At 43.3% G+C, this 220,655-nt stretch overlaps 1 protein-coding gene across 1 annotated transcript; it reads right to left on the reverse strand.

Moving 5' to 3' along the window:
- Positions 1–54,390: 54,390 nt before the first annotated feature.
- Positions 54,391–220,438, reverse strand: SCD5 (stearoyl-CoA desaturase 5). The gene is made up of 5 exons (XM_060093328.1): positions 219,902–220,438; positions 128,706–128,836; positions 107,776–107,981; positions 59,363–59,595; positions 54,391–55,860 (listed from the first exon to the last, which is right to left on the reverse strand). The coding sequence occupies exons 1-5, from the start codon at positions 220,140–220,142 to the stop codon at positions 55,670–55,672; spliced, it is 1,002 nt and encodes a 333-aa protein (XP_059949311.1). The 5' UTR covers positions 220,143–220,438; the 3' UTR covers positions 54,391–55,669.
- Between the last annotated feature and the right edge of the window lie 217 nt (positions 220,439–220,655).

The following is a 220,655-nucleotide window of genomic DNA, read 5'->3' on the forward strand; positions in this document are numbered from 1 at the left end:
ACTTTGATCCACCCAAGAGGACTGCTTGGAAGGGCAAAGAGACCTCAGCAGATAGAAGCCAGAGGTTTGCCTCTGGATGCTCCGGGGGCGGAAGAATCTAAGGCAACCGTCAGAGGCAAAATGAACTTGCACGGGCCAAGGTGATGGGTGGTGAGAGATTGCCCAGCAAGGTGCTGGTGGTTCCAACAAAGCCATGAGAGCACCAGTGATGGGAAGTGTCAGCTCCATGGCCGCAGGAAGCCACACCCACCGAGAGCCAGCTTTTTGCCTCCTTAGCGCTCTCTCTTTCCCACTTTAGTCCTGGAGGAGTTAGACAGCCCCCTGGTGTGCAAGGAGGGGGGGAAGCCAGGCTGCAGAAATACAGCAAGAGCCTACAATTTACGTGGCTTTGCCACTGAAGTGTGGGCTTTTTATTATTACGCTAGACCAGATGTATTAATTACTGATATAAGGCTATTTTTGACTACCAGAGGCCTTTTGTTTTGTTTTGTGTTTCTTTTTGAAATTGAAGTATAGTTGATTCACAATGCTTCAGGTGTACAGTAAAGTTTCAGCTATACGTATATATGAATCTTTTTCAGATTCTTTTCCAGTATATATTCTTTTCTTTCACAAGATATTGAATACAGTTTCCTGTGTTATACAGTAATACTATTTTATATATAGTAGTATTTTATATATAGTAGTGTGTAGATATTAATCTGCACACTATTTTATATATAGTAGTGTGCAGATGTTAATCCCAAACCCCTGATTTATCCCTCCTCTCCCCCTTTCCCCTTTGGTAACCATAATTTTGTTTTCTATATCTGTGAGTCTCTTTCTGTTTTGTAAATAAGTTCATTGTATCATTTTTTTACATTCCACATATAAGTGATATCATATGATATTTGTCTTTCTCAGAGGCTTTTTTTATTATTTGAGATTGACCTCAAAAGTCATAGCACCTACACATTAATTTATTCAAGGGGTGGGAAAACAACTAACCCCACAGAGCAGGTTTGAACAGGCATGACAGAGGAGTATAGAGCTGTTTTCTGACTATACCATGAGTCCCGCTGGGTCAACATATCAGCTATATATTCAAATAGAATGCATTCCCTATTATACCTTAAAACCTCTGGGGATGTGTCAAGCTGGCATCTTACCTGAATTACAAATAAGTGAAATGTGTCAAGAAACTCCCTTCATGTGTAATAAATTATAACTTAAGCTTCCCAACAAGAAAGAAGTAAGGATACTGGATTAAAAGATCCAAATGGATCTATATGTTGGTTTAATCTTTGCTGTGGTTTCCTCATCTAGGGGACTGGGATTAGATAAAAGGTCTCTTTTAGTCAGAAAAGTCTAGGTTTTGAAAAGGTTACAGCACATACAGCCTGCCCTAGATCAGGGACCAATGAATTCTTCAGGGTCTGCTCCACTGGGCCAGCAGCACTCAGACCAGCATATCTGGTCCTAGAGGACTGCAGTGCTTTGCAGTGATAAGGGAGAAATATTTCTGAAATGCAGACGGACAAGTAAAGGGGTGCCTTCCTTTGGAGACCAACGTGTGGTTGAGGTTGATATGACTTCTTTGCTGACACTTTCCATATTATGCACTTGGCAGTTGTGATCTGGGAAACCCCGAGCACTTCACCGTGTTCTCTTGAGTGCTAGGTATTATCATCTCGCCCTCCTCCTCCAGTGAGAAAACAGAGCCTGAAAGAGGTCTGTGGCTGGTGCTCAGAGGAAGAACCTCAAATAAACCCCAGATTCCGTGTTCTGAAATTCACTGTAACCCCATTATCCCCATTTGTCCTTTACTACAAGAGAATAAGCCAAAAGAGTGTGAACAATTTTTATTTCAATTAATCCCCTCTCTTTGGACCTTTTACTAATATGCACTGTGTTTATGAAAGGAATCCATTATTTATTTGATTGAAAAACAGAAAGAAAAAGCCCTCCTAAATCAGAGAGCTAAAGATTAATCATTTTATGGTATGATATTCTTTTTGTCACGGGTGACTGTTTTTGAGGAATTTAGATCATTTGTATTCAGTCTTTTAAAGTTCCTGCTAGGAGATGTTGCTTCAGCCCTAGAGTTTTTGTTGTCCCACTCTGCTGTCTGCGCCAGCCTCTACCCTGAGACTTCGCCTGGGCTAGCAACTAAAGAGTTAACACGGATGGAGAAGGTCTCCATAGCGGTGTCTGGACTGTTGGTGCCCACCAAGCCCTGGTTGTTAAATATTTTATATTTCACCCCTGGATAAAGGCTCAACTTCTCTCCACCAGAAAATATCTTTTTATCTTCTATAATTCTCCCCCCGCTTCAAAGATGAAGTTCCTCACTTCATTTCCAAGCCTAACTCTACTAGTTGTTATTCTTTATTCTGTCCACTCCCAAGACTATCTTTTGTGTGTGTGTGTGTGTGTGTTAGTTGGGTACCTAGGGTAACTTTTTTTAACATCTTCATTGGAGTATAACTGCTACACAATGGTGTGTTAGTTTCTGCTTTATAACAAAGTGAATCAACTATACATATACATATATCCCCACATCTCTTCCCTCTTGGGTCTCTCTCCCACTCTCCCTATCCCACCCCTCTAGGTGGTCAAAAAGCACTGAGCTGATCTCCCTGTGCTATGCGGCTGCTTCCCACTAGCTATCGATTTTACATCTGGTAGTATATATAAGTCCATGCCACTCTCTCACTTCCACCCAGCTTACCTTTCCCCCTCCCCATGTCCTCAAGTCCATTCTCTACGTCTGCGTCTTTATTCCTGTCCTGCCCCTAGGTTCTTCAGAACCATTTTTTTTTTTAGATTCCTTGTATATGTGTTAGCATATGGTATTTCCTTTTTTCTTTCTGACTTACTTCACTCTGTATGACAGACTCTAGGTCCATCCACCTCACTACAAATAAATCAATTTCATATCGTTTTATGGCTCAGTAATATTCCATTGTATATATGTGCCACATATTCTTTATCCATTCATCTGTCAATGGACACTTAGGTTGCTTCCATGTCCTGGCTATTGTAAATAGAGCTGCAATGAGCACTGTGGTACATGACTCGTTTTGAATTATGGTTTTCTCAGGGTATATGCCCAGTAGTGGGATTGCTGGGTGGCATGGTAGTTCTATTTTTAGTTTTTTAAGGAACCTCCATACTGTTCTCCATAGTGGCTGTATCAATTTGCATTCCCACCAACACTGCAAGAGGGTTCCCTTTTTTCCACACCCTCTCCAGCATTTATTGTTTGTAGATTTTTTTGATGATGACCATTCTGACTGGTGTGAGGTGATCGCTCATTGTAGTTTTGATTTGCATTTCTCTAATGATTAGTGATGTTGAGCATTCTTTCATGTGTTTGTTGCCTTTCTGTATATCTTCTGTGGAGAAATGTCTATTTAGGTCTTCTGCCCATTTTTGGATTGGGTTGTTTGTTTCTCTGATATTGAGCTGCATGAGCTGCTTATAAATTTTGGAGATTAATCCTTTGTCAGTTGCTTCATTTGCAAATATTTTCTCCTATTCTGAGGGCTGTCTTTTCATCTTGTTTATGGTTTCCTTTGTTGTGCAAAAGCTTTGAAGTTTCATTAGGTCCTATTTGTTTATTTTTGTTTTTATTTCCATTTCTCTAGGAGGTAGGTCAAAAAGAATCTTGCTGTGATTTACGTCATAAAGTTTTCTCTTTATGTTTTCCTCTAAGAGCTTTATATGTCTGGCCTTACATTTAGGACTTTAATCCATTTTGAATTTATTTTTGTGTATGGTGTTAGGGAGTGTTCTAATTTCATTCTTTTACATGTAGCTGTCCAGTTTTCCCAGCATCACTCATTGAAGAGGCTGTCTTTTCTCCATTGTATATTCTTGCCTCCTTTATCAAAAATTAGGTGACCATATGTGCGTGGGTTTATCTCTGGGCTTTCTATCTTGTTCCATTGATCTATATTTCTGTTTTTGTGCTAGTACCATACTGTCTCGATTACTGTGGCTTTGTAATATAGTCTGAAATCAGACAGTCTGATTCCTCCAGCTCCATTTTTCTTTCTCAAGATTGCTTTGGCTATTCGGGGTCTTTTGTGTTTCCATACAAATTGTGAAATTTTTTGTTCTAGTTCTGTGAAAAATGCCACTGGTAGTTTGATAGGGATTGCATTGCATCAATAGATTGCTTTGGGTAGTAGAGTCATTTTCACAATGTGGATTCTTCTAATCCAAGAACATGGTAAATCTCTCCATCTATTTGTATCATCTTTAATTTCTTTCATCAGTATCTTATAATTTTCTGCATACAGGTCTTTTGTCTCCTTAGGTAGGTGTATTCCTAGGTATTTTATTCTTTTTGTTGCAATGGTAAATGGGAGTGTTTCCTTAATTTCTCTTTCAGATTTTTCATCATTAGTGTATAGGAATGCAAGAGATTTCTGTGCATTAATTTTTTATCCTGTAACTCTACCAAATTCATTGATTAGCTCTAGTAGTTTTCTGGTAGCATCTTTAGGATTCTCTAGGTATAGTATCATGTCATCTGCAAGCAGTGACAGTTTTACTTCTTCTTTGCCAATTTGGATTCCCTTTATTTCTTTTTCTTCTCTGATTGCTGTGGCGAAAACTTCCAAAACTATGTTGAATAATAGTGGTGAGAGTGGGCAACCTTGTCTTGTTCCTGATCTTAGAGGAAATGCTTTCAGTTTTTTACCATTGAGAATGATGTTGGCTGTGGGTTTGTCATATATGGCCTTTATTATGCTGAGGTGAATTCCCTCTATGCCTACTTTCTGCAGGGTTTTTATTATAAATGGGTGTTGAATTTTGTCGAAAGCTTTCTCTGCATCTATTGAGATGATCATATGGTTTTTCTCCTTCAGTTTGTTAATATGGTTTATCACATCGATTGATCTGCATATATTGAATCCTTGCATTCCTGGGATAAACCCCATTTGATCATGGTGTATGATCCTTTTAATGTGCTGTTGGGTTCTGTTTGCTAGTATTTTGTTGAGGATTTTTGCATCTATGTTCATCAGTGATATTGGCCTGTTGTTTTCTTTCTTTGTGACATCTTTGTCTTGTTTTGGTATCAGGGTGATGGTGGCCTCATAGAATAAGTTTGGGAGTGTTCCTCCCTCTGCTATATTTTGGAAGAGTTTGAGAAGGATAGGTATTAGCTCTTCTCTAAATGTTTGATAGAATTCGCCTGTGAAGCCATCTGGTCCTGGCCTTTTGTTTGTTGGAAGACTTTTAATCACAGTCTCAATTTCAGTGCTTGTGATTGGTCTGTTTATATTTTCTATTTCTTCCTGGTTCAGTCTTGGAAGTTTCTGCTTTTCTAAGAATTTGTCCATTTCTTCCAAGTTGTCCATTTAATTGGCATACAAAGATCTCATGATCCTTTGTATTTCTGCAGTTTCTGTTGTTACTTCTCCTTTTTCATTTCTAATTCTATTGATTTGAGTCTTCTCCCTTTTTTCTTGATGAGTCTGGCTAATGGTTTATTAATTTTGTTTATCTTCTCAAAGAACCAGCTTTTGGTTTTATTGATCTTTGCTATTGTTTCCTTCATTTCTTTATCATTTATTTCTGATCTGATCTTTATGATTTCTTTCCTTCTGCTAACTTTGGGGGTTTTTTGTTCTTCTTTCTCTAATTGCTTTAAGTGTAAGTTTAGGTTGTTTATTTGAGATGTTTCTTGCTTCTTGAGGTAGGGTTCTATTGCTATAAACTTCCCTCTTAGAATTTCTTTTGCTGCATCCCATAGGTTTTGGGTCATCGTGTTTTCATTGTCATTTGTTTCTACGTATTTTTTGATTTCCTCTTTGATTTCTTCAGTGATCTCTTGGTTATTAAATGGTGTGTTGTTTAGCCTCCATCTGTTTGTATTTTTTAGAGATATTTTCCTGTAATTGATAGCTAGTCTTATAGCATTGTGGTCAGAAAAGATACTTGATATGATTTCAATTTTCTTAAATTTACCAAGGCTTGATTTGTGACCCAAGATACAATGTATCCTGGAGAATGTTCCATGAGCACTTGAGAAGAAAGTGTATTCTGTAGTTTTTGGATGGAATGTCCTGGAAGTATCAATTAAGTCCATCTTTTTTAATGTATCATTTAAAGCTTGTGTTTCCTTATTTATTTTCTTTTTGGATGATCTGTTCATTGGTGAAAGTGGGGTTTTAAAGTCCCCTACTATGATTGTGTTACTGTCGATTTCCCCTTTTATGTCTGTTAGCATCTGCCTTATGTATTGACGTGCTCCTGTGTTGGGTGCATAAATATTTACAATTGTTATATCTTCTTCTTGGAATGATCCCTTGATCATTATGTAGTGTCCTTCTTTGTCTCTTGTAATAGTCTTTATTTTAAAGTCTATTTTGTCTGATATGAGAATTGCTACTCCAGCTTTCTTTTGATTTCCATTTGCATGGAATATCTTTTTCCATCTCCTCACTTTCAGTCTGTATGTGTCCCTAGGTGTGAAGTGGGTCTCTTGTAGACAGCATATATATGGGTCTTATTTTTGTGTCCATTCAGCCAGTCTATGTCTTTTGGTTGGAGCATTTAATCCATTTACATTTAAGGTATCCCAAGACTCTCTTAAGGGTATCTAATCCCTCCCTCTGAAGTGGCCCTTCCCCTTCACCTATAAATGTGGGCATATTTCCTCCATCCTAAAAACACCTTCTTGATGTATGAGTCTTCCAACTTTGTTCTTTTTCAAGATTTAAGAACATTATCTCAGGCCTTCTCTTTTCATAAGAATTTTTGAATCAGTTTGTCGATTTCTGCAAAGAATACAGCTTCTATTTTATCTTTTTAAAAACTATCTATCTATTTATTTATTTGGCTGCGCCAGGTCTTAGCTGCGGCCCACAGGATCTTCATCGTCGTGTGCAGGATCTTTTAGTTGTGGCATGTGGGAACACTAGTTGCAGTATGTGGGATCTAGTTTCCTGACCAGGGATTGAACCCAGGCCCTCTGCATTGGGAGTGCAGAGCCTTAGCCACTGGACCAGCAGGAAAGTCCCCCAACTGCTGTTTTTATAGAGACTGCATTGAACTGTAGATCAGCTGAAGGGATATTGCCATCTTAACAATATTTGGTTTTCCAGTCCATTAACATGGGATATCATTCCATTTATCTAAAACTTAAAATTTCTTTCACGAATGTTTTGCAGTTTTCAGTGTATGAGTTATGCATTTTTTGGTTAAATTTATTTAATTATGTTGAACATCATTAGCCATCGGGAAAATGCAAATCAAAACCCCAGTGAAATACCACTACACACCCACTAGAATGGCTAAAGTTTTAAAAAAGGCAATCACAAGTATTTTACTTTTTGATGCTATCATAAATGAACTGTTTTCCTAGTTTTATTTTCCCCTGCCCTTTCATCCTTTCTCTTCCCAAACCACATGTTTCCATGAGCCAGGTCTGATCTAACAAATCCCACCACTGCCCCAGAAATGTGAAGGAAAACCACACTCCTTCTGTGTGTCCCCTCTAGTCTCAATGCTCTGCCACAACACTGCTTCACTTCTGATACCAGACGTGTGAGTTTTCCACACATCAAACAGTCCTCTGACACCAGCTGGGTATCTTATTAACTCGACTCTGATAGGTAGATATACCTGGAGATAGTGTTAGATCTCACATGTTAAGGGTTTAGTTCCACAAGAAAGTCCCCTCCCCACTTCAGATGCCCACTTCAAGTCCAGGTTATTTATTACCTGTGCTTCTGACCAATAAACTATAGATTGGAGATTCCAAAGACTCCCTCTTCAGGTTCAGTTACTTTGCTAGAGCTGCTCATAGAACTCAGGAAAAGAGATTACTTACTAGATTATTGGTTATCATAAATGGATATAATTCAAGAACAGCCATATGGAAGAGATGCATAGAGCAAGGTGTGTGGGAAGGGGAATGGAGCTTCTGAACCCTGTCCTTTAGGCTTCGTTATCTAGGCACAATTGATTAAATCATTGGCCATTGGTGACTGAATCAATTTTCTTCTTCCAATTTTCTTCTAATGACTTTATGGTTTTGTTTTTTATTTTTGGTTTTCTGATACATTTGGAATTTGTTATTTATGTTGCAAGGACCAGGAATCTAACTTGATCTCCTTCCAGTTTGTTTGATAATTATGTCAATACTTTTCATTAAATAAACCACCATCAAAATGCCACATCTGTAATGGACTAATTTTAAAATCAACTTGGATTTATTTTTGGGTTCTTTGTGCCAATATCATTCTATTTTTTCATCATTTTAATAAAGTAAGGCAAATTCTCCTTTGCCATTCTTCTTTTTCATAAATTCCTTCCTTATTCTGTCATATTGTAGTGAACATTGTTGGTTGCCTTCTCAGCTTTCCAAACATCACTCTCCTACTGGGAAGTAGTCATGCATTTTGGATGGATTGATCCACTCTTGGCCATGGGGATGGCCTCAGTTGGCCTAAGCCATCAGTTTAATCCTATTTATCTGGCTCTGGCTCATGAATTTGTTCGTGCGGGAATGAGACATAAACTGGTCTAATCAGAGTGAAACTTTGGACTTTTCATTAAAGGTTAGGAGAAATAGCAACTAGCCCTGGTGGCAGCAGTCTTGCAACCATGAGAGAAACAAGTCTGAGGATGATGCCAACACATGGAGGAGGACAAAGCTAAGATAATCGTAGAGAAATGAAACCGGGGTCTTGATGAAATTGTGCCTGTAGTCTACTCTACATCTGGAATTTTCAGTTGTACAAACCACTGAATTCCTTTTTTTAACTTTGTTAGGGTCAGGTTTTCTGTTACTCTCAATGGAAAGCCCCCTAACTGATACACATATGGGCTTTACAAGAATTTTCTTTTTAAAAATTAATATGAAGATGATCTTTCATTGTCTCCTAACCCTTCAATCTCCCCATTGGATACAAAACTAGATTCCAGCTCTTTAGCATGGGCCTTAAGCCTCGCTATGATCTGATTCTATCCCACTTCCCAGCCTTCTTTCCCATAACTGTTGTCCCTCTCCTCAACCCCACCACCTAAATCTCCCTCAGATTCATCACCCAATCCCCATCACTCTATTGGCACTCATGTATTTTCAGCCCCATATTAAAGGTGTACCCACATTTTGACATACAGTCCCCAGACATGTACTGAATGCCAAGTCCTATGGGAATAGCCTGTGCGAGGTGCTGGGGACACAGGCATGAGTGAGACATGAATACTGCTTTGTAGTGGGGGAGTCAGACTCATAAGCAGATGGCTTTGATATGACGTGATAAAGCCTTTCATAGACACCTGTATGACACCCGATGTATAGTGGTGATGAATAAGTATTTGTTAAACAAAATGGGATTTGAGGCCATGTTAACTAATACAAACATAGATTCTAGATCCTTAAAGTTAGGTGCATACCAAGATAAACCACTGTGAAGAAAAGCGAAATGAACATTGGAAATGAATAGGACCTTTTAACAAAGTATGGTCATTTAAGCTCTTTTCTTGTGATGTTTTTGTCTGGTGTTGGTATCAGGGTAATCTAGTCTCAAAAAAGGAGAATTGAGCTAAGTTATTTTTTAACAGCTTTATAATATTCCACAATTTGCCAGCACACCTCCACCTCTCCCTTTTGGGACTGCTGCTGAAGGCCCCAGGCTGCTGAATATTGAAGTGGGATGAGTAGAACCAATTGGTACTAAGAAGAAAGTGAGCCCCAGACACATACACTAGAGTAGAGTGTGGGCCAGTGAAAGGGGGGCCTCTGCTTTGTTCACCTTAGTAACCTCAGTCACCTTAGATACCCCAGTATCTAAGATACTCAGTTATTGCTTACCAAATTGCAAAAGCACTCATATCTTCCCCCTCAAAAAGCTGGACCTGCCTCTTGCTAACAAAGTCTTATTTGATCTCTAGGCTATTTGTTTCCTTTTCCAACATCTTTTCTTACCCTCTTCTCCTTAAAGGCTGTGTCTATCTTCATTTGAACCACAGTGACCTGTGAAAGAAGATGGACGGGGCCAGTCAGCACAGGGTCTGATCCATCCTGGATTCCAAACTCATTGGGGGCCCATCTCCTAGGACAAAATTGCTAACAAACCTGAGCTGTTCGTTTCTGGAGAACAAGTCCCTGAGAGCCAGGCCGTGCTGTCTCAGACCACAGCTGCCACTGTGTGAGTCTGTCAAGTTTTATATGCAGCTCAACGCTGCAAATACACACTTAATTATCTCCCTCACCTTTTGCTCCTTCAAATGCACTAATTGAAAGGTAGGTATCCAATGTGACCATCTGGCAATCTTGGCCCTGGCCTCTGCAAATCCTGTCTCTACAGTGCCAGCCCTCCAATCTCCCCTCATGCACCTCTTTCAAACCCAAAGAGCTCAGAGCCTTAGAGAAGCAGGCTGGCTCAATCTTTGCCCTGGGAGTGCCGGCTGGACCTGTCCTTGGCTGCCCTTTGTTAACGGTTTCTATCACAATAGATACAGTATTTGAAAGTAACAGAACTATCCTTGTTTTAAAGTCTTCTACAAATGCTTCCACTTGGCTCTCCCCATAATTGTGAGTCAGTGAGACTAAGTTTAAGTTCAGGACTCCACGAGCACGACTTAGCAAGAGGCCATTTTGCATTATAAACAAGCATGATAGGCTTTCACGTACTGGGTGAGAAGGAGGTCCCTGCTGGGGTCAAGCCAATTCAATTAAACTCCACCCAACAACCTCCTGTCAGAGAACTGAGTTAGTCCAAGATGATTCTCAGGTCATCAACTCTTTGTGTCACCTTAGGCCAGCCAAATTCTCTGGGTCTCAGCTGTAAAATTAAAGTCTTGTAGACTATGATTTTATTCTATTTATTTATTTATTTTTAATTAAAAATTTTTTATTGAAGTATAGTTGATTTACTATGCTGTGTTAATTTCTGCTGTACAGCAAAGTGACTCAGTTATAGGTGTATATATTCTTTTCCACTATGGTTTATCACAGGATATTGAATATAGTTCCCTGTGCTATACAGTAGGACCTTGCTGTTTATCCATCCTATATATACTAATTTGCATCTGCTAATCCCAAACTCCCAATTCTTCCCTCCCCAACCCTCCTTCCCCTTCAGCAACGACAAATCTGTTCTCTATTAGACTATGATTTTATAGATGTAGTGTCACCCATTCGGTATGGAGCAGAGGCAAGTCACTGTGGGATACCCTGTCCTTTCCCATTAACAGGTTTACACAGATGAAACTTGATTGGAAATAACATCAAGAGCAGCTTTGTGTGGTTAATTAAATCTTCTAATACTAAAAGGGGAGGAAGCATCATTGTTGCCAGATAACCACTGATTGTCCTTTTTGGCAGACGGGTGGGGCTGGCTTGGGTCTTTTTTTAGTTGCAATTGGTGGGGCCATCCTGTGGCCTTCTTCCTGACCATTGCATCCTGTGGAGCTCCACCCATCCATCCTCATGGGAGTGTAGAGATACCCCTGCCTCCTTCCCAGTCCCAACACTTTCAGACTAGAGCAATGGAACCAATTTCTTGTTGTGTAAGAGCAGGTCTACCCATATTCCTATTGTACATATATGTATGTGTCTCCTTACTATTTGAAAATATTAATTAATGCAACCTCCCCCATCTTATGGAATTCTTCCCCATTTGCCCCTGAGAGCCTGCCCCTGCCCTAGATAGATAGAGTCACCCACTTCACAAACAGAAAACCAAGATTGCAAATATTCAATTATTAAATCTACCTGTGAAACAGAGACATTCAGGTGACCATTTGTACAGCAAGTTTCCCACGACTACTGTGGGCCTGGAGGAGAGGAGGAGGGAATAAGGACAGTGAGGAAGATTTTAAGTCTGAGAAATGTCAAGCTTCTTCCAGAAGAAGCCTCACTTCTCACCTGTCCCAGTGGGCCTCCAAGTCAGTGTCCAGTTGTCTTCCCTGAGGTCCACTAGTTGCCAGGGATTGGCACACGCCTGTCCATCCTTCAGCCAGTGATGCTTGCCTCTCCTCCGACCTCTTCATGTGGGCAACTACCTGTTGAACAGCCCTGGACCCTTTTTGGCCACCCAGAAGCACTACCGACAGGTGAAGCTGTGGTCTCTAGATACATCAAGGAGTGGTGGTGGAATGAGAAGGCAGCCAGTGCCCCCTGACCAAGGTGAGAAGACATGGAACAGTTTGAAATCCTCCACTGAGCCAGCATGATGGCGGAACACATGGTCCTTATTACACACACACACACACACACACAAATGGTTCCCTGGGTTCCTCCCCATGTTCTTTGCCACCATCCTCATTCAATCTATCGTTGTATACAACTGGTCTCCCAGAGTCTACTCCTGTCACCCTTCAAGCCACAAAGCAGTCAGAGTGATTAAAAACAAACACATTATCACAGACATAGAAAACAAACTTGTGGTTACCAAAGGGGAAAGTGTGGGGGAAGGGATAAATTAGGAATTTGGGATACACACTACCATATATAAAATAGATAACCAACAAGGACCTACTGTATAGCACAGGGAACTATATTCAATATCTTTTTATAACCTATAATAGAAAAGAATCTGAAAAAGAATATATATAACATATATATATATATATATATATAGATATAGATATAGATATATAGATATGTGAATCACTTTGCTGTACACCTGAAACATTGTAAATCAACTATACTTCAGTAAAAAAAAAAGTCTACAAAAGACAAACACATAATACTGGCCATTTCTGTCTTTGGTGGCTTCTCACTTCACTAAGACTAAAGCCCAAGCACCTTCCCACTGCCTACAAGGCATTATGTGGTGTGGGGCCTGACTTTCTCTTCAGCCTCACCCAGATCCCATCCCCCTCACTCACCCTGTTCCAGTGATATTGGCTTTGTGGACAGTCTAGAACAGGCCAAACTCTTTCCTTCCCCAGGACCTTTGCACTAACTGTTCTCACTAGCTGGAAAGTTCTTGCCTTGATTGCTCCTATGACTACTCCACTGGTCAGATCTCAGCTTAATTGTTCCTTCCTGCATTAAGACAATTGCTCCTTCTATTCTCTATCTCCTCACCCTGTTAATTTCCTTCATAGTACTTATCACAATCTAATTTTTTATGTATTTGTTGACTTATTTATTATAGGTTTCTTCCCTCAGAATACAAGCTCAGCAAGGTCAAGAGGCACTCTATCTTGTTCATAGTTTTATCCAAGTGTCTAACTCACTGACCGGCACATATCAAATAGTCAATAAATATTTGTTGAATAAAAGATGTACCAAAGGGCCTCCCTGGTGGCGCAGTGGTTGAGAGTCCGCCTGCCGATGCAGGGGATACGGGTTCGTGCCCCGGTCTGGGAGGATCCCATATGCCGCGGAGCGGCTGGGCCCGTGGGCCGTGGCCGCTGGGCCTGCGCGTCCGGGGCCTGTGCTCCGCAGCGGGAGAGGCCACAACAGTGAGAGGCCCACATACCGCAAAAAGAAAAAAAAAAAAAAAGATGTACCAAAATAACACATTTACATGCATTCTCACACATACATAATACCATTTATGCAGTGCTTACTATGTGTCAGGCATTGTTCTAAGCACTTTCCATGTGTTAACTCATTTAGTTCTCACATAACTCCGAATAGGTGTTATTATTATCTCCAGTTTACAATGAAGGCAACAAAGTCACAGAGTGGTTGACTAACTCCCCTAAGTTCACCCAGTGAGCTAGGTGAGGCTGGGATTGAACCTTAGCAGTCTTTCTCCAGCATCTGTGTTCTTAACTTTTATGCTCTTAAAACTCTGAACAAAGAACAACGTATTTAACACATTTTGAGTTTCCTGGTGTGGGAGACACTCTGAGCTGCCCACTCAATATCCATCTCAACACCCTGCACCCCTGATTCTTGCCAATAGAACTTCCTTTTGGTTCAGAGAGGCAATGTGGCCAGTGCCAGCACTAAGCCAGTCTTGGTAACGCCACTCCTGTTTGCTATTTACTCATAGTCTCAGCCTTTTTTTGCATATGGGATGGCACGTGACCTAGTTCTGCCCAATGAGAGACCAGAAGAAGTCGATGGGTGGACGTCCTCTTATAAAGGAGACAGGCGGGAACTGAGAACTCAAGGACGCCATTTTTCTTCTTGTTGTATATGTGGACCTGATCCTGGAGCTGCAACAGCCGTCACAGGACCGTGACAGGACCAGTGTGAGGATCAGAGGCCAACATGTTCTGATAGTATGTTAGAACTAGACTAACATAGGATAATAGACTTAACTAACTAGGATAGTAGACTTAAAACACAGTAAGAACATGAGTCTGATGGCATTGTGAAACTGCTGAACCAAGCTGGGAATCACCTACTTCAGACATCTTGTTATAAGAGATAATTTAATGTCAATATGCAACTACTTTTTTAAACAGCTCTACTGAGGTATAGTTTAATTTAGGCACCATAAAATTCATCCATGTTAAGCATACAATTTTAGTAAATTTACAGAGTTGTGCAATCACCGCCACAATCCAGTTTTAGAACATTTCCTTCACTCCCTAAAGACTTCTTGTGCCAGTTTGCAGTCAATCCCCATTCTTACCCACAGCTCCAGGCAATCACTGATTTGTTTTTTTGGTCTCTATAGATTTGCCTTTTCTGGACATTTCATAAAATATCTTTTCTGGGGTTTTTTTTAGTAACAAAGTATTCCTAACTGCTTTTCATGGCATATGGATATGCAAATTGTAATGAAACCCACACTCAGGTGACAGCAAAATGAAGGAAAAAGAATGACCACCAATATGGTGTGGCAGAAAGAGCCCTCAAGACCAGGACGCCCAGTTCTGGTCCCAGCTCTTCTCCTAATCAGCGGTGTACCTCTGGTAAATTTTAAAACTTCTCTGCGCTGATTTTTCTCATCCATGAAATGAGGGGATCCAAGTGAATGGCTTCTAAACTCCTTTCCAGATCTAAGATTCTAAACTATTTTCTTTTTTTTTTTTTTTCTTTTTGCGGTATGCGGGCCTCTCACTGTTGTGGCCTTCTCCCGTTGCAGAGCACAGGCTCCGGATGCGCAGGCCCAGCGGCCATGGCTCACGGGCCCAGCCGCTCCGCGGCATATGGGATCCTCCCAGACCGGGGCACGAACCCGTATCCCCTGCATCGGCAGGCGGACTCTCAACCACTGCGCCACCAGGGAGGCCCTAAACTATTTTCTTAAGAAACAAAGGCAGTACTTGAGTTATTTCAGGTCAAACTGTATCATTCAACTAAAACTGATTGACTTCTATAAATCTAAAGGGTTAATCATGTTAAGGTGGATAATTCTGCTAATGGGGAGAACTGAGGACATTATAAAATATCTATCAGAGAAAGAGATCTGTGTTGGGCATGAAGATAATTGTATGCAGAAGAAAATGAGTGAATTGTTACAAAAGGGTCATGTTTGGACAGCTTGTCAAAAAGAAGGGTGAAGGATGCTTAGAATATATTCTGTTTATAGTGTATCTGAATGCCTAGACATGAACATTTCTTTTGTAAAAGGGACTCTGGGAATTAGAGTGTTGTCTCATGATTGTAGATAAATAGGATCATATTTATCTTTAAAAGTCTGTTTGTTACTGTCAGCTTTTAAGAGATGTAATAGTAGGATTGTGGTTATAGATTAAAAAAAAAAAGGTCCTCTGGGAGATGGGACTACTCTGTATCATGATTGTAATAATGGTTACATGAGTCTACACATGTGTTAAAATTCATGGAATTATACATACTGCAAAAAGGCAGTTTTACTTCATGTTAATTTAAAAATTAGAAGTCCTTACCTTTTAGAGATACATATTGAAATTATACAATATCTAGTATTTGCTTCAAAAGAATGTGGGAGAGAGGGGAATGTTGGGTACGGATGAAAGAAGATTGGCCCTGAGTTGATAATTTTTGAAACTAGGTTCATTATATTCTCCAGGGATTCTGTATGCTCTCTTCTCCCTTTCTGTGTCTGTTCAAAGATTTTCATTTTTAAAAGTTAAAAGGAAAAGCATTGGTGAGCAAAAATAAAGTTTCTTCCTGCTTGCATGTTGAAAAGAAGCTCATTTTTGACTTCCTGACTGATGGCTCTCTCTAAGGGAAGGAATACTCTACACAGGTAAAGTGATGGGAAAAATATATCATCTCTCTATATAATTTATGCACATTTCATGATGTGAAAAAGGATATTTTAATGTGTTTGATCTAGCTGGGCTGAGTACATTTTAAAAATTATCTTTATATTAAATCAGAATTAATGGTTTACTGAGTTCCTGTTTATTATAGTCATCAAAATAATCCTTCAAATAAAATATCTTGAATTTTTACACCTCCCCCAGAAGATAGTATTACCATTTCACAAAGGAGAGAACCAAGGCTTAGCCGTACATGCTACATATCTAGCATAGTGGAGTCGGAATGCAAACCCAGATCTACTTCTAGAGACTGTGCTCTTACTTTCTGTGCAGTCAGATTTCTGGACTGGACTCTATTCCAAGCAGGATGCTTTTTAAAGGTTCTGTGTGCCTATCCTCCACTTCTGCCTGCTTCTGATCTAGCATCTCGTACCTGGGACCTTCTTCAGAGGACTCCCAAGGGCTACTGGTTTGCTTTGCCATAGCCCAGAGAGCCAAAAGTGCACAGAGTTTACATCCCCATAAACTGGCCCAAAGCCAGTGACTCACTGCGCAGGAGTACCAAAGTTCAACTCCCTTGCTTTGACTGAGACAAACTCCGAGGAATAATTAACACACCAGAGCTCCCCTGGGGATCAGGTGGAAGCAGAAACTTCGTCTGAAATCGTCCCCTTGCTCAGCATCTCCCACGTCCCTGTCCTGCTTCCCCCACTCCCTCACTGGCTTCTCCTGGGAGTGTTTCCCCCGTAAATCACTCGCTCATGAACTGCTGTCTTAGGGGCTGTTTCTTGGGCACCAAAACCAAAGACAACTTCTTTTTTCTATTTAGATGCAGTTTCCTTGCTAATAATTCCTCTCCTAGGAAACATTTATGAGAATATGTATGTGCTTTCAAAAAGGCAATTTCATATATACATATATATTTCTGTATGCAATTCCCACGGTGATGAAAATAGACATGTCAGAGATGGAGAGACAGATATTACCTGCTATGAAGATCATACTGACTCATAACAAGAGGCTAAAGAATGTGCTCTTCGGGGCTTCCCTGGTGGCGCAGTGGTTGAGAGTCCGCCTGCCGATGCAGGGGACACGGGTTCGTGCCCCGGTCCGGGAGGATCCCACATGCCGCGGAGCGGCTGGGCCCGTGAGCCATGGCCGCTGAGCCTGCGAGTCCAGAGCCTGCGCTCTGCAACGGGAGAGGCCACAACAGTGAGAGGCCCGCGTACCGCAAAAAAAAAAAAAAAAAAAAAGAATGTGCTCTTCGTTGCCACAGCATCCATGAAAGTAATCTAGCAACACAGAATGGGCTTCCAGATGGTCATCCAAATACCATCTGCTGAATCAACACTGCTTTAGTCCATAAAGTTGGGGTGAGGGTTGGGAAGAGGACCTGTTAGTGTGGGTTGAAGAGGAAAGAGAACCCTTTGAGTAGACTCAAAACCCCATCCTCAAGGCCTCAAGCACGATAAACACAGTGCTTTCCAGTAAGCCCCTTGCTGGAAAGGAAGCATTACATTTACAGAAAATAGAGCCCAACTGAGCCGCATCCCCACCGAGAAGGGGATTTCATTTGTAAAGGAATCTCCTGTTGTGTTATCCATGGCAGAGTGTGGCGATTAAGAGTGTGATTCCATATCTCACCTGTGTGAATCCACAAACTGGCTCCATGACTTTCTAGCTATGTGACGCTGGCAAGTTACTTCACACTTTTGATCCTCTATGTGTGAATCCACAAACTGGCTCCATGACTTTCTAGCTATGTGACGCTGGCAAGTTACTTCACACTTTTGATCCTCTATTTCTTATTCTGTAAAATAGGACAATAATCATAAAGACCTCATATTGTTGTTGAGGGAATTGTATGAGGTCCATAAACCACTGGAACATGATAAGAGCTCAGTATGATTTTTACTATTAAGAGGGCTACAAATTTCCTTCTTTGAATGTCTTTAGTAATGACATTGGGGCTGGAGAGATTGCACCCATGTATGCTGGGGTAGAGAACATCTGCATCCTTTAGAAAGCAATGTGGTAAATCAAGCACCCCCCAGACAAACTCCGTTTGGGCATCCACAGCAATGTGTTCTTATCTATATTACAGTGCTTGACTGTGGTATATTCTAGCTTTTCTGTTAATGTGTTTCTCCATTTCTAGGAGGAGAGCTCTTTGAGGGCTAGGCATCATTTTCATCATTGGGTCCCCAGCATTTAGCAGTTAAAGCAGTAGGTGCTCAGTAAATATTTGTTGTCAAACGAAAGCAGAGCCTTATCCCAGTAACTGGGCTGTGGGAAGAATTATTCTGACTTAAGCTAAAGAAGAAAAGAATTTACACAAAGATGTCCAAAGCGATTATAGTTGTAATAGCAGAAAGAAAAAAGAAGGAAAGGAAGGAAGGGAGGGAGGGAGGAAGGAAGGAGGGAAGGAGGAAAAGGAGGAAGGAAGGGAAGAAAAAAAGGAAAGAAAGAGAAAAAGAAACAATGTGATTGTCCATAGTAGGAGGATCTAAGTAATTTAAAGCATATCTAATCAATTAAGATATTATGTAGCATTAAAACTTAGAAAGTCTTTGTAGCCACATGGAAAAATAATTATGATGAACTGTTAAGTGAAAAAGAGAGCACATTTTTATCTTAATGATGACATCAACTCTGTAAAAGTTATATAAATGCATACAAACAAGGACTGGCAGGGGTTGTGGACTTAACGAAAACAGTTTATTTTATTGTAGTGATGACATCATGAGTGAAATTTTTTAAATTTTTAGTTTTTCATTAGTATTGCTACAACATTTGTGTGTGTGTGAAGTTAAACAGTGTTCTTAAATAAAACAGAGTGGCTAATCTTTCACAACAGAACTATCTCAGTTTTCATAGAGCAACGGTCTCTCAAGGTCCCTTTCAGCCTGGGAGTCTGTTATTTCCCAGCTCCTAGCACCACACTCCGAGACTCCTAGGACAGCTCAGAAGCAATTGCTTGTATGCAATGTCCATGCTGTCAAAACCCAGTGGAAACCAGAGTTAGAATAAGGCAGCATCAATACAAGTTGTGAAAAGGATGACCCCTAACTCTAAAAATACTTTCTAAACATTTACTGAATATCTGCTAATATGCCAATCACTTCCCTAAGTGCTGGGGATACAAAAGATGAACAGGAACAGGACAAAGTTCTTGCCTCAAGGGAGTTCAAAGCCCAACAGGGAAGGGAGACAGCAAATAAACAGCTACAGTATAGAATGGTAGTTGCTAAGAGAATGGACTAGGAGCTGCGGGATGGTTAATTAGGGGCAAAGAATAGGAATGACTTCAAACTGGCTGAAATCAAGGAGGGCTCATTATAAGGATGTAGGGAAATGTCATGGAACCCAAGGAGGAAATGTGTCCTGGATCCTCAAGATTCAGAAACCCCAGTTCCTAGATCTGAAATACCTTGAGGACAAGAGCAGCTAGGCCTCTGACCATTTCTCTCTCTTTCTCCATCTCTATCTCTTTCATTCCTTTTGGGGTAATGGGATCTTTTGTCTGCTCTTCCCTTGGCACATATATTTCTCTCTCCAGACTATCCCATTGCTCTGTTTTCACATGGTTCACCATGGCTTCCCTCAAATGGTGCCAAGCTCTAAACTCTGCATGATCTTCAGATCCAACAACACTTAGAGCTAATTAGAGTTATCGGGTCCCAATTCCAAAGTCCTAAGGAAGGGAATGTGGTGGGTGAATCTTGAGTCAGGGCCAGATGTAGTTGAGGGCAGGGTCAGGTAGCCTACTGTCTGTCTACTCAGGAAGGGCCATGGGACTGCCTTGCTAGAAAGGGGGCATCTTGAAAGCAGACAAATTGATGAATGCATCTGCTTTGTTGGAAAGCAAGGGACCTAGGGATCTGACTAGAGATGCGGTGGTCAAGAAGGTGTTTTTTTTTTTTTTTTTTTTGAGGTACACGGGCCTCTCACTGTTGTGGCCTCTCCCATTGCAGAGCACAGGCTCCGGACGTGCAGGCTCAGCGGCCATGGCTCACGGGCCCAGCCGCTCCGCGGCATATGGGATCTTCCTGGACTGGGGCACGGACCCGTGTCCCCTGCATCGGCAGGCGGACTCTCAACCACTGCGCCACCAGGGAAGCCCCAAGAAGGTGTTTTTGAGTTGAGTTTTTGGGTGACAGTGATGGATTAGATGAGAATAAGGTATAGATTTCAAATATAATTAGGAGGAAGAATCAATAAACATGACCGGATGATAGAAGGAGGGTTGTAAATTGACTCTCAGTTTATCACATATTTGCCTTAGCTCATTCTATTTATCAAGGGACCTTTTAAACTTCACTGTCCTTGGAACTACCAGAGTTTTTTCCATAGACAAAACCAGGGAACACCCGTCTACTTCAGCAATAGCACATTGTATTAATCACCAACTCCAACTACACTAAGAGCATAGTTACAGGAAACAGCCTGATTCCTCAGAGGAATTTGAGAACTCCATCTATAGTCCAAGCTTTTTGCAGCATTCCAAGTCCACATACACGCACACCCACTCCGAGTACTTTCATGAAATGATGCAGAACATTTTTGCTGGGCTGTATTTGTTTTATTTGTTTTGCATAATGTATGGAATAAATTCACCATGCTATTAGTTGGAGAGAATTACAGCCAGCATATGAGGTGTATTATACTCTGTATATATGTAAATACAGCCCACTTATAAACACAGTGTGTGCATATGTGTGTTTAAAGTTAGTTATTTTTTAAATAAATTTTATGTATTTGTTTATTTATTTTTGGCTGTGTTGGGTCTTCGTTGCTGCCCGCAGGCTTTCTCTAGTTGTGGCGAGCAGGGGCTACTCTTCATTGTGGTGCGTGGGCTTCTCATTGCGGTGGCTTCTCTTGTTGTGGAGCATGGGCTCTAGTCACACCGGCTTCAACAGTTGTGGCTCGCGGGCTCTAGAGTGCAGGGTCAGTAGTTGTGGCGCTTGGACTTAGTTGCTCTGCGGCATGTGGGATCTTCCCAGACCAGGGCTTGAACCCATGTCTCCTGCATTGGCAGGTGGATTCTTAACCACTGAGCCACCAGTGAGGCCCTAAAATTAGTTCTTTTAAAACAGAGGAGCTGTCAGTTTACAAATTCTTATTTATATTTTGCACATTGGTCCTTTCCATTCCCACTGCCATCACCTAATTCAGGACATTACCAACTCATCCTAAGTTATTGCAGTAGCCCTAACTGACCATTCTGTCCATGGCCACCAGATTTAGCATCTTAAAGCAACACTTGCATGGTGACACTCCCTGTTCACAAACCTTCCGTGTTTCCTATTATGTACCAAATAAAATCCAAAGTCTATGTCCTAGCACAAAAGGCCGGTAGAATTTTGTACCTACCAACCACCCAAGCTCCTTTGCTAGTCCTCCATGCTTCCGCTAAATTGAACTATTTACTTTACTACTAGATTCCTAAATATACATGGATCTTTTCAATCAGTATATACTTTTCCTTCTGCCTGGAATAACTACCCTTTTCTTTCCTCTTCTCCAATGATCAAGCTAATTCCATTTCTTCTACCGCGTCTTTGCTAATAAACCCAGTAAAAAGTGATTGTGCCTTCTTCTGCACCTCCAGAATAGTTAGCAAGGATATTTTTCCCTACCATGGATATATTTGAGTACATCTTATCTCTCCTTCTAGATGGGACCACATGCACTCTTTCTTGGTCTTTGCACGTGTTGTGATTCTTTCACCTACCGCCTCCCTCCCCTACACCCCAGCACCCCACTTGCCTAGCCCTGTCCTGTATCAGTCAGTTGCTTCAAACAACCGAACCCAAGCTTGGCTCTCCTTAAGGACTTTGTTGGAAGCGTTTTGGGGACTCACAGAATAAAAGGAAGCTGGAGGACCAAGATTAGAATACAGACACGAACAAGGAACCAAGGAGGGTCAAGGGCCAAAAATACAGCTGTTTTTTAACAGGGTTCTGCCGTCGCTGCTGCAGGGCACTGTTGCCATTAGCCAGTACTCTCACCACCATCACACCCCTCAACACTGGCTACAGATGAGTTTTATCCATCCTGTCTTTGTTCCTCTAACACCAGATTCAATATCATGGGCAGGGAGTCTGACAGGCTGAACCCAGGGCTTGTGCTCATGCCCTGACTTCCAGGAAGGAAAGAAATATAAATGGAGCCTCTTACCTCGCTGACTTCCCTTGAAGAGACAAAGTTCTAGAGACCCAGCAGTGCACACACAATAAAGAATTTCTCTCAGATCAGAGGTTTAGGCAAGGTTACACCCCCCAAATGACAAATGTCAATAACAACTTCTATTCCCCCTTCAAGCCATACTTTGATGTCATCTCCTCTAAGAAGTTGATAGAAACTTCTCTCTCCTCCTTCCAGGAGGAGCTAGGGACTCCCTCTCAGCTCCCTGGACATCCTGAAATTTCTCTATTACAACACCATCTTGCACTTAATATATATTATTTTTTCTATCTTAAAAAATTCATTTTTGAAAACATTAAAGTATAAAGAAAAAACAAAAGTTCACCCATAATCTCATTATTAACACTTTGGGTTGAGTATTTTCATTTTTTCTTGTATTACACACGTACCTTACTTATCATTTACAGAGGTTGAGTCATACTTGTCACATGACTTATTTATGCTCATCTCTCTCCTCTAGTAGATTGTGAAACCTGTGAAGGCAGAGGTGGTGGTGTTTCCTATCTTTGCATCCACCAGTTGGTAGCACCTAGACAGTGCTTGACACATGCTTGGCAAATGCTTGTTAAATCAAGTGAAAATCTCCTCGAGGACAGAAACCATGTTCTGTAAAACTTTATAATTATTATAAGACCTATTATACTATCTTGCACATACTAAATATTTTAACTAAATATTTTTGAATTAAATAATTTGTTATATGTCAGTCTTAAATTTTGCAGTTTTCAGCTATAGATATGTATGTTTTCTTCCCCTGGCTGCACAAATTTAGGCATAAACTAGGAGTGTAAATTATAGTATCAAGGAAGTGAAAATGGCCCTTGTCTCTTCTTCCTCCCCAGCAAATCATCAGGAATATTGAACTCCCCAAATTTCTCTTCCCTTCCTCCTTGCAGGACCAGACAACTTGGAAATTCTACTTCAATGGCCATTCGTCCTGACATTTTATGGCTGATCTCTCCTATGGTCCATATAGCGTATTAAAGATGGCAGCAAATTTTTTGTCACTTTCGACACAGAGAGGTAGGATCTATATCTCTGCCGCTCTGCACTGGGGCTGGGATTGTGACTGCTTTGAATACAGCGAAAGTGATGCTGTCCTAGTTCTGAGCCTGTCAGCTTCCTCTTTGTCCCTCTTGGAACCCAGCCTCCATGTTGTAAGGGAGCCTAAGCAGCCATTTGCCAAGGTCCGTATGGAAGAGAATAGAGGTCCCTGGCTGCCTGCCCAGGCTGAGCTCTTAGCAGACAGCTAGCTATGAGAGGAGGGTAACTTGAGAGTAATCCGCATCCCAGTCAAGCTGTCCCAGAAGATGCTACATAGAGCAAAGATGAATTGTCCCAGCCTTAATTATGACCTGACATCAAAATTGTGAGCAAACAAATGGTTCTTGTTTTAAGTCATTAACTTCTGGAACGTAGTGTATTACACAGCAATGTATAACTGAAACAATCACCAAAGTTGACCCTGCTTCTCTCCCAGAGATAGAGGAAAGATATCTTGCCTCTGGGGCAACAGCAAGAAATTTGCTCTTCCTGTTTCAAATTCCTTCTTGAGTTGTATCAGAAAACTCAGGAGTTTAAGTGGTACCTTTAAGTGTCTCATTGTAAAGTATTCCCTTTCTTCAGCAACTGACCAGTGCTTTGCCCTCAGCTTTGCCCTCCCACAGAGTAGTTTCTCTAAACATCTAAGGCATTGCCCAAGAGCATGAGGGCAGCCTTGATAACCCCTTCTTGTTTAGAAGTCTTCATTATAGCTTCATGGAGCCCAACTAGCAGTCCTCCAAATCTTCTTTGATATTCCCCCCAAAGATTCATCAGATCTCTGTGAAGTTAGGACTCCACTTAGCTGCCCTAGTAGACATGGCTGGCCCCCTCTGATGCCCATACCTTAGTTATATTTGCATGATATCCAAAGCGCCTGACTAACCTCACTCAAGCTTCTGAAACTCTCATTAGCTCATAGTAAACAGACTCAATATCTTTCCTTTGGTTTTATGATCTCCCCTTTCAATTTCTTCTGCCTGATGCTTCAGCTGTCTGCGCTGGATATCACCCCAGCATCTTTTTTTTTTTTTTTTTTTTTTTTTTTTGCGGTACACAGGCCTCTTTCTGTTGTGGCCTCTCCCGTTGCGGAGCACAGGCTCCAGACACTCAGGCTCAGAGGCCATGGCTCACGGGCCCAGCCACTCCGCAGCACGTGGGATCTTCCCGGACCAGGGCACGAACCCATGTCGCCTGCATCGGCAGGCGGACTCTCAACCACTGCGCCACCAGGGAAGCCCATCACCCCAGCATCTTAAATCCAGAGCTCTCTTCTGCTTCAGCAGCTCCCACGGTGTAATTTCCTCTTTCAATTCTGAAAGGCTGCAGCAGAATAGGCATTATCAGGGCATCCTAGAGCTGGGGAGAACCCAGTGGGGATCATTTAGATCACTCCCCTGACTTCAGATGGCACTACATGCACACCAGAGTGGTAACAAATAATTTAGCACATAAAAATAACAGGGAATACTTAACTCTCTACAAGACATCTGAGATTCTTTTGCGACCCACAATCTTCCACCCTAAATCTAAAGCCTGCAGGGTTGGGACTGAAGCACTTATTAAAAGCTCCAGCAAGTGGATTGGGTCCTCTGCACACCTAGGCCTCCTACCTACACTCGGGTAGGCACACACTCATCTGAAATAGGGGAGAGGTGGCGTTCAGGGACTTGATTAAACTAGATCCACCAGGAGTCCTTTTAGGTAAGGCAACCAGTCATCCAAATGGGGACATCTTTAGGTGTAAAAGGATTTGCTATTGATAATTATGTCATGGCAATGGTTACAAACTGGGATTGTCCCAGGCAAACTCAGATGAATGGTCACCCTGGGTTTGGGAGGTGCTAAGAACATGGGAGGTGGGAGGAGAGGTGAGGCAGGCCAGAGGTAAGAAGGGAAAAGTGTCCCGAAATGTATCTTCCACGTCCTTTGGGGTTTTTAAACCAATGACTCTCACATTCAGATTGCCCAGGGAGCGTTAAAGAAATCAGATCCCAGGCCCCAGCCTAGGCCAACTGTATCAGATCCTCTGCGTGTGAAGACCAGGCATGAACACATCTTGGACATCCCCAGGTGATTTTAATGCGCAGGCAAGGTTGAGAACCATGCCTGGGACATTTGGTGAGTATCTCAACTCATGTGGGTGCGGGCTGAGTGGTCCCTTGGGAGCCAAAAGACTCAAACATTCCTGTAAAGTTTGACACAATAGGTTGTGTTCAGCTACAAAGAACAGAAGACCTTAATAATCAATAAGGAGATTTATTACTTCATTTAAGTGAAGGCCTAAGGTAGGGTGAAGTTAGGCTTTGTTAATTCGGTGACTCAGTGACGTCCTCAAAGTCTTACATTGTTGAAACGTTGTGCATATTGCCACTTACTCAGTGATGTCTGGGGAAAACAAGGGCAGGCTGACGTCAACAGAGTTTTATGTTGACTAGTCACATGTTCTCTGTGTCCCGACCACCAGCAGTGTCTGGCCCTGGCAGGCACCCAGTGATTGTTGATTGAATAAATGTTAGCTCTTCCCATTAAAAAAAAAAGTCTCACATTCTTCTGCCTTTTCCCTCTGTCATCCCAACTTGTTGGCTTTCTTCTGGACTAGTTCCCTTCATAGTCCTGAGATGGCTTCCACAGTTCTAGGCACCAGATTCAGGCATGAAGTCCTGAAGGACTGTCTCATCCCTGTGTCTTTCTAAGATCTAGAAGACTTTCCTAGAATCTCCCCAGCAGACCTCGTCTCCTGTTGCATTAGCCAGACCTGGGTCATTTGCCTGAAAACAATCACTGGCAAAGAGAATAAAGTCACCATGATTGGCTTGGGTAGTTCAGGGCTTTTACTGCTGAGCTGGCTGAGGGTCTTCTTCCCTGAGGGAGGGACACTCGGCAAATCAGAGTTCTGCTGGCAAGAAAGGAAGAGTGTATAGGAACCAATAGCGTTTGCAGCACCTGACTGTGCCCCAAATCAGGAACATCTGCAGCAAATCCAGTCAGGTGGGTTTGTGGATAGAAATACCCACCCTAATGGTGTTTTCTGCGGATCAGATGAGACGGTAAAACAAAAGGACTATGCATTAAGTACTATTTTAAAAATCATGTATTTTTTATGTTTATTTTTTATTATTATTTTAAAATGGAAACATAGTTGATTTGCAGTGTTGTGTTAGTTTCAGATGTATAGAACAGTGATTCAGCTATATATATATATATATATATATATATATATATATATATATATATATTCTTTTTAAGATGCTTTTCCCTTATAAGTTATTACAAAATATTGAGTATAGTTCCCTGAGCTACACCATAGGTCCCTGTTGGTTACCTATTTTATATATAGCAATGTATAGCTGTTAATCCCAAACTCCTAATTTATCCCTCCCCACCTTCCCCTTTGGTAACCGTGTTTGTTTTCTATATCTGTGGGTCTAAATCTGTTTTGTAAATAAGTTACTTTGTATCAGTTTTTTAGATTCCACATGTAAGTGATATCATATGATTTTTTTTTTTTAGAATTTTATTTTACAGAAGGAAAACAAAGGCACAGGAAAATGGAACGCTATTACCAAGTTTACCCACGCAGTCCTGGTAAGAGGCCATCTGAAGTGCTGGCCTGTGTGCATCACAGGTGACCATTCTGCAAACACTTTCCACATCTGGTTTCCCAGCTCAGCCATGGGGTCTTACATGTGGGGCTTAAGAATGAGGTACAGTATAAATATGAAACAGAAATTGAATGGGATATTGCTGGAGGAATACTATTTATGATGTGTGGGGAGAGAATGGAGGACGTATTTGCAGTGGTCAGGAGAGGAAGAAACACTTAAATGGGGGTGAAATAAAAACCATATGGAGACCCAGAGAAGATATACAGATGTTGAAAGAACCCCTGGCAGGAGACATTTGGGAAGTAGGACACTATTGTTTAATATCTGTCATGCTTGCAAAGGGTTCATTGCTTGTGATGTTGCAAGGTGTTTTTTTTTCCTGATTCCAAGAAGTTGATCTGTCAAAACACAGATGTTACATTAGGCTGCTTTGCTGTTTGTAGGACAGCTTGACACATTATGTTAAAGACTTCAACCACTTGGGGAGTCTTTGCAGAGGAGAGGATGGGGGACTGAGATGTGCATGAAGCTGAGATTCTTTTTCTCGAATAATTTTGGAAATAATTAACTTAGTTCTTTGAAAATGTGTGTATTGCTTCTCTTTCCCCCACTCCATCCTTTCTTAAAAATCTTTGCCCCAGCCTACGTAGTTTCCTCATGTTCTTGGTGTGGGTATAATAATATGTTTGAGAATTTTGAAATCCAGAAACAAAATATTCTGTGGTTAACACACAGTGCCGGTGGGGTAGGGTCACTGAGAACACCACTGACCAAACAACCATATATACCAGTATTTACTTTCTGGTGGTACCTTGTTTTGCTATCTTTAGATTCTACTTTACATTTGGAATAGTAAACCAGGACCAACAATACAGAGGAAAGAGCCAGAGTTACACAACCGATGCATTCTTGGTTAATATGTCCAAGTTAGCAAGGCTACTCTTGAGTGAAATTACAAAAATGATAATGTCTCTTTGGGAGCCCCATCTCACTTCTCTTCTGCATGTCTCTGTTCCCTACTGCCTTTCTCTCCTACTGATGAAATAATAAGAGTTCTCCAACTCCAGCATCCCAGAATTCTGCCCACTGCTGCACCCTTCCCACTGGTTTCTTCCCCCTGGTTATCACAAGCACCGCACCCCCCCCCCCCCCGCAACCCTCAGTATATTCCAGTTCAGCATGGCTGATCCACACTGGGTGCTAGGATAGGGTGACTGAGTAAATCAATTTACTTGAAGGCATGAATGACTGAAGATATTTACCCTTTAAATGAAGCGCTTTTAATGCAGATGGATCTGTAATTGGTGGAACTCTAGGCAGTGACAAAGAACAGTAAAAGTGAAGACTTTCAGGCAGTGACAAAGAAAAGAGTGGTGAAGGAAATCTGGGGCCATCTTTGATATCACCCACTTAGGCCACATCAAACTTAAGCTACTTAGCATCAGCTTGAGAGTCACACCTCCTCATCTGGGAGAGAAGTAGAGAGGAAAACAAGGAGATATTATTCTTCTAAAATCATGAGTTGCCTCCCTCTTTGCCTTGGATTTGTCTCCTCTTTTAATGTCAGCGGTCACTGTTGTCTCTGGGTTATGTCCTTAGTCAATCCAGTGTGGGCTTATAATTGCACAAACTGTGATAAAAGAAACACATATCCCAGAATACCTTTTCTGAGAAGTTCTTCTAAGACATCAGACTTTGGACCAGTATGTTCACAAGGATCTCGTTTATAGGCAGAGTTTTAAAAGAAGCAAACCCAGAAAAGATTGGTAAACGGTGACAATGGTAATGATATATCCATGGACTCTACCCTGCGGATTCCCTCATGAAAAGACTTCAAAAGAATGTATAGGTTCTTTAGTTAAGCCTGATAAACTTCTTGTGTTAAACGTCAAAAACAGTCAAAGAATCATAACCCTGAACAAAACAGTGAACTACCAGGTTCTGCTACTGACTCCCTCTCATTGTATATGCATGTAGGCACTCTGTATCTTGGTTTTCCCACAAAAATAAAACTCTGTGCTTGATTGTTTGTAATAGCAAAAGGTTGGAGATAAAAATCTAATGTTTATCAACAGGGAACATGTTAAATAAACGATAGTATGTCTACATGATGAGGTAATTAGGCAGCAATCAAAAAGGACAAGGAAGCTATTTTCTGGCATAGGACTAACTCCCACAGAGATTGAATATATAAAGGTGTTACCTGCTGTGTAATAAGGGGCCACACAGTGACACACTTATTCACATTTGCTGCATTTGCATAAATAAATAATAATTAGATGGTTACTTGTACAGAGAAAATGGGTAGGGGAATGAAATAATGGAACAGGAGTGGCAGCCAGACTCTTCACCATTTTCTATTGTTTGGATTTTTGAGCCATGAAAATGGATTACCTACTCAAAACTTTTGTGATTACAATTTGAAATATTTTCAAAGTGGTTTGTCGAGAGCATTTGTTATATTATTCTCCAGTGAAGTAGGTTGAAGTTGGATGATGTTCTCTATGGGATGGAGGAGGAAACAGCCTCCAAGTGATCTGGCTAAGATCCCACCTCTGCCACTCTTTGATCTTGGGCAAGCTGCTTACCTTTTCTAGCCCAATCTGTGAAATTGGAATAATAATAGGATTGAAAAGATAAATGTGGTGGCAGGTGAGGACTCAGTGAAAGTTAGCTGCGATCACATGGCTGGTCAGTGGCTGAGATCCTAAAACCCAGTTCTCCTGATTCCTCGTCCAGTGTGTGTTTCACCAGAAGCTACATAGGAAAGTGGCTGTTCTTTGGTGTTCAAATAATTAGAGATTTCTTGGAAGGAAGGTATCTTCTAAGAGGTAAGAACAACTTGGTATTAATAAAAGAAAAGCCTCTGAAATGAATAGATTTTCCCTCTAAAAGTTGTTCTGTCTTCCAGGTACCATAACACTTTAAAAGTTAGCATTGATGGATGAATTAATATGATATCTGAGGTTTGATTGATTGATTGATTGATTGATTGATTTTTCTGAGGTTTGATTTAAGACAATATAGGAGTAGAGGAAGTAGGTGGGGGGTATAGATGAAACAAATTTGCTGTGAGTTGCAAACTGTTGAAGCTGGATGATGGAGACATGGAGGTTTATATACAATTTTTTTTTTTTTTTTTTTCTTTTTGCGGTATGCGGGCCTCTCACTGTTGTGGCCTCTCCCGTTGCGGAGCACAGGCTCCGGATGCGCAGGCCCAGCGGCCATGGCTCACGGGCCCAGCCGCTCCGCGGCATATGGGATCCTCCCAGACCGGGGCACGAACCCGTATCCCCTGCATCGGCAGGCGGACTCTCAACCACTGCGCCACCAGGGAGGCCCTATATACAATTTTGTCTACTTTTAGATATGTTTAACATTTTCCATAATAAAAGGTAAATGTATATATTGTAGCAGATTAAAGATGGCTACAAAATTCTCTGATACTCCCCCTATTTGAGTGGTGGGGTTTATGTCACCTCCCCTTAATTGGGTAGGCTTTGTAGCTGTTTTGATCAATAGAATACAGTGGAAGTGACCCTGTGCTACTTTGCTGACTTTGGCCTTAAGAGACTGGCAGCTTCTCTTGGGACACATGCCTGGAGCCCTGAGCTGCAATGTATGAAGTCTGTCTGACTGTGCTGCTGGAGAGACCATGAGGAAGGGCCTTGCGAGCATGTGGAGAGGGAAAGGGGCCCAGCTTTCCGGTCATCGCCACAAAGGAGCCCAGCATGTGAATGAAGCTACCTTTGTCCCCACCAGCTCAGCTCATTGACCAGTGGGATACCATTGAGTGACTTAGTTGTTGCCCCATAAAACGTAAGAATTGCCCAGTCAAACTTTGCTCAAATTCCTGCCTCACAGGGAGTGAGCATTGTAAGATGATTGCTGTTTTAAGCACCAAGTATTGGGGTTGTTTGTTACACAGTACTAGACTGATAATGAACACACACACACTTACTTTAAAAATTAAGTGCAAGACGTTTAAACATCTGGCTACCTAAAATGTTGCAGCATGATTAAACTAAGGTATAAAATTATGAAGAGCTTGTTTCTCAGTGTAACAAAATTAAGTATTTGAAGTTCAGGACAGTATTGTAAAGGCAGACTGGGTCTTTTTAGTAAGTAAATGGTAATGATAGGTTGTGAAAGACTTTCAGAGTCTGAGAAGTTCTGCTAGTCTTCATTTGGTACCAATTTTGTTGACAAAACTATCGATGGGAAAAAACTGTCAAAGCTCTTAGGAAAAAAGAACACAAACACGTTACAGATAAGTGCAGCCAAGTTTCAACTGAATGTGATTTGGTGGCCACTTTTCATAGTTTTCAATTCATCCCTTCATTTCATAACATGCATGTTTCATGGAGTAGATATAATACTAATCATAGTTTTTTGAGCACCCATCGATTTTTAAATCCAGTTTATTCATCATTTGCTTGTGCAAATTGCACTTAGGTTGATTTAAGTGGCAATTTCACTTAATGGAGAGAGCTCCATTTTATTCACATTCATATGTGACATAGTTAGCAAACAAAGAAACAGCAGAAACAAAGACAAAACTTCCTGTGAGTGTCCTTGTGCTTTATATAGAACCTTCTCCAGTTCTCAGATTGGGCAGGTTATATCAAACGTCAGCTTTTTAGTAAGGCCCCTCCCACTTACCCTATTGCAGAACAGCAGCCCCTGTTACTCTGGCACCTGGTTCTGCTTTGTTTTCCTTTGTGGTACTATGAAAGCATTATATTTTACATCGGCTTGTTTGCTGTCCTCCTCTGTCACTAACATGAAAGACCCTTTGGACCTAAAACATTGACTAGCACATAGTAGATAAGTAATAAATATTTATTAAGTGAATATTTTTATCCCATTTGATTTATGATGGGAAACCACCTTAATGTATCAAAATATGGGAACAGTTAAATAAGTTATAGTGTAGCCATGTGATAGAATAGTATACGAATTATGATGCGGTACTTCCGAAGAAGTACACGGTGGGGGGGACTTTAAAATTATTGTCAGACACAGATATACAATGGAATATTAATCAGCCATAAAAGAAATGAAACTGAGTTATTTGTAGTGAGGCGGACGGACCTAGAGTCTGTCATACAGAGTGAAGTAAGTCAGAAAGAGAAAAACAAATACCGTATGCTAACACATATGTATGGAACCTAAGAAAAAAATGGTTCTGACGAGCCTAGGGGCAGGGCAGGAATAAAGACACAGACATAGGGAATGGATTTGAGGACACGGGGAGGGGGAAGGGTAAGCTGTGACAAAGTGAGAGAGTGGCATGGACATATATACACTACCAAATGTAAAATCGATAGCTAGTGGGAAGCACCAGATAGCACAGGGAGATCAGCTCGATGCTTTGTGACCACTTAGAGGGGTGGGATGGGGGGGGGGGGGGGGGTGGGAGAGAGACGAAAGAGGGAGGAGATATGGGGATATATGTATATGTAGAGCGGATTCACTTTGTTATAAAGCAGAAACTAACACACCATTGTAAAACAATTTACTCCAATAAAGATGTTAAAAAAAAAAAAAGACAAAGCTGAAAATGTGGATCCTGCAGCGATGCTGGGGGACTGATATAGATTTCATGTAAAAAGCCCCTCAAATGTTTGGTTCAGCGAGTTCTTTCGGAGCTCCTTTGTCCCAAGCCAGCATTCTAAAGTGGAACCATGTAACCATGTGTCAGAGAATAAAGCTATTGTCACTCCCACACCTCCCCCCCCAAAAAATATTGCCAGAGACCTCTACGTCTGCAGGAGGAGACCACAAGCCTCCTGACACACACTTTCATTTCTGTGAGAAGAATTATTAATAGCCATTAACTTATTCTGAAATGTAAGAAGGCAGTTAGGTACTCGATGCCTGAGGGAAGGACAGTATATTTTCTGTGGCTGAGCCAATCTATCGGTACCGGTGCTTCTTCGTGCAAATCCTTCTTGGGAGGAAGTGCTCTCATTTGAGTAAGGGGCCCAGGGGCCTTCTGAGGGGAAGTGACTGAGACTCTAATAACTTATCCCTGAAACTCAAAGTTAGACAACTCTGTTGGGGCAGATTGAGAGGGCCCTGCATAAGGCAGAGGGTCTTTTGACATAAAATTACCTTGAGCGTGGAAAAAGATAGGACTGCTGGTCTGCTGTATCCTGAGCTGACACCTGTCAGTGACCATTCTAGGCCCGTGAACATGAAAGCAGGAGTCTGTGCTAGGGCAGCACCTTGGGGTGCCGGCCTGTGCTGACCTTTTACCAAATGGTCCATCTGGTGGGTGGCTAACGCCTAGGCCATGCTTAACACTGAGAAGTGGTTAAATCCAGGCCATAGTCTCTGTGACTCTAGAGAGATGGGATATTCTTATCTTCCCTGGGCCCCAGATGACGTCAGAATCCCCCCACACCCGACCCAAGCAAGTAAGCAGACATTCCTGGGGTGGTGTGCAGGGAGGTATGCAAGGGCGCTAGACTGGACTTCCTGTGAATCTTGGTAAGAGGAGATTCAGATACTTCTCTTTGGGATACCAGGGGATGGAGGGATAGTATTTTATCTTACATCGTAAAATCAGATATCTTCACTACATGCTCTACTGGATTAAATGGTGTCCCCCAAATATTCATGTCCACTTGGAACCTCAGAATGTGACTTTATTTGGAAATAAGGTATTTGCAGAAGTAATTAGTTAGGATGAAGTCATACTGGACTAGGGTGGGCCCTAAATCCAGTGATTGGTGCTCTTATTAGAAGGCCACGTGAACATACAAGAGACGTAGACACACAGGGAAAAAGGCTATGTGAGGACAGAGGCGGGGTTTGGAGTGGTGCTGCCATAAGCCAAGGAGGCCAAGGATTGCTGGTGCCCACCGGAAGCTAGAAGAGGCAAGGAAGGATCCTCCCCTAGAGTGCTGAAAGGGAGCAGGGCCCCGCCAATATCTTGATTTTGAGCTTTTAGCCTCTAGAACTCTGAGAGAGTAAATTTCTGTTTCTTAAGGACATCCAGTTTGTGGTATTTTGTTCTGACAGCCCTAGGAAACTAATGCACATGCATTTATAAGATGATCATAATTTTGAAAAAAATGATAGGTAGATCAATCATGCACATATATGTGAATGCACCAGGGAAAGCATACAGAAAAGTGGCATATTACACAAAGAGCTTGTAGCAAAAACTAGTGGTGGGTATTTTTAGCGGTATGAAAATGAATGACTTTTAGTTCCTTCTTTTTTCTTCTTCAATTTTTCTATCACCAACAGTTATTACTTTAATTAATCGGAGCTAAATTAACTGCTCCTCTAATGGATGCTTCTGGCCCATTAACACCCAAATCTTTAAATCAGATTGTTTAAAATCCCACTTTAAAAAGTACCTATATTGGTATTTAACCAGTATTGCTCACCAAATGTATTTGTCTTTCTAAGCACAGCTATGGTTTGCTTTTATATAGTTTTTTTATTTCTTTGTTTCATTGCCTGTCAAAAGATAATCCTCTTCAAGTTATAAAACTCCACATTCCCCTGGAGTTTTAAATATTTCTCAATTCTTCCTTCTAACCATGTTGATGTTTAAAATCAGTTGGTGATTCTAGTCTTAGAAATGAATGAAAGCATCTCAATAACGATAATAACCAGCCTTGCTCTGTGCTGGGCACTGTTCTAAGTGCTTTACACACATTGACTTGGGCTAGAACCCTCTTCATCCCCAAAACGTCCAGTTTGGATGATTAATTATGTGGTCACTCCGCCTATGAGGTCCTATAATTATCCCCCATCTTACAAATGAGGAAACCAAAGCACAGAGAAGTTCAGTAATCTGTCCAAGTTCACACCAGGAAGTAGGGACAGAGCTGGGATTTGAACCCAAGTTCCAGAATCCATGCTCTTCTAAATACTATATGATACTGTTTGCACTGCATCTGGTAGAAAAATATGGAAGAGTATAGATACTACAAATGAAATATAACATTTTTTCTAGGTAATTATTGACTAGGTGCTTTAGGTGTTATTTAAAATCTATTTTATATCCTACAAATAAGCATGATAGAGAGTAAAATGGATTTAATGAGTTTCCTTAAAGTCCTGGAAAGTGAGTCTGAAATTGTTCTTGCTTGAGAGCACAGCCATTAGGCAAGGACATGGTCAGAAAATCAAAAGGCTGCAGAGACCAACTGACCACAGGACACAGAGCAAACGGATCCCTGACTTCAAATTTTTCACTGTCTTCTCTTGCCCTTAGGATCCAGGCTAACAGCCCTCACCCAGACTCCAAGACCGTGTCCACCTTTCCAGTCTTAACGGGTTTTCTTTCTGCTTCTGGAACATTTCATCTTTTCTGCCACGTCCAGGTTTTTCTCTGCACACACTCTTCTCTCTGCCCGAAGAGTCCTCCCTTCTTCGCGAACTTTGCCGAGAAAGTTAAAGGTTAAAGCCCACTTTTCAGAGCGGTATTTCTTGACCCTGGTTCCCCCACCCTCCGCCCGCCAGAACCTCTGAAAAATTCGGTCCCTTAGATACTCACCCCAAAGGCTTGCTCTGCTCACTTTTGTAACACTCATGGCTCCAATGCAACCTGTCTTCCCCATTTCGCTGGACGGCCCTTATCCAACTTGCTCAATGCTGCATCCCCAGCATCAACACACAGGGAGTCATCTGGAAATATTTGTAGACTAAATTCCTGACTGCCACACAGACTAAAGGAAATAGAAGACCCCTCTCCATACACACATAAGCTTCGGGCTTGAAAAGTTTACAGTTAATGAAAGCAATAAACAAGAATACATCAATCATAAGACTGCAAAATTAACAGAATGGGGTTATGGCCATGTCTGAGGCTGTACTATTTAGTTAATCCTAAAGCTGATGGTTAAATTCATCAGAGAAGATGAATTCAATGAGAAGATGTCTTGCCTGTATTAAATTAATTAACTGTAGAATGTTCTGATTTGCACATAAGAATTTACACTTCTCACATCCCACTTGTACAGAAAGATTCAGCGTCCATCTGACACTAAGATATGCTCCACATCAGCAAGATATATGAGCAGACCTGGAGCTAACAAATGATTATCTTTCATAGGGGCTAATTGTTTTTTCCTTCTGGAGATATTAGTCATGACATATATAAATATCAATTATAGCTACTTATAAAGGGAGAGGTAATTAAAAAGCAAGAAAACTGATCTTTTAATGACAGTCATGAATTCTTTTATTAGTTTGTATAACTCAGAGATCAGCTGCCTGGGGACTCCCAGATATTCTAGAGTTATGGGGGGCACTCTTTTAGATGATATTTAAATAAAAATCATCAACTACATAGGGTATCAGATGGTGACGGGTTGCGTATGGTGATGGGCTGGTAAATGGCGCCTAGGGCCTGTGGTCCGCAACAAGAGAAGCCACCGCAATAAGCCTGTGCACCGCAACAAAGAGTAGCCCCCACTCGCCACAACCAGAGAAAGCCCGCGTGCAGCAACGAAGACCCAACGCAGCCAAAAATAAATTAATTAATTAATTAAAAAAAAAAGTTAAACAGGACAGAGGACTAGGAAGTGAGGGGACATTGTAATGTTACATAGGCTGGACAAAGAAAGCCTTACTGAGAAGATGACTTTTGAGAAACGACTTGAAGTTGGTGAAGGGCGTCTGGAGGTAGGACAGAGAGGGTGCAAGCTTTCCAGCAAGTACAAAGGGCCTGAGGCAGAAGCATGCCTGCTGAGTTCAGGAAGAGCACGGAGGCTAATCTGGCTGGAGTGGAGCCAGCAAAGTGGAGAGAAGCAGAAGATGGAGACTGAGGAATTTGGAGAAGGAAATAAAAGGCTGCTGTAAGGTCTTGGCTTTTATCCTGAAGAGATGGGAAGTCGTTGGAGGACGTGACAAGAGGTGTAATATGATCTGACTGCTTGTTGAGTATAGACTGAAGGGTCAAGGGTGAAAACACAGTGAATAATCTGGAGGCTTCTGTAGAAACGCTGACAAGAGATGATGGTGGCCTGGACCAGGGAGGTGGCAGTGGGAGATGAGAAAAGATCAGATTACAGATATATTTTGAAGATGGAGCCACTTGTCTGATTACTTCCTTTTAAATGTTGATACACATAGCCACCTTTTCTTCCAGAAAGCTTGTGTCGATGAATACTTCCCGTAGACAATTTAGGCAGCAGCCGTTTCTCCATACCTTCACCAACAGTGACTTAATGTATTGCCTAAAATTTTAGAAGTGAAAGTTAATTCACATTATTTCTCTTTGGAGGGAATCAGTCATTTCCTGAAATGACCAAACTACAAGAAGCATCTTGGAGTTGAGAATCCCTCCCTTAGAAGGGAAGAGTTGTGAGCTCTAATCTGTTACTATATAACACCCTCATATTGGGAAGGGGAGCGAGCACGCTCACTGAGATGGCTTAATAGCCGGCCTGACCTCGTGTTGCCTGCAGACCCATCTCTGGCCTCTCAAACCACATTAAATGAGTGACAAGGTCAAATCACACAACTGAAGTGACTCACCACCTGGACATTCCACTTTGGCCTCCCACAATGAAAGGACTCTAACTTCTTATGGATTTGCTGTCAGTGTTGACACTGAGGAACAGCTGTTTGTTTTACTTAAGATGAAATAATTCAAAGTACTTTTCTAAGGCTCAGTATTTCAAGGACTTGTTGAATTTTCTGCATTATGGTCCACACAGATGACTGGCAAAGCTTGCGCTTAGCAACTGTCCTTCAGCCCTCAATTTCTGGATCTGCCCTCATCCACTCTGGCGCATAGACACTGCAATTTCATTTCTTACTTCCTTCTGCTGAGATAATTGCACCTTTGGGGAAAGGCATCTAAAATATCACCGAGAAAACAAGAAAAGAAAAAGGTGACTTCTTAGGGTGTTTCTGTTAATTTAAGTCTTCATTCTGGCTTGCTTTCTCTCTGGCTTCTTATTTTATGTATTTACTCCTCCGGGTTGAAGTAATTGCATTTCTGGTCTTTCTACTTTGGGTGGCCAGAGTTGGCTTAATAAGACTCTTACAACACCTTAAAGGTTTCTTTTGTTCCAACATATTGGGTTCCTTTGGATTGTTTATCCTACTGTTGTTCATTGCTTCTCTGTCCCCGCCCCTTTTCAAATTTTCTATTGTGTGCACACAGGTTTCTTCTTGAACCTGAAATTGTTGCTGAGACATCTGATCTCCATCTGCAAGCAAATTGGAAAGAGGCTGGTTCAGTAGAACTGTCGCCTTCGTTTTTCTCAGCGCGTGCTTGCGTTTCTGTGACAGTTTGGGCTGTGAACTAATTTCCCGATGTTTGGCAGTACACCGGGATTGCTGAGGCATCCATCACACCCACACACACAAGGAGATCTTTTAATTAATTTATTTAATTTATTTATTTTGAGCTGTGTTGGGTCCTCGTTGCTGCACGCAGGCTTTTTCTAGTTGCGATGTGCGGACTTCTCACTGCGGTGGCTTCTCTTTGTTGCAGCGCACTCACAGGCTGTAGGCGCACGGGCTTCAGTAGTTGTGGCTCACGGGCTGTAGAGTGCAGGCTCAGTAGCTGTGGCTCACGGGCTTAGTTGCTCCGCAGCATGTGGGATCTTCCCGAACCAGGGCTTGAACCCGTGTCCCCTGCATTGGCAGGAGGATTCTTAACCACTACACCACCAGGGAAGTCCCAAAGAGATTTTAAAGAGTGTGATTAAACCTCCTAGAACTCCCTCCCATTTGCCACTCACTTTTGCCTGGCTCTCCTGCTGCCCCTTTGGTGGGAGTTTTGGTTTTACATGAGAAAGAATTATTTTCTAGGTTAGATTTTCCAAGGTAGCAATTTAACTGTGATTGTTATCATTTTTAAGAAGGGATGTCTTATTTTGGAACTGAGAAAGAAGCTGGGAGAATTCCACGAAAAAAATAACAGTGAAAGAAAAGAAGTGAGGTTTAAAATACACAGCCACCTAAATTTCCATTTAAATTTAGAAATAGTTCGCAAGATACCATCAAATTGCGGGGCCCTCTTAGACGTGGGAGCCTGATCATCAGTTAGTCTTCCTCGTTGCTTGGTTGGAGTTTATCTTTGAACGCTGCAGGTTCTATGGGAGCGGTTGTCAAGGAAACCTGGGCTGTGAGGCACTTCCTGAGTTCTTTCCCCAGGAGCATGGGTGTGTAGTGGGGGCTTCTGTCTGCAGCTTATTATAGTTTTATCTTGATTAATATGAACAATCACTTGGTGACAGGGAAATTTTTTTACATTTTGTGATAAAGCATTGAAAAAAGATACCGTCATTTTGTTCACCAGCTGGATTTTAATTGATGTGACACCTAACAGTTAGTTATTCACTAATATTTTTTACAATTCACGATCCCCAAAGACTTTCATATGTGGATTTAGAATGATGTCCTAATAAAAATATGAGTCATGAAAATTACCCAGTTTTTCAATTCTACAAAGATGAAAATTGTGATCTAAGTATTATTCATAGTCTCCATTTCCCTACTGATATGGATTTGACTCATGGATTAAGAGAATCCTCACCCACTCAATATGAATCTTTAAATGTTTCTTTCAGCACAGCTTTTAGATTTTCCTTTGCTTAAGCCACTCTGTTCTAATGTGAGGGTTTTTAAACAGATAATCTTTCATTTGTTTAGTTGAGGGAAAATCCATAATATTCTATTATTTGGCTCTATGAAATGAGGAACTTGGAAAGATAATACTGTTTCCAATACAGGAAGAAATTAGCAGGTCATCTTTCTTAGCTGAATCCCTGTGGGCTGCTATCACAAAATAGCTTGTAAACAACAGAAATTTATTTCTCACAGTTCTGGAGGCTAGAGGTCCGAGGATCAGGGTGCGAGCAGGGTTGGGTGATAGGCCTCCTCGTATGGTGGAAGGGATGAGGGGTCCCATTCAAGAGGGTTCCACCCTCATGACTTAAGCACCTTCTACCCACCTCCTAACTAATACTATCGTCTTTGGGGGGGTCAAGATTTCAAAATATGAATTTTGGGGGTAGGGCAGAAATATTCAGACCACAGCACTAGCTCAGCAACTTTGTACTAATACCTGTGAGCTATTAAGTTCAAGTTAAAATTAGATAGCTAATGTTCATTCATTCACTCATTCATTCATTCGCCTATCCATCCACCATTTACTCTGAGGAAGCCTCTGTAACAAACAGTGTCACTTCAATGAAAGACCATGTGGTATTGCAGATTGATGACTTATCTGAGCTAAGGCTGAGTGTAAGTGTACACAGCCAGGTGGTGGAAGGTCTTATATACAATAATAAAGGGCTTGGGTTTTTTTTCTTGTACCAAATGAAAGCCATTGTAAGATGGCCATCAGAGGAAAAGCAAGTTGCTGACAGCAACATGGAGGGTAAATTGGGGTGGAAGAGTGGCGGCAGGGGAGCGTAAAGGAGTATGCTGCAGTGGTCCAGGCAAGCCTGACCTGAGGAAGGGACACCCAGCGTGCAGGTGGGAAAAACATGCTTTAGAGATGTTTACTAGGTAGGATTGTAAAGACCCGTTTGATTACCCTGGAAGCACTAGGAGGGTGAAGTTGACTTTGACTCCCAAGCAGGGGAGGACAGATGTAAGAGACTGGAAGATAAAATTGTGAGTTTGGGAGACATTGAGTGGGGGCTGCCTGAGGGGAAGTGCAAGAGAGCTCTGTAAAAGCCCAGCCCGGAGGTCAGGACACCTGAAACACATCCTACTGCCAACCAAACATCCTCACTTTTATTTCTGGGTCTCTTCGTTACAATCTTCATTCTCACTTTCCCAGGCAGACTGTGATGTTCTGTTAACAGGTCTTCTCCCAGCCTCAGCTCGGGTCTCTGCTCCTTGAAATTCTCTCTTCTTGCTGCCCCCAGAGAGACCCAAATGAAATGCTAATCTGCCATTTCCTGATTAATTCCTTAAATGACATTTCCATGTCATTTAACTCTTTTCAGTGGCTCACTCCTTCCCATTGTGTGATAAAGTTCAGGCTCTTTGGCATAAGCCCATGAGCCCTCTCTAAGTGACCCTTGCTGACTTCATGAAGGATTCCCTATCTCACACATTTTGCTCCAGCCCTACCAGCCCCTTGCAGTTCCCTGACCTCCCCCTGTGCTGTTTTATGCTCCTGCTGTTACCTCTTGCTGGTAGGCTTGAAGAAGCAGGAGCAAATGGACTAATTAATGAGGCAAAGACCTGGAGGATGTAGAAAGCAGGTGATCAAAGACACAGGAAGGCAGGCAGAGAGAGCCTCTGCTGGGATTTTAGGAGAGTTATAGGAATTGTAGGGGATATGATATAGATAAACGCGTGGGTGACCGAAAGGGCAGGAAGTTGAGTGCAGGGGAAACGCTGGATCTGGGCTGTTTCTGCCAAACACAGGATCTCTCTAATGGGCAATTTTGGCTCAGGGACTTTCCAATGCCCTGACGGAGATTTTCTCAGAACCCTGCTGCAGTCAGAGGCCCTTCCTACTCAAGCCTGCCTTCCCTCTCTCCTTTCACAGGTATCACACCAGCCTCATGGCTCAAAGCCTCTCCCTGATGACTTCGGCTCCCTCCCCCTTTATCTTCATAGGCATTCCCCTCAATAAATCTCTTGAACATCTAATTCCACCTTTGTGTCTGGCTCTTCAAGGACCCAAAATGATGTAACATTTTGTAAGTTACACAAATGTGGGGGGCAGGGGCGGGGGATAAAAGGACCAAGGGACTTGATTTGATGCCTCCATGTGGTGGAAGAACAGAAGTGACGGCACAGGAGTTGCAAGGGTAGACAGTGAGGGTCAGAGAGTAGGATATTAGAACTTAATTGATCAGGAAGTGAGGGGTTTAGGGGTAACAAAGGACCAAGAATGGTCCTGGGGAATAGGTGGGTGAAGCAGAGTAGAAGTGAAGGTCAATGATATTGGACAGGAACTACAAGGCAAGAATGTTAGTTTTTACTGATTTTCCTCAGAACAGCCTTGAGACCAGTTCAAAGACAGCAATTCTCAGCTTTCTTTGCAGTTGGGGCAGCCAAAGCATAAATATAAGTAGACGTCATTGGGCTGGGGAGGGAGATCTGAGAAACATTTTGAAGTGAGCAATCACCTGGAAGGTGCACCCATTTGCCATTTCTTTTTCCCTTTTCTTTTTTAAGCCTTTCAGCCAGTTTGACCCCTGAGGCCACTTTAAGGACAGAAACCAAGGCTAGGATGGTGGAGCAGAACGACAGAGTCCTCAGTACCATGGGTTCACCATTCTCACCACGATCCACCTAGTTTCTAGACCTGTTTTATGTGAGTGAACTCTGGATTATTTAAGCCACTTATTTTGGGTATTTTAGGTACAGCCAAACTGGTCCTAACTAATACAGATACACTGTTCACACAGACATAACAATAGGAACTTCTCCTGGTAGTTGGTGTAGAGGGAAAGGAAGTACGTAAACGAGATGGCAAAGTGCTTTGTGTATAAGTGGGGATGACTTGGAGGCTATTGTTGAAACGAGCAGGAGGGCGGTGGCAGTTATGTGAATGTGTTGGAGGATCAAAAGAGCAGATGTGGGCTTCGCTGGTGGCACAGTGGTTGGGAGTCCGCCTGCTGATGCAGGGAACACGGGTTCATGCCCCGGTCCGGAAGGATCCCACATGCCGTGGAGCAGTTGGGCCCGTGAGCCATGGCCGCTGAGCCTGCGTGTCCGGAGCCTGTGCTCCACAACGGGAGAGGCCACAACAGTGGGAGGCCCGCGTACCGAAAAAAAAAAAAAAGATCAGATGTTTTTACACGAGATTGGAGAAGTAATGGGTTGGAAACATCTGTGGAAGGCAGCCAGTAGGAGAATCTTTACCTCTCCTGCCTGGCCCAAGTGATTGTGAGGTGACGGAGAGGAGTGGGTTCTCTGTTGGAATGCTGAAATGGAAGCGTTTGTTTCCAAGGAGAGTTTTGGAAAATAATTGAAATGGACAAGAGAGCTCTATCAAGTGAAGGGAAGAGTCAGAGGAAATAAATCACAGAAGAAGATTGAGGTAAGAGGAGAGGAGAGGACCGGGGGAAGCATGGAGGGCTGCCTTTGGCGGTGGGGGCAGTGTCCAAAGATTACAAAGAATAGAAGCACAGAGAGAATGGCTTGCACCAGTGTTTCTTCCACTGATCTATCTCCTGTCAGATCCAGGACTGATGGAAGGGGAGTGTGGTGGGAGGGCAGCAGGGCTCTGTGGGCTAGAGCTGGAGCTTGAAGAAGTCCTGCACTTTTGCTGCTGTTCAGGGACAAATTTGTGCATGGCAGCAAGAATGATCCTAGTCACACATGTTGACCCTGACTCCAGTATAGTACGTGTGTCAGCTCAATCCGAAGGTGGAAGCAAAATCCCAGGTGAAGAACCTCGGGATCGGAAAGCTCAGGTGCCTGTGAATTAGGGTTTGCACCGTGCTGCAGGGGACAGGCAAATTTTCTCCCTCACTTGGTATTTCCCTAGGCACCCCCCGGCCAAAAGAAAATCAAGGAAAAATCCAAAATCTATGGATTTGGGGGTGGGGTCACTAGTGGAGAACAACTACTCCATTTATTACATAGAAGAACCAATGTCTGACGTGATAGGAATGAATCTTAGCATTTCTGAAGTTCAATAGTATCACAGCCATATTTCCTCCTTCTCCATCTCTTTTCCTCTCTTAAAAATGCTGCACGGGGCTTCCCTGGTGGCACAGTGGTTGAGAGTCCACCTGCCAATGCAGGAGACACGGGTTCGTGCCCTGGCCCGGGAAGATCCCATATGCTGCGGAGCGGCTGGGCCCGTGAGCCATGGCCGCTGAGCCTGCGCGTCCGGAGCCTGTGCTCCGCAACGGGAGAGGCCACAACGGTCAGAGGCCCGCGTACTGCAAAAAAAAAAAAAAAAAAAAAAATGCTGCATGAACAACAGGAACAAATTTTCTGAACCCCAAAGAAAATATAAGGGCTGATCATAAGTGTATTTTTGTTAATAAGCCAGAATCCTTGAAATTAGGCCTGCTCCTAAAATGTAGTCTCTTCGCGACATAATCACTTTTTTTTTTTTGCGGTACGTGGGCCTCTCACTGTTGTGGCCTTTCCCGTTGCGGAGCTCCGGACGCACAGGCTCAGCGACCATGGCTCACTGGCCTAGCCGCTCCGCGGCAATGTGGGATCTTCCCGGACTGGGGCACGAACCCGTGTCCCCTGCATCGGCAGGCGGACTCTCAACCACTGTGCCACCAGGGAAGCCCATAATCACTTTTGATAACTAAGTTGATTTTGTTTTTAGGGTTTTGTGACACTCACCCCATCTTGAGAGAACTAGGAAATATGTGGAGTGTTGCAAAAGTAGGACTAGGAATTACTAACCTAGGTATTTCCGCAAAGTGCGTTAGACATCGCAGGTCCTAACCTAAGCGATGCAGAATCGTCCTGCCGGAAGCGAACCCTGACTTCTTAATGTCCTCTCTTAACAGCACCCATCAGGCCCAGAAAGTCCAAATAGCCCAGCTCCCAGGAGGTAACAAGTTTGGACTCCAGGATTAATGAGTAGGCTTTGGATCTTTCTGGTGCTCTTTTTTGGCTCACTGCTTCAATGACTTAGGACATTTTCTTCCAATTGGTTAGGATTAAATGTGCTTTTCTAAGGTTCTGTTGAGAAAAGCCAGAGACCTGCGCTTCTTATTGCTGTCACTGCTGGCCTCCCACAGTAGCAGCAGGTCCTCGCCGTCTCTCCAGCTCCCCCTGTTATCTTGGGATCCTATTCCCAGGCCTGGATGAGCCAGGGTGGAAGCACAGCTGTGGATGATGAGGAAACAAGGTTGGGGAAGCCAGGAGGTGACGGGAACTGGGGTCTCAGAGTGTCATTTCTCTTCGTGCACAGTCACGGGCAGGGCAGCCCCGGAGGGGCTCAAGGGCTTCTCCTCTCCCAAGTCAGTTTGTGAACCCATGTGAAATGCATTCAGTGAATACCAAGGGGGTGTCCGTTGGGGGCCTAGGAGGGAAGAGGGGGGTACAGTCAAATAGGGTTATCTGAAGAGAGTGTTAAAAAGGCGTGGGTTAGCTAGATTCTCCAGGAAGCAGGTGCTGGGGCGGAGTTAGGATGTAACTGACTTGTTAGGGGTAATGCCTGTGGAACATAAAGGGGAAGGAAGCAGGAATGAACAGGGCAAGCCTTTGCTCTTTGGTGCCAATCTGATCCCTGTGGAAGAATACAGAGGACGAAGCAAGATTGGGCAGGGGAGCCTCAGAGCATGATTCAGATCTGACAAAGTCTTAGCCCACCTGACTGAGGCTGTGAGCAAAGACTGCCAGTTAGTGGAGTCCCTCTTGTTGGGCAGAAATGGCCAGGCTCTTGTACCCCCTATGCATGGTCACAGCAAGGGGGCTGTTCAGGAAGAGTGAAACAACAACAACAATAGATCTCGAAGTGTGAAGGCAGTCAGTTAGCTGCCACCTTGCAGTTCGATGGTAAGTTCTTTCTTGAAAGCAGATTTGAGAGGCACACCTCCATGGCTGTCTTCCCCAGCATAGGGTGGGGAATTGTCAAACAACCAGAAGCAATAGAGCAGAGCTAGAGAGACAGGGGCACCACTAGCCCCCTTAGCTCCAAGGACAGAGAGACAGGATTGTGAATGTGGGCTGAAGGGTGCAGCCAGCATGGAGGGAATCGGGGACCAACACCTGGCCCTCACTCACCTCCTTCCATCCTGCTGGTGCTCCCATTCTCCATTCCCAGGCAGCTTGCTGATATCAGGGGTGCCTGTCAGCCTCCCCAAGCAGAGAGCGGGGCGGAGGTGAAAACAAGTGCATCCAGCATAGGAGGGCAACCACAGAGGAGCAACAAAATCTGTAAGGGAGGGATAATCCATCCTTGGAGAAGGCATGAGTCAGGGAAGGCTGTTGCCTTGCTGTGTTCTCCCCAGATGCCCTCATCCCACAGTCACTGGCCAGCTTCTAGACCATTGGTCTCCAAACCCTCAGCAGCTTCATTTACCAAAGCAAGGTCCTTAGGGACAAATGACATAGAGTAATTTCTTGGAAGTGGATGAACGAGGGGAGGGAGAGAGATAGAGACAGAGATGATAGAGATAGATAGAGACAGATGGGGAGAGAGAGAAGAACAAGGAGAAAGAGGATGGCGAAGGCGATGGTGATGGAGAGGAAGAGGAGGAGGAGAAAAAGAGAGAGAGAGATTGAGAGCACTCCCTCACACCCCCCAACGCACACCTTGTTCTACTTTCCTAGATCTTACATCTGAGTATGAGGCATTGAGGGAACCAGAATCTGAAATCAGTCACACTCCGTAGACCACTTGTAAACCTGTGTGTGCCATGCAAACTCCCCAGACTGGCCCATCTTTCAGAGAATTTGCTGCTTCGCAGAGTGGACTGTGGCCATCTGCACACTTGGCCCCTTAGGTCTTTCTTATCAGTTCCTACAGAGGGCTCCTTTCCATTATCGGTTCAGTCTTTCCAGCTGCCTGTAGGTATTTATCTTGTGATATTATTTCACAGACATTCACAACCACTGGAAACATTAGTTCTGCTTCCGAGGAGTGGACAATGCTAGGCAAATTACTTTTGGCAGTGAGCAGTTAAGATAATTTTTTAATGTTACAAAAAGGCCTTAGCCAATGGTGTTCAAAACAGGCTTGCTGGAGCTGAACCCGGAGCCGACAGATGGTTTCTCTCCTAAATTAGTTTGATTGAGTGAGACATTTGATTTGAGCTTCTATGAAAGGGAAATAATGTATTTAATTGTTTGATGATGCTTGGCCTATTTTCAGTGAAAGCATGTAACTCTTTTTGTCTGTAACGCCGACCATCTCCCTCTACCCCCCCCCCCCCACTTAATTGTCCAGGGTCAAATCCTTGAGTGAAGGCTCAGAACTTGCTAAGTCACTACTTTTTCTACACATTTAGAAAAGTAATTGTGAAAAATGTCCAAATGATGTGATCGTATTTGCACGGTGGGATGGGAGATGGGGAAGGTTTGATTCCTTCCTTTCCACATGAATTTGTTTCCTTCTTAAGACTCAGAAATAATACCCACAAATCTCCCGGATGTGCTCAGTCCTATTTCTTTCCCCATAGTGGGAACTAAGTAAACTCCTGTTCACTGTTGAAAAGAAAGGCAAAACATTTTTGGTGCAGTTTTCTGTTGGGAAGTTAATGGGATGTTGGTTCAGGAAGGTAGCCCTCTGGGTGGAATCACCTGGGGAGAATGCATATAGTGTGAAATGCAGAGAAAGACTTAATCACCTCTCTAAGGGCCCTATCTCCATTTTATTTGTTTGTTTGTTTGTTTATTGGCTGTGCCTCGCATCTTACAGGTTCTTAGTTCACCAACCAGGGATCGAACCTGGGCCCTCTGCCGTGGAAGCACAGAGTCGTAACCACTGGACCGCCAGGAAATTCCCAGGCCCTATCTCCAGATATGGTCACATTCTGAGGGACTGGGGGTTAGGACTTCAGTGTACGCTTTTGAGGGGACAAAACTCAGCCCATAAAACAGTCTTAGCCTGTTTCACTTAGCATAACCTTATTCTCGTGGCTTAGTGTGAGACATCTCAGAGGGGAAGTACAGCTTTCTAACACTGACCCTCTCAAAGTGGCTCTGTGATTGGACAGTCTTCAGAGATTTGGGTGTATCTTGCGTCCCCCAGCCTATGTGCTTCTTAAAAGTTGGTGAAGACTTTTATAAGTTGACACATATCCTAAGACCTGCTTATGAAAGGAAACACTTCTGTAAAGTTAAGAATTGTCTTCTAAGTTATTTTTTTTATAAGTTTGGATTGCTGGGTCCTACCTGTATTCACAAACAATGACAGATCAACCAAAAATGTTGAGGTCCTGCTACATGGTAAGCTCTCTCCTGGGAGCTTAGGATACAACTGTGCACAAGACAGACTTGCGCCTGCCTGACTGGGGTTTCACCTTTAACAGGGCAAACAAAGGAATGAGTTACAAACCTAAGACACAGCAACACTAGTTTCTCTCTGCATTGCATTGCCTTGCATCCATTCATTCATGCATCCATCCATTCATTCATCCAGTCGTTCAGTAACATTTATGGAGCACCTCCCACCTCAGGCCCAATTCTGCCAGTTGGGAAAGCACTGGTGATTAAGACTGGCATGGTCTGCATGTCTCTTAAATGGGAGTTGTGAATTCTTTGCCTATCATTTTATAGCTGCAGCTGTGATAGATTCAGAAAATTGAGCCAAATGTGGTCAAAGCTATGTGGAGTTTGGGAAAATACCTTTCTCATGAAGATTTTTCCTTTTCTTCTTTCTTTGCCCATTATTTTTCTGAAGGTGGTGTGCTGAGCAAAATTTCAGTGATTCGAGGTGTCATTTGCAGACTGGTTTGCTAAGGTTCTATGGTACCACCAGTGGTCTTTCAAGCTTGATGTGCTTTCATTTGATTTCCTTCTTGATGCAAAAGAAATTTTAAAAATGCACTATAATCATTGGCCTAGAAAATGTAATAAAAGATGTTCTTCTCAGAAGTAACACTTAAGTGCTATATATTCACGAGCCAGGAGCATTTGCCTATTTAGAGCTGAAAAGACAAGTGAAAAGAGAGTAGCAAAAAAAAAAAAAAGGTAAATATGCATACTTTCAAAGAGTAGTTATATTTTTACACCTCTTCAAGCTGTCCTGTTTTCTCTTTCTCTCTTATGTGGCAGTGCTGAAGTTAAAGCAAATGGAAAAACAACAGACTAACTGTTACAACAAAAGACAGTATATCAATCAGATTAACCAAGACAAGTTGGTTGGAAGGTTTAAATGATCTCTGAGCTTTATGCACACAGCCCGGTTCTAACATGGAGTGAGGAGCTTTGGCAGCCAAATCACTGTGGCATGTGATGGTTGGTGACCTTATTCTGAAGCATGTTACCGTTTCCAAGTATTATGATGCTGCAATTTCCTGTACACAGCAATGCTCATTTTAAGGACATCTCTTAGATGAAAACTTAATAAACAAAACAGTACAAAGCAAAACAAAAACAAACAACCACCCCCAAGATTATTTAGAAATATCTAGCCATCGAAATGACATCCCATGAATATCAACAAAACGATCTCCACCGACAGCTGCTTACATGGACTTCAACAGAGGGTCAGTTTTCTGAGTGATGCTCTGCATTTGAGAGTCTTCTCTTCTTTTCTTTTCTAGGGATACACAACTAGGATGGTTTCTGGCCACATCTTTTGCTTGGGTAAAGCAGAATCTAGCATTTCCTAAGCTTGCTTGCTATTGATTCCTGTAGTTTATGATCTAAGAAGGGACGTAAGCAATCATTTGTTCTACCTCCTACATATTATGGATGAAGAAGCAGAACTTTTGCATATTTTCCTTAGGCTGCTTCTCTCCCAGCTAACAATCTAACCACCTCTGGGTTGTATAAATGTGGGCCAAGGAGTCAAGTAATATTTAAACAAAACCACATTGAAAGGGCCCGTCCATTTTGGTGTCTTTAAATGGATCCATGTCCCTGGCTTCAAACTGAACAAAGAGGTGGTGGAAAAGCCTCCAATGTATCATTGCTTTAAAATTTCCCACCTCGGGGCAAAATCAAGGTTTTCACTTTTAAAATAGTGTGTTGAAACCATCCAGCCCAAAGTATCCACTTGCAGATCATTTTTCCTGTTTTGCCTCCATTGGCTATGGTGCGACTGTGTATGGATTCTAACAAGCTGACTCTAAGAATTTGGATCCTGTGTGTTACAAACAGCTCAGTCTAGCAGGAGGTGTAGAGAACAGTGCAAATAGATGTGCTCGTTGCCTGGCACATCTGGAATGAGCACTTTATGATGCCAGGAGCTCTTAAGTGCTTTTTAGTCCACAGAAGGGAGTCCCGCTGGCTCTCAAGGAGCTGTTTATGCATTCACGGGCAGCACCTCCAGGGCGAGGAGGGAGCTGACATGGGTCTTCCTGTCCCCTCCGCATCAGGTGTGAGAAGCCTGTGTGCTGGAGCTGGAACGCCATCGCCCACACTGCTCATTCGCTCTTGCTTTAAGACCTTGGATATCCCAGTTCTCAGTCCAGGTCATCACGAACCGATGATCACAATGATCACACCGCGTACCTGGTAGGGGCCTCACCCTCACACGCAGTGTCCTCATACAGCCCAGGGAAGGAACACCTGTCTACACACAGCTCCTGTGTTTCCGCAGTCCACATGCTGTCAGCACAGGCTTAAGTGAAATCTGGTAATAAAAATACAACCACACCCCATCCGGTGAGACCCGGTGGCTTTGTCCGTTCGTTCACCGCAGGGTGGGGAGGGATAGATGACTGTGCCCAGAAGTCGGCGCTTCTATTAGAAAAGCAACTTCGGAGATTTCTCTCAGTGACAGAAAGGGAGGAAAGGGGAGGGTGGGAGGGGAGGCTGATGTGGTGAACCCCGAGTTGTAGGGATCTGGAGAGATGGTGGAAGGCACAGTCACTTCTCCCCCTAGTAGCTGTAGGTCAGGAAGGGTACCTCCTCAGCAAGTGCTGTGAGGAAGGGCACCTTCTCAGGGCAAAGCCTTCACAGCCCAGCCAGCTCGGCTGGTCTTTTCTTTCTGAATCCTGTGAGGAAGTGGCGGCAAGACGCGGCTGACTGGCCTTCCAGATGAGGAGTCAGAGGCATTGTAGGCTTGAGAGGAAGAGGAAAAGAAAAAGGCTGTCCCGTAGCCCACAGAAGCTGCTCAGCCACAGGCTCTTTGCCTTATAGGCGCTCCTGGGCCAGCACTCTGCTTCCTCCTCTGATGGTGCCAATTTAGAGTCAGGAACATTGCTGGGGCGGTAGGGCTGGGGGAGATGGACCCCACAGCCCACAGGGGAACAGGAGAGGAGTTTCCGGGTCACCTACAGCACTTCCATGACGTCGAGGAAGGGGAAGGAGGGGACTGAGACTCATACCCTCAACCAAAAGTGGGGAAATTTTTTAAAGGATTATAAAGGTTCTTTCTTTCCTTCCTTGTTGGTTTTTTTTTTTTTTTTTTTTTTTTTTCGATACGCGGGCCTCTCACTGCTGTGGACTCTCCCGTTGCGGAGCCTGTCCGGACGCGCAGGCTCAGCGGCCATGGCTCACGGGCCCAGCCGCTCCGCGGCATGTGGGATCTTCCCGGACCGGGGCACGAACCCGTGTCCCCTGCATCGGCAGGCGGACTCTCAACCACTGCGCCACCAGGGAAGCCCCCTTCCTTGTTTTTCACGTGAGCAGCTGCGGAGGACACAACTGGCTCTCAGTCTCCTCTGTAACTGGGGACAGGATTGCGGTGGACACGTGAGCCTCCCAGATAAGCCCCAAAGTTCATTCTTACCCATCGGCTCCACCTCTTCCCTCCACAAATCTATCCCAGCTCCTGATGAGGAGAAAAAGGAGCTGACGGAAGCATAAAGGACATTGCAAGCCAGACCTGTCCTCTGATGGGGTTTTGAAGGTGCAGGAAGGAAGCCAGAGATGCAGAGGGATCCACACCAGGCTGGACGGAGGCTCTGTGGTCCTGTCCTCTGCTGTCTCTGCTGTCCACAGAGACGACAGACTTACTGAAACGGCAGAGCTGGACGGGATAACCCAGTCCAGTCGGTTCCTTTACAGAAGGGGACACTGAAGCTCTGAGAGGTTAGAGCCATTGTAGGGGAGGCAAAACTTTTCCTCTATCCTCTTAGCATCAGGCTGGGCCTGAGAATTAAGTTGACATAAGATGGATTCAGAGGAGATAAGAGTACAGATTTTATTATTACATGGACATGGGAGCCTTCACAGAAAAATGAAGACCCCCCCCCCAAAGTGGTTGGGTCTAAATGCTCATATACTAGGTTGAACAAAGAGTAGTAATTGTGAACAAGTAACTAAAATATATGGGGAAGCTCAAGGAAGATAAAGGCTGTTTTAACAAGGTTTGTTTGTACTGATTTCTCTTGGTACCTTCTCCCTGTCTATGGAGATAAGAACGTTTCTTTCCTCCTGGTACAGAGAGGGAATCTTTCACACGGGAGTTTCATCTCCTGCTTTTAGGAAGGAAAAAGGAAGTCAGAGCACACTGCTTGCATCTGCTGTTTTTCAAGTGGCTTTAACTCAAAATAATCTTATGTCTAACTGGCAGATTTGGGCATATTCTGCTACATTTCACCATCCAGCTAGTTGGGAGCAAAACCAGAACTGGAAGTTGGTCCTCCCCACTTCTAGTCTGCAGTTATTTGGCTCCACCTCGGTTTTCGTCTCGTGACTGGGGCAGCCACTCACCCCCAGCGGATGTCTCCTGGGGGTCGACGAGGCGCCAGGTCCTGTGCTCAGGGAGTCCAGGTTTCTCTGATGCATAAGTGTTATTGTTCCTATTTTGTGGATTAGGACACTGAGGTTCAGAGAGGTGCAGTGGGTTAGTAAATAGCACTTCCATGTGGGTCAGCCTAAAAACACAGCAAGTTAGACCAAGAGTTAGAATTCGAAATTGCCATTTGTGACAACATAAATGGACCTTAAGGGCATTATGCTAAGTGAAATATGTCAGACAGAGAAAGACAATTACTGTATGATCTCATTTATACGTATAATAGAATCTAAAAAAATAACAAAACCCTACAGACTCATAGATAAAGAGAACAGATTGGTGAGGGGTGTGGTGGAAATACGTGAAGGTGGTCAAAAGGTACAAACTTCCGGTTATAAGCTAAATAAGTCCTGGAGATGTAATGTACAGCATGGTGACTAGAGTTAATAACACTGTATTGTATATTTGAAAGTTGGTAAGAGGGTATATCTTAAAAGTTCTCATCACAAGAAAAAATAATTGTAACTATGTGTGGTGATGGGTGTTAACTAGACTTACTGTGGTGATCATTCTGTAGTATATACAAATATCAAATCACAAAGTTCTACACCTGAAACTAATATAATGTTATATGTCAAGTTCATCTCAGTTGGAAAAAAAAGAGAATTCTAACTCAGGTCTCTGAGTCCAGTGCTATTTCTACTACTCCACTAAGCTGGAGTACTTTCTTTCATTAAGTTATTTTTCATGGATTATATTTATTTTTATTGCTTCATCATATTCTGGGAATAAATGAGACACATGCACTATTTTTACTGAGAACATATCCTTTTGGCCTCACACAGTGGTCTCCCACTCAGACTCAATTATTTCCCCTCAATTTTGACCTCCCAGGTCCTAGAGAGGCAGTAACTTGAGAGGTGTTTGAAATCTGAATGCAGGTATCTTCCCATCTCTACTGTTGCCAGTGAATGTTAGGGCTGGGTGGGACCTGAGACAGTCTGGTTTCATCCCCTCCCTTTGCAGATGAGAAAACTGCACTCTTAGATGCTGCTGAGACATGCAGGGGATATGAATATGGAAGACTCTAGCATGCTCTAAACTTCACCCACTCTATCAACATCATCGTCGTACTTATCTCATTCATGGGTACTGCTGATAAAGACGTGGCACTCAGGTTCAGAGGAGTGAGGTTCTGGATTTATTTGGATTAGCTGTGGAACAGCCTTCTTTTGTGAGAAGATTCCAAATAGCTGTTCCAAATGTAACCTTTTCTATTAATGGATAAGCAAATAAGTTTGTTTAGTACTTTTAGGGGTCAAATGTTCACAGAAACTTTCGCAATCAGGGTCATTTTAGTTCAGGCTGACACAAACTCATCTTGGAATACATCTACACTCTACCAACACTCCATACAAGGTCTTAGCAATCTGTGACCAGAATACAAAAGCAGCTGAAAAATGCCTTGTAAGTGTCCTTACAAATGAAGTCCAGTCCGGCACCCCACGATGCCTGGACTCCCGCTCAACTGCAGACAGGCTAAGACGTCTATAGCTGATGGCAGGGGCGCAGCTGCTTTGGGACAAAAGATGGGCAAAGAGTGAGGCAGCACGTGGAGGGGCAAAGCTGAGAGAGGCGGGTTGGAGTGAAAGTTGAGTCCATCTCCTCCTCCTCTGGTCACTGCTGGGGGGCCTGGCAGGGCTCTGGGGAGGAAAGTATTCTTCATGCTCTTTTGAGAGACATGTAGGTGTTGGGTTCCCATTGGTCAGCTGGAAGCAGTACAAGCGAGTGTTGGTGAGTGAGAAATGATACTACAGGGGGTTCTGCATTCCACATAAAACTTGCTGACTTTCCTTCTGGTTATGCTGATGGGATAGGAAAGGTCTGGTCTTAGGGGCTGCTGTTAGCCCAGAGCCCAACTCAAACGTGAAGTATGTGATCATCATAAAGCATCAGGCACCCTTGAGGGACATTCCAACAGATGTAAGTATATGGTCGGGGACTTCCCTGACAGTCCAGTGGTAAAGACTTCACACTTCCACTGCAGGGGCCACGGGTTTGATCCCTGGTAGGGGAACTAAGATCCTACATGCCATGCGGCACGGCCGAATTAAAAAAAAAAAAAAAAAGATTTAAGTATCTGGTCAACAACACCAATGAATTCATAATCATTTATTGTAAATCACTCATAGTTTACACATTATAAATGGCAAAAATAACACTGCTAAACACCTGCTGGATGAAGTACTTTATTATGACAATTTCTTATTGGCATCACTTCTTTTTCAAAAATTTAAAATTTAAATTTAAACCCTACATCTTCCCTATCTTTGAAGCACTATGTTCAAAGTGCTCTGATGCCAACACTATAAGGCTTTCTTTTGCTCTAAAACATCTAACACAAAGCGGAACGCTGTCCCATTAATTTGGCATGCTCTTTACAAGGCAACTGAACACACAAATTTTTCTTAAATCCAGAAGCTACATAATGGTCACTTTATGTCTTGCTGCAAGTTCAGTGAAGGCTGCATGCAGGTGAAACATTTGTAGACACTGAGTTCTAGATAACTATTGGTTATTAAGATCTGATTGCCTGGTGTGGAAAATTAATATGCTTACTTAGCAGAAGTAGGTAAAGTACATGCATCAGTAGCTGGGATCAATTAGAATATAAATTAGGTGTCTAAACATTTAAATGAGAGTTTCATTTGAGCTTAATTTGATGCCTGGCACTTCTGAGTTATACACCTTAAAATGACAATAGCAAAGAGAACAAAATCAAACACTTAAAACAGGCACTGACTTATAGGGTCAGCTGGGTGTGCAGCTCGGGACACAAAACTAGCTGAGCAGTGAACAGATCTCTTGAAGCAAAGACAGTGGAGCATTGACAAGCTGGAAACAGGGCAAAAAAATAAGAGAGCCGTTTCCTGTGCTCTCATTTTTTTACGTTTTCAATTCTCTTCCTTAAAAATAACAACACACAAACACACAGTAATTACAAAACACAAACATTCTTTACTATTTAGACCCTCTCTTTTGTCTTCTACCCTGTCTCTCTGCTCCTTCAGATAGTCTGTTTAAAAATAACGTTGGGTTAACTGGTAGAAAAAGAAAACAGGCTCTCCTGAATCGCACTGAAAGAATATTAAATTCCTTCATCCTGTCAGGGTTAACATCTCGTACAAGCACATGACGATGTATGTTTGACATACTGTAGCTACAGCGATTAAATCACATGTCTACGTTCTAGTGTTAAATCATAGTTACATTTCCTTTTAAAAAATTCTTTTCATTGAGAGTTGTATTTTGACATTAGTTTGAGACAAACAAAAAATTCCCAAACCGCGTAGACTCCGTTCCCTCCCCACCCTGTACCCCCTCCCACGATCCAATGAACAAGAGAAGTGTAGTAACAAAGGCCATGAACCGAGGCGTTGACAGCGGACGTTGGATAGCGGTTCCAGGGTCAGGCGCTGCCCTCTCCAGTTCTGGCTTTCCGGGCTTCGATCATCGGCTTGGTTGCCCGTTTGCGGTCAGTGGCCAGTCCCAGCCAACACATGAAGTCAATGAACCAGGTGGTTGGGTTGAAATTTAAGCCAAATTCACTCGCAGAGTAGTCAAAGGGAAAGGTATGATGGTAGTTATGGAAGCCTTCACCTGGAAGACAAAGTGGGCTTGAAATAACCCAATCAGCATCTCTCTGTAGCGCTTTCTAGAAATCACTCATTTATTGCAAGACACTGTGTCAGGCTCCAGTGGGGAGCAGAAGGCGTGCTGTCTGCCCTTAGGAAGTGTTCACTCAGTTGGCTAGACAAACTCAACAGGAACAGAAAAAGAACAATAATCAGCACAAAGTCTCAAGAGCAATACTCCCTGTGGATTGGTGACATGCTCCCATGACTTCAGAGCTGTACTTCTTAAGCTAAATGCCAAATGGTTGATAACAGGTCATCATTTTGATGTACGTTCATAAAAGGAAAATAGCCTCTGTGGATTGAAGTAATTAAAGGAAGACTTCTTGGAAGAGCTTGGAAGAGATAAATGATAATCATTCTGATAGGTGAGTGAATTAAGGATTTGGATCTTTAAATATCCAAAATCTGCCTATATATTATTCTATCCCTCACAGTGAATAGCTTTTCCTCCCTTACTTTTTCCCCCAACTAAGCTGTTTTCAGGAAAAGTCTCACGGCTTCTTTGTTTTCTTTTTAAAAAACAGCTTCATTGAGATATAATTTACCATACAATTCACCCATGTAAAGAATACAATTTAATGGCTTTTGGTGTATTTACTGAGCTGTGCATGCATCACCACAATGAATTTTATAGCATTTTCATTACCTAAAAAGACACCTCACTCCCCTTAGCTGTTGGCCCCTAACCAGCCCCCCTCCCTCAAACCCTTCTTTCTTTCTCTGTGTTGGCTAATTTTACATGTTAACTTGACTGGCCAAGGAGTGCCCAGATTAAACTTTATTTCTGGGTGTGTCTGTGAGGGCGTTTCTGGATGAGATTAGCATTTGAAGCAGTGGACTCAGTAATGTAGATGGTCCTCCTCAATGTGAGTGGGCATCAGCCAGTCCCTTAAGGGCCTGAATAGAACCAGTGGTGGAGGAAGGAGGAATTTGCTCCCATTTTCCTGACTCACTGATTGAACGCCTATCTCATCTTCTCCTGCCCTCTGACTGGGATTTGCATCATCAGCTCCCCTGGTTCTCAGGCCTTCAGACTCAGACTTAATTATACCACTGGCTTTCCTGGGTCTCCCGCTTGCAGACGGCAGATGGTGGGACTTAGCCTCCATAATCGCATGAACCAGTTCCTCAAAATAAATCTCTCTCTCTCTCTCTCACTCCCCGTCCTCCCCTGCTGTACACACACACACACACACAAACAGAATACATCTACATTTATATAGATACAGATATCCTACTGTTTCCGTATATATGTATATATAGAGAGATTATGAGCAATATTATATGTATATATTTATTTGCATATATTTATACATATGCTGTTTATATATGTATATATAGAGAGATTATGAGCAATATTATATATATATTTATTTGCATATATTTATACATATACTGTTTCTGTTTCTCACTTTTACTCATACAATCTCTATAGATTGGCTTATTCTGAATATTTCATATAAAAGAAATCATACAATATGTAATGCTTTGTGACTGGCTTCTTTCACTTAGCATAATATTTTCAAGGTTGTAGCAGATATCAGTACTTCATTTCTTTTTATTGCTGAAGAGTACTCCACTGAATGGATATACCACATTGTATTTATCCATTCATCAGTTGAGGGACACATTTTAGCTGTTATAAATAAATAATGTTGCTATGAACACTCATAAACAAGTTTTTATGTGGACATACATTTTCATTTCTCTTGGGTATAAATCTAGGAGTGGAGTTGCTGGGTCTTATAGTAACTATTTTTAACCACTCAAGGAACTGCCAGATTCCTCCTTTACTTCTTAAGTGGCTATTGGTCATCATACAGTTCTTCTATTGACCACATTTGAAAGATTCTGCTCTACAATGAGTATATCAGATGGATTGGTCTTTTGTCTGCAATTTTCTCTTTAATTTAGGTCTTTCATACCCTGCCCCTCCACCCCATCATTCCTAGACTAGAGTACTAGAGTTTTCCCCTATTTTCAGAAACAGGCACTGTTCTAAGAACTCTGTATGTATTCCCCCATCTGTCATACAGTGGGTGTAATAAGAGTCTTCCAAGGACCTTTATCAAGAAAACTGATTTGAGAGCCCAGTGTTGACCTGGACAAGCTTCAAACCAACACCCAGTTCTTCAGGGCCTGGGTCATGGCCTCATTCTTTGGGTTCCCTGGCCCACCATCCCCTATGTAAGATGGTAACAGTCCCAGAGTGCTCACTCTCATCTGCTCTCAGAGTTACCACTGGATGTGGCTCCTCTCATTACAATTCTTATAGAAGATGAAGAGTGAGAGGAGGAGAAAACAATAGGAGGGGTCAGGAAACTCACACTTTTCTCTACTTATCCAGTTATTCCCATAGCTAAATTTGATGTTTATTCCACCTTATATTGCTCTTGTCAACACAAGATCCCTGGGGCATTAATAAGTGGGTGAACCTAACACCATGATGGCAGAGACCCATGGCAGAGGGATGCAGAGACTATTTCAACTTAACAGCAGGAACCTCCCTTCCTGGGTTTGATCTCTGTGCTCAAGGCTCAGGTTACCCAGGAGACTGAGTTGCTTTTATCAAGATACAGCTATCATTTATTAATCACATACTGTGTGCCAGCCACCATGCCAAATTCTTCAAAGGGTATTAATGCCTATAATCCTCACATAGCTAAGCTATCTGCTATGATTATCCCTATTTTAAAGTGGAAATGCACAGAAGGGACAAGTAACCTGCCTAAGATCATATGGCTAGTAAGAAAAACAACATCCCTGAAGGCTTGTTTCCTGCTAAGCACTGCTGCAAACAGTATGTATTAACTCATCTAACCCTCCGGCGACCCCAGGCGGAGGTCAATGCTACTATATATTTATCCCCACTTTACAGATGAGAACACATGGTATGGAGGAGCTAGATAACTTGCCCAGAGAGTAGGAAGAGGAACCAAGACTCAACCAAACCTGTCAGACTCCAGAAGCCTTGCTCTTAACCATTCTGTGGTACCACAAGACGCCAAGGTCCCGATTCTCCCCATCCCTCTGTTTGCAGGCCTTTTAATTAATTTATTTATTTTTAGGTCAGCCAAATGATGGACAGCTGAGGCTAGAGTGGTCAGGGCAGTTTGAGAGAGACATCAACTGCTACACCTCCTTTAGGGAAATTTCCATGGTAAAAATAAATAGCTACTAGTTATTGATCACCTACTATGTACCAGGCACTGTACTAAGCAGTTTACATATAGTATATTAGTTAATTCTCATAACACCCCTATGACAGGCATTCCTGTTACCATTTCACAGGTAAGAAAACTGTAAATCAGAGAGAGTAAGTGGCTCGGATTCTAACGCCAAAGCCCAAGTTCATCCCAGTTTACTCCACTCCATTGCCTCTCTTTACAGATTCCACAAAACCATTGAGAAGCCAAGAAGATCTGAGCTGCCACTCCCCACACTGGCTCCCACCCCATACTCACCGATGGCACCCAGGGTGACGAGCGGGTTCTGCCGAGGGCTGATGTTCTTGTCATAGGGCCGGTTTCCGTACATGTGGGCAACACTGTTGACCAGCCAGGTGACATTGAGTGAGATGGTGTAGCGGAGGATGGAGGCCAGGAAGTAGGAATTCCACAGACTCTCTCCCCAGATGTACCAGGGCACCAGCGTGGGGACCATGAAGCACATGAGCACCACGGTGATCTTGTAGTACCTGGAAGGCAGGATGTCATGCTATCACTGGGCACCTGTTGATGGTGGCAGGGATAGGTGAGCAAGCCGCAGGGAAAGTCAGCAATGGCGCTGCTCAACTCCTTCAGCTCTTGTGCCCTGTTGTGTGTCACTCTGTATGGGGGGTCACAAACCCAGATACCTACAAGGGCTAGGCAGGTAACACAAATTTGAGAATTAGGACAGGCAGAAGCTATAGGAAGTGGAAGGACCCGCACGTGCTTCAGAATTTCAATATAAAATCATGAAACCCATGCATCTTAAAGCTGCATTTGTCCTCCAAGCCGCAGGAGGACAGCTTTTTAACAGCTTTTATTTCTTTCATCAGTCAGTCAACCTGACAATCAGGTTTTTTTCAAGAAATATCCTGTATTCCTTGAATAATTTTCAGGCACATGATTCTGTACTAACTTAGCTTGGTAAAAGGTAAACAACCCCTTCCCTAAAATGTTCTCTGTCCATCTGAGATTACATTCCAAACCAGCTAAAAATAAACTAAGTATAGGAACAGGGCACAGCCACATAAAAAGTAAAAATTAAAAAGAAACCATCAATAGTTGGATTGCTGGGTCTGTTCATCCAGCGAACATTCCCTGAGCACCTCCTGTAGGCCAGGCCCTGAGTACAAGTGGTACAGAGACAAATTTGACACAGTCTCTGCCCCAGGCCCCAGTCAGGTGAAACCTCCAGCTGTGTAGGACCAGCTCTAAGTAGGGACAGGAAAGGGGCTCTGAAATGAAAATGTCCAAAGCTGCTCGTTCATAGCTGATTCCTCCCTGACTTGCCTTCAGCTGGCCAAGCTTCTGGGAGGCCTCTGTTAAGATGCATATGTATGAACTGGGAGGGAGCACAGCGTGAGGAAATGAGACTAGGGAGGTGGAAGGCTTTGGCCTTGAGTCCAGATCTGATTCTGGATGCAAAACAAGCCTCTTTTTATTCTTTCACTCTCCTCTTGTTCACAGTTAGATGGTTCCCCAAAGAAGAGCATGAGGCAAGGGCTTGTATGTAGGTAGTTTATTTGGGAAAGTGAGCTCAAGTAACAGGAATAGGCAGCTGGGAAGTGGGAAACGAAAGGAGGGAAAGTCAAGATGGGGGTGCCCACTGCTACAGGCAGCTGAACTTGGACCTCGATGGGACACATTATACCTCAGAATTATTCTCTCAAGGAATAAGAGAAAGCACCATTTTCCCATTGGCTCCAACTCGTCCTTGGTCAAAGGGTCCCCATGGGATGTCAGCTCTCTCACACTTCTAAGTTTGCTTGGGTCAGAATGGCTGAGTGTGGTCCACGGGCATCTCAAGTGATGGTGGCAGAGAAGCCAGGGCAGGAAGTAAGAAATAAGCAGTACAGCTGAGCAAGGTGCCATCGGGTTACACCTGTGCCACCAGGTGGCTGCAGGAACAGCTGGAGTGAAAAGGTGGGCTGAGAGTACAAGGTGTGCATGAGAGATGTCCAACACAGGCAGTAATTATAATACCTCCTGGGGTTCTTGCGAGGATCAAATACTAATAACTAATGCATAGTATGTGCTTACTATGTTTCATGGCTATTCCAAAACTTGTCCATGTACTGGTTCATTTAATTCTAACAAAAACTTTAGGAGGAGGGGACCATTCATATCCTTATTTTACAGACGGGGAAATTGAGCACTGGAAAGGTTATGTGGATGGGCCAAGGTTACAAGACTAATAAGTAGTAGGACCAAGATTCAAATCCAGGCAGAAGCACTTTGGAGACTATCATGCTATTCTGCTTTGCAAATAAAATCATGCATGTAAGTGTGCTTCGCAGATTGTTAGCTGCATGTGGAGGTTGGTTCCCATATAATTATCACTGTTTTTATTGCCCAACATATTAACCCCTCAGCACCCATTTTCCAGTCGTTGGCATACAATATGACTGCATTTTAGTGGAAGGAGGGTGCCCGGGAGGTCAGATGAGAGGGTGTGGTTGGAGGGGCAAAGACAACAGACAGTGGAGGGACTGGCGGTCTGAGGTTGGGCTCCCCGGAGTCCCGTGCAGAAGGCTTTCGGAGCGTGTTTTTGGGAGATGCTTATAAGGAAGGGAGGAAGGCAGGATGGGCCCAGGCAGAAGCTCACCCACAGTGAGCTTCAGCAGATCCAGTGGAGCCGGATCGCTTTTTTAGAGCTGCCCCAATTCGTAAGGTATCACCTCATCATCTGCCACTGGCCTCATGGTGCCTCCTGGGCTGGGTGAACATGTGGGCAAGGGCACCCCCTAGAAAGGACAGCAGCCAGGGTTGGGGGCATCAGCTGAAGAGAGGATCTGGGTGAAGCACACGGGCCCTGACCAAGGGCCCTGGGAACTGGTGTGAGTGCCTGTGAAGAGGCAGAGGCTCTGAAGGGAAGCCCAGAGGCGACAGCCTGCTGCGGCTGCTCCTCCAGGGCGCCTCTAAGGAGCACAGGAAGCAGCTGAACGTTGCCCACAGAGGCATTCTGCAACTTAAGTGCTTCCTTCTCTTCCTCCACTCTCTGGGCTGCAACCCAGTACCTTTGCAAAGAGCCTCTGCTAGTCCTCATTTTGCCCCTGGAAAGGAGACAGAAAGCACATGCTGACAGCTAGCTCGGTGCTGGATGCCGGGCTAAGCATGCCACAGGCTTTCTCTCACTCTTCTCCGCAGACTCAGGATGGACGCACTCTGGCAATGAGGATGCTGTGGCTCAGCGGGGCCATGGCTCCCCCGGCCTTTGCTCTGACTCTGCTCTGCCCCGACCCTATGGAATCCGCCGCCTCTGGTTTGACGGCAGCCTGCAGGCTTCGGCTTCCACTCATGCCCTGCCACTGCTTCCGCCTTCTGAACTGTTAGGGAAGCCTTCTGCCTGCCTGGGCTCTGGTTCTAGAAGCTCTGCTTCCCAGAGGGGGCTGGGTCCCCATGGAGGGAGAGGGCCAGCAATGGGGCTTCCCAAGTGGGAGGAGAAAAAGGCCTTGCCTGCTAACACAACCAACCACTGTCCCACCAAATTCTCTCTTCCTCAAAACAAGATGCTCTTTAAAAACCACTGCCCTCATTCCAACAAAGCTTTAGCAGATCTAACTGTAAGGTTGCTGTCTGACTGCTCGGCCTGTATTCTGCTATAGGGTTTCTCTTTGTGTGTTCAATGCAATGGATGGAAGAAGAAGGAATTTTTAGGGGGCGCAGTGAGTCTGGGTGGCATTGCCAGTGAGACAGGGTTTGATGCTGATAACTGTGTAAAAAAATCTCCCCAACCATTTCAAATGGACTCAGCGTATCTTCCTGTGCAGCCGAGTACCCCTTCCCCCTGGTCTTTGTTTAATTACAGTCACTGGCCTTCTTGCCTCAGAACAAGTGCTGAGATGGCTCCCCTGCTTCCTTGCCTAAGAACACTCAAATCTGGGCACCCTAGCCAAGGGTCCACAGGGCAACACCACAAAGTCTCCACCCCTAATCCTTCCTCATTGAAATATTTTGTCTCTTTAGCTGGTGGTAGGGAGGAAGACTGGAGAGGGGCCAATGATATTGCTCTTTTTGCTGAATGGGCTTCTTATGTTGTAAAGCATCATAGAACAGTTAACTACCCAACTCTGCCACTGTCTTTCTGTGTGATCTTGAGTAAATTATTTAATCACAGTGAACCTCAGGTTTCTCTTTTGTAAAATGGGGTACTGACAAATTTATTGAGGGCCTACTATGTGTCAGGTACTGTCCTAGCATTGGAGATATAAAGTGTATAAAACAAACAAAAATCCCTGCCCTTGGGGAGCAGGGGTATTTTGGTAGGGAGATTTTATATATATATGAATATATATATATATATATATATATATATATATATATATATATATATATCCTCATATGCATATATATATTCTGGTAGGAAAGAAAGCTAATAAACAATATAAATAAATAAAATATAGAGCATGTTATTGGTAAATACTAAAGAAAAAAATAAAGCAAAGAAGGAGAATATGACATCAAGGACAAGGGTTGAAATTTTAAATAAGGTGTCTAGGGAAGGACTTCCTGACACTGTAGCTTTTAAGTAAAGACTTGATGGAAGTGAGAAGTTAGACATGTGGCTAAATAAGACAGAGGATTCCAGGCAGAGGAAACCACAAGTGCAAAGGCCCTGAGGCAGGAATGTTCCTGGCACATTCTGGGAAGAGCTGAAGCATTGGGGCTGGAGCAGATGAACAAAGGGAAGAACTGTAGGAGATAAGAGAATAATGGTGGACCACATCATGGAAGGGCTTGTAGGTCATCATAAGGGTTTCACCCTTCACTTTGACTGAGATGGAGCCCTGGTCAGGTTTTGATTAAAGGAGTGGTGTGATTGGACTTATCATTCTGAGTGTTGTGTTGAGAAGGGACTGCAGGGGAGGGCAGAAGCAAGGAGGCATTTAGGAGGCTGCTACAAAGCCTAGGCAAGAGACGGTGCTGGCTTGAACCAGGACAGTGGTGACAGGTGTGAGAAACAGTCAAATTCTGGATATATTTTGAAAGTAGAGTGACAGGACTTGTTAACAGACTGGATGTTGGAGAGAAAGGAGTCAAGGGTGACACCAAGGATGGAGATGCCATTAGCTCATATGGGGAAGGATGGAGGAGCTCAGTCTTAGACATGTCAAGAGGCAGATGCCCATTAGACATTCAAGGGGCAATGTCAAATGGGCAGCTCTACAGACAGGTCTGGAGTTCAGAAGTTATCTAGAGATAGGTTTTGATGGGAAGAGATATTTGGAATGCATCAGTATATGAATGCATGCCACTCACGTATATATATTTTCTTGTTTGAGTTCCACAAAAGTCCTATGAGATACTTTTCATAACCTCACCTTTGTAGGACATTTATGGAGATCCAAAGAGGTCATGAGACTTCTCCAAGGCCACACTGGTTGTGCAGAACATAGGCAGGCTTCAAATTCAGTTCTTAAACCTAATTGTCTGCTCCCTCTAAGTATAACCTGCTACTTACTCAGCTTACCAGGAGAAGGTCATCCCTATGGTAAACTGAGTTGGAGTGTGTAATCTAGCTGTTGCCTCATGAATTGCACATCTTTAAGTAAAAATACTGTCTCCTCAAGGTCAGAAATAGACACGTTGTCCACTCCAGCTAGACTGAACTTCTTCCCATTCCTTGGGCACCGCCTTCTTTCTGTCCCTGTATCTATGACACTCTTCCCCCAGCCTGGCTGACTTGACTTTTTCAGTTATCAGTCTAAACGTTCTTCCCTCTTGGGGGATTTCCATGGTCCCCTTGGACCAGGCAAGGTGCCTCAGCATGTTGTACTTCTCAACTCTCAGTAATCATAAATACTTGCTGGTTTAGCGGGCAGTCTCACCTGCTAGATCAGTGGCCTCAACCCTAACTGCACATTAGAATCAAGTGGGTGAATATTTAAAAATGACTGATGTTGGGAACTCACTGTAGACCAACAGAATCCAACTGAATCCGAATTTGTGGCCTGGGCACTGATATTTTTAAAGCCTCTCCATTGCAAACATTGATCATGGCCTCCCTATAATCTACCCCACCCTTTCTTGCTTGCTGAAATGCCCTGATATTGTTCAGATACCCAACTGTCCTCCCTGCAGCCATGTCCTTTGGGGACATGGATCCTGATTGGTTTCAGGCAGTCAATGTTGATCTCATTCACTTTGCCAATAATAAATTTGGGAATTGGGCAACAGTGGCCAATAAGATATGAGGGAAAGGATGGTTACAGTTTTATGAAAGGGAGATAACAAGTGTTACTGAAGATGTAGGGAAATCGGAAGCCTTAGCATCATTGGTGGGAATGTAAAGTGGTGCAGCTGCTGCATAAAGCAGTTTCTCAGAAGGTGAAACATCCAGCAATTCCACTCTTATGTATCTGTTCAGACGGTTGGAAGGCAGGGACTTGAACAAGTATCAGCACACCAGTGTTCACAGAAACATTATTCACAATAGCCAAAAATGTGGAAACAACCCAAGTGTCCATTAATAGATCAATGGATAAACAAAATGCTGTCTATCCATACTATGGAACATTATTCAGCCATAAAAAGGAACAAATTTTTGATATATGTTACAACATGGATGAAACTTGAAACCATGCTTAATGAAATAAACCAGGCACAGAAGGACAAATATTGTTATGATTCCACTCATATGAGGAACCTAGAATAGGCAAATTCATAGAAAGAGAAGGTAGACTAGAAGTCACAGGAACTGGAGGGAAGGGGAAAGGAAGAAGGAAGTTATTGCTTAATGGGTATAGAGTTTTTTGGGGAATGATGGAAAATTTTGGGTATAGATAGTGGTGATAGTTATACAACATTGTGAATATACTTAATGCCACAGAAATGTACACTTATGTGTGGTTAAAATGATAAATACTATGTTGTGTATATTTTACAGCAATAAAAAAGAGAGAGAGATGAAGGAATATTTTCCTTGATAACAGAAAGAGCTCAGAGGCGAAGGTGGCATCTTTTTTTTTCCACAGTGATTCCTGGCCCTGCTCCAGCCATGCGTGACGATGACTGGAAGAAGGCTCAGAAAAAAGTAGACCCCTTAGGTTGACGGAGCAGAAAGATGGAAAGGCTCTTGAATATGCTGTTGAGCCACAAAACTAACCAACCCTAGAGTGGCTTTATCCCTGAGGTCTTAGTCTGAGACAAGCCAGATGGGTCAAGATCTCCTGTGGGGTAGCTGAAAGCCTTCTAGTATAACGTAGTAGACACTGTGATGTGCCATCCGGATCTCCTCTCAGGATCAGAGGGCTTCATCTCCCAGTGGATGGCGGTGCTGCCTCTGCCTTGCCCTAGGTCACGTCCTCTCCCAACAACCCCATCCAGTGACTGACCTATAAGGGTAGTAGTCCATTACCCAGGCCGGGTCCCATTACCCCAACTCACCATGACTCTGAAAGTCATCTCCATTTCAGAGCTCCTACAGGGTTGGCTGAAGCCTCCACTGAGATCAGTTGAGGCTCAGCTTCTTCCCTTGCTCAATCTTGTTTCGGTCCCTTCTTCCACAGGTGTTGACCCCAATGACCCTTCCAGTACTCTCCAGTAAACTTTCTACAATGTAACATCCATCTCGGAGGCAGCCTCTGGGTAATCTGTCTTGCCACATGGATCTACTGCGGGGCCTGCAGAGTCCAGCAGAAAGCCAGACTCTTCGGAGTCTAGCACAGAGACTCGCACATAGCAGGCGCTCCTAAATATTTGTGGAATGATGACATGAATGATCCTTTTTTCTTTTTTCTGAATGGTTAGTCAATGATGAGTTCTCAGCTTCTCAGGAAAATAAAAACACTACAGTGACTTCAGTAGGGCTCAGAGTATGAGAGATAAGATGCCAAGGTTTCCCAAAACAAACAAAGAAACAAACAAAAACCCCACAAACTGCACAATAATCGTTCCACCTGCTTTTAATTGTGTATATAAAAGTCAACAACTCGAAGAAAGACATTCGTGCTCATTGGGACCCAACCCCTAGCTTCCAACAGGTTTCACTGTGAGGCTACCTACCTCCAGCTTAAATGAATGATTTCTGAGCATGCGCTGCTAGGTTATTCTCTGAGCTGCCAAATATGGTAAATTTTTGGCAGTATTTAAGGTTAACAGCCAGTCTAACAGGTTTGGTCCTGGTTTGGAATGTGAGTGGCTTCTTCCTTTCTGTGAACACTCAGATGGGAGTTATTGATAGGAAAGATAGGAGGTAGAAGAAGCCTCCTAAAATTATCAAGGGAGAAAGAGAAAGAAAGGGGTAAAGAAAGAGAGAAGGGGTGGTGTGAACCTCACAACAACCCAAGGAAGTGTAGCTCTCCTTTACAGATTTGAAACCAGAGATCCACATGGTTAAGCCAAAATCACAAAAGCCAAAGCACTCAAGCTCACCTTACAGGTAACTCTGGAGCAGTTTCCTAGAGCTTTAAGGTGACAGCTTATAAGAATAGGGTGCTGGAAACCTTTCAATTCCCATCTCACAGTTCCTCATGATACCAATAACCACAGTGGGAAGATCGTTTTCAGCATTTAGCTGAAGATAAGAAGTCCATTTTCACACGATCAATTGCCATCATGCCACGCCCCCATCCAAGTAAGCTTTGATTAGAGGACACAGATATTGACATGGGCCCTAACCTTTCAATGCTTTGAAGAATATGCTTATTCCGATAAACTGGATCACATGAAACATTAAAGACAGGCTTGAGACCAAAAGTTTGTTCTATGGAGGAGAAAGAATTTGGGATTTCATGTATATATATAATATATATATATATATATATATATATATATATATATTATATATATATATATTTCAAACCTGGGTGTGATAAGCATATTAAAACTCTCATTTTTCTTTAGATGAAAAGGAAATTGCTGTTCTCTGTCTGCAAGCATTTCCTGTTGCTTGACTGACCCTAAGCACAGCAGTCCGGAGCTGCTGGTGTGTGAGATCTTGAGAGTGAAATTGATTAGAGTATGAAGGAAGGGGAAATGACCTGCCGACTTCCAAGCAGGGCCAGCCTCAGGAAGTGTGAAAAGAAGCAAACACCATGGGTGAGAGGGAAATTATAGCCCACAAATGTATCGTAATGATGAGCAATGAGCTGTCACTAGCATCTTGATTAAATATGTTTGGTTTTGTGATTTCACTTACAGCCGAGCCAGAAATTCATCTTCCCTACAGTTTTTGCATCTTGTAGGGGACCAGCCAAAATTATCTGTGTGCTTACCATAAACATTAATTTAGAGGACAGATGATCCGTCCTGGCAGCTTGTAAATGCATGGACCGTTCTCTCCTTCTTTTGTCTCCTCTGTTGTCACCCACAAGGAGGTGGAATATGTGATTTGTTTGGATGCAGATCTGAAGATGGAAGCCCACTGATAGGGAAGCTCTTTGGAGTTTTTCAGAAAATCTTCCAGATTTTTTGAATTGTTTAAGTTGAAAACAGGCTTTGCGGCTGTGTCCTTGAGCCTGCCTCTCCGGTGCTTCAGTGTCTTTAAGAGAAAGTGTTCATGATGGCCACATTTGAAGTATTCTCAGAAAATCTTAATCACTCCAGATTTGTCTTTGACCCTCAATTAGTCTTGACATCACTTCCCCTGTGCTACTTCATGATAAGCATTCCTGTAGAAGAAAATCTTTAATTAGACTATCTAGATGCATAATCCTCATCTTCTGGGTAATTCCTTCCACGGAGGAACCAGAGATGGCAAACGGCTGCTCCATGAAAGCATCTCCTTTGGAAACTTGCAATGCGTGGGAAAAAAAGACATATTTGTATTTTCTCTCCGACTTCAGCTTTATTTGCTTTTGAGGTCTGAATGTGGAGGTTAGCTGCATCCATCTACTTGAGTTTAATTTGTCTTTGTACAAACAGCTTGCATGAATTCACTAGGCAGCGGTTCAAAAGATAAACATAATCATTTCAGAATTTTAGCATAAAAGAGCATTATTCCTACCTCATTAACAATGAAGTGCTTGAAGAAAAATGCCCAGGCATATATTGATTGCTAAGACCGTGTAAGGAAGGTTAAAAGGACTTTTCCATTTTCAAAGCTTTGATTCCATCATAATATGTACAGGACAAGTTCTTTGAGGACAGGACTTGCCTTGATCTAATTCACATCATTCGTAGTTCCTTGAACACAAAACTCTGGGTAACACAGCAGGTGCCCAGTAAGTAGCTGAATTGTTGACTTGCACGATGAGCATCCATCTGTCTTTGGCCAAAGCAATTGCGTCAGTTCACCTTTGTAATTGTTTTATATTTAGAGTTTCTCTAGTCCTCTCCAGAAATTTAAGTTGATTTGACTGGATGTCATTCTGGGTCTCTCTTGAGGATTCTTTGTCTACCCTTCTTCCCTCCCACTCTCCTCCCTCCCTTCCTGATTAGTTATCAATCGTTCTCCGTTAGCTATAGGAATGACAGACTAACTCCTAATGATATGCAGGATAGGATGACTAAAATGAACAACTACAATCATTTACAAAATAATTTTTAAACAAAAGCACTGCATGTCCACTTTCTCTCTTAAAACTTCACACTGATAACTGCATTCCACTTTGACTCTATCTGAGGTAAACTGAGCATCACAGGAGAAAACATAACCATTTCCCCTAATCTGGGATCCATGAAGTTGTATGCAAACTCTTTTGTGTATTCCCATTTTTCTGGGGTTCAAAGTCCATAGCTTTCATCAAATTCTCAAAGAGATAGTCAATTCCCAAAGGAATGAAAGCCCAATATATTAGTAAGGTAACTACTTTTTTCTTTGATGATGCTGTTGTTTAACTTTGATTTTCTCTGTTTCCTTTAGGATCTGGCCTAAGACCTAAGTAAGAAAAATTTAATTCAATTTAAAGGGTGGCCCTTCTATTTTTTTTAGAGAGTGGTCCTTTTAATTTTTTAAAATTAATTTATTTATTTTTGGCTGCGTTGGGTCTTTGTTGCTGTGCGCGGGCTTTCTCTGGTTGCGGCGAGTGGGGGCTACCCTTTGTTGCGGTGTGTGGGCTTCTCATTACAGTGGCTTCTCTTGTTGCGGAGCATGGGCTGTAGGCGCACAGGCTTCAGTAGTTGTAGCTCAGTAGTTGTGGCTCGTGGGCTCTAGAGCTCAGGTTCAGTAGTTGTGGCTCACGGGCTTAGTTGTTTCGCGGCATGTGGGATCTTCCCAGACAAGGGCTCAAACCCATGTCTCCTGCATTGTCAGGGAGATTCTTAACCACTCTGCCACCAGGGAAGTCCCTGGAGTGGTCCTTTTTAAAATGAGATTGTCCTCCCTTTTTTTAGCAGTAAAAATTTTAAAAGAATTAGTGACAGTAGATAGCAGTGTGTGCATGTGTAGATAGCAGTGTCTGTGTGTGCTCACATGTGGATCCTGTGCTGAAAGGACAATCACCAAGTGACAGACTACAACCCTCCTCCCCTACCCAAGGGAGCAAGTTTAATTCCAAAACTCTATCAGTGATAAGCTACTCACCAGCAGCCAGTCTCTGTGCAGGAAAGGAGCCAGTGGAGTCATTTTGGTCACTTTCATAATAATTATGAACTGCTGCAGCTGAATTGATCAGGTAGGCTGACCATTTTCCTTGTTGAGGGCAAAATGAACAGGCTGACCTAACACAGTTTCTTCATTTCGCATGTAAGAGGAATGGCCCTTGTGCACAATACATGCTTTGTAGCCCATGGGTTCCATTCCTAAATTCAAGCTGCACTGTCTTTCCAAAGCTCCCCAGGCCTTCAAAACTCAGCTCAAGACTGATTTCCTTCAGAAAGCCTACCCTGATAAATCTCCTCTCACCTGTGCTTATTGCATTATTCAACATCCCTTCAGTACAACTGTGCTGTCAAGACTCAAGAAGACAACCATTTTAGACAGCTGAGTTTTCCTGCTAGCTGAGAGTACAAATGTTCAATTACCCCAACCTTCTTTTAAATTGTATGTGGCAAAGGAAAAGATGGACACATTTCATTGAATCAAAATGGAAATTTCTGCATGAAAGGGGTCAAAAGGTACACATTCCCAGTTACAAAATGAATAAGTCCTGGGGAGGTAATATACCGAATGGTGACGATAGTTAATAATACTGTGTTGTGTACCTGTGTTGCATACTTGAGAGTACCTAGGAGAATGGATCTTGAAAGTTCTCATCACGAGAAAAAGATTTGTAGCTATGTATGGTGATGCATGTTAAGTAGAATTTTTGCAGTGATCATTTTGTAATATTTAAAAATATTGAACCATTATGTTGTACACCTGAAACTACTATAATGTGTCAATTATACCCCATTAAAAACAATGGAAATTTCTGTGTGCCAAATAAAGAAATAGTATGTGGAAATCATTACCCATTTTTGGTCCTTCTTAATCAGAGTTTATGGAAATAACTTGACTTTCCATGAGGGTGATGAGTGTCTTAGCCTGGGTTTCTCGAAAGGAAGGCTTAAGGCAGAAGGTTCTACGATATTATTTTATAAAGAGGGCTGAGTCCACGGGAAACAGAATGTGGAAAGCAGGGAAGGTCAGGGGGCTGATAGGAGAGTGTGTTACTCAGCTGGCCCCGGCTTGATCCCTCACACTGGTGGGGCCATCTTCCAAGAGGCCATTTGGGTGATGGAGCCTCAGAACATTGCCTCTGGGAGGAGGAAGGGAACAGTGCATCTACCAGCTCCCCTCTGCATTGCCCGCATCCCCACCACTACCATACACAGACTTCGGGATTGTGAGCGTGGGTGCTGTGAGGTGTCACAGGCTCCAGCACCAACAGAGACGCCCCAAGGCCGGAGGCACAGGCATGAGGAGGGCGCTGCCGGGATGAACCTACCTGAAACCAGTTGGAGTGAAGAGAACTGCAGAGAACTGCAGAGAATGAGTGGCCACAGCCCCAGGACAAAGAAGGTCCAGACAGTCTGCAATGTTGCCTAATGGGTGTCTGATACAAATAAGTGTGAGCTTTAGACTCTGTTTGGCCCACAGAGTCTGTTGATGTATGAATAGCTCTTGGCCTTGACTAAGTGATTCGCTATATGACTCAGTCACTATAAGAACTGACTTCTTAGTTTATGTATTAAATTTTGCTGATTCCACCTTTATTTTCAGATACACTGATAAGCTGCCACCTGTTAGTTTTCCCACCTTCAGGGCTTCTCTGTCTCCTTCTAACTCATTCCTCTTAATCTGCCAAGGGTTTGAAAACCAAAGAGCTGAACTTTTTTTTCTTTGTTTTATAATGATTTTTTTTTTAGTGTTTTTACTTATTGGAGTAAAATTGCTTTACAATGTTGTGTTAGTTTCTGCTGTACAATGAAGTGAGTAAGCTATGTGTATACCTATATCCTCTCCCTCTTGGGCCTCCCTCCCATCCCCCATCTCATCCTGCCCATCTAGGTCATCACAGAGCACCAAGCTGAGCTCCCTGTGCTATACAGCAGGTTCCCACTAGCTATCTATTTTTACACATGGTAGTGTATTTATGTCAAACTTAATCTCCCAGTTCGTCCCACCCTCCCCTTCCCCCACTGTGTCCACATGTCCATTCTCAATGTCTACATCTCTATTCCTGCCCTACAAATAGGTTTATCTGTACCATTTTTCTAGATTCCACATATATGCGTTAATAGGATATTTGTTTTTCTCTTTCTGGCTTACTTCACTCTGTATGACAGACTCTGGGTCCATCCACATCTCTACAAATGACCCAATTTCATTCCTTTTTATGGCTGAGTAATATTCCATTGTATATATGTGCCACATTTTCTTTATTCATTCATCTATTGATGGACATTTAGGTTATTTCCATGGCCTGGCTATTGTAAATAGTGCTGCAATGAACATTGGGGTACATGTGTCCTTTTGAATTATGGTTTTCTCAGGGTATATGCCCAGTAGTAGGATTGCCGGGTCATATGGTAGTTCTATTTTTAGTTTTTTAAGAAAACTCCATACTGGCTCCATAGTTGCTGTATCAATTTATGCTCCAACCAACAGTGCAAAAGGGTTCCCTTTTCTCCACACTCTCTCCAGCATTTATTGTTTCTAGATTCTTTGGTGATGGCCATTCTGACTGGTGTGAGGTGATACCTCATTGTAGTTTTGATTTGTATTTCTCTAATAATTAGTGACGTTGAATATCTTTTTATGTGCTTCTTGGCCACCTGTTTGTCTTCTTTGGTGAAATGTCTATTTAGGTCTGCCGCCCACTTTTTAATTGGGTTGTTTGTTTTTTTGATATTGAGCTCCATGAACTGTTTGTATATTTTGCAGATTAATCCTTTGTCAGTTGCTTCATTTGCAAATATTTTCTCCCATTTTGAGGGTTGTCTTTTCATCTTGTTTATGGTTTCCTTTGTTGTGCAAAAGCTTTTAAGTTTAATTAAGTCCCATTTGTCTATTTTTGTTTTTATTTCTGTTACTCTAGGAGGTGGGTCAAAAAAGATCTTGCTGTGGTTTATGTCAAAGAGTGTTTTTCCTATGTTTTCCTCTAAAAGTTTTACAGTGTCAGGTCTTACATTTAAGTCTTTAATCCATTTTGAGTTTATTTTTGTGTATGGTGTTAGGGAGTGTTCTAATTTCATTCTTTTACATGTAGCTGTCCAGTTTTCCCAGCATCACTTATTGAAGAGACTGTATTTTCTCCATTGTATGTTCTTGCCTCCTTTGTGGTAAATTAGGTGCCCATAGGCATGTGGGTTTATCTCTGGGCATTCTATCCTGTACCATTGATCTATATTTCTGTTTTTGTGCCAGTACCATACTGTCTTGATTACTGTAGACTTGTGGTATAGTTTGAAGTTGGGGAGTCTTATATCTCCAACTTTATTTTTCTTTCTCAAGATTGCTTTGGCTATTCGGGGTCTTTTGTGTTTCCATACAAAATGTAAGATTTTTTGCTCTAATTCTGTGAAGAATGCCATTGGTAGTTTGATAGGGATTGCATTGAATCTATAATAAAGGCCATATATGACAAACCCACAGCAAACATCATACTCAATGGTGAAAAACTGAAACCATTTCCACTAAGATCAGGAACAAGACAAGGTTGCCCACTCTCACCACTCTTATTCAACATAGTTTTGGAAGTCCTAGCCATGGCAATCAGAGAAGGAAAAGAAACAAAATGAATAGAAATTGGAAGGGAAGAAGTAAAATTGTCACTGTTTGCAGATGACATGTTACTATACATAGAATATCCTAAAGATGCCACCAGATAACTACTAGATCTAATCAGTGAATTTGGTAAGGTTGCAGGATACAAAATTAATGCACAGAATTCTCTGGCATTCCTATACCCCAACAACGAAAAATCAGAAAGAGAAATTAAGGAAACAATCCCATTTAACATCTCAACAAAAAGAATGAAATACCTAGGAATAAACCTACCTAAGAAGGCAAAGGACTTGTACTTAGAAAACTATAAAACACTGATGAAAGAAATCAAAGATGACATGAACAGATGGAGAAATATACCATGTTCTTGGATTGGAAGAATCAATATTGTGAAAATGACTATACTACCTAGAGAGCTGAATTTGTGTGCAGATGAAGCACAAACAGGCTCTGAGTGAAAGCTGAAGGGGGGCCTCTGGGCTGAGACTAAAAATGCAGAATTATTAGGAGTATGATATTTATTCAAAGATCTCTCTCTATGGAGGTAGAGGGGGAAACATGCACTTTGGAGGATGGATTGCAGGATTCCATGCAATAAGGTGAATCTGGAACTGAGCAGCTACCATGATTTTTCTCTTCGTTTATTCACAGGTTCTTTGTTTATTCACAAGTTCTTGACTTTATTCTAGTTATATGAAATGATGGGATCTCTGAGTTTCAGAATAGTGAGACTCTATCATATTTAATTTTCACTACACTATGTGTATTTGAACTTAATGATATTGTTATGCTGCCTGTGATTTACTTGAAGATACTTCAGCATAAACAGTGTGAGATAGGGGTGTGTGTGTGTGTGTGTGTGTGTGTGTGTTTTCTTCTTCACCCAAGGGGAAGTCCATTAACATCTGAAGTACCCTCATCAGGAATCCACTCTTCAGGCATGCTTAGTTAGCGTTTGGCAAACTCTAATAGTTCATAAATCCGAGGTCTGTTACAGGCTTCAGTTATTTTTATCTCCAAGCAGACCTAAAGAGTTTGTAATTAGGATAAGGGAAATAAATTTTTACTGGTAAAATAAGTGGTCGAAATATGTGGATTGGCTAGAAATACTATACAGGTACCTCCTAGCAGGATAAATTCTTCTGAGTGGCATCGCCTGAGGCTTTGCTCCATCCTGTGTGCAGCCACTGACAGAATTCTGTTGCTGGATTCTGACAGGAAGGTGATACTACTGCATCATGCCTTCCACCCAAGGGGCTTGTTGGGGTATCCAAAAGGGCAGGAGTCAGGGTTTAATCAAGCTTACATATGTAGTGCATGGCTATTTTTGTCCCTAATTGTGGTAGAATTTGGTCTGATGTGGGACTCTGTTGTAGGGAAGACCCATCACTTTCCTCCTCTTCTCACACTGGGGTTGGCCAAAGTCAGTTCCCAGCAGACACGGCCAAATGGGTCTCCTGTTGCACCATCTATGTTTTTGTATTCCTCTCACTGTACCTTTGAGGGTCAGAGGCACCACGGGCACTGGAGAAGATTACTGCTGGTGTGATGAGGCTGTGCGCGAATGGGCAGTGCTGCTCGTGGCACTTCCCTACCTCCCCCTGGGAGGTGGGACTCCAGGCTGCTGAATCATACTTTGAGGGAGTGGAGTGCCACCAGGGCTGTTGGTGGTGTCCATGTATCACTTACTTCAGCAACTGAGTGTTAGAGTATCATACAGAAATCATCACCCCTGAAGCTGGTTCTCAGCTGTAGGTTGTCCAGGACTCTCTATAAACCAGAGAGCAAACACAATCCTCAGTTCCAAAAGTATTTAGGGAGGATGTTAGATGTTTCTTTAGTCTCAATAAATAGAGAGATGAATAGGACATAGTCACAGTCCTCAAGGAGCTTATGGTCAAATGAGCTATACAAGTGGGTCATTTTAATATAACATGATAAGCAAAAAAGGGAAATAAACCCATGATTCTAAAGACTTGCTGAGCAGGGGCACTTAGCTCACCCTGGGACAACACTTTGGCCTTAGGACCCTATTACATTTTAAAAATATTATTGAGAACTCCAAAGAGCTTTTGTTTATGTGATTTATATCTATTAACATTTACTATAAGGGAAATTAAAACTGAGAAATGTCTTCTTACTTCAGTAAATATTAAATATTAATATATGTCGATAATGTAAAATTACATATAAAATATTACATATAAAATATATAAATGCATTTGTTAATGTCATAAAATAAATATTCGATTGATCAGTTCATTAAAATAATAATAATAAGCTACATGCTTATTATTACATGCTAACATAAATAATATATTTTGATGAAAAGTAAATATTTTCCAAAACAGAAAAAAAGTTTTGGTGTGAAGAATGTCCTCATTTTACATAATCACAAATCTCTTTAATGTCTGGCTTAACAGAGGCAGCTGGATTGACACATCTGCTTCTGCAATCGGTCTGCTGCAATATATTGCTTTGGTTGACATCTCAGAAGAAAACCTGCCTCATACACCTGTGCACTTGGAAAAGGGGGAACCTCACAGACCTCCTACAAGGTAAGAGCTTAGATGCTACGTATAAAACTTAAATGCTCAGGGACCTCCCACCCAGAGGAACCTTGAACTGCTGACCTCAGCTCCCTAGAGGTAAGTTGTGAAGAATGAGTAAGAGTTGTTAAGGTGAAAAACATGACAAGACAAGGACATTCTAGGTCTGTGCTTCTCAGACAAACACTGTGCATCCAAATCACTTGGGATCTGGGGATGGGGCATTTCTAATCCTGCATTTCTAACAAGCTCCCCAGTGATATTGATGCTCTTGGTCCCAGAAACCACAGTTTGAGTAGCAAAGAGCTAAGCCAGAGAAAAAGCAGGAGCAAAGGCACAGAGTCAAGATTGGTTCAAGAGGGCGGAGTAGAAGGACGTGCGTTCACTCCCTCTTGAGAGAGCACCGGAATCACAACTAACTGCTGAACAGTCATCGACAGGAAGACACTGGAATTCACCAAAAAATATACCCCACACCCAAAGACAAAGGATAAGCCACAATGTGACAGTAGGAGGGGCAGAATCACAATAAAATCAAATCCCATAACTGCTGGGTGGGTGTCTCACAAACTGGAGAACACTTATACCACAGAAGTCCACTCACTGGAGTGAAGGTTCTGAGCCCCCATCAGGCTTCCCAACCTAGGGGTCCAGCAATGGGAGGAGGAAATCGTAGAGAATCACACTTTGAAGGTCTAGTGGGACTTGATTGCAGGACTTCGACAGGACTGGGGAAACAGAGACTCCACTCTTGGAGGGCACACACAAAGCAGTGTGCTCATCAGGACCCAGGGGAAGGAGCAGTGACCCCATAGGAGACTGAACCAAACGTACCTGCTAGTGTTGGAGGGTCTCCTACAGAGGCAGGGGGTGGCTGTGGCTCACCATGAGGACAAGGACACTGGCAGCAGAAGTTCTGGGAAGTACTAGGCGTGAGCCCTCACAGAGTCCACCATTAGCCCCACCAAAGAGCCGAGTAGGCTCCAGTGTTCAGTCACCTCAGGCCAAAGAAGCAACAGGGAGGGAACCCAGCCCCACCCATCAGCAGACAAGAGGATTAAAGTTTTACTGAGATCTGCTCACGAGAGGAACAGCCAGCTCTACCCACCACCATTGCCTCCCTTCAGGAAACTTGCACAAACCTCTTAGATAGCCTCATCCACCAGAGGACAGACAGCAGAAGCAAGAAGAACTACAATCCTGCAGCCTGTGGAACAAAAACCACATTCACAAAAAGATAGACAAGATGAAAAGGCAGAGGGCTATGTACCAGATGAAGGAACAAGATAAAACTCAAGAAAAACAACGAAATGAAGTGGAGATAGACAACATTCCAGAAAAAGAATTCAGAATAATGATAGTGAAGATGATCCAGGACCATGGAAAAAGAATGGAGGCAAAGATCAAGAAGATGCAAGAAATGTTTAACAAAGACCCAGAAGAATTAAAGAATAAACACCTAAAAAATTAAAGAACAAACAGAGATGAACAATACAATAACTGAAATGAAAAATACACTAGAAGGAATCAATAGTAGAAAAACTGAGGCAGAAGAACTGATAAGTGACCTGGAATACAGAATGGTGGAATTCACTGCCACAGAACAGAATAAAGAGAAAAGAATGAAAAGAGGTGAAGACAGCCTAAGAGACCTCTGGAACAACACTGAACACAACAACACTCACATTATAGGGGCCCCAGAAGGAGAAGAGAGAGAGAGGACCCGACAATATATTTGAAGAGATTATAGTTGAAAACTTCCTTAACATGGGAAAGAAAATAGCCACCCAAGTCCAGGAAGTGCAGAGACTCCCAGGCAGGATAAACCAAAGGAGAAACACGCTGAGACACATAGTAATCAAACTGACAAAAATCAAAGACAAAGAAAAATTATTGAAAGCAACAAGGGAAAAATGACAACGTACAAGGGAACTCCAATAAGGTTAACAGCTGGTTTCTCAGCAGAAACTCTACAGGCCAGAAGGGAGTGGCATGATATATTTAGAGTGATGAAAGGGAAGAGCCTACAACCAAGATTACTCTACCCAGCAAGGATCTCATTCAGATTCGAGGGAGAAATCAAAAGCTTTACAGACAAGCAAAAGCTAAAAAACAATTCAGCACCACCAAACCAGCTCTACAACAAATGCTAAAGGAAATTCTCTAAGTGGGAAACAAAAGAGAAGAAAAGGACCCACAAAAACAAACCCAAAACAATTAGGAAAATGGTCATAGGAACATACATATCGATAATTACCTTAAAAGTGAATGGATTAAGTGCTCCAACCAAAAGACACAGGTTTGCTGAGTACATACAAAAACAAGACCCATATATATGCTGTCTACAAGAGACCCACTTCAGACCCAGGGACACATACAGACTGAAAGTAAGGGGATGGAAAAAGATATTCCATGCAAATGGAAATCAAAAGAAAGCTGGAGTAGCACTACTCACATCTGATAAAATTGACTTTAAAATAAAGAATGTTAAAAGAGACAAGGAAGGACACTACCTAATGATCAAGGGATCAATCCAAGAAGAAGATATAACAATTACAAATATATATGTACCCAACATAGGAGCACCTCAATACACAAGGCAACTGCTAACAGCTATAAAAGGGGAAATCAACAGTAACACAATAATAGTGGGGAACTTTAACACCTCACTTACACCAATGGACAGATCATCCAAAATGAAAATAAATAAGGAAACAGAAGCTTTAAATGACACGATAGACCAGGTAGATTTAATAGGTATTTATAGGACATTCCATTCAAAAAGAGCAGATTACACTTTCTTCTCAAGTGCGCACAGAACATTCTCCAGGATAGATCACACCTTGGGTCACAAGTTAAGCCTCAGTAAACTTAAGAAAATTGAAATCATATCAAGCATCTTTTCTGACCACAATGCTATGAGATTAGTAATAAATTACAGGGGAAAAAATGTAAAAAATACAAACACATGGAGGTTAAACAATATGTAACTAAATAACCAAGAGATCACTGAAGAAATCAAAGAGGAAATCAAAAAATACCTAGAGAGGAATTACAATGAAAACACGGCAATCCAAAACCTATGGAAGGCAGCAAAGCAGTTCACTGAGGGAAGTTTATAGCTATACAAGCCTACCTGAAGAAACAAGAAAAATCTCAAATAAACAATCTAACCTTACACCTAAAGGAACAAAACCCAAAGTTAGCAGAAGGAAAGAAATCATAAAGATCAGAGCAGGAATAAATGAAATAGAAACAAAGAAAAAAATAGCAAAGATCAATAAAACTAAAAGCTGGTTCTTTGAGGAGATAAACAAAATTGATAAACCATTAGCCAGATGAATCAGGAAAAAGAGGGAGAGGACTCAAATCAATAAAATTAGAATGAAAAAGGAGAAGTTACAACAGACGCTGCAGAAATACAAAGCATCCTGAGAGACTACTACAAGCAACACTATGCCAATAAAATGGACAATCTGGAAGAAATGGACAAATTCTTAGAAAGGTATAACCTTCCAAGAGTGAATCAGGAAGAAACAGAAAATATGAACAGAAGAATCACAAGTAATGAAATTGAAACTGTGTTTAAAAATCTTCCAACAAACAAAAGTCCAGGACCCGAGGGCTTCACAGGTGGATTCTATCAAACATTTGGAGACAAGCTAACACTCATCCTTCTCAAACTCTTCCAAAAAATTTCAGAGGAAGGAACACTCCCAAACTCATTTTATGAGGCCACCATCACCCTGATACCAAAACCAGACAAAGGTACTACAAAAAAAGAAAATTACAGACCAAGATCACTGATGAATATAGATGCAAAATCCTCAGCTAAATACTAGCAAACAGAATCCAGCAACACATTAAAAGTATCATACACCACGATCAAGTGGGATTTATCACAGGGATGCAAGGATTCTTCAACATATGCAAATCAATCAATGTGATAGACCATATTAACAAATTGAAGAATAAAGACCATATGATCATCTCAATAGATGCAGAAAAACCTTTTGACAAAACTCAACACTCATTTATGATAAAAACTCTCCAGAAAGTGGGAATAGAGGGAACCTACCTCAGCATAATAAAGGCCATATACGACAGACCCACAGCAAACATCATTCTCAATGGTGAAAAACTGAAAGCATTTACTCTAAGATCAGGAACAAGACCAGGATGTCGACTCTTGACACTATTATTCAACATAGTTTTGGAAGTCCTAGCCACGGCAATCAGAGAAGAAAAAGAAATAAAAAATACAAATTGGAAAAGAAGAAGTAAAACTGTCACTGTTTGCAGATGACATGATACTGTACATAGAGACTCCTAAAGATGCCACCAGAAAACTACTAGAGCTAATCAATGAATTTGATGAGGTTGCAGGATACAAAATTAATGCACAGAAATCTCTTGCATTCCTATACACTAATGATGAAAAATCTGAAAGAGAAATTAAGGAAACACTCCCATCTACCATTGCAACAAAAAGAATAAAATACCTAGGAACAAACCTACCTAGGGAGACCTGTATGCAGAAAACTATAAGACACTGATGAAAGAAAGTAAAGATGATACCAACAGATGGAGAGATATACCATGTTCTTGGATTGGAAGAATCAATATTGTGAAAATGACTATACCACCCAAAGCAATCTACAGATTCAATGCAATCCCCATCAAATTACCAATGGCATTTTTTACATAACTAGGACAAAAATCTTAAAATTTGTATGGAGCCACAAAACACCCTGAATAGCCAAAGCAGTCTTGAGGGAAAAAAATGGAGCTGGAGGAATCAGGCTCCTGGACTTCAGACTATACTACAAAGCTACAGTAATCAAGACACTATGGTACTAGCACAAAAACAGAAACATAGATCAATGGAATAAGATAGAAAGCTTAGAGATAAACCCACACACCTACAGTCAACTAATCTATGACAAAGGAGGCAAGGATATAAAATGGAGAAAAGACAGTCTCTTCAATAAGTGGTGCTGGGAAAAGTGGACAGGGACATGTAAAAGAATGAAATTAGAACACTCCCTAACACCATAGGCAAAAATAAAATGGATTAGAGACCTAAATGTAAGGCGGGACACTATAAAAGTCTTAGAGGAAAACATAGGAAGAACACCCTATGACATAAATCACAGCAAGATCCTTTTTGATCCACCTCCTAGAGTAATAGAAATAAAAAATAATAATAAACAAATGGGACCTAATGAAACTTAAAAATTTTTGCAAAACAAAGGAAACTACAAACAAGACGAAAAGACAGCCCTCAGAATGGGAGAAAATATTTGCCAATGAATCAACAGACAAAGATCTCCAAAATATATAAACAGCTCATGCAGATCAATATTAAAAAAACAAACAACCCAATCCAAAAATGGGCAGAAGACCTAAATAGACATTTCTCCAAAGAAGATATACAGATGGCCAAGAAGCACATGAAAAGCTGCTCAACATCACTAATTATTAGAGAAATGCAAATCAAAAACTACAGTGAGGTATCACCTCACACCAGTTAGAATGGGTATCATCAGAAAATCTACAAACAACAAATGCTGGAGAGAGTGTGGAGAAAAGGGAACCCTCTTTCATTGTTGGTGGGAATGTAAATTGATACAGCCTCTATGGAGAACAGTGTGGAGGTTCCTTAAAAAACTAAAAATAGAATTACCATATGACCCTGCAATCCCACTACTGGGCATATACCTGGAGAAAACCATAATTCAAAAAGACACATGCACCCCAATGTTCACTGCAGCACTATTTACAATAGCCAGGTCATGGAAGCAATCTAAATGCCCATCAACAGATGAATGGATAAAGAAGATGTGGTACATATATACAATGGAATATTAGCCACAAAAAGGAACAAAATTGGGTCATTTGTAGAGATGTGGATAGATCTAGATACTGTCATACAGAGTGAAGTAAGTCAGAAAGAGAAAAACAAATATCGTATATTAATGCATATATGTGGAACCTAGAAAAATGGTACAGATGAACCGGTTTGCAGGGCAGAAATTGAGACACAGATATAGAGAACAAACATATGGACACCAAGGGGGGAAAGTGGCAGGGGGTGGGAGGGGGGTGGTGTGATGAATTGGGAGATTGGGATTGACATGTATACATTGATGTGTATAAGATGGATAACTAATAAGAGCCTGTTGTATAAAAAAATAAATAAAATTCAAAAATTCAAAAAAATATATATAGTGACATTAAAAAAAAAAAAAAAGGCACAGTGTCAGGGAACAGCCTGAAGTGTGAGGGAACAGCATGATTGGAGAGCCTGGTACAAGGCAGGAAGTTCCAAGAGCTACGGAAAGCAGGCTCGGTTACGGAGATGACAGTTGTAACTTTTCCCTCGGGGAAGCCATGAAAAGGTTTTAAGCAAGAGACAAGCCTGGCTCACATGGACACAATTTCTTATTGTGAATAACTCAGAACTGCAATAAATAGAAACATACGAGCAGAGTAAGCAGGCAATAGGATGAAGTGGAGGAGGAAGAAAGATAATATTCTCTGTGAATATCATTACAACAGAGTTTAGAGGAAAGAGCATGTGCTTTGGATTAGGACTGAGTTTGTCTAAATTCTAGCTTTGCCATTTTCAAAATGTTACTGAGTCAACTTCTCAGAGCTTCAGATCCCACCACGTGTAAAGAGATATGAATTACATGCACAGATAACAAGTCTGGAGCACAGTAGGTACTCAATACACTGAAATCAATATGTTAAAGAATGTTATAGAGGGACTTCCCTGGTGGTCCAGTAGTTAAGACTCCACGCTCCCAATGCAGGGGGCCCGGGTTCAATCCCTGGTAGGGAACTAGATCCCACATGCTACAACTAAAGATCCCATGTGCTGCAACTAAGACCCGGCACAGCCAAATAAATTTAAAAAAAAAAAAAGAATGTTATAGAGATGATTTTAAAAATAACAACTGGAAGCTATTGTTGTTATTCTCAGATTAGATGTAAGCTTGAAACAAGACAATTGAGCCTAAGGATTTTGTTTTTTCAAGAGCAAAATGATTCAGAATGAAGACCAGAGGGGAATCACCTAAAAGTTTTTTCTACTTACATGCCAAGCAGTGAGTGTCAGCCCATGGTTATCCTCAATAATGGAGGAGGAGGGACACGTTAGATGCTGATGACAGTTGGAAGAAAAGGACCTCAGGCCCCATGTTAATTATTCAATACAACTTGGCACCCAAGCTTTCAATACAAAATTTAAAGGGTTTAAATCTTAGATTTTTCCCCCTTGTCGTTTCCTGGTAGTTATGCAGATAATAATGAGCAAAACACAAAGGGCACAGAGGGAAAAAATTATGCATATTAAATACAGCCATCACAGTTATAAAAGTCTCTCTCTGCCTGAGCACCCAGACTAGAAGGTCTTTCTAGTCCTTTTTCTCTGTAGACACTTGGCCTGCAGGATCCAGAAATTCCCTCCCCACCGCCTGGGATTCTGAGACTCTTAATGTCTCCTTCCTGTCTTGAAGTGTTAGTTACTGCAGTCACATACGATGTGCTGCTTTCTCACCCCATTAGAGCAAGTATTGGCTCTCTGATTGCAAATGACACTTTTCATCATCCTAAAAACACAGATTCTTAGTTGGACAGAATTTGAAAGCCTATTTACTTACCTTGAAAAAAATACATACGCAGGGTTTGTCTAAATCTCCCGATAGTTGGGACATCTGAGTAATTGTTTTTCTCTACTTTGAAATGAAAGGCAAGATAAGAGTAGGTTTCTGAGAGAAGACCAAATGTCAGAAGAGATAGTACACTTCAGCAGAGTCAATGAGCATGTTTGGACAAATCACATTATCTCAGGTAAGAGTCTGTAACTGTGTGACAGATTTGTTATTGTTTTATATGAAAATAAGCAGTGTGAGAAGAAATAAGTGACTTGGACAGGGAGACAGTTCAAAGCCGATCCCTGACAAGGGTTTCCTCGGCCGGTGGATGGGCTGACAGTGATTTCTTTGGTCTTTCTTTCCCTGGGAATTCATGCTTTTTGATCTTTGTGATTTCAGTATTTTACACGAAGAATTTAGCTCTTAGGGACTTGCCTGGCTGTCCAGTGGTTAGGACTCTGTGCTTCCACTGCTGGGGGCCTGGGTTCCATCCCGGTGGTCAGATCCCACAAGATGCCCTTTGCCATGAGGTATACTTCCCAGGCAGGGAGGATTAGCCTGTGTTCTCATTTGTTCATTCAACTCATTCATTCATTTTAAAATGTTCTGAATCCATGAAAGCCTTTCTTTAAGGAAAGCAAGGAGGGAAGGAGGGTGAATTTTTGATTTCTAAGGCTGAGGAAGCCAGCCATCCCGACGGTGGCTCTGGGCTGGAGCCCTCTATCTCCGGCCAGCACGCCTTTGGGCAACAACCTTGACATCCTCTCCAGGTGTGGGCCCCAGAGGAGTTTTGCAAAAAAGGCCAGGCAAATTGACAGTTCTGGCTGTTGGCCTGGGAGGTCTATAGGGAGGTAAGTTAAGGTCTGGGCATCCACTCCCTGTCCCTGGGATACAAATTCAGTGATGATGTTAACAATAACAACAAAAATTACAGAATGTCTAGGAATGAACTGAACAAGAAACACACAAGACCTATATGTAGAAAACTATAAACACTCACTGAAGTAGGTGGTGACAAAGGGATAGACTCTGTTCCTGGAGAATGGGAGCATCAGCAGAAGGCCCTCACCCTGCCAGTTATAAAGAACCAACACTTCCATGCAGACTTCAAGGATCTCATTCTTTCTGCCCTCCTTTATCGTGAATTCCCTCATCTCTTAATATAATCATCTACCACAGTGTTACTTTCATATATGGACTTGGAGGTCTCTGGCTATTTTGTGAGTATGTATCTTCCCAATTAAATGATAAGATAAATTAAAGCAAGGACTATCTCTATTTACAACTTTTCCATTTAAGGAAGTTTGCGGGTATGAACAAAGCAGGGCGGGAAGGGTATCGACTGTCCACCACCAGCAGCTGTATCAGCGTCCAGAGCAATCACTCGGCCACACATTGTTCATTAGCTGGGGGTATGTTGTTAGCTGGGCTCATGCTCCGTTCTGTGATATTCTGTGAACATCAGTAACACCCTCAGTTTGAAAAGTGTAAAAGGAGTGAGTATCTTTAAAATGCTTCAAAAAAGAGATACACAATTATGATGGAAACAAAAGTAGAAATGATCTTTCAAAACTGAAAGTGGTGAGAGGAGGCCAATGCTGCAGAGGGCTTGTGGCAGAGCAGGAAGAATTCTTGAAGCCCAAGACTGAACAGTGATCAAAAAGGAAAGAAAAAGGATTGGTGAAATGGAAAAAGGCAACTATTAGAGGTTGGGCTAAATGTTAGCAGCAATAAACAGTGTCCTTTGGCCTAAGCTTTGTTAATTCTGGTAAAGGCCAGGAGTTTATGAGTGAACTTGAGCTTAAACATGCTGAAAGCTGTTGATGAGTTTGCTGGAAGGCAAGGGGGGCTCCATTGGTCAGGGCCCATCCAAATCAGCAAAACATCAAATGGCTGGACAAGTGTGGCAAACAAAGGTACTATAGACATAGGAGCTCCACATTTGGGGGAAAATGTTGAATAGAATGTAAGGAAGAGAAGTATTCTGGTTTTAAAGCTTTGAGGGGCCCACTTATGTTTTTATTTCTGGAGATGTAGCTAGAGACTGGCAGCTCAAACCTCACTTAGTCACTTTGGACTTATGAGAAAATGGGACATACGAATAGGCTTCTAGAACTTAAGGTCTTCATAAATGGAATGGCTTCATAGAGTGCTGTATGTGTGGTTAATTACACAAATATTTATTGCACATCTCCTCTGTGATGAACATTTTCACATAAATTAACTAATTTATTCGCCCAATAACTTTGTCAGGTAGATATCACCATTATCACCAGCTTATGGGTGTGGAAATGGAATCTCAGAGAATGGCAAAGGTGGGATCTTTTGATTCCAAGACTATATTTTACCTCTCTATTCCTGCCTCCTTGTGTTGACTGACTGAATGAATGAATAACCCAGTGCTAACATAGATCATAATTCTGCCTATGTTTCACACAGTTAAAAATGGCTTGGTGGGCTTCCCTGGTGGCGCAGTGGTTGAGAGTCCGCCTGCCAATGCGGGGAATACGGGTTCGTGCCCCGGTCCGGGAGGATCCCACATGCTGCGGAGCGGCTGGGCCCGTGAGCCATGGCCGCTGAGCCTGCGCTTCCGGAGCCTGTGCTCCGCAACGGGAGAGGCCACAGCAGTGAGAGGCCCGTGTACCAAAAAAAAAAAAAAAAAAAAAATGGCTTGGTTTCTGAATGCATGCCTGTTGTTTTATATAATGTCGTCAATACATATAATATCACCATTGTTACTTTATGTAATATCACAAGTCCCACTGTTGTGTGTCTCTCTTCTGACCTTCAAAATACCTCCAGGGGCATAGGAGGGGCATGGGGCATCGAGAAGTACTGTTTGGAGTGGTTTCAATGAGTACATAACAAAGCCAAACAGCACACCACGTGAGGGTTATTTTTCAATATGCATCCTTGATGCAACTCACCCTGTAGTGCAGCGTCGTGGTTGAGAGCCCTTCCTTGTCTCTGGACATCCTTTGTACCGATAAGGAATAGAGAAAATGGCTGAGAGTTCAACTCAGCTTTGTTCAGCAGGGGTTTAATTTCTCCAGTGCTCCTGTGTAAATTGTGTCAATAGCATAACCTCATATCTCTCTACCTAATCATTCTATGACACATTTAATAGGATATAACATGGTGAGATGGGGATTTAGAAATTAGAATAAATTATGTCAAAGGAAAAGCTCCCTGGTAGCTCTAACATGACAGACTCTATAATGACTAATCTAAATATTCATTTTGGGTAATGGAACAGCTACCAACAAATTCATTACTTAAGGCAATATTTTCACTTCAACTGTCAACTGATAAGGGGTCTCCATAATCCATTACCATCAGCAGTTTGCATCAGTAAGAGAGAAAATGTATTTGAATTTCACAAATATGTATGCATCACACTCTTTCGATCTTAAAAAGGGAGTCATCCTCATTCAAAATTTTTACAAAATAGCTGTCACAAGAACATAAACTTTGCAAATCATTTCATGGCAAGAATTACCAGTTGGACAGTAAGTAATGGATCTGTTTCCAGTTAACTAGTCTATTTCTTACATCATAAATGTATTTATTTAATTTATTTATTTTTGGCTGCGTTGGGTCTTGTTGCTGTGCACGGGCTTTCTCTAGTTGCGGCGAGCTGGGGCTACTCTTCATTGCGGTGTGCAGGCTTCTCATTGCAGTGGCTTCTCTTGTGGTGGAGCACTATCAATATATGCACTGGTGGCTTCAGATGCCTCTTGTTTAAGCAACTTCTCCTTTGCTACTCTCTTTCTAGCTTAATATTACTCTCCAAATAAATATGGAAAGTAGCTGGAGTAATAGCTAGAGAATCGTGCATGAAGCAAAACAGCACTAAAATGACTATTATTATCTATGTCATAATATATCCCAGCTCAGACCATTGAGGAGAGTAAGAACAAGACATATGTAACATGCTTCATGTATTAATTTGCCTGTCTAGACATCAGATTCATTTGTGACTGTACTATCTTCTTGTTCCATGAGAGGCAGGAAGGTTCTGGAAAGAAAAGTAGGCTTTGTCACCTCACTTTGTCAGATATCTCTCTTCAGCAACAAAAAAAGGAAGAGAGGGCTTCCCTGGTGGCGCAGTTGTTGAGAGTCCGCCTGCCGATGCAGGACACATGGGTACGTGCCCTGGTCCAGGAAGATCCCACATGCTGCGGAGCGGCTGGGCCCGTGAGCCATGGCCACTGAGCCTGCGCGTCTGGAGCCTGTGCTCCGCAATGGGAGAGGCCACAACAGTGAGAGGCTCGCGTACCACAAAAAAAAAAAAAAAGGAAGAGAGATGAAGAGATGATATCTTTGTTATTTGGCCAATGGTAGATTTAGAGTTATGGGGAAAATAATTGTATGTCTCTCTTAAAGGGCAACTGGCCAAAAACAAATGAACACATGTATAGCCTCACTAGTAATCAAAGATTTGCAAATTCATTATGAAAATGAGTATCAAAAGCTGTGAGTTTTACATATATTTTGACTCAGTAATTCTGACTTTAGTCAAAGGAAAGTATCATAGCTATGGTCAAAGATTTATGCACTAAGTTGTTTATTCACAGCTTTGTTATAATAATTTTTAAAGAGGTGGAAATCCTTCATTGTTCATCAGAAATAACTATGATACATCTTCACAATGAGATACTAAGCAGGCATTAAAAGTGGAAAGACTTCACAGTATTCTCTTAAGTGAAAACTGCAGACTATAAAATAAGAGGCAGAGTTCTGCTTCTATTTAGGCTGTAGAAAGTCCTAAGAGAATGTTGTTTCCATCTGAATGATGAGAAAAAGCTGAGTATTTACAAAATAAATTTTCTTGAGCCCATCAGAGAGTGAGGTCACAAGGCAACCAGGTAACTTGAATTCCAAGGAGTGATAAGTCCATCCATGAGCTGCCTCACTTTTGGCAGAACACAAGCCAAAGAGGTGATCACCATATAAGTAGCTAAACATTTAACACATCCTTAAAGGCCAAGTGTGGGTTAGTGTGTCAATGTGGAATAGCTTAGAGCCTTAGACACAGAGAGTTTGCACCCACTCTCAAGCTCTTTTCTATAGACGTCTACTGGGTGTTCACAAAAAAAGGTTAGAAGCAAAGTAACAGACTGGAGAGAGGCCCCATCCACTGCACAGACATGCAGGAGGTGACACAGACATGCAGCTGCTGCTGGGAGACAAGCCAGCCTCGCCTTCTTCCCCAGAGGCTTCTTTTGAAAAGAAAAATCTTAAGCTGCTGGGGAAGGGCAGAAAACCCTCTGGCCTCTAGGACCACACAAAAGTCCATTGCTTCTGGGAAAAGAATAGAAGCAAAACTTGCTTATCTCTGAGGGAGGAGTAGGAAACTCTCTGACCCCAGACATAAGCAAAGACTCATTGTTGCTGAGGGAAAGGTGGAAGCAAAAAACTTCTGCCCACTGGCTTATGCCCAGGATCCTGCACTGCTCCAAAACAGGTCTCCTACTCTGGGGAGAGGCAGGAATGCTCAGAAAGCCTTAAGCCCAAGGTTCAGGCACTCAGGGCTTGCCTAAGACTGATACAAGGCCAGAACAACAAAGAAACCCCATACCCGTACAATAAGCCAAACCCAGAGAAACAAACAACAGAAGTGCTGTCCCCCCTCCCCCACACCTTGGGGACAGAGTGCAGAGAGAGATCTACTATGTGTGCAGGTGTGCAGAGACAGCTGAAAGCTGAGGGTAAAGCATAATGCTTAGAAAATTCCTCTGGCACCCCAGGCACTCCACACATGCAGTAACAGGTGCCATCCACTGAAGTCTGTGATGCACTGAAGGTAATCATAGCAACAACAAAACCCAAACCCAGCTCACCATCTTATTCACTGACTCTACCTCCACCCTCTGCCACCCCACCACAAACACTGTTAGCCTGAAAGAAGAATAGGTGTGCCGATTCTCAAGAATAAATGATATTTACCTTAATCTGTCTGTTTTTCTAGGCATGATATATAATTAAAACTTATGAATCACACAAAAGCACAAGGAAAAAAATCATTATCAAGGCATAAAGTAATTAACAGAAGCAGACTCAAAGATGACACAGATGTTGGAACTATCAGATAGGGATTTTAAGATAACTATAATTAACATATTAAAGGGATCTAATGGAAAAGATGGACAATATGAATGAACAGATGGGAAATTTCAGCAAAGAGATAAAAGTTATAAAAGTGTCAAATGCAAATGTTGCACATAAAAAAAAGTATCAGAGATGAATTTCCTTGATGGGCTTATTGGTAGAGCAGACATAGCTGAAGAATTCATGAACTTGAAGATATGTCAAGAGAAATTATTCAAATTGAAATATAAACATAAAAAGTAGTGAATTAAACTGAAGAGCACCTTCAAGAGTTGTGGAACATCAAATAGTATAACATCTTTGTAATTAGAGTCTGAGAAGAAGAAGAGAGTGAGAAAGAGAGGTCAAAAATAATTTGAAGAGATAACAACCAAGAATTTTCAAAAATTAATGAAAGATAGGTCACAGTTCCAAGAAACCCAAAGAATCTCAAGAAGGATAGCACTGTCCCTGCTCCACTCCAAATGAAAAAAAACCAAACCTCGAGGAGATTGGTTCAAGGTGGTGGAGTAGAAGGACATGCTCAAATTCCCTCTTGAGAGAGCACCGGAATCACAACTAACTGCTGAACAATCATTGACAGGAAGACGGTGGAACTCTCCAAAGAAGATACCCCACATCCAAAGACAAAGGAGATGCCACAATGAGACAGTAGGAGGGGCACAATCACAACAAAATCAAAACCCATAACTGGTGGGTGGGTGACTCACAAACTGGAGAACACTTCTACCACAAAAGTCCACCCACTGGAGTGAAGGTTCTGAGCCCCACATCAGGCTTCCCAACCTGGGGGTCCAGCAGTGGGAGGAGGAAATCATAGAGAATCAGACGTTGAAAGCTAGTGGGATTGAATTGCAGGACTTTGACAGGACTGGGGAAAACAGAGACTCCACTCATGGAGGGCACACACAAGGTAGTGTGTGCATCGGGACCCAGGGGAAGGAGCAGTGGCCCCAAAGGAGACTGAACCAGACATACCTGCTACTGTTGGAGGGTCTCCTGCAGAGGTTGGGAGTGGATATGGCTCACCGTGAGGACAAAGACTCTGGCAGCGGAAGTTCTGGGAAGTACTCCTTGGCTTGAGCCCTCCCAGGGTCAACCATTACCCCACCAAAGAGCCAGGTAGGCTCCAGTGTTCAGTAACCTCAGGCCAAACAAACAACAGGGAGGGAACTCAGCCCCACCCATCAGCAGACAAGCAGATTAAAGTTTTGTTGAGCTGTGCCGAGCAGAGAAACAGCCAGCTCTACCCACCACCAGTCCCTCCCAACAGGAAACTTGTACAAGCCTCTTAGATAGCTTCATCCACCAGGGGACAGACAGCAAAAGCAAGAAGAACTACAATCCTGCAGCTGTGGAACAAAAACCACATTCACAGAAAGACAGACAAGATGAAAAGGCAGAGTTCTAGATGAAGGAGTAAGATAAAACCCCAGAAAAACAACTAAATGAAGTGGAGACAGGCAACCTTCCAGAAAAAAGAATTCAGAATAATGATAGTGAAGATGATCCAGGACCTCGGAAAAAGAATGGAGGCAAAGATCGAGAAGATGCAAGAAATGTTTAACAAAGACCTAGAAGAATTAAAGAACAAACAAACAGAGATGAACAATACAATAACTGAAATGAAAACTACACTAGAAGGAATCAATAGCAGAATAACGGAGGCAGAAGAACGGATAAGTGACCTGGAGGACAGAATGGTGGAATTCACTGCTTTGGAACAGAATAAAGAAAAAAGAATGAAAAGAAATGAAGACAGCCTAAGAGACCTCTGGGACAACATTAAATGCAACAACATTCACATTATAGGGGTCCCAGAAGGAGAAGAGAGAGAGAAAGGGCCTGAGAAAATATTTGAAGAGATTATAGATGAAAACCTCCCTAACATGGGAAAGAAAATAGCCACCCAAGTCCAGGAAGTGCAGAGACTCCCAGGCAGGATAAACCAAAGGAGAAACACACTGAGACACATAGTAATCAAATGGACAAAAATTAAAGACAAAGAAAAATTATTGAAAGCACCAAGGGAAAAATGACAAATAACATACAAGGGAACTCCCATAAGGTTAACAGCTGATTTCTCCGAACAAACTCTACAAGTCAGAAGGGAGAGGCATGACATATTTAAAGTAATGAAAGGGAGGAACCTACAACCAAGATTCCTCTCCCTGGCAAGGATCTCATTCAGATTTGATGGAGAAATAAAAAGCTTTATAGACAAGCAAGAGCTAAGAGAATTCAGCACGACCAAACCAGCTGTACAACAAATGCTAAAGGAACTTCTCTAAGTGGGAAACACAAGAGAAGAAAAAGACTTACAAAAACAAACCCAAAACAATTGAGAAAATGGTAATAGGAAAATACATATCGATAATTACCTTAAATGTCAATGCATTAAATGCTCCAACCAAAAGACACAGGCTCGCTAAATGGATTCAAAAACAAGACCCATATATATGCTGTCTACAAGAGACCCACTACAGATCTAGTGACACATACAGACTGAAAGTGAGGGGATGGAAAAAGATATCCCATGAAAATGGAAATCAAAAGAAAGCTGGAATAGCAATACTCAGATAAAATTTTATCAGATAAAATAGACTTTAAAATAAAGAATGTTACAACAGACAAAGAAGGACCCTACATAATGATCAAAGGATCAATCCAAGAAGAAGATATAACAATTATAAATATATATGCACCCAACAGAGGAGCACCTCAATACATAAGGCAACTGCTAACAGCTATAAAAAAGGAAATCGACAGTAACACAGTAATAGTGGGGGACTTTAACACCTCACTTACACCAACGGATGGATCATCCAAACAGAAAATTTGTAAGGAAACACAAGCTTTAAATGACACAATGCACCAGAAAGATTCAATTGATATTTATAGGACATTCCATTCAAAAACAGCAGATTACACTTTCTTCTCAAGTGCGCATGGAGCATTCTCCAGGATAGATCACATCCTGGGTCACAAATCGAGCCTCAGTAAATTTAAGAAAGTTGAAATCATATCAAGCATCTTTTCTGACCACAACGCTCTGAGATTAGTAAACAATTACAGGGGAAAAAGTGTAAAAAATACAAACACATGGAGGCTAAACAATACGTTTCTAAATAACCAAGAGATCACTGAAGAAATCAAATAGGAAATCATAAAATACCTAGAGACAAATGACAATGAAAACACGATGATCCAAAATGTATGGGATCCAGCAAAAGCAGTTCTAAGAGAGAAGTTTATAGCAATACAATCCTACCTCAAGAAACAACAAACATCTCAAATAAACAATCTAAACTTACACCTAAAGGAACTAGGGAAAGAAGAACAAACAAAACCCAAAGTTAGTAGAAGGAAAGAAATCATAATGATCAGAGCAGAAATAAATGAAATAGAAACAAAGAAAACAATAACAAAGGTCAATAAAACTAAAAGCTGGTTCGTTGAGAAGATAAACAAAATTGATAAACCATTAGCCAGACTCATCAGGAAAAAGAGGGAGAGGACTCAAATCAATAAAATGGGAAATGAAAAAGGAGAAGTTACAGCAGATGCCGCAGAAATACAAAGCATCCTAAGAGACTACTACAAGCAACTCTATGCCAGTAAAATGGACAACCTGGAAGAAATGGACAAATTCTTAGAAAGGTATAACCTTTCAAGATTGAACCAGGAAGAAATAGAAAATATGAACAGAAGAATCACAAGTAATGAAATTGAAACTGTGTTTAAAAATCATCCAACAAACAAAAGTCCAGGACCAGAGGGCTTCACAGGTGGATTCTATCAAACATTTAGAGACTAGCTAACCCTCATCCTTCTCAAACTCTTCCAAAAAATTTCAGAGGAAGGAACACTCCCAAACTCATTTTATGAGGCCACCATCACCCTGATACCAAAACCAGACAAAGGTACTACAAAAAAAGAAAATTACAGACCAATATCACTGATGAATATAGATGCAAAATCCTCAGCTAAATACTAGCAAACAGAATCCAGCAACACATTAAAAGTATCATACACCATGATCAAGTGGGATTTATCCCAGGGATGCAAGGATTCTTCAATATGCACAAATCAATGAATGTGATACACCATATTAACAAATTGAAGGATAAAGACCATATGATCATCTCAATAGATGCAGGAAAACCTTTTGACAAAATTCAACACCGATTTATGATAAAAACTCTCCAGAAAGTGGGAATAGAGGGAACCTACCTCAGCATAATAAAGGCCATATACGACAGACCCACAGCAAATATCATTCTCAATGGTGAAAAACTGAAAGCATTTACTCTAAGATCAGGAAAAAGACAAGGATGTCGACTCTTGACACTATTATTCAACATAGTTTTGGAAGCCCTAGCCACGGCAATCAGAGAAGAAAAAGAAATAAAAAATACAAATTGGAAAAGAAGAAGTAAAACTGTCACTGTTTGCAGATGACATGATACTATACATAGAGACTCCTAAAGATGCCACCAGAAAACTACTAGAGCTAATCAATGAATTTGATAAGGTTGCAGGATACAAAATTAATGCACAGAAATCTCTTGCATTCCTATACACTAATGATGAAAAATCTGAAAGAGAAATTAAGGAAACACTCCCATCTACCATTGCAACAAAAAGAATAAAATACCTAGGAAAAAACCTACCTAGGGAGACAAAAGACCTGTATGCAGAAAACTATAAGACACTGATGAAAGAAATTAAAGACGATACAAACAGATGGAGAGATATACCATGTTCTTGGATTGGAAGAATCAACATTGTGAAAATGACTATACTACCTAAAGCAATCTACAGATTCAATGCAATCCCCATCAAATTACCAATGGCATTTTTTACATAACTAGGACAAAAATCTTAAAATTTGTATGGAGACACAAAACACCCTGAATAGCCAAAGCAGTCTTGAGGGAAAAATACGGAGCTGGAGGAATCAGACTCCCTGACTTCAGACTATACTACAAAGCTACAGTAATCAAGACAATATGGTACTGGCACAAAAACAGAAATATAGATCATTGGACCAGGATAGAAAGCCCAGAGATAAACCCACGCACCTGTGGGCAACTATAATCTATGACAAAGGAGACAAAGATATACAATGGAGAAAAGACAGTCTCTTCAATAAGTGGTGCTGGGAAAACTGGACAGCTACATGCAAAAGAATGAAATTAGAACACTCCCTAACACCATACACAAAAATAAATTCAAAATGGATTAGAGACCTAAATGTAAACCAGGACACTATAAAACTCTTAGAGGAAAACATAGGAAGAACACTCTTTGACATAAATCACAGCAAGATATTTTTTGATCCACCTCCTAGAGTAATGGAAATAAAAACAAAAATAAACAAATGGGACCTAATGAAACTTCAAAACTTTTGCCCAGCAAAGGAAACCATAAAGAAGACGAAAAGCCAACCCTCAGAATGGGGGGAAATATTTGCAAATGAATCAACAGACAAGGGGTTAATCTCCAAAATATATAAACAGCTCATGCACTGCAATATTAAAAGAATAAACAACCCAATCCAAAAATGGGCAGAAGACCTAAATAGACATTTCTCCAAAGAGGACATACAGATGGACAAGAAGCACATGAAAAGCTGCTCAACATCATTAATTATTAAAGAAATGCAAATCAAAACTACAGTGAGGTATCACCTCACACTAGTTAGAATGGGCATCATCAGAAAATCTGCAAACTACAAATGCTGGAGAGGGTGTGCAGAAAAGGGAACCCTCTTGCACTGTTGCTGGGAATATAAATTGATACAGCCACTATGGAGAACAGTATGGAAGTTCCTTAAAAAGCTAAAAGTAGAATTACCATATGATCCAGCAATCCCACTACTGGGCATGTACCTGGAGAAAACCATAATTCAAAAAGACACATGCACCCCAATGTTCATTGCAGTACTATTTACAATTGCCAGGACATGGAAGCAATCTAAATGCCCATCAACAGATAATAGATAAAGAAGATGTGGTACATATATACAATGGAATATTACTCAGTCATAAAAAAGAACGAAATTGGGTCGTTTGTAGAGACTTGGGTGGATCTAGAGACTGTCGTACAGAGTGAAGTAAGTCAGAAAGAGAAAAACAAATATCGTATATTAACGCATTTATGTGGAACCTAGAAAAATGGTACCGATGAACCAGTTTTCAGGGCAGAAATAGAGACACAGATGTAGAGAACAAACTTATGGACACCAGTGAGGGAAAGTGGCCAGTGTGGGTGGTGGTGGTGTGATGAGTGGGGGATTGGGATTGACATATATATGCTAATATGTATAAAATGGATAACTAATAAGAACCTGCTGTATAAAAAAATAAATAAAATAAAATTCTACAATTAAAAAAACAAAAAATAAACAAAAACAAACCTCAGAGTCAAAGTGCTGAAAACCAAAGATAAAGAAAAAAATCTTGAACGTAGAGAGAAGAAACAATACATGCAGAGGAATAATGCTAAGAATCCCAGCAGACTCCTCAGATCCTATGCAAGGCAAGATTGACATCCTATCATTCTGAAAGAAAAACCCTGCTAATCCAGAATTTTATGTCCAGTAAAAATACCTTTCAAAGATGAAGATAAAATAAAGACCTTTAGACAAACAAAAGTTGAGAATTTATTGCCAATAAACCTGTGCTACAAGAAATGGTAAAGGAAATTCTTCAGGCAGGATGATATCAAATGGAAATTAGGATACACACACACACACAATAAAGAGGCTGGAAAGGAAATAATTAAGGTAAAATATTAAATATGTTTTTTCTTATTTTAATAGTATATAGAGTATGAATATATTTCTGTAGAAAGAAAACACAGCATGATTCATTTTAAAAAGTTTAGAAAGTTATACATCAAAATTTTAACTAATTTTCAAGAGCTCAGAGATTAGAGAAATTTTACAAGGTAATTGTTAGAAGAAATAATAACTAGAAAATGAATTTTCTGTTATGAAAACCTTTTTCCACTTTTTTTTCTCTACTATATGGTAAAGAAGAGACAAAGAAAAGGCAAACGGAGTCTTTTTCTCTGATGCATAAGCCAATTGTAATAGATCTAACTTTTTAGAGAATAGATAAGGATTAAATAGAAGTTCCTTATAAGGGTTGTTGTCTACTGGCTGAAGCTTTGGGGCTGGAACCTTATACATGACTTGAAGGACTGTTTATTACAAGAAAAATATTAAAACACTATTCTCTACATGGTCTAGAAAGAGAGCCAGGAATTGATAATGTCTAAATATTAGTGAGACTGATATCTACTTGCACCAAAATGTCTTTTATTTTGTCAATCTAATCTTTCAAATGTCATTCGAATCTTGCTTTGACTTCTATGTAATTATTTAAAATTTACATGAAAACTAGCTAAGATTTCTTCTCAGTGTTGGTAGTAAAGTAATATTTTACTAAGGAAAGAATAATTTAGTGCAAACATATACAATTTTTTTTGACTTGGTTAATCAAGGCCATGCGGAGCCAGAATCTTTAGAATTCAAGTCCAGAATCCAGGTACCATCATCTACATGACAGAGTTATTGAAAGGATCAGAGAGAATGTGTGTAAAGACATAATGTAAGTACATAGTGGGCAGTTAATAAATGGCAGCTATTATTGGCTACTGAAGTGACTCGAAGATACATGAAGATGCCTTTATTGCCATCAACAACGAAGCCAAGATAACACATTACAAACAGCAGTTCAAGAATTCATTGACACCTATTGATTAATATGTCTAACATGCTCGTGTTTGAAGTATTCAGATTCCAGACATTTGAGAAACTGTCTCCTCATCTTGCCAGGGGATTTTCACATATAGAAATGGATGGCCAATGTGGGGAAAGAAAAATGATACTAATGAAGTTGATGTATTTTCTCTCTCTCTCTCTCTCTCACACACACACACCCACACACACACACACACACATAGAGGCAACTTCTCCCAAAGCCCTAGTAGGAAAAGTACCTCTTACGGAGGCAAGCAAATGACATTTTGACTTGGAACTTTTTAAAAAGTCAAGATGAGCTCTTGAATTATGGGCCACACTGGTTTCTCCCTTTTGCCCAAGTTTTTAGCCACTAAAATAGGGAAATTTGGGTGTTTGTGCTGCCCCCTCAATACTGAATCATCTCTGTCCTATATCCCAGAGTATCATTCAGCTGTTTGGTTACAGCAGTCTCCTTGGAAAGGCCAGATTTTAGCTTGGAATATCTTACCTCTTCCGTTGACTTTTAACAAAAAGGATCTAATTGAACACAGCTCACACCTATTCCGTTGATTTTTATCAAGTCCTTGGACATCAGAATAATTTAGAGTTTTAACTCCTGTCAACTACAGCTGGATGCAGAGAAAATTATTCAAAGAAAAAAATTATTTCGTTCTCAAAATTTTTAGAGTCAGGATAAGATGTGACCGTTTTAAGGTGAGGACAGAAGATTCCAGTGCTCAAGCTGTTAACCAAGTGTAGGCTGTCCCTCACAAATAAAAGAGAAGACTCAAGGAGAAGAAATGTATACATATACAATGAACGTGTGAAAAGAATAAAACAGAGCAAGATGATAGAGTGAGGGAGAATACAAGAGGAAAAAGAACACTCATCTCCCCATCAAGAAAACACCTAAGCAATAGGCTGAATGGCTTTTGTTCTCTCAAGAAGCTGAGGGAGAGGAAGACATGGAGAACATCAAGGCATGGAGAATACTGTATGACAGAAGAGGGAAAATGTCCTCATGCAGAGAAGGGTACAGGGAGGATCAAAGCACTCTGGCAGGTAAAGAGACAAAGACAGCAGAGATAAGAGGCAAACTGACAAGAGGAAGTGAACCAAAAACAGCTTCATGGGACAGGGACTGAATAACAGGAGAGATGGAACAGGGAGCAGGAAAGCCATCCAGGAGAGAGAGAACCAGTCAGGCTGGGGGCAGATGCATGGCGAGGCTTCCTCTCTCACATTCCCAAACCCAAATGGGGGCTCTAGAGAGAAAGACAAAGTACCATCCAGAATCTGGTTCTCTTGTTCATTGTTCCATCCTCAGCACCTAGAGCCTGGTATGTAGTGGATGTTCAAAACACAGTTGTTGAATTAAAAGTGATACATGCAGAAAAGAAAAGAAAGCTGGAGGCCCTGAGAAAGGCCATGCACCTCATGGCTTCCATTACTGAGGTGTGAGTGGGCAGAGAGGATGCCAAAGAGCTGGGATCTACGTACAGCATGGCTGAGTGATGCTCACCCTGAGGACAGTTTGGTTCAGCTGCTGCAGGACCATCAAGGACCCAAGTGAAACAGGAAGTGGTCAAACCAAGAGTAACTGATGAGCAAGATAGTGGCAGAGGGTGTTTGTGCTTGAAAGGCCCCACCTCCATGTCTGTCCCCAAATCTCCTCCACATGTTTAGATGTTTGAATGTCTCATTCTCCAGAACCTCTCCTTTGGGGGTTATTTCTATAGAGTTTTCCACAAAATACAATTAGCCAACCAATGTGTTCAGCCATTCAAAGTCACTAAATTCTAGACAAGAATTGTTGTATTAACCTAGCAACAGTTAGGGTAGGGCCCCAAGGCAAATGAACTCAGAGTAGGGAGAGACTCCCCAAGACCCAACATGGAACCTGGATCAAAGAGCAATGGATTTGGTCAACAGAGATGGAGTCAAGTTGGTTGTAAGTCCCCAGATGACTCATCCCATCCCCCTAGGGGATCCCCCAAGTGGGAGACGAAGCTGCGAGGGTAGGGAAGTGAAGATGAGTCAGTTGTAGATTTGTCTGGCTGCTCTATCTTGGCTATGTGATTGTCCCCAACAGAGAAATACGCTTAGGGTTTACACAGACAGGACTGACACAAAGTCATAAGGAGGAAGGTATCACTGAGAGATTTGGTGCTTGTCCTTGAAAACGGAAAAAAAAAAAAGACAAATGATAACAGATCAGGCGACAAATTGAAGTGAAATCGGCCTCAAAAAGATTCTAGCCATTCAAGTGCCTTTCTTCCTGAAATGACAAGATTTACACATTTTCCTCTCTTCCAAGGGCACCAAAACAAGTGCTTCACTCTTCTGTATCATTCCATCCATTTTCTCTTAGCTTATCCCATCACCATGGTGATGAGGCAAGGACTTTATTTTCCTGTGTCTGGACTACACCAGCATCCTTGTCAGTTACTTCAAAAATGCACGTGTCTGCATGTTACTTCTAGAGGAATTTCTCATCTAAGATGGGAATCAATGGGATGAGCAAAGCATTAGGAGAAACAGCCTCTGGACTCTATCCACATTCAGCCACCTCAGAAAAATTATTTGAGATTCCAGTTTCTGCTCACTAAATTGAGACAGAAAGGCTACTCACTTGCTTAATAACAAAATGTTATAAGACTGAGTAATTTGTGACGGCCAATCATTTTGCTTAAGGCAGAACAATTAAATAACTATGGCAGAAACTACTAACTGCTTACTCCATATCAACTCACCCTTTTTTCCATAGACACAAAACCAGGATTTTATTCAGGGGTGCAATACATCATCCAAGAGACTACATTTCCCAATTTCCCTTGAGTGCAAATACAGTTAGGTGGATCAGCTGTGAGTGTCTTCTGGGAAAGCTCCTGATAGGAAACTGACTCAATTGAGCAGTGTTAACCTCACCCCACCCCCCACCTTCCTTTTGGGTGGAGCTCTAGGGGTAACCTTGGACCTCAGAATGAAAGACTAAAAGTCACATGCTAAGGATGGTGGAGCAGAAAGATAAAAGAGGATAGCCTCATCCACCAGAGGGCAGACAGCAGAAGCAAGAACTATAGTCCTGCAGCCTGTAGAACAAAAACCACATTCACAGAAAGACAGACAAGATGAAAAGGCAGAGGGCTATGTACCAGATAAAGGAACAAGATAAAACCCCAGAAAAACAACTAAATGAGGTGGAGATAGGCAACCTTCCAGAAAAAGAATTCAGAATAATGATAGTGAAGATGATCCAGGACCTGGGAAAAAGAATGGAGGCAAAGATCGAGAAGATGCAAGAAATGTTTAACAAAGACCTAGAAGAATTAAAGAACAAACAAACAGAGATGAACAATACAATAACTGAAATGAAAACTACACTAGAAGGAATCAATAGCAGAATAACGGAGGCAGAAGAACGGATAAGTGACCTGGAATACAGAATGGTGGAATTCACTGCTTTGGAACAGAATAAAGAAAAAAGAATGAAAAGAAATGAAGACAGCCTAAGAGACCTCTGGGACAACATTAAATACAACAACATTCGCATTATAGGGGTCCCAGAAGGAGAAGAGAGAGAGAAGGGACCCGAAAAAATATTTGAAGAGATTATAGTTGAAAACCTCCCTAACATGGGAAAGAAAATAGCCACCCAAGTCCAGGAAGTGCAGAGACTCCTAGGCAGGATAAACCAAAGGAGAAACACACTGAGACACATAGTAATCAAGCGGACAAAAATTAAAGACAAAGAAAAATTATTGAAAGCAGCAAGGGAAAAACGACAAATAACATACAAGGGAACTCCCATAAGGTTAACAGATGATTTCTCAGCAGAAACTCTACAAGCCAGAAACGAGTGGCATGATATACTTAAAGTGACGAAAGGGAAGAACCTACAACCAAGATTCTTCTCCCTGGCAAGGATCTCATTCAGATTCGATGGAGAAATCAAAAGCTTTACAGACAAGCAAAAGCTAAGAGAATTCAGCACCACCAAACCAGCTCTACAACAAATGCTAAAGGAACTTCTCTAAGTGGGAAACACAAGAGAAGAAAACCACCTACAAAAACAACCCAAGACAATTAAGGAAATGGTCATAGGAACATACACATCGATAATTACCTTAAAAGTGAATGGATTAAATGCTCCAACCAAAAGGCACAGTCTTGCTGAATGGATACAAAAACAAGACCCATATATATGCTGTCTACAAGAGACCCACTTCAGACCTAGGGACACATACAGACTGAAAGTGAAGGGATGGAAAAAGATATCCCATGCAAATGGAAATCAAAAGAAATCTGGAATAGCAATACTCATATCAGATAAAATAGACTTTAAAATAAAGAATGTTACAAGAGACAAGGAAGGACCTTACATAATGATCAAGGGATCAATCCAAGAAGAAGATATAACAATTATAAATATATATGCTCCCAACATAGGAGTACCTCAATACATAAGGCAACTGCTAACAGCTATAAAAGGGGAAATCAACAGTAACACAATAATAGTGAAGGACTTTAGCACCTCACTTACACCAATGCACAGATCATCCAAAATGAAAATAAATAAGGAAACAGAAGCTTTAAATGACACAAGAGACCAGGTAGATTTAATTGATATTTATAGGACATTCCATGCAAAAACAGCAGATTGCACTTTCTTCTCAAGTGCGCACAGAACATTCTCCAGGATAGATCACACCTTGGGTCACAAATCAAGCCTCAGTAAATTTAAGAAAATTGAAATCATATCAAGCATCTTTTCTGACCACAATGCTATGAGATTAGAAATGAAGTACAGGGAAAAAAACGTAAAAAACACAAACCTATGGAGGCTGAACAATACGTTACTAAATAACCAAGAGATCACTGAAGAAATCAAAGGGAAATCAAAAAATACCTAGAGACAAATGACAATGAAAACACAACTATCCAAAACCTATGGGATGCAGCAAAAGCAATTCTAAGAGGGGAGTTTATAGCTATGCAAGCCCACCTCAAGAAACAAGAAAGTAACAGAATCCGGTTCTCTACTGGCCCTGTGCCGCTGCCATAACCTGGACCTCCACGATTGTTTTACATGTGAGAGAAACTAACTTCTATCTTGTTTAAGCCAAACACAATTCCCAACTGATAGACCCACTGTCAACCTTATAAGTAGGCCCTTCTAGGCTCACCCCCAACGTTTGCAGGGCCTAGGCCATGAGCAGAGGTGGGAGCCCCTAGCTTGTGGCCCAACCCCTTCTCTTTCCAACCCAGCTCTGTCTGCTTTGTGTGGACATCCAAGCCCATGCTTCTAAGCTCATCCCCAGGCCAACACTGCCCCTTGGCCACTCTTCGGGTCTATGGGGCACACACTTCCCTCCAGGAGGACAGAGCCTGGGAAAGGCTGCTGTAGGTTCTGAAAGTGAGCTCAGAGCCATTTGGGCAGGGAATTTTAGGATCCTAGGACCCTGAGGCACACTCTAGAAGTGGGAGGAGGTTCCAAGTGGCATGCACTTTGCCCAGTGATCTCTTCGCCCTGCGGGGAGAAGCATGGCCCTTGAAGGCACAAGGGCCAGGGCAGGGACCCGAACTGCCACAGTCTAAAGGTGATACCACTGGCTCCTCTCCCTCTCACCTCCTAATGCCTGCCTTTTCATCATTCACAACTTGACAGTAGAGAGAAACCTGAAGTAGTCCAGTTAACTACTTGTAACAGCCTTGGTAAAGTTATCTTTTAGAGGAAAAGCCTGGAACTATAGCTTGAACTGTGCTGTTTCCCTGTTACCCTTAATGCTGTTATCTTCTCTCTTTTATAAGACTGTATAATGGCAAGCTGATCAAGCCTGGCTCTCAGGCAAGCTTGTCTTTGGTGAGCTGTCATTAGGATGGCCACGCACTGTGGATCAAGCAACTGCAATACTGGTGCTGGTGTTCTGACTGAAGGCGGAGTCTCCAGATCCTGGGTCCCTCTCATTTACACATCTGCCTGTTTGAGAAAACTCTCCAAGTGTTTACCTGGGTCTCTTTGTACAAACATTGCTCCCTAGGAGGGAGTGGAATCAGCAACAAACCCCGGCCACCAAAACTGGAACAGGGACTTTTGCCCTAGGAGGACTACAGAGAAACGGATGGGAATTGTGACCAGGAGAGGGACTCTCTAAGGGGTGCCACTGAAATGGCCCAGGACTGGGTCCCAAATGAGCTGGGCACCTTTCTCTGTTTCTCAGGAAGCCCCCCATTCAGCCTAGGGTAGCAGGGACTGAGACCTGATATGACAGTGCCACTGCTGATGGGATCGACCACTCCAGCTCCCACCCCTATGTGCAAGGACTTATTCCTTAAGGAATTTATCTCCTCCACATGGCCTGACTGTCAGGACTGGTAACCTGGCTTCATGAACATGAAAAATGCCCAAATAGCCACAGTATCGTTGTGTATCTTGGAAGCTCTCTTCCTTTAGTTCAGTGATTCTAAGCCTCATTTTGGATTACAGATCTCCACGCTCTCTAGGCTGGATAATTACCAAAGGACATGAGTGTCCACCCACACTGCAGAGAACTGTTGTAGCTCCTTTCAGACAACAAGGCATAATCCAAAGGACATTGAGCAAATAATCTGAGATGTAGGTACTTGCTATAGACTGATGTTTGTGTCCCCCCCAAAATTTGCATGTTGAAACCTAATCCTCAATGCAGTGAGGGCCTTTGAGAGGTGATTAGGTCATGAGGGTGGAGCCCTCATGAATAGGATTAGGGCCCTTATGAAAGAGACCCCAGAGAGTTCCCTCGCCCCTTCTGCCGTGTGAGGACAGAGCAAGAAGACGGTTATCTATGAACTAGGTAGAGAGCTCTCACCAGACACTGAATCTGCTGGTGCCTTGATCTTGGGCTTCCCAGCTTCCAAAACTGTGAGAAATAAATGTTTGTTGTGTAAGCCACCTAGGCTATAGTATTTTTGTTATAGCAGCCCAAACAGACTGACAGAACTTCTATCCCCAACTTTCTATTTAAATTTCACTTATTAGTTTTTTCATAGGAAAGATGGAAGGCATGGGTTATCTCATTTGTAAGGTCCCTCCTAGCTCCAAAGTTCAATGGCTCTATATAGTTCTATGAAATGGCAGACATGATAAATATCCTTGTCCCCATCCTCCTCTACCATCTTCTCATCTTTCAGGTCTTGGCTTAGAAGCTAGGTCCAGCCAGTAGGGTGGGCTATGAGACCATTTTCTGTGTTCCCATGGTGCCTTATTCTACCCTATTATAGCACTCCTCTCTCTAAAGCATAATTGTCTGTAAGTTAATTTGTGGGTCCCCTGCTAGACTGCAAATTCTGGGGGAACTGAGACCAATCTTTAAGGTCGTATCCTCAGCACTGATTTCTAGCAGGAGTTCCATGATATATAAGAGATGATAATATGAGTGAGTGGTTTCTGATAGCTTACAATCTCCTTTGGTCACTGGACTGGCGATGAAAGATGTTCTCAGATAACTATTCAAGGAACATGCCAAAATAGCCTTTGTTCTTCTGCCTGCATTTAGTGATAGTCTTTGGATGTAGGTACCATGAGTATACACCTAATGAATCAGATTACATATTTTTGAAAGGGAAAAGATGAAAAAAACCTTCCATTTTTATGGTCAGAGAAACCCAGACTATTATTCTCAGCTTGGTTCTCAGGAATAAAACAGAAGATCCTCTGCCTCCTCAGCTGAGCTCTTCAAAGTCATCTAAGGTCTGATTGTCCCAAAGCATTACTAATTGTATAGCAACATCATTTATATCACACAATTGGAAATGACATACATATCCCATCACAGAGTGATGGTTAAATAAACTATGACACTCAAACGGTGAACCCATGCAGTCTTTGATAACGGTGCTTACAAGATAATCTGAAGTTAAAAGGCAAGACATAACATTACATAAGCAGTATGACTGCCATCATGTAAAATATGTCAAATATACACATAAAATATAGATGGAGGTACTACAGAATCTGAACTGTGGCTGTGTCTGTGTGTTAAGACTGCACATGAGTTTCTTTCTACTTTTCTGAATTTTGCAGATTTTCCTCTTTTACTCTCATGGTGAAAAATCAAAATCAACAAATCATTTAATTGTAAATTGAAAACATCTTCTATAAAATTTTGGCTATTGATACTGGTTGTATCCACCTGAAAGAGCTGTATGGAGGAGCACACAGAAGACCCTATGGTGAAGCCAACAGAAGCAGGGGGTGGAAAGACAGGGAATCCTCTGGAGTTGCCGCTGTCTGTGGAATAAGAGACATCACGGATCTAAGCTCCTACTATATAAATGCCAGGCATTTCTCATACATTTTTTTTTCATTATGTCCTCATAAAAGCTGTAAGAGATAGGTACTACTGTTATTCTCATTTTACAGCTGAAACTGAGCCTTAGAGCGAGTGTGAGCCTTCGCAACCTGTCCCACCATCCGCTGAGGGGAAAATGAGCATATTTCTCCACCATACTTCCTCTCGTGCAAGGATCTCTTGTGTCAAAGGCACAGCCTCCATTTCCATTATTGTGAGATTCTGTTTGGAATGAGTCCTCAAATGACTCCTGCCTGTCAGTGGAGATGGTGTCCAGTGACCACGTGTTCACCATATTATCTCAAGGCTCTCACCAGAGTGTGATCCTAAAATTGTCCCTCTTTGCACATAAATCCATTGCTTTGGGGCAATGAGCCCATTTATAAAATGCTCTCATTGAGACCAACTTTACAGATCCAGACCAACATGGATAGAGCCCAGGCCAGCTCCCTAGTTAAAACGTGAACCATGGTCGCCCTCCACTTGCCAGCACGATAACAGGCAAGCTTTCACCATGTGCTTGTTGAACGTAGATCCACCCTGCAAATGCTGACGGACTGAATATGCTCAGCTGACACCATTAGTGCACACAAGCATTTTGAGGCTCTTTGTTACATGGTCACGTTTTCTCTGCACAGAAACCTACTGGTGTTACCATTTCCAGGGGTGGGGGGAGAGGAGGCCTCACTACAAGAGAATTCAGGGAGAACAGAGCAGGGGACCTGGAGGGAGTCCAGTCCTGTTGAAGTCAAGTGTGTCACTAAAATAAGCAAGTCCTCTCCTCCTCGCTACCCCAGGGAAACATGAATGAGCGAGCGAGGACACCTACGGAAACATTCCATGAAATCAGTAGTTCAGGTGGGTCAAGTGGGCTTAAAGGAAATCCATTTCAAAATCAAGTTCAAATTCAAAACAAATTTCCCTGTGTGAACAGGGAAAAACGTAATGATCAAAAAAAAGAATTTTAAAATATACATATATATAATAAAAAATATTTTTAAAAATAAAAATAAATAAAAAGGAGTGAATAAACAGACTGCAATCCTAACAAGAAGACCCAATCGTCAGGGTAAGTGCTGTGCAGAGAATTGCTTGGGGATATTATTGCACCCCATTGTGCCCTGTCTCCAGGTCCTGTCCCTCAGGGACGATCGATGGTGTCCGTTCACTTACTTTCTCTGGAACCGGACCACAGGATCAGCCAGCAGATCGGTGACGTCAAGCTTCCTCCCCTTCTCGATAACATCCCGATGCTTGCGGACAAACAGCCACCCGATATGGGAGAAGAAGAAGCCCCGGCGGGCGTTGTGGGGATCAGCGTCGGTCTCCGAGTACTTGTGGTGGACACGGTGGTCCCTGGACCACTCGAAGATGTCGTTCTGCAGAGAGAATGCAGACCTGAGTGAAGGGCTAAAACACCCTGGCGCCTTCCCCAAAGTTCCTCAGCCTCCACTCCCCCCGCCCCACCCTGTCTCCTCATCACTGACGTAGACTTCCTCCCACCCTCAACCGCAATCTCTCAACCTCAAGTTCAATCCCTGGGGGTTGGTCTGGGGTGGTTTTCATCCAAATAAGAGTACATCCTCACTTAGTAGGGATCTTAGCTTGTCTTTGGAATGTGCCCACTGCAGGAAGTTCAGGCTTGTTGAGTGAACTAGTGGGAAAACCTGAAGAAAGTTCTGGTTACCGAAGTCTCCTGGGAGATCGTTCATGTCAAGAAGAGAGACATCCGTCCTCAAGCTTTGGTGGTCAGAGGAGAGGTGTAACCTTGAGTATGGAAGGGGGTTAGTTCTTGGTCTGGCTCTCTCTGCCCTCCCTCCCCTGCTTTGATGGAGTTCATGTCCAACACACAGCAAAGAGGAAGTCAGTAAGTAAAAACACAAAGAAGTACTTCACCAAATCTCTGCAAAATACCGAGGCACAAATAATATTGTTTGAGGACTGCTCTAACACTGTGTCACAGAAAGGAGAGGAGGGTACTTAGGCTCCTTGAGGAATCTGGTGTACTTGGACGAATCTACAACGTGGAGAAGCAGCAATGCCTGAGGGGCAGGCGGCACTCACTGGAATCCCAAGAGAGACTCTGGTGCCCAAGGAAGGAGAAGCATCAGAGTCCAGCAGACTCTGCCAAACCCACAGACAGGGTGGGGCTCAGGCACACATGGGGGACCAGCCTATTGACCCTCTGGTGACGGGAGAGAGTGACAGGAGCTGGAGGTCCTGGGTGAGATATCAGGGCAGCATTTCAGCTGACACTGTTAATGAAATCTTAGCTATAGCCATGGGCCAATGAGACCTATAAACTTTCGATGTATACTCAGATTTGTTTTTATCTGATAATGCTTTCAAAGCTTTGAGATGACAAATTAGGTTTCGAAGTAGTGCTTTTGATAGGAAGATTACAGTTGATCCTTGGACAGCATGGGTTTGAACTGTGCAGGTCCACTTATACACGGATATTTTTCAATAGTAAATGCTATAGTACTTCACGGTCTGAGGTTGGTTGAATCTGAGGATGTAAAGGAACTGCAGATAGGAAAGGTCAATGATAAATTATAGATGGATTAACCCCCAAGTTGTTCAAGGGCCAACTATAATCTGAAAATAAAAATAAATATATATAGTGTATAAGCTCTTTTTTTAAAAAAAAAGGTAATAATGTTTTATACCATACTATTCAGTACTTAGTCATGCTTTCATTAGGAATCTGCCATTTCACAGATATTGGCTTCCTGCTGATGAGAAGAGAGAGAACTGTTTTATCCTCAAAGTTTTAACAGTTCTTTCAACCAAAAAATATTTCATGGAGTTTTTTGTCTCTCTGGCTCACCCAGTGCTACTGGAAGGCAACTCAACCTTGTTCATTTTATAGCACCATTGAAAACTTTTAAAATTTGTTTAACCCTTGGGTAATGGGACAGAAAGAGGGAAGGTAGAAAGACCTTAAGAAGTATATGATCAGCTTTGAATATAAAGAGGGAAACAAGTGCTTAGCAATCTGTGTAAGGTAAAAATTGTAGCCTGGCTTACTGCGATAAGAAAGAGGTCTTTAAATTTTACCAGTGTGTTGAAACACAGTGGTTGGAAAGAGTGGAAACATTTATTATTTATAATCACAGAATCTGGAGTCTGGAAGGAATTTCAAATGTCAAGACCACTGCAGCCCAAGGAATAATTTATTACTTTTGCATCCAGTTTATTGCTTTTATTGCAAACCCAACTAAACATAGGAAGGAGGGGGAACACTCTGGCCCTAGTCCACAGATGGCAAAATTAAGGTTTAGAAGACATGTATTCAAGTTCATCTAGTAAGTCAAACCAATAACGGAACAAAGATGATGCTCCTTCGGTTCTTAGTTCACACTCATTTCCACAAGATATTTCCCTTATTCTTCAAGTTTAGGGGAGGGAGAGTCTTTTAAAGAGAAGTCTCATTTTCCTTGTTAAAAGGTCATGTTGGGGCCTCCCTGGTGGCGCAAGTGGTTAAGAGTCCGCCTGCCGATGCAGGGGATACGGGTTCGTGCCCCGGTCTGGGAGGATCCCATATGCCGCGGAGCGGCTGGGCCTGTGAGCCATGGCCGCTGGGCCTGCGCATCCGGAGCCTGTGCTCCGCAACGGGAGAGGCCACAACAGTGAGAGGCCCACATACCGCAAAAAGAAAAAAAAAGAAAAAAAAAAAAAAAAAAAAAAAAGGTCATGTTGGTTCTTGAATTTATTGCAATGCAATTTTATAAAAACTTTAAGTGGAGAGTTTCAAAGGGCTAGAAACATTATTCTCATAAAATTAAGCATGATAGAACAACAAAAGAAGGATGATGAGGACAAGATGGGACAGAGATATTTCTTTATTTTAATCCCTCTTACCTGAATACCTTCCAGACAGAAGCTACTTTGACTGAAGCAGTGGAATGAAGCAAGGATTTGGGCCACATTCCAAATAATCGAGCATACAATCGAGCCAAAAATACTTTAAGATGAACTTTAAAAAATCTTTTTTTTTTTTAAACTCTAAAGCTGAGTCCAGCGAAAAAATGACTCAGAGAACAAGATGTAAGACAACAATAGGGCAGAAAGGAAGTAAGATTCACATGCTCTTCTCTGGGCCTTTTTCTTCCTACTTATCTGCATTTTGCTTCTACCCTGAAGTGATTGGGTGTGGAAGCCAGCCTGGGAATAGCATTTGTGTTTGATGAAAAGGTGTGTGTACTGAGGGTGTGTTTAGTACAGTCAATATGTGAAGAAGGGAAAGCTGAGGGCCGAAAAGAGATGGTGACCTTCCATCAATGAACTGACTTGTCAAGTGTGCGTATTCCGTCTGTCCATGCTCTGCGTGCACATTTTAATAGGGGCATGATGCTGGACTCAGCAGCAATTCCTGAAGCCTAAGTATGTACACTTTCTAACAAATCAATTAACAGATGATTCAACTTGCAACTTTGAGTTTGTACTTAACGGTCGGTTCTGGTAGATCACGGTCTTAATACCCCATTACCTTCAATAGTGGACACTCACCCTGTGTTTATTGATCACTCCTGACAAAGAATTGTTGGGGTGAAGGGAGCTACATTAGTTCTAAGAGCGCTAGCTGTAACTGAGGCACAGGCAGGGGTGGGGTCGGGGGAACAGGAGAGGAAGAGGAAGAGAGCCAATCGGGAGTATACCCTTCAGTGGCAGGTTTCATTACCCAAGAAGCCATACCACGTCCTACTTTGTGCTGTCCAAGAGAAATACAATTGTGAGCCACATATGTGATTTAAATTTTCCTAGTAGCTACACTAAAAAAGTGAAAATAAAACAAGTAAAAAATCAATTTTAATCATATATTTTTCCTTAACATACTACATCCAAAATATCACTCAATATATTATTAGCATAAAATCATTAATGATATATTTTATATGATATTTTTCTGTACCCATATTTCAAAACTGGGCTTGTATTTTACAATTCCATCACACCTCAACTTGGACCAACCACATGTCAAGTACTCAGTAGCCACGTGTGGCTAGTGGCTACCATATTGGACAGGGCTAACCCATGGTTTGGACACTTTTCTATATGTGTTATACTTTTAAAGATTTTTTAAAATTCAATGTTGATTATGGGTGAGAGTGAGAAATTGGCACAAACCATGTGAAGGGCAAATGTGCTGCAAGTATTAAAAGTGCTCAAATTGTGTAATTCGTTTTCTGGAGTTTATCTTAAGGAAATAATCATGGCTGTGTGCAAATATTTAATCACAAGGATGCTCCTTGAAGTGAAAACTTGGAAAAACCCTGAATTTCCACATAACAGGATTTGACTTTGTACCTTGTGATACATTAGTTAATTGAATACTCTGTGTGTGTGTGTGTGTGCGTGCGCACACACACATGCATGTGTGTACATAGAAAGTTTCCAAAGAGAAATATTAAGAAAAAGTCTTCGGGTTACCTTAGGGGAGGTAAGACTGGGAGGTAGGAGAAATACTTTTACGTTTTATTCTATACTCAGAAATTTTTAACAAGAGCATCTGTTGGTTTTGTATTTAAAAACTCACAAAAAAGGATATTGTAGTATTGACATGGAGAGATGAGCTAGAAGGTAGTTAAGTGAAAGACAGTTTTCAAAATAAAAGATGCAGTAATGAATGCATTCTTAATTAAAATATGTATTTAAGCACAGAAAAATTTTAAAGTATAAGTCAACATGTTTACAGTTGTTCTCCGTAGGGAGTGGGGCAGTGGGTGATTTTTAATTTTTTCTTTCAGTTTGTCTGTATTTTCTACGTTGTTAGAATGATCAAGTTTTTCTTTTGTAATATGAGGGAAACATTATTTTTAAATTTCTATACTCCGGAATCAAAATAACCCGGCTTCTGCCATCAGCCCCAGGTTAGGAAAAACTATGAAGCAGTAATACTCATCTAGTAATCCAGTCAGTGATATATCTTTTTTTTTTTTTCTGTTACCTTTTCTGCCTTTTTTTTTTTAATTGGAGTATAATTGCTTTACAATGTTGTGTTGGTTTCTGCTGTACAATGAAGTGAATCAGCTATATGTATACATATATCCCCTCCCTCTTGGACCTCCCTCCCATCCCCCACCCCATCCCGCCCATCTAGGTCATCACAGAGCACCAAGCTGAGCTCCCTGGGCTATACCACAGGTTCCCACTAGCTATCTGTTTTACACATGATAGTGTATTTATGTCACCCTTCTCCTATCTTCATTCTTATTAGCACTAACCAACCAATCACACCGCAACCAGGGTGACAATGCCCTCACTTAAACCCATCCTTTGTGTTGTACCTCTATTACTTCACTCTCCCTCATAGATAATATCCCTAAATGGGATCCCTGCTGAGACGGTAGAAATTGAAATTGATCATGTGGTGATTTTTCTCAATAAGCGCAGCCTTTGTGTATTCTCTGGGACTTGAGCAAAGATAATCAATCTCAAAAGCTCCACTGAAGCAGATTTTGAAGCAACCCACTCTGTCAAAACTACTCCTCCCCCACTTCCTTTTATGTTCAGAAAAAATTCTTGAATCAAGTCCTTTAAATGGCAGTAGGGGAAACTGTCTTTTAAGGCCCACGTAATTTGCTCTGGGTAGCAAGATGAAGGCCAAGTTAAACAGCATTTAGCTTGTCCCAGTCAAAAGATCTGAAACCAGAACCAGTGACTGGCTTTCCCCTAGCATAGCTGCAAACAGATGCTTGCTTCTGACCAGACACTAGTGTGGTTGTTCTGTCCCCTAATTCAATTGTGTGGCTGCTTAAAATTCCAAAAGGGAAAGTTTACCAGGTGGCTTCAAAACATAGCCAAGGGAATTCCACTTGTATTCATAATACATCTTTGTTTTCAGTCAGTAGTGAAAAAGAAACTAGGACCAACATGTTAGCTTCAATAGGCAAGTTTTAGAGTAGAATGTGTGTATATGCGTGTGTGCATGTTTGTGTGTGTGTGTTTTTGTGTCTTGTGAGTAATGATGTTCTGTCTGAGAAAAAGAGTCGTTTTATCAAGGGAGTCAAAGAGGGAAAGATGCTGTAGCCTCCACTCTTTAGCGACCCTAAGGCTCATTTGAAATAGACTTTATCTCAGTCTCTGGGGTCTGAATTTAATCTCCCCCAGTTCAGATGCCAACACTGTACTATTCAAACAGTGAAGAACATTCGGTGCTTTCCCCACTGTTGATACTGAGTCAGTATTGATTTCCCTCCAGATAATACTAGCAATCTGTAAGAAGAGCCCAGAAAGTCCCCAAGAAAAGCCTGGCAGCAGTCTTCACCACCTGGCAAACTGCAGCTTCGAGAGAACAAGTCCCCACTTGCTGCCTAGTCCTCCTGTGCCACTCAGCCTGGGGAGGTTTTAGGAGCCAGGCAAATGTTGAAAAGCCAACTTTAGCGGTTTAAAAAAGTGTTTGTTGACAAAACTTAAAGATTGCAAAGTAAGAAAGGGGGTCTCATATTTTCTTTTGTTACTCCAGTATTTATCTCTTACAATGAGAATGTATTTGAGTAAGACATATTTTTTATTTTATATTTTTAATTAATTAATTAATTTTATTTTTGGCTGCGTTGGCTCTTCGTTGCTGCGCGTGGGCTTTCTCTAGTTGTGGTGAGCGGGGGCCACTCTTCATTGAGGTGTGAGGGCTTCTCATTGCAGTGGCTTCTCTTGTTGCAGAGCATGGGCTCTAACAGTGCAGGCTCCAGTAGTTGTGGCACATGGGCTCAGTAGTTATGGCACATGGCCTTTGTTGCTCCATGGCATGTGGGATCTTCCCGGACCAGGGCTCGAACCTGTGTCCCCTGAATTGGCAGGTGGATTCTTAACCACTGCACCACCAGGGAAGTCCAACACATTTTTTTTTTTTTTTTTTTTGCTGTATATGGGCCTCTCACTGTTGTGGCCTCTCCCGTTGCGGAGCACAGGCTCCGGACGCGCAGGCTCAGTGGCCATGGCTCACAGGCCCAGCCGCTCCGTGGCATGTGGGATCTTCCCAGACCAGGGCACGAACCCGCGTCCCCTGCATCGGCAGGCGGACTCCTAACCACTGCGCCACCAGGGAAGCCTCAACACATATTTTTAAAACACATTTTTAACACACATTTTAAAGATTGCTTGGGTAATCCTCTTGGTAGACTAGTTTGCCTTCTGTGAATCTTTCCAGTTTGGGTTTTGGAGGATTTTGGTCCATGATGTGACCATTGTTTAGTTTCCTAACCTAGATCTCCTTTACTCCATGAGTCAAAATTTTGGGGAAGAAAGGGCCTGGAAAACAATGACAGCCCTGTAGCCATGGACACATCTCACTCCCAGATCTTGGTTTTTAAATACCATTCCCCACTAAAAAGGAATAAGGACTCTTTGGTGAAATGGCTGGTGCCAGGACAAAGGTAGGAAAAGCACAAGAGGAACTTGGTATATTTTGTTATGCCAGAAAGTAAGGAATTGCTCAAAAACTGATGGGGACATGTCAAAAGGACACAGGAGTCCATCTGTAGTGCCTCCCACTGAACAAACTGGGGTAATTTGATGAATAATTTGGGGCATTAAGACAAATAATAGCAGGAATGTATTAAAATCCACTTAATAAAATAAGAACCCACGAGCCCATAATAAATAAACAAACAAGAAGTAAAATGCCAACCAACAAATGCAGAAGAAATAATGGAGCTAGAAAATAACCATTTTGCAGGTGTCATGGCAATAACCAATTCAGGCAAGACTCACAAAGGTGTGCTAAAATTATTGGGTAAAAGGTTGATGAAAAAAACATATTACATAGGTTCATAGGATCTCAGCATAAATTACTCATTAATTACCAATGGAAAAATAATAATCTTACAGTGGAGAAACCGGGTAGACACCACCTTAACTAAGTGATTGAAGTTCATACAACCAATAATATGACAAAGTGATACCACGTGCCTCTTGTTTGATGCTCAGGACACAAGATCATTAATGTAGCATTCCTGCCCCAAATGCACAATCTTGTGTGTAGTTATGAGGAAACATGAGCAAACCAAAATGAGGAGCATTCTGCAAAATGACTGGTCTGCACATTTCAAAAATGTCAATGTCGGGCTTTCCTGGTGGCGCAGTGATTGAGAGTCTGCCTGCTGATGCAGGGGATACGGGTTTGTGCTCCCGTACGGGAGGATCCCACATGCCGTGGGGCGGCTGGGCCCGTGAGCCATGGCTGCTGAGCCTGCATGTCCGGAGCCTGTGCTCCACAATGGGAGAGGCCACAGCAGTGAGAGGCCTGCGTACCACAAAAAAAAAAAAAAAAAAAAAAAAGTCAATGTCATAATGTCAAAGAAAGACAAAGGAACTATTCCAGATGAAGGGGAACTAAAGAGACAGGTCAACTCATTGGTATGCAGGATCCTGAACTGGTTCCTGGGCTAGGATCCTGAATATATATATCAACATTAAGTTCCCTGGTGTTGGCACATGTACTGTGTTCCTGTGAAATGTCTTTCCCACTAGGAAATGCACACTGAAGTATTTAGGGATGAAGAGGCATGAAGTTTATAACTTACTTGCAGATGATTCAGGAAAAAAATAACAAGAAGACTGCATATACTACACATAGACGGAGAAAGAGAATAATAAAGCAAATGAGGCAACGTGTTAACAATTAATGAATCTGGGTGAAACTATTTCAAAATAAAAAGTTAAAGCTAAAAAAAAACTGTCAAGGGCATCTTTCTTTAAAAATCTCAGATTTTCCCCTTTCACTCCATTCCTACACCACCACCCTTGTTCAGACTTTCATCAGTTTACCTGGACTCCTGTAATGCCTTCTAAAGCCTCCTGCCTCTAGTCCTTTCCCCTCCACAGTACATTTGGTACACTGCAATCATACTCCCCATATTCATATGACCCCCAAACCTATCATTCTCTTGCTTCTGATTTGACAACCTCTCTGTATTACTTTTCTCATCAAGCCTAAACATTTCTTCTTCTTAGCAATCAAATAGCTTCAACTGGCCTGAATATTCTTATCTTTCCCACTTTATTTGTTCTTTAATTTGACAAATATGTACTGAATGTTGGTATGTGCTAGAAGATAAAGAAGGAACAAGACAATCAAGGTTATGTCCTCAAACAGTTTATATTTTATGGAGGGGACAAACATAGATAAAATCAGGTGCTATGCAGCAAATAAGTATGGGGATATACAAGGGTGACATTGAGATAGGCAAGGACTTTCTGATCAGGTAATCTTAGGATGTGGGAGTTGGGTGGGAGTGAGAGAGGGAGAAGGGAATTTTCTCAGGGAGAGGGAAGGACGTGGCACAGTCCAGGGGCTAAGAGAAGACCAGCATGTCTGTGCATGGAGGGCAAGAGTGGTGCAAGATGAGGTCTGGGAGGTTTTGTGGTGAAATAAAGATATACCTGGTCTTTGTCCCCAGTGGTTCCTGGTACAGAGATTCAAAAACTGTTGGAATTTCCTGAGCGATAGGAATGACATCATTATGCTAATGAGGTGACTCAGTAGGGACACCTGGATAGCTTCAGGATTGGGGCTGGTCACCAGAAAGACCAAGCATGTGATTAGAGGGTTGGCCCTTTGGTAGGGGAAGGGGACTAGAGATTGAGCTCAGTCACATGGCCAGTGATTTAATCAATCACACCTTTCTAATAAAACTCTAGTAAAAGCTCTGGACACTGAGGCTCAGAGGAGCTCCCTAGCTGATGAACCCACTGATGTGCAGGGAAGGTGAGGCGAGCTGACTCCACAGAGAGAGGCGAGAAAACTCTGGATGAGGGATCCTCCCAGACCTCCCACTGTGTGTCTCTTCCATTTGGTTGGTCCTGATTTGTATCCTTTATAATAAAACTGTAATAGTAAGTATAGCACTTTCTTCAGTTCTGTGAGTTGTTCTAGCGAATTACTGAACATGAGGGAATTGTGGGAAACCCTGAGTCTGTAGATACGGGGGGCCTGGAGACCCCTGCTCGTGGCTGGATCTGAAGCACGGGCATCCATGTGGAGGACTGGGGCTTTTCTTTGTGGATCTGAAGCCAACTCAAATGGTTAGTATTACAATTGTATTGAAGTACACCCACGTGGAGTGGAAACAGAGCACTGGTGTGTAAAGCCTGATCACACCAGGGCTTCTATGCCATGATAACAAGGTTGGATTTCATTCCAAAGGCAATGCTCTGCCACTGAAAGATTTTCTTTTCTTGCTAGAGAGTGGTTTAATTTTCAGTAAGTTCTCTCTGGCTGCAATACAGAGAGGGGCAAGTGCTGGGGTTTTTGTAGTAGTCCAGGCAAGAAACAGTCATGGCTTGGACTAGAGAGTGGCAGAAATGAGAATTATTCCATTTCAAGATATAACTGAGCAGTAGAACTTAAAGAGATTGGCTAAAATATTGGATGAGGGATGATTAGGGAACTAGAGGAATCATGGATGACACCCAGATTTCTGGTGGGGAAAACTAGGAGAGAAGTAGTTTGGGGAGACAGGGTAGAGTCACAACTTTAATTTTGGGTGCATTGATTTTGAGATGCCTAAGAGACATCCAGTGAGAGATGCCATACAGTCAACTGGATTTGCAAACTGACGTTACACCAGTCAGATTCTTTCTTCAATCAGACCGATTTTCTACTGCTCCAACACCCCACACAGTATGTCATGATCATTCCTCTCTCTCTACCTTAGCTCAGATGTTTCCTTATGTTCCCCCACTTCTTCCTTGCCTATGCAAATCCTTTTTACCTTTTGAGTTTTCAGCTCAAAACTTCCCTTCTGCATTAGGCTTTATCTTAATATCTTAATTCATATTCCTATTTTTGCAGCCCTAAGAGTCAGTATGAAGCTTTCAAGCAATTTAACTCCACATTGTCTAGTTAGAGTCCCTCCTTATTATACTTAGGTCTAGCCTGCTCTATCCGATCATAAGCTCCTCATGACAAGGGCCATTTCATATATATCACTTGTGTTCCTCACAAGCGCATAATGGTTTATGCACCTTTAAATTCAAAGAGAATTAACCAGCAGATTTACACAAAAAGCTATAGAAGAATAAATAGGAGAGATAAAGATGATCAAATGTGTCTGCCTTCTAGAAGAGTTTTTAAAAGCAAGGCTAAAAATTTCCTCTGGCATATGAAATTACAAATTTTACTGTTAATTAAAATTGTTGATTCAATGACTTCTATAGCTATCGTACCTTTGGAGTTTAATAAAGCATGTAAAACAGCATCCTTGAAATATTTGTGTGACAAGAGCTCTGGTTGTTGCTAGTAGGAACTAGGACAGGATGATTGAAAAGCTTGAACCTTAATAAACAAGAACAAAAGATGAAAAATAGCTCAATATCTATGGGGATGGGGTGGGGGAGGCAGCTAATGGAAGACCCCAAAGGATGTTAGATCTAGCTTTATTTAGCACCTTCATTAACGACTGGGAACAAGGCGTATACATTTAATAACATTTTTGGTTGGTGCCAAGTTAGGAGGTGCTGCAGACATCATTGAGGACAGAGAAATAACACAAATGGATCTAAAGAGGTTAGAAATATGAATAGAAATGATCACAATGAGATCTGATTTAGGAAAAATGCAAATGAAGGCAGCTGGGAGAGAAATCATCCAAAATGCAAAATAATCAGTGGGTTGGGAAACCTAGAAAGCAGCAACATAAGAGTGTCTGGCAGGATAGCAGTGGAATGAAGAATAAGCAGTGACAACATGCTAGCTCAGCCCAAATACTTGGTGGCAGGTACAGGAGGAAGTAGCTTGTCAGGGAATTGCATTGTGACACAGTCTCCTTCAACTCCCATAAGCATTTCTGGAGACAGTGTGGAAAAATAAACAAACAAAAATGTTCACAGATATTTGGCCCTTAGTTTTTTTAGTTGTTAGAAAAGGGATTAGACTTAGTTTCTAAGGTCCCTCAGCTCCAACCTTTTGTGGTTCCAGGAGAGACTGGTGGGGGAGTAGGGATTTAGGGGGCTGGGGGGGAGTCGGGGAAGAACACGGATAAGGGGATGCCCTGCCTGTGCGCTACTAAACATCTTCTGTGTGAAACGAAGGCAGAATGAAACATTTAGCTTGAAAATATGTTTCAGAATAGATTCCAAATTGACAGGACTGCAGGTGGAATTCATCTTAAATAAGAGTAACTTTCATCCAATATAGGTGTGGAACCAAATTAACATGTAAAAATCTGGTAGCTATTTGTTTGCAAAAATACCCTCGACTTTATTTACCAAGTATTTCTTTCAATAAAAACTCTCTGTATGCCTTTAAAGTATATCATTTTTTATTTACAAAATTTAATCACCTTGATTAAATTTAATCAAGGAATTCATATGTTGTACTACAAAGAGGGTAAGATTTGTATAAAGAGTCTCTGTTATATTTGGGGAGGGCAACATGAGAGATGGACTAGCCCTACTGGTTGGCATGTCCATCTACAGAATTCCTCTCTCTTCTCAGGACACCCCAGGCTACCACCTTTTCATTCCCTTGAGGTGGTTTCACTCATGTCACCTGCTTCCACTGACCTAGACCCACAACAAAGAAGGAGGTGAAGCATCTTAGGGGGGTGGAGCCATCTTAATCTCTACTTTAAAAGGGACATTTTTGTTGGTAGGAAGTGTGGTTAATCCTACCAGGCAGGCACAGAGGGAAAATGCTGGGCCTCATGCAGCAGCCCCACGAGAGTTTCTTCTCTCTCCTGCTTCCCACCTCCACCCCGTCATCTGTCAGAGTATCCCGCAGTACTGATGGAGTCACAAAGCAGCATGTATACAACAAAGCTTTGATGAATCCGTATATCACCAGAGCTCAGAGACAGCCAAGCTATTTGTCCTTTCTACTTGACTCCAAAGGTGCCCAGGAGGGCAAGATGCTGTGGAAGGAGATGATGTGAGGCAGGTGTGCAAGTCATCTTCCAAAACCACACCAGGAAGGCTTCTCCAGGCATTGGGGTCAGGGCCACTTCTGCCGCTGCCTGTTGACACAGCAGGAGGAAACCAACCACATCCACCCATCTTGCCAGAGGAAGGTGAACCTGTTTCTGCCATGCGGAAGAAGGGCTGTACATCTGAAGCTTAGGGTGGTTTTTAGGGAAGACGGCACACCCTGAAACGGGATCTCTGCCCTGAGACTCAGACCTGCACGGGATGCCATGCAAGCTTCAGGATTCTTGGGTCCACGGCATGTTTTTTTCTCCTTCTAATCAACTGCCACTCCACGCTGCTGCTAACACCCTGAGCCATCCTCAAGGGCACTGCCTCAATATGCAGTCTCCCTCCTCGACAGGCTCTCCCCATGGAGACCCAGCCTTGGGGGTGGGTCCACCATCCTGAATCTGGTACAACATCTCCCAGGTCTCATGATGGTGGTCTGAGGCTCACTTTTGCCATAGAAATGTATGAGGCATGTCGCTCCCCTGCCTAAAATCTTGCAGTTCCTTTCCAGGGCTGCACTGGTGTGGCCCTGCTCCCCTCTCGGGCCTCTCCTGTGACCATCTTCTCCCTCACTCCCTTGGACCAGCCACACGGGCCATCTTGCTCCTCCTTGAATGCACCATACTTGTTCCCACTTCTGGCTCTTCCTTCTGTCTGGACTGCTCTTCCCATACCTGTTCCCTCCCTTAGGTTTCAGCTCTAATGTCACCTCCTCAGCGACGACATCTTCCCTGATCATCCTCCCTAAAGAAGCCGCCCTCCCTGGCATTCTTTATCACTGTGTTTAAATTCTTCATCTTCAGGCTTCCCTGGTAGCGCAGTGGTTGAGAGTCCACCTGCCAATGCAGGGGACACGGGTTCATGCCCCGGTCCAGGAAGATCCCACATGCCGCAGAGTGGCTGGGCCCGTGAGCCATGGCCACTGAGCCTGTGCGTCTGGAGCCTGTGTTCCGCAATGGGAGAGGCCACAACAGTGAGAGGCCCATGTACCGCAAAAAAAAAAAAAAAAAAATCTTCATCTTCTTCTTCTCTCTCTGAATAAACTTGTTTATTCATTTGCTTATTTATTTGCTCTCTCTCCCACTGGAATATACACATTAATGAGGATAAGGACCTTGTCCGTCTTTTTCTCCAGTGCTGGGAATGATGCTTAATGCACGTATTTACCAAATGAAAAGACAAATAGACACGTTGATCCTGGGACAGGCATTAGGGCATTGCAGTGAGAGTGTGTCCTCTGGAGTCAAGCTGCCTGCACGTGCATCCCCCTTCTATATGTCTTAGTCTTGAATCTGTATGTCCTTGGACAGGTTATGTAGCCTCTTTCTTTCATCTATCAAATGAGGAAAATGACAGTATCTACTTTGTACGGGTATTGTCAGATCACTGAAATACATAATGAAGTGCTGGTATATAGTTAGGGCTCAATAATTGTTGCTGTTTTATTGTTATATACCTGCCAAAGTTCATGGCCCATGACCCTGTGTTTCACTTGACGTATTTATGAATCACACGGTAACTTCCACTTTCCAGTCTGACACGTAATGAGCTTGGAAGTATTTACTTCCATCCTTGCAACAAGAAAAAAAAGCCAAGTAAACTGAAAATCAATAAGTCTTCTTAGATCTATCAGAGAATTGAGGTCATGGGGCAAACTGCTGCACCAAAAACTAAAGGGATGGACAGGCAGTTATGGAGAATCAAAGTCTAGCAGGAGCAGAGGTCCTGGCGCCAGAATGGGTAGGAATACTTTAAGGTGTAATTGATGAATTGCTGGAGGTTTAGTGTGGATGAGCTTGAGAGTTAAAAGCTCCTAGGGAGCAGTCCAGGTGCCCCGACACTTTCATGAATTTTTACCTCCAGGATCCCTACCAGGTTCTCACTATGATCAACTGACAAAAATCCCCTTGCTCTTCCAGCAGGAGGGGGAGAAAAGTAACCATTTTGAAATTCAAGGCAGAATCTCTCTGTTCCCCTTAGCAAGATCTGTCCTCAAGAGAAATGATTTTACCAGAGCTTAATCAACTGGGGTTTTACCAAAGCCTGACTAACCTGGGGGGAGGGAAATACTCAGCTCCAGCTCAACAAAAGACTGAGACCTAGTCACAGGACTGAGGATGCTCCCCCTCACCTCCATGTTGATAGGGCTCCTGTACAATAACAGTGGATTTGACTGAAAGAACTAAAAGCCTTAACTCCTGTTTAAGAAGAAGTCTCTAGGAAAGCCCAGAGACAGCGAAGGAAGGACAAAAACAAGGCCACTAGAGGAAACCACCAGAGCTATAGCACAAGGTAACACAGCCTAATTTCTAGTCAGATAAGCATAAAACCTCACACTAAAGCCCTATTTCCTCAGTTCCTGTTACCCAGTACATCATGTTCAGCTTTGAACAATAAATTACAAAGTATGCCAAAAGGCAAAAAAATACCATCTTAAAAGAAAAAGCAAGCATCAGAACCAGACTCAGATATGAGAGAGATGTTGGAGTTATCAGACTGGTAATTTAAAACAATTATGGTGGACTTCCCTGGTGGTGCAGTGGTTAAGAATCTGCCTGCCAATGCAGGGGACATGGGTTCAAGCCCTGGTTCTGGAAGATCCCACATGCCATGGAGCAACTAAGCCTATGAACCACAACTACTGAGCCTGTGCTCTAGAGCCTGCAAGCCACAACCACAGAGCCCACATGCCAAAACTACCGAAGCCCACGCACCTAGAGCCCATGCTCCGCAACAAAAGAAGCCACCGCAGTGAGAAGCCCATGCACCACAATGAAGAGTAGCCCCCGCTTGCTGCAACTAGAGAAAGCCCATGCACAGCAACGAAGACCCAACGCAGCCAAAAATAAATAAATTTTAAAAATAAATAAATAAAACAATTATGATTGATATGCTAAGGGCTCTAATAGAAAAAGTGGACAACTTGCCAGAACAGATGGGTAATATAAGCAGAGTGATGGAAACTCTAAAAAAGAATGAGAAGAAACTGCTAGAAGTCAGAAAAACTGTAACATATGAAAAATGTTTTTGATGGGCTCATCACTAGACTGGACATGGCTAAGGAAAGAATCACTGAATTGAAGACTAAGTTGCTGTCAATAGCAACTTCCCAAACTGAAATGTGAAGAGAAAAGATGGAATAGAATATCTAGGAACTGTAGGACAATTATAAAAGGTATAAGTTGTGTGTAATGGGAATACCAAAAGGAGAAGGAAAGAAGTATGGAAGGAAGGAAAGAAAGAAGGAGGGAGGGAGAGAGAGAGAGAAAAGGAGAGTGGGCAAGAGGGAAGGAGGAACAAACAAACAGTAGAAATATTTGAAGTAATAATGGCTGAAAGAAATGTTTCTAAAATTAATGACAGACACCAAACCACAGATCCAGGAAGGTCAGAGAGTACCAAGCAGGATAAATAGCAAAAAATCTATACTTAGGCATATCATATTCAACCTGAAGACAAAAAGAAAATCTTGAAAGAAACCAAAGGGAGAAAAAAACACCTTACCTATACAGGAGTGAGGATAAGAATTACACCAGATTTCTCTTAAGAAACATATAAGCAAGAAGAAAATGGAGTAAATTATTTTAAATGTTGAAAGAAAAACGCACGTCCTTGAATTCTGTACTCAGCAAAGTTATTCTTCAAAAGTGAAGAAGAAATAAAGACTTTCTTAGACAAACAAAAATTGAGGAAATTTGTCACCAGTAGACCTGCCTGGCAAGAAATGATAGAAATTCTTTAGAGAGAAGGAAAATAGCATAGGTTGGAAACTTAGATTCACATAAAGAAAGAAGAGTGTTAGAGAATGAATAAATGAAAGTAAAATAAAATCAAGTTTCTTATTCTTAATTGACCTAACAGATAACAGTTGGCTTGAGGTAATAATAGCAAATATGAATTTGGTGATTATAGCTTATGGTTATGTGAAATGAATGTCAGCAATGTCATAAGGGACAAGAAAGAGGAAGTGGGAATACTAGTGCAGTACCTGAAGTGGCACAGCGTTATTTGAGAGCGGACTTGGACTAGTTCTAAATGTATTTTGCAAACTCTAGAGCAACCACTAAAAAGAATTTGAAAAGAACTATGATTGACATATCAAGAGAGGAAAGAAAATAGAATCATATAAAATGCTCAAATAAAACCAGGGAAGACAGAAAAAGAGTGAAAGACAAAAAAAAAAAAAAAGAAACAAAGAACAAGGGCAATGAACAGTAAACAGAAACATGGTAGATATTAATTCACCTATATCAATAATCACTTTAAATGTGAATGGTCTAAATATACCAGTTAAAGACGGGGACTGCCGGGGTGGATAAAGAACAAGACCAAATTAAAAGTTGTCTACAAATCACACGGTTGGGCATCACATAAGAACATCCATGGGTAAGCCAAAAGATGCGTGGGGCGGGGGCGGGGGGCTGTGGTCAGGAGACTTAGGTTTCAGTCTGGTCTATCCACTAACTAGCTGTGTGACTTTTGACAAGTCACTGACATGCTTTGGGCCTCTCTTTATCCTTCTGTAAAACAAAGGGGACTTAGACTGAATTTCTTTAGCTCCCTTACAGCTTGAAATCCAATGCCTCTTCACTAGGATCTGATGAGTAAATGTGGACAGTAAGGAAGGGGACTGAAGCATCTACAGGTGCTTTTGGTTGGACTGACTTCACAAGAGACCCAGCTGCAGCCAGCAGGAGTGTGTGCATGAACATGACAACACAAATCCAAAGTCCTGGCTACTCTGTGAAAACTGAACTCTTGGAGACCACTGGATGGCAGGAATCCCTTACCTGGGTCCATATTTGACTAGGAGAAAATTACAAGAAGTCTGCAAGCAGCTTTCGGGTTGACTTGCAACCTACTGGTCAGGAAGGAGAACAGGTGAGAGAGGAATTCAGGAGGTCTTTGCTGAATGCAAGGGTGTGGAGGGGACAGAGGATTATTACAGCTCCTTGTCTGGCATTCCTGCCCTATCATCATCTTTTCAGACTAAAAGTACCTCACCTTTCCCACTATTGCCCTCTGAGCCATATATACGTCCTCTACAGAACAAAGAGAAAAGGGAAGTTCAAATGTTTCAGTCACAATTTTAAAACTGCTCTTAATCAGGGGTCCCAACCACTGCTACCGGTCCCCAGCCCGTTAGGAATGAGGCCGCACAGCAGGAGGTGAGCAGGGGGCGAGTGAGCGAAGCTTCATTTGCCGCTCCCCATGGCTCCCCATTGCTGGCCTTACCACCTGAACCATCCATGCTCCCCCTCATCTGTGGAAAAATTGTCTTCCACAAACCAGTCCCTGGGGCCAAAAAGACCACTGCTCTTTTTTTTTTTTTTTTTTTTTTTTTTGCGATACGTGGGTATCTCACTGTTGTGGCCTCTCCCGTTGCGGAGCACAGGCTCCGGACGTGCAGGCTCAGTGGCCATGGCCCACGAGCCCAGCCGCTCCGCGGCATGTGGGATCTTCCCGGACAGGGGCACAAACCCGTGTCCCCTGCATCAGCAGGTGGACTCTCAACCACTGCGCCACCAGGGAAGCCCAAGACCACTGCTCTTAATGATCAAGATCTTGTTTGCAGCAGCTAGCAAAAGCCCTGCTGATCCTCAGAGATAACCATGGCATGACTTGGTCCATTTTGGCCAAAGGATGACCAGGCAGAAGAGAACCTTTGAAACTATCTTTAAAAACCCAAGGGGATATCAAAGGTAACCTGAATCAATGACTCTGCATTAAGTCAGGGTTGTAGGTCAGTACCCTAGACTGGCAGATCACAGCACATTTTTTACTTTCCCAGGCGGTTCTCTTCCTAGGGTTAAATGATCTGAATCGACTGAATTCTTTCCCTCTGACACAGGCATTGTATGGAAGCTGGCCCTTTGCTGATCTTAACAGATACCTCTCATCTAGGTCTAAGTGACATTGTTATAAAACTGCAGACCCATAAAGCACTATTTCCACTGGGAAACTGTGGAAAATCTAATATCCCATTAGATGGAAGCCTCCATGAAGGCAAGGATTGTGACTGTGTTTGCAAATCATTGCACGCACTATGCCTAGTTCAGTGCCTGCCACATCGTAGGTGCTCGATAAATATTTGCTGAATTAATGAAAAAAAGTCCACTACAAATGTGGGCCTGGAGGAAGCATGCTTGGTTCAAATTTGATGATTTATGAAAATACTTTATAAAACTATTTATTCATTTAACAATCACTGAGTATTTTCTATATGATAGGCACAAGAATACAGAAAGGAATGAGATGGTGTGCTAAATCTCATAAAGAAGAGGGGAACGATATTCACTGAGTGCTACTATAAGCTAGGCATGTATTATTCATTATTTCATCCTCCCAGTAACCATGTGAGGTAAATATTATCAGGCCCTCCCAATTTTTGCAGATAAAGGAACAAAGATGTGCACAAAAGCCTACATCCAGCAAATGGCCTGAATTTATTCAGTGGCCTGGATACTTTCCTCCACAATATACTTTCCCCCCAAAATAAATTTAAAATCACAGTGTGATGTTCTGTTATGTGATGTTTTGTAAAGGAAACTTAGGTTCTCAAAAGTTGAGTTATAAACAAACAGTTTCATTTGGAAAAGAGGTTTAGGTTCTCAAGTTCAAGTTATATATGTTGGAAAAAATTCTGGTAATAGAGGTGCTTTATAACTACATGAGCGTGTACTTGAAGGCTAAAAATAATAAATTGCTTGAACAAAATAAATGAAAATTACTGAGTTAAGTCCTAAATAGCATCTAAGACCTAAATTAATGTGTCTACCTTATCATTATCATAATCCATTGTTATGATAAATAAAGCACAACACTGAACTAAGATTGTTGAAGCCAAAATAAAGTGCAGCATAGTTCCCATTGCCAACAAAAGAACATGAAAACGAGAAGCTGCCAGCTGCTCCTTTGTGCAAACAGCTTCTTCCTAGGACCCTGGTGCCTATTCCCAACTGTGCTTGAATTATCCGGTAGATATTCATAATATGAACTGTGATCCCCGAGTGATGTAGTGTGCTAGATCCTTTTTGCTTTATGAATGCTCAGACAGGAGGGAAGCCTAAAATTGGGAAATGAATTCCTAGACACAGGGTAACTTAGACAAATGCTCAGGGTCAGGCTGTCTTGTAGGGATGGGGGGCCTGTTGCAGAGGTGACCACCTGACCTGCACGTCTGAGGGTCACAGAGAGGCTCTTGAGTCGCCTGTTTCCCTGGACCCTAAAGCAGTTTTGGGAATTGCCATTTCTTCCTAATGGGTGAAAATACACAGGACTTGAATCACCTACCCTCATAACACTGGCAGAAATTTTGAAAACAAATTGATCCCACCCACCCTCCCTAGATCAGATGAGGAATTGGGAAGACAGAGATTCATGATAAAACCAAAATTCCAGCAGCTCAGAAAGTGCCCAAGGTGGTGGGAAATGGCCTAGGACTGACACACTCCTCAAGGATATGGCCCAATCCTAGTACAGTTGTGACCCCATTTACATTTTTATCATGATTTCATAACAACTCTGAAAATAAAGTCGTATTCTTATTTTTACAGATGAAGAAACTGGAGATGAGTGAGTCACAGCTAGCAACCATCAGAGTAAGACTTAAATCTTGAGTCTTCCAAATCCACATTGAATAATAGACTTTTCACCACAGTCTTAAAGGGTGACCTCAGGAATACATGTTGTAGAAGCAGTGGCTTTGGAGTCAGAACTGCGTTTGCCTATCTGGATGTACCATTTTTTAGCCAGATAATTAGGTAAGTTCTTTAACTTCATTAAGCCTTAGTTTCCTCATCTGTAAAATGGGGCATGCATAACACCTAGCTCGTGGGGTTACTGTGAGGATCAATGGTGATATGCATATAGCATGCTCAGCACAGAACTTGGCCCTCATCAGAGCTAGACAGATGTTGAGGGTTTCGGGTCATGTTTAGGGCATGGACTCCGGAGGGAGGAATTTCCTTTCCTCCTCTGTAGTTTAGCATGCCTTGGTGCTCTAAGCCTCCCAGGAACATTTTATAGTATCTAAAGCTACAAGGATAAAAAGTTGACACAGTCAGGGAGTGCTTGGGCCTAGAGTGGGCGTGGAGGATGTCCACCCCACTGGGACCCCAGTGTGCCTCCTCCCGCACTGCCATCTGCTCTAGGTCCCTACAGCAGCAAGGACCCTCCATCCGCACCTGGAAAGCCATGGAGTTGGCAGCGGCCAGAAATATCCTCAGAGGCAGCTTGGCCTTGTAGGACCTGTGGCTCCACAAGCGATGGGCACCAGCTGTCACACCCAGAGCAGTCAGGAGGAAGCAGAAGTAGGCTGCAAGACACAAGCAGGGAGAATGTCAGCAGATGTCAGTGCTTTTAAACTTCCCCCAACTTTTTTCTCTCCTGAATAGGAACCTGTGTGAAATGGTATCAGGGGAAGAATCTGCAGTGTGAAGAATCAGTAACTTGGTACAGGCTTTTTATTGATTTGTAGCTTTCCAGTACAGGCGGAAGTGGAGAAAACTTTCCTCAAGAAACTTTGACCTTGGAACATCATTTTTTCTATATCAAAGGAATCTTCTATTTGCAAATGTTTCTTGCCAGTCTGGATACAAAATCACAACCATATTAGTGTGCCTTTGTAATTCTTACGCATCCACTCTCGGTGGAGCTGAGATAGCTCTCTATCTTACTTCTTAACTGGCACCCATGGCAAGATGAGATCTATGAAGAGTGTACTTCTAAACGGCAGTGCCCATTTTCAGGGCTTCCTTGGTTTGAAGGAACTCAGGCCAGACTTAAAGCAATGAAGTCCGGCTCAGAGACAGTAAGAATGAGGCTAAAACTGACATCAAGGACAGCTGAGATTTGTCTTCTAGAGCTCCTCACTTATACCATCACTATGACTGAGCTGGTAAAGATGGATGGGGGGGGGGAATTGTTTTAGAGCCAACCTATAGTGGAGCTTATTATCTGTCACACATTTAAATATATTATCTCTAATCCTCATAAAAAGAGTTATCTTCTCATTTTACAGTTGAGGAATTGGCTCTATGAGAGTTAAATCTTGCATATAAACCCAGGTCAGCCTAGTTCTAAAGCCTCTGCCCATGTTGCCCCTAGGTGGTGGTGGTGATTTGCTCTTTGTACGACACTTGGGAAAGGGTGAGCGCGTGGTAGGAAGGAGACCCCAAGGGACCAAGAAATCACGACTCCTAAGATTATTACAACTACTCTAGTGGTTTTAAAGCAATGTTCCCACACAACGCTAAATGTCTTACTTGGATTATCTTATTAAAACACATCAAACAACCCTTATAGGGTTTGTATTATTATTAGGACCATTTTACAGTTGAGAAAACAAAGGTTTAAAGAAGTTAACTAATTTCCCAGTGTCACAAGGTTAGGGACTGTCTTTGCTAAGAGCCAAACCCAAGCCTGTCTGAACCAAGAGCAGAGTACCTGCCCTCTATAATGTCCTTGGTTTCAGGGAGACATCAACCAGGTAAATGGTTAGTTTTATCTTCACTTCTCTACACCCTACACCTTTAATATTGGATCTCAATCTAAATTTAAATGTGAGCTGCTTCCTTACTTGAGGGGAGAGCCCTAAACCAGGCTATATGTAGACAGGATCAGGCTTGCACACAGTCCTACACAATTTCTTCTGGCACTTAACACATACAAGGCCCTCAATAAAGAAGTGCCAAAGACCAAGTGACCAGCTGTGAGTACATCTCTGAGCAGTTGTGAATGGTACCCAGGCCAAGTTCTTAGGGAACCCTCTGTAGGACTTCTTTGGGAGAATTACTAGGGTAACATCAGTGTCAATATACAGATTTAAAGGGAGCACACTGTTACACCTTCCAAAAGTCAAGTCTGACTCATCTTGATCCCAATCCATATTTATATGGTCTAAAATCTAGACTCACCCTTGGCACTAAGATTAATGAGTCTGAGTACATGTCGTTTTCATGAACTTGACAAATCATTCCTTCTTTGAAAGGTTAAAAACAAAACCCAACAATCTGCCCATAAATCACAGAAAGTAGCAGTAAATAAAAAGCTCTGACCTCTTTTGTTATTGTAATTTAACCTTGGTCATGAGTCCATGAGATGGACAGCTATTTTCCATGTCATCCCTGGCCTTCATGGCTCTGCTAATAACATTTTTCCAACTGTCAAATAGTTAGGGAACAAGTGAAATCTATAATGGAAAAATTCAATGTGACCCTTTTTTTGCCAGTGGACTAAGACACTGGACCTTGGGTATAATAAGATGAATTCCCAGACTCCATGAAATATATTGGCCAAATGGAATCCCTCCAATCCATGGTTCCCAGACAGGGTCTTACCACGGACTATGGCATTGTCTTGTCCTTTTTAGGATCTCCAATATTTCAGGGGTCATTTACATGGCTGGTCTGTGCATGTCTGGGCCACTGACAATGGGCTCGAGTCAGAGCCTGTACTGGGCAGTAGTGGCTATTGGTTTTTCATGGTCTTTCTTTTGGCAACAGGAATGTGGCTGTGTGACCCAGGGCTGGCCTAGCATTATACCCCATCTTCCTTGTCCTGGGAATAAACACCTGACCCAACTTTTCTCTCTTCTGGCTTAAAGACTAAAGGTCACAAACCAATGCATGATTGTAATAGTAAAGAATGAGGCCCAGAAAGTGAGTCATGAAGATGATGGACAGAGCTAGCTCCACAAGAGCTAGAAGGATAACTGCCTGCATTGAGTCACTGGTTGCAGGCCCTGGAGTTCTATAGCTCTTCTTTTGATCCTGTGGGCCTCCCCAGTATTTCGCCTAGTGATGTGAGCCAACAAATTCCTTTTTCTTGCTTAAGACAGTTTGCACCGGATTTCTGATACTAAAATTCTGCAGAATCTCTAGGAAAGAAAGCAACATTCTGGTCATAGTCCAAATGAGGATAAACTGCAAAAACCTTGGGCTGGATGTGAGGCTTTATGGGCTGTTCCATTAAAAGGACTCAGTTTTCCTATTTTGACAGGGCTAATTTGAGAGGTTCTTAACCTGTCTTCTCTGATGTTTGTGGAAATTAATATCCAAACAAGTTCTGATGAATGCTGGCTAGCTGGCTCTAAGGTATTAAAGTGCTCAGACACAGAAGTGATGATTTCAGGAAAAAAAAAAAGAGTAATAAGCAGGGCCAATAACTTTACCAAGTGACTTACACCTCATAGAGAAAGGTGCTAAAGCAATAGAAACCAGAATCACAAAATTACAGAACAGTAAGTGACAAACATGTTGGTCTGTAAGCAAATAAGTGTCACCAATTCTAGTTACCTGAAGCCAAAAAGAAATGTATTAAAAAGATATTGAGTAGGGACTTCCCTTGTGGTCCAGTGGCTAAGACTCCGCACTTCCAATGCAGGGGGCCCAGGTTTGATCCCTGGTCAGGGAACTAGATCCCACATGCTGCAACTAAGAGTTTGCATGCCGCAATGAAGATCCCACATGCTGCAACTAAGACCCAATGCAGCCAAATAAATAAATAAATAAACAAATATTTAAAAAAAAAGATATTCAGTAGCTTACAGAACTCATAGGAAGGTTGCAGGATAGGGCTTTTGTTCACAGCCTCCAAGATGGTCCCAACACTCTCCACCTCCTGGCATTCACAGCCTTGTGTAGTCTCCTACCCTTGAGTAACTTGCTTCTAACCAAAAGAACATAGTAACCTTGAGGGAATATCCGTTCCATGATTAGGTTACAAAAGATATGATTTCTGTTTTGCTAGCAGATTCTCTCTTCCCTTGGGCTTGGTGAAGTAAGCTGCTATGTTGGGAAGGCCCAGATGGCAAGGAACTCAGGCTTTCCTACAGCCACCAGCCGGTGAGGAAAAGAGGCTCTCAGTTCAACAGTCCTCAAGGAACCGAGTCCTGCCAGCAATGGTGTAAGTGAGCTTGGGAGTAGTTCCTTCCCCAGCTGAGCCTTCAGTTAAGACCACAGCCCTGGCCATCACATTGCTGCCTTATGAGAGAGCCTGAAGCAGAAGACCCAGCCTAGCTGTACCTGGACCCCTGCTCCACAAAAACTATGAGAAAGTGAATGCATGTTGTTCTAAACTGCTAAATATCGGGGTAATTTGTTCTGCAGCTGTAAGTAACTAACGCAAGACTTAAGTAGGAAACTTGCCTCGAGGGAAGGAAGGCACAGTTCAAATCCCAGTTTAAGAACAGTTTGCCATCTACAGGAACAGAAAGTAGATTCACATTGCATGGGGCTGGGGACAAGGAGGAGAAGTGGGGAATGACTGCTAACAGGTACAGGGTTTGGGGATAAAGAGTGATAAAAATGTTTGGGAATTGGGCTTCCCTGGTGGCGCAGTGGTTGAGAGTCCACCTACCCATGCAGGGGACACGGGTTCATGCCCCGGTCCGGGAAGATCCCACATGCTGCAGAGCGGCTGGGCCCGTGAGCCATGGCCGCTGAGCCTGCGCGTCCGGAGCCTGTGCTCCTCAACGGGAGAGGCCACAGCAGTGAGAGGCCCGCGTACCGCAAAAAAAAAAAAAAAAAAAAAAGTTTGGGAATTGATTTTGGTGATATTTGCACAATCCTGTGAATATACTAAAAACCAATGAATTGCACACTTTAAATAGGTGAGTTGTTTCTAAATTCTTTCTTCCCTCTTTCCCTTTCTCATATTTTTCTTCCTCCTTTTTTTCCCCTCCACAAATTAGAGGCCTTTGAGATAATAAGGTAACACTTATTAAGCATGTGCTCTGCATCAGGCATGCTTACATATATTAACCTATTTAATCTTCACAACCACCCTATGAGGTAGATGGGGTCAGTTATTATCACCATTTTATTTATTTATTTATATTTTAATTGACATATAGTTAATTTACAATGTGTTTCTTTCTGGTGTACAGCAAAGTGATTCATATATATATATATGAATATATATACATATTCTTTTTCAGATTATTTTTCATTATAGATTATTACAAGCTACTGAATATAGTTTGCTGTGCTATACAGTAGGTCTTTGCTCTTTCTCTATTTTATATATAGTAGTGTGTATAATACTTCTTAAAATAACCTCCTTTCATTCATCTTCAAATATTTTGCACACATAAGATCATTGCAATCCCTATTACGGGAGTGATAAATGAAAAGATCAGTATTTGGGAACAGAGTGCAAAAAGAAGCTGGTTCCCATGATTTCTTAAACCAGTGCACAGTAAAATCCAATTAAAAAAAGAAAAATGCACCACACTGCATAACAGTGTCAGAAGGGAGGCTGGAGAAGGCAGCCTACTCTCACTGCATGCCTGCCACAGACCATCACTTTACCAATATATCTAATTTTATTGTTTTATTCCTATGAGGTAGATATCCTAATCCCCATTTTACAGATGGGCAAAACTGAAGCCCAGAGCCATTAAGTAAATGCCTCTGGATCTCACAATGACAGAACTGGGGCCCAAAGGCCAGCTCAGTGCAGCCCCAAGCCCTCTCCTCTGGTGCAGTGGTCCTCAGCCCTGGCTGCGCATCGCAGTCATCTGGCATCTTTAACAGACGCGAGGCCCATGGGGCCCAGTGAATCAGAGATGAGGGCCGGCAGAGCGGGCACCTCTCTCCACCGGTGATTCTGATGCACTACCGGGCCTGAGAAATCGCTGCCCTATAAGGTACATCCTCCCTTAGAGACCATCTGGTCTCACCCCCTGAATTTACAGGTGGAGAAACCCAGATCCAGAGAGTATTGTGTTCCCTCCAACACCCCCCCCACAACGAGCTGACCCCCACGGGGCTTCGTAAACGCTAAACAACTCCAGATCAGGAGAGACCCGCTTGCCCTTCTGTGTGGACTCGGGCCGTTTGCACTCTTCTCCTGGCGGCTCCCTTTGATGGTACGAGCTGCTCGCCAGGCCCTCCACAGAGGAGTCTTTGATATCCAAGCCCCGGGCTGGCGGGCAGGTGTGCAGGGGGTCTCCCACAGGAGGACACGAAGCACAAAGCATGCGCGGACCTGTCTTCCACTGAGGGAAGGGAAGAGGAGAGGCAGAGGAAGGACGCAGAGGGCCAAGGATCCTGGGGACAGGGCCACATGGGGGGTGGGGTGGAGCCTGTGTGGGAGGAGACAACGCACTTAGATATCTGCCTTTCTGGCCAGCTTCAGTGTTTTGAAAGTCACACTTGGGCTCTGGCCAGCAAATGACTGTTTCTCTTCTCCAGTCCTTCTGAGATTTGGCAGATAAATGGAGAAAGACAGAGCCATAGATGTATAGACAGATACACATAGAGATACAGAGATACATATAAGTAAATGATGGGCCACATGTCATAATGGTTAAGATGAACCTGGGGTTGAATCCCTGGTATATCACTTATCAGTGTGACTTAATCTCTAAACCTTGTTTTTTTAATCCATAAAGTGGGGAAAATAGTACCTGCCCTATGGGCTTGTTGTAAGGATAGAAAGAAGTAATGCACATAAAATGTTAGCCAGGCCTGACAAGCAGCCCTAGCATATGCTCTTGCCCTGGTTATGCCTGGTTATGCCCAAGGGTAAACTACCCCTGTCCCAGCTAACTCTCTATGAAGACTCCCATGCTTTTCATTACTCTAAGCTGGAGGTTCTCAAGGGGGTGGGCAATTTTGCCTGCTCCCCTTCCTGGGACACTTAGCAAAGTCTCCAAGACATTATTAGTTGTCACAATGCAAAACATGAAGGGTGCTACTGGCATCTAGTGGGTGGAGGCCAGGGATGCTGCTGAGCACCCTGCAATGCCCAGATGCTGCCTACAACAAAAAGGTACCACTACCAAAAAGTCAATGGTGCTGAGGTAGAGAATCCTGCTCTGATTTCTTGGGAACGTTCTTCTTGAAATCTGGTGTGACTTCACTGGCCTTGCATCTCTCTGGTTTCATGGGGGAGCTGTAGGAGTAACTCACATCTCATATATTATATCATATATCATAGCTTAGCAAAGCATAGCATATCATATCATAAACAAGCTGAAAACAAAGAACCTGGATGAAAGAGCAATAATATTTTAAGTCATTGATTCCTGAACTTTAAAGTGCCAGGGGACCTTGTTAAAATGCAGATGCTGGGACCTACCCCCAGAGATTCAGTAGGTCTGGGGAGAGACCCACGAGTTTTGTTTCTAACAAGTTTGCAGGTTTGCTGATGCTGTTGGTCCAGAGTCTGAGTGTTTAGCTGACTCACCAGATGTGAGAAAGAAGGACTGACAAGGGACTGCAGCGACAGGGCAAGGCCCTCTCATGAGATGGTGTTACAAAGGATTGCAATTAGACCTTATGTCTTCCCCTTCAAGGTTTGGGTTTACAAAGTTCGAGATTCTGAGGCCATTTCCTCCTAGGTGCTATTTCAACACTTTACTCGAAATCAGAACATTTTCAGGGTCTTGAAAACTGTGGGCTTAGAAGCAAAGGGTTTCTTTTTACTATTAAAACCTTCTAAATTCTATCTTTTTTTAAAAATTGAAGTAGAGTTGACTTACAATGTTGTCTTAGTAATTCTATCATACGTAGCAATAACCAACAGCCCCTCTTTGCAATCCCCACCCCCTTCCACTCTGCCCCCTTCTCCTGTGCTGCACATGGGCTGCAGGAAGATAGGTGCTCCGTTCTGGAAGTGCCCGCATCTCCTAGGAAGATTCAACGGAAAGGGAATGGAACAGGAGAGCTAAGATATATTTCATGCATTTTATAGGTACTGCCTGTTTTCCTCAAGCATCCTTCCTGCCTTCAGTCAGGTCCAGTTAGACTGTTCTGAAGTCCTGGGCAAATCCTACTTTTCCGGGTTGATTTACAGCATATATGACAATTAGAATGAAAGTCACAGCAGATCACTAACAACCACAAAATTATAGCATAGCATGTTACCACTCTGCTGTTGCACCACAGTATCTATAATTCAAACAAAAAAGCAGGGAAGAATTCAGGTCTTTTCCACGACCTCATTCTGTATCCACATGTCTCACTTCAGGCACTCAGGCTAGACCAGGAATCCCTGTGAGATGCTCTCTGGCCCTCTGTGTTTTCCAACATGGCAATCATCACTTTGTAATGAAATAAGGAATTGTTCATCTAATGCCATCTTCCCATCTAAAACATAATCTCCAGGAGGGCAGGGATCATGTATGTCCTTCCATGTATTGTCAGCTGGTACCTGTGCAACTAACTTAGCTAGAGAAAAATATGTAACCCTGCTGATTGGTTTCACTTTAAAATTCATGAACCTTTAACCTCAACTGGGCTTTAGTATTACCCAGAAATCATATTACTTTCCCCTGGTCCCTATGTTCTCCCTCTCTCCTAGATGTCTATTTCATACCTGCTCCAATCACCTCACCTCCCAAAATCTCCTTCTCCTTCCCCATCTGATAACGTTGCTTCTGTTTGAAAATAGCAGAACCTCCTCAGGCCCTACCACCTCTAGCCACCTTCCAGCATCTGAGCCTGTGCACCCTGCCATTCCTCCATTCCTCCAGGTGGCCAGTCCACATGCCCTTTAAGGCTGGCCCTTCCTTGTGCATCGCATCCCCTCCATCCTACTCAATTGCTCTGCCATTTCCCTTCTCTCTGCATCATCAATATCCTCCCTCCATATTATTCCTGTTGCCTATAGCCAAGCTGTTATTTTTCTCATTTCAAAAAACAAAATTAAAAACCCTCTCTTGATGCCCTTTCCCCATCTAGATCCTATTCCGTTTCTCTGCTCCCCTTTACACATAATTCGTTGAATGGATTGTCTCTTAATTGTGGATTACAGTTCTTCACTTCCCATTTTCTCTTAAGCCCATTCAATTAGGATTTTGTCCTTCGTCTTTCATCCCCACCCCAATCAAAACTGCTCCTATCCAGGTCCAGACAAGACAGATGTGGTCCCTTTCCTTGTGGGCAGTCTCTAGATGGATATTAAGCAAATCATTATGTGGGTGATCAACACAATGAAGGAGAGGCAGAGGTGCTACAGGAGTCCCTGAAGGAGGGACTGGCATTCCAGGTAGAGGTGACAGTGTGAGCAAAGGCATGGAGGTGTGAAGGTTCCTGGGAGGAGCACTGCCAAGTGTTTGGGTCTGACTCTTGGGAGGGGGTGTGGGGTGAAATGAAATGCAAAAACCAGGCAGAGGCCTGACCAGAGAGGCATATATGTGATGCTAAAAAGAGATATTTGATCTTGAGGACAAGAGGGTACCACTAAAGAATGTTACATGATCAAATTTAGAATGACAGAAAGTGTTGTGGAAGATGGATTCTAGTGGGCAGAAATGATCACTAGTGCTAGATAGTCTCCATGAGACCCTGCAGACACATACTCTCCCTTCTCATGCTGCTCTGTGCCCTAGGAGGTTGGCCTCTATAGGCTGTACCAATGGGCTCCTTCTGGGGCTGGGCTAGCTGCATCAGAATTGCTTGAGGAGCTTTAAAATCTATACACATCTTCTAGAACCTTATACTGATGAGGCAGGGGTTTGTAACCCCAGGTGATTCAGTTATATAGCCAAGTATGGGAGTGATGGACAAGGACAGTGCTTCTCAAACTAATGTGCCTATAAATCACCTAGGGATTTTATTAAATTGCAGATACTATCCAGTAGGTCTGGGTAGGGCCACAGATTCTACCTGTCCTACAATCTCCCAGGTAATGCCACTGCTGCTGTCCCAGGGACCACACTTTGAGTTGCAAGACACTGGCTAATTCCTGCAGAGGCTCATTTAGGACCAAGGAAACCTAGCTTCTCCTCTTGGCTTGTGATGCAAGCAAAAGGATTTTTAGTGACAGAAGCCCAGGATGGAAGTCTCATCTCCCTACCCACAGCCTATGCTTGCTCTTCCTACATTCCCTTCCTGCTTTCTTTCTTTTCTCAGGCACAGAGTGAAAAAGTTTATTTCAGGTAGATTTTAAAATTTAGAAGATGAGAAAAGGGCTGCCTTCAAAACATCACAAAAACAATTCCATAATATCAAAACACAAGAACTGAGCTGCTAAAAGAACTATGGTTAATATTCATTGCAGCTCCATTTACAATAGCCAGGACTTGGAAGCAACCTAAATGTCCATCGACAGACTGAATGGATAAAGAAGACGTGGCGCATATATACAATTGAATATTACTCAGCCATAAAAAGAAACGAAATTGAGTTATTTGTAGTGAGGTGGATGGACCTAGAGACTGTCATACAGAGTGAAGTAAGTCAGTAAGAGAAAAACGAATACCATATGCTAACACATATATATGGAATCTAAAGAAAAAAATGGTTCTGAAGAACATAGGGGCAGGAAAGGAATAAAGACACAGACATAGAGAATGGACTTGAGGACACGTGGAGGGGGAAGGGTAAGCTGGGATGAAGTGAGAGGGTGGTATGGACATATATACACTACCAAATGTAAGGTAGATAGCTAGTGGGAAGCAGCCGCATAGCACAGGGAGATCACCTCGGTGCTTTGTGACCACCTAGAGGGGTGGGATAGGGAGGGTGGGAGGGAGACGCAAGAGGGAGGGTATATGGGGATATATGTATATGTATAGCTGATTCACTTTGTTATAAAGCAGAAACTAACACACCATTGTAAAGCAATTATACTCCAATAAAGGCGTTAAAAAATAAAAATAAATAAATAAATAAAAGAGCTATGGCTGAAGACCATCTGTGCATTGTGGCACCTTCACACCTTGGTGAGAGAAGAGGTCTGATTAAAGAAAAAAAGTTCCCTGGATAGGAATAAGAATTTGTTAAACAGAACTTTAAGAGTTTGTAATCATTACATAATGGTGTTGACAACTGAATGGTTAGGGGAAGGGAGTGGAAGAGTTTATTCTTTTTGTTCTTAAGAAATTGTCAAAGACTAACACTGTTCTGCTTCCAGTTCACTTCTAAAAATATTTGGCATCTAATGAAAGTGGCCACACGTATGAGAAGAGCTATATTTGGAGCTGTCGGTCATTTAACATTTTACTAAAAATGCAACAAACAAACAAAAATCAAAGTTATTTTATTATTTTATGATCTATCAATATTTCTTCAGTACTACACCAAAGCAAGCCCCTGAGAGATAACTATTCCAGAGCATAAACTAGTTCAGACTGGAATCTTTCCAGTGTGGCTTCCAGTTCCCTCGATGCCTTCTTACTTCCTTGTTCAAAACCTCTTTCTCTCCCTCAAATGACACAAAGCTTCTGGGGGGTCGGGGGGTGATCATTTATTAGGCGTGGGAGTCAGAGCTCGCTGGAACAGCTCACGGAGAACACTGGCTTCTTACACAGAGGAGTGAGGAGGTGCACAGGTAAATCAGTGAATTCACAGGTGAGTTGCCTGCCTATCTTTTCCTAGCTGGTGGCGGGGGAATACCATCTTACTCTTTCTTAGACTTAGTTTTCTTATCTATGAAACACACAAACAAACAGAAGACTATCTCAAAATGTTATCATGAGACGAATGAAAAAAATATATATAAGGTTTTAGCAAAGAGTAATATCTTAATAAACATGACTGAAAACACCATTATTCTTATCACTAGGCAAAGATTTTCAGACTGAGGCGGGGAGACCAGGAAGCAGGGTCTTCAGAGGAAAGGATGCCCCAGGTCTCAAGAGCAACTCTTTTCCTTACCCTGATCTTCAGCCCTCCCAGCTTCTTGGAGGTGAATTTGCGACAGGATAACTCCCATCATCCTCTCTGTCTCCCTCTCTCACAATCAAGATCAAGACACAATTATCAAAATCAGAATTAGAGATAATTGAATACAAAGAGAATAATGCACTGTGCAGTGCATTATGGAAAATGCACTTTAATTAATGGAAAAATTTCCTTTTCCATTAATTATTCAGTTGTGATTTTTCTCTTGGGAAATAAATGTGTGTGTGTGTGTGAGAGAGAGAGAGAGAGAGAGAGAGAGAGAGAGAGAGGGAGAGAGAGAGGGAGAGAGAGAGGAGAGGGAGAGGAACTCATATACTTCATATTGTGTATGCTCATTAACATCTCTGACCATAAAAGGGAAACTGCAATATCAAAAATGACAGTCTCACTGAAGGAAGACTAAAAGACTAAAATTTAGAAACAGCACCCAAACTGGTCATTTTGGGGGAAGTGGAAAAAAGAAGGATTTCTGCCCTTATCATCTGAATTATCTGGGTACTTATGAGTCACCATTCTCTCTCTCTTCTAACAAGCAATTTCCCTAATAGAATTAGGACAGCCAATGGTTGAAGCCCGGCCCAGAGGTTTAGGCAGGAGTCAGCAGGCCTGTTAGCAGCAGTGAAGCATGAAGATGTGTCACCCAGGCCCTCAGAGGGCTGAGCGCTGAACCCTGGAGGGGTGTCTTGGAGGAAAGTTTGACAGGAGAAGCCCAAGGCACCAATATTGCTTTGATGTCTGAGCCCTTTAAAGGGCTGGGAATTAAAGTGAAGTGGAGGGGAAACGTCCCGGGAGGCACAGCTTTCTCTCTGTCTTCCTCCTCAAGGATCTCCTCCCCCTCCTCCCCCTCTCTTCTGACCAGAGAAGGATCCTCCCGGGGGGGCTCCGTGTGAACACACTGGGCTCGAAACAAACGTCCCCCATTGAGTAGAGCAGGCCAAGGACAGAGACGAAACATGTTTGGCAGTGAGGTGACTTCGTGCCCCCAAAGGGAAAATTGACAAAACACAGTCCTTCCAACGTTGTTTTTACCACACTAATATTTCTGCCTTAAATAGAAGAAAAGAGTTACAATTTTAATAAGACAGCATTCTATCAAGATACCAAGAAATCCCCTTCGAGTCTCTGATTGGGGACCGCATCATCGGGGCAGCCTGACCTAGTTCACGAACTCCGGTTTCAAGGGCTTCCTTCACACGTTTTTATTCCTGCCAAGTCTCTGTAAGTTGCTGTGAATAGCCCAAGGCAGATTTTTTTTCTTTGCAGCAAAATCCAGGGCCTGATTTTCTGATCCTCACAGGTTTTGAAGCAAAAAATCCAACCTAATTTTAGGAGTTGCCTTAACAAAATATCACCATTCCTTCTTTCCTTCCTTCCTTCCTCGAAAAGCATGTAGCAGCACCTTCGGTGTGCCCGGCTGTCTGTAAGTTACCCAGTATGGAAACGGTCAGCATCCCTTCCCCAGGAGCCTCACAGACAAACTGGCAGCCCTCAGGCCACCATCAGCCCACAGATATTTTGAAAAACTGATCCAACAGTTAAAAATAGAGGATTCCAAGATTTATTTTTTTATTTTTATTTTTTATTTTTTTTACATCTTTATTGGAGTATAATTGCTTTGCAATGGTGTGTTAGTTTCTGCTTTAAAACAACAAAGTGAATAAGTTATACATATACATCTGTTCCCATATCTCTTCCCTCTTGCGTCTCCCTCCCTCTCACCCTCCCTATCCCCCCACTCTAGGTGGTCACAAAGCACCGAGCTGATCTCCCTAGATTTAAAATCTCTATTTCTAGCTTCTCCTGAGAGATGGAAAGACCTGGCAACACCAGGCCACCTCATTTTCCTGAGTGGTAACGTTTTACCAGAGCTAAATGCCCTTCCCTTGAGACCTCACCCCACTCACCCCGTACCCAGGTACACACTAGGATCAACCCTCTTTGTTTATCACCCACCCAACCCCTGAGCTGGAGCAGAACCAGGGCCTTGTCCATTAGGCCCTGAAGACACAGCACTGATAAGCCCACAATACATTTTCTTTGGAAGGAAAACAAATATAATAGTAAATGTATAATAATGAATCCAGCCTAGGTTATATTTGTCTTTGCACCTACATAGGTGTAAGATATAATTTCTAATTTTTTTGGTGGTGGAAGGGGCCCACAATGGCAAAAATCATAACTCGCTAAGTATAGTTGAGTTATATCAACTCCTGACTTGGAAAACTGGTGATTAAAAGGGAAAGGTTTAAGCATTTACCCTGTCTTTTTAGAAAGAACTAAAATTCATTCCCAGTTGATGAGGGAAAGTGCTTCTTTTCAAAAGAGTTCCAGCTAATAAATGTAGATTTGGGGAGGAAACTAGCCTTCTGCCACCCCCGGTTACCCCATGTGCTATGTGGTGGGAACAACACCCCTAACCCTCCCTCTAGGACCCAGGCACTCATTTCTCCAACTACTGGAACTGTTGGTACCTAACAGCTCTCAGCTGAGTCTTCCTTCTCCCAAGGAACGAAGCTGCCCAGCCCATGGTTATAACTGCCCGCCCCACCACCGGGGGCAGCCTGCAAACAATGCTTAGCTGATAAAGGGGTACAAAGGCCTGGCCCTTTGCCACCATTTGCAACATCTCTGAAGGACCATCTAGTTCCGGAGCTGCCTGAAGCATAGGCCGAGGCCCCAGCATTGCAGCATAGCTTCTCTCCTTTTCTTCCAGATGTTACCAAGCACAGTTGCTGATAAACTAGTACACGAATCTGCCTCTCAGAATCTGTTTCCCAAAGAACCCAACCTAAGACTCCAATACATGAATAATGGATTCTGGCAAGACCATCAGTGGGAGCTGTTATGGGTTGAACTGTGTCCCCCAGAAATTCATGTGTTGAAGTCCTAACCCCCAAGTGCCCCCCAGAATGTGACCTTTTATGGAGATGGGGTCTTTACAGATGGACTCTGTAGGACAGGGTGTGCCCTGAACCCATATGACTGGGTCCTTAGAAGAAGAGGAAATTTGGACACACAGGCACACAAAGAGGGAAGGTGATGTAAAGGGACACCGGGAGACAACCACCTGCAAGCCAAGGAGAGAAGCCTGGAACAGATCCTTCCCTCAGAACCCTCAGGAGGAACCAACCCTGCCAACATCTTGATTCCAGTCTTCTAGCCTCCAGAACTGTGAGACAATAAATTTCTGTTGCTTAAGCCACCCAGTCTGTGGGACTTTGTTATGGCAGCCCTAGCAAACTAATAGATACTAAACTCATTAGGTCAAAGAATTCTTGGGAAGCAGGATGTCCCCAAGATGTCAAAGCATCATCCCCCAGATTGCTTACTAATTATAAAGGGGAAAATAAAATTTTACAAAGGAACGGGGCTTCCCTGGTGGCGCAGTGGTTGAGAGTCCGCCTGCCGATGCAGGGGACACAGGTGCATAACCCCGGTCCGGGAAGATCCCACATGCCGCGCAGCGGCTGGGCCCGTGAGCCATGGTCGTTGAGCCTGCGTGCCCGGAGCCTGTGCTCCGCAACCGGAGAGGTCATAGCAGTGACAGGCCCACGTACCGCAAAAAAAAAAAAATTTTTACAAAGGAGGAATCTGGCACTTAACCAAGAGATGAAATTTAGCATCAGGAATAGTGGAAGAACTTGACATTGGGTGCCCTTTGATGTGATAAATATGAAGCACATCACATCACCCTTGAGGAATTATTGTCAAAAATGCTCAACTTTAATCTCAATATGCTTTTATACCAGCTCCCAGTATACAGAAAATAAGGGAGAAAAGGAAACAATCAGACAATTCAAAATGTGGGACGTTCTACAGAAAACTGGCCTGGTCTCTTCAAAATGTCAATGTCAAAGGTGAGAGTCTGTTCTAAAGACAGAGAACAAATAACAATCAAATACAATGCAATAAGCTTGACAGAATATGGGTTCAAAAAAATCAATTATAAAAGATATTTTGACAACAACTGGAGAAATTTGAATTTAAACTAGACAGATTGTTACTAAGTTATGATAATGTCCTTATTTTCAGAGGATACATGTGGAATTATTTAGGAATAAAGGGCCATAACATCTGCAACTTACTTTTAAATGACTGAGAAAAAATTGTAGATAAAGCAAATGTGGCAAAATGTTAATAATTGTTGAATCTGGTAGTAGATGGGCTGGTGTTTACTGTATTATTCTTTAGAATTCTCTGTGTTTGAAAATGTTCAGATTAAAAGTCTGCAGGAAACAAATGTCACTGAGAGTCAATACACGGATACTAAATTTCACCTTTCTTCTTTTGCTTCACACATTAAAAACACCAACCAGTGGAAGACAGAGGACCAGCACGTGAGAATATGGGTTAAACCTTGCTTTGTGCTGGCTTTATGATACTCAAGGGATTAAATATATGCATACTGCTTCCTGCCCACAATTAAGTAGGCCCTAAAATAAGGTGGAAAGACAAAGTCAGATTAAAAAAGAAATAATGTAAAAAGATATACATGTGGCTATGTTTCTGTCTTCTCTGGTCCTTTCTGAGTCTCAGTTTCCACATCTGTAAGTGGGAAGAATAAAACATATCTGGAAGGCCTGTTGTTAGGATTAAAGATGAGGAAAGTCCAGTGCCTGACCCACAGTAAATAGGTGATAAATATCCTCAGAACTGCTGGTATTATTGTGACTGTGAGTGGTGACAGCAGGAAGGTAAGAACCCAGACATTCTGGCCCCAGAGCCTGTCCTCCAGCTCAGGGGTCCCCAACCCCTGGGCCACAGATCCATACTGGTCCGTGGCCTGTTAGGAACCGGGCCGCACAGCAGGAGGTGAGCGGTGGGCGAGTGAGTGAAGCTTCATGTGTATTTACAGCCACTCCCCATTGTTCACATTGCCTCCAGAGCTCCGCCCCTGTTAGCCTTATGGTGAGTTGTATAATTATTTCAATATACATTACAATGTAATAATAACAGAAATAAAGTGCACAATAAATGTAATGCACTTGAATCATCGCGAAACCATTCTCCTCCACCCCCAGTCCACGGCAAAACCGTCTTCCATGAAACCGGTCCCTGGTACCAAAAATGTTGGGCACCGCTGCTCCGGGCGGTACTGGGCTGTACTGCCTGTGAGAGAAACTATACATGGCATTTTCGTCTAATGAGCACAATAAAGGTAACCTCTCCCGTGCAGAGAAAACTGGGGACACATTTTGTTTACATATCAGATGGTGCACTTCGTATTTAGGATAATAATCAGGAAGAATTCAAGAGAGGTTTCTTGAAGGCCTATTTTAACAAAAAAAAGGAAAACCTAGTCAGAATAGTTCCACAAGAAGGAGGCCAAAGTTCTCCTGTGATCTATGTCAAGACCTTGGAATGTTTGATTGCTTTAGAAAAATAACTTCCCTGAGCTTTAGAAAGAAATAAATCTTTCCACTTCACACGCAATGTAGATGATGTTAGGCTATTCTCGGTGTTGAAGGAACTGAAGGGCAAAGGCTTTTTCGTGTTTCGAATAAAACCTTGATGCAAATTCAATTCAAACCCCAAGAGAACTGTCACTCCCCATCAGCCAACGCTAACTTTCCCAGGGTAACACCCAAACCTGAGTTTTCTTTTCATTTCTCCATCAACTACTCACAGTACCTCAGTGGCACCTTTTAGTCTCGTCAAGCAAACAAAAATGACAGCTTTGTGTGGCACTGGTATTTGTGTTTTTTCCCATTTGTTATTGTGACAGCTTTAGCTCATCCATGAAAATTCTAAGACATGATGCCTTGTGAAGATAAAGCCCTAAAAAGAAGCATTTGATTTTGGCCCAAACCTAAGGGGAGTAGCATGCAAGTGACAAGATGAGTCACAGAAACGAAGAGAGGAAAAGCCACCTGGAGGGTTGACAAGCTTCTGAGGCCCTCAAGGGCCTGTAGTGGAGTGGGGACAGCATCCTTCCCAAAGGCTCTTAGAGGCACAGGCAACTACTTTCTGCCACCACCACGTCTGTTACTAAAAAAATAACCCTGAATTTTCACAGCAAGGCTAATAGAACTTTCCCAACCAGGCACAGTTGAATTACCCACACGCTGAGATGGAAAAAACTGGTTATTTTTATTCTGCTTGTTATGGAGGCAGCTGTTTATTTATTTATTTAATGGAGACATGCAGTGAAATATATTACCCGCTGCAATGTTGAACACACACACAAGTATAACTGAATAAAATTTTCATTAAACAATCCTTAATCCTTACTATATGCAGTGCACTGATATTGTCTGTTTATTTGATTATTTTTAAAATAATGGTCACAATGCAAACTAAAGTGTTTCACACCCACGACTAGGTTACAATGTGCAGTTTGAAATATACTAGGCTGGATGAAGCCTATGCTTTGTGGCACATTCCTGTCACATCTATAACCCTCCTCATCTGGTCCCTTTCCCTAGGAGCTGCCACGAATCAATCTTGATTGGTCAAGAAAAACAAGACAGCTTTTCTTTTTCCTCCGCACTGCCAAAGTTCTCAAGGGCACCCATCACTGTTGCCCAGGCTTGTCCTACGGGGTGGAGGCTGACCCATCTCTAATGGAGTGGGATCTATTTTTTGTTACAATCATCACAGGATAAATGAGGGGTGTGTTATAGAAGGGGCCACCCTATCTCATGTCTGAGGCTCCTGGGTTCCCAGCCAAGGGCGGAGAGCTTTCCCCACCAGCAAGACCAATCAGATTCTCAACTCATGTCTCCTCATCCTTGGATTCAAGGGAAACCCCAAAGTTGACTATAGGACGTGGGGATTTTGGTGCAACAACGACATGCAGTGGGCATGCCACAGTGCTGCCCACCTGCAAAGGGTACCACCTGCATTGTCTCCGGAATAGTCCATGAAGGGATGCCAGTTGCAGCGTGCACACTGGCCCAGCAGCCGAGTGCTCAGACAGGCACTCATCCTCACCCTCTTTGAGCATCCAGGCCTCACCCCTGGCCTCCCCAAATCAGGAGTCATGGCTCACACGTACCCTCAGCCTCTGTGAATGTTCTTTCATCTCCCAGGGACAGGGGCTGCTCTAGACTTTGGTTCCCTTTTTGTGTTTTTGAGAACTAATGGTCTTTCTTGCCTGCCCCTTAGACACCCCCAACAGCCAGTCAAAACTGTTCTGACTTCATAGGTAAATCCCTCACCAAGTGGCATTTCCCTGGGTCTGGGAAAGTGCAGCTGCTCTCAGCTTCTCCTCTTTGGCCTTGAGCTTTTCCGTGAGCAAGACTCTCTTATCTCCTCTGCATCTTTTTCCCACCTTGCGCTAGTCCAGTAGGTTAAGCCATTTAAGAATCATCATTCTGAATTTACCTGTGTAGGTCCTGTTTTTGTCTACCTGTCCTTTTTTTTTTCCTTTAACATATTTTAGTTCTCACAATTCTTCCCTGGCATTGCATGTCCCCCGAGTTACCAATTAAGGGTCTCCTCCTTCCTGAAGAGAGTCATCAGGTGGCTGTCCGCACAGCTGTTCCCAACCTGGGCAGCACACCAGGGTCACCCAGGGTGCTTTCAGAAGTCTCTGGAGCCACAGATGCACCCAGACAAATTAAATCAGACCTCTGGGGGTGGGGCCCGGCACTGGTATTTTTAAAGCTCTGCAGGTGATTCCAAAGTGTAGGCAAGGCTGAGAACCACTGTTTATTATTCCCATTTACAGCATGTTTCATGTTTAAGACACTTCGTCAACCAGTAGGAGAGCAGATGCTCCAACTTCCAGATTCAAGACCATTCCTTCCTCATTGTCCAGGAAGGTCACCTGCAAAGGTTACATTGCAAGCCAAGAAATCATCTTTTAAATCAAAATCAAGCCAGTTATTCCCAGCACAACACAAATATGAGAATCTCAAAAGGGACCTAACTAGTGCACCAGTGCTGGAAGCTGCAGCCCCAGGAGGAAATACTGAGGGAGATTTCATCTCTGATGGTGAGACCTCAGGGCCCAGGAGGAAGCTAGTAAACCAAGAGGGAGATGAAGGGCTACAGAAGTTGTGGCTGCATCTGTCCAGAGAGCTGCAAAGAGGATGTGGTTTCTGACCTGGGTTTTTGAGAAGGAATGGGGATTTCCCAGGCAGAGGCGGGGAGAAAGGCATGGAAGTGCTTCAAGAAGTGCCAGAAATTCTGTGTGGCCAAGGCCACAGTTTTTTCATCTATACCTCACCCACCTACCTCATACGTGAGGGAACCACCTTTGAGTCTTCAAAAGCTGAAACGGTAACCCTGAAATTAAAGAATCCAAGTTACCAAGAGGTTTCCATCCCAAAGGCTTGGGGTAGATTGCCAAGTCTGTGGAGGCAAGTTGGTTCCTGTTCGGACGGCAGAGGGATGCGATTGGGCTGGAAGTGGAAAGCAGCATTTGCCAGTAGAGAAGAGAAGCTGTACTGCAGGTGGTGACAGGGCCAAGGGGGCCATCGGGGGAGCACGGAGGCTGGGCCAGAGGTGGAGATCGGGCAGATGGCTGTTTGTTTGTTTGTTTGTTTTTTGCAGTACGTGGGCCTCTCACTGCTGTGGCCTCTCCCGCTGCGGAGCACAGGCTCTGGACGCGCAGGCCCAGCGGCCATGGCTCACGGGCCCAGCCGCTCCGCGGCATGTGGAATCCTCCCAGACCGGGGCACGAACCCACGTCCCCTGCATCGGCAGGCGGACTCCCAACCACTGCGCCACCAGGGAAGCCCGCAGATGGCTGTTGAACACCAGGTTGGGATTACTGAGGGTCCTGCAGAGGGTGTTACCTTTTCTTGTATTTATGCCTCGCCTGATAGGCTCATCTGTAAGCTCTCTGAGAGCAGCCATCAGCTCTGGCTTTCACCCCACCACCAAGAGCACCAGCACACAGCTCTGAATCCCACAAGTCTGAATAAAGAAGAGTTTGTCAGTGGAATAGTAAACATTCTTGGAATTCATGGAAGTGGGGGGGGGAGGGGTGGAAGGGATATGTTTAGGAGAAAGCATTTTAAACATACCATCATCTTCTTGAACACAAAGAGCATACGCTCTTGAAAAATTGCTTCTTCTAGGGAAGGTTCCAGTCAAGAGCTGACAGCCTCCAAGCAAGTCAACGTTTCTGTCTATACAGAAGCCCCCCTGCCATCTCCTCACTCCCCCAAACCCCGACTCCCACCACAAGACCCATCAAAGACCAAACCGGCCTGCTCCACCCCATCAGGGTGTTTTAGTGCTTTTCTTCTTTAAAAAAACTTTTTATTGAAGTATAGTTGATTTACAATATCATGTAAGTTTCAGGTGTACAGCACAGTGATTCAGATATATAGATAGATAGATAGATACATAGATTTCCCTTATAGGTTATTATATAATATTGAATATAGTTCCCTGTGCTATACAGTAGGTCCTTGTTGGTTATCTATTTCGTACGTAGTAGTGTATATATGTGTGTATATTAATCCCAGCCTCCTAATTTATCCCTCCCCTGACCCCCCACTTCCCCTTTGGTAACCGTAAGTTCGTTTTCTGTGTCTGTGAGTCTCTTTCTGTTTTGGAAATAAGTTCATTTGTGTCATTTTTTTTCTTTTAGATTCCACATATAAGCGATATCATATGATATTTGTCCTTTTCTGTCTGGCTTATTTCACTTAGTATGATAATCTCTAGGTCCATCCATGTTGCTGCAAATGGCATTATTTTATTCTTTTTTATGGCTGAGTAATATTCCATTGTATGTATGTGTATATATATATATATATATATATATATATATATATATATATATATATATATACATACATACACATCTCCTTTATCCATTCATCTGTTGATGGACATTTAGATGTTTTAGTGCTTTTCAACTCCTTTCATTTCATTTTCATTCTCAACTTGATGACTGATATGCAGAGGACCAGCCAAGTCTGCCATTCTTGACAGCAGAAAGCCGGGGATGCGGGGTGTGGAGGGTACCAGCAGAGTTCTTCCCCGTGCTTAGTCCTGGTAGTCAGTTGGATGTAGCTGGAAGCAGCAATTATTTTGTCTTCGTCAGGAATCCAAGGTGCAGAATGCCGCTGCTGGGCTGAGGCCTGGCACGTGCCCAGCCTGGCTAGGACAGCTCTGAGGAGCTTGCAGGGTGGGCGAGGGCAGAGCGGGCCACCAACTCCCTCCTTCTCCCTCCCCACAACGCAGAGTAGCTTCCTGACAGCCTTTGCTATGAGCCACTCCAGGACAGGGCTTGGTGCTGTGAGAGCCCTGGAAACAGCCACCATCACCACCGCAGTGACTACAGTATAGACATTTGGGGGCCCAGAGCTGGGGACTTAGAGTCACATCCCAGCTCTGCGCTTGCAGCCTGGAAGTGGAACCTTATCTTCAGAACTTATTTGCATCCCTCACAGAGCCTCTCCAGGTGCTGGGATGTAGCACAGTTCTGACGAGTGTGGATTCTAGGGTTTGGAGCCCTGGACAAGGAGCCCCATCACACTCCAGCTGCTAAGACAGAGAGTGAGCTAGAGAGAATCCAGACCACTGAAACTGGCAGCCACAAAACTGTCAGGACCCCAAACAGGCTGACTTATTCCTCACTCCCCTTCCTCCCCAGAGGTAGGAAAATGACTGCAGTTCCCACTTTTTTCTCATTTACATAATCTCACCTTTTATGTTGGAAAAGGCAAGTCGTCCGTCTGCCTGGGCCAGACCCAGGTGCCTCCAGCTTTTGCCTCTTACAAGCCCCACAATTCCAACCATGAATGTTGTCATTAGGGTCCCTCCCCTCCTCTCCTCACTTTCCTTTATCACCTCCATCTTTGCTCAAAGGCCATTTTTTTTTAGGGGAGGAAGATTCTTTTCTCTCCTCTCCCATTACTTCCAAAATCATCTGCTGTCTTTAAACATGGAGCCATCCATCCAGATGTGTTTCTCTGCCTATTTTGTGTTCAACATTTGCTACCCCCAGTCTTCTCACTGGCTTGTGTCTCCCTGTGGCTGAAACTTCACCACTTGTCAGATCCTGCTGAAATTCAGGCCCTGGCTAGGTTCTGAGATGGCATTTTTCATGGGTTTTTGACAGCCCTGCAGGTTGGGGCACAGTCCCTGGGTCCCCTCACTCTAGAAAATGAAAATATTCCAACAGAGCTCACAGAAAGAAATAGAACTTATGTGGCTTGGATAGGAGAGCTCTGGATCCTCTTCCTCAGTGGTTCTCAAAGTGTGGTTCTAGGAGCAGCAGTGGCACTGGAATTTGTTAGAAATGCTATTTGCATCACTATCAGTCTAGGAGAAAGGGGTGGAGCAGTGGCCCCCAAACGCTGGCATGAATGATGATGGGGATGATAATGGCTAACATTGATTAATCACAGTCACTCTGCACTAGGCCCGATTCTAAGAACTTTATGACACATTCAGTCATCACAACGACCCTCTGAGGGGTTAAGTACTATTAATAAATCCTGCAATTTTACAAATGAGGTAACTAAGAAATGGAGAGGTTAAGCAACTCGGTGTAATCACAGAGTAAATGAGAGAACAACACGTCTGTCTAACACACACACACACACACACATACACACACCCCTTTACCTCACTCCTCTTTCTGACTTTGGTCTTCTCTTCCCAGAGCATGCGTAAGCTAGGCCTGGTTCACTGTCACGAGGCAGTGAAGTTCAGTGGTCACAAGCCTGCACTTTGGGCCAACTGCTTGGGTTTGAAGCTTGTTTCTACCATGTCATGAACTCGGACAAGCTACTTAGGTTTTTGGTGACTGTTTCCTCAGCCATATAACGGGGATAGGGGATTTAATGCAATCCTTATCAAATTACAACACTTTTCACAGAACTAGAACAAATAATCCTAAATGTATATGGAACCATAAAAGACCCAGAATTGTCAAAGCAATCTGGAGGAAAAAGAACAAACCTGGAAGCATAACCCTCCCAGACTTCAGACAATACTACAAAGCTATAATAATCAAAACAACATCATATTGGTACAGACATATGGATCAATGGAACAGAAAAGAGAGCCCAGAAATAAACCCGCACATCTACAGTCAATTAATCTTCGACAAAGGAAGCAAGAATATGCAATGGAGAAAAGATAGTCTCTTCAGCAAGTGGTGTTGGCAAAGCTGGACAGCTACATGTAAAGCAATTAAGTTAGATCACACCCTTACACCATACACAAAAATAAACTCAAAATGACTTAAAGACTTAAATATAAGACATGACACCATAAAACTCCTAGAAGAGAGCATAGGCAAAACATTGTCTGACATAAATCATAGCAATGTTTTCTTAGGTCAGTCTCCTAAGGCAATAGAAATAAATGCAAAGATAAACAAGTGGGACCTTTGTCAAACTTATAAACTTTTGCACAGCAAAGGAAACCATAAACAAAATGAAAAGACAAGCTACAGACTGAGAGAAAGTATTTGCAAACAGTGCAACCGACAAGGGCTTAATTTCCAAAATATACAAACAGCTCATACAACAAACAACCCAATCAAAAAATGGGCAGAATGCCTAAGTAAACATTTCTCCAAAGAAGACACACAGATGGCCAATAGGCACATGAAAATATGCTCAACATCGCTAATTATTAGAGAAAGGCAAATCAAACCTGCAACAAGGTATCACCTCACACCAGTCAGAATGGCCATCATTAAAAAGTCTACAAATAACAAATGCTGGAGGGGGTGTGGAGAAATGTTCTTGGTAGGAATGTAAATTGGTGCAGCCACTATGGAAAACCGTATGGAGGTTCCTTAAAACACCAAAAATAGAGTTGCCATATGATCCAGCAATCCCACTACTGGGCATATATCCAGAGAAAACTTTAATTGGAAAACACATATGCATCCCAATATTCATAGCAGCACTGTTTACAACAGCCAAGACATGGAGCAACCTAAGTGTCCATAGACAGAGGAATGGAAAAAGAAGATGTGGTATAGATACACAACAGAATACTTCTCAGCCATAAAAAGGAATGAAATTTGCAGCAGCATGAATGGACCCGAAGATTATCATATTAAGTGAAGTCAGTCAGAGAAAGACAAATATCATATGATATCACTTACATGTGGAATCTAAAAATATGATACAAATGAACTTATTTACAAAACAGAAGCAGGCTCACAGGCACAGAAAACAAACAGGGTTACCAAAGGGGAGGGGGAGGGGGTGGGGATCTGGAGTAAGGAGTCTGGAGTTAGCAGATACACACTACTATATGTAAAATAAACAGCAAGTTCCTACCATATAGCACAGGGAACTGTATTCAATATCTTGTAAATCTATAATGGAAAATAATTTAAAAAGAATATGTATATATATATATACATATATATATATATATATATATATATATATATATATGAATCACTTTGCTGTACACCAGAAAGTAACACAACATTGTAAATTAACTGTGTCAATTAAAATATAAGTAAATCAATAAATAAAATGGTGATAATAACTGTCCCCAACTACCTCATAGGATGGTTGTGAAGATTAAATAGTTTAATATATGTAAGCATGCCTGATTCAGAGCACATGCTTAATAAGTGTTACCTTATTATCTCAAAGGCCTCTCATTTGTGGAGGAAATAAAAAGGAAGGAAAATACGAGAAAGGGAAGAGAGGGAAGAAAGAATTTGGAAACAACAGCCTGAGAACTCTGTAACGACTTCTCAGGTTAAAAAGTCATGAAGGTCTCTGTCCGTTCTCTCGTCTGCTTGGGAATCACACGCTAATGAAGCATCTTGTGCACATGCGGATGGAAACGTGAATTTCTCCATTCTGGGTCTCATGCGCATATTTAATCTTCCTGTGAAAGCAGATGGGGTTGAACAGGCCCGCCACCCTCTGACTTTGAGAACTGCCTGATGTAAGCCGAATTCTGTGTCAAAGTACAGAGATTCAGGTATCTCTGCTGCTGCAAAGAAGCAAATGTGGGAGAGACCGACGAAATTTAGTGCCTGCTTACACGTGTGTAAGGACGAAAAGAAAAGCGGCCACTATTAAATAAAATGACGTCTGTGTCTCAACCCTTAATTACGAACATCTAGCTACTTCAAGGAAATGTGTGACTATATTTTATTAGGATTATTGTTGCTGTTAGAGGTGGATAGGAGGGAAAATAACCATCAGAGGATGCCGAGCTCGTGGGGCAAGAAGGATCAGACCAGAAGGAAAAGGAGGCCTATGATGGGGAAATGTGGTATTGGCTTAATGAAGGGGGAAATTCTTACAAGGGGAGAAAGGAGCCAACACTTTTCCTCCCTCACTTCAGAAAAACCCCAAGTAATGCAAGCACCAGATCCGAGGGAGGTAAAGCTCTGGCATCAGATGAGCCAACCGGATAGTTAACCTGATATGATTTTCTCCTACAGCCATTCAAGGCTCTTGGTAATCACACATTCTCTCTCTGTATAATCAGCAGGGAATTTGTGCAGCCCCAGGATGCGGTTTCTGTGTGATTCCAGCTCATGTTTACGATCTGTGCAGCTGTCAGAAACCACAAGATGGAGAGGAAGGATTTACCTCTTTTCTGTCCTCGATAAAGTATCAACATACAGTGCAGCCTATAAAACTGTGTTTTTAACCAATTTTGTAATGAGGGATTAAACACAAACACCAAAGCAACAGAAGACTCCAATTCACTTCTCACCCTGCCATGTCGCAAAACTGAATCATCTCTTCTTAGCTTTATTGTTGCGTGGGCATTTTTTTAATATACTTAGAGTCAACGTTCATAAAATTTGAGCTCAAAGTATTTTTCACTTAGCATTAGTTTATATCAACTTTTCTATTTGTTTTCAGAATATACAAATTTATCATTCTTAATAGTAATAGTATATTTCATTTTTATACCATAGTTTTTGACTTTATGACTTTTGGGTATTTGGGGGTTTCTCTTCTGTTTTTTCCCCCTTCTTGTTCTTTTTTTGAGTCATTTCTCCAGGATATGGTCTCAAACATGTTTATCGGGCCAAAGGATGTTACAGTCCGCATGGCTCACTCCACTTTGCCATGTCACTCTCCAGAAATATTGTACTAATTGATGTCAGTAGACAATACAGCTTTCTCAAAAGCCTGCCAGATTTTGAGTTTGTAATTATAATGTACTTTTACCAGTTTCGCTGGCATTGCATGATTTTGTGCTTTAAGTTTCCACGATTACTAGTGAGGCTGAATCCTTTTCCAAGGGTTTGTTTTCTTGTGTGAATGACATGTTCTGGTTTTTTGTTTTGTTTTGACCATGAAGTAGACATAATATTGCTCTTAAGGATTTGCTTCCATTCCCTAGAGATTCTGGATGTCCCTTTTTTTCATCCGTTCTTTTTATCACAAACAATTTCTCCCCTAAGTCACTTGGACTCAAGAAAGTTTTGCTCAGTGGACACAGGTCCCACTCAGGCGGAAGATCATCAATTCAGCTCAGATTCCTGGCGCCCTATTTACTGGTGGCTGCACACAATAATCCCCTCATAAATTTTCCTGAAGGCAGCCTGCTTTTTGAGTCCCCCAGCTCCCTAATGAACTGTATTCCTGATGTGTCAAATATACCCAGCAATTATTCAATGTTGCATCACATGCTACTGGAAAACAATCGGGGGAGGTATTTTCACGCTTGCCTTTCTGATTTATAGTATGCTTTTTGGCTAAGGCAGCATTTACACACTGTGGTCTCCATGCATTCTACACAGTCAGACTGGGTCTGACCGGGTCAGACTCTGAAAAGAGAAGAAAGAACCAGTCAAGATGTTATCAATGGCATAATGGAGTAGGAGGGCTGGGGAAGAAAACAAGGTCATGGACAAGATAAGATTAAATTAAACAAACTGAAACAAAACTTAAGTATTTGAGAGTAAGAGTAGTTATAGTTAGTAACATTGAATATTTGAAAGTTGCTGAGAGAGTAGATCTTAGAAGCTTTCATCACAAGAAAACAAAATTGTAACTATGTGAGGTGATGGATGTTAACTAGACTTCCAGTGGTGATTATTTAGCAATATGCATGTATATCAAATCATTATGTTGTACATCTAAAACGAATACAATGTTATATGTCAATTATATCTCAATTTTAAATTTTTTAATTTAAGCATTTGAAACATGTTATAGAATGGATATAAGGTCAATTTAATCAGCTCAAAGAATACCCATTATCTAGAAATGCATCTCCCTTTTGCAGGCATCCCCTGAGATGGTAAAACAACAAAAACAAAAACTAAGAACTGTACAAAAAATGCTAAACATTTATCAAACTACTTGACAAAAAATGGCCAAAAGATTTCTCTTTTTTAAAAAAGTCACTGTTGACTTTTTAAAAATGTTTAAATGACTTTTTAAAAAAGTCATTTCTTGGCCTTTTTTTCCCTTGCCTAGATGAAGGATCCCCAGTTGGGGAAGCATGCACCCCAGCATGCTTCCTCCCTCACTCAGTTCTTTCTGACTTACAAACTTCGACTGTAGAGCCACACATTCACCCCTTCCGCCCCTCCACACCCACTCCCCACTCCCTCACCCTCGCTAACTCCCGGCCACAACTTTGGTCTCTGGAGAGGCTACAGGGAGATGGCAGAGAAGCTACTCTGAAGAGCTATATACCCAACTGGTGAGGACAAGGGGCATTTCTCCATTGGACTAGACACAACTACATTGCAGGTCCAAGTTATAGATGCCAATTAGCTGCTATTGTTATGATTATTGCTGTTGTTGTTGGCACTTACTGAGTGCTTAGAATGGGCCATGAGCTCAGATGAGCACTTTATAGGCCTATCTCATTGAATCTTCACCAACACTATTATCCCATTTTATGGATGAGACAAAGTGAATTTTAGAAACTTAGCCAAGATTGCCCACTTAGTAGTAACAGAATTGGGGATGGACACCATAACATATTGCCCCTCATAGTATTACCTCTTTTTGATGATTTGTAATCAATTTTTTTTCCCACAAGTGTGTTATTTTGGACTACCAAAAGAAAATACACTTTAATCTTATCCCTACTAGTTCCCAACTGACTGTTTCTGTGAGGTCAAATGCAAAAGTCCGAGACTGTGATTTCCCAGGCAAATCGCAGGAAGGACCTTACCATCTTCTGTTCTTTTCTAACAGCTCCACATGCAAGTCATCTTCCCCTCAACGCCGGCAAGATACCTGACATCACGCAAGGGGTCTGGGGTGACAGTGTGCGAAAGAGGACGATGGGAGGGTGGGGATCCCAGGGCGGAAGTCAAAAGGCCTGTATTTCAGCCCTTTTTCCACCACTAACCCCTCTGTCTGGATCACAGGTTCTGCATGGGCAAGAGAAAGCATCCCCTCCAGCTTCAAACGTCTTAACAATTTATGACGCCTGGGAGTGTCATTGCACTGGTGCCCGGAGGTGCAGACACAGCTCCCCCTACCGGCAGCCTCCGGGCAGTGAGACCGTGGTCACCCGCTCAGCAGGCTGGTCCCGCTGCGGAGGTGGCCCGGCTGTGGAGACCGTGCGAAAGGGTAGCAAAGGGGAAAGTGACTTGGGGGCGCTCCCAACTCACCCGCCCCGCTCTAAAGTGTATACAGCCCTGTGCGTGCTGAAAGAAACGTGCTTAGGATTCAGATGGGCAAAGGTTTCAAAGGGGACAAACGGATTATAGAATAATTTAGGTGGGAGTCAGATGGTGGAGGTCAGAGCCTGCTGGAAAGGCTTGTGCTCAGCCTTGTTAACGAAAAGCCACAATTTTTAAAAAATGCTTTTTTTTCCCTTCAAGCGTGAAATATTCTCTTCAAGGCAGGTGTACATCTATTCTCTGAACGTGAAAAATAAATTATTCTATAGATTTTGTGTGTTCATTTAAAATATAAGGCAAGTAAAGGTTCTGAGCTTCCCCCTAAGGGTGCTTGTCAGCTTCAACAATCTGCCATCTGAGACTGCTCACCTTTGCAGGCTGAAAACAAGCCCCGGGCACTTCATTGCTCAGCAACGCAGGTCTCCAACCTTTGCTCCTGCGGACATCTGATGGGGAACGCGGGCCCTTTCAACTTAGACTCCAGATAAGCACACATAAAGCATTCACTATTTTTTAAAAGACCATTTCAAACCACTTCTAGAGGCTTTAGAAATTTTGTTTGTTTGTTTTTTAATGACAGACCCTGAGTCTTGAATCTGCAGCCCACAGCAGAGCAGAGCGATGGAGCTAATCATCCCTCAGCTAATCACCCCTTGCTTCTCCCACTCACCTGGTCCTGAAACCCCACCTCAAGTTGGGGCTGTTTTGCCAGCACCCTGCACCCCTCTTTGTTGATGCTAAACTTCCCTGTGAGCACAAGGTCAGAGAAGAGAAAGGATTGAGTGGGAGGTGTGTGTCTGGGGGGCAGGTGGAAGGAGAGGCCATCAGTGCTGGGTCTGGGCATTTAAGGAGTCAGTATCAGGATAGCATCCCATGGTATCCACTTATGCCAGGCCGCAAGAGGAAACCAATCAGTGATGAAGTCTATTTCACAATAGGCTCCAATTCACACAGAGATAGTGACCTGCTCATACCTTCATGAACAGAAAAACCAGTCTGGCCTGTTCTCTAAACGCAGGGCTCCCGGTTCCCAGCCTGTGGTCCATTCCCCACCCACCCCCCTCCCCAAATGCTTGCCCAAAGCCAGCCACAGTGCCTCTGCTTTTTCTCCCCACTTCTCCCACCTTCTGGATCTTTTCTCTTCCTTTCTACCCTTCCAAGTGTAAGCTGAATAAAACCAATATAAACTCATTTTTCATTCTTCCCCTAGTCCTTTACTCCAAATCTGCTCAGAAAAAGACTAGAACCAGAGCTGGCAGAGGCGGAATTCTATGTAGTGAACTGAGGAGAGCCAAAAGCTAGAAATGCTAAAGGTGGAGTCTTTTTTCCCACCTCTTGAATCTAGGCTGGTCTTGTGATTTGGCTTTGGCCAACAGAATGTAGGATAGTGATGCTGTGTGATTTCCAGAGCCTAAGCCTCATAGTTTCTGCTTTGGTCTCTTGAAACGCTGCCCGGATCACCAAGAAAGGAAGCCGGTTTAGCCTACCAGAGAGTGAGAAGCCCTGAGAAAGAACTGAGGCGCCCAGCCAACAGTCAGCGCCCAGTGCCAGCCGTGTGAGTGTGAGTGATGGCTACCCCTCCAGGTGAGCCAGGCAGGAGCCAGCCCAGGTGAGACCAGCAGAGAAGCAGCCCAGCCACCCCCAGAACCAGGAGAAAGGACGTATCGCTCTTGTTTTAAGCCACTCAGTTGCAGGGCAGGGTGTTAGTCAACAAGCGATAACTGAAATGTATACTTTTACCTTTTTCTCTATTGTTTATGTAATAAACAGAGGATTCTTTCTGCCTCTCTTTTGCCTGTGGCACCAATAGGACAGATATCAGATACCCACAAGAATTTGAAACAAATCCCCTTATACAGAATTCACAAAGGAAATTATCAAGACCTGGCTCCACCATTCTTGGATGCCTCATTCAAATCGAGAATATAAAAGGGGAGGGCAGGAGAGATAGGTGAAGAGCTTTTTTAGAAAGAATTGTTAATGAGCTGTGAGCATCCCCCTGAATGTCCCCAGGGAAAGAGGGGATAGAGCTGTATCTCCTTCATCTCAAGCCCAGTGAAGTGGGCTTATGTGGGCCACATGGAGAATTTTGAAATACAGCTGGGAAACAGCACACATAGTGGGTCCTAGATTCGCACCTTCTACACCCAGAGAGGGCTGTGACAGTAAGAGAGAGGGGAACTGGGGGGGCTGGTATGCTCTTGTGGGGTTTCTGGGGTAAAGTGTGTCTTGTGTCCCAAATGTGGTCACTCTGAAGAGGGAGCTGGGGTAGGGTCAGCTTGGATCCTGTCTCGTAGGACTACCTACAGGGGCAGAAAGACCACATCAGCAAGAAAGTGGAGGTGTGCACTGGATTGATAGGATCTTAGAGAGAAATCCCAAAGGATCTCCCGGAATAAAGATGCACCTCCCTATGCCCAGAGAACTGAAGGAGAGAGATGGCCAGTAATGGAGGTTTCTGAAGATCCTACCACAATGCCCAACAAGGGAAAGAGTCCATCAAACACTGGCCTGGCTCAGACAGTGGGAAACCAACCTTTATGAGTCCCTTGTCCCTAACCTGCCCACCCAATCCTGGGGGATTCAGAAACTAGCTAGCAAACTGAAAATTGTAGGGAGGGGAAAAAGCATAATGCAGAGACCACAGATGCTGTCATTTACCCACTAACCCCTCCCATGGCCGACTCCCAGCCTGATGCAGGCTTGAGATTGGGAATTGAAGGAGAGTTGACATTAAATCAAGTTCAAAGGCTTGATTCTCATATTCTAATTTCTGAATTGAGACAGAGTGCAACTTAGAATGATATGAGGACTATTTCCTAAGAACGAGTTGAAAAGTCACAGGCCTGCTGACTTTTCACATCCATCTTCCTCTATTCAATAAAATTTAAAAGGGCAACAGGGAGACATCACTAATTGTGTTTGTTGGAAATGCTAATTACATTTATTCTATTCCCCATTCCTCCAGAATATACTTTTCAAGACAAAAAACATCCTCTTTGTGCAATTCTCTTTTCCCCCAGACAGTTACCCATAGTTCTTTTTGCTCACATTACCTTTCCACTCAGACAACCTAGGTGGGCTTATAACTTATCTCATTATATGATTATATTTGTCCAGATCCAGAAAGTCCCTAGCTGCTCGACATTTAAGACCTGGGAGCTACTGAGGCTATAAACTTGGAAATAGGTTTCCCCAAGCACTGAAGGCCTTGGCAAGCTTTATCCCCACAACCGACCGTGGGAAGAGGTCAGGACAGGTGTCTGTTGGCTTCAGGCCAGTCTCACTTGTTTGGAATGCAAGCTTCATCCTGGCGACCTGCCTAAGAGCTTTCAAAGATTGAAATCTGTAGGTGAGTTTTTGGATTTCATGCCGGGAAGCTGCAATCTAATAGTGGAGATGGGTTGGCAGAACCTGTGCCTGAATTTCCAGCAAGTACATTTTTATAAATAAAAGATGCAATCAATTATTTAGCATAACCAAACATGCTTGAAGAATTTAGGTATCGCTTGCTAGTTCTACAGAATTCAATGCATAATCACAGAGATGCATAATGCATGCAGACCTGACCCCACTGGAGACCATCTTCCGAGAGAGACCGGCTGGAGCGAGAGGGAAAGGGGGATCGCATTTCAATCAATTATTTGCAGGTTCTGTGTTGCATTTATTCATGTCGCATAATAAAGTGAGGTGGGAACGGAGCATCCATTCTTTTCTGTGGAAAACTACGTGAGTCAGTGAGGACCTATATTAGACAAGAAACAAGGGCGCACAGCTCTATTTCTGACTGCAGAACAAATGATGCTCAGAGCCATGGAAATTTAAATCATGCTCCTGCAGTTCCTCCTCAATGCTGGGAATCATGGCCCCAGGAAGAAATCTCGCAGACTGTCCTACAAAAGACATCACAGGGTGGACCGTGAAGAGTTTGTCAAGGTCCAGGGCACAACTCTCAGCCTCCCTGGCACTGAAGTCTGATCTGATGACTCCATTTCTCAAAAATCCATTTCCTGGGGGCAGAATCACATCATTCAGCCTCACAGCTTAAACCAAAGAGACAATTTATTAATTCGACAGGATACTCAAAGTCCACATAACCAATGAATTCTTTCCCTGAGGGTAGACCTTTATGGGCGGCTAAATCCTAAGCACCGGGTTGCTGGGTGAGCGTGATATCCGAACAAGGAGAAACGTGAATGGAATGTTTTGGGCGCCACTCTAAGGCAGACTGATGTGTCCATTCCCAGTAGAGAGGGTCTAGCCAATGGTTTTCAAGCTTCATGTCAGTACCCAGTAGAGCTGTGAAATCATTTTGCAAGTCACATCCAGACACCATTAAAAAAATAATAATAGAATATAGAGTAGAAAATATCGAAGAGTACTGCATGTAACTGAGGGAGGTAAAAGGCAATAAAGAGCAGTGGTTAAGAGGACAGACACACTCAGTGCAGGCTATGTAGGATCAAACCTTGGCTTGGCCACATACCAGGCATACAACCCTGGGCAAGTTACTGAATCTATGCCTCAGTTTCTTTGTTTGAAAAAATGGAATGATAGTAGTACCTACCTCCTAAGGTTGCTGTGAAAATTAAATGCCTTAATACCTATAAAGGGCAGAGAACCATGCCTGGCTCGCAGTAGGTGCCATATGAGTTTTCATTATTAGGAAGAATTGCTCTGTGAAACTATTGCCCACACTGGAGATACCAGCATCGAGTTCCTATAGGACAAATGGAGCCAGATGTGCCGAGCGGGACACGAGAGAAATTGGCCGACTGAGTGGTCTCCATTGTATTGGAATTAGAGAATTATGGAAGCAAGACCAGACTGAATGGAAATGAGAACCAGAGGAAGTTATCCAAAAGGACATCCCAGGTGACCGGGCTAAGGCACTCGGAAGCTGAGGAGTGCTTTTCAGTGGAGGAAGATGAAAGTGGTTTTATTGAGATGAGGGGCTGCAAATCTCTCTTTCTTGGAGAGAATTCTCATTCTCTGATGTACACTTTGCCTTTTTTCTTTCTTTTTGGGTTTCCTCTGAGACCACGATGACATATTTGTGTGTGTGTGTGTGTGTTACGCGGGCCTCTCACTGCCGTGGCCTCTCCCGTTGCGGAGCACAGGCTCTGGACGCGCAGGCTCAGCGGCCATGGCTCACGGGCCCAGCCGCTCCGCGGCATGTGGGATCCTCCTGGACCGGGGCACGAACCCGCGTCCCCTGCATCGGCAGGCGGACTCTCAACCACTGCGCCACCAGGGAAGCCCCATGATGACATATTTTGATGCACTAGAATGGCTCATCGAGTTTAAAGTTGAATTTCCTCTGTTCAGATCAGTCAGGTTCTCATCTCAATTTTTAAGAGTATCAGCTGTATCGACTGATTATTCCACCCAATACCACAGGTCCATCTTTCATATATTTTTCCACGTTCCACAAAAATCTGGACAAATAGAAGGTGACTGATAAGGGAAAGGCAAGAAAGTAAAACATGTTTTCTAAACTAAAACATCTTCTCCAAAGATGATAGAGTAAATGGGAGAGATGTAATAATATTCAAGCAGAAGTAAGCATAATTCTGACCATAGACTGAGTACTTACTATGCACCAGGCATAGTGCTAAGCACTTCATGAATTTTCACAATGACTCTGACAGATAGAATGCATTAATTACAACGACAAGTAAGGAAACTGGCACTTAGAAGGTAAGGGACTGCCTGAGTCTCACTGCTAGGAAATGTGAGAGCCAGTATTCAAACTGAGACTCCTTGACTCCAAAGCTCATGCCTTTCACTTAGCATGCTGCAAGGGTTTTAGAACTAGACCCACTGGGTCTAAATTCCAGCTGTACCACTAACAAGCTATTTAACTTCTCCAAACCTCACTTAATTTCCTCATACATAAAATGGGGGTGATAATAGTAGCTTCCTCACCAGATTTTGTGAAAATTAAATGAAATGTTCATTCAAGTATCTAACATCATGGCTGGCATATAGTAACTCTCAACTCTCACTATTGTTTTGCCAGCCCTTGCAAGGCTGGCCTACAATTGTCAACTTTACATATGGATGGATAATCACTGGACCAGGCCAGCCAGCAATGTGCCATTTGGCCAACTGTCTTTGGACCCCTGTCTGTAAGGGCATTTCCCATGGGACTGCATTCCTGCCCCTGGCACAAGGAGAAAACAAGACACCACTGAGGGCAAAAGCGTGGAGAAGCAGGGTAAAATAAGGAAACCAGCACCGCTGAAAGGTTTTAGCTCAGGCCTATGGAATTGGGAAGAGAGAAAGGAAGAGCTGATGTTTGAGACCACAGTTGAATCGGTCTCAAAAAGGATGAATTCGATAAATCGTAGAAGGCAAGAAGAATCATTTGGACATTTGAGTGGAAGCTTTGGCTCATTTTTCTGCACAAAGAAGTAACCCCACAGAAGAGCAAAGGATTTAGGATTGGGAAGAATTTAATCAGTTTCTTGAGCCCCATTTTAACCTAAAAGAGAAGGATTTAACTTCCAAAGTCTTAAATAGGAACTAGAATTTAGAGCAAGTCAGACTAGGGGAAGGGAAAAGATAAGCAGGGTCCATCCACCGTCCAGAAACCAGAAGGAAGAAATTACCAGGCTCAGGTCTAAGAGCTAATTTAACTCAGTAAGCACAGGGCACAGCAGAGGGAGTCAGGGTCGCAGGACACAAAAATGAACCGTTATTTCCACACACACCGTCTTCTGGGGGGATTAACTAGATGAGGACATCAAATTCAGCTGTGTGTACTTCTAATTGCCAGGCTAAAGATGCCAGGATTTTAAATTTAAGTTTAAATAATCCATAGCCAGTGACATTTATTTTTAACACCTGCCTATCTGAGAATTAACACATCTGCTGCAATCCCTGAGGTACATAGGCAAGAAAGTTGCAAAGCATCTTTATTATTCCAGCAAAGTGGAATTTTAAAATATGTTATTAAGTCTGCAGATGGCTGGGTATAGCATATAGTCTGGCCCCTATTCTGTAACGGGTTCCAAACAACTCTGAGACCCAAGAAACAATACAAGTGAATTTACAGAGGTTGGTGGAAGAAGAAAACAAAATGGGAAGAAACAAAGAGTATTCAGTGTGCTCAGTTTATCATCAGATACTGCAGAACTGGGGTGAGTTAGTGGGCAGCCGGTCATGTACTCAGAGAACAACACTCTTCACTGGAAAAGGCCAGAGGGAGAAGAGAGCAGTAGCTTCTGTTGTTACCACCACCATCGATAAGCATTATTCACTACAATGTGTGAGTCATTGAAGGACACTGTTCTCAAGAAGCTTATGGTCTTATTTAAGGAAACAAAGCACGTACATAAAAATACAGAAAATAAATAATGACACAAACTGGGTCAAATGGGGAATGTTTCATTCTTGGAAACTGCTGAGCGTCTTCATATTACAAAAATACATCCATCTTGCAGAAGCCACACCATGATACTAGACTCAGAGAAAGAGCCCCAAGTGCCAACATAATACAGTTTCACTCTAAGTCACCCAACCATGCCACAGACTCACGTTTCAAGGAGAGCTGTGATATTAAGACAAGAAGAATCACTGCCCTTGTGTGCTGTTTAAAATTGTCAATTTTAGCCTCATGCTGACTTGGGAGTTATTCATCTGAAATGACTTTAGGCTTTATACCCCTAAGCATATTTTATATTTACTTAGGAAGGCAATATAAGTACAGCGGCTAGGAGTAAGGACTCTGGAACAGACTTCCTGGGTTCAAATTCCAGTTCTACCCTTTTCAGCTGCGTAACTGTGGCAAGTTACCTAATGCCTCTAAGCCTTGGTCTCCTCATCTGTAAGTGGGAATGAATAATATTTGTCTCATATAATCATGGTGAGGATTACATAAAATAGTACCTAAAGTACTATAGCTCAATGGATGGCACATAGTCAGTCCACAAAAATGTTTGCTTTCATGACTATTATCACCAAGGTGGCTGACAGCCAGAGTTGGTGTGAGATTGCCATTGGAAGGGGCCGGGGCACTGCACAGCCAGGGTCTCCCCCACTGATAACTCTGAGACCCACCTCCCCATTCTCAGTGTTTAAAGGCAGGTGAGTACACTGACTAGAGACAGGGAAGAGGCACCTAACAGTCCGAAGGAGCAACGCATGGGGAAATATCACATCCAATACGTCTGCTTAAGAATTACTGGTCAATACTGCATGGCACAGGGAACGCTACTCAATACTCTGTCACGGCCTATATGGGGAAAGAATCTAAAAAAGAGTGGATATATGTATATGTATAACTGATTCACTTTTCTGTGCACCTGAAACTAGCACAACATTGTAAATCAACCACACTCCAATAAAAAAATTTAAAAAAAAAATTACTGGTCCAATGGAGAACAGATTGGTGTTTGCCAAGGGGCAGGGGGTTGGGGGAGGGAGGGATTGGAGGATGGGGTTAGCAGATGTAAGCTTTCATAGATAGAATGGATAAAAAACAAGGTCCTACTGTACAGCACAGAGAACTATATTCAATATCCTATGATAAACCATAATGGAAAAGAATATAAAAAAAGAATGTATATATATTGTTATATATGTATAACTGAATCACTTTGCTGTATAGCAGAAATTAACACAACACTGTAAATCAAGTGTACTTCAATAAAAAATATTGATTAAAAAAAGAATTATTGGTCCACATATGCAAGAGGTGATAGAAAGAAATTTGAAGTTAGAAGCAAATAAGCCCACTTCGAAAAGATTAAGACTGATGGGGACAATGGATGAGAGTGTTCTTCAAGGCTAATAAAATCAATTTCAGAAAAATGTTCATAAAGATTCAGGGAAGTTGTGAAGAGCCTTTTGAATCTCAGAAAATACAGCTTTGTTTCTGCCTGCCCCCAGAGATCTGCCGGTAGCAAAAAAAAGTTGTGGGATTCAAAAGGCAGGTAATTATGTCTGCTTTAAGAGAAAGTATTGAGGGGAAGAAGAGGAAGCTCTGATCAAAAGGTCTGAGGGCTGACGAGGTAGGGAGGGTTCAGAAGCCCATTTCACATGCCGTGCTAAGTCCATGTTGAAGGCTCAAGTGAAACCTGTCTGCCAAGGGCTGTGTGGCACAAACATCCTCTCAAGTTCTGCAGCAAATACCAAAGCCTGCGTCTTCCCTAGAGGCACCCAGCTGGAGAGAAGCAGTCTAGGTCGGTGTGCCTGCTCCAAGCTCGGAGATCTGGGTCCCTTCCTCCTGCATGCAGGCATTCACCTCTGTCTCTGCCTGTCTCCCTCACCACCTGCAAACTTCATGAGAACTGGGGCCAAGTCTGTTTTCAGCTTCCGTTGTATCTCGAGTGCTTAGCAAAGAGCTCTGTGAGCGCAGCACAAAGCGTACAGCAGACCCACCATACATACTTGTGGACTAAATGAATGAGCCCATGAACAAGTGCAGGGGAGCAGGAGCTGGAGGACCAAATGCTTGGTTCTGCGTTTCATGGGCCATTTCTGGTACGGCTTTAAACGTTTCCTTATATTTCACTAAGCCTTTGGGTTTCATAGGACCGAGAAAAGCCAGACCCTATGAACACCAGTCAGGAAGGTAGCTTCCCTATATATTCAGCTGTCAAGTTACAAACGTCTGCCTCAGGGCACATGGGTTAACCAAATCAAACTTTTGAATGTTTTACTTTCTAAGAGGAAATCAACTACATTAGCCCAAAAGTTATCTTTCCAAACCATTTAATAGGCTAAAATGTTTTAAGTTATGTCATTAGTAAATAATAACTATTTACACTGTTTATTATAATGAGATTTCTTGTTAAAGGAAAACATAATAAAGTATATGTATATATCTGTGTATGTATACATGTATATGTACCTACATATATATGTATATGTGTATATATACATACACACACACACACACACACACACACACACACACACATACATTCATAAACACACCCATATGTATATCTCCTATCTCTTGGAGGAGATTTAGTCACACCCAGAAAAGCCATGCCTGCTGGCTACAACCAGGCACTGCAATTCACCTACTGGCAGCTACTTTTATTTTTATTTTTATTTTTTTTTCAGTACGCAGGCCTCTCACTGTTGTGGCCTCTCCCGTTGCGGAGCACAGGCTCTGGACACGCAGGCTTAGCGGCCATGGCTCACGGGCCCAGCTGCTCCGCGGCATGTGGGATCTTCCCGGACCGGGGCACAAACCTGTGTCCCCCTGCATCAGCAGGCGGACTCTCAACCACTGCGCCACCAGGGAAGCCCTGGCAGCTACTTTTAATGTCTATATAGAGCCTTCCACAGGGATGGCCAATGCATAGATGACATGGCCCCCAACCCCTGCTGTAAGCCCACATTAAACACTGCTGATCCATAATGACACTTTCTCTCTGAGTCTAGGCACCACCTCTGAACTGTTTTTAATACAGTAGCCCAGCCAGCCACTACAAATCAACTGAAGTTAGAATACAAGATGAAATATCTTTGCCTCCTTGGCCTATGAGTATACACTCTAAAGTATTTCAAATTCTCCTTTCCATGATCCACAGTAAAAAAAAAAAAAAAAAAAAAAAAAAAAAGGCCTTTTGCATCAAGTACATGCACAAGGTTTCACTAAACAATGCTAGCCCTTATTTGTGAGATGTATCCTGATATTCTATTCCCCTTCTATTTCATTGTTTAAAATGCTGTTTTTAACCTACTGATTTTCTAACCTACATAATATGAAATATGGGTTGTGACCTGCAATTTGAAAGATCTTGCTATAAAGGATTACCTTTTGCAAATACCAAATTCTAAGGTCATGGAAAACAACATGAGAAGCCTGCATGAGCTTCCTCAGTTGGACAGAGCATCGGGCTAATGGAACCACAGTCAGGGGCCTGCTCCCCACCGAGGTCCGTTAGCTCTGATGTTCTGAGCCATGAGTGAATGGCTAACTCTTGGCAGCCCTCTCACAGAGGTACATCCATGGGAATGAGAAAATCCCTTATTCTTGCAAAAAGAATAATTCAAAATACTCATCCTGCCACAGTGGGTCAGAAAATCACTCATACCACATGAAAGACAAATTCAATCCTACCTGCAAGAAATCGCATTATTGATTGTTTGGTTCCCACAAGAACCATCCAAACTATTTTCAGTTTGCTGAAGCCACATGTCCTCTCGCTCCCATGTTCACTCTGTCTGGCTAACTCCTACTTACTGTTCTTCTTTGTACGCCTTCTCTGACTGCCCAGCCCTCCACACCCACCTCCTCCCATCCTCGGCCAGGCTTAGTTGGGCACCCCTCCTTTATAGTCTAACCTGCTATCCTGTACTTAATATCCTGGTCACCTCCCCACATGTCCTCCTGGAGGACAAAGATGGTCTTTCAGCTCCATTCTCGGTGCCTCGCACAAGGCCGCTCTCATAAGTGCTTGGAAGATGTTTCTTGAATGACCTAATGACTGATCCAAGTGCCAAGGAGGCCAGGAGCTAATGTATTTGAGGCAGAGAAAGAAACAAGAATTAGAGGAAGGGAAGGAGGAGAAGGCGTGAATAATACTTGACGCCTCAGCATCGGTTTCAGAACTTTTACCTCGCCTGATCCTCACAACAGGTGAGGAAGAATTAGTACACCCATTAGACAGGTGTGTAAATTGAGGCTATGAGGAATCCTTCTTATGGAGGGGAGGGGATTAAAATGATGCCACGGAGAGAGAGAAACTGCCTTTCTCTAGATTGGAAACTCTCTTTATTACAAAAACATTCTTTTCCCTTTAACCAGAAGTTGGAGGGATCTCTGAAAATAGGACAGGGACAAAATCCTGGATTGTGAATTTTAGCAAGAAATACTGCTCTGTGAGAGACCTGTTCTAAAGCAAAACAAATCCCCATAATTACGTGGGCAGGAGAATCACTACCACAAGGTCTGAAGTGTTTAATCTTAATTAAGTATAATTTTAAACTGGGGGAATTCGTTCATGTATAGGAATTTGTAGTTCTATAAAGATTAGAAAAAGCAGAAGCCAAAAATGCAGGCAACATCTCTAAGGCTGACCTTGACTTTAAATATATATACGTAATTGTGCAGAAATCATGCTGAATCTTGACATGCCATGATGGTGTCCGTGGCTCACGGCAAGGTTGGAAGGCTGGGGATGTGCAAGGAGAGAGCCTTTTAAAAGCAGCCAGCTGAAATGTCCTGACCAAGAAAGACATCATTTTACTTCTACTGCTAGGTTCAGATGAGTTGAAGCTCTGCATAAACCCAAAGCTGTCATTATAATTCAAGAATAACTGGGGCAAAGGGCTGCTTAGCACAGGGAAAAGATAGGGCTGAGGAGATGGAGCCTCCCAGCATTTGAATTGCTCTGGGAGCAAGAGCTTCACTTTAAATCCCAGCTGAATAAAATCTGCCCCCTGGGCTTCCCTGGTGGTGCAGTGGTTGAGAGTCTGCCTGCCGATGCAGGGGACGCGGGTTCATGCCCTGGTCCGGGAAGATCCCACATGCCGCGGAGTGGCTGGGCCCGTAAGCCATGGCCGCTGAGCCTACGTATCTGGAGCCTGTGCTCCGCAATGGGAGAGGCCACAGCAGTGAGAGGCCCGTGTACCACAAAAACAAACAAACAAAAAAAAAAACCTCCCCCTCTTCTAGTCTCCTCACCATAACTGGACCTGGAGAAGCTACACATGTGTTGTCCTTTGATCCTCCCTAAAATTCATTTATTCAGAATATTCACCCTATGAGCACTCATGCATTCACTCATTCCCCTTCATTCCCTCTCTGTCTCTGTCTCTGTCTCTGTCTCTCTCTCTCTCTCACACACACACACACATACAGGTACATCTGTTTTCCTTTTTCTCCCTAATTAAGCCAACTTCAGTGTTGAAAACAGATACAAATTGAACCCTACCCACCAAATACTGTCACATTTTCCCAAAGACATCACTTTGCCCCAGTGACGAAAGGGAACTCACCCCCGCTACACCATCAATATATGTCTCACTTACTGCCAGCCCTTTCCCTGCAAAAAAAATAATTAAGGAACTCTATAATATCAGAGAGGCAAAGACCTTGAAGACCATCCCTACCTTTGCTGCTCAGAACACGGCCTGAGGACCAGCCCTGCCAGGAGCCTGCTGGAAGGACAGGACCTCCGGCCCCACCAGAACTTGCAGAAGTGGAGTCCGAATTTTAACGAGACCCACGTAATTCACATGCATGATCCAATCTGAGAGACACTGAGCTAGGCAGCGCTTCTCAGCCTGGCTACTCAGGAGCATCACCTAGGGAGATTTAAAAGCCAGCCAAGCCAGACCTCCCTCACCTGAGAGCAAATTAATCAGGCATCTGTGGATGCTGTGGTGGTTAAAGGCTCCCAGGGATTCTGTTCTGCAGCCAGAGTTGAGTAGCACTGCTCCCGTCCAGACCTCCTGTTTCACAGATGAAGAAATGGAATTGCAGAAAGGCTTAGTGACTTGCCAAGGTCACAAAGTGAATCAGTGGTTGGGCTGAACCCATAAAGTGATGTGCCCTGGGGTTCCTCCAGAGGGTGGACTCCAACAGTGGGAGTGTCTGTTCCCTGTGCCCTCAGGAGTCTGGCCCTTCTTGGGCTGAGCAAGAAGGCTATGTTCACAGAGGGTCCTCCAAATCACTCTTTTTTTTTTTTTTTTTTTTTTTTTTGCAGTACGAGGGCCTCTCACTGTTGTGGCCTCTCCCGTTGCGGAGCACAGGCTCCGGATGCGCAGGCTCAGCGGCCATGGCTCACGGGCCCAGCCGCTCTGCGGCATGTGGGATTCTCCCAGACCGGGGCACGAACCCGTGTCCCCTGCATCGGCAGGTGGACTCTCAACCACTGCACCACCAGGGAAGTCCCAAATCACTCTTTTTGAAGCCCTCTTCTACTCCGTAAGGAATCATTCAATCTGGCCTGGAGTACAGCTTTAGAAATGTTATGTAACCAGAACATTTCTGCTTGACCCACCATATGCGCGTTAAATGCATCCATAGTTGCCTGTCCCCGCTCCTAGCTGTTTTCCTCTCCCCCTCCCCCCACTCCCATTTTTAGGGAAAGCAGCCAACACACACAGCACCCCAACAGAAATCTCTGAGAAAATCCAACTCAGAAGGGTTAAAAGACAAGTCAGGATATGTGCCACTTCCCTGAAGCCCTGGAAAATGCTTACATCCGAGGCTGATGCAGGCCTTCCAGCTTCCACCAGAAAAGCAACATTGCTACCAGCTATGGCAGGAAGGCAAGAGTGAGTTTCAAGATTTGCTGGGACATTGCAGAGATAGTTTAGGAAAAGCCCACAAGTCGGAGCATCCTTCTCTTTAGAGTCCCCTTGCAGATACCGTAGTCCCTCGTCAAGCACAGACTAGCCTGAGAAATGAGAGTGGAGAACAGCGGTGCGGGGGGGTGGGGGCTGAGGATCTATTCAAAGAGTTGGAGTCTCAAGAGTCCCGTGGCTTTTTATGTGGATGAAAACTTATCTCCGAGTTTTGCAGGAGTTGAAGGGCAAAACGGAATGAAGATGAAAGGACATCAGGGGGCAAATCAGACTAGAAGGAGAGAGAGAAGAAGAAGAAAACAAGAGTGCAGGAGGAGAGAAGTGTGCAGTCATTAACAATAAATTAAAAGGCTCTGCTTTCACCTCCTGAATTTTCAGATTATCACAGAAAAAGGGCTGAGTCCTCTGAGATGGTGCAAATGCAGGCACTAGGAATGAGCAAGGTGAGATGGGAGGTCCTGGCAGCAACATCTTGAGGCATCCCACTGCCCGGTCACTTGGCTGCGGCAGGAGAGCCGTGTTGGGCGGCCCTGGAGGGAGAGGGACGCCTGCCAGGCTCCACCCCAAGACCTACTTTTACAGAAAATGGGACGGAAGCCTCTCTCCTCGATTACCAGCAGCCAGCATGCCTCACCCCACAACTGGGAGGAAGCCTGCTCAGTGCTTCTATTCACAACTTCCGATCAGGCAATCTTCACGTTGTGGAATGGAGTCTGCGAGGGAGATCATTTCAGCTCCTCTTCTATTCTCAGGTTCCCTCTTATATGGAGGACAGCATCCACCAAGCTCCAAGAAGCAAATGAGAAGTGGGGTTGCTGGGAAGGGGGCACCCGTGTCCATCTACAGACACGCAGAGCCTGGGGAGAAAGCTTTTATTTTTAACACTGGGAGCTGTGGGGCTGACCTATATTTCACTTCTAATACTGACAGAAATGACAAGCCTCGAAGGCCAAAACGCAGACCCAGCAGATGCCCTGTGAAGACTTCTCACAGAGGAACAGCAGCAGTAAGACACCAGACCCCACCGTGGACAGAGACCAGTGCTAAGACAGAAGGGGCTGGGGTGTCTGGGGAGGGGGTGTACTCAGGTCGATTGGAGGGAGAGATCGGAACTTAGCTTTACCTTCGGAGCTTGGAAATTAGTCCACAGCCAGACAGAACCATGCAGCTGGCAAGAAAAATATGGGGGCAGGGACCAAAAGCCCAGGAAAGGAGAGAATTAGCAGGAGATGTACAGAGAATTAGGAGAGGAGACGGAGATGAAAAAGGTGGTCAGGATGAGGTAAAGGGGTGTCTGAATTTCCAGACTTCAGTAGGAGAACCTGTGCAACATAGCAGAATCCCTTGGTCAAACAGGCAAAAGAGGAAGCGATATTAAACAATGCCATCAGACAGGACTGCTTACTACCATCGGATATGCTTTTTTTTAACGTGTTATCTCCACTATCCCTTTATTCCATATTTTATTTCTCCTACTCATTTCTCAAAACCTAACCCTCTAGATCATATTTGTCTGGCCAGCCGTATGATGACAAGTCTTCAAACGGGAATACAACGCTAAATTTAATTTTATGCCTCAGACACTGAAGGTTGGCACAGCTACGTTATGTTTTTGTCAGCCTTCACATTTTAATCTGCCATCCAGTCAGTGAACTGGAAACAGAGAAGAATCACTTCAGAGTATGAGACTTTAGACCCTGCACCACCAATTTCTTTTTCTTATCTATCTGTCATCTAAATGTAAAGCCGTGTCAGGATTTAGTGTAGGTGTAGAAGCCCCAGGGTTCAGTGACAAGAGGCTCCAGGAGGAAGGGACTAAGCTGGATGCTTCCACTCAGTGTTCCCCAAGCACCGCCCCCTAAAAACATGTAATACGGAGCCCCATATCTTCCTCTCTCCCTTCCAGAGCCCTTGGTCAATGGCACCTCTGTGCACTTGGTCGTCGGCAGGGGAGGTGATGGTGAGGGGAATGGGGGGTCAGCTAGATGCCTCCTCTGCCCCCGAGCTCACTCAGGAGACGTGCAGCATGGTCATGAAGAGAGGAGGTGACAGAGAAGACCACCTGATGTGAATCCCACTTTGTCACTTACTGGTCATGAGAGTGCCCTTGGGCCAAGTCACCCAGCCTCTCTGTGCCTCAGTGTCCTCATCCGTAAAACCTCGCAAGGTTGTGGTGGGCATAAATGAGTAAAAACAGCGGTCCTCAACCTTTTGGGCACGAGGGACCAGTTTCGTGGAAGACAATTTTTCCACGGACCAGGGTGTGTGTGGGGATGGTTTGGGGATGATTCAAGTGCATTACATTTATTGTGCATTTTATTTCTATTATTATTACATTGTAATATATAATGAAATAGTTATACAACTCACCCTAATGCTGACAACAGGCAGAGCTCAGGTGGTAATGAAAGCGATGGGGAGCGGCTGTAAATACAGATGAAGCTTCACTTGCTGCCTGCAGCTCACCTCCTGCTGTGCGGCCAGGTTCCTAACAGGCCATGGACCAGAACCAGTCTGTGGCCGGGGAGTTGGGGACCCCTCAGTTAAAATATGTCAGACACTTAGAACCAGACCTGGCACATATTCAGCGCTCAGTGTTGGCTAAGAATTCCTGGTCCTCAAGCCCACGTGGACTCAATTGTCAGGACCTGTCAATTTCAAAATCCTCTCCATCCCCATCCCCTTTCTTATCCTATGTAGTCTTCCTTGGTCTCCTTGTCTGTACTCTTGTTCCCTCAAATCCATCTTCCACAGAACCATAGCACTGATCTATCTAAAACACAAAACTAAACATTTCACTCATTCTCAAAACCCTTCAATGGCACCTCGCCCTCCACAGGGGGAATATCCAAACTTCTTGGTGTGTCAGGCGGCGCCTCCCCCAGCCTGCCCCTCCCCCTTCTCTCCAACTCCATTTCAGCCACTCCTCTCCCATCTCCTTTCCTTTCAACCCCGTTACACTGAGCTGCTGTTCATCCCCCATCTTGCTGACTCAAGCCTCCATGCCTTTGTTTGTGTGATGCATCTACGGAAAAGTTCTTTAGCTTCCAATTTAGTCATCGTTTCCTTCAGACAGTCTTTCAGGACCCCGAGCCTGGGCACACTCCTCCTTCTGGGTTCCCAAAGTCCTGTGCACTTCTCCTGCTCCGCAGCCACCAAATCGTACTGAAACTCTCCAGACCTTGAGAGTGGGACTCATCCCGAGCACCTTTATATCCCCAACATGGCCATTCAGACCCAAATAGATTACTGTGTGAGGCAACGGTTAAGGGCAGGGACTCTAGAATCTGAGTGCCGGGCATGAATCCCAGCTCCAGCATTTACTGGCTATACGACCTTGATCATGTCACTTACCTTGTGAAGCCCCCTCTGTACAACAGGGATGACTGCAGTACCTCCTTCACAGAGGTATTGTGAAGAAAGCAAAATTAACATACAGTCTTTAGCTTGGTGACTGGTACATCTTAAAGACATATATAAACTTCAGGAGAGGAAAGTCCTGACAAATGAAAAACAGCAATAGAATGCAAGTTTTAAAAAAAAGTATGGCCACTAGCTTCAAACACTTTTCTAGGCAGAACTCACTAACGGCTATGCCAGGATAATCTTGGATATGATGTTCATCTGGCTGCTTCTGAGACTTCAAAAAAGTAAGTGAGAGAAAAGAGTTGAATCAGCAGATGGAGTGATTATGCCCCATTCCTGAGAGACTGGGTTAGTGAGAGCGGCACTGTGAGGAATCAGTAGAGACATCCTGGAGAATTCTGGAGGATTCTGGAGAATTCTGGAGGATGATGGTGAATCCAGAGCAAGCCGCTCACCCCCTGCAGGAGAAGCCAGGGAGTGGAGGGGAGGGGAGACCAACAGAACTTCGGACCCTCCTGCCAGTCTCCGCAGGAGCAGATAAACTCCCCAGAGCTAAGCTTTGCCAAAACTCTTCCTAACAACAGGTTCTTGATCCACGCTGCCCAGAGGACCTTCTTAACTAATCTCTGTTTCCATGACTTCCTTGTGCCTCAGCTCCAGCAGAGTCACCGGCTGGTGAAGGTGATCAGAAATGATTCCCTGCGCTTCATGCCAGGAATTGGAGTGGAAACCCTCTCAGCTCAGTAAAATGCTATATAGCCTTGTAAATCCTGCCAAACGCCACCACAAACACGTATTAATTTTTTTTCTTTGTTAACTGACCTCCTCACAGATCTAACACTTGTCCCACAGAGCACACCCAGAGGCTTAGCCGCTTTTAGTAATAAGAATCCTCAGAAAAATAAACGAGTCAGGAAAGATGGGCATGCACGTATGTTGACTGCTTCTCTGAAGGAGCTGAGGGCCAGTCAGTCACAACAGAACTTCTGACAGAGGCTCTCAGAGCACGTAAGGAATACACGGATTTCAAGAGCATCGGGTGGGGAAGGGACCTCAGGGACTGTGACAGCGTGGCCTCGGTCCCCAGGGGACCGGGTCCCACAGGCTCCTGATCTGACAGAGCTCAGAGTGACTGACCCTCTGTATGAGTCTGCGAGGGTGGCCACAGCAAGTCCCACAGTCTGGGCGGCTTCAACAACGGACATTTATTCTCACAGTTCTGGAGGCTAGAAGCCCGAAATCAAGGTGTGGAAGGGTAGGTCCCAGCTGAGAGCTCTGAGGCAGAATCAGTTCCAGGGCTCTCCCCTTGCCGCTGGTTTGCTGGCCACCTCTGGTGCTCTTCAGTGTATAGACGCATCACTCCCTACCCCTGCCTTCTTCTTCACCTGGTGTCTCCCTGTGCGCACGTCTATGCCCAAATTTCCTCTTTTTATAAGGACAGCAATTCTACTCGAATAGGGTCCAGCCTAATGACTTCATTTTAACTTAACTTGTAAAGACCTATCTCAAATACAGTCACCTCCTGAGGCCCTGGGGGTTAGGACTCCAACATGTGAATGGCGGGGAGAGCACAATTGAACGCATAACACCCACTCTCTCTCCAGAGACCCCTCTGTAACTAAGAAGTGAGTCTTGGATCGTGTGACAGTTGTGGGTGTTGGTGCCAGGGCTCCGTGGACGTGGGCCTGGAGCAGGTGAACGCACTGCTCACTGGGTGGTGGTGGGTCGCCCCAGCCGGCACGAAACACACAGGGCGCGCATGCCTAGCTCAGCTGTCACAGCTACAAAGCTGCCTCTGCGGGGAAACGAGCCCATCCTCGCAACCAGAAGGCTCACACAACGTTGGGGTCCCTCCCGCCCCAACCTCAGCCCCAACTGACAGCCCGACGGCTCCGGCTGCTGTGAATGAGAGCACCCATCAGTCGGCCCTCACGTCCTGATGCCCCAGCCTCCGCACCGTGGCGACGGTCCAGGCAGAACTCACTACTCCTTTTCTCTGCACCCCCAGCACTTCCCTTCAACCTGTCCTTTCCTACTTAGCCTAATTCTGCCTTTTTATGAGAAAGTTCTTAACTAGCACGTGGCCTCTGTGAGAGGTGGAATCTAGTCCGTTCTGTTCACTCCTGCGTTCCCAGCAGCCCGGTAGCACCCGCTTGGTTGCGGGTCTTCACACATACCTTTGAATGATACAGTGAATGTTCCTTCCCCCCACTGGATGGGCAGTTCCTCGAAGGTGGGGAGCAAGTCTTACTCATCTCTTTATTCCTGCCCAAGGGCAGCCTCATACAGAGGTCCCTCTGTAACAATGAATAGAATGAACGAACGCTTCCCACTTAGATGTTCTGCTTCACCTCAAAATTAACTCTGAAGTCCAATATAACCCTTAACGCATCATGTTTCTTCCTCAAACAAACTCCCCCTCAACCCTCAGCTCAAGGGCATCTCTTATAAACCTTTTCCTGACAACCCCCCTCCCCCTCCCCAGAATCGAGGGCCACTCCTTCCTGTGAGCCCCTCCGTGTACTCTGTACATGCTGCCGTCCTAGCACGTCTAATCACACTTGTCTTCTTCTACTTGACTGTGAGTTACTTAGGCAAGAATTTTCCTCTCATGTTTTTGATTAACACAGGGCTTCATAAGCATCGTTTCTTTTAAAGGTATAAACTGCTTTTCCACTGACCCAAACCTTACAGCCCAAACCTTACAGTCTCTCTCGCCTGCTCTGCTAGAGCCAATCAGTTACAGTCTATTCCTTTTCAGTATCTCTGGGGTCCCTCTATTCCATCCATCCAGTCCACCCATGCATCCAAGCATCCCTCTCTTTCCATTTCTTCAACTGCCATCCTAACCCTTCAATCAGTTTTCCATTCAATCTTTCTAGCTCTTTCTTCCTTCCTTAATCCTATACACAGCTACCAGATTAAGCATTCTACTACATTATTACAGTTTTTTGTTTGTTTGTTTTGCTCCAAAACCTTTGAAAACCCTTCACTGCCTATAGAAGAAAGTCTAAACACCCTGTCATGCCCTTCAGAATCTTGACAACTGGAGCCCTTGACTTCCCCTTGCCAATCTTATTTTCCACCCTCCGTGCCATGAACCCTTCTTCTCAAATAAGTCTGCTCCCTTCCCCTGAACAACCACCCACACTGACTCCTGTCTCAGTATTTCTTTTCCTGCCATTCCCCTTGCTTATTTGTTTTCAAGATCTTTCCTGTTACCCAAGTATTGCCCTTTATTCAAACACTGTTCAAGTCCCATCCCCTCTGTAAACTTCTCCCTGATCACCTCAGCCCTGGAAGAAAGGCTCCTCTTTCAAATTCCTATGGAGCCTACTGTCTGCACCATTAATATGGAGCACATGCCACCCTGTCTTGTCATGAAAATATTTGTCATCCCACCTAGATTGTAAGCCTCCCGTGGGCAGGGCCTGTGCCTGGTTTCATTCCTTTCTATAACTTTAACACCTAACATGGTGCCCTAAGCATAACACACACACACACACAAGTGTGGGTGTAAAGAAGCAACTGACTGTTCGGAGGATTTAAAATATTAGCCTTTATTTGTTGCAGATCTATCATAGGGGGATATAGGCAACCAACACTCATCATGATGGGCGTGCATTTCACCAGTGTGATGGATCCTTTTGGCAGAATTCAATGAGAAACAGTCTATATCTTACCAAATGAACAAATTACAGGTTGATGAGGATCCTCTGGTTAACAAAGCCTAGAGGCAGGCAGGAAGGAGCCACAACCATTCCACCCAAGAATTGCTGCCACCATTCCCATAAAAATCATTAGGGCAGGAGACTTCTCTCATCTCCCCTGGTGACGTGAGGCCGGACTCTCAGGAGAATTTCCCCAAGGCCCTAATAGCTAACCCAAATTTCTAACCCTTCTAAGCTTACTCCAATTTATCCTGTCCTGGGGCCCCTCCCTCCAACTGACACCCAGATTCTATCCACACAGAGGGAGAACACTTTATAGTAACTGACAGAGTCAGCTGAGATGTTGCCATGGAAACACAGTGGTGATCTCAGGAAATCCATCTGTTTTCAAATGGCTCTACAGACCTGCCCTAACTTCTTTCACAGATAATGTAGCTCAGAGCCCCTGAAGCCTTCACTCCCACAGGACCTACCTGCAGCCTCCTTCCCTTTCCTCTCTTCTAAATTTCAAGCCTTACCTAGAAACCTTGCACCTTAGGGGCTAAATTGATGAACTAGCTCCAGTCTCCTAACATTAACAAAGTGAAGCCAGAACTAGCACCTCCACGTGAATGTTGCCATGGCAACCAAAGGTGCTTGTTGTGGGTGAGGAGAGTTGGTGGGCTTAAGGTAGGGTCAGCATTTTCAGTTGGTTCTTCTCCTTGACGTCAGAAGCAACAACGTTGTTTAACTGAAGTTTTCCTTTCATTAATTCAAAAGGAAAAAATAGAGAGTAACATTTCAAATAACAAAAAAGATATATCTGAGAGGCATAATTTGTTGTCAGAAGGTCATAGAGAATAGAGGTCATGGGCCTTCCCTGGTGGCGCAGTGGTTAAGAATCCACCTGCCAATGCAGGGGACACGGGTTCGATTCCCCAGTCCAGGAAGATCCCACATGCCGCAGAGCAACAAAGCCCATGCGCCATAACTACTGAGCCTGGGCTCTACAGCCCTCGAGCCACAACTACTGAGCCTGCATGCCTGGAGCCCATGTCCCGCAGTAAGAGGAGCCACCACAACAAAGAGCAGCCCCCGCTCGCCACAACTAGAGAAAGCCCGTGCGCATCAACGAAGACCCAACACAGCCAAAAATAAATAAATTTATTTAAAAAACCCCCACTCCCAGTCCTTTAAAAAAAAAACAACAATAGAGGTCACACAAGAGTCTGGGTGGACAAGGGTTCTCTTCCTCCCCAGTCTATCTTCCTCCATGACTCTCTTAAGAGGTGAGCCACAGCCCCCCAACCTTGGGCCCTCCTCCCTCCTGGGTTTGTCCCTGATTCATGGTCATCATAAGGGGGAGGGCACTGTCTGTTCCCAGACAATTATACCACACCATGGAAGCCTGGAGACACTGTTTTTGGGAGGACAGCTGTGATAAATAATGTCCCTGCCTGTTATGGGCTGAATTGTGCTCCCTACCATCCCAATATTCATTCACATGTTGAACCCTAATCCACATTACCTCAGAATATGGCTATTTTTGGAGACAGGACCTTTAAGGGGTGATTAAGTTAAAATGAGGCCATTACAGTGGGCTCTAATTCAATATGACAGGTGTCCTTGTGAAAGAAGCAACACCAGGGTTGTGTGTGCAGAGGGACGACCAGGTGAAGAGGCAGCAAGAGGGAGGCCAGCTGCAGGTCAAGGAGAGAGGTCTCAGGAGAAACCAACCCTGCTGGATTGTGGACTTCCACATCCAGAACTCTGAGAAAATAAATTTCTGTCATTTAAGCCAGGGCCCCCCAACCCCCTGTTAGGAGCTGGGCTGCACAGCAGGAGGTGAGCAGCAGGCGAGCAAGCAAAGCTTCCTCCATATTTACAGCCGCTCCCCATCGCTTGCACTACCACCTGAGCTCCGCCTTCTGTCAGATCAGCAGCGGCATTAGGTTTACATAGGAGCGCAAACCCTACTGCGAACTGTGCATGCAAGGGATCTAGGTTGCGCGCTCCTTATGAGAATCTAATGCCTGATGATCTGAGGTGGAGCTGAGGCAGTGATGCCAGTGCTGGGGAGCGGCTGCAAATACAGATGATCATTAGCCGAGAGGTTTGACTGCACAGAGACCCTAATAAATCAACTGCTTGCAGACTCATATCAAAACCCTATCAGTGAGTGGCAAGTGAAAACAAGCTCAGGGCTCCCACTGATTCTGCATTATGGTGAGTTATATACTTATAATATATTACATTATAAATATTATTATATTTCTATGATTAATAATAGAAATAAAGTGCACAATAAATGTAATGCACTTGAATCATCCCGAAAACATCCTCTCTCCCTGGTTCATGGAAAAACTGTCTTCCACGAAACGGGTCCCCAGTGCCAAAAAGGTTGGGGACCACTGATGTAAGCCACCCAGTCTGTGGTATTTTGTTATAACAGCCCTAGCAAACTAATATACTATCCTTCTTTCCTCGGCTGCTCCCACCAGCAACAATGTAATACAAAATAAATTTTTTGTCTTCAGAGGACTTGTTATGTCCTCTTGATGACTACTTTGATATAAATATATCAGCCTTTATTGATTAATGTTTGCATGATACATATTTTCCATCTTCTTATTTTTAATCTATTTGTTTCTTTATATGTAAAGAGTTTCTTTTGCCAACATATAGTTGGGCCTTGTTCTTTTACCAAACTAGTAATCTTTGCCTTTTCATTGGGGTATTTAAAACTATGCTGGGGCTTCCCTGGTGGCGCAGTGGTTGAGAGTCCACCTGCCAATGCAGGGGACACGGGTCCGTGCCCCAGTCCAGGAAGATCCCATGTGCCGCGGAGCAGCTGGGCCCGTGAACCATGGCCGCTGAGCCTGTACTCTGCAACAGGAGAGGCCACAACAGTGAGAGGCCAGTGTACCGCAAAAAAAAAAAAAAAAAAAAAAAAAACCTATGCTGTCCAATAGGCCACTAGACATATGTGGCTATTTTAACTTAAATTAACTAAAATTTAATATAAGTTAAAACTCACTTCACAAGCCACATTTCAAGTGCTTCATAATCACATGTGACTGAATATTAGTGAATACAGATAAAGAACATTTCCATCATCACAGATAGTTCTACTGGGCAGCCTGCTTTAGATCATTTACATTTGGTGCTATTATAGCTGGTTAAATCTACCATTTTGCCATTTATTTTCTATTTGTCCAACTGCCCTTTGTTCATTTTTTTCATCTTTTTCTGTCTTCTTTGAATTACTTGAGCATTTTTCGTGATTCCATTTTATCTCCATTGCTGGCTTACTAGTGATAATTGTTTTGTTTTGTTTAGTGGTTGTTTTAGGGTTAATAGTATGTATACATCTTTAACTTATCATCTACCTTCAAGTACTATTATACCACTTCACATATCATATAAGAATCTTACAACAGTCTATTTCTTGGCCTTTGTGTGATTCTTTTAATATATTTTACTTCTACATACGTTTTAAACCCCAAAATACATTGTTATTATATTTGCTTTAAATAGTCATTATCTTTTAAAGATTTTTTAGAATTAGAAAAATCTTTTAGATTTGTCAACATATTTACATTTCTGATGCTATTTATTCCTTTATGCTATCAATATTTCAGACTGGAAGATTTTCCATCTAACTGAAGGAGTTCTTTTAACATTTCTTAATGCAGGTCTGCTGGCAATGAATTCTCTTAGTTTTTGTATGTCTGAAAAAGCCATCATTTTATTCTCATTTTTGAAAGATATTTTTGCTGGATACAGAATTCTCAATGGACAGTTTTGTTTTGTTTCTTTCAGTGCTTTAAAGATGCTTCACCATCTGCTGTCTTGCATTGTTCCCAACAAAACATATGCTCTCATCCTTGTTTTTGTTCTTCTGTATGTAATATGTGCTTTTTTCCCTCTGGATGCTTTTAAGATTTTCTCATTATCACTGGTTTTAAGCAATTTCATTGTGATGTTTATGTAGTTTTGGGTTTTTTTTTTTTCCATATTTCTTGTGCTTGGGCTTTGTTGAACTTCTTGAACCAGTGGATTTTTCATTCTGATCAAATTTGAAAAAATTTGGCCAGTATTTCTTCAAATATATTTCCTTTCTCATCCCCACTTTTTGGACTTTAATTACACTCTAATTATATTTGGTCGCTTGAAGTTGTCTCACAGCTCACTGACGCTATTATTTACTTTTCTTTCAGTTTTTTTTTTTCACTCTGTGTACTTCATTTTGGATAATTTCTATTGTGGTGTCTTCAAATTTGTTAATCTTTTCTTCTGCAGCATCTAGTCTGCCATAACTCCCACCTAGTGTATTTTTTTTACCTCAGATATTGTATTTTCCATCTCTAAAAGTTTGAGTTGGGTCTTTTAAAATGTCTTCCATGTCTTTACTTTTCATGTTCACTCTTTCCTCTAAATTCTTGAACATATGGGATATAGTTTTAGTGTTCCTGTCTACTAATTCCATCATAAGTGTCATTTGGGGATCTGTTTCTTTTGATTGATTTTTCTCCTCATCATAGGTTGTATTTTTCCTTCTTCTTACATGCCTTGTAATTTTTTATTGGATGTCAGACATTGTGAATATTTCCTTGTTCAGTGCTAGATATTTTTGTGTTTCTTCATAGAAATTATTATTATTCTATAAATTATATCCTATAATTCTAAAATTACACTCTATAATTATAGTCTTGAGCTTTGTTCTAGGATGCAGTTACATTACTTGGAAATAGTTTAGTCCTTTTGAGGCTTCCTTTTTTGTGGGGGCTATTTTATTTTTAATTGTGGTGAAATACACATAACATAAAATTTACCATCTTAGTAAAAGTTCAGTAGCATGACGTACATTCACATTGTTGTGCTACCAATCTCCGTGTGCCACAACTAATAAGCCTGAGCTCTACAGCCCGCGAGCCACAACTACTGAAGTGCGAGTACCACAACTACTGAAGCCCACACGCTTAGAGCCTATGCTCCTCAATGAGAGAAGCCACTGCAATGAGAAGCCCACACACCACAATGAAGAGTAGCCCCTGCTTACCTCAACTAGAGAAAGCCTGTGCAGAGCAATGAAGATCCAACGCAGCCAAAAATAAATAAATAAATTTATATATAAAAAAATCAGAGTAGTAGTTATGTGAGTGATCTGCAATGAAATGTATTATCATGAAAACACTGTGATAATCTAGGGGAGTCAGAAGCATGTTCTGGGACTCTTGATCAGTGTCAGAGTAAAGATACATGTGGGAGAAGAATGAATGGTAGCAAGAGGGCTTTGGAGAAGTGAAGTCATCCTTTGATAAGATGAATCCTTTTCTAAAATGTTTTGCTCCTTGCTCCCCCAGGGCAATGATTGAAAAGAAGAGGCGAAGCAAGATGGCTGAGAGGCAGCTGTGTGGTGTGAGGGTGGAACAGGACACCCACTGGATGGAGAGGGGAGGCTCAGGTCCTCACCCTGGCTCTGACATCCACTTGCTGGGTAATACCGAGCCCATCTTTAAACCTCACTAAGTCCTATTTTTTAAGTAGTAAGGCCTTTCTTCACAGAAAATCTTATGCAGAAGCTCAATATATGAAACAAAGGAGAAAGCAGGGTTCTTGGACAGGGGCTGGAGGCTGGGGTCTGGCTCCCCTCACTCACCATACCACCTCTAGAGTCCCGTGGGCTCCCAAGAGCCCCATGGGCTCCCCCTCACACACACTAGACTGGTCCTCTCTGAAGGGCCTTCAAAATTTAGAGTTAGATCTCTGGGCTCCAGTCCCAAGCACTGCCCTGAGACAGTGGGCTGTGTCTTTCTGGTCCCCAGTTTGCTTAACTGTAAAGTAGGGCTGGAAGAATCTCTAAAATCCCTTCCAGCTCCAACATTGTCTCTTAATAGGATTCTGATGGCTAATAAATTAATAAAATACCATTGCATTGAAGCAGACTATTAAGGGAAAAGGATATTAGCCAAGTAGGCAGTGTTTTCCAAGGCCAATAAATGTTTCACCACTTTTCTGAGGATTAGATTTTTTTTTTCCAGATTGAAATAAAATCAGTAGAATTTGGAAGGTCTGTGAGCCTTAACCTGCATTTCAGTATCCCACTGGGTAAAACAAGGGCATCAATTCAACCCATTTTGGTGCATGTTTTTTAGTAAAGGGTATCCTGTAGTAGGAAGTCACTTGAAAATACTGCAAAAGTGATTTAAAATGCCCAGAAATAATTGACAATGTTTGTATAAGATAACATCCTTGTTCTTAGGAAATAAACATGGAAGTATTTAATGGTAAAGGCACCCAACGTCTCCAGCTTACCCTTGAATGGTTTTTAATAATACATATTTATACATACGTATTATGGGGGAGACGAGGGAGGGAGGTAAAATGTAAACATATGAGTAATATGGGTAAAGGGTGCACAGGAGTTCCTTGTACTACTTTTGCAACTTTTCTATAAATTTGAAATTATATCAAAATAGTTACAAAAACAAAAAAATGCTCAGAAAAATACCTAACTAAAGTGTATTTGTTTATTTACCTCCTATAATCTTCCTGTAAACTTTCTGTCATATCCAAATATAAAAGAATATTTGTGGCATTTTTCTCCACATCATTTTCTCTTGAGTATCCCCTCTCTCCTCCCTGTGTTTGTCTTTAGTGCCTGAAACAACTAAAGGTTGAAGAGGTGTGGCTGAGAGTCCGCTTGACCAATGTTCAAAGCTCTTCAGCTGCTCTTACTATACTTCCAGAGTATAGTAAGAAAACTATTGAATTTCTAGAGATCTCCCCCATCCAAAGTGATCATAGGGTAGGCGGAACAGCCTCGCATGGGACCGTGCCTGTGGAAGGGAAAGGAGGACAGTGGAATGGAGCAGAAATGAGCTCAGGGAGGTAATGGGGGCAGGGAGGGGCATCATGCAGGACCAGCACATACACTGAGTGAGATGGCAGCCATAGGAGGGTTTTGAACAGAGAAGAGGCATGATCAGAGCTACATGTTAACAGGACCACTCTGGATGCTGTGTTGAGAATGGACTAGGGGGCAAGAGCAGCAGCTGGGAGACTCTGTGGGAGGAGACTCATTCAGGGTAACTTGGACCAGGATGGTAGCAGTAAAGCTGTTTGCTATATTATCCCACTCACTTTTCTCTATGATGGAAATAGTCATAGTTTTAAAAGATGACTAAAAAGACGCTTGATTTTTGAAGGCACATTTAGTCCAATTGCATTCCTTCATGGAGGACCACACTGAAATGGCCTTGGGGAGACCAGAACCTGCTGTACTTTCAAAGCCTTCCAGAGAAAAGTCTATATTCCTCTGCTTATGGTGAACTCCATTTGGTCCTTCTGTTCTTGACTTAGACATCACTACTTTTTAATTTTTTTAATTTATTTTTATTGAGTAAACATTGGTTTATAACATTGTATGTTTCATGCGTTACAACTACATTACAGCGTGCTTACCACCAAAAGTTTAGTTTCCATCCATCACCATACAGTAAATCACCCTCACCCTCAACCCCTGCCCCTCTGGTAACCACTACTCTGTTCCCTGTATCTACCAAGACACCACTTCTTACCAGAAGTTTTCCTAACACCAGCCCCCCTTCATCCACCTCCATGTCCCCATTAGGTGGGGTACTCCCACCCAGGGCTCCATCCTGTATGTCCCGCTCATAACACTTACACTGCCTGACACATTGTTAGAGGTTCTGTGCTCCATGAGGACAGAGACTGTGTCTATTTTGTTCACTGGGTCTCATGGTGCCTGGCATCTAAAGGTGCTCAGGAAATATCTGTGTTATGAACGGATGACTGTAACACATTCCAAAGATGAATAAATGAAGTAGCCAGTTTCAATCAGTGTCATAGGTTTGCCTGAAAAGGATATGATAGGATGACATTTCAGGTCTCACAGCCTCGTAATATATGGTATGGAGAGTACTGGTATTTTCCATTCCTGATGGGTGGGCCCTGGCCACCGCCCCAGGACACAGGACATCACACTCCCCCCATGACAGCTTCAGAGAGACAGTAGAGACTTTCTGATCTGCTCCCTGATCCTGCACTCTGCAATGCCGCGTGTTCTCCCTGCTTGGGTCCTCAGTGCTAGGAACTGGCCTTCAGGCCCCTAAAGAATATATACAAATCCTCTTTTCATTGCAACAAGGATGGCATTGTCTACACTGCACCTGCACTTCCCCGCTTCCCCATTTCTTCTCTCTGCCTCTCTCTCTTGTGCACCTCCTCCCAGGGCATCCTGCCCCTCTTTCTCTCCTGGATACAAGGACAGGCTCCACGTGGCTCACGTTAGTCATTTCCCTGCTCCAAAACGGCACGGGCACTCAGGTCCTTCTGCAAGTGGGAGACAGGATGGGATTGGGTTGGTTTGGGTTGAGAGCCAATTAAGTTGAATACCTGGACTTTGTTTTCCTCGGAGGCTTGGAAGCTCCAGCACGACACATATTACCAAGAATAAAAATATCCATGTGTGGGGCTTCCCTGGTGGCACAGTGGTTGAGAGTCCGCCTGCTGATGCAGGGGACATGGGTTCATGCCCCGGTCCGGGAAGATCCCACATACCGCAAAGCAGCTGGGCCCGTGAGCCATGGCCACTGAGCCTGCGCGTCTGTAGCCTGTGCTCCACAATGGGAGAGGCCACAACAGTGAGAAGCCTGCGTACCGCAAAAAAAAAAAAAAAAAAAAAAAAAATATCCGTGTGTGTGTGAGGGAATATTATCCAGCCATGAGAAAGAAGGAAATCCTGCTGTTTGCGACAACCTGGATGAACACTTAGGGCATTGTGCTAAGTGAAGCAGGACAGAGAAAAACAAACACTGGATGATCTCATGTACATATGGAAGCTAAAAAGGTCAAACTCAGAGAAACATAGAGTAGAGTGTTGGTTACCAGGGATTGGGGTAGATGGGAAGATGTTGGTCAAAGCGTACAAACTTCCAGTTATAAGATTAATAAGTTCTGGGGAATATAATGTAAACTTGAAAGTTGTAAAGAGAGTAGATCTTTTTTTTTAACATCTTTATTGGAGTATAATTGCTTTAAAATATTGTGTTAGTTTCTGCTGTACGACAAAGTGAATCAGCTATACATATACATATATCCCCTCCCTCTTGTGTCTTCCTCCCACCATCCCTATCTCACCCCTCTAGGTGGTCACAAAACACCGAGCTGATCACCCTGTGCTATGCAGCTGCTTCCCACTAGCTATCTATTTTACATTTGGTAGTGTATATATGTCCATGCCACTCTATCACTTTCTCCCAGCTTACCCTTCCCCCTACCCGTGTCCTCAAGTCCATTCTCTACATCTGAATCTTTATTCCTGTCTTGCCCCTAGGTTATTCAGAACTTTTATTTTTTTTTAGATTCCATATATATGTGTTAGCATACGGTATTTGTTTTTTCTCTTTCTAACTTCCTGCACTCTATATGACAGACTCTAGGTCCATCCACCTCACTACAAATAACTCAATTTCGTTTCTTTTTATGGCTAATATTCCATTGTATATATCTGCCACATCTTCTTTATCCATTCATCTGTCGATGGACACTTAGGTTGCTTCCATGTCCTGGCTATTGTAAATAGTGCTGCAATGAACATTGTGGTACATGACTCTTTTTGAATTATGTTTTCTCAGGGTATATGCCCAGTAGTGGGATTCCTGGGTTATATGGTAGTTCTATTTTTAGTCTTTTAGGGAACTCCATAGTAGCTGTATCAATTTACATTCCCACCAACAGTGCAAGAGGGTTCTCTTTTCTCCACATCCTCTCCAGCATTTATTGTTTGTAGATTTTTTGATGATGGCCATTCTGGCTGGTGTGAGGTGATACATCATTGTAGTTTTGATTTGCATTTATCTAATGATTAGTGATGTTGAGCATCCTTTCATGTGTTTGTTGGCAATCTGTATATCTTCTTTGGAGAAAGGTCTATTTAGGTCTTCTGCCCATTTTTGTTTTTATGGTTTTTAAAAATCTATTTATTTATTTTGGCTGGGTTGGTTCTTCATTGCAGTGCATGGGTTTCTCACTGCTGTGGCTTCACTTGTTGTGGAGCATGGGCTCTAGGCCCACAGGCTTCAGTAGTTGTGGCTTGCAGGCTCTAGAGCACAGGCTCAGTAGTTGTGGTGCACAACTTTAGTTGCTCCACAGCATGTGGGATCTTCCCAGACCAGGGCTCAAACCCGTGTTCCCTGAATTGGCAGGCAGATTCTTAACCACTGCGCCATGAGGGAAGTACCCTCTGCCCACTTTTGGATTAGGTTGTTTGTTTTTTTAATATTGAGCTGCATGACCAGATTGTATTAAACCTTTGTCAGTTGCTTTGTTTGCAAATAATTTCTCCAATTCTTAGGGTTGTCTTTTTGTCTTGTTTATGGTTTCCTCTGCTGTGCAAAAGCTTTTAACTTTCATTAGGTCCCATTTCTTTATTTTTGTTTTTATTTCCATTTCTCTAGGAGGTGGATCAAAAAGGATCTTGCTGTGATTTATGTCATAGAGTGTTCTATGTTTTCCTCTAAGAGTTTTATAGTGTCTGGCCTTATATTTAGGTCTTCAGTCCATTTTGAGTTTATTTTTGTGTATGGTGTGAGAGAGTGTTCTAATTTCATTCTTTTACATGTAGATGTCCAGTTTTCCCAGCACCACTTACTGAAGAGGCTGTCTTTTCTCCATTGTATATTCTTCTCTCCTTTATCAAAAGTAAGGTGACCATATGTGTGTGGGTTTATCTCTGGGCTTTCTATCCTGTTCCATTGATCTATCTTTCTGTTTTTGTGCCAGTACCATACTGCCTTGATTACTGTAGCTTTGTAGTATAGTCTGACATCAGGGAGCCTGATTCCAGCTCCGTTTTTCTTTCTCAAGCTTGCTTTGCCTATTCGTGGTCTTTTGTGTTTCCATACAAACTTTGAAATTTTTTGTTCTAGTTCTGTGAAAAATGCCATCGGCAATTTGATAGGGATTGCATTGAATCTGTAGATTGCTTTGGGTAGTATACTCATTTTCACAATATTGATTCTTCCAATCCAATAACATGGTATATCTCTCCATTTGTTTGTATCATCTTTAATTTCTTTCATCAGTGTCTTATAGTTTTCTGCGTACAGGTCTTTTGTCTCCTTAAGTAGGTGTATTCCTAGGTATTTTATTCTTTTTGTTGCAGTGGTAAATGGGAGTTTTTCCTTAATTTCTCTTTCAGATTTTTCATCATTAGTATATAGGAATGCCAGAGATTTCTGTGCATTAATTTTGTATCCTGCTACTCTACCAAATTAGTAGATTAGCTCTAGTAGTTTTCTGTAGTGTCTCTAGGATTCTCTATGTATAGTATCATGTCATCTGCCAACAATGACAGTTTTACTTCTTTTCTGATTTGTATTCCTTTTATTTTTTTCATCTCTGATTGCTGCAGCTAAAACTTCCAAAACTATGTTGAATAATACTGGTGAGAGTGGGCAACCTTGTCTTGTTCCTGATCTTAGTGGAAATGGTTTCAGTTTTTCACCATTGAGAATGATGTTGGCTGTGGGTTTGTCATATATGGCCTTTATTATGTTGAGGTAAGTTCCCTCCATGCCTATTTTCTGGAGAGATTTTTAAATCATAAATGGGTGTTGAATTTTGTTGAAAGGTTTTTCTGCATCTATTGAGAATATCATATGGTTTTTATCCTTCAATTTATTAATATGGTGTATCACATTGATTGATTTGCATATATTGAAGAATCCTTGCTTTCCTGAGATAAAGCCCACTTGATCATGGTATATAATCCTTTTAATATGCTGTTGCATTCTGTTTGCTAGTATTTTGTTGAGGATTTTTGCATCTATGTTCATCAGTGATATTGGCCTGTAGTTTTCTTTCTTTGTAACATCTTTGCCTGGTTTTGATATCAGGGTGATTGCAGCCTCATAGAATGAGTTTGGGAGTGTTCCTCCCTCTGCTATATTTTGGAAGAGTTTGAGAAGGATCAGTGTTAGCTCTTCTCTAAATGTTTGATAGAATTCTCCTGTGAAGCCATCTGGTCCTGGGCTTTTGTTTGTTGGAAGATGTTTAATCACAGCTTCAATTTCAGTGCTTGTGATTGGTCTATTTATATCTTCTATTTCTTCCTGGTTCAGCCTTGGCAGGTTGTGCTTTTCTAAGAATTTGTCCATTTCTTTCATGTTGTCCATTTTACTGGCATCGAGTTGCTTGTAGTAATCTCTCATGATCCTTTGTATTTCTGCAGTGTCAGTTGTTACTTCTCCATTTTCATTTCTAATTCTATTGATTTGAGTCTTTTCCCTTTTTTTCTTGATGAGTCTGGTTAATGGTTTATCAATTTTGTTTATCTTCTCAAAGAACCAGCTTTTAGTTTTATTGATCTTTGCTGTCATTTCCTTCATTTCTTTTTCATTTATTTCTGATCTGATCTTCATGATTTCTTTCCTCCTGCTAACTTTGCGGGTTTTTTGTGCTTCTTTGCCTAATTGCTTTAGGTGTAAGGCTAGGTTGTTTATTTGAGATTTTTCTTGTTTCTTGAGGTAGGATTGTATTGCTATAAACTTCCCTCTTAGAACTTCTTTTGCTGCATCCCATAGGTTTTGGGCTGTTGTGTTTTCATTTTCATTTGTTTCTAGGTATTTTTTTATTTCTTCTTTGATTTCTTCTGTGATATCCTGGTTATTTAGTAGCGTATTGTTTAGCCTCCATGTGTTTGTATTTTTTTCAGTTTTTGTCCTGTAATTGATATCTAGTCTCATAGCATTGTGGTCAGAAAAGATACTTGATACAATTTCAATTTTCTTAAATTTACCAAGGCTTGATTGGTGATCCAAGATATGATCTATCCTGGAGAATGTTCCATGAGCACTTGAGACGAAAGTGTATTCTGTTGTTTTCGGATGGAATGTCCTATAAATATCAATTAAGTCCATCTTGTTTAATGTATCATTTAAAGCTTGTGTTTATTTATTTTCATTTTGGATCAGCTGTACATTGGTGAAAGTGGTGTTAAAATCCCCTACTATTATTGTGTTACTGTCAATTTCCCCTTTTATGGCTGGTAGCATTTGCCTTACGTATTAAAGTGCTCTTATGTTGGGTGCATAAATACTTACAATTGTTATATCTTCTTCTTGGATTGATCCCTTGATCATTATGTAGTGTCCTTCTCTGTCTCTTGTAATAGTCTTTATTTTAAAGTGTATTTTGTCTTTTATGAGAATTGTTACTCCATCTTTCCTTTGATTTCCATTTACATGGAATATCTTTTTCCATCCCCTCACTTTCAGTCTGTGTGTCCTTAGGTCTGAAGTGGATCTCTTGTAGACAGCATATATACAGGTCTTGCTTTTCTATCCATTCAGCCAGTCTGTCTTTCCATTCAGCCAGTCTTTTGGTTAGAGCATTTAATTCAATTACATTTAAGGTAATTATTGATATGTATGTTCCTATTACCATTTTCCTGGTTATTGTAGATATTTTCCTTCTTTTGTGTTTCCTGCCTAGAGAAGTTCCTTTTGCATTTGTTGTAAAGCTGGTTTGGTGGTGCTGAATTCTCTTAGCTTTTGCTTGTCTGTAAAGGTTTTGATTTCTCGGTCAAATCTGAATGAGATCCTTGCTGGGTAGAGTAATCTTGGTTGTAGGTTTTTCCCTTTCATCACTTTAAATGTGTCCTGCCACTTCCTTCTGGTTTGCAGAGTTTCTGTTGAAAGATCAGCTGTTAACCTTATGGGGATTCTCTTGTATGTTATCTGTTGCTTTTCCCTTGCTGCTTTTAATATTTTTTCTTTGTATTTAAATTTTGATAGTTTGATTAATATGTGTCTTGGCGTGTTTCTCCTTGGATTTATCCTGTATGGGACTCTCTGCACTTCCTGGATGTGATGGACTATTTCCTTTCCCATATTAGGGAAGTTTTCAACTATAATCTCTTCAAATATTTTCTCAGTCCCTTTCTTTTTCTCTTCTTCTTCTGGAACCCCTATAATTTGAATGTTGTTGTGTTTAATGTTGTTCCAGAGGTGTCTCAGATTGTCCTCAATTCTTTTCATTCTTTTTTCTTTATTCTGCTCTGCAGTAGTTATTTCCACTATTTTATCTTCCATGTCACTTATCCGTTCTTCTGCCTCAGTTATTCTGCTATTGAATCCTTCTAGAGAATTTTTAATTTCATTTATTGTGTTGTTCATCATTGTTTGTTTGCTCTTTAGTTCTTCTAGGTCCTTGTTAAACGTTTTTTTGTATTTTCTCCCTACTATTTCCAAGATTTTGGATCATCTTTACTATCATTACTCTGAATTCTTTTTCAGGTAGGCTGCCTATTTCCTCTTCATTTGTTTGATCTGGTGGGTTTTTACCTTGCTCCTTCATCTGCTGTGTTTTTCTCTGTCTTCTCATTTTGTTTAACTTACTGTGTTTGGAGTCTCCTTTTCGCAGCCTGCAGGTTCATATTTCCCATTGTTTTTGGTGTCTGCCCCCAGTGGGTAAGGTTGGTTCCGTGTGTTGTGTAGGCTTCCTGGTGGAGGGGACTGGTGCCTGTGTTCTGGTGGATGAGGCTGGATCTTTTCTTTCTGGTGAGCAGGACCACATCTGGTGGTGTGTTTTTGGGGTGTCTGTGAACTTAGTATGATTTTAGGCAGCCTCTCTGCTAATGTCTGGGGTTGTGTTCCTGTCTTGCTAGTTGTTTGGCATAAGTTGTCCAGCACTGGAGCTTGCTGGTCGTTGAGTGGAGCTGGGTCTTAGCATTGAGACAGAGATCTCTGGGAGAGCTCTCACGGATTGATATTATGTGGGACCAGGAGGTCTCTGGTGGTCCAATGTCCTGAATTCGTCTCTCCCACCTGAAAGGCTCAGGCCTGCCACCCGGCCAGAGCACCAAGACCCTGTGAGCAACACGGCTTCAAGCATAAGCAAGGCAAGGGAGATCCTGGGCAAGGGGTCCCACCAGGTCATGTAGAGTCCTGGACTCTCTGATGTTCTGAACAGATTTTTTGACTCTTGTGAAATTTCCCTCTCCCTGGGATGTGTTGGTAGACAAGAACTCAGTGTTTGGGCTTGCTTCAGAGGAAGTGATACAGCATAGTCTTCTCCACAATGAAGCATTTGTTGTAGGCTTTGAAGTACATCTTTTATCTTGGTAAAAGATTCAGGTTCAGCTATTTTGCATTACAGCTGGCCCTTCCATTAATTGCTGGTTTCTCGTTAAATTCTGGGTGGCAACCTCAGGCTTCTAAAAATGCATCAAGCATCCACTGCATAGAAGTCTGATTTTCTCCTGTTGTAATTCACTCAGGAGAGTTTCTAGAGGTCCAGTGGGGTGGGCATGTCAAGCTCTCCTTTTATAGCCATGAATAAGTTTCTGTATCTGGCCCTTCCTTTCCAGTCCTAGCAGATTGGCTCTATTAGGTCACTCTTCTGATGCTCAGCAAGGCTGCTCATCGCTCCAGTCAGCAACTCATTGTCCCAAGAAAGTAGATCTTAAATGTCATCACCACAAAAAAGAAATGGTAAATATGTGACAGGATGGAAGTGTCAGCTAATGCTATGGCAGTGGTCATTTTGCAAGATATAGATGGATCAAATCAACACATTATACACCTTAAACTTATACAATTTATGTGTCAACTATACCTCTGTAAAGTTGGCGGGGTGGGGGGAGGGGTGGCGGTGGACGGAAAGCCATGTGTCCAAAGCAGAGTTTCTTGACCTTGGTTGAGAAATGCTAATTCACATTTTGGACTTGATAATTATTCGATGTGGGAGTTGTTCTCTAATTGTAGGATGTTTAGTAGTACTGTGGTTTCTAGCCAATAGATACTAGTAGCAACCTCCACTCCAGGTGTGACATCCAAAAATGTCTCCAGACATTGCCAAATGCCCCTTGCCAGGGAGGGGTCAATCCTCGTTGAGAACCAATGGTCTAAAGCCTTAAAAATGAATATAGAAATGTATTCTATGGAGGGGGGAGGGATAAATTAGGAGTACAGGATGAACAGATACACACTACTCTACATAAAATAAATAACAAGGATTTACTGTACAGCACAGGGAACTGTAGTCAATAACTTGTAATAATGTATAATAGAAAGAATCTGAAAATATATATATATATATATAATGGAATCACTTTGCTGTATACCTGAAACTAACACAATACTGTAAATCAATTATACTTCAATTTTAAAAATAAATAAATAATTTTAAAAAGAAACATATCCTATGGAAATCATCCAGAAACGTCTCTTGAGGAAACAAAGATGTGCATGAAGATGAAGCTACTAGGATGGAGTGATGTTAATAAGAGCAACAATAGCAAGAAAAGAACCACCTAAATTTCCAACCATCAGGGGTTAAGTCCATCCAAACTTTGCAAAACTCCACTGCCATTAAAAAAAAAAACAAAAAATAAAACCCAAGATCCACATCTGTAGGCATGAAATACGTTTCTGATGTGTCAACGAGTGACAAAAGCTAATAACAAAACAGGATTGTAGTATAACTGCAGAGAGTAAGACTACAGTCATGCACAGAGAAAAAAGTCTAGAAGGACATAGCCCAAAATGTTAACAACAGGCATCTCTAAAATGGGGAGTTACAAGTGTTTTTTTCTTTTGCATGCTTGTGTTTTCTAGGCTGTCTACAATGAATAAGTATTTATGAGATGTAAAATAAAAGTCTTCAGAAAGAAAGAGAGCAGCCTCAGGTCTTGCCCCACGCCCCAACTCTTTGTTTCTCCTATGTTTCTCCTATTTGGTGAAAGGACCATGCTGCTTGAGGAAAGCTGTTAACCAGACGCAAAGTCTTCCTATTCTGCGTCTCTCCCACCCTGTTCACTTCTCCACCCACCCTGTCCTCCCAGGAGGCCAATTAAAAGTGGGGCTATCAGCTTGGAGAAAAGAGGAATTGCCCATTCAACCACCAGCAAAGCTTCAGAGGTGGCCCAACTACCCCTGGCCGGGCCCTGGCTGCCCTGGGCTCTCCCTGGTCGGCTCTCTGCAGCAGCAGATATTTCCTCGGGCACATTCCAAATTCTCTAGGCCAAGGAGTTCAGACTCTGGGTTCCCCCCTTCCTCCCACATCCTCACCGCTAATGAGCGCCCGGGCTCGGCCAGGGCTGGGTGCGCTGCAGAGACGACACGACCAGCCACTGCTGTTGCTTCTCGCCAGCAGGGCCAGTGAACCAACTGCTGGGAAAGAGGGGGCAAGCGCTGGTCGGGATGCGTCTGTGCCCTCCCCCAGTTCACTGGGGCACAACTGTCTCTTTCTTCCCACGCAGCTTCCCTCCCCTGTCCACCCCAAGTCTCGCTCAGGCATCCTGTTCAGACTGGGAGGGATGGACCCTGGGCAGGCTGGGGCTGCGGAAGCTCAGGCCAGTGGCTCAGCGGCTCCTGGGTCCTGCAGAGGAAAGCACCTCCACAGGTGTAGGTGTGGGTGTGCACATGTTGAGGGCAGATAAAGGGAAGCAGGGGGGCAAGTACATCAGGTCAGCCACACTGAATGCGGTCGGTCCTCAGCGGCCGTGCCCACGCTCTTCTGCAGACTTTGTGGCCATTAGTTCTGGCCAAAGACCTGTTAGATGGATGGAGGGCTGGAGGCCCCTCTCAGAGCACCTTAACCAATGGGCCTCATAAAGTCACTTTGGCGTCAGTAACATTACAGATGAAGAAACGGGATGGGGACGATCTAAGTTGCTTGTCTGAGGTCACACCGCCGGAAGGGAAGGCTCTGAGAGCCCCATGTTTCTCTTCCTTGCCCCTCTTGCTTCCTGCCCCTGGAATGTGGGCGCCCCCCCAGATGGAGCAAAGTAGCTGTCAAGCAGCATCAAATATCCAGTGCAGTCAAGACAAGTTCTATGATACGAAAGCAAGTCCTTGGGGCCAAGGCCCACGGTCCTGCTAACTCCCTGGGAAAGAGGCCTCGAACATCACTCGTGATATCAGAGAGAGCCAAGGACACACACAGGGAATGTTGCCCTGGGCAGTGGCCACTTCATGCTTCATGGTGTGTGACCAGTGTGAGAACGCAAGGCCGTAGGAGGGCCCCATGCTTGGCTAAATACTCTGCCACCTCCATCTTGAAATTCTTTTTTTTTTTTTTTTATTGTCCATTAGATTTTATTCTTCTTTCTGCTTTTGAACACTAACACATTTTTTTTCTTTTTTTTTCTTTTACAAATTTAATCAGTTATAGATATACATATGTTCCCATATCCCCTCCCTTTTGCGTCTCCCTCCCACCCTCCCTATCCCACCCCTCCAGGCGGTCACAAAGAACCGAGCTGATCTCCCTGTGCTATGCGGCTGCTTCCCACTAGCTATCTACCTTATGTTTGGTAGTGTATATATGTCCATGCCACTCTTTCACTTTGTCACAGCTTACCCTTCCCCCTCCCCATATCCTCAAGTCCATGCTCTAGTAGGTCTGTGTCTTTATTCCTGTCTTACCCCTATGTTCTTCATGACATTTTTTTTTCTTAAATTCCATATATATGTGTCAGCATACAGTATTTGTCTTTCTCTTTCTGAATTACTTCACTCTGTATGACAGACTCTAGGTCCATCCACCTCATTACAAATAGCTCAATTTCATTTCTTTTTATGGCTGAGTAATATTCCATTGTATATATGTGCCACATCTTCTTTACCCATTCATCCGATGATGGACACTTAGGTTGTTTCCATCTCCGGGCTATTGTAAATAGGGCTGCTATGAACATTTTGGTACATGTCTCTTTTTGAATTATGGTTTTCTCAGGGTATATGCCCAGTAGTGGGATTGCTGGGTCATATGGTAGTTCTATTTGTAGTTTTTTAAGGAACCTCCATACCATTCTCCATAGCGGCTGTACCAATTCACATTCCCACCTGCAGTGCAAGAGTGTTCCCTTTTCTCCACACCCTCTCCAGCATTTATTGTTTCTACATTTTTTGATGATGGCCATTCTGACTGGTGTGAGATGATATCTCATTGTAGTTTTGATTTGCATTTCTCTAATGATTAAAGATGTTGAGCATTCTTTCATGTGTTTGTTGGCAGTCTGTATATCTTCTGTGGAGAAATGCCTATTTAGGTCTTCTGCCCAGTTTTGGATTGGGTTGTTTGTTTTTTTGTTATTGAGCTGCATGAGCTGCTTATAAATTTTGGAGATTAATCCTTTGTCAGTTGCTTCATTTGCAAATATTTTCTCCCATTCTGAGGGTTGTCTTTTGGTCTTGTTTATGGTTTCCTTTGCTGTGCAAAAGCTTTGAAGTTTCATTAGGTCCCATGTGTTTATTTTTGTCTTTATTTCCATTTCTCTAGGAGGTGGGTCAAAAAGGATCTTGCTGTGATTTATGTCATGGAGTGTTCTGCCTATGTTTTCCTCTAAGAGTTTGATAGTTTCTGGCCTTACATTTAGGTCTTTAATCCATTTTGAGCTTTTTTTGTGTATGGTGTTAGGGAGTGATCTAATCTCATACTTTTACATGTCCCTGTCCAGTTTTCCCAGCACCACTTATTGAAGAGACTGTCCTTTCTCCACTGTACATTCCTGCCTCCTTTATCAAAGATAAGGTGACCATATGTCCATGGGTTTATCTCTGGGCTTTCTATCCTGTTCCATTGATCTATATTTCTGTTTTTGTGCCAGTACCATACTGTCTTGATTACTGTAGCTTTGTAGTATAGTCTGAAGTCAGGGAGCCTGATTCCTCCAGCTCCATTTTTCGTTCTCAAGATTGCTTTGGCTATTCGGGGTCTTTTGTGTTTCCATACAAATTGTGAAATTTTTTGTTCTAGTTCTGTGAAAAATGCCAGTGGTAGTTTGATAGGGATTGCATTGAATCTGTAGATTGCTTTGGGTAGTAGAGTCATTTTCACAATGTTGATTCTTCCAATCCAAGAACATGGTACATCTCTCCATCTATTTGTATCATCTTTAATTTCTTTCATCAGTGTCTTATAATTTTCTGCATACAGGTCTTTTGTCTCCTTAGGTAGGTTTATTCCTAGATATTTTATTCTTTTTGTTGCAATGGTAAATGGGAGTGTTTCCTTGATTTCACTTTCAGATTTTTCATCATTAGTATATAGGAATGCCAGAGATTTCTGTGCATTAATTTTGTATCCTGCAACTTTACCAAATTCATTGATTAGCTCTAGTAGTTTTCTGGTAGCATCTTTAGGATTCTCTATGTATAGTATCATGTCATCTGCAAAGAGTGACAGCTTTACTTCTTCTTTTCCCATTTGGATTCCTTTTATTTCCTTTTCTTCTCTGATTGCTGTGGCTAAAACTTCCAAAACTATGTTGAATAAGAGTGGTGAGAGTGGGCAACCTTGTCTTATTCCTGATCTTAGTGGAAATGGTTTCAGTTTTTCACCATTGAGGACGATGCTGGCTGTGGGTTTGTCATATATGGCCTTTATTATGTTGAGGAAAGTTCCCTCTATGCCTACTTTCTGCAGGGTTTTTATCATAAATGGGTGTTGAATTTTGTCGAAAGCTTTCTCTGCATCTATTGAGATGATCATATGGTTTTTCTCCTTCAATTTGTTAATATGGTGTATCACGTTGATTGATTTGCGTATATTGAAGAATCCTTGCATTCCTGGAATAAACCCCACTTGATCATGGTGTATGATCCTTTTAATGTGCTGTTGCATTCTGTTTGCTAGTATTTTGTTGAGGATTTTTGCATCTATGTTCATCAGTGATATTGGCCTGTAGTTTTCTTTCTTTGTGACATCCTTGTCTGGTTTTGGTATCAAGGTGATGGTGGCCTCATAGAATGAGTTTGGGAGTGTTCCTCCCTCTGCTATATTTTGGAAGAGTTTCAGAAGGATAGGTGTTAGCTCTTCTCTAAATGCTTGATAGAATTCCCCTGTGAAGTCATCTGGTCCTGGGCTTTTGTTTGTCGGAAGATTTTTTATCACAGTTTCAATTTCAGTGCTTGTGATTGGTCTGTTCATATTTTCTATTTCTTCCTGATTCAGTCTTGGTAGGTTGTGCATTTCTAAGAATTTGTCCATTTCTTCCAGGTTGTCCATTTTATTGGCATAGAGTTGCTTATAGTAATCTCTCATGATCTTTTTTATTTCTGCAGTGTCAGTTGTTACTTCTCCATTTTCATTTCTAATTCTATTGATTTGAGTCTTCTCCCTTTTTTTCTTGATGAGTCTGGCTAATGGTTTATCAATTTTGTTTATCTTCTCAAAGAACCAGCTTTTAGTTTTATTGATCTTTGCTATTGTTTCCTTCATTTCTTTTTCATTTATTTCTGATCTGATTTTTATGATTTCTTTCCTTCTGCTAACTTTGGGATGTTTTTGTTCTTCTTTCTGTAATTGCTTTAGGTGCAAGGTTAGGCTGTTTATTCGAGATATTTCCTGTTTCTTAAGGTGGGATTGTATTGCCATAAACTTCCCTCTTAGAACTGCTTTTGCTGCATCCCATAGGTTTTGGGTCGTTGTGTCTCCATTGTCATTTGTTTCTAGGTATTTTTTAATTTCCTCTTTGATTTCTTCAGTGATCACTTCGTTATTAAGTAGTGTATTGTTTAGCCTCCATGTGTTTGTATTTTTTTCAGTTTTTGTCCTGTAATTGATATCTAGTCTCATAGCATTGTGGTCGGAAAAGATACTTGATACAATTTCAATTTTCTTAAATTTACCAAGGCTTGATTTGTGACCCAACATATGATCTATCCTGGAGAATGTTCCATGAGCACTTGAGAAAAATGTGTATTCTGTTGTTTTTGGATGGAATGTCCTATAAATATCAATTAAGTCCATCTTGTTTAATGTATCATTTAAAGCTTGTGTTTCCTTATTTATTTTCATTTTGGATGACCTGTCCATTGGTGAAAGTGGGGTGTTAAAGTCCCCTACTATGATTGTGTTACTGTCGATTTCTCCTTTTATGGCTGTTAATATTTCCCTTATGTATTGGGTTGCTCCTATGTTTGGTGCATAAATATTTACAATTGTTATATCTTCTTCTTGGATCGATCCCTTGATCATTATGTAGTGTCCTTCTTTGTCTCTTCTAGTAGTCTTTATTTTAAAGTCTATTTTGTCTGATATGAGAATTGCTACTCCAGCTTTCTTTTGGTTTCCATTTGCATGGAATATCTTTTTCCATCCCCTTACTTTCAGTCTGTATGTGTCTCTAGGTCTGAAGTGGGTCTCTTGTAGACAGTATATATATGGGTCTTGCTTTTGTATCCATTCAGCCAGTCTGTGTCTTTTAGTGGGAGCATTTAGTCCATTTACATTTAAGGTAATTATTGATATGTATGTTCCTATTCCCATTTTCTTAATTGTTTTGGGTTCGTTATTGTAGTTCTTTTCCTTCTGTTGTTTTTCTTGCCTAGAGAAGTTCCTTTAGCATTTGTTGTAAAGCTGGTTTGGTGGTGCTGAATTCTCTCAGCTTTTGCTTGTCTGTAAACGTTTTAATTTCTCCATCAAATCTGAATGAGATCCTTGCTGGGTAGAGTAATCTTGGTTGCAGTTTTTTCTCCTTCATCACTTTAATTATGTCCTGCCACTCCCTTCTGGCTTGTAGAGTTTCTGCTGAGAGATCAGCTGTTATCCTGATGGAGATTCCCTTGTGTGTTATTTGTTGTTTTTGCCTTGCTGCTTTTAATATGATTTCTTTGTGTTTAATTTTTGACAGTTTGATTAATATGTGTCTTGGTGTATTTCTCCTTGGATTTATTCTGTATGGGACTCTCTGTGCCTCCTGGACTTGATTAACTATTTCCTTTCCCATATTAGGGAAGTTTTCAACTATAATCTCTTCAACTATTTTCTCAGTCCCTTTCTTTTTCTCTTCTTCTTCTGGAACCCCTATAATTCGAATGTTGGTGCGTTTAATGTTGTCCCAGAGGTCTCTGAGACTGTCCTCTGTTCTTTTCATTCTTTTTTCTTTATTTTGCTCTGCAGCAGTTATTTCCACTATTTTATCTTCCACCTCACTTATCCGTTCTTCTGCCTCAGTTATTCTGCTATTGATCCCATCTAGAGTATTTTTTATTTCATTTATTGTGTTTTTAATCGATGCTTGATTCATCTTTAGTTCTTCTAGGTCCTTGTTAACTTTTTCTTGCATTTTGTCTATTCTATTTCCAAGATTTTGGATCATCTTTACCATCATTATTCTGAATTCTTTTTCAGGTCGACTGCCTATTACCTTCTTGATAATTATTGAACAAGGGCCCTGTATCTTCATTTTACACTCAGCCCTGTAAATGATGTAGCTGGTCCTGCTTCTGGGAAAGTTTCTTGGTCATCTTCTCCCTACCTTCCCTGTCCCCAGTCTCAGGACTTTGTGCAGGGCCAGGGCTGCACACAGTCACTGTAAGAGACGCTTTTCCGACCACTGTTTGGAACCAAAACAAAACCAACAAAAGCCCCAGATCCATGCAATTAGCCAATACCTCCTCACCAAGACAAAGCCCCTCTGCCCGGAAAGCTGCTGTTACCAGCTTGAGACTCCTTTTCCCCCGTGAACATCCTACCCTCTAAGGTCTTGCTGCCATTTTTGTGTGACACAAGTCAAATGACCAGGGGCTTTTTTCCCCTCTGCATGTTCCTGCATAGACTTGCACCTGTTTCTGTGGCGAATGTTACTGTTGGGTTTCTGTTTTCCCATCTCTGTCCTCTCATCCCTGCTCACACACTGCACACACAATCATAAATTATATTCCAGGCAGGCCAGGAATCTCTCCTCACACACATCCCTAATAAAATATTTATCTGATGGTTTCAAGACCCTAAGCTGCCTCCAGAAAATTTTTGCTAACATACGTCACCCCTAGGACTAGCCAGAGGTGGGCAATCAAACATTAGCATCAGCACATCCTTTAGAAGGTCCCTAAGAGGGCTACATGCTCCAGGGATGTTCCTGGAAAGTAGGTCACAACCTGTGGGATGGCCAGGCATTCTCCCCAGTCCCAGGAAGAGGAGGATGAGGTCAGAGAACTTGCAGTGTTGTGACCCTCTGATATGCCTCTCACAAGGACAAGCTCTCCTCGAAGGAAGGTTATACATAACTGAGCATTTCTGTCCAGGTGGTACCTATAATAACCAAAGGAATTAATGCAGATTAGTTTTCTTTGGTGTCTGGGTGTGGTAGGCATAATGATGTCCCAAAGATGTCCACGTCCTCATCCCTGGTACCTGGGAATATGTTATATTACATGTCAAAGGGGAAGTAAGTTTACAGATGGAATTAAGGTTGCTAATCAGCTGACTTCAAAGATGAGATTATCCCGAATTGTCCAAGTGGGACCAATGTAACCACAAGGGTCATTAAAAGTGGAAGAGAATCAGAAGAGGAGGTCAGAGTGATGCTATGTGAGAGGGACTTGACCCTCTAGGTCGAAGATAGAGCCTGGCTTTGAAGACAGAACAAGGGGCCATGAGCCAAGAAATGCAGGCAGCCTCCAGAAGCTGGAAAAGGTAAGGGAACAGATTCTCCCCTAGAGCCTCCAGAAAGGAATGTCGCCCTGTTGACACCTTGATTTTAACCCAGTGAGAACTGTGTCGGACTTCTAACCTATGGAACTGTAAGTTTATACATTTGTTTTGCTGTAAGTCACTAACTTTGTGATAATTTGTTACAGCAACAAGAGGAACATCATGCACTACCTCCTTAGATTCTTATCACAAGGGTGTGTTTAACAGGCAGAGCTAAGCTGAGGCAGGGAAAGGCCCTTAGAGGAACCATCACTGCTTCCCTCGTGATGAGAAGACCTGGCAAAATTATGAAGTAAGCAAAGTGATGAAAAACACTCTTTGTTTTTTGTCCTTGGGTTGTGCCACAATCCAAGTGGATCCCTCATTTGGAGGACTCCAGGTAGACCTACCCCATAAAGGCCTATTGAATCCAGAAGCTCCCAAGTTTTCCCTTCAGCCTATCAAGGCTTAATTATCCTAGCTATTAACTAAAGCATGAAAGTGATCATATAGATACACGACAGGGTGATGGAAGAGAGTATATAAATGAACACTCATTTACTGTTTATCCTTCTGGGAAATGCTGACATATTTAATGAGCCTCACTCCAACCCAGCAGCACTTAACCTTTTTAAAGTCACAGGCTCTGCTGAGAACCAATGAAAGAAAAACGCCAACGCACACAAAACCTATTTCGGGGGCTCATGAAACCGCTGAAGCATCCAGCCTCAGCCCAGAACCCCTGCTCCAATTGCTAGGACAGCTAAGGAAGGTAATTCGAAGGCTGTTTAAGGCCTGTGTCCCTATAATCACTTCTCCCTGTTGGCTACTTCCTGCCTGTACACAAAGCTGATCCCGGGGCCAACCTACAAAACGCCAGAATTATTAACAAGTATCTCTTTCCCACTGGTTGAAGAGACCTTAGGGGTAACAGACCAGAAGCCAGTGATGCGAACAAAATGTTCAAGGAATGGAGACAAGAAGCAGTGAGAGATAACCTGGGCGGGGGATGGCGGTGGACAGATTTTGACACGGCAACAGCATATCTTGTGGGCAGAGAGGCACAAAATTCCCATTTCCTGTTAAATAGGATCTGACTACCACAAGCGTGAGGTGGATGAGCCCAGGCCAAGGGGGAGACTGACACCCACATCCCCGTCATGGCCACCTGGGTACATCCCTGGGCAATGCTATCTGATCCATCCCCACTCTAGAGCCACCCACGAGTCCGGTGCCCAAACCTCTGCTGTGTAAGTCGGTGCCTTTCAAGGAAGTGTCACCTGAGGGTGCCCAGCAGGGCTCAGGCATCAGAAGGACATTCCCGCAAGCCCTGACTGCCCCTTACCAGCTCTGGATCTTGGGCAAATGAGTCCGCCCTGCATTCTGCCTCCTCAGATGCAAAATGCAGACGATACCAGGACAAGTCCACAGTCCCTCATCAAAACCCAAGGGTCAGATGTGCTTCAAGGTTCAGAATTTTTCAGACTTGATAAAGGTAATAGAGTGCCTATGCATTATGGTGATACCCATGGTGGGTCTGTCATCAAGCACATCAATACGAACATTCAGACTAAAAAGGATAAACGGTTTAGGTCAGATTTTGCCACCAAATGTATTCATTGGGTTAAGCTTCCCCTCTACATTAGTTATGAAATAATTTTGTTTGCAAAGTTTTGCTGTTGTTCAGAACAGCCGTGAAGACACTGAGGCCCTGTAGGATTATTGTTGTGTGGATTAAAACAGTTACAACGCCCACCTCCTCTAGCCATCCCTGCACCTCAGGCCCACTCCGGTCCTGGCATTCATCACACTGAGTTACAATTTCCTAGGTCTGTCTCCTCTTCTAGATCGTGAGCATCTTGTGGGCAGGAATGATAGCTTGCTCCCCTGTGTATTCCCAGCATCTGGCCCATGCTGGGCACATGTCCATAAATGTGTGCAAAACACAAGTTAATGAGTCATCTAAATCTCTCCACCTGCCTGTCTCCAAGCAGGTGGAAAAGCGCACCCCAGAAGTGCTCCCTCACTTGCTCCTGAGCCCGGGTAGACATCAGAACATCAATCAGCCTATTCAGCATCATCACGATGGTGCGGGAACCTCTTTGGCACTTTCAAATACTTTTTTCATAAACACAATTCATGTCCACTAGGAATGGCCCTGACCAGGGAGAGACTTGAGAGATTAGAACTTTTGCTAATCAGCAAAGCTGTATCTGAGTCCAGACTCTTGCCTCCAGCCTTTAGACTGAAGAAGCACCTGGCAGTCCCAGGGGGCCAAGGAGGCCCACTTGTCTGTTTGCTTCTCCGGGAGCTGCTCCCACACGTCGCGCAGTCTGGGCACAGCGCCAGCGGGAGCTCTGCTTTCAGGACTTTGCATCTCTCTTTCTCTGTGAAGACTCCAAGCCTGCCTGGGTTTGGAAGGCTCTCTGCTGCCTCTTCACACTTATCTCTGAATGAGAGAAACCCAGCCCGGCTGCCCTGAGCAAGGCTGAATGAGCCCCGAGATCTAAACTGGCACGAGCTACAGCTTGAGAACCACTCGTGCTAAAATGGAAAAGGACTTGGAGAGCGCAGCGCCTTTTCAGGAGAACGGGGAGGAAGACTCAACAGCGGGAGGAACTGAAACAGCCACTGGGATTACTGTCCTAGGTGACGGTGGTCACCTGTGTCACGTGGTCACCTTTGTCACGTGGCCACATTGACAGGATGCAGGTTAGAATTAAGCCCACTGCCGCCCATCGGATGCACAGTAAACATCTAGAGCGTCTCCCCAGTGGTTGTCATCTCTTGGTGGGTCAGAATCATTTACAAGGGTCCTTGTATCTCAGGTAGCAGAGGAGCCTGGGTCCAGGATGCCCCTAAAGTGTGCCTTGTCCCAGGCAGAGCTGCACTGCGTCCCCGCCTGCCTGGTCTAAGAAGTATCTGCTCCTCAGCACATGAAGATGACTGGAAAGCCCCGACCCTCAGAGATGAAAGGGGCCTGAGAAGGGCTCCACCGACCTCCATTTTTTGGAATGGACACGTTTCCTGAACGCGGTCACATCTATATAGCGGATTTCCAGCACCAACTCGCTGTCTGGTCCTGGGAGCGATAATAATGATGCCACCGCTACTCGCTACTCGTACTGGGGCTGCCTTCCTGGAGGGGAAGATGGGGCAGGGGAAGTGCTGAGGCTGCGCGGTTGGCTGCCACACCTGAGTCCCCTCCGCAGTCCTAAGAAAGGTTTCAGGGCCCTCCTCCAAGCAGGTGGAGGTTTCTGCCTCAGGCTATTTGTTTGAGGCTTTCTCCTGAGTTTTTTTCACCTCTTCTGAACAGCTTTCCACCCCAGGGATGATCCAAGCACCTATCCCCACCATGCCCCGGGGAAACAAGCTCACTCCACGCCACAGAGCATTCCGGGTCCGATCACAGGTTCTCCTTCCACTTTAACTCTCCTCTCTCCAGTGAAACTCCCACGCCCTCGGGATCAGCCCTGTGTAAGAAGCTGTGTGCTGAGAAGGAGCCCCTGCATCTATTCCCATTCCCCAAATGCCGCCTCTTATCAACCCTAAGGAGTCTCGGGCTAGTGGAATTGGAGGCAGTGTAAAAGCCTTGCACCTGTTCTGAGACGGGGCAGGTGTGTGGGGATGTGACATTAAGCTGCTAGGGACACAGCATCACTCCCAGGTCACCTGCCTCCAGGTCAGAGCACCTCCAGCCCACAGGGTATAAGAGCTACCCGTGGCACCTGTTAAAATTCAGAGTCCGGGTCGTTCCCAGAGGTTCTCGTCCTGTAGGGCCTGGGTAGAGCTCCCGTCTGGGTAGAGCCGCCTGATCTGCACGTTGCACGAGCAACTCAGATGACCCCAATACACAGTCCGCAGACCAGCCTGACAACTACCGCCTCGCTCATTACCTATGTCTGCTTCTCAGTTTCTACCCCTTTCCGCTTCTGAAAACTGCCCCTCACAAATGTTTTCCCGCAAAGAGCTGGGGGCAGTTGGTAGGGGAAAGGTGGCCCCCGAGGTTTTCCATGTGGATGATGTAGCCAGAATTACCCCGACTGATACTGGATACTTAAGTATTTACAGATGCAATTGTCTTGAATTTGCTTCAACCTAATCCGAAAGGGGAAAAAAAAAAAGAGAGCTATAAATGATATTGCTAGGGTACCTGATGACATTTGGCTATCCACTGTGGATTAGATAATATCAAGATTGGGACTTCCATGGTGGTCCAATGGTTAAGACCCTGTGCTTCCAAAGCAGCAGGAGCCTGTTCCATTCCTGGTGGGTGAATTAAGATCCCATATGCTGCTGGGCGTGGCCAAAAAAAAAAAAAAAGATAATATCAAGGTTAAATTCCTGGTTTTGAACATTGTACTGTGGTTGTATTCTTTTTTTTTTTTTTTTTTTTTGCGGTACGCGGACCTCTCACCGTTGTGGCCTCTCCCGTTGTGGAGCACAGGCTCCGGACGCGCAGGCCCAGCGGCCATGGCTCACGGGCCCAGCCGCTCCGTGTCATGTGGGATCTTCCCAGACCGGGGCACGAACCCGTGTCCCCTGCATCAGCAGGCGGACTCTCAACCACTGCGCCACCAGGGAAGCCCTGTGGTTGTATTCTTACTGTTAGGAAATACATACTGAAGCATTTAGAGATAAAAGGACACAATATCTTTGACTTATTCTCAAATGGCTCAGAAAAAATAGTAGCCACACATATGTATACATATACACATAGAGAATATGATGGAAATTGTTCAGTCTGCATAGAGTATATGGGAGGTCCCTGGACTGTTCTTACAACTGTTCTAAGTATCTGAAATTATATATCAAAGTAAAAAGTTACCAAAAAAAATCCCCAGGTGAGGGGTGGGTGTGGGGATAGAGACTCCATTCTCTTTACTTTTATGTATGTTTGAAATTTTCTATCATTAAAACAATTCCCTGTACCAAGCCTCAGGTATGGTTTGAGTGGCACCGACCCTGGGCTGCTGGGAGCCTAGACACCGTCCACAACATCACGGGCAACGGCCTGTGAGCTAGGAGCACCACCTGGCTTAGTGGTGAGGTCCTCCACGTTCTGTCCTCCCAACTCCCAGCACTTAGCGATACACCTTCACAATCTGACTTTTCCAATGTTATTTTTTTCTGATGATTAATATCAAATCTTTTGGGGGGAATCTTACATAAAGGCAATTATAAACTAGAAAATAAAAATCACCTTTTAGACACACATTGCCTCTATCACAAAAGAAGTTTTTATTAGGACAGTGATTTACTTTCAACCCCAGAACTTAGATTGGGCCCTAATACCGTTCCTTACATGATTTAGGATATAAATTTAAGCCAGAATGACTGACTGATTTTTTTCAAAGTTCTCATTCAGTTAAAATAGAAAAGGATAGAAGCTGAAGATTATATAAATCATATGATAACAAGAAAACGCATATGCAGAGATGATATTAAAAATATTTGAGGGCTTCCCTGGTGGCACAGTGGTTGAGAGTCCGCCTGCCGATGCAGGGGACACGGGTTCGTGCCCTGGTCCGGGAAGATCCCACGTGCCGTGGAGCGGCTGGCCCTGTGAGCCATGGCCGATGAGCCTGTGCGTCTAGAGCCTGTGCTCCGCAACGGGAGAGGTCACAACAGTGAGAGGCCCGTGTACCGCAAAAAAAAAAAAAAAAATTGAGTACACCATAGGGAACTATATTCAATATCTTATAATAACCTATAATGGAGAAGAATCAAAAAAAGAATATATATATATGTGTATATATATATATATATATATATATACAAATTACTTTGCTGTACATGTGGAAGTAACACAATATTGTAAATCAACAATACTTCAATTAAAAAAAAACTGACAACCCACAAGGGCACCAACCAATCAAAACCAATCAGAACAGATTTATTTTTAGATTTAAGCCCTGCAGCTGAGCCAGATATTGACCCTTTAGCTCTTGGATTGTTGGGAATTCCAGGAGTACCAGGGAAGGCACAGTTATCCAATGATTTTAACCACTGGGTGAACACTGACTGACTTCCAGCTCTGTGCATGAAGGAATATTAGCACTAATAACTGTGGTTTATTCCAACCCTCCTGGGAGCTCTGCCAAGTTTAGGTTCATAGCCAGTGTATGCTCAGAGGGTAGCAACAACTCTCCACAGAGCTCCAGATGGAGTCAAGACCCTGGAGTAATTCAAGCAGAGCTCAAAAATGTTAATGACTCACCCACTTGTCAGGAGCTAGGGAGCCAAACACAATGGATTTGGGGGTGGGAGATGGGAGGGGGAGATATGTGGGCATTATTCACACTTGCTAGTAAGTACCTTCTTTTGCTTATAGAGACTCTAGGGCAAAACAAATGCTTTCACGGACACTCCAGTGACTCACAGGCTGAGAATAGAAACGATCTTCATTGTAACCATCTGCAAAAGCTTCTTATGAGTGTATTTATTAGAGAAGGGAATCGATAAACTACTCCAGGAAACAGTTACATTTTAGAAATTCATTTCTAATTTCATGCATAGAACTTTTAAAGAAGTAAGAGTATTTTTCACTACTACTCATGCCAAGAGAACATTAAGTTGGATAGACTACTTGGGGAAAATCACAGCTGTTCTCTGAGTTATAAAAGGTAGGAGGGGGCTTCCCTGGTGGCGCAGTGGTTGAGAGTCCGCCTGCCGATGCAGGGGACGTGGGTTCGTGCCCCGGTCCAGGAAGATCCCACATGCCGCGGAGCAGCTGGGCCCGTGAGCCATGGCCGCTGAGCCTGCGCGTCCAGAGCCTGTGCTCCACACCGGGAGAGGCCACAACAGTGAGAGGCCCGCGTACCACACACACACAAAAAAAGGTAGGAGGGTAGAGACCAGGTCTCTGCTTTTTTACACAGTGCCCGGCTCAAGACCATAGGAAATTAATTGCTTGCTTGATAAATGTTTTTTGATGATGAGGTGGAGGATGCTTTGGGAGATGGCCTTGCTCATTTAGGTCACAGGTTGCATTTACAATCATTGTCTCTTTAGGGAACCAAGCTAAAACCAATACAGTCAAATTGTGAGTGCATGATGGTATTCATACAACAGACAGTGATACAGGAAGAAAACAAGTTTAAACCTGAGTTCTAAACTCTATTCTTGTACCTCTTCATTTCCAAGTCCACTGGTATTTGATTTTTTTTTTTTTCCATTTCAAGGGCAGGGCTTCCCTGGTAGTGCAATGGTTGGGAATCCACCTGCCAGTGCAGGGGACACGGGTTTGAGCCCTGGTCCAGGGAGATCCCACATGCCGCAGAGCAACCAAGCCCGTGTGCCACAACTACTGAGGTTGGCGTGCCTAGAGCCCGTGCTCTGCGACAAGAGAAGCCACTGCAATGAGAAGCCCGCACACCGCAATGAAGAGTAGCCCCGGCTCGCCACAACTAGAGAAAGCCCGCACGCAGCAGCGAAAACCCAACGCAGCCAAAAATGAATAAATACAATTACTAAAATTTTTTAAAAAGTACCTGCTGGGTGAGGTTAAGTGGACTTTTTTTTTTTTTTTTTTGCGGTACGCGGGCCTCTCACTGTTGTGGCCTCTCCCATTGCGGAGCACAGGCTCCGGACGCGCAGGCTCAGCGGCCATGGCTCACGGGCCCAGCCGCTCCGCGGCATATGGGATCCTCCCAGACCGGGGCACGAACCCGTATCCCCTGCATCGGCAGGCGGACTCTCAATCACTGCGCCACCAGGGAGGCCCTAAGTGGACTTTTTTAAGTGGACTTTTAAATGCCCTTTTAAGTAAAATTTGAGGCAAGAGAACAGAAATCTGACCATGACGTCATCACTGACGTTCTGTGTCGCCTGAACGATGAAGACAATGACCAGCCAAGAAAACCATTCATCAGTCTGAGGAAAGTGTGTCACCATGGAAAACCTTGGTAAAGAACACATTCTAAGTCACTCATTGTCCATCCTCTTCTTTTTAATTCCATTCTCCCACAAGGCATTTAACACTTCCTTGTACCCAGAGCAACCTTCCCCAGCCCTGCTTCACCCCATAAAAACCCGGAAAAGCAATAAAGAATTCTGCAAGCTCCCCACTGAGGTCAGGGTGTCTCCCAGGTGGACACGGGTGCAGAGGGGCATGCAGATTCCTGGGGCACTGAGAAAGGCTTCTCTCTCCCCAGTCTCTTCCCCAAAATCACATGGAAAGTTCTCTCACAGGGGCGGAAACATCTTTAAATTTAAGAAACAACCTGAAAACTTTCCTTAGAAAGGAAGGCCACACAAAGATTAAACTCATTCATTCGTCTCTTCCTTCATCCATTCCCCCAGCACGGTGTATGCTGAGCAGAGGCCATTGTCAGGTTCTGGGGAGGCAGATGTGCCATGGGAGAGCTCAGAGCCTCATGGAAAAGGCAGACATTTACAACTCACTGAAATGACAGCAGGACTGGAGACAGGCTGAGCGGGGAGGGCGTCGAGGGGAAGAGCGTGCTAAAATGTGAAATCAGAGCCTTTCCAGGGAATAGAGGTGACACCAAAGAGGGAAGGTCATGAGAGGGAGTAAAGGCAGGTCCTGGAACAGAGGTGTTGGCTGTCCCAGCAGCCATGCCCTCTTCTCCCTTCCCCCAGAGCCTGGGTTTTGTTTGGCTCTTAACCCCCGCCTCATGTGGCATGTGGCTCAGTGGCTAACCCTGATTAGCCTGAATCCCTTGCCAACGATGGTTTAACAAGGGACTTGGGACACAATCCTGCAAGTGAGACTTGAGGAGACATCAGCTGGGAGATGACCAGGAGAGAGCTTCTCTCTGATGAGACTTCAGGAAGAGGCAGCCTCTCTCTTCTTCTGTAGGACGTGGTTGTAACTCCTGGAACTCTGGCAGCCATCTTGTAACCACAAGGAAAACTAAACTCCACAAGGCCACCATGGCAGAAATGAAACCTGCTCTTTGGTGTTATTACTGAGTCATCCCACAAGTGCCCTACCTTAGGATTACTTACCAGTGAAATTAGAAATTTTCTTTATCTCTTATGCCATCCTAAGTTGAGTTTTGTGCTACTTGCAGCCAAAAGCATCCTTTGTGGAAGGTGGCCCTTTCCTGAGGCCTACGCACCTTTACCAGTTCATCTGTTAAATAGACAAGCTGAATTCCCAAGGGCCATGCACAGAGACTTCCTGCTGTTTTTCTCCAGCTCTACTCATGAAAATAAAATTAATTTTCTAGCCCATGAATTAAACATCACTGCTGCCAGCTGAAAGATTTTAGCAACAGCCTTTTGTTGGCAAGAGAAGCAGGATCCCGACATGTTCTAAAATAAGCTACAAGGAGGCAGGAGGGGAGGAGGGGAGGCAAAGGGGAGGAGGCCATTAAACGGGAAAAGAAAGAGTTGCCAAATCCCACCCGTGTCCAGCTTCTCTGAACCGTCGGCCTGTGGCCTGACTTGAGGGAGTGCTTCTCTAAGTTCAGCTCACATGGGTCACCTGGAGACCTTATCAGTACAGGTAGTGATTCAATAGGTCCAGGGTGGGGTCTGAGAGTCTTTCTTTTTAACAAGCTCCCAGGTGATGTTGCTGGACCACAGCCTGCAGCGACGCACAAAGCCCTCCGTAATAAGCTGCAGAAATGGGAAGCAGGACATTAAGAAGGAGGGTAGTGGGGCTTCCCTGGTGGCGCAGTGGTTGGGAGTCCGCCTGCCGATGCGGGGGACACGGGTTCGTTCCCCGGTCCAGGAAGATCCCACATGCCGTGGAGCGGCTGGGCCCGTGAGCCATGGCCACTGAGCCTGCACGTCTGGAGCCTGTGCTCCACAACGGGAGAGGCCACAGCGGTGAAAGGCCCGCGTACGGCAAAAAAAAAAAAAAAAAAAGAAGGAGGGTAGTGAGAACCAGCTGTTTAAGCTCAGGTTCAAGGGAGCAAGTGAGGTGAGAAGAACTCCCCTACACACCTGTACCTTTGAGAAACAGAGGAAAGAGGAACACAGGAGGAGGAGAGAGCCCTGGGTCTGGTGTGCCTGTGCTATGATACCCTTGGGGCATTTTAGTAATTTCGTCCTGGGACAATACCCCTGAATCTGTGAGATCAAAGGCCCAGCTGAGACATTATTTCTAGCTCTCCCTCAGCTCTGGCCAGCCTGAGGGAGGTGCCCGGTCCCGCTGCACACCTGCTCCGAGGTGTCTGCCTCAGGGTCTTTCCTGAAAATCTTCAGACTCACTCAGCCCACTGCCATGTGTGTGGTCTCGAAGTTATACACCAAGAGCCACTGGTGTGTGAGGGGGGTGAGAGGAGGTGTGAGGCAGGGAGAGGCTAAAGGGCAGCCTCTCCGAAAGCCTGACGTCCTCCCAGTCTTCGTGGTCCTGCTGAATCTTCCTGCCCTGGATCTGGGCCCTGATCACCTTCAGCCTCCCTGATCCATCAGGTCCTTGACTGGCTCTCCTCTCTAGCCTCGGGAGCTCTGTAGCCTGTGGCTACAATGCCATCTCACCCAAACCCCTCGGCCAGCCAGCCTCGGGCCTACTGGAGGCTCAGTCCAGCCACCTCCTCCTCTGGGAAGCCGCCCCAACTCCCCCAGGCTGGCACCTGCAGCTAATGCTGCCTTGGCGGTTCTCACCTATGCACCCGTCTGTCTCTCCAACTGGCCTTAAGTGCCGCGAAGTCAGGGATGGTGTCGGTGCCTGGCAAGTAATGGGTGAGTAATAAGTATCACTGAATGTGGATAAGGGAATTAAATAATGGTTCTCAGCCCCGCTGTGCATCAGAAACACCTTAATGCCTTTTTCAAAAAAATTAAAAAGCCAGGACCTCACTCCTAGAGATTCCAGTGCAGTAGGTTCAGCGGGGGGGCCCAGGCTTCTGAATATTTCAAAAGATCCCCAAGTGATTCTGATATGTTTTGACAATAGTTGAAAAGGAAAAAAAATGAATGAATTAGTGGACAAATGTCTATGTGACTGCACGTGCAACTGTGAGGCTCTCTCTCGTGGCCGTTCACACTCAGAGTGAACAAACGGCAGACATGTATGAGGGGGGATAGCGGGTCCCTGTTGGGGTGGCCACCAGCCCATTGCCAGGGAAAACAAAGTCAGAAAACCAACGGCTTTACCCCTGACCAGGGCTTTCTGACAACCAGGGGGCAGCCGGAACAAGTCCCAGCCACCACAGGGAGAGCTAAAGGAAGGGAAGGAGCAAAGGGAAGTGCCAAGGGCCAAGTTCCTCACTCTCCTTCCTTTCACTCCAGCTGCGAAATGCCGCTGGTTGTACTGCAGTTCTCACTGTGCAGCTGGGGACGCTGAGGCTAGGGCGGGTGAGCGATCTGCCCAAGGCGATAGCTGGGGAGCTGGGCCTTGAACCCACATCCTCTGACTCTAACGTCCATACTCTTAACCTCAGGGTGGCACTTCCACAGAAGCAGGACATGTCACAGCAGAGGGATGGCGAGACTGAACACCAGAGACTACAGAAAGTCGAAACAAATGCTCAACAAGAACAATGCCAACCAAAGACGATGTTGCCTTTTATAAAAATTTAGAGAAACCACCATGACCGTGTCACCCTTTTGTAAATCCCTCAGTGACTTTTCCAAGCAATTATTATGATTTTATAGAATACACAAATCGGGACAAGATGCGAACTAAATGTTACACGAGGTCAGGATCATTTATTTGGATGTAAAGGCTATGCCTTATATTTGAGCCACAAGAACTCCAAGTTCCAGAAAAACAGACACGGAAGCCCTGCGGGTTCCCTGAGGCCTGGCCCACGGTGGGGCTGGTAGTAATAGAGAGCATTGCGTGTCTATCCTCTGGCACCAGTTTGACATTTGCCCTGACTCTTAAAACAACTTTCAGCTCAGTATTATCATCCCTATTTCAGAGACCAGGAAACCGAGGCTCACACACTGGAAAGGAACCTGCCTGAAGTTGAACTAAGTGGCAATGCTGGGATTCCAGCTCTGGTTTCTACTCTGCAGAGCGACTTCACATTTCAGGATGACAGTGCAGTTGGCAGTGACCTTGACCAGTGTTAGAAAAAACCCGAGTTAATAATGTTAACCTCAACCTATATTTATATTTGTTTAGACTATTAAGCCAGCAAAAGCACACCCCATTCTCTCAGGTTTCGCTGCACTCCACCCAGCCTTGGGTAGGGTTCTTAGTGCTTGCCTGGTTATTAAAAATGCAAGAGTTGCAACAATGGGCTGGGAATTACAAGGTTTAAAAGGAAGATTCATTTATGTTTTTCAGTTTTTTAGTAGTTTGAGCATTAAAGATTAAAAAAAAAAAAAGATGATTCAAGGAGACAGACACAGGGGAAAAAGTCAAAACTGAGACCCTAAGACATTTAGGAGAAATGATTTGGCCCTGTTTTTACAGCAATTGTAACTGGCTCTGCTCAAAAAGCCCCAAAGAAAACACTGAAGACCAGGTGAGTTATCAGCTGAACAAAAAGATTCTTATTTACAAAATAGTGGCCTTCTGGAGGAAAATAGGGGGAAGAGACGATGAAAGAGAAGGGAATGGGGGAGGGAGGAGGGACAGGGGGATCTGTGTTCATTTCTCTTTGGAGACTTTGAGAAAGAACCCTTGTTTCCCAAGCCAAAGCAATCTTTTCCATGCAAGAGGGGCAACGAAGCCATGTTGTGTGCCAGCTTTGTAGAATTCATTGTGCTGCAAGAGGGCCTTTTTTCCTTCTAGTAAAGAAAAAAAGCCAGTATCAGGACCAATAATAATAAGAGCAGCTAACAATTACTGGACATCAGCCAAGGTCCAGGCACTGTGCTAAGTAGTTTACACCTATTATCGAATTTAATTCTCACAACCTCATGAGCAAGGAGTATTGATATACCCATTTTACAGGTGAGAACGCTGAGGTCTGGAGATGTTCATTTGCCCAAGGCCATGCAGCTGGTAAGTAAGTAGGAGAGCAAGGATTCACATTCTCAGTTGTTTCTCTTCTGAGCTGTGCTCACCCTAGAAAACCCGGAGGTAAAACAGAAGTCCATGGACAGGCATTCTAGGAGCGCCTCAACAATGTTAGGTATTTGATGGAAAAAGAAGCACAGCAAAGACATCAGGACCATCAAAGGTGTGGATTCAGGTTATCCAAGGCCTGACCGAAGACAGCTCATCTTTGGGCAACTCTCAGAATTGGACAGAATTTGACTGATGGACCGGTACCTTCCAAACCCCAGCCTCTCCTGACCCTCCCTCCTGCTAGACTGCCTTGTCAATTCCTTCCACTGCTCAGATTCCTCACCGTAGGCTGTGTTCCAGCAGCCTGAAGGGCACCAGAGAATCCTGTATCTACCTTAGCAACGGTCACATTTGCCCTGGGGCAAGATGGAAGGGAGCAGGGCATATTACTGTTTTGCATGCCAGATACTGTCACTGAAATTGTCATGATGTCACCAAGGCATATTTAGGGGATTCGGATGACATTTCAAGGGAAACCAGAAAAGTCCCTCATGTTTTTGGAAACCAATGGCCAGAATGCCTGGAGACAGGGCATTTTGCTGGGAAGGAGCACTAGGACCTTGACCTCGACGCCACAACTGTTGCCCCTCACTCCCCTATTCCGCTCATCTTGGGATTCAGGGCATGAACAACTGCCCCTTTGGCCCAAAGCCCTCAAAGCAGGCACTTTTGTGAGCTCAGGGCTTCAGGCGAAGATTTTTCCTCCAGCTGGAGGTCGTGTTCTGTCCTCAAAAGTCATAAACTCATCCCTCAGGACCTGTGGGCACCAAGAGCATTCCGTTCTGACAGCCTGCCCACTCAGAAAACTGCAAGGATAAGAAGAGAAAACAACTTGCTCTGGGCCCAAGGAGAGTCATAAAAAGGTGGGGAGTGAGGCAGTGGAGGAGGTCTGGACTGAACGACTTGATGGGATCTTTCATGGATGACATTTTACTGCCACGCAAATTACTCTTCACACAACTGAACATCTAAAACATCCTCTGCTGGGTGCTCTGCATGGATGCCTCCTGTTTCCAGGGCAACCATACCTGGGGTGGAGGGTGGCAAGCAAGAATAGATGGGCTAGTTAAGCCTACTGCCTTGACAACTCAGGTCCCTGAAGTGGATGAACAGCCCACTGGTGCATGAACTCCGTCCTAACACTAGACAGAGCCAGTGGGAGAGATGATGAAAAGGGCATCCAGTGGGGAGAAACCTACAGCTCAAGGCACCAGGGCTTTCAATGAAAATAACCCTGATCAACAGTCTCCCTATAGACTCTAGCCATCAGCACACTGATCTTAGCTGTCTCTCTCCCTCACTTCTTCTCTCACAAGATATCCATCAGATAACATTCACTGACTTGGAATGTTTCTAAGTCATAAGTTTGAATCTTGAAACTACAATATCCACCACTGTCGGCTCTTTTTCTGTTTGTTTGGGTTTTTTTTGGAGAGGGGAGCAATGAAACCCTGGTAGGGGGTGAATCAAGATTCAGGGAATGGAGCTGATGAAAAGTAGCTAAGGCAGAAGACTATGCAGGAAGGCACAAGGATGGGCTTGGCAACATCACCCACAAAGGGGAACCCAGATTCCTGCAGTGTGTTGACTTCTCCGGGGAAGCTGGAGGAGTTTGAGGCCGAGGACGGTGTCTTCTGGCCAAGGTCTTTCAGAAGAAAGATTCTGTCTCCACCACAGTGAGTGGCCTGGAAAGGGCAGAGGTGAGTGGCAAACCTGGAGAGGAGGCCTTGTCCTTGTGGCTCCTGGTGGGATGCCAGAACCAGTGGGTGGGTGGCTGTAAGGGATGGAGCCTGTGGGTCTGTGGAGCTCCAGGCATGTAAGACAATATTTTAAGTGCTCACTTCTCCCTGAGCTCTCTCTGACACTGCAGCTATTAAAGCTAAGCCCCAATCCCCTGGAGGCAGGTGAGCTCTGAAGTCCAAAGGCACAGCCCTGCCCCTGCAGGGAGAAGGAGTGGGGTGGAGAGGGAGAAGCTCCCTGGAGGATCCAGGGCAATAAGGGTTTTGTTTGGCAGGTGGGGGGAGTGTGTCCATGAAGCAATGACTGAGCATCTCACAATCTAGTCATCTGGAGGTAAAGGAAGAAAGAAGACAGGGAGAATGAAACCAACACATAACAGCAAAGAAGATGGTGAAAAGGACACTGAATTGACGAGGTGTACTGAGCAGGGGAGGGCTGAGCAGGGAGATCACCCAAAGCTTAGGGGGCTCTGGGAGGCTTCACAGATTCCCAAAGACACCCCGCCCCTCTCATCATTCCTCAGCTCTGCTCAGCCACACTCCCCTAAGAGGCACCCATCTTCTGGAAGAGTTTGCTTCTGAGAGCAGGGACTGCAGAGTTTCAGGGGAAGGCTTGGAACCCAGTGGCCCCATTATGAACCCAGGCATTTGGAGCTGGCACTATGCTAAATAAGACACCTTGCAGAAAGAGGTTTTCTTATTTTCTTCCTTCCTCTTCCCCTCTGGGAATAAAAGTAGGTTGTGTTTCTCCTGCCCCCATTCCTCGGCGATCTCGGAAAGGAGAGCTGAAAGGGCTTCTTGGATCACCTCGTCCAATTCTCAGCCCAGGATATCAAGGCCAGCGCCTTTTGTCTCGGCTAACGTGGCCACTGCAGGGACTGAGGCCAAAACCAGTTGCTGGGGCAGGGGGTGTTGGAAGTGGTTCTGAGGTCAGCCACTGGAGTCACGTAGGGCAGGCACTTGGCCCCCGGGCCCCGGGACGTGGGGGGGATTGGGGAGGGGGGTGGTCCTGGGCTCCCTCCCATGCCGGCAGGGTTGGGGGTGCTAGGAAAGAGGGTGGCGAGAGGGAGAGCTACAGGTGCGGTGACAGACAGGCACTGGTCAGAAGGGATAGGTCCCGGAGGGGATCTGCTCGGCCACGGTCTGAGCTTTGTGCCGGGGGCAGAGCGCTCTCGCCGCGGGGTTGGTGTGCTCGCCGAGAAACTTCTGGGACCGTAGAAGTGCAACTGGGCACAAAAGATCACGGAGGGGGCAGGGATGGGGGCCTTGCAGGGGCAGGAAGGGAACTGATGTCTTCCATCTCCTGCGCGAACATCTAGACTGATCCGGTGCCGGGTCTCTCCCCCCCGCTCCAACTCCCTTTCTTGTCCTCAACTCGGCCCCAAGGTCCGTGGCCCACAGAGGAGACTGAGAAGCCGAAGGGCGGCAGAAAGGAGCGCCCCTGGGACCCGCCTGGGCGACACAATCATCCCATCGGTCTCCCCGCCCTGGAACCCGGGTTCTGCCGGTGTGCCGCTGCGCACAGCGGTGGCGCCGAAGGACCCCGAGTCCATCCAGGCGCCGCCAAAGGCGCCTGCTCAAGCAGACAGCGGGGGAGGCAGAAGTTGAAAATATCAGCACAGAAATACCTGCCTGTCCCAAAGGCCGGACGACTGCAGGCCGGGGAACCGGGGCTCGTGGTGGGGAGGCGAGCGGAGAGCGGAGGGGGGCTCCGCACCGCCCGAAGCCAGCGGCGACCCGCGAACCCGCGCGCCCCGGCGCCGCCTCGCCCCGGTGCCCGGGGCGCAGGGGGCGCCGGCGGGACTTACCCCAGAGCAGAGTGAGCGGCTGGGCTTTGGGGATGAGCACCAGGGAGTACACGGCCCCCAAGTGGAGCAGGCTCATCAGGAAGACGTTCCTCCAGACGATGTCCTGCCGCTGCCCGCGCGCGCCGGGCTTCTCCCGGCCGCCGCCGCCGCCCTCCGAGCCCTCGACCCCGAAGCCCACACGGATTTCCTCCTTGGCGTTGCGGAAGGGGACTTTCGCCTCGCCGGCGGCCGAGCCTGGCATGGCTGGGGAGAGGCGGGCGCTCGTGGCAGCGGCAGCAAGCTGGCGATCAGCCGGCGCGGAGCTCTCCGGTGCGGGCGACGGCTTCTGCCTTTTAGGAGAGGATTTCCGCACCTCCCGTCCCCGCCTTCCCGACGCTTCTCTGCTTCCTTCTCTCTTCTTCTGGCGTTCAGCGTGGCTTAAGGATGCAAATCTTGGCGCCCGGCATCTGTTGCTGGCGAGTCACCCTTACCGCTGCCGGGGCTGAACTCTGCGGCGAGGAACAGGAGGCGAGCGCCAGGGGCTGGAGGGGACGCAGGGCGGGGGGGGAGGGGGGTGGAAAGAGCCGAGAAAGCGGCGGGGGAGGGCGCGCTCCGAGGGAGCTGGGAAGAAAGACCTGCATAGCTACAGCCAATCAGGATCGCTTGTGGGGCTCTTAAAGAGAAAGGCGCCCCCTGGGCCTCCGCTGCCCGGGCTCCCCGGGGCCGGACGGGGCATACTGCTCGGCGGGCAGTGGGCAGCCTCCGCCCGCGGGTG

This window comes from Mesoplodon densirostris, chromosome 1, assembly GCF_025265405.1.
Source record: "Mesoplodon densirostris isolate mMesDen1 chromosome 1, mMesDen1 primary haplotype, whole genome shotgun sequence".
In the NCBI taxonomy this organism is placed as follows: domain Eukaryota; kingdom Metazoa; phylum Chordata; class Mammalia; order Artiodactyla; family Ziphiidae; genus Mesoplodon; species Mesoplodon densirostris.

What these genes read in the sequence shown, in the direction of transcription:
- SCD5 (XM_060093328.1), bottom strand. Translation starts at nt 220,142, where the DNA reads ATGCCAGGCTCGGCCGCCGGCGAGGCGAAAGTCCCCTTCCGCAACGCC. An exon ending in GTGGTCCGGTTCCAGAGAAA is followed by an intron (nt 59,596 to 107,775) that starts GTAAGTGAACGG and finishes CCTGCCTTCCAG; the next exon opens with GTACTACAAGATCACCGTGG. An exon ending in CGTCACCCTGGGTGCCATCG is followed by an intron (nt 55,861 to 59,362) that starts GTGAGTATGGGG and finishes TTTGTCTTCCAG; the next exon opens with GTGAAGGCTTCCATAACTAC.